Source organism: Tenrec ecaudatus, chromosome 15 (genome assembly GCF_050624435.1).
Source record: "Tenrec ecaudatus isolate mTenEca1 chromosome 15, mTenEca1.hap1, whole genome shotgun sequence".
NCBI classification, from domain to species: Eukaryota; Metazoa; Chordata; class Mammalia; order Afrosoricida; family Tenrecidae; genus Tenrec; species Tenrec ecaudatus.
This window is the reverse complement of record NC_134544.1, coordinates 40,816,916-41,060,708: the sequence shown is the minus strand read 5'-3', so window position 1 is coordinate 41,060,708 and position 243,793 is coordinate 40,816,916. Positions and strand designations below refer to the sequence as shown.

General features: G+C 44.7%; 1 protein-coding gene and 1 pseudogene across 3 annotated transcripts; both read left to right on the top strand.

Annotated features, from left to right (window-relative positions):
- The first annotated feature begins 20,115 nt into the window (after positions 1 to 20,115).
- MAPRE2 (microtubule associated protein RP/EB family member 2) lies at positions 20,116 to 200,930 on the top strand. Of its 3 annotated transcripts, XM_075532555.1 has the most exons (8): positions 20,116 to 20,173; positions 48,599 to 48,660; positions 115,690 to 115,817; positions 147,723 to 147,868; positions 159,335 to 159,548; positions 183,698 to 183,837; positions 191,636 to 191,794; positions 199,400 to 200,930. In XM_075532555.1, the coding sequence occupies exons 3-8, from the start codon at positions 115,697 to 115,699 to the stop codon at positions 199,472 to 199,474; spliced, it is 855 nt and encodes a 284-aa protein (XP_075388670.1). In that variant the 5' UTR covers positions 20,116 to 20,173; positions 48,599 to 48,660; positions 115,690 to 115,696; the 3' UTR covers positions 199,475 to 200,930. The 3 variants fall into 3 exon arrangements, with proteins under 3 accessions (XP_075388670.1, XP_075388669.1, XP_075388668.1); XM_075532554.1 differs by lacking the exons at positions 20,116 to 20,173; positions 48,599 to 48,660 and adding an exon at positions 82,238 to 82,256; XM_075532553.1 differs by lacking the exons at positions 20,116 to 20,173; positions 48,599 to 48,660 and adding an exon at positions 82,548 to 82,802.
- A 6,847-nt stretch (positions 200,931 to 207,777) lies between these two features.
- LOC142428119 (mitochondrial import inner membrane translocase subunit Tim13 pseudogene) lies at positions 207,778 to 208,180 on the top strand (annotated as a pseudogene).
- Positions 208,181 to 243,793: the final 35,613 nt, after the last annotated feature.

Below are 243,793 nucleotides of genomic sequence, written 5' to 3'. Positions count from 1 at the left end.
TTCCTACATAAATGTACAATTAGATAATTAATTTAGGCTTAAGACTTTGAATGGACAAGTATACAAGAAGCTGAAGGTTGAGAGCAATCGTATACATTTAGAATAGCTAATAACTGGAGACATTCCTTGTTTGGAAATATAAATTGATACATTTCTAGATTACTTACATGCTTGAAAAGATGTTTGTTTCAATAGTTATATTTAGCATTAAACTGAACTTTATAGGACAAAGATTAAGTGGTATCACTGACATGAAGTCTCTAGAATGGAAGCGGGGAGAGACTGAAGTTTTTGAGTTGTTACCAGGAGTGGGAGGGAGAGAGGAGAAAGGGGCGCATTGCCTAGTAGACACTGGGCTGCTGTCAAGAGTGATGAACAATTTTGGAAATGGATGCTAGTGATGGCTGACTAATATGCGAAACATAAACATTGTCTTGGATGGTATGTGTAAAGAATGTTAAACAACAAATGTGATACATATAGATTTAGCACAATTTAAAACAATGGATTTCAGAAAATAAAAAAATTTCATTTAACATTTGAAATATACTGGATTAATACCACAGAATAATTAGATTTGTACCTTTTAAACCTTTTAAGAGCTGGAGTTTGAATTTGTAACATATCAAAAATCATAATTTTAAAAATCTAAGTAAGTACATACTGTCCCTTCTATAAATAAAAGTTATTCTCAAAAATATCAAAATACTCACCCAGGCAAATCTGGGACACAGTGAGCACATGTTTATAGCCACAATGAAAGGGACTTCATAGCTTCAAGAGGAGAATCTAGGAGTCTAAAAGTTCCCTAAATTATCACTTCATTTCAGCAGTTGGTGTTTTCAATCCTATCTCCCCTTTGTCTGGATCAATACTGAGATATGTGCTCCCTGATTCTTTTAGGAGTTGTTTTCATAGTCTTCTTGTCTGTCCAGACACAATTCTCAGGGATATGAGAATGATTGCCAGTTGGATTCTTCTACTGTGTGCACCTAAGTCCGCAACCACCCCTCATATGTCACTGTGTGTGTCATGGAGTCTTCAGTGCGGGTGTGATGCTGGGAGTTGTGTCTCTGGTATTTCAGATATGAGCAGGCTCACCCAAGGTGAACAGGTTTCAACAGGGCTTCCAGACTAATAACAGACTACAAAGGAGGATTCGGCGGACTGCTTTTGAGAAATTAAAAACTCACTGCTATTAAGTCAGTTCTGACTCATAGCAACCCTATGGGACAAAGTAAAACTGCCCCCTTGTGGGTTTCTAAGACAGTAAATCTTCACAGGAGTAGAAAATCTCACCTTTTTCCTTTAGAGCTGGTGGTTTCAAAGTGCTGACCTTGTGGTTACGAGACCATGTTCCCCACTGTCCACGCCCCAGAAAGCCTCATGAAGCCAGTGAGATAGTTACCCAAAACAGTGCCCGGAGTTGAGGCCCTCAGGCCAAAAGGAACTCGGAGTGTGACTGGGCTGGAGCAGCCTCCTCCAAGTAAAGTGGACCAGAACCATCTGAGTAGGGGACAGCGCCTGAGACCTTCATTTGCTGATAGGGCACGACTCAAAATGAGAAGAGACGGCAGCAAACATCCATTATTGATGGGAATGTGAAATGAATGAAGCATGAATCTAGGAAAATTAGAGAGGTTGTCAAAAATGAAATGGAATACATAAATAAATGAACCTGTATTGGACATTTGGAATCAAATAATCATATGATTTATCCTACTAGGAATGACCGATTCAAGAGGAATGGTGTCACTTTGGTTGTCCAAAAGAACATTGCAAGGTCTAACCTGAAGTAGAATTCAGCCTGTGATAGAAAAACATCAATAAACCTTCAAGGCAGTCGAGTTAATATAACTATTATTTCCATCTGAAATTAATCAAACATGCAATCAAGATCCATTGATGATTATTGGTGATTGGAATGGGAATGAAGGAAATAAAGAGGAAGGAACCGTAATTGACACACATGGCCTTGAAGATAGAAACAATGCTGGAGATCATATGGTAGAATTTTGCACAACCAGCAGCTTCTTCGTTTGAATACCTTTCTTACAACATAAACGGCAACTATGCACATGGACCTTATGCCAGATGGAGCACACAGGAAGCAAAGCAGCCAGATCTGAAGTGGCCAAAGGCAAAAATCGGGTTGGTGTAAAAATGGCCGATGGGATCAAATAAGCCCTTGCAGAGGCGCTGGTATAGGTGTAAGACAGAGTAATGATAGGGCTAGACAATAGCTCTGCTTCCGTGAATTTATATTCTAACAGGATAGGGGGGGGATTAAAATCAAATGAGCAAATGCCATTTTCAAATAGTAACAAATATTGCAAAGAGAATACATTGGATAATGTGGTGGAAATGAGGGAGAAGTGATTTTAACTAGTGATTCTCATATGAAAGAGTAAATATTATATTTCTCTCTCAGAAACATACTATTTTAAAGGTACTGTTGTCAAACTAAATTAAAAAAGGATTTAGGGTTCATAGTTTGCTTACATTATCTCAATAAGATAGCAGACTGTATTTCAAATGAAATCTGTAATAACAAACACTTCCACGCTGCCCAAGGAGGAGGCTTTTGTGATGAATGAATAAGGAAGGTCGGAGGAGCACCGACGCCTCTGAAGGATGGTGTTGATCAAGACTCTTGAATGGACCGGGAACCTCCAGAAGAAGGGGCCAATGTGTGCTGGAAGAAGTACAGCTAGAATGTTCCCTGGCAGTAAAGCAAGACTTCATCTTATGTGCTCTGGACATGTTATCAGAAGGGACCAACTCCCAGAGAAAGACCTCATGCTTGGTAAAGCAGAGTCAAGGGCAAAGAAGACCCTCAGCGAGATGGGTTGACTGACACCAAGGCTGCAACCATGGGCTCAAACAGAGCAATGATGATCAGGCTGGTGAAGGATCCAGCAGTGTTTCGTTCTGATGCCCCTGCAGTCACTGTGGGTCAGAACTGACTCAACAGCACCTAGCAACGACGATAAATTGTATTACATTATAATTAATTGACTCAGTATATAAGAGCAATTAAGACCGTAATTCCTGGGATAGTTCATTGCTGAATTATTTACAGTATAGTGTGAGTTAGCACAAAATAATGAATCCTTCAGGCCAACAATGACTATCTTTACTGAAAGGAATGTATATGTGAGCAGAAGATAGTCATGACTCAATGACCATGACCTTGACATCAGGCTTCAAAAACTCTAAAGTTATATTCTGGCTTTACTAATGACATAACGTCAGCAATCAACCTTCAACTATGAGCCCTTTCCAGTTCACTGAAAATCCCACCTCAACCACCAACTGCGCTGTGACAGTAAACTAGTCTTTTGAATGCTAAAGGGGTACTAATACAATGCCTAACTCAGAGGAATACCGTGGAAAGCAAGTTATACAGTATATCTGAAAGTTTCTTTTAATATTACATATAAAGATCTTATTATTATGAATCTAATATTTCTGCATGTAAGAGCCTGAAATTGCGTGCCTCAGGGAGTTGGTTGTAAAGCCCTTGGAAACTAAGTTTAATACCAAACCATCCCGGGAAAATTAAAAAAAAACATTGAAAAAGCATGCTGCTGGATCATTTCAAATAGAGATATGCAGTTTCCTTTAAAGGAAAATGTGCCTAGATCTAATACAGGGAACAAAATATTTAAGTCAGCCTAGTTTTTATAAGCCTTAACCAGTACGGCAAAACAATCTTGTATGTTATCTATTTTCTCCTGGACCATTCCAGAAATATAGAGCCATCCTAGTCACCTTATGGTTCCATGTTAGTTAGAGTTGACTAGAGAAACAAATTCACATACATTCATATGTGTATAAGAGAGGGTTTTATATAAAAGAGCAATTGTACATTGAGAAAACATCCCAGCCCAGGCCATATCAAGTTCATAAGTCCGGTATTACCCCTTATGTCGCTATTAGTCCATAAATTCCAGATCGGGTTCATAAGTGTGATATTACCCCATATGTCAATATTAGTCCATAAATTTGTAACTAGACTCACGCAACCATGCAATGACACTGAATGCAGGAGATCACAACCCAGTGAGTGGATAGAAGCATCTCAGCACTGATGTGGGTCTCCATGTGGCTCCTCCAGCTCTGAGGCTCTGCTGCCATCAGCTTATTAACAAGAAAGTCTCCCAGGGAGTGAGCATGTGCCCGCCTCCAATGAGCTATTTATCTCCGTATTGCCTCCAAATGAGGTTATCAAGCTGCGACCTGATTGAAAGGCTAAATTCCACCCCTTCACTCTTAAGTCTCAAATGTAACTACCACATACTATATCCTTTCAATTGTCGTGAACATATCGCATTTCATCTTTCTTAGAGTAACTTGTATCAAGTCTAAAACACCACTGAGTGTAAAATACATCATTATTATATATTATGAATGAAAATTCTATTAATTAAACTATACCATGTCTTGGATTGGTTGGCACATCCCAATTTCAGAAACTTTAATCAAAGAATACTCTAAGTATTTTCTTATAGTACAAGTGACCTACGTTTTTTTGTTTTTGTTGTTTTGTTTGTCTTTTTTGCAAACTTGGAAACACAATAGGAAAGTAATAGAAAGCAAAAATGGATGGGAATGCTGGGTTAACAAGAACGAGCTCAGCTATCTGAAAATCCAGAGGAAGGGAAATTGTTAGTGACTCATTCAAGTGCTTCCTAAATGAATGAGTGAACATTTCATTTCTTTCTTAAAGGCATACATATGGTTGCCAAATAGAAATAAGAAAATGGTTTGGTGGTAACAGTTTGCTTAAATTAAATCGCTATCACAGAAGCAATTTCTTCCCATCTCCCTGCCCTGCCGTCCTCATAATGTGTCAGCATCCTACGAAGACAAGCTTCGTTCATGGTATCAATTCCCAGTTTCTCATCTGAAACCCCACCGCCACCAATGCAAAGGCGACAGGGCTTTGCTCTTAGTGTTCCCAGGCAGAACTCTACACCGACCTGCTAAAGCCTCCAGGGCATCTTACCCCACTTGGATTGTAACTATTGCTAGGAAAATGAAAAATGTATATCAAATTTGCATGTACTCTCTGCTGAGAGAAGTGAGTAATTATCAATGGAAAATTACATATATACATATCTATATATGCCTACTACTGTGCTAAACAGAAAATGATTGATTTTGTCAAGGATTCTGTCTTGCTTGTCAATGTCCTTGGAAACAGCAGTTGAGGAATCAACACATTGCACTGGGTAAATCTGGTGCACAAGACTTCTTTTAAGTTTGGAAAGCAAAGATAATAATATTTTGAGGACTAAAATTCACTGACTTAAGCCATGGCATTTTCCAACACCTCATATACATGTGAGAGTTGGACATTGAAAGGGAAGTCTGAAGAAGAATCAATGCATTTGAATCATGGTGCTGACGAAGAACATTGAAAGTACGTGGACAACCAAAAGAACAAAGAAAGCTGTCTTTAAAGGTCATCCTGAATGTTCCTAAGAGGCAAGGATGAGGAGACTTCATCTTACATAATTTGGCCCTGTGGTCAAGAGAGACCAATTCCTATAAAAGGACATTGTGCTTGGTGAAGTAGAGGGGTAGCAAAAATGAGGAAGACTCTTGACAAGATAGGTGGGCACAGTGGTTGCAAAAATGAGCTCAAACATGTGAGCAATTGTGAGATGGTTGCAAGTCTGACCAGTGTTTGCACACAGGGTCATTCTGAGTCTACAGCACCTACTATTAGACACACACACACACACACACACACACACACACGCACAAAGAGGAGAAAATAAGTCCTTGGGAAGCCAACAAAAAGTTATCAGTTTCTTAACCAGCCTTGTGAAAAGCCCTGCCCACAGGCAGAGTACATAAAAAGGTGAATTAATGCACATGTAAGGGGGTACCCGCCCAAGCAGCATTTTTTTCAAAGTTATGTATTTAAGTGTTTTTACAAAACAATCTATCACCTTCAACGTATTCTCCATGATTATTTAATAATTTGTCAAATCTACGTTTCCCATTGTTGGAAACATTTTTAAAACTCATCTGTTTGCATGGCTGACAGCCCCTTCGTTCTTGGGGTTGTTGGTGTTGTGTTGTTGTTGTTGTTTGTCTTTACCTCTTCTGTGCCATCAAATCGCTGTCCTTTCAGGTCCCTCTTCATTCACAGAAACAGAAAGAAGTCACACAGAGTGGGGTCAAGGGAGTAAGTTGCATGGGGCAAGAGAGGCTTGCTGCGTTTTGCCAAAAACTGGTGCACTGAAAGGCTCTGTGAGCAGGTACATTGTCCTGGGGGCAAAACCTGTCCCCCATCTACCACAGATCAGGCCTTTTTTGTCACACACTGTCAAATTCTCTAAATAGAAAGCTTGATTAACAATCAGACCTGGTGGAATGAACTCTAGATATACTATGAGCCAACATTTTCGTCTATTCAGGAAGTTGATGGATGTCTAGAACAAGATTTGTCATAGACATTTCACTTTTTTTGAAGTGAGAAAACCACTCCTACACTTGAGTTTTCCCCATAGCACTGTCCTTGTAAGCTGTGTTCAAAACCGCAAGTTTCTGTGGCATTTTTCCTGAACAATCAACAAAATTTCACAGCCGCAAGCTGTTCTCTTAAATTGGCCTTCACAAAAAAATGAGGTTCAAGTGAAACTACTTTTACAAAAAAAAAAAAAAATTCACTGTAACCAGAAAGAAATTTCCCAGGCAACACCACTAGGGACACTAACTCAGAGTGAGTTGCTTGGGGGGAAATGCATACTTCGAAAGCTCCACTCCACACAGTACAATTCCATTGGGGGGGAACACCCTCTTGTATATTTAGGCTAAAATTTAATATCTTATCACTTGTTTTACATTTTAATACATTCTTAATGTGTTCTATTTTTTATTATTTTCTGATTTCTTTTGGGTTGAAATAAAAAATGTAGCCAATGTCATGAACAAGTTGTGCAGAGATTGTTAAATGAAAACCTAATTTGCTGTGTAAACTGTCACTGAAACAATGACATTTTAAAAAATTAATAAAAGCACTGCAAAACAAACATACCCATTTCAAACTGAAAAGTATGAGACTCCAAATCCCCTGCTTAAAGGGATGCATGAAGCACCACTCTTTTGAAATATTTCCCAGGTGTTTATCTATTTTGCTATCTACTTTCTATGCATTGGAACACATGAAAATTTATCCCTAGAGCATCGCACCAGATATAGTTTGAAACTCATTTTTACCCCAAATAGCATGAACATTTTCCCGTTACCTTCCATATTTCAACATGATTTTGTCTGAGCAACCCGGTTAGTGAGTTGACTATTTCTAGAATGTGTGTGCATATGTACGTGGATGGGGATGTGGATATGGATAATACATATGTGCCCTAGTGGATGATTCATTGGGCTGCTAACTCCAATGTCCATGGTTTGAAACTGCCCGCCACTCTAAAGAAGAAAGATGAGGCTCGCTGCTCCCGTGAAGATTTACAACTTCAGAAACTCAAAGAGCAGCTCTACTCTGTCCTGTAAGGTCATTATGAGTGGGAACTGACAGCAATTAGTTTGGTTTTGTTTATGTGTGTGCGTATACATATACATAAATCTATTTTTAATTATTTAAATACACAGCACTTGCTCCTGATATGAAAAGCCAGGTGGGTATTGCATCTGGGATCTGGAATCCTAGAGGTGAGGGCAAGAAGTGCCTGCCATCGCTTCCCCTTCGGCAGGCTGGAGTTCAGACTGAATGCAAAGCATGTTGCTTACTCGGGCTTAACCCAGAGTGAGGCTGAGCTGGCATCAAGAACTATCACGATGCTGGAGACAGCCATGAAGAGCTGTTGTTGGGTTAGGTGCCTTTGAACCAGTTCTGAATATAGCCACTGCACTACAAAACTCACTGCCATCAAGTCAGTATTGACTCGCCATGACTCTCTTGGACAGGGTAGACTGCCCCTGGGGTTTCCCATGACTGTACCTCATTACATGATGAGAGAACCTTGTCTTTCTCCCGAGGAGTGGCTGCTGGTTTCAAACTGCTGACCTGGACTTAGTAGCCCATGGGGAGCCACTGAGGCACCAGGACTTCCACTACACTGCCAGAGTTCCTGTACCAGTCCACCGGAGCTTTCAATGAAGACAGTAATGTTTGCAGCTTGCTCAAAATGTCTTAAATCTTTTTTTTTTTTCCTGAAGCAAAGGATGTTTCTTTTTTTATCATATATTTTTATTTATTTTTTAAATCATGTGATTGGGGGCTCATACAACTCTTATCACAATCCATACATACATCAACTGTATAAAGCACATTTGTACATTCATTACCCTCATCATTTTCAAAACATTTGCTCTACACGTAAGCCCCTGGCATCAGCTCCTCATTTTCCCCCTCCCTCCCCACTCCCCCCTCCCTCATGAACACTTGCTAATTTATAAATTATTATTTTGTCATATACACTGTCTGACATCTCAAAGTGTCTTTAATCTTATAAGATCTTCATAAGAATGAAATTCAACAAAGTACAAAAAAGCAGAAATGTGTTATGATGGGTCTGTATGGAATCTCTCAGGAGGACTGTTTTACATTCTGCATTTGCTCACTCACACGCTCACTTGCAGGCTGAACCCAAATGTGAGTACATGAGTGGGGAACAGAGTGGATGTTCTAGGAGAACAAAGAATAACATGGGAGAATGCTTTCCAGAGCACAAATTAGCATGGGAGTTTGGAGGCCCAGGACCTCCCTCTACTAAGTCTGTATTCTCCAGCTACTAACCTCCTTTGCAGATTCTGATTCAAGCCCCCAGAGCCAACACAAAGCTTTCAATGGCTGCATTTCTCTGAGAAACTTCAGGACACTTTTCTAGTTGTTCTTCTCAGAATTTAGATGGAGAATAAAACATTTTGTGGATCGGTGGTAGTAATGGTAAAAATTAATATGAGAATGTGGTTAAATATTATTTTAACAAAGTCTGGAAATATAGCATTCTATTAGCATTTTGCTGATCCGGAGATTGGTTGTCTAAAAGAAATTGATGTCTCGGTCTGCTTCTCTACTTAATATCACTATGTCTTCCCTTTGTGTTGTCATGGCTTCCTACATTCCAGAGCAAACGTGTTGATGAGTGTTGACATCATCTTGAAGAGATGGAACTTGACCTTCTTGACTAAATATTCTTTGGAGCCCCATGTGGGATGTGTAGTCCTTAGCCTATCTTGAAGATAAAAGGAGATTGACCGTCCTTTTTCTCCTCGCAGCTGAAAGACCAGAACTTGTGTGCAGTAATGCCACTATTTACCAATAAACCGACATTAAACCGGGAGTTTAAAAATAGATGGAATCGTGCAGTTTCAGGCAAAAAATAAGAAAGGGTTTGTTAATATTGGAAAGGAAAATAATTCCTATCAGGACATATTTATGAGCCTATCCTGTTCCTTTATTTGCTTATTCCTTCACTCATTCATGCATGTGTTTGTACAAAATACTTATTTGCCACCTACCATGTCCCAGACACCGTTCTACACACGGGACATATCACAAAACACAGAAGCCCTTGTAGAGCCTGTATTGACGTGGCTAAACTATGGCCCTGTACTGAAAATAAATTCCAGTTTAACAAGGAACACCGAGCTTAAGTGCTTGAATCATTTAATAACAAAATGTCACAAAACCACGATATGAGAAAATTCTGACTTAAATAAATTCAACACATGACTAGGTGACATTCCTTAGCTATAAAACCACATTTATGAGTGGGGGCAGGGTCGGGGAAACCATACCAGATGCCGCTGGGTCAATTCCAGCTATATGGGGGTTTCATGCCTGTTCCCTTCTGAAGCACCTCTGGGTGGATCTGAACTTCCTCCCTTCCAGAGAGTCACTTATGAGATCAGTGGTTAAGGAAAAGATTGATACTAAATATGAAAATTGAACTGGTAAAATATCTGCAAATGCTTAGTAAGTATACGGTAATGAACTGAGGCATGTAGCATGCAGTGAAAGGCGTCCTTGTAACCTAGGAGGGGCCCGCTTTGATAGCTTGCTCAACACACAAGATGCACCCAGGGGAATGCTCCGCCCCAGTTTTACAATGCTCATGCCTCCTGAAGAAGTGACACACGAAGAGGGAAAACAGTCACAATCTCTACAGTATAATAAAAGGAAAAGGGGGGCTCAACAACAAAGTTTTAGGTGCGAAAAGATGAGGAACATGAACATGGCAACAGGTCTCACAATGAACAGCCGTTTCTATAGCGCTTGGGAAACAACAGCTTTCCAAACCCGGGAAGCCAACTAAGGAAAAATGTGCTTTCCAAGAGGCCAAGGAGAAAGTAAATTAGAATTCTGGGATTGTCCTATGTATAGTAGGGATGCAATGCTCTTATGTAATGCAGTAGATTCCTCCTCATTAGAAAGGATGCTACATGGGAAGAGGTTATGGTCCCTGGTCTTTAAAGAAGACAGGATGTTTTAAAAGCCAGCAGCTCCAGAAACGGCTGCAGATCAAGAAATAAAACTCCAGTCATGTCTCTATCCCCAGGCTGCTGAACGTCACTTTTGAGCGTCAGATTTATTTTTAAACCACCCACCAGACAGTTCCCAGGAATCCCTTGGATACTTCTGACTTTAATATGTCCTTAATTGAACTCTATCTTGTTTGATATCCTGTTTCTCTGTCTCAAGTAACAGTTCCACCATCCACGCAGAGTGGCAAGCTACAAACCCGAGGATCCCCTCTCATTCTTTCAGAGAGAGAGAGAGAGAGAGAGAGAGGCAGAGAGAGACTCAGTAAGGGTCATGTCCTTTTACTTCCATCATCATTGTTTTAGGCCAGGTCCTCTGCTTCCTTCTTTGGAGTCACAACACTAGCCTTCTGCCTAGTCTTTTCACATCCTGCTCTTGCATCTCCTGATCCCTATTACTGCTGACGAGAACTTCCTCAAAGTAATTATGATCATATATTCTTTTACGCTAATACCTTTGATACCTCCCCTCTGCCTAAACACTCTGATAAGCACAGCATCTCTTACGTCGCACACACATTCATGTGTAAATAATGTAAGTATACAACTGCGCTCATCTATTGTATCCATAAGGAAGATGCAAATTTGAACGGGTGAGATGAAGATGAAAGAAATGCTATTTTACATGCATCTCATAAAGGTAGGGGAGCGCTGGTGATGCAGTGGTCTGCAACTGGCCAGCTAACTGGAAGGTCGGCAGTTTGAAACCACCACCACTCCTGGGGAGAAAGAGGAGGCTTTCTACCCTAGTGAAGAGTTAGTCTTGAAAACCCACAGGCACAGTTCTGCCCGGTCCTATAGGATTGCTGTGAGTGAGATTTACTGGATGGCAGTGAGTTTTTTGGTATTAAAGGTAGAAAAAATCTTTTGATGTTGCGAAAATGCTGCATACGAAGAGTAATGTGGTTGCATACGTTTTGCGATTCGGGGAAAACTTCATATAGCTTTGTGATAAAACAGCTTAAAATCTAACTGTAGTGGTTTTAATGGTTCTCAGAGCTGCAAAATGCACATCACAAAGAACCGCCTATACGTTCTTTTTGCTAGTAATTTTTCAAAATCACCCACCAATTTTGCAGTGCTTGCAGTTACACATCATCTCTTCGATCTTTTTCGGTCATTGATCCATTTTCCAAGGCTCGATGTCACTGTTAGGGTCGTCAAGTCACTTCCAGCTCCTGGTGGCCCCTGTGTGTGACAAACACTCCCCAGAAATGTTACGCGCTGGTATTTTCAAAGGGGCTAACTTATTCTTAAAAGCATGCTGCGCCCATCTGCTTTCCAGCAGGCCTTCATACCGTGTTTAGAGTTCTGCGTAAGGTGGGATTCTTTTTTTCCTAAGGGGTAGTTTGTAATGGCGAAAACTGTCCCTTATGTTCATGAATTACACAAGAGTAAACAAACTGTAAATTGTGAACACTGGAAAGCATCACTGTGACATCTTAGCCACGTGTTAAAATGAAGAGAAATGAGCTTTAAAGTACATTACTGTGAAACTTGTCTTCCAAATCTGAAGTTAAGCTTTGGGGATTTGTATTAGTAGGTATGATAAGAACGTTGAGAACACAACACGTGCCCTTTCTGTAGAAGCCAGCATTACTCTTTTGTTGTAACTTATGACTCAACTTGGCAATTCCTTTTCATTTGCTAGATTGCTAACATGGCATAATATATTTCAGCTGTTTGAAACTAGTCACCTCCACATACTTTTTAAAATCATCTACTAGATGTAATATATACTGAAAAACACCTGTGCTGAAATTTGAGTTTAGGTTCTTTAAAAAAAAAAAAAGTCATTGACTACATCTATAATAAAGACACTTATTTTTGTTTACTTAGATAATGCTGCAGTTGGTGGAAATGATAAACATTTAAAATGTTAATGCTGTGTATGCCTTGGATTGGAGAATTTAAAATGTATAAAAATTCAAAAAGAGGGACGAACAACTGAAATGTGGGTGAAGGGAGACAGCGGATAGTGTAAAATATCAAAATTAAAATAATGTATAAATTATCAAGGGGTCACAAGGGTAGAGTGTGAAGGAGGGAGGAGGGAAAGAGGAGCTGATACCAAAGGCTCAAGTAGAAAGAAAATGTTTTGGAAATGATGATGGTACAAATGTGCTTGATACAATTGACATAGGGACTGTTATAAGAGCTGTATGAGCCCCAATAAAATGATTTATTAAAAATATTTAAATGAAGAAAGAACACTGCCTGGTCCTGAGCCATCCACACCACGGTTCTCACATTTGGGCCCATTGTTGCAGCCACTGTGTCCGTCCTTCCTTCTCCATGAAGGCCCTTCAGTTGTTCCTTTCCCTTATATTTTACCAAGCATAATGTCCTTTTCCAGGGACTGTTCTCTCCTGACGACTCCGAAGTCCTTGAGATGTAGCCTCCCTGTCCTTCCATCTAAGAAGCTTTCCGTTTATGCGTCTTCCAAGACAGATCTTTTTGTTCTTTTGGCAGTCCATGGTACTTTCAATATTCTTCTCCAACACTATAATTCAAATGAATCAATTCTTCTTCAGTCTTCTTTAAACAATGTGAGGACTTAAGTTACACCAACTATGAAAATCCACCTAACCCATCACCACATACTTTATAACAGGTTTCATTCAGAATGCATAAAGGCCTACAGACATTCCCTTGATGTTGTGGATGTAAGCTCATGTGTCTGATGGACATAACAAGCAAGGGCACTAAGGCCAAGCCATGTGTTACTTATAAGTAAGACTGCATAACTCTTCTCACATATTTTCAATAAATAAATATCCTTCCCATATTCCAGTTGACCCTCCCACACACAACCCTGAGTATCCGCACCCACTCTGCAGCCCACCAGGCAACGGACTGCTGGCCACCCCACGCATTTCTTAGTCTAGGTTTCACTGACCTCCCATTCCATATACCCACTCTTCATTCCATACACCCATTCCTCATTCCATATACCCACTCCCCATGCCATACACCCACTCCTCATTCCATATACCACTCTTAATTCCATACCCACTCCTCATTCCATATACCCGCTCCCCATGCCATATACCCACTCCCCGTTCTATACACCACTCTTCATTCCATATACCATCCACTCCTCATTCCATATTCCCACTCCCAATTCCATATTCCCACTCCCAATTCCATAGACCCACTCCTCATTCCATATACCCACTCTTTATTCCATATACCCACTCTTTGGCCACAAGAGAGTTCTCATCTTTCTCCAGTCTTTGATAGTATCTTCATCCTTCTCATTCCTTCCTAGAAAATGCTGAAACACATAATCTGTTGTGCCTAAAACCATCTTCGCCTGGTCAATTCTTCGTCAGTTTTCAAGACCCAACACCAATGTCCACCCTTCTCAGATGTTGCCCTGCATGCTCCGTGTTCAGTTAGGACTTCGTTCATATCTCTTAATACCTCTTGAGTTGCACTATCTGCACATCTTTCTTTCCCTATGTTGCTAAGCCCTCTGAGACCAGAGACCATGGTACCTAACACCATGACTACCCAGTGGGAAGCACCACAAACTGTTCTTAAACAAATACTAAATTATAAATTTATAATACTAAATTATAAATACTAAATTATAAAATACAAATTGAGCTGTTAACTGAAAGGTCAGCAGTTCAAAACCACCAGCCACTCTCTCATTAAAAGACGAGACTGCCTACTCCCATAAAGATGTAAAGACTCAGAAATCCACAGGGGAAGTTCTACTCTGTCCTATAGAGACTCTAGGAGTCAGAATTGACTCAATAGCAGTGAAATTAATTGGGGTATTTTATATTAGAAAGATTGAAGCGGTTTTGTAATTAGAAGCATCGGGGTGGGGAAGCAATCTCTCCATTGAAGAATCAAAAAGCCATTAGGAAAAGAAATTCTGATATAAGAATTAAGTCTCCTGTTATTCTCACACCGGCTGACTAACTCCTGGCAGGATACAAGAGGACTGAAAATAAGATACCATGGGTGAAGGATGTAAACATGAGTCAAGAATAACTTTCAGTTCAACAAAAATGATCTCCTGGGGTTTCTAAGGTGACACTGCGATGACCCCGCTGGTCGCTAGAAAGTTATTTGGCCTCAGAGTTGCCGCAGAACATGTGAATAGATATGGTCTCTTGCTTTCAGAAACAGAACGTATGAGTTTGAAGAGAACTCCACCCTTAAAGGGATCGCTATAAATCAGTGAGTTTATTAAGTAAGTCCATCTGTCAAAGGTACTGTTTAAAAACACCGAGCAGGGAAAAGACTGAACCCCTTCAGCTACACCGGAGGAGCTCCTGGGGAGCACAGCTAAATGCTTGACGGGCCAAAAGGTTGGCAGTTGGAAACCATCACGTGGATCTTAAAAAGAGACCCGGCAGCCTGCTCCTTCAAGGTCACAACCTTGAAACCCTTATGGAGCAGTTCACACTCAGCACCCAGGGGTGGTCAGGGATCAGGATCCACTTGATGGAAACTGTCAACAAACACCACCACCTGGTCTGTACCACATATATAAACATATGCCCAATTATGTCCTTGTATATATTCTACGTTATTGAAAATGTGGCCTAAAACCATATATGCTTCTGTCACACAGCGGTTTGTCATGAACCAGGGCAGTATTTTGAAGCTGCCAATAGACACTATTATATACAGCCTATTATATGTGCATATGTATACAGAATACATGCATCTTTTTGCTCTGTCGTGTCACATCCACTGTGCCAGCAGTAGTCGTTGCTAGTGAACATAGCTGAAAATTCAGACTGGGTGGAGTCAATTAAATCTATGAACTTGGACAAGCAATTTAAACTATCTCATAAGAACCCACACTTCCAAAATATAAAGCCAAAATGTTCCTTAGAGGCAAGGATGGTGAGATTTCGTCTCACATACTTTGGGCATGTTTGCAAAAGAGACCCGTCCTGGAGAAGGACATTGTGCTTGGTAATGTCAAAGAGCAGCAAAAAGAGGCAGGCTTTCGACCAGATGGATGGACAGTGGCTGCGACAATGGCCTGGAGCAGGGGAGCAATGGTGAGGCTGGCGCAGCATGGGGCGGGGTTTGGGTCTGTTGTGCACAGGGTCAGCGCTGTGGGTCAGAAATGGCTTGATGGCACCGAACAACAACAAACCCCCACGCAGTGCTTTGGAGCTTCCTTTTTTTTTCTTTTCTTTCAAACATTTGTTCCATAAATAGATGCTACAGTCACCAGAAGGCGCCTCTGTGTGGTTATCATGTTATGCCACCTTTGTGATTCACCGTGATAAAGAGTACCATCTCCTGGTAATGAACGCTCACATCTCACTCTGACATGGGGTTACTCTCTATTTGTAAGTGGCCCACTGCAGCATATCTATTTTATAGATATGTGATGGTTTTATACTTATAGCAGTGTTACAAAGAAATCAAGACAAAAACAAATCAAATGTATAAAGATTGGAGAACTTGGTTTAAACCCTTAAACTCTGCCTCTCTTTTTTAACCTCTCCAGTTGTTCGTGGAAATGGGTGATTGAAACTGTCAGGATAACAACAGAAAGGAGACATTGAACAGTGTAAGATATGACAAAATAATAATTTATAAATTATCAAGGGTTCATGAGGGAGCGGGGAGTGGGGAGGGAGGGGAAAAATGGGGTCCTGATGCCAGGGGCTTGAGTGGAGAGCAAATGTTTTGAGAATGATGAGGGCAACGAATGTACAGATGTGCTTTACACAATTGATGTATGTATGGATTGTGATAAGAGTTGTATGAGCCCCCAATAAAATTATTTTTCTAAAAAAATGAATCTGTCAGAATATTAGCTTTAGGGGTATACACCTGTTATGTAAACATATTTCTTTGAAAACTACTTAGCATGTTTAAAGGGGACAAGGTAACACTAATGAGCATGGCCAAAGCCCACATAAAATCTATTGAGATTGTAGGCGATGAGTCAGGCTGCTAACCAGAGGGACAGCAGTTGAAAACCACCAGGAGCCTGGGGAAAGAAAGATGAGGCTTTCAGTTCCCATAAAGATTTACAAACTCTGAAACCCCTAGAGAGGCAGTTCCCCTCTGTCCTGTAGGGTCCCCATAACTCAGCAAATGGAGTTGAACATGAGGAAGCAAGCTCAGTTGGCACGTCCTTGCCCCTTAGAAAAAGAAAACAATGTGTATTGAACTCCGTTATTTCTTTGCTCATATTCATGTAAGGACCCGCCCCCTTGCTTACAGACCAATTCTCCCTCATAGAGTTACAAGAATCATCCTTGTCAAAGGCACACCAGATATTCATGGAGAAATACGTGACAACTTGAGTTTCCTGAGTTATTTCCGTCTTCATAGTCACTCACTCACTCATCAAGTAGAGAATAGCCATCAAAGTCACTAAAAGTAGTACATTTGCTTGTACTGATGTGGCCTTAATCATGTAATGGTTAGGGGGTCCTCCAGGGGATAATCCAGATGGAGGATCCTTCCTGGCTCCTGAATCCCTAAAGAGCTTGCCAGCTCAGTGCCTGGAGTAAATGGAACCTGGCTAAACCATCCTTATAAAATGGCCCTGACAGGCAGAGAGGCAAAAATTTTCCCCTTAGGTGCTTCTCTCTATAATAATATTGCATAATAACACAATAATATTTCTCTATGTGCATTCAGGGCTCTTTAGAGACTGGTTGCAAGGTTCAAATGGAACTACGGCATTGTTGATATTTTGAGACCAAACATGAGAAAATGTCTCCGCCAGGCCAGCTGTAATAGACTGAATTGTGGCCTCCCTGCAAATATATAATGGAATCTTTTTTATTGTTTTTCTAAAGACTTCATACATACTATCATGCCAGAAATTATAAACTTTGCTCACCTTCCACTATAATTAGACCATTTTCTATTTAACTTCATCTCTCGCCTTCCCATGTAATTCCACACCTCTGTAGTAAACATCACTCATAAACACCCAGACCTCCACTTCATTATGCAGTCCTGTAAGTGAAGTGTCAGCAAAGTCCATATGGAAGGCACAGACCTGCCTGTGTGATCCGAGGCAGAAGGAGGGAACAGTATGAGAGCTTAAATTCTGAGCGCTCAGTTTGCAGAAAGTTATGGATGACAACAAAAACCCATACTATTTGCTTGTTGCCTATGTGGATCAAGCCCTCCAGCGAATCCCCTCTGATCGATCATAAACAAGGAATGTGAAACCTTGCTATCAAGCAGAGTGCATTGGACAGTGGAATAATGCAGATGTAGTGAGGTTACAACATAACCCCTTATCATTTGTTCTTCTTTTTGACCCATTTTAAATGTGCTCTAATTTATATTACTTCCTGCTTTTTTTTTTCCATTGAAGTCTTTCTCGGTTTCATTTTGTTACTGTTGAGTTTGTTTGGGTACGTTTTTCTTTACATGAAATCCAGGAAAGGTAAATCTATAGAGACAGTACTGGATTAATAGTTTCTTGGGGTTATGGCAGGGGAGGCTGGGGAAATTGGGGAGCTAACAACAAGGACTACAATAAAGAATAAAACGTTTTAAAATTGTAGTGGTGATTTCTCAACTCTTAATATGATTAAACTATTGAATTGTACAATCTGTGAATTATATGCCAATAAAACTATTTTCAAAAATAGCAGATAAAAGGGTGCAGATGTAGAAACATAAGCAATCTCCACCCACTTCATAACGGATGGAATGATGTGACTTAAATTTCTGAAAGAAAGGGCAGAAAAGGAGAAAACGAAATATCCAAGAAATGAGTCTTAGGAAACACCATGTATCAGAGGCCGAGACAGCAAGGAAGGAAGACATGAGAACTATGATGACAATACCCATTCATTTTGAGAGCTAAAAATATCGTCCCTTCATTAATAAATTAATTCAAATTCAAATTTCAAGATCTGTACTGAGGATAAAAAATGCACTACTCCTTAATAACCCAGTAACCCTCTGATATTAAAATAGATTACCCATTGGGCAGGCAGCTGGACATTATCTATTTTAAAAACACAATTCATTTTTTTAATTCAATGTCTCTGAGCAAATCCTACATGTCTAATTTATCAGGGTTTGAAGTTTTGCAGAGAAACCGAACTTTTTAGACATGTATGGTAAGATCTGCATCATAGGCATTTGTGTATTCAACAAGTTTAATTTAAACCTGAAATGGGTTCGGACCACTATGGGAGACACAGTCCTGATTCTTGGGAAGGGCCTACTCCCTTCCCAGTGCCCATTTCACAGGCTGCTCCTCCTGGGGCGTCCTGGGGTGAGCTTTTGGGCCAGATTTATTCCCCACAAAGGCGACCTTGAGGATCAATTAGCTAACTCAAGGAAAGCCTCTGCGCGCCTGCAGAGCGCTAACTGCTTTGTATGGGTTTTCTCACTTAACCCTTGCCACAACCATATTCGTCTCCGGATCATTCCTCTCTCCGGTGGCTTGGGAGTTTTACAAGTAAGAAACTTGCCTAGGGCCCTGGGAGCTAGTAAGTGGTGCAGTCAGACTCCTTGACCCAGGCTTGAGTGACTGCTGTCATAATCTTTGCTACTTCCTGTGTCCCTCTAGCACTGGGAGTTTGCTAGGAATGTGCCTCTCAGGCCCAGGTCGCCCCTAACTCAAGCTGAACTGGGTTGTGATAACATCCCCAAGTGACCTGCCTGCACATTCACGTTTGAGGCACACTGTGCTCAATCATTTCACTTTAAGAACGCTGGCTGGCTGGGGACGGTGACCTGGAAAGATGCGATGAGGGGAAGGAGGGTAAAGTGGGCATATGTGTGATCGTCAACGGTGAAAGGGAAGATTCCAACAAGTCTTGCAAAATGGGTGATTCGCAGGATCAGGATGGCTTCTAAGTACCGCAGATGCGGAACTGGGTCCTGAAGCCAGAACATTCTGTCAATTCATTTCATTAAGAATAGCTGCCGTTCCAAATGGACAGGTGCCCACGTCAATAATCTTCTGCAGTTAGCGTCTCCAGCCTGGGCTCCATGTTCCAAAGAGCATCCAAATATCCACAGCGTCAACAAGCGGATTTCAACCCTCATCAGAGCTCCGTAGGCATTTGTGACTCCGATCGTTCAGCTTAGACGCGCCTCGTTTGACTAGTCAGGTTCACGACAAACTACCAGGCTCGCTCCTCATTTCCGACCACTCCCCAGTTCTGCATAAAGACGCTGGGGGTCAAACGCTGGTGCCTCCGCTGGCAGGGTGCGAAGCCCCCTCGAGCAGGGTGGGACGCCCCCGCGGGCTGGTGGGACGCCCCCGCGGGCAGGGTGGGACACCGCCGCCTGGGCACAGCCCCTCTCCGGGCGCGCCGCTCTCCTCCCTGTAAGGTGGGGCCCGGAGCCCAGCTCGCGACACCCGCAGGCACTTTCTTTCCCGTCCCCAACTCAGCCCCCGCTTTCCCAGGGCCGAAACCGGGGAGCCACCTTCCACCTGCCCCCGGCAGGTGACTTCAGACCGGCCCCACCCTGCCCCCCACGGACAGCCAGAACCCCCCCGGGAGGGGCGGCGCCGGGCCAGCTCCGGCGAGCGACCGGACGCGCTGGGCGGCGACAGTGGCGGCCGACTAGTCACGTGCGGCGCTGGGGGCGGAGCGCGGGCGGCCGGGTGGGTGGAGAAAACAAAGCCCCCAGCTGTCAGCGGAGGAAGGAGGCTTCGGCGCCGGAGCAGGTGAGTCAAGTGCATTTAAAGAGGTCCCGCCCTGGCGCACCCCGACACCCCTGCTCTGGCGCAGTCCTTCCTGGGCCCGAGGCTACTAGCCGCCTCCTCCCGCCGCCCCCGTGCTGCCGCAGCTTGTCTGCTGCGGAACAAGCGAGATCTGCGACCCCCTTCCCTTGCCCCGCAAGAAGTTGTGCAACGCTCGGCCGCACGGCCGTAGGGGGTGCACCCCACCGGGCTCTCCGCAGGCGGCGTCTTTGCTGCTGGGGCCCCCAGCGCTGCGCATCCCCCGGGAAAGGACAGGGAGTCGGAGCTGCCACGCTGGCAGATGCCAAGTGGACTGGCCCAGAGCCAGGGTGGCCAGAGCAGGGAGACTTGGAGCTGGTGGAGAGGACAGGAAGGGGGTCTTGGCAGAAGCAAACCCCGGGCGTACCGCCCCGAGGTGCGAGAGTTGGGCGCTGTCAGGAGCGACTGCGTGCTTGGGGCGGACCTGAAAGAACGGCGGGCGCCCCAGAGCCACCCTCGCGCGCCGGTTCTGCTGCTACTCTGGCGCGCTCTCCCTCGGAGACGCACCCCACGCCCCCACAGCTCTATTCAGGCACCCAGAGTCCGGGACGCGGGATCCCCGCGAGTGAAAAAGGGCACGCGATGTTTTTCTGCCCCCAAGTGACTCTACAGCTGGGACCCCGTGCGCTCAATCCCAGGGCCACTGGGCTGCTCCCTGCTCTGCTTCCGTCTCAGTCTGCCCTTCGGTGGGCTGCGCGAGACCAGAGAGCCCACAAAGGGCCCGCAGGAGGGGTGGGCGCAGAAATACCCTACCCGATACACCTGGCGCGCTGGGCAAGTGGATTGGCCACCCTTGAATCTCTTTTGCCAGGCTGGGTGCCCAGGGCCACTGAGTGCCGCAGGAGGAGTTGGAACCTCGGAGCGGAGGGCGCTGCCGCAGTTTGATCAAGGGAGCCTTTGTCTTAACCCCTAGGCCCTTTCTTGCTAGTCTTCGCTGGGTCAGTAGCGCGTTAAGCAATTCATATTCCGAACATTAGCAGTTTCTTTACGTCAGCGCCAGCTAACACTGAAGTGCTGACCCTGTGGGTCTCCCTCAATTGCTCTTTTCCTCTCTTTCAAAAAAAAAAAAAAAAAGACGGAGCAGGAACTTGGTCCAGACCTGTTAGGCGGTTGATCCCTAACACACTCCAAGTCCGCTCCCTACTGGAAGTACATTCTCCTGAAATCAAGGGTGAAGTGTTTGGAACCTGCGCCGCCCTCCCGGAGACGGAAGAACGTTCTTGATTAGCATAGTATCTGCCCTGGAGCCAGGGTTGGGGCGGCAGTTCTACCCCAGCGAAGGTGAAGCAAGCTGACCTGTCTAGATGGAGGCTGCACGGAGCACCTGCTTCTGATCTAAGGGGACCCAAGGCTCACAGCTTGGGCGAACAGGACGCGGTGGGATGAAACAGGCCAGAAACCAAAAGGTAACCCAAGGGTTAACAACCCCGGAGAAGCTTCGCTTGGACCCTAAATGTGACCTAAGTTTTTGGCAGGCACGAGGGGAATATTCTTTACCTGTGGGCCTGCTGTGGCTTAGTGGTTATGTGTTGGACTGCTAGCCGTAAGTTCAGCAGTTCGAGACCTCCAGCTACTCTTGGGGAGAGTGGCAAGGCTTTCTACTCTCATAAAAAAATTAGTGTCGCGGAAGCCCACAGGCGCAGTTCTAAAGTCGGCATGGAGTCCATGGCGGGGAGTTTGGCTTTGGGTTCTGGGTCTTTAGCCATGTCCACTTGCTTTGCTTGTGCTTTTTCCCAAACGTTCAGCGGTTGTTGGCTCAGTAATGCTGAGCGGATGGGCTTTCCCTACCGTGGGAAGAAGGATGTGCCCCCAAAGCAGTGGTTCCCTCGCTTTGCTGCACCATAGCATCATTTGGGAGGCTGGGGGTGGGGGCGACTCGGGTGAGAATCCCAAGGTCCAGGTAAGCACCCCGTCCCATTTAAAGCAGTATAAGAATGGTATGAAGATCTCCGGGGATGCCACTGTGCCACACAGTTGGGGAACCACTGCTGTAACCAGTGTCGGGCAGCCCATAGCAGTGGGTGTTGCAAGACAAGATGCCAGTTTAACCGCTTGGTTGGGTGAGGGAGAAGACACTGAAACTGAGGTGCCACTGACCAACGCCCTGGGGCCGAGGATTGTCCTCGCCTGGCAGTCTGGTTAGTGGCAACACCTGCCACATCATTTGTTGTCACCCTCCCTGCCTCGGATCTGGTTCTTGTTGAAAAGACCGAAGTTCACTGGCTGCACTTGGTTTCTGCAAGGTTGCTAAGGGAGACGGGTAGAAACTTTCACTGCGGGATGACTCATGAGTAGCAGGCTGGAGGGAAACCCAGCAGAAACCAACTCTGAGCGGGCTGGTGAATTGGCAGGAGGCATTCTGAGGCGGAGCTGGTGAGCAGGAAGTCATTACAGCCTAGGAGCTTGTTGATAGCACACGTTCCTTTGAAAGTGCTTTGGAAGATCCGATCAGGATGCTTGTAGAGCCACATGCTTGTCCAGCGTCCTATTCCACCTGCTTCTTATACTGCTTCTCCTGTTAGGAGAGAGAACTTAAACCAACTAGATGTCTCCCCCCCACCCCCACCACACACACACACACACACACCTTTTGTTAATGAGAAGATTTTTTAAACGGTTGGAAAAGTCAGGGAATGGGTTATTTCAATTGCATGCATAATAACAGTTCAGAAGGAGAGAGGGTGAAATTGCTATATGTACGTTTTGAATGCAAAAATGTCACAAACCACTTGAGTACACATTCAGGGATGGAGTTAAAAATTTCTTTAAATGGAAATGGTTACACTTAACATCTTACATGAAAATATATCAAAGGTTTCTTGCAAAAGATAATCATCAACTATAGCATACCCAATATCTAGCACTCTTCCCCACTCCCCCCACCCCCCAAAAAATACTGTCATGGAGTGGATTCGAATTCATCATGACCCTTAAGAGCAGGAATGGAGAGCCATTTTTCTTCCAAGATCCATTTGATATTTATAACCTTATCAAGGGCCATACTGGTCAAACATGCAATTAACTACCCCCTAACGCGATGGCGAGGAGAGAAATGAGGCTGTCTACTTCTGTGAAGAGGTACAGTCTCCATCTACCCTTTCTTGTGGCGTCGCTCGGAGTCAGAATCGACTCAATGGCAGTGAGTGAGTGAGTGAGTGAGTGAGTGAGTGAGTGAGTGAGTGAGTGAGTGAATGAACGCGGTGACTGGAACTGCTTCTCCTTGGTAAAGTACGGGGTGTGAGGGGGTATTTTGATGGTTTTGTGGGCCTTGTACAGCCCTCATCCCCAACATTCCCAGCCCTGGGCTACAGGGTTGCCAAAGCTGTGCATCTCTCTGGAAGCAGATAGCCTCATCTCTCCCCCAGGATGTTTGTGCTGCTGGTCTTGCAGTGGCTTGCCCCACAGAGCCTCCCAGGTTCCTTTGGAAGGACCCTAAGTAAGGGAACCTGTCTAAAGAAACAAACACAAGTTAAAAACCCTCTGCTAGTGGGTCAAGGCCAACTCATAGTGAACCTGTAGAACAGAGTAGAACTGACCGTAGAGTTCCAAGACTACGCATTTTCACAGGAGCAGACTGTTTCATCTTGCTCTCCTGTGATAGGCTGCTGGGTGGCTAAGGCCCAGCGAACCTCCAGGGCTCTTAAGGTATCTACAAAGCTTATGCAGAAATATTGTAAAGTTAGTTTATGACTATGGTGATTTCATGACTATTTTTATACCTTTCCTTCCTTCATTATTCTGTGCCCAGCCTTCTTTCTACCTGTTGCCTAAATCCTTTCTTCATTCTCTGTTTCCTTAAAAAGGAAACAATAGCACCTGGCACACAGAAAATGTTCACTCTTGTTAGATGTTTCTATCCTCCTACTGAACTCCCTGGCAGCCTCTCTCTTAGCACCTCTTGCACCCTGCTGGGTATCCTGTTATCTCTGAGGAGGTGTATGCCTGCAGTTCCCATGGCAGGAAGCACAGGGCCCTGTCTGCTCTTGCTGCTTGTCTGTACGGAAGATTATGGGAGGGTGGGAGAACACTTGTCAACTCTGCATCTTGAGAACATTCCGTTTTGTAATTTTACAAGACAGTTGTTCTGAATATGTAGAAATCAAAATTCGTTTTACTGAACAAGGGCTGAAAAGTGGTTGTTCGTTTGCTCACTTAGATTTTTTATACCAGCACAGTTGAGCATCTTAAGCATAACTAATAATTGGTTGGTGCTAATAGTAATTGGTATTAGTTTTCATGCTTAACCACATTCTTATGGGTGACACAAGCTAACCCTCTACCTCTTACCACAGGAAAAACACACATGTCCCGTTTGTGTGCTGTGCATGCCTGAATGAATTCATTAAGGTCGGAGAATTGTCTCAGAGGACAAAAGGCAGATGAAGGGCACTTGGTTCTCATTAAAACGGCACAAATACATTTAAACCATTAGGATACTCAAAAGTGGAAGCTGGATGTATTAGTTGATAGATACCATAAGAAATAAATGTCAGTAAGAATTTCCAGTGCCCCAAATTATATAAATAATACATCCAGCTTCCACTTTTCCTGTCTCTTGCATCATCATGCCTGTTTCTGAAGTTTTGATATAATCTTGCCTAGAGCCTTTGGCTAGACAAGACAAATGCCAACGAGTTCCTCTCTTCTTAAAATTGAGAAACTAGTCGCACATATGAAGCTCTCATCAACTGTACTTAATAATCAACCTTTTGACTAGACCAACCCCAAGTAATCTGAGCCATGTGATCTAGGTAACCAAAGTAATATGTTTTCTAAAGAGTTTTAACTCAAGCCATAGAAGCATAAACTCTTTATATTAAGGGCCTGTCAAGGTTAATTCCATCATGCAATAAAACTTAAATGCCCTGCACAACATCTTCACTAAGTAATCCTCCAGTTGATGCCTGAACATCTCTCTGGAAGGATGCTCCACCCGTGAGTGGCAGCACGGACTTACCAGAGGGGGAAAGAATAATTCTACCTCCGATGCAGCTACCTGCCAGTATCAGGAACATTTACCCAGACTTGAATCTGGAGAGATAAAACCTGGTTATGGCGCACCAAATCTGGTCAGCCACAAGCTTTCTGCTCCAAATTTTCAACATTTGAGGAGTATTCAAAATTAAGGCTTGTTAACATAGAATTGTGTTGAATAAAGCTATTGATGAATTTGCTTTGAGCAAACCTAATCATCTACACACTTTAAAAGTGATTGCTCTCTAACTTCCTCCAAAGGCTTTAAGTGTGTATTGAATGAAACCCCTAGACTGTTTCCGGGATTAGCAAAGTGTGACCCATGCCTAATGGCAACAAGCTAGGCTTTTTAAAGTGTTGTTACATATTTTTTAACCAAAAGGATAATTCAGGATACCTGAAAATTACATGAAATTCAAATTTCCATATCCATAAAAACAACTGTATTAGGATACAGCAATGCTTATTCATTTACATACTGTCTTCTTCACTTTTAGAGAGCTCTTACTTCAAGTTCAGCAGTTCAAATCTACCAGCCACTCCATAGGAGAAAGATGAGACTTTCTACTCCCATGAAGAGTTGTAGTCTCCAAAACCTACAGGAGCAGTTCCACCCGGTCCGATAGGGTTGGTGTCTGCTTGATGACCATGAGTTTTGAGTGAGAGGTGGTGTAGTGGGAAATGCATGGGGCTGCTAACTACAAGGTCAGTTGATCAAACCCACCAGCCACTCTGAGGAAGAAAGATGAGGTTTCTGTTCCCATCAAGATTTACAGTCTCTGAAACTCATAGGAGCAGGTATCTATCTGCCCTCAGAGGGAGGTTTTATTTATTTATTTTTTTTTTTGGATGACCATGTTTGCACTAGTCCACCAGACTGTAATATTTACTGAATATTTACAGAAAATGTTTGCAGACTTATGATGTATTCCAACTCAATATGTGTGCCAATTTTAAATGAGAATTTGTCCACTTCAGTTCTTAAGGCCCACGAACATCTTAGTTCTTTCTCAGATTTTTCCCATTCAAAAAAGCACATTTGTTTCCAAACACAAGTAAACATAAATCACTAAAAATAGAGGATAAGTTACTTTCATATTTCCCTTGTATGTATATTTATTCTGCAGATGCAGTATGACTAACTAATATATGAATTTTAGCGACATAGTCAACCATAAAACTTCAAAACCTAAACAAGTCCAAACAGTGCAGTAATGACTTAGATGGATCTTCCTCTCTGTTTTCAGAACTTGACAAAATAGCAAAACTGCATTGAGAGCAATCCTTGTGGGAACACTTGCCTTCACTTATAGCAAGGAGAAACCTCCTCTGTGTTGGTTTGTTTTAATATGAGGGGGCTTCAAAACGTTCATGGCAAAATGGAATGAAAAGAAAATGGAATTTTTCCATGAAAAGTTTAATCCCCTTTGTCTGTCCAGCTCAGGAGAGAGACTGGACTTTTCAGTCTTATGAGCAGTTATCGTCTCAGAACCCACAGGGAGGTCCGTGTGAGTCAGCACTGACTCGATGGCAGTGAGTCTGGTTTTGGGTTTTGTAGATAAAGGCACAATTTGGGAACTTATTTGGATTCTTAAATCTTTCATGAGTACTTACTATACTTGAAACATAAGTGGAAATTTTTTTTTGGAAATAAAACGACTTTTCTAAAATCTAAGTATATGTTTAAGATAAATCACTTACTACTTATAATGGCAAAAGTCATTAAATATTATGCAGATAGTCTTATCCTCACTATTATCCCTGAAGGCTAACAGTAGGTCCTGGACAATTTGGGCTGAACTACCAAACTTCAAACTCGAATTCCCCACCTTCTGCCTAAGCCTGGAAATATTGGCGTTGGTTAAGAGTCCAGGAACGGGCAGTTGAAAGACTAACAACTACACTGATAGGACCGTGTCTTTATTTCCACTGTGATTGCTGCCTATCATAAACCTTACTTTGGTTAAGAGACTTCCTTCTTTTGCAAACGTTTTAATCCTGCACACAGACCAGGAGTTTGCACATGAGTTTTACCTCAATTAACAGGCCATTAACAGCATTACTGACTGTAACTGGCAGAAAACTGGTATCCTCTTCATTTGCATCTTCCAGTGTCAGTGCATCTGCAATTTACAAGCCTACCACAGAGGTTTCTTTGTCACTAAGTCACCAGGGGAACATTGTAAAATTACAGACGTTGAGGTACCTGACAGCAGTACAACCATTTCTTTAAAACCCTTGTAAGTGGGCACAATCCTACTCTGGGGCTATTGATAATAATGGAAAATTGACTGGGCTTCTCCCAAAGTAACTTAACAACAAGTGGTCCTGACGGAGCGATGGGGGAAGAGCAGAGAGGATGACTCCAGAGGACAATGCCTAGCACTGGGCTGACCAGGAACCAGTCCAACTGAAAGGAACTGCTCTTCCTTATAATCTAGACTTTTTAAATCATTTTATTGGGGGCTCATACAATTCTTATCACAATCCGTACATACATCCATTGTGTCAAAAACATATGTACACTTGTTGCCATCATCATTCTCAAAACATTTGTCTTCTGCTTGAGCCCTTAATATTGGCTGCTCATTTTCTCCCTCCCTCCCACCAGAATCTAGATTTTATGTTGGGTTTACTATATTTCACTGGAGTAGAGAGTTCATAATGGTCCAACAGTTAACCCAGGGTAACATATTCAAAAGGCTAAAAGATAAATCTTGGTCAAACTTAAATTGAAAAAACACACATTGCAGGAACAACTTTTAAAATGTCATTGCGGAAAGTAGGAGAAGGGAGAATGAGTATGAAGAGGCAGCTAGGACAGTCCTTTTAGGCTTTGTTTTAAGAGTTGAGACTGCTTCTTAGATGTTATTCATAAAGGTGGGATTAATGAGCTCGATTGGCCCCCTATTGAAATGCTGGTAGAAGTTCCTTCGGCATCTGCTAAGCACAAGCGGAGGGCATGCTTGTACCTACCGGCCACTTTGCTGCTTACTCTGAAAGATAATCTTAACTTTGATGAACTTGCCAATATTAATAAGTTAAGAAGACAACTCTGTTAGGTTTCTAATGCACCACTCTGTCCACTTTCCCTCTGTGCTCCCCAGGCCCCAGAAGTAGACGAGGGAGGCCGCAAGAAGAACCACCACCCTTCTTGGCTGGCCCTCCACCATGATTTTATTTTCTTAAGGTTTGGACACTGAGCACAAATCTCCTCAAAGAAATTTTCAAAAATCAATAGCAGTAGCAACCCAATGCTCTCTGTAGTACTAGCGAATCCAGAGAGCATTTGTCTGTGCATTTAAACTGCGGTGTTTAAACATCACTCACTACCAGTGGGTCCTCAGGAGCCCAGGTGGCAAATTGGGTTATGCTTTGAGCTGCTAACTACAGGGTTAGCTGTTCAAATCGACCACTGTTCCTGAAGGAAAAGATAAGCCTTTCTGCTCCTGTAAAGAGTTGCAGCCTCCGAAACCCAAAGGGGAGGTTCTGCTCTGCCCTATCGGGTCACTGCGAGTCTGAATAGACTCAATGGGAGTGTGATTTATGCACTGGATTGCATCAGTCTGCAAGGTGGGAGGTTCAACCCCACCAGCTGCTCTTGGAGAGACAGCTGAGGCTTTCTGCTCTGGTAAAGCTTTACAGTCTCAGAAATCTAAGGAGCAGTTCCACTCTGTCCTCTAGATCACAATGAGTGGCCATCAAGGAATCTGCTCCTTCCCATCCCAGCATCTGCCCTTTCCACACTGCAAGGTAAATGAGAATTTGTAGAGTGCACTTTTGTCTGGAGTTTCTAAGTAAAATACAAGACTTGCTGTTCCATTTTTATTTCAAATGATCATTAATTTTTTTACTACAAGTGTGCCCCATGTGTTGCGTGCTATAAGAGATAGTCATACTAAGAAAAATTATCTAAACTTCTAATTTAATTTGGCGTTGTTTCATTGAGTTTTTGGCACTTTGTTTTATGTTTCTGTTCAGTCAGGCTACCCTGCCTTTACCCTATAGTAAAGCTCAAAGTAGCGAGTGTTCTGACACCTGTGAAACACCTGTCATTTGAGGCTCTATACCTGGGGTAATATTGAAAGATGCTGCTTCACCTACGGGAGTAAAAAAAAAAAAATCAAGCCACATTTGACACATTTTGCTTAATGAAGAGTTTAAAAGATTAAAACCAGAATTGGAAAATTAGCCGTCTTTATACGTTGTTTGAAGTTGTTTCTTTGTTTTCTCCCCACGGGGCTTATGATAGTTACGGTGCTTCGAGTAAGAGGTGAATTGTTGGGTAAATGGAGCTAACGAGTTCACCAGCTACATCAGCAGTGCGGTGAATCATAGATAGGCTGACGCCAGGTGGTTCCAGTGATCTCTTGTGTCCCTCCAGTGGTGGTCCAAGAACTGAAGCATCAGCAGCTTCTAGAAGTGTCTCAAAAGACAAGGTTTTGCTTCTTTCTCTTACAAAATGCCTTCTATGAGTCGGAGTCACTGCAGTGAATCCGGGGCCTCTACCACCAATCGGTGTGTCTCCTACGGCACATTCTGGGCTCGATAATTCATTGCAGTCGCGCAGGGCTCATCCTCTCCAGGACACAGGATACAATAGCGAACAGGTTGCGATTCAAGGGAGAACGTGCTGAGGATATAGTAGTTCAGGGAGGACAGTTGCCTTTCTAGAATCCCCACAGGCCTCTGGCCCTCGACCTTTTGACCTGGCCTCTTTCCTGGTCAGGACATCTTACAAAGCCCTTTTCAGGCTGTCACCAAGTGACCAAACAGCCTGTCCCTCCGCTGTAAGCTTCAATCCAAAGGCATTCCGCTCCAGCCCCACGGGGCAGCAGACCCAGCTTCCTCCATGAAGTGCCCAGAGCACCCCAGCCTCCTCCCCAAAGCATTCACGGACTGCCCTGGGAAGTCCACCACGCCGCCACCATCTCCTGCTAGGCTTCTGCCTCTGCTGCTGCTGAGCCTTTGCCCTTGCTCTGGTGGCGAAGCTGTCTCTCCTGCATCGAGGAGACGCCGTGTGCAGGGGTCTCGGAGTCCCGAGGACACACGCCACTCCTGGCTCTTCGCTCACGCTGCGGAGGTGGCGGATTTCATACCCAAAAGGATGACACCCAGCGTTAACCCTGTTGACAAGCATTCACAGCTGAATCATAGAAACGCGTCAGTGTCTCCTCCTCCTCACCTTGCCCCCAAGCCGGGAGGAAAATGAAGGCTGTCTGATGGGAAGAACGCAGGCTGGCGGAGTGATAGTGTGTGTTTACTGCGCTCCAAGCATAAATCTCAGGTGTCTTAACGTGCAGGATTGTGCTGGCTCCGCCCCAGGCTGAAGAGTCACTTAGCATCTTTTCTTTAACAAAACAAACAGGTGTCTCATATTCACGTTAAAATTTGAGAAATCCCGAACTAGGGGTTTCCCATCCTCACACGTGGGGCTTTTTAGTTTGACACCCTGTTAAAATCATCCATAACCAACTCATCTCTCTTTAGGGCCAAATATCTTTGAGATTGTGCAACTACATCTTTCTATTTTGTTCATATGAGAACCTCAAGTGACCATTTCTAATACTGCTTCATGATGAGCCTGTAAGACAAACACGTACGATTTTGATAAAGACTTTCGTATGGGCTGACTTGACATCTATGATAAATGTTTTTCTCAGTTGTCTTTGATTAATAATCCGTAAATTAGGTGTCCCACACTTCCTGGCCAGAAAATGTCTTTGGGGCCTGCTCATCTGATGTATGATAACTCACATAGATCAGGCCTGGGTGAGTATTTGTCTCCCTCGGTTCTTCTAAAATTGAACAAAGGGTTTCTGCCCTTTGAGGACCTTCAGCCAATCCCAAACAACTCTTGAGAAATTCTGAGTTGTAAAAGGTTACAGAGGGGATTCTTAGGTATTCGTTCCTTTTGAGCCTATCCCTGCCTCACAGTTTTTGTCTTTTTTTTTTTTTTTAAGTCCTTGAGTGCTAGCTATATCACAGCAAGAAGGCTGGTGTCCGAGGGGCAAGGGCAGGGGGTCTTCGTGGTAATGCTACTTCTGCTGCCCACTGGCTCAGTGACTTTGAAGAAGCTACTTCACATGGCTCACCACCATTCTTCATCAACAAGCATCCCTTAGAGGGAACTGTTTTATCTGTAAAACACAAAGGCAGTGGCGTCAGCGCGTAATCAGGATCAAAGTAGAGACGTCCATGGAGTTCTTCCTGATGGCTGGAGTGTGATTTGCTTGAGATGGGGCTGGCAGGGGACTAAAGATTACAGGAGGTGGTTCGCTGCAACATGCCTAATTTGGGAGGAGGTGATGTTAATTTTAGCAGCTCCATCAACAGCCTGGATAGGGAACAATAGCCCCCTCTCTTCAGAAACAGAATTTTCTCTTCCTCCTCACTGGGCAGTGGTGACATGTTCCTGGCCACCAAAGCATGGATTCCTTACCGGGTGCCACTCAAGGGCTCTGGGAAGTCGAAAGAGACAGGGTTTCATTTCGCTGCTTGCCACTCTTCCACACAGCCCCTCCTGTGCTTTTTCCAAGGAGACGTTTACGGATGGATGATCAAACGGGGCTGCCATTTTCACTATGAACGATTCGTTCTTGAAGTAGCCCTTGGAGCACACGCCGTTGTGAGAAGCAACGGAGGACACAGGCAGCGCCTTCTCCTTTAGTCCCAGGCCTGACGGTGGGAAACACGCTTGGCTGGGGAGTGTTCCTTTCTCTCGGGTCACTTCTGGAAGTCCCCTAGCACAGCTTTATCCCCTCTGCTTAAAAGATCAATAGCTGTCCGACAACACAATACCTCTGGAGGGAGTAGCACCGGTAGGCTGATCAGCCAGCAAGTTTTGTTAAGTGCTTGAGTGACGGATGTGCAGATAGTGGCTCTTCCCCGGAAAATTACAGCATGGGCAAAGACACACGGTGTGGCCCTGGACGACGATATGACAAGTGTTACGATGGCATTGTCATACCACTAGTCCCTTTGCCGTGGATATAGACCACATCCCGCTTATTTATAAAAGTCTCAGCATAGAACTCATTTCCTGTCCTGCCTCTCATCTATGACAAACTTCACCTGCTTCACATTCAGGGCAAACCCTGGGGCCTGGGGCCCCTTTCTTTGTCTGTTTCAGATGTTCGTTTTAAAATTCAAGCCAATCCAAAGTCTAGTTACTTCTATACTGACATTCCTAAACCCACACGGAAACAAGACAACAGCTCAACGGCGGGAGTTTTCAAGACTTGCTTGCAGTTGCCACAGTAGAAAGGGGGGTTTGTGAGGTCTGGGGACTGCCAGGCTGATGGAGGGCGGGCGGTTCAGCCCCAAAGGCTGCTGTTTTGCAGCAGCAGAAGGATGGTTCGGGCTAACGAAGCAAGCTGTGCCCAATAACAAGAACCTTCTGTCCCGTAGGGCTATTGTCTGCCTTCTTTGAAAGGAGCAGGAGGCTACTGGTACTGCTTACCCACAGTCCTGACAATTAGCCACACAGATCACAAGACTGAAAGGAGTGTAATGATATTCAAGAATGGGTGGCCTCCCCTCTTCCCCCCAGCCTTGGAAGCCAGCTGTTGTACCCGCCCATCACCGAGGACCTCAACTCCAGTGGAGTTGTGTAACTGAGTTAGGTTCTTCTTGTGTATTCATCGGACTTGCTTCCCTAAACTGCTTGTCTTGCTATTTGTGATTATGCTATCCCAATCCTTGCTCAGACCTGGGACCTTGGGTGGGGTGTACAAGAGTTATTTGACACCTTCAGAATATACCTTGTTGAGCAAGTTGACGCAGGTGAGCCATGCAAGATGGGTACAACAATCGGTGTGTCCTACACCCTCTAACAGCCAGCCTAATCCATCTGAGTCATATTTCCCAGGGATGTTTGTGACACATCTCAGTGAAAGACATTTGAACAATAAATGTCTTTAGAATTATTCTTGCAATCTGAAAGCCATATGACTGATTTTTTGGTCCCTTTTCAGATGCGACATTTGGGGATTTGTTTTAAAATGTTAAATAATGCTTCGTAACCTTGGGCTGTGGTAATACCTGTTAATTTTGTAAGACTTTGGTGAAGAGGCTTTTTTGGCAGACTCATTTCTCAATAGAAAAGGTTATGCAAATCTCTTTTGCTAATGATCTTGACTGTGACCTCTGGAGATTAGGAAATTAAAATAGCAAGATGAAATTAAGAGAAGACCTAATAATCAAACCAAAAAGGAAGCAGCCACATCTAAAATAGGCAAAAGAAAAGTAACTTGACTCAATGTGCATTGAAACCAAGAATGGTTGTCTCGATCCCCCACACTTAAAATGTTTTGCCTAAACTTCTCTCAAAGCTTTACTAATACAGGCATATCATTATTCACATGGTTAGTATCATATCAGTAGGAAAGTCTATTTGAATTGATTGCTAAGAGACCTGGCTCAGGTGCCAATGTCATTAGAGAACAGTCCAAGATAATTCAGTTCACCTTTGTGTCCCTCTCCTCCCAAGACCATTCCCTATCATCGAGTCAATAAAATAAGGATGTCTGATCTTTACTGATTCTGACCCCATGGAAGACCAGACTCATCTGAAAGGTGGTTCACTCCTCTTTCTTAGAATAAAATAAAATATAGTCAAAAATATCTTGAGAACTATATTTTTTCCCTTTGGGGAAATCCATAAATTACTGCTTTAATTATTTAAACATGAGGAAACGATGTGGATTTGATGGCCCATTAGCGTATTTAATTATTTAGTTAAATTGGGATACGCAGATACAGTAATAAAATTTAGATTCCCATTTAATATACATTCAATGCCATGACAGCTCCTTAGAACAAAAGTGATGTGATAGCTGGCAGAACAGACATATTTCCAGAAGCATCACTTAGAAGGTTTCCAAAACACCTTTTTCCCCTCAGCATGTGGATCATGACACATAACCTTTCGGGTCATCTCTGCATCAGTCTGTCTGGATGTGGAAAAAAAGAAAAACTTCTGTGTGAAAGGATATTGTGACATTACGACCTAAAATCCACGGCCATGGAGTCAATGCCAACACATGTCCAACTCATGTGGACCCTGGGTAGGGTTTCGGAGGCTATAAATCATTACTGGAACAGACAGCCTCCTCTTTCTCCTGAGGAACAGTTGCTGTACTTGAACCACCAGCCTCACTGTTAGTCGTCCAATGCTGCCCTGACATTGCTACCAGGGTCCCATTGAGTGTTATCCAAACTCACTGCCTTGGAGTCGATTCTGAATCATAGCAACCATACAGGACTAAATAGAACTCCCTGTGGGTTTCTGAGGCTGTAAACCTTGACAGGAGCAGAGAGCCCCATCTTTTTCCTGTGAAGTGGCTGGTGGGTTTGAACTGCTGACCTTGCGCCCAACTCTAAACACAGATGACACCAGGGTACCTTATTGAGTGCTACAGATGGCCTGTAGTTAAGGAAAGAAAGCCCTTTAAGAAATATTTTCAAATTTGGCCTGCGAATTTTATCTGGATGCATTTTGAGTAATAGATTGGTTTGTGTCACACTTGTCTTATCCCCATTAGCTTCTGTGTGGCTTCTGCTCTGGAACGCCACTTGACTTCCCAGTTGAGTGGAAGGGAACCTGATTCCCCAGCAGGGAGCTCCGTGATGGACATAGCGCCCTGGCCTGTGTCAGTGGACACCTCGGGAAGGTGGACTTGCAGCAGACCCTCCGAGAGTACGTTGTTTGGCCAGTGCGCTCTACTCAGAGCCTGTGCAAGCATTCCTGCCCATTTCTACAAGTCCCAGCCACCTATCAATATGTGTAATAGATTCTGCTGGGAAAGGTTTCTTTTCTTTTTTAAGGGAATATAAAAAGATTTCCACTCAGAGCACAATCCAAAAGTTGGATAAAGGTTATCCATCTTTTGAGGGAGAAATGGTTCATCGCTTCCCTACAAACTGAAGGTGGGAGGTTTGAAAACGGTGCCACTTTGTAAACTATTTGGAGTGCAGTTCTCCTCGGAGACACACGGGGACGCTGTAAAGTGGAATTGACTCAACAGCCACTGGACTGGACAGCATTGCCCTTCCGAGCCTCAGTGCCACCGTCCGAGTCTTCCTTTCTACCTGATAGCTTACCGTCTCACACCGGTAATTTGGGAGCGAGATCTTTCTTTGGACGGTCAAAGGACTAAGTATTTATCAAGACAGCATCGGTGTAAAGCAGGGCTTGTATCTCCACTGTGACCTGAACTCTCCTCTGAACCCTGGACTCTAGAGGCTTGAACCTGATGCCACTCTTTCAGCTACTTCCCGGCTGCCCAGCGTTCGGTTCCACTAACATTCACTCTGCGGAGTGAAATATCAGCATTTTCCCATCCTAATATTCCTATCAAGGATAACCGATCCAAAGACATACAGTGCACAATGCCAGTGTCGAAAGCAGTTCACAGAACTACAGTGCCCATGGTTTCTCTTCTCTGACAGGTTTCAGAAAGATGGGGGAGACGTCCCATGACACAGTCATTCCTTATGTCCATGAATTTGTTAAAGCCCCTCCAACATGGTTGGCCTCATGTCATTGCCCTCTCTTTGAAGAAACAACTTTACTTTTACTTCTAGCAGTGTGACATGCCTGTTCTGGATTAGAATGGTTGGTCACACTTTAAAAGGGGGCTGGGGGGAACAAAACAAAATTTTAATTCTCTTCATAGGGGAACTAGCAAATCGATAAATGAGGATGCTAAGAAAAGGGAATCAAGTGAGGTTGTTAGGAAAATGATTTTATTGTAGCTATCACTTTAGGTAGTTTCAGGGGGCTTATCTTTTATTTATAGAGAAATTTCACAACCATTGGAGGTTTATAAACATAATTAGCATTCTTTTTTAATTAATCATTTTATTGGGGCCCTTACAAATCTTATAAAAATTCATCATTCAATGGCATTAAGCACACTTGTACATACGTTGCCATCAACATTTCAAAAATAATTTCTTTCTACTTGAGCCCTTGGTATCAGCTCCTTTTTTTCTCCCCTCCCCCAACCTTTCACCCTGGTAAATCCTTGATCAATTTTATATTATTATTGTTATTTTGTGTCTTACACTGTCCATTGTCTCCCTTCACCCACCTTTCTGTTATTTGCCCCCCTAATGGGGGGCTATATATCCAACCTTGTGATGGTTTCCCTCTTTCTCCCCCTACCCCCACCCCTCGCCCCAACCATCCCTGTACCCTCATGATATCACTACTCCCACTACTGTTCTTGAGGGTTTTATCTGTCCTGAATCCCATGTGTTGAGAGCCCTTATCTGTACCAATGTGTGTAGTCTGGTCTAGCTGGATCTATTATTACCATTCTTAATATATACTACCAAAATTCCTTTCTCAGTCAGCTAGAAGTTGTTAAAAGTTCTTTTGCATAGAGAATTGGTCATTTGGTAGTTCCTCTTTCTTGAGGGAAGGAATGCCTTGTGCCAGGGTTATGCCCAAGATTCAGTGTAGCTTCGCCTTCTTTCCTTGCCAGTTCATCTCATTCGGTTTTTGTTTCCTCGGAGGATGCTAGCTCTGTGCTTCCTGGCAACCATGCCTCTGGTCTCCTGTGTGTGCCAGACTCAGCGGGCCCTCAGCTTCCCTCTGCTGCCCCTTGGGAAGGCAGAGGCAGGGCTTTTGGAAGGCCAGTATTGAGTAGAATAGACTCTTCATGCATAACAATACATATAAGATCTTGTTAACTGGAGATTCTGATTCCGTGTACCTGGGACCATTAGGCGCCGGGGCACTGGTTCTGCTCATAGCGACCCTATGCCCAACACAACAAAACACTGCCGGGCCCTGCACCAGCTCACAAGTGTTATATCTGACCCCATTGTGGCAGCCACTGTGTCAGTCCATCCTCTGAAGGGCCTGCCTCCTTTGTGTTGCACTCTCTACTGTACCAAGCACCATGTCCTTCTCCAGAGACTGGTCTTTCTTGATACCATGCCCAAAGTACATGAGGTGCAGTGTCACCATCCTCACCTTGAAGGAGCATCCTGGCTGTACTTCTTCCAAGACAGATGGTCGGTGTTGGTCTTCTGTGGGTTCTTCTGGCAGTCCACGGTACTTTCCAGATTCCTCTCCAGCTCTGTCATTCAAATGTGTGGCCAATGCAAATTCTCAGCAGAATGAGCCAGCGCAAAGCCCTGGGAGGAATTGTCTGTGACTTTCTCTTAATACTAACAAGCTGCTTTATTCCTAGAGAGCTAATGATCTCACACGGTCAAGGAGATACAACTGAAATGATTCAATGTCTCAAAGTAGTTGTAACAGTTTGGAATTAAGCATAGATCTGGGTCTGAAGACAGAAAGATGGGTTCATTAGTAAACGCCTGGGAGGGAGAACCCTTCCCAGGCCCCAGCTGTGTGCTGGGAACTGTGGGGAGCAGCTGGGGAGGCGGCTGTAATTCTGTCCCTTTGTGAGAAGCATGCTTTAACCCTCTGTTGCTCAGCTGGATGCAGAAGCACTGAAGACAGAGGGAACTCTGGTCCTTTGGAGCGCATGACTCAGGGGAAACCCTGCCTGGCCTCCTCCTCATTCTGTGTCTGGGGTCTCATGGCCCGGCTAGGAAACTGGCCTTTGGGAAGGAATGACAGGCCCCTCCGGCTCCCGAGCTAGGACCAAGCTTCTGCTGCTGTGTCCTGCACAGGGGATGCTAGAATTCTGGGTGTTTTTCCAAGAAATAGGATTTGAATTTCAAAGGATGGGAGAAAATGCACTTAAAAAAAAACCCAAAACACCTAACTGTAACTTTGATTTTTATTCCATATTTAAAAATTCAATGAATGTACTCCAATTTCATTTTTCCCCCTGCAAAGGGAAACTTATTTCCATGGGTAACATTCTCTTTCAGTTACTGGTAACATGTTGCTGTTAGCTGCCGGTAGGTAAGCCCCCCACTCATGGTGACCCCGGGTGTTACAGAGTAGAATTGTTCTGTAGGATTTTATTAGCTCTGATCTGTGTGCAAAATGTGCTGTTAGAGAAACAGGGGTGTGCTTTGTTAAAGAGTTTGACAAGATCAACAAAGAGGTATGATCTTTTCAATGAAAACAAAGTGAACAAACAAGCCCTAGCACAGTGGTTCTCAACCTTCCTCATGCTGCGACCCTTTCATACAGGTCCTCATGTGGTGGTGACCCCCCAACCATGACATTATTGTCATGGTTACTTCATTACTGTCATTTTGCTACTGTTATGATTCGTATGCTCCTGTGAAAGGGTCATTGGATTCCCAAAGGGGTCGAGACCCACAGGTTAAGAACCACTGTCCTAGTTCTGTGGGTTGAGCATGAGGTTGTTAATGGCAAGAGCTGGGATCAAACCCACCAACCATATCACAGGAGAAAGCTGAAACTTGGAATCATAGGGTTGCTGTGGGTTGGAATGGGCTGGATGGCAGTGGGTTTGGATTTGGTTGGTTTGAACATGCAAGTCCCAAGAGAGCAGCTTCTCATTGAGTGATAGACGGTTCTGAGAAGGAGGAAAGAGAGAAAGTCAACTTGTTCTTTCAAACCTGAAGGAAGACTATTGTGGTAGTTACATAATCTTGTGTCAAGTTTAGGATATTAAAAGTGAAGCGGTGGAGTCTAGGCTGTCAATCAGGTCACAGCCTGATGATGCCTCCTGGTGGGCACAACCTTCGCATGAGGATTCTTGGAACTTCCTCTCTTTCTCCTTGAAGACAGGCCAGACACTCTCTCTGCTTCACTTTCTGACTGTTGAGACACACTCAGAGAGCCGGAGGAGGAACATCACGCCAGGAACATCTGAGGTGCTTCCACTGCCACTGGATCCACAAGACATTTTACTCTCCAGCCTGTGGTCTTCCTGTATTGGCATCATTGCATGTTCTGCATGAGTCTAAAGAGGAATTTATGGACTAGTATCAGACATATGGCTAATAATGGACTAATGGACTTAATCTGGACTGGGCTGGGATGTTTTCTCAATATACAATTGCTCTTCCGTATAACATTCTCTCTCTTACACACATATGCATGCCTGGATCTGTTTCTCTGGTCTACCCACACTAACACAGCTATAAGATCCTCTCTGTGAGTTGATGACTAGGCTGTATCCTGATGGATAGTCTGACCCAGTTTGGAGTCAGAGAACATCTGCCTTGTCATCCACCAGAAACCCACAAAGGATGAAATTCTATTCCTGGGCAAATAAGAAGGGGGAATTCTGGGTGGAATGGGGGTGGGAGATGGAATGTCCTAGATAGCATGAACTCAAGGAAATGCAAAGTCAGTTCAAAGATGCTGAGTTATCAAACTGCTATTTGCAACTCACTTCCTATGGCGAGAGTATGTGTATTTTATCAGTACTCTGAGTTTTACTGAAGGATTGAGAAGACATGGAAGAAAGGGAATAGCAGTAAAAAAAAAAATCCAAGAAGGCAGGAATTGACATCAGGAAACTGTCGGAGATTTCTCTTATTCACACTGCCCTTGGGTTGAGTTCAACTCATAGCAATCCCTGTGCGATTCTCAGACTGTTACTCTTTTCAGGATTAGAAGGACTCATGTTTCCCCCTACAGAGCAGTGGGTGGCTTACACTGCTGACCTTCCTGTTAGCTGCCCGGCTCGTAGCTCTAGGAATGGTCAAATCTTGAGCTAGAGGCTTTGTTCCTGAGACTCTGTAACACACCACACATTCAAGAGTCCAATTTGCCTAGGAGGTCTTTATTTTCTCCTAAAAGAATTTAAAACAACAGAAGCACCTTACGCAATCTTTGTTTCCATCCAATTTCCTGGGTCTCTTAATTAGGCTTCTTACCCACTTTTCCTCCGGTGGCAACAACTTGCAAATCTACTGTGCACGATCAACGAAGATATTAAAAGTATAGTCAAGATAATGGGCCATTTCCATCGCCATAAGGATCCCACCCATTGTCTTCACCGCCATGCCACCCTCGTTCCTGCCTTAACTCCTGGCAGCCACTCCTGTCTCTGCATGTCCATTGTTCCAAGGATGTGATATAAATGACTCACACACTTTATAACCTAGAGGATAGCTTTCCCACTCCTCCTCCTCCTCTTGGGATTCATCTAGATAGTTCCTGGAAAAAGCATTGACCCCAAGTCATTGCTACAAAGTATTTCAAGGGGCTATAGATTGAATTGTGTCCCCCCCGCCCCCCAAATTGTGCCCCCTCCATTTTTGGTGATCCGATATTGTTCATGTTGTAGATCCTCACGTCTGTGATGTTAATTGATTGATAGGATGCAGGACCAAAAAGAAAGAGAAAGATCATCCATGAGATGACTCGGTGGTTATGGCAACGGGCTCCAACAGGACAAGCATCGTGAGGATGACCCAGGACGTGGTACTGTTTCACTCTTGTCCTTGGGGTTGCTGTGAGTCGGCTGACTCAGTAGCAGCTAACAACAGCAACAACATAAGACAGGATTCGTGATGGTTATATTCGTGTGGTTATGTTAATGAGCATGCTGGGTAGATTTTATGTCAACTTGATGGCACCTGTGAGGTGGTACGGGTGACATCCAACCTGTCAGTCAAGTGGTGGACAGGTGATACCTGGGGCCTTTGTATAAGAGAGACTGTAAGAACTTCTTTCTCTTGTGCCCTTCACCTCCCTCCTTGTTTGGATTCTATGTGTGTCTTCAGGGTTGCCCATGGAGACCTCCAGCCCTGGGAGCCAGCAGTACCCTGCCATGTTCCCATCAATCTTGTTTTAAAATAACCGTTTAAGACCCCGGACACTATTCTTTCTGATAACCGGACACCAACTGGTTTTTTCACCACACTTTGTTGTAGCACCCATATCTCTAGTGATCTCTTCATGAGTCCACATATCTAGTAGAGCTAATTGGTTTTCAATGGGGGCTAGAATTAAGTGTGAGCCCCAGATCCACTCCATATATCTATGGTTTCTATATGTCTCTGGTTCACTGTAGAAACATTATTATTTTATGATTGAGGACATTATATATCATCGCCCAGGGACATAAGGTAATTCTGTTGATATTGTCATTAAAAGTCAGAACCATGCCTACCAGACTAGACTCTGTTATAGGAATGCAAGAAGAGAGCTGGAAGCACAGGGAATCCAGGGCAGATAATATCTTCAGGACCAGGGGTGTGAGGGGCAATACTGGGAGCGTAGAGGGTGAGTGGGTTGGAAAGAGGGAACCGATTACAAGGATCTACATGTGACCTCCTCCCTGGGGAACGGACAACAGAAAAGGGGGTGAAGGGAGATGCCGGACAGGGCAAGATATGACAAAATAATAATTTATAAATTACCAAGGGCTCAAGGGAGGGGAGCAGGGAGGGAGGGGGAAAAGAGGACTTGATGCAGAGGGCTTAAGTGGAGAGCAAATGCTTTGAAAAATGATGAGGGCAAAGAATGTACAGATGTGCTTTATACAATTGATGTATGTATGGATTGTGATAAGAGTTGTAGGAGCCCTAATAAAATGCTTTTTTTTAAAAAAAAGAAAGGAAGCAAGAAGAACATTAAAATAGTAAATAGATGGTACTCCTGGTACACCATTCACTGGGCACCTTCAAAGAAAGAGATTCAAACCAAAGTCCAATGACCTCCAATTCTATGACCTTGGGACAGCGGTCATCGGCTTCTGCTCACACTAGGGCAATTCAGCCTTACACCTGAGGGAGTATTTTGGTCCTTAATCTGCTACAAGTGGGTTTGAGAAAAAGCCCAGTTCACTGAGTCAGGTTTCCACATCAAATCCTTCTGGTGTGGCCTATGAAGTATGCTGTGTGCCTTGAAAGGACCGACTCTAAAGTGCAAGAGTCTATAGCATACAGCCATCTTGACTTGAATTTCCACTAAGATTCGCTTATCCTTCTGGTAAGAGTGTGTGTTGATTTGGAGTGCCCTTAGTACAGTGTTATATGGCAGCAACTGAATTCCCTTCTCCCTCTCCCCTCACCTTGAGAACCTGACCCCAGCGGGGTAAAGGTCTCCTCTGTCGAAGTGGTTTTTAAAATGTACATAGAGAAGGGCTGATGCATTTTGGTTCATGGGCACTAGGCAGGCTCTCTACCTCATTGCTTGGGAGTCTAGAAGATTACATGATCTAAGTACGAAAGCCTGCCTTCATTTTGTTATTTATCCTTTTAGCAGTGAACTCATACAACATTTGCCCTTTTCTGATGGACTAATTTTACTCCCCATCCTGGTTTCCAGGTCCCTCCATGTCGTGAGGTGTTTCACAGTATCATTGCTGTTTTTCACGCATGCATAAGATTCCATTGAGGGTCCATAGCCAAGTTTCTGTATCCATTCTTCTACGGATGGGCACTTGGGCTCTTTCCAGCTTCTTGGTATTGTGAACTCTGCTGCAATGAACATGGGGGAGCATGTAACTGTCTGCGTTCTGTCATGTACTTCTTTAGGGTGTATGCCTAGCAAAGTTGTGAAATTCCTAGTCCCGGTTGTTTTAGGTCGTACTAGGTTGCTTTCCACGGCGACGATAATATTTACAAGCCCACCAACAGTGTAGATGAGTCCCAGTCTCTCTGTACCATCTCTAGCATTTGCTGGTCTCTGTTTGTTTATTATTTTAATTGGGCTATCATTGTGGGCATAAGGTGGTATCAAGTCATTGCTTTAATTTCCATGTCCCAGGTGTCTAATGATGGGGAGCACTTCCTCTTGTATTTGTTAGCAATTCGAGTGCCATCCTTTTTGAATTGTCTGTCTTCTTTGCCCATCCTTTAATTGCATTATTTGTTGTTGTTTTTCTTATTGCGATATTGCAGAATTCTGTAGCTTTAAGTCATTGCAGTCCCTTGACTTGTTATTACTAGAGGTTTTTTCCCCAATCCTTGAGCTCTTGTTTTAATCTTTTGAGGAAGTCGTGTGTGTGTGTGTGTGTGTGTGTGTGTGTGTGTGTGTGTGATCTCTTAAAAAATTTTTTGCCTTTTTTATTAAATATTTTTATTGGTGGCTTGTACAGCTCTTACAGATCCATACATGCATCCATTGTGTCAAGCACATTTGTACATTTGTTGCCATCATCATTCTCAAAGCATTTTCTTTCTACTTGTGCCCTTGGTTTCACCTTGCATAAGTCCCAGCTATCTATTGTGTGTTCTGCTCTGTGTGCTCCGTCAGTATATTTGGTAGTCTGTGTGTGTATGTCCTGCTTTAGGGCCCTTCGATTTGTGTGGCACCTTCTCGATTTTAAATCTTATTGATGCATGTAGGAACATTGCTGATTTTGTTTCTCCAGAGCACCCAGGCAAATGCAACGAGGTTCTTTGCAATTCACAGGATTGAGTTGTATTTTTAGTATCTCTTTTGGATATTGAAGAGATTAACCAAGCAAACAGAGATTGGAAGAACCTAATTATCTCCACAGTGCTGGGCAACGATGAAACATACAACTTTCCTCTAGTTCCTAAATGCTTCCTCCCCCGGCCCACCCACTATCATGATCCAAATTTTACCTTATTAATCTGGCTAGACCAGAGGATGTACACTAGTATAGACAGGAACTGGAAACACAGGGAATCCAGGGCAGATGATTCCTTCAGGACCAGTGGTGTGAGTGGCGATACTGGGAGGGTAGAGGGAAGTGGGTTGGAAAGAGGGAACTGATTACAAGGATCTACATGTGAGCTCCTCCCTGGGGATGGACAACAGAAAAGTGGGTAAAGGGAGATGTCGGATAGTATAAGATGTGACAAAATAATAATTTATAAATTATCAAGAGTTCATGAGGGATTGGAGAGTTTGGGGAGAATCAGGAGCTAAGTGGAGAGCAAATGGTTTGAAAATGATGAGGGCAATGAATGTACAAATGTGCTTTACACAATTGATGTGTGTAAAGATTGTGATTAGAGTTGTATGATCCCCCAATAAAATTATTTTTAATTAAAAAAAAAACTAGTGCTGGGACTCCTCTTACACGGGGTCCCTATGCTGAGAACCTACTAGACACAGAGGCAGGTCAAGACAAACATGTAGATCTTCAAGGAACACCAAACCCACAGGACTGAAAGGAGACTAGGTCCTTGCTCAGAGTCAGCAGAGAAAAGGCTTCCCCTAGAACTAGTGTCATGAATGCAGACTAAACTGTGGGAGAATAAGTTTCTATACGTAAAAACCTTCTGCTTCTGGCATTTCTGTTGGAGCAGCACTAGGTCGTCTGAAATACAGTGTGATGTCTGCTTCTGCAGCCCCCCTGGGTTATTCCAGGACCCCCAGGGGGAGGTAGTACCACCCACTTTGGGAAACATTCTTTAAGTAAAGAAGAAAAAAAAGTTTGATTTTATTATTTTCTCCTCTTTTTTATCTTGTTTGAAACACCCTTTATCTTTCCCCCAAGAGACTTTCATAAACAAAATAAGTAAAGAATATGATTACAGGCAAAAAAATAAAGAGGAAGCTATTAAGCACATTTTCTTATGATAATAAAATATAAGGTTCTTTCTTCTGGGAGTATCACTTTTTAATTTTTAAGCAATAACCTCATTCTGCCACATGAAAAGTCTATAGAAAGAGTGCCTTTTCAGACTTTAACTACGGAAAGAGCCAGAAGTCCCCAAGATGGCTAATGTCGCAGCTCTTTGTAAAGGTCTGTTTGGTGTGTGTTCCATTTCCCCATAACGCCTGCACCACACAGCTCCACAGGCCTTCAACTGAAACGTTGGTTTCAGGGCTAGAGGAATTTCAAACCCAGTGAGACACAATTCATATTCTTGATAACAAAAGAATAGTATCCTCTATGTAGAATATCTCTCTCTCTCTCTCTCTCTCTCTCTCTCTCTCTCTCTCTCTCTCTCTCTCTCTCTCTCTCTCTCTCTCTCTTTCTCCCTCCCTTCCACCCTCCTTCCCTCCCTCCCTCCCTTTCCTCCTCCCCCTCCCCCTTCAGCCTCCTTCCTGTCTTCCTCTTTCTCTCTTTTCCAGCCTGGCAGTAACTCGCTCCCTCACTGATCAGTTATCTCCTGAACTTTTACTCCATGTCAGGCCCTAGACCTAGAATGGGAATGTAAAGTCCTCTAGGAATTCCAGTCTATACCAGAGGGTTGGCTTCAGAGGTGGAGCAAGAGGGCTGATAGTCAAGTCTGACAGATTCCTTGAAAACCTGTCATCGTGTAGCGACTTGATCAAGGATAAATTATTCCCCCACTGTAAGCCTTGGTTTCTTCATTTGTGAAGAGATTATTTTGAGAATTGAATTAGGTTAAATATGTCAAATGACTAGCATATAGGATGTTCTATAAACAATTTCCTTCTTCTCCAAAGCGTTCCCTTATAGCTGCTGGAGTATCAGCGACAGAAAAGGCCAAATGCACACAGTCAGGCGTGAATTTTCTAAGGGAAAATTATTTGGTTAATAGAGAAACTAGTAACCTTCTGCCTAGTTTCCTAGCTCAGTGGCCAATAGTTTGCGTCCTAAGTACTAGTTAAATAAAGAAGGCAAATGAACATTGTATTTGGATTCCAATAACAATTCTTGATGATCGGGGGTCGGGGAGCTGGGATTGTTGTGGTTAGGTGCTGATGGAGCACGTCCCATGCACAGTGCCGTCGAGTCAATTCTGACTGATAGTGACCCTACAGGGCAGGGTATCGCTGCCCCTGGGCGTTCTGAAACTGTAACGCTTATGGAAGTAGAAAGCCTCATCTTTTTTCCTGAGGAGCCACTGGTGGCCTGAACTGCTGACGTTACAGAGAGCAGCCCAACATATCACCTTATAACTGGGATGTTATCTGGGGCTGGCAGGCGTGGAGCACAGTTTTACCGCGTATGTACAGCAGACTGCTTCTAAGTGCCTGCAAGTCTGCTTACCTGGGTCATTTTGTAAACAATCAGATATGTACAATTGTTTTCAATAGAATACAAGGCTTTATTTGCTGCCACTCCTTAGGAGGCAGTAAGTGTTCCAATTCTATCAGTCCCAGTAAAAAAGGACATGAGAGATTGTAAAGTGTTTTCAGAAAATCCACGCGTGTGGAGAAAGGCTTGGAAGCTACAACTCAAAATGCACTGCAGAACCGATCTCCCAATCACCGGTCCCAATGTCCCACCTTGGCGAGCCCTGAGGCACGGGAAATCCAACCCCAATGGACAGCAGGTGATGCCACCCGACTATCTCCGAGGCCTGATCCTTGCAGTCTTTGCTACAGAAAGCCCCAGATAACCCAGGTCGCCCCGCCTCCTGTTCCCAGAACTTTCTGCTGGCCAGCTCCAATCCACAGGCTACCATTTGGAATGGATTGTGCTGTTTCTCTGTCTTTGTAAGAAGTCTCAGAGTTACAGGAGCGTCCTGGCCACGGTGAAGCCACAGACCAGTTTGGGGCCGATGCTGTACTGGTGGAGGACAGGATGGCCCTGTCCCACCTGTAACTCTCAACGCAGATATGTACAATTTTGACGTGGTTAACAGTGAGCTTTGATGGCTAATGGACCTCAGTTGGCTCTGAAGAAGTAAACAACTTGGTGCTAATGAGGTTATGTTTCGTTCCTTTATATCACGATGTTTCCTGAGGTGGGCGAGAAGACGATATGGGCACACGTGTGTGTCAGGTCCTTTTTAGCTGTATTGGGTTGAACCTCCAGGAGCCTCCCCAGTCACTCTTCACCCCGAACACTAGAAGCTCAAGTCTGGGGCTCCACTGGATTTCTCAGAATCTGGATGTAGCTCCAGGAATTGGTGGAACACCAACTGAAATATTTCAACAAGGTGATGCAGCTCTGGAAGAACTTACTCATCTACGCCAAGAAATCTGGAAGACTTGGCCAACCGACTGGGAGAGATTCATATTTGTGTCCCTTCTGAAGAAAGGGGGCCCAAACAATATCATGGATATCACATGTAGGTAAAATTTTTCTGGAGATCATTTTAAAACAGTTGCAGCAACTCACAGACATGAAGCTGGATTCAGAACAGGAAGTGGTATAAGGAATAGCATGGCTGACATCAGATGAGCCTTGGCTGTAAGTAGAGAATTCCAAAAAACTATTTCCTTGTATTTTACTGACTAGGCAAAGGCATCCAGTTGTACGGATGATAACAAACTATGACTAACATTGTGGAGAATGGGAATTTCAGAACATTTCAATGTGCGCCTGCAGAACTTGTACACAGAACAAGGAATTACTGTGTGCTTCAAATCAGAGTTGTGTCCTTTCACCGTACTTACTCAATCTGTGTGCCAGGCAAATAATCAGGGAAGCCGGATTATATGAAGAAAGCTCGTCCACATCTATGATATGGAGATGACACAAAACTGCTTGCAGAAAGCTGAGGCCTTGAAGTACTTCCTGGAAATCAAAGACTACAGCCCTCAGGATGGATTACAGCTAAATAAAATAAAATAACATCTTGACAACCGTACCAATAGACAACAATACGATAGAAAAAGATTGACCTTGTCATGGGTTCAAGGTCAGTGCTCATGGACGCAGCACTGGTGAAAAGTTTTGAAAGTATTGTGGACTGTCAACAAAACAAACAAAACCTTCTTGGAGAAAGGACGGCCAGAAAGTTCCCTGAGAAGTGAGGAGGGAGAGACTGCGCCTACATTGCTACCAGGAGAGACATGAACCTGGACAAGAACATCGTGTTTGGAAAAGTGGGGGGTCAGTGTAAAAGAGGAAACCCTCAATGAGACAGACTGACACAGTGGTTACAGCAGTGGACTCAAGCACACCAATGAAGGTGAGGCTTGCCTAGCACAGGGTCAGCATCTTGCTCAGTTGTTGCCATGAGCCGGAGCTGATTCGATGAGAACACCAACAATGAATTGGATCTATCCCTAATCGGTTTACTGTCCTGAATTGATCATTAGCCCTAGGGTGTTTTGAAGAGAAAACACTAATTCAAATAAATAAAACAGAGCCTTGCTTGTTGGCATGTGTATTTTGGTGTTTGGTGTTGGCATTATTTTCATGCTTTTCCTGGTAAAATTCAATGACATTCTTTTGCCTGGAAGAATAAGCCTGTGCGAATGCTGATACAAAACCTGCAAATTAACCTAAGTCTAAGGGGAGTCAATGTATCAGGGGATGTTGGCATTGGATGCCCCACTAGAGGCACTGCTAGACCACTGACACGTGACTCTCAGCACATCAGACTCTCAGGGAAAAGGGGGAAAAATCTTGTCAAAGCGCTAGTATCATACGAAATTTTCACTAACTTTAATAAATCAGCCTAATAATTTATCTAACAAGATATAAGTGGGAAGCTCATTTCAGTTGTTAATCGGCTTGCTTAGACATACTAATATAATAGAATCAACTGATGTTACATATTTGGGGGATTGTTCCCCCTTCTTTTCCACTGCTGGTCACACCCAGTGAACGATAACCATTTGCTCGTGTATTTGCATCATCCTTCGTGCTCTCATTCTGGTTTGTGTTTTCCTTGCTGTTCTTCCAGTGTCCCATTGCCCAAAGGAACGGCTTGCCTCGACAACCAGGGAAAGAGCCTGGATGCTTGAGGTAAGGTTCGATTGTTTCTTATGAAAATCTACATGATATGGTATGAATCCTTGTTTTCAGATTAGGGGGAATTTAATTGTTTCTTATGAAAATCTACATTATTTTGTATGAATCCTTGTTTTCAGATTAGGTGGAATTTAATTCTTTATAAGAAGTTTATTTTTTAAAATGTTTATCACAGCAATGTAAGTATTCAAGCGTACATCCCCCATTAAAACATTATTTGTCAAAGTCTATTCCATTTCCCAAGTGTGCTAAGGGCTAATTGGCTGCCATCAGAAATTCCTCTAAAAATAGTATCAAGCAAATTAAAGTTTAATTTAGGAGATTTGATTGGTGATAGGTGAAGGAGGATAATCTCAACCTATGGTCAAAATGACCTCATGGCATCTCTCATTATTTATAAATAAAGTATGTTTTACGTGTTATTGTTAAAAAACCAGTCAGTAGCTCTTCTGAATTTAGAGAGAGAAGTGTTCTCTGGGAAGAAGACAAAGACACAGAAAGCCTCTTTTTTTGCAGGTGGGGCTTTGCTTTTGAGACATAGTTATTGGACCTTCAGTTCTTTCCCACAGGTATTCTGAACCTCCCCCTCTCTAATAATGCCTTCAAGGTTCAAGTCCGGGAACTCTCTAGGTCAGAACAAAGGGACAGTGAACTGAAGTGCCACCAGGTGGCAATATTTGGAAAGTCATTCCAGGAGGTCTCAAGGCCCGGAGCGATGACTGTTCACCCAGAGAACGCTCTCTCCAGGTATAATGTCCTAGACTTCGCCGAAGGTGCTCTAAAGCAGCGTCCTTGTTGCTTCTTCCCCCACACCATCAACCAATTTCAGTTTTCTTTTTTAAGTGTGCTCTGTTAGGCGTGGTGTTATTTCCCTTTTGGTGTTAGTTCTACAGTGATAAAATTAGAAACCATATTCTTAAGTCAAAAGCCTCCAAATAGGACCGGTTATTATTAAGAGCTCGAATCAGAGGGTAGAACACCATTTTTGTCTGTGTCCATTGAGATCAATTCTTTTTCAATTTTATTTAAATCATTTTGTTGGGGGCTCATACAACTCTTATCACAATCCATCCATCCATCCATTGTGTCAACCACATTTGTACATTTGTTGCCATCATCATTCTCAAAACACTTGCTTTCCACTTGAGCCCTTGGTATCAGCTCCTTATTTTCCCCTCCCTCCCCACCCCCTCCCTATGTACCCTTGATAATTAATAAATTATTATTATTTTGTCATATCTTACACTGTCCAATGTCTCTCCAAACCACTTTTCTGTTGTCCATCCTCAAGGGAGGTTATAGGTAGATCCTTGTAATCAGTCCCCTCTTACCCACCCACCCCCAACCCTCCCAGTATCGCCACTCTCTCCACTGGCCTTGAAGAGATCATCTGTCCTGGATTTCCTGTGTTTCCAGTTCCTATTAGCACCAGTGTACATCTTCTGGCCTAGCCAGGTTTGTAAGGTAGAATTGGGATCATGATCGTATAGGGAAGGGGGGGAGGAAGTAAGATAAATTCTATGGTTGGTGTACAGTTTTGAGTAAATTATATGGGTGGACAGATGTGAAATCTTCCCTTGAAGAGTGGACTTGTAAGGCCTTCCCTTGATATTAAACCAAGTAAGATGGACAGATGTGATAGTCTACATTAAATTGATTTAAAATAATTAGGCCCTTCTGTGAGATGTCCAGTTGTCTACAGATGGGCTTTGGGTCTCCACTCCACCAGCCCCACCCCAACCCCAGCCCCTCGTTCGTATCTATATGATTATTTGTTTTAGGTCTTCTTCTGCCTTATACCTGATCCTGTTGACACCTCATGATCACACAAGCTGGTATGCTTCTTCCATGTGGGCTTTGTTGCTTTCTAGCTAGATGGTCACTTATTTATTTTCAAGCCTTTAGGACCCCAGACACTTTATCTTTTTAATAGCAGGGCACCTTCAGCTTTCTTCACAACTTGCTTATGTACCCATTTTGTCTAAACAGGAGAGCCACAAAGAAGGAACAAGCCAGCCAGGGTGCAGTATGGCACCTACGAAACTTGAAACATTCCTCTAGTTCTTTAATGCTTCCTCTGCCCGCTGCCTCTCCCCACTACCATCACCCCAGTTCTACCTTACAAATCTGACTAGACCACAGCACGTAGACTGGTACAGAAAAGAGCTCTCAGCACCCAGAATCCAGGACAGATAAACTCCTCAGGAACAGTAATGGGAACAGTGATACCATGGGAGTAGGGAGAAGGTGGGGGGAGAAAGGAGAAACTGATCGCAATGATACACACACACACACACACACACCATGATGAGCAACAGAAGGGAGCAGACAGTGTAAGATATGAAAATAATAATAATTTATAATTTATCAATGGTTCTTGAGGGTGGGATGGTGGGGAGGGAGAAAAAATAAGGCGCTGATATCAAGGGCTGGAGCAGAGAGAAAATGTTTTGAAAAGGATGATGGCAACATATGTACCAATGTATTTGATACAATTGATGCATAGACTGTTACAAGAGCTGTAAGAGCCCCCAGCGAAATGATTTACTAATTAGGAAAAGGACGAAAAGAATGATGGCAACGTATGTACGAATGTGCTTGACACACTGAATGTATGGATTGTAATAAGAGCGGTAAGGGCTCCCAATAAAATGATTTATTAAAACTTTTTTAAAAGAGAAAGAATGGAAGCTGGTGTCTGTGGGATGAATAAACACCTCCCCTGCTCTGCTGCAGGCCGAGTGTGCAGTCCATGTGCGCTATCTCCCCACAATATTTTCAGAAACAACACTTCGCTGTAACATATTTCGAATGCCTGCTACCGATACAAGGAGCCCCTGGGGCACTGTCCGGTCAGCACTGGCGTGGTAACCAACAGATGAAGCTCTCTGCTCTCATAGACTTCCAGCCGCCGAAGACCCGTCACGTAGAGGGTCAAGTTGGGCTACAATGACCTTGATGGCAGTGGGTTGATGTGATCTATAAAAGGCCATGCTAACTCCTCGGCTGTTTATATAAAGATGAATTATTCACTAGTTTCACAAACACTTGAGTCCCCACCATGAACTAGATGTCAGTGGTGAGGAACCTATGGTTCCTCTCTCAGAGAGTTTGATCCTGTGGGGGAGCTAAGACATGGCACCCCCATGGCTGGCAGAGAGCTTGGTGGCTCCATGGGGCAGAAGGACCGGCTCCAGGCGCCTGTGAGGATGCTGAGCCTGAGAACCTGGTGGCTGGCATGGGCATCATCGCTCACAAAGGACCACTGGGAGTCAGAAGCAGCTCAATGGCAGCAGCCACAGCAACACAGCCACACAGAAGACAGAAACATAAAAAGGTAGAGACTGCCCCCAGCACCTCGGGTGGGGTCCATTCCAGACCACCGAAATAGAGCAGGTATCACACTACAGCCGTTTCACACATGTCGTGTGTTCTGCAAGTTCATATACAAGTTACATGCACACTGCATGGCGGTCTATTGAATGTAGAATAAATTCCCTTAGGAAAAAAAGTTTGAAATGGTACGAGAATTACCAAACTATGAGACACAGGGGCGCAAAGGAAACAGTTGCTGCTGGGACAATGGTGCCCTGAGACTGGCTGGGTGCAGGGTCACCACAAACCTTCCGTTGGGCGAAAGTGCAGCATGGGTGAAGGGCCGGCACAAGGTGTGCCTGCTGGAGGAAATGGAGAGAGCCACGAAGCGCCGTGGAGACGAGCAGGCGAAATGCTTGGGAAGCTTAGCAGAGTGAAGCGGGAGCCCGGGAGCTGGGCCGTGAAGGTAAGTGGGTCTGGGGTCCTTGGAGATTGGGAGATGGGCCCTCCATTTCATCGGCTTTCAATAACTGGCACCTCTTTGCCATTTCCGGCAAATAGAGAGGTGAACAAGACAGAGCCCTTAAGCCTACATTTAGGACTGTAAATCACCTTAAAAAAATAATTAGTGACATCGTCTGTGTGACAGAGGATGCACGGGGTCGAGGTGAAAGGGGGCTCCTATTAGATCAGAGGACCGTGGCTTCGCGGCTGCTCCCTGTGGCCACAGGCTTCAGCCTCCGTTCCTGTGTCAGAGCCGCGGGAGATGCGCTTATGAAGGATGCCGGCTATCCTGGGAGTGCTTGGACTGACCGAGATGCCAGTGGAAATTGACCTATATGTGCACACACGCTTCTCGTCCACCGGCTCCCCAGCTCTGCACCACAGTTGTTGAGAAAGTGCACTGAGCCAAGGATCCACAGCTAACCCTAGCAAGTGATGACAAGAGCGAATCACGGAGAAGGGCCGAGTTCTGCTCTTTCTCTTTTCTTGAACAGCAGAAAGGGCGTCAGCGATGCTCTCATCCAACTCGCTCCTGTTACAGATGACTGTTGCAGGGAGGAGAATGAGTGGCTGGCCTGGCATCAGACAGTGAGGGACGAAGCCATTGCCCCTTCTGGCTTGCGCACAGCCTTGCTAGTCCTCCGCCCCAGCCTCGCTCTGCCCGGGCCTCGTGGGGACCAGAGAAGTGATGAGGACTCTGGGAGAAACGAGACGCTGCCCCAGGCTTCCTCGGCGATGCAGCAGCAACCACGGGTGCTTCGCCCATTTCATATCCCAGCGAGAAAGTTCAAGTTGAAACCTTTTCTTTTCCTTCTGTTTGAACTGAAAGGAGTAGATGAGACACAGAAAGAAAGGGAAACTTGGCACAGAGTCTTACATCTGCCGCTTATGTGATTCAGGATGGGGGGGGCGCAAAAAGAGGGGACATCGTATTCTTGGGTTTGCTATGGGATTAAGTGAGGGCGACCTAAGTGCTGGGTAAGTTATGTTCTCCCCCACCTCCTAGAGCTACGGGGTCTGCACAGGTGCGCCTTTGTTTACTAATGAGGTGACCTGGTAAGACTTGTGGGGATTAAATGACCAGATGAGAGAATATTTACAGAAGGATCTGATACAGGGCTTAATATTCTCATTTCTATACTTTATCTGTGAGGGAGTCGTGATTTAGAGTTTTTATTCGAGGTTACTAGCTTTCTTCAGTACTTTTGCTGAGGTGGTCAGGGGCCATGTGGTGACTTGGTAGGAGCTGAGAATTCCTTCGTTTCCTCCACGTTTTACTTTAAAATGATCTGTCTAATGCACATAGATAGAGGGTGGATGAGTAGATGAAATAAATGTAGCTACATGATAATAATTGGTGCCTCCAGCTAGTGGGCAGATGGGTGTATCTTTTTGTTGTTGTTGAGAGAAAACAATATAAGAACAATACTTTTTAAAGATTATTTTATTGGGGACTCTTACAGTTCTTATAGCAATCCGTACCTCAATTGTATTAAACATATTTGTCCATCAGTTGCCATCATCATTTTCTAAACATTTACTTTCTATTTGAGTGTTTGTTATACGCTTCTCTATTTTCCCTCCATACCCCTCCTCCCACCCTCGTGACCCCTTGCTAAATTATACATAATTATTATTTTCCTATCTTACACTGACCACTGTCTATCTTCACCAATGTTTCTGTTGTTCATCCCCCTTTGGTGGGGAGGTGTTAGGTGTCAATCATTTTGATTGGTTCCCCCTTCCTCCCCTCCTCCTCCCACTTTCCCCTTACCCTCCTGGTATTGCTACTCCCATTTCTGTTCCTGAGGAGTTTATCTGACCTGAATTCTGATTAACATGAGCTCTTATCTGTACCAGTGTACATGCTCCAGTCTAGCCAGAACTGAGAGGCAGGACTGGGGTCATGATAGTGGGGAGTGAGGAAGCCTCAAAGAACCAGAGGAATATCCACCCTGATTGATTTATCCCCTCATTGGAACCCTTCTGTGAGGGAATGTCCTATTGTCTAAAGATGGATTTGGGGTCTCTGCTCTGATCCTCCTCAATTTTCAACAATATGTTTTTTGGTTGTTGGCTTATTTTGGGTCTTCTGATGCCTGTTACCTGATCTGGTTGACATCTCATGATCACAGAGGCAGGTGTTCTTCTTCCAGGTGAGCTTGTTGCTTTTGAGCTAGATGCCCGCTTGTTTATCTTCAACCCTTTAACACCCCAAATGCTGTATCTTTTGATAACCAGGCACCATCAACTTTCTTCACCACATTTGCTTATGCACCCATTTTGTCTTCAGCGATCTTGTTGGGAGGGTGTGCATCACACAATGCCCGGTTGTTAGAACAAAGTGTTCTTGTGTTGAAGGAGGGCTTAAGCAGAGGCCCACAGTCTGTCCACTTCCTCAATGTATTGCCATATAAATATATGTACATAGGCCAATACCTCTATTTTATGGGTTAATATATTAACATAAGTGCACACCTGTGGGGAGAGGTCAACCGCTTACAGACATCCTCCCCAGGGTAGTTAGTCACCAGAATACAGGGTAGACCTCTAGGGCAGTTAGTCAACCAGACTATATGGCAGGCCTCACTCCCTGCTACTGGGGACAATAAACTATTCCTCCTTGAGGCCTGAGACCAAGCATTCATACCCCACTGATAATCGTTCCTATGGAGATCTAGGGAATAGATCAAAGTTAGGCCGCCATCCTGAACCTAGGATCCCTCCCCTTCCTATTGCGTGTATGTTCCTAGACCACCCCCCTCTCATTACTGTATTACCTATAGGACAGCCCCTTCCAGTGACTTTATGTCCTCACCTGTAATTAGGGGGCTTGCATGTCCCCAGAGAATATAAAAGGGGCCGGGGCTACCATTAAACTCTCTCTCTCACTCTCTCCCTCCACGTGGACCATCAGCGGGGCAGATGTGAGCATGTTACCATGAATTGTGACTGACTCCCATTTATTTCAATACTTCACTTCTATCTCTCATGCTCTCTATAACTTTACTATGATCTTTACTTATTATAGCTGTACAATTGCACCTACCGGACCCATAATGATGTGTTAGGGGCTGGCTTCCCCTGACACACACCTATGTTTATATCTCTATACATAGCTTTGCTTCCTAGATCTTTCCTCTGGTTCCTTTGGCCTTTCTCCTATTAGACGGGTGTATCTTGCATGTCCTTGGTTGGTATCACATACCATTTAGAAACCACTGAGTGGGCTGCAGCTCATAGCAACTCTATGTGCAACAGAACTGAATGCTGGCCGGCTTGCACCATCCTCCCAGTCACCGCTGTTTGTGAGCCATGGTTCTACCCACGGTGTCAGTCCACGGTGTTGAGGATCTTTCTCTTTGCGGTTGACCAGCTTTACTAAACAGGGTGTTCTTCTCCAGAGGCTGGTCTCTTCTGATAAACATTATACTATTAAACCACTTCTTTCTTTTCTTCTTAATGTTGAAATGTCTCAAGTAGGAACATACCAACAAAAATTATCTAATCATAACAAAGGCTGAACTGTGGTTCCCTCACTGTGCAGGGGGTACATTTTGGGCACAACAACAATCGGGGTCCCAGCTCTGGTGGAGCTGATGATTTCCGGGATGGAACACCAATCAAAGGTACAGTTCTACTCCCAGGTGGGAAGTATTATGGTGGGGAAATTCCAAGGTCCCCTCTCACTGCCCTCGGTCAATGCTCATGCATAGAGACCGTCACTGTTTACAGGAGTCGAAAGTCCAGTCTCCCTTCCATGCAGCTGCTGGTGGTTTTGAACTGCCGATCATGTGGAGAACAACCCAACACGTAATCACACCACCAGGGCCCCATCCAAGGTTTCCTGGGATGCCCAAAACAGTCTTTGGACAGACAACAGAGAATGGCCACAAGGATATCGATATTCACATACTATCTTCACTGGAAGAAGGAGAATGGGACAGCTGACTTTCAGGTAAACATGTAGGTTTAGGGCCGGAAATGTAGGATCTTGTCCTAATGGCTTCAATACCAACTGTCGAGAGAGGAGGGAGGACTGGGGTTAGAAAAGTAAGGAAACCAAGAAGTCTCGAAATGTGTGATTTGGGGATGACCACAGGGAAACAGCAGGATGACCTAGCAGCATGCCACACACCCCTGAGTGTTGAGACCATGCCATGAGAGTTGTGCTGACCTTCCAGGCCGAGTGGTCCCTGCCCCTGTCCTCCCCCGCAATGCTCAGCAACACCCAGTCAGACAAGGCGCCAGCACCTGGACAGATGAAACGTGGGTTGAAGCTCCTTGTTGGGGCAGCAGGAAAAGTGATCGTGAGGATCAAGTGATCGAATGCTTCACTCTTTCCTTAAAATGCTGTGGAAGCCACATGACTGGACCCTGGAGCTGCTCCTTTTTGGTTTATAATGAATTTGGTATGTTTGCAAGGAGTGTAATGAACTCACTAGAGCCCGCTCTGGATTGTAAGGATTACAGGAGCCCTTAATTAGCAGGGGCCCCGGTGGTGCTATCAGGTAAAGCATTGCTTTGCTAACCCTAGGGCCGCCCATTCAAAACCACCAGCCACGCTGAGGGAGAAAAAGGAAGCCAGCTGCTCTCATACAGATTTGCAGCCTCAGAAACCCTGAAAAGGCTCTCTGTGAATTGGAATCGCCTCTATGGCAGTGGGTGGGTTTGAGACCCTTGATTACAGATCCCTGGTGGCATCGTGGATCATGTGCTGAGTGCAACGTCAGCTGTTCAAGCCACAGGCCACTCTCGGGAGAAAGTGTCTCCACATAAAAGCTTTGAACTGCTTGCTGACTAATGGTGTTGCAGCCCACACTCACACCTTTGTATTGTTTGTCATGGGAACGTGCAGTTCCAGGGAACTGCTTCATTGCGTGTAGAAATAAAACTGTCAACTGCTTAGCAGATTTTTTAATACTTGGACACGCTGGAATGAAGTTGTCCTGTGATGCATGTGGGGTCACCGCCAATCCTGGGTATGTGCCTTCGAAGTTTCTGCCATCTGTATAAAGTTCTGGGAACTGGATAACGATTTCTTTGGCTTGCAAAAATGCCACTGAAATTACTGTGAGGTTAACATATCAACGTTTTCTTTTCAAGTGGGCTATGGTATGTAGAAAGAATGCTACTGAAGTCTTCCAAACAGGTGCCAGGAATGCTTGTGTAGATCCAGGTCCCTAATTAAGAAACTAAAGGAGCCCTGGTGGCACTGTGAGTTAAGCACTGGGGTACTAAGAGCAAGGTCAGCAGTTCAAGCCCATCAGTTGCTCTGTGGGAGAAAGCTGAGGCTGTCTGCTCCCGTGAAGATTTATAGTCACAGAACCCTTTGGAACATTCTGCCCTACAGGATCCCAGTAGGAAGGAATTGACTCAGTGGCAGTGGGTTGAATCAGAAAATGTAGTTGCTGGGTGGAACAGACAGTGAATGAATTTAGCTGCTAGCCAACAGGCTGGCAATTCAAGTCCGTGCAGAGATACTGCGGAAGAAAGGCCGAGAGACAATGTAAAACTCAGCCACTGAAAACCTGACTCACAAACGCAGGGGCACCGTGACTCACCGTCAACTCCATGACAACTGGCTTTTGAATACCACGAAGTATATTTCCTCTACTTTCCTGGCTGAGAAATTGCTGAAAATGAAAGAATTCATGCATACAGATCATGGCAGCTCAACCCAGGACATTGCTTCTCCCAGCTGCTCCCCCAGAACTCGGAGCAGAGCTGTCAACTGAGCTCCCCGCCCGCCCCCCACCCCCGCCCCCAGGATGGGGATGTTCTGTCGCAAGGCCATCTAATTTGGTAGCTTCAGCCACCTGTGCCCATGGAGAGTGGGGGAAACGTGGCCTGTGTGACTGAGGAACTGCATTCTAAATGCTATTTCATTGTCATCACGTCCCTGTCGAACCTACCTGTGACCAGTGACTGCTGTTTGGGGCTGTACAGCTCTAGACAGCAGTGTTGGCGGAACTGAGAGCCGCCACAGGGAAGTTAGCCCGGTCTTTGCTGTCCAGAAAAGTCTGGTCTGGCCTTGTCCCTTCCCGTTAGGTGAGGTGAGGATCAGCAGCAGAGAGAGCAAGGTCTGAAACCAACCCAGAACCAAGCTGGAATGACCTCCATTTCTGTGTAGACTCTTAGCTGAGCACCAGAGGCCTGAGCTCAAAGAAGGGGAGATGCATATGTAGAAGGTGGAAGAGAGAGTGCACAGTATGTCATGCCTACTGGTAGCCCAGTGAAGGAACCCTGGAGGCACAGTGGCTACGTGTTGGACTGCTGACCACAAGGTCAATAGTTCCAAACCAGCAGCCACCCTGAGGGAGAAGATAGGGCTTTCTACTTCTGTAAAGGGTTACAGTCTCAGAAACTCACAGGGGCAGTTCTACCCTGCCCTATAGGATCACTATGAGTCAGCATCGACTTGATGGCAGTGAGATTTTGGTTTGGATATACTAGTGGTTTAAGGGGTGGGTTGCTAGTGGCAAGGTCAGTGGTTCACATTTACCGGTTGCTCCCTTGGGAGAAAGATGAGACTGTCTTCTCACATCGAAATCCACAGCCTCACAAACCTGACCAGTCACTATGTATGTTATTCGTTAATCCATTTTGTGTCCTATATTAACCTTGTTTATGCTTTCCATAGGTGAGGCACTTGAGTTTTAGATAAATTACTAACCATTTTCGATTGGGATACATGGCTAGTAAACTGGAGAGTCGGGATTAGAACATACGCAGGTATGGGTCCCAAGTTAAAGTTAATTTCACAAATAGATACACGTGTGTGGAGCTACTTACAAATCAAAAACCTTCAGGGTAGGAGTGGAGACAAGGAAGTGGTAATTGGGGTTGGGGGTGGGGATGGTGTTACAAGGGCCCAAAGACTTTAGTTTGGATGGATGGATGGATGGATTCACTCCTCTCATCTCCCTCCTGCCCTTGCTACTCTCCCAATCACTTCAGTTATGATCACTCTATGTTACTCCTTCATGGAAATATGACCATTAGTGTCATAGATGATGGACAATTAGTTATTTGGATTGAAAATCTTCAAGAAATAAACACAGACTCCATCATTTTAGTTACCATCTAGGAAGGCAGCTCAAAGTGCTTGACAGCCATCTGTTATTGTTGTTTTGCCCACCAATATAAGACAGGCATGGGAAGCAAGCCCGAGGAGAAAGCAATGGGGACGTTGGGGGAGGATGAGGTAGGAGAAGGAGTGGTGATCAAACAATGGGGAACAACTAGAGAACAAAAAGCAACAGAGAGGAGGACCTTGCGATCCCAGTGGTGTGGTAGCAACAGCAATCTAGCTAAGAGGAATTACTAAGAGGCAAACAAAGGGCGAGCATCATGGTAGGGCAGAAAGAAGGTAAAAGGAAACAGAGGAAAGATCTAGGAAGCAAAGCTATGGATACAGGTATAAACATAGGTGTGTGCTTATGTAACCATATTAATTCATAAAAATAGAGGTATTGGCCTATGTACATATATTTATGTGGCAATACTTTGAAGAAGTACACAGATTTGGGGCCTCTGCTCAACACAAGAACACTTTGTTCTAAAAACCGGGCATTCTGTGATGCACACCCTCCTGACAGTATCACCGAAGACAAAATGGGTGCATAAGCAAATGTGGTGAAGAAAGCTGATGGTGCCCAGCTAGCAAAAGATATAGCATCTGGGGTGTTAAGGGCTTGAAGATAAACAAGCGGACATCTAGCAGAGAGGCAACAAGCCCACTTGGATGAAGCACACCTGCCTGTGCGATCATGAGATGTCAACCAGAACAGGTAACAATCCTTCAGGAACAGAAATGGGAGTAGCAATACCAGGAGGGTAGGGGGAATGTGTGTGGGGGGGGTGGGTAGGGGAAGAAGGGGGAACCAATTGCAATGATCAATATATAATCCCCCTGCCAAGGGAATGAACAACAGAAATGTGGGTGAAGGGAGACAGCAGGTGGTATAAGATAATAAAACAATAATAATTTATACTTTATCAAGGGGTCACCAGGGGGGAGGGAGGGAAAAGAAAGAGGCTAATAACAATGACTCAAATAGAAAGTAAATGTTTAGAAAATGATGTTAGCAACAGATGTACAATTATGCTTGATACAATTGATGTATAGAATATTATAAGAGCTGTAAGAGCCCTCAATAAAAAGATTTTAAAAAGAAAAGTATTTGACCACCACCTGTACTTATTTCTGGTAGGTTGTGAGCGAAAGAAGATTCTTTCTAAATCACATCACCAACCATCTCCCAGGGTCCAACTGCTCCCTACTAACCTTCTCAAAACATCTGTGACATGACCGATATGACCTTCTTCTTCTCTTGTGGCTCTTTGCTGTCAATGGTTTTCCATTTCCAAGATACCAAGATGCTCACTCCAAGATTCCAAGATCCTGTGGGTGCAGAGTGGAACTTTATACAGTTTGAAGGCTTTGACCTTTCAGAAGCAGATTGCCACTTGTGTTTTCTGAGGCACCTCTGGGTGGCTTCGAGTTGCCAACTGCTCAGATACTAGGCACAATCTTTGTGCCATCCAGGGACTTTCCACTTCTATAGTATTTCCAACATTTCCGTTGTAGGGAAAAACATGGTGGGAATCATAGAAAACACATTGCCTGTCTTCCTACCCTAACGTATCATTTGCTTCATATCAGTGGTTCTCAACCTGTGGGCCACGACCCCTTTGCGGGTAGAATGACCCTTTCACAGGGGTCACCCAATTTATAACAGTAGCAAAATTACAGTTATTAAGTAGCAACGAAAATAATTTTATAGTTAGGGAGTCACCACAACATGAGGAACTGTATGAAAGGATCGCGGCATTAGGAAGGTTGAGAACCACTGCTTCATGTTTCCCCCTTCTAGCCTGTGGTATAGTGGTTATGCACTAGGCTGCTAACTGCAGGGTCCGCAGTTCAAAACCACCACTCACTCACTGGGAGAAAGATGAGGTTTCTGCAGTCTCAGAAACTCACAGGGGCAGTTTTACCCTGTCCTAGAAGTCACTAGACTCAAGTGTGGTTTGGTTTGGGTTTGGATTTGTTTTCTAAAATAATTGTTACAAGGTTGTAACCATGCTTGGTGCATATTTTAGTATGAAGCTTTTTAAACCTCATGTAATGAGCCATTTTCCAGGCTGCCACGTGCATTCCTGATGATCATTTTAATGCTGGTATAATGTCTGCCAAGCTGGCATAGCATTATTTATCCAGCCTGACATTGCTCATTGTGTAGAGCCTGTTTCAAAGTGACCCTAGTGCACCTTAAGCTTATATAGATCAGAATTGGGAAATTAATACCGTTGAGTGTCAGTCTCACACCTATGTGTTCCCGTGCCTCTGGGAAGATAGTTTTCATTATCCCATGGAATTCCTCATCGAACTTTATGACATTCCTCATTGAACATTGCCTTGGGTTGTTTTTGTTTTGTTTTTCATATTTTCCAGACTCTCCAAATATATGACTTGATTCTCAAGAGCAAAAATGATGCAATCTATTTGAATGATCTCCCTAGATGCTAGATCCTTACTCCATGCTTCTTAAGTCCTGTGTCATCTGGGAACCCAGCTCAGCAGGCGGTTGCCTGGATACTTGCACTGTGGGAAGACACAGATTTTCAGCATCCACAACTTCAAATATCAGCCTGCTCACGATGTGTGTGACAGCATCTTCATCTCTGTTCTAAAGTTAGCCATGCTTCTGTCTTCAAGAAAGCAATCCAAAGGAATTACAATCAGATTAATAGCAAACTACATGGGGGGATATGGATCGACAAGTCAAGTTAAACCTCAGGGTATGTCCTCGACAGACTACATTCTAGGTCGTGGGGAATTTGCATTTTTAACATTTCTCACCAGGACTCCATAGCTTGCTTTGGAATCTCAGGGTAAGCCTTTACTGGACCATGGCATAACACTGCTGTGTGTTCTTATGATGCGTTCGCAAGGTGATGACGAGGCTTTAACAGATCTGCCTGGTAGACTTTCTCTCCTGGGAGTCTCAGAGCTCGAGTTATTATTTTTGTTCTCGCCGACCGATACGTTTCAGGCCTGTGTGAGGCAATGCCACTTAGGCGACAGGCAGTCCTTTGGCTATAAACTAGCTTCGAGCTCTCTTTAGTGCTTGGCTTAGAGAAGAGTTTAGCTTGGGTTTAAAAAAAAAAATGAACTGACTGCTGGGAGCATTGTATAAATGACATTATTGTCTCTAGCCAGGAGCAACATAATTCTATCATGATGTCGTGAAATGAGACTATCTAACCACTCGTACTTCCTGCTCAAGAAAGCATGTCCCGCATTCTGGCCACTAACACACACATGAAAAACTGCTCACAATCTTTTTCCAGGGGAAAAAAATGCAAATGAAAACTCAACGAGATATCATTTCCTCCCTGGAAAAATGACAGTGATCACGAAACAGAAAGTGCTGTCCAAGTTGAAGGGGGATGGGAATTTTAGACACTGCTGTAATGTGGTACAACTACTGTGAACAGCCACAGTGCGTCCCCCAAAGCTGGAAATAGAAATATCGTATGTTCTGGCAAGCTCACCCCTAGGTTTCCATGCTAGAGCAGTGGCACATGTGAGCACTTACATGCATTGCAGCACTATGCATAGTAGCCAAACGAGGGAAATTGCCTAGGTGCCCATATGCAGATGAATGGATAAACAAGCGGTATTATGTAACCATACAGGACAATGAGTCTGCAAAACACCTTGTATTATGGATGAATCGAGAGGACATTAAGCTAAATGAAATAAGTCGATCAAAGAAAGACAAATATAGTATTGCCCCACTGTTAGTGAAGAGTAATCTATACACAGAAAGCAACGTGCTTTGATGGTTACCAGGGGTGAAATGAGGGAAAGTGGGGGTCACTTTCTAGACAGTAGACACGTGTTACTTTTGGTGATGAGCAACATGTTCCGATGGGTCCAGCTTGAAAGGTTTACCTTCTGAGAAATATAATCTGAAAATAGACCCCAGATAAATCAAAATTATAAAACAAAGAGGATACATGGAAGCCCAAATCCCACGAAACCAATAGCAGTGTCCATTACAAGAAATACTAGGAAGCCAACAATAATTGCAAATAGTTGGTTCAAATTATATCTAAGAAGAATCTTTTGAAGAAGAAATAGCAGATTTCATTGTTCCATGTCTAAACATAGACATAGAACATGAGTGTCCAGAAGTGTAAATTAAGCATTACTACCAATTTATACATGCACAGGTTTATTCTAAACAAAACAGGTTTAAACATGTCTCTGAGATTCAGATGCTGGCTGAAGATGAGTTCTCTCAGTAATACACTTGGCTTAGACTTGTTAAAGGGCCTTCAAAAACAGTGGCTTCTGAGGCGATCAATTGACCTAGTTCAATTCAGACACAGAGGTTGGCTTAGAGCAGTGGTTCTCAACCTGGGAACAGGGAGGGTCAAACAACCCTTTCACAGGGATCTCCCGATTCATAACAGTAGCAAAATTACAGTGATGAAGTGGCAACAAAAATAATTTGATGGTTGGGGGAGTCACCACAACATGAGGAACTGTATGAAAGCGTTGTGGCACGAGGAAGATTGAGAACCACTGGCTTAGAAGGTTATGGCTGGAACAACAAGTGATCTAAAATTGATGACGAGGAGGGTGTAGGAGGCCTGGTAGGGCTTGATCAAGGGTATTGTAACTGAGAGGAATTACTGAAACCCAAATGAAGGCTGAGCATGATAGTGGGACAAGAGGAAAATAAAAGGAAATAGAGGAAAGAACTAGGAGGCAAACGCCATTTATAGAGGTCTAAATACGGGCATGTACACATGGAAATATATTTTTATATGAAGATGGAGAAATAGATCTATGTGCATATATTTATAGGTTTAGTATTAAGGTAGCAGATGGACATTGGGTCTCTACTCAATGCAAGAACACTTTATTCTATTAAATTGGCATTCCATGATGCACACCTTCCTGACACTAGCGCTGAAGACAAAGCGAGTGCATAAGCAAATGTGAAGAAAGCTGATAGTGCCCGGCTACCAAAAGATATAGCATTTGGGGTCTTACAGGCTTGAAGATAAACATGCGGCCATCTAGCTGAGAAGCAGCAAAGCCCACATGGAAGAAGCACACCAAGCCTGTGTGATCACATGAGGTGTTGCTGGGATCAGGATTCAGTCATCAAAGAACAAAAAAATCATATCATTGTGAATGAGGGGGAGTGCAGAGTGGAGACCCAAAGCCCATCTGTAGGCAACTGGACATCCCCTTACAGAAGGGTCATGAGCAGGAGACAATCTGGTCAGGGTGCAGCATAGCAACAATGAAACATACAACTTTCCTCTAGTTCAGGGGTGTCAAACTGGCGGCCTGCGGGCTGCATGTGGCCCCTGAGGCAATTTTTTGTGGCCCACAATATTTTGAAATAAAATGTAATGAGGGAATTGTGTGCATGGTATTGCCTCGATCTCCCCTAAGTGTATATTCTTCATAACAATATTTTTTCTATTTTCATTTTATTTCAAAGCATTGTGAGCCACATGTGGCCCACGGGCTACCAGTTTGACACACCTGCTCTAGTTCTTTTTTTTTGTTGTTATCATTTTATTGGGGGCTCATACAACTGTTATCACAATCCACACAAACATCAATTGTGTCAAGCACATTTTTACATTCATTGTCCTCATCATTTTCAACATATTTGCTCTCCACTTAAGCCCTTAGTATCAGCTCCTCATTTTCCCCCTCCCTACCTACTCCCCCCTTCCTCATGAACCCTTGATAATTTATAAATTATTATATTGTCATATCTTGCCCTGTCTGATGTCTCCCTTCACCCACTTTTCTGTTTCTACACTTATATGTAGATCCTTGTAATCAGTTCTAGTTCTTTAATTTTTCTACCCCGTGCCCCTCCTCCCCCGCCGGCCAGGCCAACTATCATGATCCCAATTCTACCTTACAAATCCAACCAGAGGATGCACACTGGTACAGATAAGAACTGGAAACACAGGGAATACAAGACAGATAAACCCCTCAGGACCAATAATGAGAGTAGTGATACCAGGAAGGGAAGGGGAAAGTGAGGTAAAAAGGGGGAACCAATCACAAGGATCTACATATAACCCCCTTCCTGGGGGACAGACAACAGAAAAGTGGGTGAAGGAAGACGCTGGACAGTGTAAGACATGACAAAATAATAATTTATAAATTATCAAGGCTTTATGAAGGAAGGGGGCTGGAGAGGGAGGGGAATAATGAGGAGCTGATACCAAGGGCTCAAGTAGAGAGCAAATGTTTTGAGAATGATGATGGCAACAAAGGTACAAATGTGCTTGACACAATGGATGAATGGATGGATTATGATAAGAGTTTTATGAGTCCCTAATCAAATGATTTAAAAAAGAAAAAATAGCAACAAACAAACAAACAAAGGTTATGGCCACTGTTTGGTGGGATCCCAAGGGCTAAATTTAATAGAATTTCTTGAGGGACACAGATCATTCCTGAGCATTAATGATGAAGCTTGAAGAAGCGTGAAAGCGGCTTGGATGAGAAAAGGGCAGGCAAGTTGCACCAGGCCTTTCCCACCACAACACACTTGCTCCTCTTCAAGGACAGCAAGGACCACCCTATGATCCTGTCATTGGGAAACCTTACCCAACTACCTGACAGCCTGATCTGGCTGCTTCAGACTTCTAGCTGTTCCCAAAATTTGAAAACCATTTAAAATGAACATGGTTCTAATCCCCTTGTTGCATGTGTTCTTAGTAAAGGTCTGATTCTATTCAGGTTCAATGTGCTGGGGTTTAGCAACTTCCTAATCACGACCCTATTGAAGAATGAATGATAAGCTCCTAACCAGGAGATGGCAAGAGTAGAAACATATTCCAAGCGAACCCATCATGACCCTCTTAGTTGCCCTCTGTATATATTCAAGCGCTCTGGCATTCACCATGACCCCATCTGCAGTTTTCTGTTTGTAGACTTTGACTCTTTAAGTGCCATTTTTTTCTTAAATTGGTGGTAGTGGTGGGGGTGACATTTGATTCAAATACGCATACTTGAGTTTTACTAGGAACTATGTAACTTGCTTTTCTTTAGCAAATGGAAACAAGAATCTTGGGATGCCTAAAATTTGTTGGGCACGTCTGTGGAACTGGATCCCAAGGTTTACTTAGCCGCCATTTCCCATTTGGGAAAGAATTACGTAAAAACGGGCAGAAAACTTGGCTCTCCCATGTGCCTCACTGGTGTTCAAAGGGGAATCACAAAGAGACCTTTTGAGGAAATTAACTTCCTTCATACACAAAAAACATCACAGAAAACAACGCACTCATTGCTAAAGGGTATTTCTTGTCTTTTGCACGGTCAAACCAGTGGCATGAAGCTCTACTAAGACAGACAGATTCGGGTTTTGATGTTTTGTTTTAAATTTCCTTGTGAATGGTTAGAGTGATGAGTTTCAAAGAATGGGAGTGAGTGATTTTTGTTCTTTTCTTGAAGGAGGAAGAGTGGAGGAAAATAATCAGGAGAGCGATAGAGTGTTAGGGTCGATTCTCAAATTGTATTCTAGGAATCAGAAGCCTTTTTGGTGAACTCAAGCGTCCCACCGTCTGTAGTGTTCCTGGCAAAGCCAGAGAGCAGTTCTTCTCTGCTCAGGCTGAATCAGGCCCCTTGGCTGGAGGGGCTTTCAAAGTTTGTAGGAATGTGGACTTAAAAGATCACTGAAATCTTCCGCAATCTTGTTTGAACACCACCCCGCCCCCCCCCCCCCGCCCCCGGGTATTGCACTTGTACAACGCATGACCTAAGCATGGGTCTGCAGCTGTTTCACAATCACTGTGTAGCTCGCTGGCTCAGCTCCGCCGCACTGTGTCCAAACTTCGGGAACTCTCCGTAAGTACAGCGAATTTGGGAGGAGGCCACTTGGGGAATGCTTTGCTCTACTGAGAGCTGAGTGTTTTGCGTGCAGAATGTGAGGCTGCTGTTCAGCAGGTTGTATCCAAATGTCCGTGACCAAACACAGAGCCGGTGTTTGGATTTGTCATCCAGCCTCAGAACTCATGCTACCCAGACCTTTGGGCATTGTCACTGCCAGTTGGAAATAGGAATACTAGCATTCTTCCTTGCACCCAACCAATCATGCCTTATAAATTTTGAAGCTGATATTTTAATGTGCTTAAAAACAGTGATTCTGACTGTCATGATGTAATCTAATTATAGTCAAAACAGTTGTAAAAATGACACTGTGTTGGCTGCCTCTTCTTCCTCAGCCTGAATGGACAGGGACTCGGGCTGGGACGGGTTACCGAGTAAGCGAGGGAAGCATGTGCTGAGGGCATGAACAAAATAGGGGCACCAGTTGTCCAAAGCAAAGACTCATAAATGCCAAGCAGATCGGATACAGGGGGAAAATGATGCTGCCGTGGAGGGAATTGGCCGAGCACTACATGAAACCGATATCGTCTCCCATGGGTGAGAATGTGCCGTCCTGAAATAAAGTTCACGCAGGGTGACCCACGGGTGACGCTGTTTAAGCTATGAGACCTGTCCCACTTTAATAGCTTCACTGGCACCTGTCTCCAATGGTCCCCTCTTGGGTAAGTGAAACTCTTGATCTTGGTGGGTCTCTTAGGACTCTTTCCTCTCAAGAAGTGGGATTGAGCTGTGGAGTCTAACTCTCCATTCCCTCAATTTGCATGTGACTGCAGGCAACATGAGCAGTTACTGGGCAAGGATGGATTGATTACATTAATAAATAGCAGGTCTCTGGTTCATTTTGAGATAACCCATGCCTCTCATTAGGTATATCTGCTACACAAGACCTCTTTAGAATATTGCAAAGCAATGATGTTACTTCGATCACTAAGTGCGCCTGACCCATGCCATGGTATTTTTTTCATTGCCTCATATGCATGTGAAAGTTGAACATTGAATAAGGAAAACCAAAGAAGAATCAAGGCCTTTCCAATATAACAATTGAGGTCTTTCCAATACAGGGATCATTAGCATACTTGGATGTTACAACACTTTAGCTCATTAGACATAAAAAAATAAAATGTTGTCAAGTCAGTTCCAACTCATGACAGTTTCTTATGTGCCAGAGTAGAATTGTGCTCCACGGGGGTTTCCACTGATGTTTGTTGTTCAGGAAGCAGATTATTCAGTCTTTCTTCAGGGTTCCTCCAGGTGGAGTTGAGCATCCACTGTCCTGGTTAGCAACTGGCATGTTGCTCATGTGCGTTACCCAGAAACGCTACTTGTTTCATGAGACAGAGGCCTGTGCTGATGATAGACCTGGAGACAGAACTATGTGTGGGGGTGCCAGCCCCCCACAACTAATCGTGGGCTCATCGGAAAAATTGTATGGTTAAGATATATAAACATCATAGTAAAGTCGTAGAGAGGTAGAGGAGACAGAAGAGAGAGTGAAATGAAGAAGTCAGACACATTCCATGGTAGCATGCTCACCTCAGCTCCTCTTGGTGGTCCACGTGGAGGTGGGGGACGAGAAGGCAAGAGAGAGCTCTCGTTAGGTTTTATTTCTAACCAAAGCCTATATATCTTTGGGGGCATGCCAGCCCTCTGAATACAGATAGCAATGTGTGTCATGAGAAGGGGTTGTAACACAGGCAATACAAGCAATAGGCAGGACAGGACCTGGGGGTGTAGATGCAATAGTACAAGGAGGGAATAGGGGTACATATGTGGCAAGATGGGTGGACCGTAGACTCAATGTAGTAGCCCAAGTGTAGTCATCCTTGAGTGGTCCGGGCCTGACCTTGGGCACTCCTTCAAGGGAACCATATCAGAAGGAAGTGGGCCCTACTTTGGGTGAGTCAGACTATACAGTTTGGTTGCTCCAGATACCCTGAAGGAGAATAATCTCTGACCTACATTCAAAGACCTAGTGTACAGTCAGTTTCCATGTGCAGCAAGCAGCATCTTGGGTTGGGCATATATTTGGGGGAGACAACGTGGGAGGAATCTTTCTGTTTCCCACAACTACTACTATATCAGTTTACAAAATAGCCAAGTTCCGTCCTGCCTTTACGACATGTGGGAGATACGTTTCTACGGGTAGTGAGCTCAGACGCATAACAACCCTATGTGCAATAGAAGGAAGCACTGCCTGTCCCACGCCCTTCTTACAATTGTTGTTGTAGTTCGACTGAATGAGGCCTTAAATTCAAAAAGCAAAACTTGGAATTTTTATCTGGAAGGTGAAGACTTTTGAAAAAAGAAAGGAGGTAAGATAAAGCCAGTGGGGATATGTCAAATACATTGAGAAGTCAGTCATGAAGCACCGACTTGTGGGAGAGGACTATGACTGAGTAGGAGGTTGTACGTGGGAAGTGGGATGTTAGGACTAAGGGACACAGTCTGTGTCATACTGTGAGATCAACAAGGAGACTGGCTCCATCCGAGAGGTGCTGAGGCCTCAGGACTGAGTGCTGGGCGTGCATCTAGTTCGAGGAGCAGACCAGGAAAGGGAGTCAACTGGGGAGAAGCTTGCTCACTAAATGCACTGTGTTGTCCAAACCAATGGTGTCAACCTAGTTTCTGCTTCTGCCTCTGGTCTACCTACTCAGGGCATCAAACAAGGCAACAGTGACTACAGAGACCATACCGCAGCCTCACGGGCTCCCCAGTGCTCCTGAAAACCTGACTAAATATTTTACTTTTAGTCACGTTTGTGCCCCCCCCCCTTCCCTTAGGAGAGCATCCCTGTCAAGAAAGGAGATTTGTTCTCTCTGATGATGTTGCTCTGACTACCACATGGGGTCACCTTTGTTTACCCACCCTGTCCTTCAATATTTGTCAGCTCTGAAGAAAAAATTGGCAGGGACAGCCAAGCAGAATCTCAGGCTTCTTGGGGCGCATAGTTGGAGCTGCAGTACTGCTGGGTGATGCGCTTCTGCCCTCTCTCATTGTTGTCCCTCTCTGTGGTGGCTCATCCAATGGGGATGTTCATGATTGGTACCTCCCACACGGGGTGCTCTCAGGGTGGTCGACATTCTAAACGGGTGGCTGCTTCCAAGAAACTGAGAGACATCAGAAAGTCTAGGCCAGGAATGGTTGACATCATTTCTGCCAAAATATATGGATCAAAAGGGTCAGCTGGCCCAACCATCTAAAAAGGAAGGAAAAAATAGATACAAGCTTCTCAAATGTAATATTTAATTTTTTAAAATTGTGGACACGGGACACAAAGTGGGAGCCTAGGTGTATATCTCAAAATGTTTTATTTATAAATTGTATTGCCACCATTTTATGAATGCGAAAGCTGTGGCTTTGGTACAAATTATAAATACCAGAATATAAATTCTAACCCAAGTGTGTCTTAATGTGCTCCACAGAATCTTTCTGCTCTCTTTCTTCTTCTGTGCCAGTAATGAGGACATCTTTCTGTTATCTTTTAATTCCATGTTTCCATAGACTTGTCGAAGCCTTCTTCTACTATAGCTCCTTGATTTTAAAATTCTGTTTAATGAGAAAAGTAACATACTTTTTCTCTTACACACAGACACACACACACACACACACACACACACACACACACACACCAGCTCTAATTTTAAAAAGTCCTAAAGAAATGCTCTAAATGCTCGAGCTTGAGTCCCGGGCCCATCCCTGAAGCAGCCCCTGCAGCCAGGAGGATGGGTAATGCAATTGGCAAGCTCTGTTAGAATCACACGGTTGGAAGAAATATGTCCCAGAAGGAGGAGAAGACAAAATAATAAATATTCACTGCATTTGCTCTTTGAGCTTTATGCCATTTCTTCTCGTTTATAATGATTTCATTGCTTCTTTGAAGCCTCCCAGGATCCTCCCTAAAGAGACAGAAAGTGTGTTCTGTAGGAGGGTGCGGAGAGTGGGCTGTGTCAGGGAGTCTGTCTCTAAAATTGCATCTAGAGCTACAGACTGACTCTTAACTCATTGTGTCTCCCTCTAGTTATGGTTAAGATCCCCCTGGATTCCCGAGCTGATCATAATTCTTTATTATTTAATGAAGGTGTGCGCTTCCTTATATAGAAATGAAATGGAAGCCTCTGGAAGGTGACCCCTTATATTCTTGTGTGCAAGAAGCCCCTCGTGTTCATATTCTATAGATAGATGTTCAGTGAATATGAGTAGAGAACTTGGCAGTATAAGCTCTTGAAGAAACAAAATATGAGCTCTAATTAAAACATGAAGTAAGATGGAAACTTCATCTCCATGGAAACTTTGTCTGACTTTAGGATTTCCAGTTGCCTTTTTTTTTTAATGAAGTAAGCTGCTTTAATTTTCTTTTGTAAAATTTTAGTTGCATGAGGTCAGAAATTAGGGAATTTCTCTTCCATTACTCACACTGCTCCCAGCTGCTGGCCTCATGTTCATTGACGCTCTGCAGAGGAGCCGCCGTGGGGAGTAAGCGGTGGCCGCTGTGCACGCCAGACTTGACCGAAGGAGAGGCCCCGGGAGGCTCAGGGGGGAGCCCACCTCCCAAAGTCGTGGGTTGCTGCTTGGTGGCCTAGGGCCTGAGTGGCTTTGAAATTCAGGAGGCTACTGGTACCCATTAGAGCATCTGTCCCCCTGGCTTGAGTTGACTATGGTAGTGAGTCTCTTCACTCGGTTTGAACTTTTTAATATTCAAATCAAGAAAACAACGCCATGGGTTGGGTGGCTTTGGGAAACCCCAAGGAGTTCCCTTCTCGAAAAGTTTGGAGTCTTCTGGAAGATTCCTTGTTCATGGTACCCGGAGTCTTTTTATTTCTCCTGCCACCCGGCTGATCCCAAGGTGACTTTTGATATCCCCTATTGGTTGTCCTATCCAGTCAGTTCAACAAGATGCATTTAATTTTGACATGGAAATAAAATAGGCAAGGGAAATACAAGAATTTTATAAACTTTGGCAGGGATACTGTTTCAGTGAGAGCATTCAAATAGGCATGTGTGTAGCTGGATGGTTGAATTATGACAATCTTGGCAGAGTGAAAATGAAACCAGATTTGAGCTTTGAAAACAAATACCAAAAAATGTTTGCGGTCTCCTCTCCGCTCCAGAAGGTATCAAAGAAATGGACACAGCTATTTAAGGCCTATGCAGAAGGGGGTGGGGAGGCACTCATTATAAGTAAGAGTAAGAAAATTGTTTTTCTGCCGATCACATATATTGTTTACTCCAAGTCCTGCGATCTCTTTCTTCAACTCTCATTTTTCCTTGAAACATTACTTTTCCACTTCTTCTAATGCCCGCTTCCAGGAAACTCACTCCCTTATACCGCTTCCATCCCCAAGCTCCCTCTCTTCTCACCATTTCCTGAGTTTTCTCCGGAGACTGAGATGCCTTCTGACATCACTCCACAATGATGTAACCCAATGTCGTTCTGCTATAGGACATGCCCTGATGGGGAAGGGGTTACACGTTGGGCTGCTAACCACAAAGTCTGCAGTTCAAAACCACCAGCCACTCTGCGGGAGAAAGATGAGGCTTTCTACTCCTGCAGACTTACAGTCTTGGGAACTACGGGGGCAGTTCTACCCTGTCCTATATAATCACCATGAGTTGGAATGGACTTGACGGCAGAGTTCAGTCTTGCGTTTCTGCTCTTCTGCTATCTCATCCCTGAGTTTTTGCACTCTTAGTCTCAGGGTGGACTAGGCCAGCAGTGACCCCTTTGGGGGGTTGATCGACCCTTTCACAGGGGTTACCCCATTCATAACTAGCAAAATTACAGTGATGAAGTAGCAACAACAATAATTTTATGGTTGGGGGTCACTACAACGAGAGAACTGGATTAAAGGGTCGTGGCATTAGGAAGGTTGAGAACCACTGCACTAGGCCCTGGTGGAAGGCACACTGAGTTAAAGGATAAGAACTAGGATTTGGACATCCAATAGACAAGTTCATGCCAATTCCACCACTTCCTAGCTGGTGACCTGGGGTGGGCTAAGCTATTTAACTAACAATCTTTTCTGACAAAGAGGTTTTGAAATAGCTCTTTCCTCCTCTATTTGTCTAGGAATTAAAACACATTTTCAATATAGAGCACAGCACTTAGCCCATAGAAAGAACTCAATAAACATTTGGCACTATTATTGCTATCAGTAGTGACATTCCACAACTATGCCAGCAGCCACTGCTAACACTAGTACAGATGAATGCTTAATGACTTTGATTTTTCAATCAAAGTCATTACATCTGCAAAGGCCTGCACATCCTAGCCCCATGTAACCTTTCTGCCCACCCCCCCAGCAATTCAGCTGCCTCCCTACCTCCAGGCATAGATGTGAGTGGACACTCTCTCTGGTTTAGGCATACCTGGTCCTCACCAAGCTTTGAACAAGTCAAGTTTCCGTCCATCTCAGGACCTTTGCACCTTCTGTTGTCTTTACCCAGAAATTTCCCCTTTACCCCGATATCCACATTTCTAGCTCTGTCATCTCTCTCAGGTCATTGTGTTTAGAACTCGAAACAGGAAGACTGACTCGAACTACCCCTTTCACACTTGAAAGACTCTTCCTCTGATCTCTGTCCCTCCTGCCTTCACTTCCCACCACCTCATGGTACCATCTGTCCTACTGCAGAGACATCTGTGAGAGCCAGACCTCATCAGGCCTGTCTGATGGTGCCAGGTCTCACGAGTTCCCCACCTTTGACAGGGTACAGTCTCACCACTTTTTTATTGTTCTCTCTGAATGGAAAATTGTGGAGTATTCCTCTTCTGCCTTACACAGGTTCAGGGTTTTTTTTGTTTTGTTTTTATTTTTTTTTCCAGGTTCAGGCTTTTGTAGGTGTTTCTACTGTATATATTTCACTTTTTTATTGTCTGTCTCAAAATCCAGACACATGCAGGCAGAGACGCATACAGCTGAGTGGAAGTTCCACCAGGGCAGGGAGTTTCATCTGTTTTGTTAACGTTCTCCAGCCCCAATGCCTAGTCTATGGTAGGCAGCCAATGACTACTTGTTGAATGAGTGCAAAAATCTCTGTATCGAATATTACCTTAAGGATGCCTTCCTAGTTCCCTGAGTTATGGTTACTTCCCTTTCTGTATTCCCTTCGTACTTCCTACATGCTTCGAATTTGAACATCTATCGCATTGTATTTTTTTATGGAAAACATATTTAAAGCCCTTTAATTTAGCCAGATGGTCTAATTCAAAAGCACATTTTTCGTGTAATACACTGAAGCCTCGTATTGCACAGATTTGATTGAAGGATTATAGACATGAGAATGCTCTGTGAGAATCACTTATTGGCCTTTTGGCTGAGATCAAGTGTGGAGAATGCTCTGTGAGTGGTTAAATTGCGTTCACGTCTCACTCTGTCAGTTATTCCACAAAATTAAGTCCAAGCTTAGGATCAATGCGAGGAAACGCAAACCTGAGAATAAATTCCAAGACAGAAAACAATCCCATCTCATGCAATGGCAGGCCCGGTTTCTGAATATGGCAAAAACCTTGCTATTTAACTAGAAAGACTCCCTAAGGTTCTACCTTCTAAATATAGCCGCCGAGCTAACAAAAGGTCAGCCAGTAAATACTCTGCAAGGCCAAAACCAAATGCACTGCCACTGAGTCTCTTCCAACTCATGGTGGCTCTATAAGGAAGAGTAGAATTGCCCCTGTGGGTTTCTCAGTCTGTAAAAGAGTAGAAAGTCTTGCTGCTCTCCCAAGGTTTGAACTGCTGACCACAGCCCAACACCTAACCACTCTATCACCAGGGTTCCTCTGTAAGGGCAAGTCATCACAAAAGTCAATCCTGGTTGAGTTTGCTTTGAGAAGGGTTTTCCCCATCTACGGGAACACATTATTTGCCTAATTTTCTTTAATACAATGCCAGGAGGCATACACATACCAAAAAACAAAAAACAAAAAAATCCCATCAAATTCAAAGGAAGAACTGAAAATATCTCCCTGTGCCCGTGGGTTAGAGGTGTAATGAGTAAGGACTAATCTCAAGCACATTTCTATGCCACCAGCACAACTTGAAGTCCTATATCCCCAATGCCACATACGTTACTCACTGAGACCACATTGGGTATGGACATTTCAATCCATTGATTAGTAGCTTCTCTCTGCAATTCCATACTGGTAAATATCATCCACATGGAGGAAGTCAAGTCATTTGTCCCAGGGCAGCAGAGGTGACTGCTAAGTGGAATCTGCAGTCTGCCTCCCGAGGTGATAATGATCTAGGGGAGCCCCCATCTAAGGTGGTGTGACAGCTGTGAATGCCTTTGACAGCTTCGGTGATTATCAGCTTCAGTGAACACATTCGAACCTGGAAAAGACAGGCGTGATGAGTAGGTGCGCTTGTGATGGAATCAAGACGAACCTCCATTCCCAAGTAGTGATCCCCTATCTTCTGTGCTGGAGTGGATTCCTCACATGCAAGGCACTGAACGATCTCTGTTATAGATGAACCTTACGTGCTGGAGAAGTAGAGAGACAATAAATGTTGCCAATACACCAGTACTGGGCCTCATTGGCCCAAGTCCTAAGACAAACATAACCTATGAGCTGTGGTAATTAAAATTTGGGCTGGAGCCAATTCAGCCTTGCTTGATTGAGTCTGTGTGCTGGGACCTTCTGCTGGCTTTCTTTTTGGTGCATTGGCTTTCATACCTCTGCATTCTCTGTCTTGGCTTTAGCAATCTGCTCTCCAAACATGTGCTTTAAATATTTGCTTTACCTGTCCGTGGTGAGTCCTGACCTCATGAGAATTGGACCTCAAAGGTAGGAGCAGGTCACCTGGTGCCTGACACCAGATCGAAACCACCTGCCACCCAGTCTATTCTGACTCACGGCCACCCTACAGGACAGGGTGGAACAGCCCTTTTGTGTTTCTGAGTCAGTAAGTCTGTGGGGAAGCAGACTCATCATTCTCTTGAAGACTGGCAGGCTCGTGGTTGGCAGTTCAATCTGTAACTCACCGCAGAGGCTCCCTGGTGCCTGACAGGTACTCACTCATTAATACTTGAATATTGAACCCTTCCAATATAGCTGAGAACTTTCAGAGCAAATGCTTGTTGAATTCTGTTGCTTGCATTCAGTAGAATGCAGTTATGAGGGGCCTTCAAAAATCCGTAGAGAAAATGGAATTAAGAATAATGGGATTTTGCCACATACTTTTTGAAACCCCCTCACCTATGTGATTCTTAATATGCCACCTCTTCCTTCCTGTAGTGTCTTGGTTGTGGAGAATTTTAGTCCGGGCCATGGCAGAGTTGGCAACTTTCTCTGGTGTTGGGCTTACTTTCCTGAGTAACCATTGATGGATTTGAAATCCATTCTTTCAAAAATTTCATTGAGTATACCTTGTCAAATCTGCTGAACACCTGCTTGCTCTTACCTGACTTAAACTTAGTGGGACATTGGATCTTAAGACCTTTCCTTCTTTAGTGATGCTGATTCTCCCATGGTCCAGAGACAGCACTCTTGGAACGTGCCTTACTGCGCAAATCCCTCTGTGTCACTTTGCAGGTGTCTCCTTTTGAATCAGCTTTCGGTATTTTTTGTTGACCAGAGTTTCGTCCCAGGTCTCTTCTTTCTCCCTGCATGAGGGCACTAATACTTCCAGCTTTAATAATCAACCTGTGATATAATTTTGCCAACTAGGTGCCTCATAGCTTCCACACCTACACCATCCCTTGTTCAACATACATTTAATGAACACTCCCTATGTGCACAGTCCTTTACATACTCACTGAATGCTAAGGTGGCCTATAGGTACTTCTTTATATCCCAAACACATTGGGAAAATCTATCGCCCCAAAGGGCAATTTCCAGCCTGATAAATGATACCATTATTCACTTGGTCCTCCAACCCATAAACAAAAGACTCATTTTCAATGCGTCTGTCTCCCTCACTGCCCACCTGTAAACCTCAACCATGGGCTTGGCCACATGCAGTTAGTCACCAAATCGTCACAATTGTACTCGAGTTTCATCTATCTGCTCTGTTTCTACAGTCCTGTGTTAGTCTGGACACTCGTCTGTGTATAAGAAAGAGTTCTATCTGAAGAGTAATTGTACATTGAGAACATCCCACTGGAGTCCAGATCAAGTCCGTAAATCCGCTATCAGCCCAAATGTCTGATACCAATCCATAAAGTCCTCTTCAGATTCACAAAACACATGCAATAACACCGAATGCAGGAAGATCACAGGCCAGAGTGTGGGAAGTCTGTGGATCCAGTGGCGTTGTAAGCATCTCAGCACTGGCAGGGGCCTCCACATGACTCCCCAGCTCAGGGTACTAGCCTAGCTTCAATATCTCCCAGGGATTGAGTGTGTGTCCCACCTCAAGTGAGTGATTTATTTCCTTAGCACCTCCAAATGAGGTCATCAAGCTGCCACCCGATTAACAGGCTAAACACCACCCCTTCATTCTTAATCCTCTCAAATTGACAACAGATTATGTAACTACCACAAGCTCTTGCTTGGCTTCTATCATAAGTTTCTGTGTACATCACTTTTGACTCAATTTGACCATGGCCAACATACCCTCCACATAACTACCAGAATCCGGCCTTCCTGTTAAGCACATTGCTCCATTCATTTCTCTACTGGAGCAGGGGGTTAAATGCTTGTTACTCATGAAGAGGTCGTCAGTTCAAACCCACTAGCTGCCCTGGCAGGAGAAAGGTATGGTAGTCTGTTTACCCACAGATTCTCGCCTTTAAAACACTCCTATGGCAGTTCTATTTTGTCCCATCCAGTCACGACGAATAAGAATTGCCTCAACTGCTCTGGTTTAAAGAGCTTCCTGGTTGCGAATCACTTTTGGAATTCAAGTCCAGTTCTTTAGCTTGGCCATAGGACTTTGTGTACCTGGTCTGGACCCTGCACCACCTTCTGCTCCGGTGTCCTCTGCTGTGGTTTCACACTAAGGAATGTGCCATTTCCCAGAGCCATTACACCCTTTCTTACCTCTGCCCCGAAGCACTTGCCTTCAAATGACAGTATAGCGTAGTGGATAAGCTGTGATGTGTCGGGTCAAACAAACCTGCTTTTCGATAGCTTCCCTTCTTTGTGGCCCCTTGTCCTCCTAGCATGGTTGTGAGAATCACGTCTGGTACTTTCATAGACAGATGAGTGGCATGTTCACTTAGTGGGTGCTCAAAAGAAAGGGTTTGCAATCAAATTCTGAAAACTCAGCTACCAGAAATCTATGGAGAATAGTTCTATTCTGGCACACCAGGATGGCTCTGAGTTGCAATTGACTCATCAGCAACTGGTTCAGTGTTGTTTTCTCCTAATGAGGTATGTTACTCTCCCCACTGCTAGGGGTGAGCGGGAACAGAAATCATGGTAAATTTACCAATTCACAGTATTCCCAGATTCTTCCAATCTAGACCTTCCTTGGAAGGCTCTGGCTCTGGGGTAACTATTCAGACTTTTAGATGTCCCGCCTTTTCCCCGAAGGAGTACTGGTGGCATTGTTGGGTAAGCATTGGATTCCTAACTGCAAGTTCAGTGGTTCAAACTCATCAGCCACTCCACAGGAGAAAAATGAGGCTGTCTGCTCCCATAAAGATTTACAGTCTTGGAAGCTCTATATAGGGTTGCCATGAGTTGGGATCAACTCTATGGCAATGGATTTGATCTTGGGTCCCCTTCCCTAACCATTCTCTACGAGGTATAGGAGAGTGGGGTTTGCGACGGCATGAGAGGGTGAGGGAAGTGTAGGGATCTTCTGGTCTCATTCTGGTCCTCATCTAGATCATCTGAGGAGTGGTTGGTGAGATCCTGGGCATGAGCATTCTGCTGGAGCCCTCGGCTGAGATTACCCTGCAACAGCCCTGGCTCTGGCCCTGTGTGACTTCCTTAGAACTGGCTGCTCACTTTGGGACCCTGCTCTAAACACTTCACCCAGTGGAACTCATTCCATTGCTTCTGTCACCATGCCTCCCCATGTGCACATGCAAGCGCACATGCGCGCGCGCACACACACACACACACACACACACACACACACACACACACTCAGCTCTCCAGATAACATCATCAACTCAACCTTCTACTTAGCCCCTTTAGGACTTATGGAAACTTCGGATACCTTTCATACCACACACTAGCAAAAGTGGGGACTGGGAGTCCTATGGAGGGCTAACTACCAAGTGCCTGAACAAGCAAGCTTCTGATTTTAGTATTAACTGTGATATGGTTCTAGGATCCCTGGTGGTGTTGGGCTGCTAATTGTAGGGCCAGCAGTTTGAAACCACTAGCCTCTCCACTCATCCAGGAGAAAGATGAGGGCTTTTTTACTCCCGTCAGTTATGGCTCACAGTGACCCCAGGGCCGCCTACTCTGCCCTATGGAGTCACTGTGAGCCATAATTGACGGGAGAGCAGGAGTTTGATTTCAGTTGTGGTGATATGCTATGGCTGCCCCTTGTTTGAGGGGAGAGGGCTACTGGGTGGTGGTGGGGGATGGGGGAGATCCTCTATAAGGCAGTTTTTTCCCAGTCTCAAATGAGAAATGGGACACAAGAAAGCCCATCAGCATAAAGTTTTGTTCTCAGTCTGCTTTAAGGCTCTTGTCTGGTTCTTGAACCTGGAGACCCGAGGCAGGAGGCCCTGCTCTTCCTACCTTCATCCTTTCTTCCTTCTTCCTGTACTGGGGGAAGAGAAGTGGGGGAGGAAAAGGATGGTCTTCCCCCTCCCTCTTCCTGCCTGTTCTATGTTTTCCCTGTATAGTATCCTCCTGCTTCCCAATGTGGAATTTGCCCTCCCCCTGTCCCTAGGGCTAACCTGGAGAATTGCTGCTAGGTAACCTGATTTATGAGGCGAGGTATGAAAACACATCTGTTTAATATTTTCAAATTATTACCCCTGTTACCCCTGCATTGCAGAGAGTAATCACTGGTCTCAGAGTCTCTGGGTCCCTTTATAGTGATGTGGCTCAGAGGAAGATTTACAAGGTCTCTTAGATACCTCCTTCACCCAATTCCCTTCCTCCCCTTTTAGTCCATCAGCCCAAATTCTCTGGCAATAGTCTCTTCGTAAGCAGCCTTGAAGCTGAGTGGAAATATTCTCTCAATGGAATGATTTGGTATAACCAATAAATGATGCCTTCTGATCCTGCAGATCTTGGCCCTTTGGTAACCCACCGAGGCCCAGCACATTCCTTCAATATGCCATCTCAGGGAAGTCAGCTAAACTTATGAACCCAAATTGAAAATACTATTTGATTTGTAAATGGTGCCTTTCCACTTCACACTGCCTCCAAAGAAAGGGGAAGCTCTTGTGGTGGGGGGTGGTGTGGAATCGGTAAGGACATTGACAACCCTAAATAAAGCACGAGGAATCAGAAGAGGAAGTGTGAATCTTTATAGCCAAGACTCCACTCTGATGCCACTTTTAGCTCATCTCTGTGTAGATTCATCTGTGGACCATCTAAGTTCCAGGTCAGAACGGGACTGGGTTGTATGGGGGTAGGGGAGAATTCTAAACCGAGAGAGCGATGAAGGAATTGATTTGTACACTGTGAGATCACTGGAGAAACAAAGTAAAATTATTAAAAATCATCTAAAGGAGGAATATAAAGTATAAACACCCCTTGTTTGATATCATCAGTACCATCTGGGTTGTGAACCATTTGATTCTAATTTCAGAAGCTTGATATCAAAAATAACTTGTCATTACCAGGGGGATATGCTGGAGAATTGTCAGGAATGACAAAATTTTTCTGAGATTTTTAAAAATTTAATATCTGTATTGCAGAATGGTAAAGCTGATAAACAACCTAATGGTGTGAACAAATGAGCCAGCGCCTGGCATTTTCTGCCACCTACTCAACCACCTATCCTTCCTCCTTCATATCTCAGTTTCTCCCAACAAAGGGTCCCAGGCCCTTCAGAGAAGCAGATAATTCTTTATCCCCTCCTCTCTGTGAAGAAGAGCACTGGACACACCGGGATCTGTTCGATGCTTATCCACTGACTGCACATCTGCTTACTAGGTCATTAACTGCAGTCTCTTCACGGTGGCCATGTTGGGGGTGTACATCATGTATCAGGGTCTTACCCTGATCTATCTTACTGTGCTCCCATCGCATACAGACCACGGACTAGGGGAAGGCATGGCACTTTGAAGTCCCAGTCCACCCTGGTGGCATGATCTCCAGCAAGCTACTTAATCTCAAAGGTGTCCAACCTGTGAGACTGAAAGAACAGTATGGGTCTCAAGGCCCAGGTGTTCAAAATCCGCGCTGCAACAATAGCTAACAGTTTGACTGTTGGCAGCTGCCAGATACTAGATAGGGTGATCATTTCATTCAAGTGAAAATGCAAGGCAAGGAGTCGGTTATTGGTATCAGATGGGAGTGTAAGAATTAGATTGGGGAACCGAGGTCAGCCAAACGTTTCAATAATCGTGGCTCTCATTCTTTAAAAACCAACACAACCCTGAGGATATTTTGCACAGAGAACGTCTTCCTTTGCCACCTCGCATCCTCCGATTAAGGAAAAGACCGCTTGCATTAAAAGGTAATACACTGGCAGCTTCCTCTTTGGATTTTCGGTTTCCTTTGGGGAGGCGGTGGCTGCTGTTCGGCGAGCGTGGACATTTTAAGCCCTTTGAGCTGATGCCTTTTGTAGAAGCAAGGCACCGGGTCCTTTTCTGGTTTTCTGCAACCTGACCAAGGTTCCCTTTTCATGGCCGCGGCCTCCGGTGCGGAAGGAGTTAAAGGGTCTCCCCAACCTCCCTCGGCCTGCACCGTTCTTTTGTGTACACAGCTGCAGCGGGCGCACGGGTCGGAGAGGAAATGGTGAGAGGAAGAGCTGGTTTTCAGACGCGGCAAGTCGGCTGGGGGGGCGGCGGGGTGGCCCGGGCTTTCCCGTGCCAGATGTAGGCCTGCCCGCAGCCGCAGGCGCGCTCCCGCCGCCGCCCAGTGCGAACCCGGGCGGGAGGGCGGGGGGGGGGGGGGGGGATGAGTTAGCGGGTCGCCATGGAGACGGAGCCGGCCACGTGACCCGGGGCTGCTGCCGGCGCCTTGACGTCAACGCCCGGGAGGGCGGGGCCCCGAGAGGGCGGGGCGAGGGCGCGGGCGGGGAGAAGGGAGCGAGCGAGCGAGCGAGCGAGCGGGCGGCGGGCGCGGTGCGTGTGAGGAGCTGGCGAGCGGGAAGACGCAGCCCACCTTCCTCCTCCCCGAGGCAGCCGCGAGCGGTTTTGTTTCCTTTCTCGGGAGTGCGCCAATGCCTGGTCCGACCCAAACCCTGTCCCCAAATGGCGAGAACAACAACGACATCATCCAGGATAACGGGACCATCATCCCTTTCCGGAAGCACACAGTGCGCGGGGAGCGTTCCTACAGGTAATGGGGCCGGCCCGCGAGCGCGCGGCCCTCGGGCCCCGACCCAACGGGGCGACCGCCGCTCGCCGCCCGGGCTGCAGACGTGTCCTCGTCGGGGCGCCGGGGACGCTGCGCTGTCTCGCTGCATGTGTCATGCTGGGTGCGCATCGAGGTTTCCCGATTTCAGATGCCGTTTGTCTCGGGCGCGTGTGGAAAGGGCGTGTGCGTGTGCGTGTGCGTGTGTAGGTTTGCTGCCTGCAGAGGTGCCCCCTCCGTCTCCGCCACATTGATTTAAAAAAATGCATGCTTTTTTTTTTTAAACCCCTGCCCAAGAGGCACCAACCAGGCTGTCGCGCTTCCTTCCCTCCTTCCCTTGTAGATTGGGAAGGAGCCATTAGGTATCGCCGCCGAAACGCAGGACGCCGGAGGGAGGGTGGGGAGCAGAGCGTTTGCGCTTGCCCTGGTGTGTGTGCGTGTGTGCAGGAAAGATGGAATCCTCTCCGTGAAGCTGCAGCCTGTGATGTTAAGCCGCCAGATTGATGGAGCTTTGTAAGAATGCCGCTCGCTGATTGGTGCAAGGATTGACAGCAGAGGTCACGGTGTCAGACATTCACCCCAAATCTCCCCGTCGAATCTTAGGTTTATTAGAACTGCAGTGGACCTGAGGGGGGTGGGGTGGGAGGATGGAGGGCGGGGGGAACCAGCCGCTGTTATCCATTTTCTGAGGAGTTTATGGCCTCCGCATGGGTGGGGGGACCCTGCCTTGTTATTTACAAGAGGAAGGTAATCCCTGGTATTTGTTGAGGTTTGATGGAGGATGAGACCGATCTTGGTCACTGTGCTGTGAGCCTTTTGATTAATGAGTTGGCCTGTACGCTTGGCATCCTTTTTGCATGAACATATCTGGCAATATGTTCCAATAGATAAGCTCATTAAAATTGTTTGCATTGTTTGATAAGGCTAACAATGTAATGCAGAATTCAGTTAAAGAGTCTTAGTGCAGCCCAGAGCCAGGCTTGAAGGGGAGACTGACAGCTTAGGTCATGGTCATGTTTCTTCAGAAGTTCTCTTGTACTCAAGCAGTTATTTTTAAACGTTACCTTGATAAAACCACTAACAATGCTTTTGCTTTGAGACTGCACACATACCTCTAAAGAGCATCCTCTGGGCTCGTGATAACAGGAAATAACTCTTTATAAAGCTTTCAGCTACACATACAAGAGAGTATAATGGGAAGCATAAATATGCTGAAATATTGCACATCACAAAATGGGACCACAAGTACCTCACTTCCTTTCTCTGTGGCCAAAGAAATGTACCCTTTGTATACACACACACACACACAGAGCTGTAAGCAACCTTTGCCCTGTCCTCTCTGGCAGTTACATAAGTACTTGGAGTTAATTTTGGCTGTGCCCATGAGGTCACCAAAATCTCATACCATATGGTTCCAACTAATGTGTTGACATGGCCTCCTTGCAGATTCCAAGTGCTTGCTGTTCTCTTCATACAAACTAAAATCCTTCACAACTTCCAGGACTGGCCTTCTGTAGACCATTCTGACAGGATTGCAGTGAGAGTGTGAGTGTGTGTGTGTGTGTGTGTGTGTGTGTGTGCGTGCGCGCGCGTGCGTGCGCACAGAGTTGCGTCCCTTTTGTCCCCTTCCTCTTCCACATTTTTTCCTCTGTGAACATTCAAAATTTTAAAAAGAAAACCAGCAAACATAACATGAGTTGCTTTAAAAACTCTGTTATTTAAACTGTTTGTGGAGGTAATATATTTGAGCTTCTTATTTTGTAAATGATCTATTGAGCCCTGTTGGATGGAAATAGAGATTGCTTTCAGGAAAGAGTTTCAATTTTACCATTTGGGCCAGAGGAAGTTGCTTAGTTGCATTTTATTACTTACTATGAACACATTTGAAATGTCAATGGAAAAATCACTTGGCAGAAAGGTAAAATATAAATGCTACCTTATGGTGATAAATGATTACTTTCAAATGAAATGTTATTTCTCTCTTTAATTCAATCCAAATATTTCCATTTTCTGAATTATTTCTGAATTATTCCTACTTTTCTTTCTAAGCCCTGGTTGTAGTTGGTATCTGGAATTAGTAAAACAAAGCAAAACAGAACAGAACCTTCATTTTTGATAAAGATCTGTCTAAACACACACTTGGATTACTAAGAGGATGATCACGTTCATCTTTTATATAATAGGATTCCTGCAGGATATCGTACCTGAAATTCTGATATGTTTTTTCTTAAAAGATACACCTGAAAACATATCCACTTGGTGTTGCCCCCTGCCTGCATTCCTTTTATTAAAGATGACCAGTGATATAACTATTACTTATTTTTTCGAGGGATATAAGGGAAAGAAACATGTGACGCACACCTTATATTTTGTATCAGGGAAGCATTCCATCATAATTTTTGCTTCCTGATGCCAGAATAATATAGCCACTTAATTGCTGAGAAAAGTTGGAAGGTAATTTAAAAGCCAGCGAAAAAATTTAACCCAATAAACGTTTTACTTTGGCTGTAAAATCTATATAGCCTTCAACAATGAGGCATGCTGGGAAGTTCTTTGGAGGCCCACCTGGGACTTGGATGAGCCCAGGGCCCTGGGAAGATTAGGGTGAATTCTTTTTCTGGTTCCTGCCCTGCCTTTTAAGTGGGTCTGTAAGATCTTTAGCTTAGGGTTTTTTTTCCCCCCTATGTGTGCTAATTACAGATAATAGTCCCATTCTTATAGAGGTGTTTGTGAGGTTGACTTTAAATATTTAAAGAATTTCTTACAAAGTTTGTTTTAAAAAGAACTCATTGCCATTGCGGTGGTTCCAACTTACAGTGACCCTGTAAGACAGAGTAGAACCCCCTGTGAGTTTCTGAGACTTAGACCTATCTTCCTGGGAGTAGAAAGCCTCTTCATTCTCCTGAGGAGCACCTGGTGGTTTGGAACTGCTGACCCTGTGGTTAATAGCACAAAGGAAACCAACTGCACTACCAGGATTTCCTATCAATGAAACAACAAAAATCTTCAGTTTCTACTGTGTTGATACTGACTCATGGTGACCCTCTCTGTGTCAGAGTAGAACTGGCCTCCATGGAGTTGACAATGGCTGGTTGGGGGGAAGTAGGTCATTGGTTATAAAGTACCTCTGGGTGGACTCAAACGACCAACCTTTCACTGAGTAGCCAAGGGCATCACCGTTCGAGTCACCCAGCAACTCCCTCAAAGGAGAAGAGCTGCGTCCAATAAAAGAATACTACTGTTATTACTGGAAAGGGCCACAGAATACAACTTGGGTGTCTTTATGTAGTTGGAGGCACAAGTCAGAGAAGCAGCCACCGAGAGAGCAAGAAGGAGGGGCTGTCTAGCATATTCAGGGCGAAGCAGCCATTCTTCCAAGCAGGAGATGTCATTGTCATATCATTTGTCCTCAATTCTCTGTCAAACATAGTCAGATATGGCTCATGACCCAGATATCTTGACCCAGGTGTCTGTAAACAGAGCCATTTTTCACCGCCTGGAGTAGGGTGGGAGGTAAATCATGATTGGAACCAGTGTGTGTGCCCGTTGATTGGAAAAGCAAGTTCCGTTTAGGATAGTGAACCCTGAGATTAGAGGTTTCCATGCAAAAGAGCACGAGCAGAGATGCTCAGTAGGGCCCTGTGGACAGGGTGAGGCTCCCGCGACCCCACATCCTGGCTGCATATGTGAGCACTTGAAACCCCTGTATTTAAGAGGTGCTTACAAGACAAATGTGATGTGGGCCACCAGAAGTGACACTGTTTAATTCACAGAGCGGATGGCTCCCCAGAGGAGCTACCTACCCCATTGCTCTATTTCATACCGATGCCTATAGGAAATGAGATTTATTGACTGGCCCTCTGCCCACCCCATCTTTGTTTACATACACCAACTTTTAAGAATTAATATATATGTGGAGGGGACCGTTTCCACATGGGCATTTGAACATACGACTACAGTAGCATATGTTTGTGAATGCTTGAAAGAAAGAAAGAAATTACTTGGCCACAGGAAATGGGTTGGGGGAGTGGGGACTGGGAGGCAAAACCAAAATGTAAGCCCCAAACCTTGCCAGTTTCCAAAAAAATGAACCATTGTTAAGGAAAACAGAGAAATATCACCATGCGTGTGTCCAAGATTGTCTGGGGGTGGGGGTGGGGTGGTAGGTGTGTGTGTGAGAAAGTGTTCTATTCAATTGAAACATACAGAGTCTCGTTTTCACCAGAATGGAGAGTTCAGCTCCTTCCTAAAACATTAGCTACCGACAGCAGAAGGCTAGCTTCCCTTGTGTGTAATGGCTTTTGTCCTTGGCTTTTTTCCTAGTGTTTCTCAAAACCGAGGGATGGCTTGATGCTTTATCAGGTGCCCAGCATTTGAACGTCTCTTCTTCATCCTCTGTGGGTGCTTCAGTCAGCGGGGTAGTGCACTCTGAGCCACTGGGCACCTCCCATCTGCTCTGGGCCTTGGTGGGAGAGGCTCCCCTGTTCGCAGCTGGTTGGCTGCGGCAGGATCTGTTTACAGAGCATGATCTTAGCAGAGCAGTGCTTTGGACTGTCCTGGAATTTTGGTGCTTGATTTCCTCGTGCACTGGGAATTAGCACTTATAATTAATTGAGGGGGTAGATATTGGGACTAATTTAAATATATCATTGTGTTTGGAGAATTCAGCGAATATTTGATGAGCGTCTTCTGTGGCCACAATCTGTGCTAGATGACCCTCGAAGGACAGCCGAGTTCACGAAAAGGCAGTCTTGTAAACAGCTCATTTTGTAACTGGTTTCCTTTGCTGCAAATAGTCTAATCTGATATCAAAAGTGGTTTGCATTTCCTGATCTCAGAGTGAGTCACAGTAGAAGATAACCTCCAAGCCAGGATGCTCAGGAAGCTAAAGAACAGTGCGGGAGACCAACATTCACAGTGTTTATTGGTCTGGCCTGGCTGCTCATTGGCCAGAGATGGGGCATGTGGTGAAGAGGCTAAGGAGCATTGAAAGTCAGCGGGGCCATTGGAACTTGAAATTGAGAAGGCACTGAAAACGTACTAGTAGAAAAACAGCATTCGGAAAGCCAGAGCTGCATGTTAAAATTGATTTCCTGTTATGAATGAAAGTTGATAGGAAGATGCAGTCCTCCAGTCCACTACCTTGCAGGGTCCAGTAGAAAACAGACAGTCCTCCATGAGATAGCTTGGGACAGCTCATGTGGATATTGGGTTAAGGTGGGTAGATGTTCCTTGGTTCAGTGGCTCTTCCCCTTAGGTAGAAGCAATCAGTACAGCCTCACCTCATAATAGGACTGGTATTCGGGGCAACTAGCTGCCCTTGTTCTGACTCTGACTCATGTGGACCCCAACTCATTGGGCCCCCATGTGTATCAGGGTAGGTCTCTGGTTGGCCTTTTGGAAGTAGATCACCAGACCTTTCTTCCAAGGCACCACTGGATCGACTCGAACCTCCAACTTTTCACTTAGCAGTCATGCATTTTAGCTGCTTGGACTAGACACCTATGATTGTAATGTGGCTCAAATAAATACTGGCCAAAGTGCAAAGCCCACATTATTTTGAGCTTCCCAGAAGCAAGTTTTCTCATACCTCATTTTAATCCTTCCTTTTCACTTAATGCCTAAAGATGTGAAGATGAGACTGATGAAACTACTCAGAAGGTCCCATCCATCGAGGTGCTGTTGTCTTACAGTTAGTAGAGAATCACACTGATGGCATCTACAGCGAGCTGAGTCTAGCCTGGGTAGCCTTGACTTGTTTATTTTTAATTTTTGTCAGTTTTATAATAAAAGAAAAAATGTATTTACTCCTCTCCTATAAAAGGTATATTTGGCCATGATAATATGCGTGTATTGATAGATATGTATATGTAGTGTTAAACCAGTTTCATTCTTCCTGACTCTAGCCTATCTTTCAGTGACCAGCCTCTATAAAGGTGAATTGGTTATGTTGAGCTTAGCCAATATCTAAAGCTTTAGTCCAGTAAGGCTTTTTCTTGTAACTCTTCATAGACATCTCATTGATATCCCATAAACCTTGTTTTTCAGCTCATTTTAAAATACTCATTGTTTATTTTGGTGTTTCTACCACTTGACATTTACATTGTATTCAGAGAATTCTTTCAAAGTGGAAACCTACAGTTCACGTGGGCAAAACCAAAAATGCTATGACTGTCTTAGAGTATGAATCAAGGAAATGTTTCCCAAGTACACATATGAGTTTGTTAAATGCATCCTTAAACGCAATCTTTTTTTAAAAGAAATAACTAATGAAGGATGATGGAATTTTTTAGGTCATGTAGGCCACCAAGGAATAATTTCTGTGTTGTGCTTGTTGTGTGCCACTGAATCTATTCCAGCCCAGAGTGACCCTACAGAACAAAGTAGAACTGTCCTGAGGGGGTTCCGAGGCTGAACTGTGGATGAGAGCACATGACCAGGTCTCTTTTCCTGGAGAGGGGCTGATGGGTTCAGGCCACTGACAGCAGCTGGATACTAACTATTGTGCCATCAAACCAATCCCCCCCCCCCCCATCTATTGCTGTCAGTTAATTCGGACTCATCGTGGGCTTACATCGGGTTTCCAAGACTGTAAATCTTTACTGGAGGAAGTAAACTCATCTTTATACCAAGGAATGGCCAGTGGGTTTGAACCACCAACCATGCAGTTACCTATTGTGATGCCAGGGTTCCTCCTTAGTAGTTCATTTAAAAAAAGAAAAGAACCAACTTGTGCATTCTGAGTTTCATATCTGCCCAGGCTACTTATAATTTTACTTACTTGAACTAGGACAAACTTTCTTGCTTCAAGCATTATTTTGTTTTTCCTCAAGAGCAGAGAGCAGCCCTGGTGATGCTGTGGACTAAGCATTGGACTACTAACTTCAAGGCCAGCAGTTCAAATCCACTAGCTGCTTCTTGGGAGAAAAGTGAGGCTCTGTACCTCAGAAACCCCATGTGGTCCCTAAGTTGCTAGGAGTTGGAATCAACTTGATGGCGGTGCATGTATTTCTTAGAGTAGCAGAAGGTGATATAGACATAAGATGGCCCAGTTACTAGTTTGGGGCCAAGCTAATGGCTGCTTTGGTGGTGAGGCCCTTCTCTATATCTGGTCTAGTATAGATAGTAATGATAGAAGTGGATCTTTCTGTTATGACGTGGCTTCACCTGGTTCAGACAAGCAAAATAATTATGTCAAGGGTACCTGATTTTGACTAAGAGGTGAAACAAAAGAAATAGGGCCAAAGAGGGATTTAAGAGGGAGGAGTATATACCATGTACTAATGTGCATTGGCAATACAATCTATCATAAACTTATGATCGTTCTCATATGTCGTTTTGATAGCAAGGCAGTGCTTGCTAAAGGCACTTTGCCCTAAAATTTCTGTCAAAGACCTCGCAAAGGTGCGCATTTCAGACGTGCACAAAACCGATTCTGAAAGTCAGGGCTAGTGCTTGTCATTGCACAGTCCCTACATGGCAGTGCTTTATGTGAGGTACACGTTTAGCTGCAGTGTAGACTCCCCATTTTACTTTACCTACAAGTAGTATTTGTTTTATTATCCTTTTTTTAAAGGCATTAATTCTGTGCACTTTATTTAATGTCCCCCTCTCCTGGTAAGACCCCGGGAGGTGATTTATCAAAAATGCCAGAAACATGGACGTTGTTTATGTTCACAGTTTACATCGCTCATAAACAGTTGTATCCTTTCCTTCAAGTCTCCAGGAGTCCCTGCACTGCTGTGATGTGGTGCTCAGCACATGGGGAGGGTGCGAAGCGGAAAATGGGCTTTTCCTCTCCCATCAACTCCCCCTTTGTCATTTTGGAATGCCAAACTTTTTCTCAGGTGGCTAAGAATGTATTGCTTAAAAAAATCTCATCCTTATTTTAAACTTAAATTCCAGTAGCCTCCAGAATCTGTTCTTTGAGTGAACTTTTATCGAGCTCCTACTGTATGCTGAATTCCATGCCGGCCCTTGTGCTACAGTGATAAGTAATGTACCCGTTCTTCCCTGAAAGGACGACCTGTGGGAGAAGGTGGAGGTGGAGGTTGAGCAAAACAGCCCTGACGGATAAAGGACTGAGACTGCCTACTTTGATCTGCTGTGGGGGGTAGTGTGCTGCTGGTGGTGCAGAAATGTGCTGAAGTGAATGACCACGGTAGTCAAAGAGGGATGTTCCTGTTGGTAGCTGCCTTCCTTGACTCCTTGTCATCCCTCAGGAAAGGGACTGTAAGGGTGCCAGGTCTCCCGCCATCATCGTTCTGGGTTGTAGGTTGGACCATTGTGGTCCATGGGGTTTCCACTGGTGCAGTTTCAGGAGTCTATTGCTAGGCCGTTCTTCCTAATCCAGCACCATCTGAAAGCTCCCTTGAAGCCTGCTGAGCACCATAGTAACAGGCAAGCCTGCACCAAGAGGCAGGTAGGTGGTGGCAGTGCACAAGGTGCTTGGGCCAGGAGTCTCACCTGAGCCTTCCCCATCAAAGGTGAAAACACTACGTAAGCCACTGAAGCCTCAAAAGAGAGGGATAGTTGTCTTAATACGACCCTGCCATTGCTGTGCTGATGCTTGGCAAGTACCATATACCACTCCTACCATTGTCCAACGCTTTCAAGAATGGAGCTTGTAAGTAAAAACAAGTTTGGAGAAGGGTGCATTACCTTGCCAAGCCCTCTCTGTGAACAAGTTTGGGCATTGCTAAGTGCCTTAGGAGGTAAGAAAATTACTTATTTCTCCCTTGTATAAAGTACTCGGTTCTTTTATGATATATGTATTGGCCATGACGAGGCTCAAAATAATATAGTACATCAACTTTCTCTGGAAGAGTGCCTGATGGGTTCAAACCAGCAACCTGGCAGTTAGCAGCCCAGCACTTACTCAATGCTGCCACCAGAGCTCCTTATTGACCTGATAATCATGAAGAAATTACTAAGATCAGACCTGGGCAAATAAATTATAGCCTTTTATATTAAAAAATTAAAACTATGCCAGTACATTACCTAATCCATCCGTGGGTGTTTCATTTAGCACTTTAGCAGAACACGAGCTTTTGTTTTAATTCAATGAGTTCAGTATGGTACAATATATTGGAAAACATCTTAAATTTGTTTTGAAAACTTGTTATTGTGAATGAGGTGAAGTTTACAGAGCAGATCATCAGTTTTACATTCAAGCAATTCATGCACATTTTGTCTCAACTAATCCCAGCAGTGCCCGCAAAGTAACCATTCCATACCCTATCCCTGGCCCTCTCTGTTTCCTGTTTCCATTCCTCTTCCGTCCCTAGCCCACTGGGCTTGGTCTTTGGTAAATGCTGCCCTTTGGATCTTAAGTGGCTGATTGTTTCAACACAGGGGTGGATTCATTTCCAGACTTGAAGGGTGACTAAGGGTCTTGGGGGTCCCACCAGTTTCTCTCCCACAAGTAAACCTGGTCTTTTTTTTTTTAATGAGGAAATCATTTTAAGTTTAAAATGCATGGGCTTATTGAAGTCCCGTGTGTTATATTAAAGGTTTGTCTAATGGAAAAATCATTCTGACCCTAAAACAGGATCACAAATGAAGTGTGTTCATATTGGCACCTGCCTTTGAGGCCTTGTGCATAGCAATCCATAGTCCATCATATTCTGCTTTATTTAATCCCAAGGAATTGAACCAGTTCATTTTCGGTTGATGTCCTGCTCAGAATTTGCATTTCCACCCCAAATATACTGAACCCAAATCTACATTTTAATAAGATCTCCTGGGGATCCTTACAGATCCCCAGGTGATTTTGGCCTGGGGCTAGACAAAAATCTTCACAAGACCCGGGGATCTTGACCTTGGAATCTAACAAGGCCTGGGACGCTGGTTAAAATGGAGATTCTGATTCAGTGCACCTGGGACGGAAATGCAGCTTTTCTACAAGGGATCAACCTGCAGTGAACCCTTTCAAAGTCCTGTCTTCTCTCGAGTATATTGGAGATGCCTGTGGGTTTTTTGTTTTTGGTAACTCTCCAGCCTTCTTAGTATGCTCCAGGCATGAATCATGGACTAACTGCAAAATGATCCCCCATAAGGATTATTTTCCAATATCCGTTCTGCATTTGTGTTTTCTTCTCGTGTATTGAGCACCTGCTGTTTGTTCAGCTCTGTGTGGAGCCTGAAAACCAAGATTACAGGTTATGGTCATTTTTCAGCCATTCGTCCTTCCCCAACTCTTGTCTGGCCTCCACTTTAAGGAAGCTAATTGGCAATCTCTGACCTTAATACCCCTGCAGTAGGAAACAAGCCATTCTGCATTCACCAGCTATGGCTCTCTGCCCTGCCCCCTCCTCACCCATCTGGGTTTGCCCTGAGTGAGTCCCCCTGGAGACTGCCCAATTAGGAAAACAAAGAGGAGGCGAGCTTTGAATGCATTCTCCTCGCTATAGGGTCCTACTCTCCATCAATAACCAGGAAACAAACAAGCTTAAGGCTTGTGAGCCGAAGATCTCTGCTGGAAAGACAGAAGTTGAAGAGGGCTCCTGTTGGCTGGGTAGGTGCTGAGGATGTGCAGCGAGTGCAGGGTGAGGGAGAGTTCAGTTCCAGCCCTTCTCCCTCCAGGCTCTCCTCCCGTTCCTGGGCCTGTAGGCCGAGCAAACCTGCCCCTTCAAGACTCTTGTTCTCCTGTATGAAGGAGAGGTAGGTGTCAGTCACCTAGGCAGGGGTGTGAAAAGAGGAAGGGGAATGAGGATCAGAAAGTCAGTTTGGAAATCCCCAAGTGGGCCTTGGAATGAACAGTAAATTGAGAAGCAGGTTTGTTGTTTAAGAAGCCCGTTTTTGTCTCCTGGAATTTCTGACTGCCAGGTAGCTTCACCTCGACATTGGGATGTCCTCCCTCACAAACAGTGGTGGCCATATTCCCAGGGTTCGAGAGATGAGTCACTGCCCCTGGACTCTGGTTTAAAACTTAGTCTGCACTGAAAAGAAGGCCCAGACCATTTATATTACCTCCTCCTGCCCCACATTAAGACTGATTTGGGTTTTCCAAGCGCCTACTACTTGGAGAGGCTGTGTGGCCTGGTAAGTATTGCTGGGATCTGGGGTAAGCCTCTTTTTCTTTGTTCTATTCCAGCCCCACCCTTTTGAAAGGATAAGAACGACTTAGCTTCTCTAAGCCTCCCGTTCCTAATGTACAGAGGGAAATAATACTACCACATGAAACAAAATGTATCTGAAGGGTTGACTGGAAATCTGGCATGCTATGTTAACATTCACCCAATTCACAAAAGTTTGAATACGGAAAAAGCTGAATTAGAAAGAACAGTAGCACCAACCTAACAGGACATTAAAGATTAAATGAGATACAAAATGTAAAGTACACCAAGCTGTGCCTATTGCAAAGGAAATGCCTTAATTGAAGGTTTGCCTTGGTGGTATATTGGGTGATGTGTTGGGCTGCTAACAAGGTCAGCAGTTCAAATCTACCAGGCCTCCGAGGGAGAAAAGAATGCTTATTTGTTCCCATACTGATCGACTCTATCCAGACTACGCTTACTGTGAGTTAGAATCGAATCAATGTTGGCCTTTTTTTTTTTCTTTTCACTTTGCTTCTGTCTTACCCTGGCTACATAACACAGGGTTACTATGCGTCAGAAACAACTAGATGACAGTGAATAGGGCTTGGGTTTGGTTTTATATGATATTCTATGACATTTGTGTCTTAGAACCTGGTACAATACTTGGCACATAGCAGATGCTCATTGGAAAGTCACATTGAATCTTGGAAGGAATTGAAACAAATTTTACTGTAGTCTCCCCGCGTATCCATGTTAGTTGCCATGGTGTCTCCTATGACTCATGGCACCCGAACATAATAGAATAAAATGTTGCCCGGTCCTATGCCATCTTTGTGATTATTTTTAAGTCCACTGTTGTGTCAGTGCATCTCACTGAGGGTTCTCGCACCTTAACAACATCCCCAAACATGGTCCCTCTGGATGATATGCCCAAAGTAAATCAGCCAAAATATCAGGCAATGTTCTGTGTTCCATAAGATTCTCATTGATGAATTTTTGGAAATAGATTCCCAAGCCTTACTTTTTTAGTTTGGAAACTCCACTGAAACCTGCCCAGCGTGGCTGAACAGGGTCTTTGACATGCCATTGGCATAGCTTTCAGCGTCATAGCCGCAGGCAGGCCACCTGAGCACAACACTGACTAATAAGTGGTGGTTGTCAACTTTTTACTGAGAACTGATTGAAGTAAATAGCATCCATTGCAAGGGCATGATTCAGTGAGCGTTGCCATTGATATTCCTGTAGAGCCATCACCATAATCCAGGCAGGGGCATTTCCTTTACCCTCACATAGATTCCTTGTGCCTCTCTCAGCCGTGTGCGCCTCGGAAGAGGAGCCCTGGCAGTGTGGTGGGCCACCAGTTGGGCTGCTAACTGCATGGTCAGAGTTTGAAGCCACCAGCCACCCCTTGGAAGAAAGATGAGACTTTCTGCTCCCGAAGAGATCCACAGCCTTGGGAACTCCCAGAGGCAGTTCTGCTGTCTTAAAGGTTTGCTATGAGTCAGAATTCCTCGATGGCATTGACTTGAGTTATTGAGAAAAGTTGAGGTACAGAGTAGTCCTCTGTCTGTAGCATCAGGCACCCATGGATTTGCTTTCTAACTCTAGAGACTATGTTTCATATAAACGGAATGATCCATTATATAAGTATGTATGTATCTGGCTCCTTTTTCTCAAAACACTGGTTTTGAGATTTATCTACTTTTGTGTATGCATTCACAGTTCATTACTCTTTAATGCCAGGTGGCAGTTGCTTGTATACCACATTTTACTTGTTTATTCACCAATTAATAGGCATGTGTGTTGTTCCCAGATCCTAGCAATTATGGGTAAAGCTTCTATGAACACTCATACATTTGTGTACTTTGTGTGGCTATGTCTTCATTTCTTTGGGCTAAATATTATAAATACATAGGACCCCAAAGATTAATACAATTGATGTACATTTTTAAAGAAAACAGTTGTCCAAAATGGTTATGCTCTTGTGCATTCCTACCAACACTATGAGCATGTCTGCTACTCCATGTCCTAGCTAGTTGATAGTCTGTTTGATTTTAGCTGTTATGAGTGTGTGGTTATCATATAATTGTTTTGTTGGGAATTTTAATGATTACTAATGATGACTATTTTCTTATGTACCTACTGATTGCTCTTATGTATTCTTCCTATGTGTCCATTCAAATTTCTTGGCCATTTTAAAATATTAGGTTGCTTCTCTTATTTTTTCACAAGAATTTAAGAAATATATTCTGGATACTCTAATATAGTTTTGAATTATGTTTCAGTGTTGATGGGGGGGTCTGGTATCCTTAACCTAAATATGAACCCCTCCAGGAAAGGAGTGTTGCATGTATCTCATCTTTGCCCAGGTAAAACGCCCTTTATAGCAATTAAGTGAGTGATCAGCTTTCAGGAAGTGTATACTAAATTATTAAACTAATCTAGACTACAAAATAGTAACAGGACGCACCCTGTCTTCACTTATCTATATAATGATAAGTAATTTATAGAACCCCAAAACCACTGCTGTCAAAAGTCATAGTGACACTATAGAACAAAGTAAAAATGACTTATAAGGACCCTATAGATTGAGTAGACTGCATAATAGAGATTCTAAGGCTGTACATCTTTATGGAAGAAAATAATCACCTCTTTCTCCCACAGAGAGCTATGGTAGATTTGAACTGCCTACCTTTTGGTTCGCAGCTCAGTGCTTTAACTACTAGGCAGTTAGGCACCTAGGCTCCAAAGATCAAGTCATTATGCAAAAATGGGCATTCTGTGAGAGTGGGCCACCTGCATGTATACCCTATAGCCTCACCTTTCCACCTTCCCACTCTGACAGTTCAGAGATGGACTCCCATGGTGGGCAGGTTCCCTGGTCTGTGGACAGATGAGGACAAAAGACTGTTCCCACAATTCCTACCTTCTCCAAACCCAACTGCCCATCTCCTGCAGGCTTCCTGCTCATTCCACTTGCTCAGAAAGAGTGATAATACAAGGAACTTCTAGGGCTACTTCAATCCTCACAAATCTCCCCAGCCTTTCCCTCCCAGTTCCTCCCCTAGTCCTTCCCCTCCCCCTCCTTCCCTCCATGGCTCCTCTTTAATGTGCAAAATAGTCAGATAATATACCTTTACGAATATAAATGTGAAAATTCTGGTAACAAGGTAGTTGATAATTGACAAGTTAGTGTAATTATTTCAGCTCAGGAAACCCCCCAAACCTCTAAATTCACCTGATATGACACTGCTAAATTTGGGAGCTTGTTTTTTGTTTGTTTGTTTATTTATTTAAACAAATGTGAGTTGCTGTTTTAATTCTGTGGAGAAGAGTCTTATGTCATTTTTTCCCTTTGTATTGATTGCCCTCTTGACACTAGAGCTAACTTTCCACTTTAAGAGGAAAATATGAGTAGCAGTGTTTGTTTTTCTTTCATAGAGCAACAAACTATTCAGGTACTTTCAAAATGTTGCCCAGGAAATTAAACCATGGCTGCCCCTTCTTAAACTCTGAGATGAACGGCTTAGTTCCACTCTGCACCATTCCAGTCCCCTCGGTCTAATTTGGCAGTGTGTGCTTGTTAGCACTTTGACTCCTGATTTCTCCATGCCCTTGTGGAGAAAGTGCCACAAGTAGAATTTAGGGACTGTAAAAACAAAACCCTTGTAAGGGCGAAGGTTGCCCTTATGAGGGACCTTACAATTTTTGAGAAGGTGGGGTTCCTTGGCTTCCAGAGTCCCTTTGGAAATCCTTCGAGCTAAAGCCAAGTTTCTAAACCACACATATTTCGTAATCAAAAAAGTTTTATTTGTTATAAAATATAAGATTACTTATGGTTTCACATATGCCTTAAGCCAAATTTTATGGGTACAATTTATTCGTTTGTCACTTGCTCATTTTTATTGTCAAAACCTTCAGGCCAAATTTCAGGTGAGTTACTGCTTCCCTGGTGGCAGTAATCTCTTACTATCTAGAATGTGGACCCCTTGTTTTCTGTGTACCGATTGGGACTGAGCAGCTCACAGCCACTCAAGTATCAGTGCTTGTTTTGTTTTGAGGATGTTCCGTAAAGGAAGCCAAATACCATTCGACAGGACATCCTGTGGTTCCCTTAGTTCACTACAGCCAAGGACACAGCCTGTGTTGTTGTGTTTTTTTAAAAAGTAATGAGATGACTACTTGCTTCCTTTCCTGTTACCAAGAGAGCACAGAACAGAAGGTTATCATTTGGCTTTTTAAAGATTCGAACTAGCAAACTAACTCAACTCACTGCCATCGAGTCGATTCTCCCTATAAGACAGGATATAATGATTCCCCCGGGTTTCTGAGACTAACTCTTTACAGGAGTAGAAAATATCATTTTTCCCCCATTGGAACTCAAAGATTCACCTGAAGACTCCGTGGAATGGGAAACTACCCAAGCTCTACTCTGCAGACCAGTGCTGATTTGGGTCATTGTCAACCTTTAAGAGATAGCCAGTTCTTACAGTCTTTAAAAACAAGGCAAATGCATGAAGAAAGTAGAAGTTCTGAAAGCAAAGTATGCAGGAATTTTATTTAAACATGGTTAAATAAAACTCTAGATTCAGGTATATTGCCATACACCTATACAATTAAGTATAATACACGTATTACACATTTAAGAATATATGAAAATGTTTACATTATACCAAACAAACAAAATTAGAAATGTTTATTGTGTGTATATATACCTAAAAGTAATATATTTACCAGAGCATTTATCAAAACCTATTTTTATAAATACATGCATATGTATAGCATATACACGTGGAAGGTTTCAGAAGGTAGAAAAGGTATATTAACTGATGGGGTGGTGGTAATTTTAATTTATTATCTATATTTGTACTGATTTCATAATATTTTTTCTAATTAAAAATGCTACTGCTAGATGCCATCTACTCAGTTCCAATTCATAGCAACCCGTGTGCAGTAAAATGCAACATTGCCTAGTCCCATGCTTTTCTCACAATTGTTGGTATGGTTGAGTCAGTTGTTGCAGCCACTGTGTCAGTCCATCTTGTTGAGAGTCTTTCTAGTTTTCACTGACCTTGTACTTTGCCATACCTGATACCTTTTTCCAGGCTCTGGTCTTTCCTGATAAACATTCCGAAATACGTGAGACAAAGTCTTACGATCTTCATTTCCAAGGACTGTTTTGGCTGCCCTTCTTCCGAGACGGATTTGTCTGTCCTCCTTGGTACTCCAAATATTTTTCCTCAGCACCATAATTCAGATCCATCACTGATTCTTTGGTTTCTCTTATTCAACATCCAACTTCCACAGGAACATAAGGTGATTGGAAATATGGCTCAGGTCTGACACATCTTGGTCCTCAACATGACACACTTGCTCTTTCGCACTTTGAAGAGGTTACGTGTGGAAGTTTCCCCAGTGTAATGAGTTGTTTGATCTCTTGACGGGGCTCCGTTTATGAACATTGGTTGTGGATCTAAGCAAGATAATCCTTGACACCTTCAGTCTGTTATCCTTCAATCATGCTGTTAGCTAGAGGTCCAGCTGTGAGAATTTGGGTGTTCTTTACAATGAGTTGCAGTCCTTGACCTTCATCAGCAAGTGCCTCAACTTTCAGCAAGCATAGTTGCGTCATCTATATCGCAGGTTTTTACTAAGCCTTCCTCCAATCCCGATGCCGCATTCTTCTTCATAGAATCCTCTGCTCATCATACAGATGGAATAAATATGGTGAAAGGATTTACCCAGGATATCTACCTTTTCCTGAATTTTAACCACGCAACACTCCTTTGTTCTGTTTGAACAACTGCCTTTTGATCCATGTACAGGTTCCACATGAGCATAATGAAGTGTTCTGGAATTCCCATTCTTCTCAATGTGATCCATAGTTTCTTACCATCCGCACAGTTGAATGTTTTTGGGAAATCAGTAAAATACAAGGAAATATCTTCATGATATTCTCTACTTTCAGCCAAGATCCATCTGACATCAGCAGTGATGCCCTTCATGCCACACAGCCTGTTTACAATCAGGCTTTAATTTCTGGCAGCTCCCTATCTACATACTGCTACAACTATTTTAAGTTACCGTTAGCAAAATGTTACTTGCATGCGATATTAGTGATATTATTCGATAATTTCTACATTCTGTTGGGTCAACTTCTTTATAATGGGCACCAATATGGGCCTCGTCCAGTCCATTGCCCAGGGAGCTGACAGATTTGTTGACATAGGTGAGTGACTGCTTCTTATGCTTCCTCGGCTTGTTGAAACATTTCAGTTGACATTCCATCAACTCCTGGAGCCTCAGTTTTCACCAATGTCTTCAGCACAGTTTGGGGTTCTCTTTTCAGTGTCATAAATTCTTGATCCGATGGTGCCTCTTGAAAATGATTGTGTGTCGACCAGTTCTTTTGGGGTTTGGTGACTGTGTATATTTCTTCCATCTTCTATTAATACTTCCTTCATCATGCAGTGTTACACCTCAAAGCTTGAAATTTTTCTTCAGTCCTTTGAGCTTGAGATAGACTGAACATGTTCCTTTTTTGGCTTTGTAACTCCAAGTCTTTGCACATTTTATTATAATACCTTATTTTCTTGAGTTGACCACTGAAATTTTCTGTTTAGCTCTTTTATTTCCATTTACTTTAGCTTCTCTATGTTCAAGAGCAAGGTTCAGAGTCTTCTGACATCCACTTTGACCTTTTCTTTCTTTCTTTCTTTCTTGTCATTTTAATGACCTTTTGCTTTCTTATATGATGGTTTTGGTATCATCCCATGGGTTGCCAGGTCTTTAGTCATTAATGTTCAGTATGCCTGACCTATTCTTGGCATGTTCTTGAAATTCAGGTGGCTTAGACTCATAGCCATGTTGTGGCTCTTGTGGGCTTGTTTTAATTTTCTTTAAATTCAACCAAACTTTCATATGAGCAATTATCTATTCCACAGTCAGCTCTCCTAGTCCCATTTTGGCTGCTGATATTGAGTTTCTCTATTGCCTCTTCCCACAGATGTATCCATTTGACTCAGTGGTCCATCTAGAGAGGTCCATGTGTGCAGTTGCTATTTGTGTTGTTGAAAGGAAGGTATTTGCAAGGAAGAAGTCATTGATCTTGGGAAAGTCTCTCATGGGATCTCCAGCTTTGTTTCTATCACCTTGCCCAGATTTTCCAATTACTGTATACCCTCCTCTTGCCCAGTTTTTGCATCTCGCTCAATAGTAATTGTCAATCCATCTTGATTTGTACGAGTTTTTGTTTGTTTTTTCAATTTCGGTCTGAAAAAGTTGGTAGAATTCCTCAATTTCTTCATCATTCACTTTAGTGGTTTTATTAACTGAGTTTCCCTGTCGGCATATAGAAAAGATTGTTTCACAGCATTAATATAATACTAGATAATGTTTCTTTTGATGATGACTATGACTCATCATTTTCTTGAATGTGTCAGTCTCTGCAAAGTAAACTGTATGACTGTCTGATTTAAAATAGCCAATGATAGTCCATTTCAGTTCATGGATGCCACGCAGGATTTCGATAGTTATGTGTTCCATTTCATTTTTGAAATCATGTAAAATAAACTTGATTTTGGGAACACTGAGTTGACCAGTGTGATAGGTCTTCGGTTTGAGTCTGGAAAGTCAAAATCGAAACAAAATGTTGCAATTATCATTCAGTTACTGATTTTAGACTTAAAAAATATTTTTGGCATGCTTAAAGTCTGAGCCAAATTAATCTTCAGAACCTAAAAACTGGGGGGAAGAGGGGACACTTTACAACATTTATGAATTTCATCTGTTCAAGTTGGCTCTGGTATTGGCTAACATTTAAAATACCAGCTCTAAAACTAATTTCATCCATCTACTCTTTTTAGGCATTTTTGTCTAGAGCAGCGGTTCTTAACCTGTGGGTCGCAACCCCTTTGGGGGTCGAACATCCCTTCCACAGGGGTCACCCAGTTTATAACAGTAGCAAAATTACAGTTATGAAGTAGCAATGAAAATAATGTTATGGTTGGAGGAGGAGTCACCACAACATGAGGAACTATATTAAAGGGTTGTGGCATTAGGAAGGTTGAGAACCACTGAACTAGAGTAACATCTCTAATTCCTTAGTCAAACAGTTTACAAAATAGTCTTATAAGGATTTCTTTTCCCCTTAATTATATCTAAGAACTCATTCACTGTGATTGTTCTTTCTTTCAGTATCTCAGGCTTTATAGAACACACCAATTTCATTAGCAACCACTGCCCCTCACATTTGCTAAATCACTGCCATGTATTAAAACCTGCCCAATTAAGGTTGCGTAGAGAAGAGGTATAGCTGTAGCCCAGGTGGGGACGGAGCCTGGTAGTGGGGCAGGAGGAACGTCAAGGGAGATGGAGGAAAGAGCTCGGAGTCAAGGGGCATTTATGGAGGTCTAGACAAAGACATGTACATGCAAATATATATATATATGAGGATGGGGAAATAGATCTATGTGTCTATATTTATAGGTTTAGTATTAAGGTGGCGGAAGGACCTTGGGCCTCTACTGAAGCACTCCCTCAATGCATGAATACTTTCTTCTATTAAATTGGCACTCTACGATGCTCACCCTCCCAAAACAACTGCTGAAGCCAAAGAGGGTGAACAAGCAAATGTGGTGAAGAAAGCTGATGGTGCCCGGCTATCAAAAGAGATAGTGACTGGGGTCTTAAAGGCTTGAAGATAAACAAGCGGCCATCTAGCTCAGAAGCAACAAAGTCCACATGGAAGAACACACCAGCCTGTGTGATTGCGTGGTCCCGAAGGGATCAGTTATCAGGCATCAAAGAACAAAAAATTATATCATTGGCTGCACACCTCCATGATACGATCGCCGAAGACAAACAGGTGCATAAGCAAATGTGGCGAAGAAAGCTGATGGTACCCGGCTATCAAAAGAGATAGCGTCTGGGGTCTTAAAGGCTTGAAGGTGAACAAGCGGCCATCTAGCTCAGAAGCAATAAAGCCCACATGGAAAAAGCACACCAGCCTGTGCGATCACGAGGTGCCAAAGGGACCAGGTATAAGGCATCATGCCAAAAAAAAATATATATATATATATATCATAGTGAATGAAGGGGGAAGTGCAGAGGAGACCCAAGGCCCATTTGTCGGCCACTGGAGATCCCCTCATAGAGGGGTTTAGGAGAGGAGATGGGTCAGTCATGGTGCGATGTAGTACCGATGAAGAACACAGCTTTCCCCCAGATCCTGGATGCTTTCTCCCTCCAACTACCATGATCCGAATTCTACCTTGCAGGACTGGATAGGGCAGAGGTTGTACACTGGTGCATATGAGAGCTGGAGGCACAGGGAATCCAGGATGGATGATACCTTCAGGACCAGGGGTGTGAGGGGCAATACTGGGAGAGTGGAGGGTGAGTGGGTTGGAAAGGGGGAACTGATTACAAGGATCCACATATGACCTCCCTGGGAGATGGACAGCAGAGAAGGGGGGGAAGGGAGACTCCGGATAGGGCAAGATATGACAAAATAACAATCTATAAATTATCAAGGGCTCATGAGGGAGGGGGTAGCGGGGAGGGAGGGGGAAAAAAGAGGACCTGATGCAAAGGGCTTAATTGGAGAGCAAATGCTTTGAAAATGATTAGGGCAAAGAATGTACGGATGAGCTTTATACAATTGATGTATATGTATGTATGGTTTGTGATGAGTTGTATGAGCCCCTAACAAAATGTAAAAAAAAGTAAGTATGGTAAAATAAAAATTATTTTAAATACTGTTTTCATTATTTTAAAAAAAACAAACAACCACCTGCCCATTGCTTATACTAGAGAACTGAAGCATTTCAAACATACTCATACATGCAGCCCTGGAGTGGATTCTACCTCATCGTGACCCTATAGGACAGTATAGAACTGCCACTTTGGGTTTCCAAGCCTATGAACATTTAGAGGAGCATGCACCTCATCTCTGTTCTGCAGAGCAGCTGGTGGTTTCGTATGGTTGATCTTGTGGTTAGCAGCCCAACTCCTAACTCACTGTGCCACCAGAGCGCCTTCAAGAATGATAACCTTTTTAAAGTCCCCTCCGGCTTGTGTGTTATGGGAGCAGACAACCTGGTGAGCTTGAATCATGGCCTTCTGCCTCATAGCCCTGTGCTTAACCCACTATACCACCTGGGCCCCAGATGTATATATACACACACATCTGCATATGTCTATATAGAGAGATAGTTATAGATGTATGCAGATATATGTGGTTGGCTTCAATCAAGAAGCTTTAAGCCTCTGTCTTTTTCCAAATGTAAGTGGCTTGCCATCTATGTGGCCTTGTGTTGTTTCTATACCGTGTGCTGTCCCCTTTGGGAATGAGAATGCGGTTACACTGATGTTATAAATGTAATTTTTACCTGTGATAACGCAGTAGTAGAAATGAGAGCCGAGAGGTACTGCAAGTAAGAGAGTGTGTGAGTGTGTGTGTGTGTGTGTGGGGCGGGGGTTTGTGAAGGGCTGCTGCATACTCTCTGGTGCAGTAATGCCGTCAAGGTGGCTCCATTTATAGTGACTCCGTGTATAACAGAACAAAAGCCCTGCGCCACCGTCATGATTGCTGCTGTCTGAGCCCATTTATGCAGCCATTGTATCAACCCATCTTGTTCAAGGTCAGCCTCTTTGCTACTGACTGTACTTTATCAAGCACTGGTCCCTCCTGATAGCATGATCAAAAGATATGGGACAAAATCTCACCATCCTTGCTTCTAGGGAGCATTCTGGTACTTTCTAGCTTTATTCCATTTTTCATTCTTTCTTCCAGGAACTCAATGGTAGATGAGTCTACTGACTGTAAAAAAAATCATTCTTGCATGTTTATCTGCAAGGAAGATGGCTTTGGTATCTGGTTGCCCAAATAAGAATGAGTACCAGAAAAGCAGGCAGCGGGAAAGAAGAGCCAGTCCCGGATGTTGGAGGGGAGTTGTCCATTTTCCAGCTGAAATGCAGACGATCACTTTACATGGAGTGAAAATTTTCATCTGATGTGAAACTTTGGGAAGATGCCCTGGGGCACTGGAAATGAAATCCCACTCTTGGTTTTTGCAGAATTTGATGTGCTTCACCAGTTTGCCCAAATAGTAACACTCTTAGCTATGCTCTGGTGGTGTGTGCCATTGAATTGATTCCTTTGTGAATCGACTCATCGCAACAGTGTGCGTCAGAGTGGAACTTCACCACAGAAATTATTTCTTGGCTGTCATCTTCAAGGAAGCTGATTGTTGGTCTTTCTCCCTTTGAGCATCAAGTTGTGTTTGAACCTTGCCGCTAGCATTCTTGCACTTAGCTGTGCAACCAGGTCTCCTTAGCTATAACCCTTTGCCTTTGGGCCTCTAAGTTCCAAATATTCTCTGGGGTTGGGGAGTGGATTAGATGTACAAACTGATTAGTGCCTTGTCCAATGAAGGCCGCATTTAAAACTCTTAATATCAGGCTATTATGAAAAGAACTAAGAGGGAGAGGAGGCCTGAGCAGGGCTGGGGGCGGCGGTGGTCGGGGGGGTCGGGGGGAGGCTGGACCTGGATGTACATCACTCTCTCCTCGACGAGCATAGAGGGATTGTTCACCATGCTGATTTGCACCTCTCACAGCCTGTCAAAAGACTTAATTTGATTGGGACTTCATTTTTCATTTCAAAATATCCTCCTGAGCTTAAAAATGAATTTTACTGTGATGTCAATGAGACCTTTGACTAGACACCAGTCCCTCAGGGCAAGATAAAAGTTTGGTGGGCTGTTTTCTGTTTGTTTTAGAAGAAATGGATTTTTTAAGCACATAGATAATACTGCATTAATTTATGAGGATTGAAAACCATTAGAAGCAGTAATGTGCATGGTCTCTGTCCATTCAACTAAATGGTCACAGAAAGCAAATTGAAGACTTGAGTCCAAAGTATTTAGTAACAAGAAAATGTGAAATGTGGAGCTTCTTAAAATATCAGCATGGCTTATATGTTACAGCTGGCAGACTTTTGAGCCAAAAATTGTTCCCAGCGAGAAACTGAGTAACTGGTTGCCCAAACCTGTACATTTCAGGGAAATGTATGTTGAAAATTCATCTTGGTAAAAGCGAGAATGTAAAATGAGGCCTTGATAGAATTAATAAAGCCTAAGAGTAGTTTCATTGCAGATCATGTCTGGGCCCTCATTTGGTAGTCTTTTTTTCCCCCAGCCATTGTCATGACTTAATAAAGACAGTACGAAGGGACTGGGAGCCCTGGCTTCAATCCACAAGGTTAACAGTTTGAAACCACCATCTGCTTCCTGGGAGAAGACAAGACTTTCTACTCCCATACAGAGTAGCAGTCTTGAAAACTCGCAGGGGCAGTTCTAACCTATCCTACATGGTTGCTAGGGTCAGTATTGACTCAGTGGCAGTTAGTTTTTTAGTTTGAGGAAAGGACTTGCTGTTAAAAACAAGAATTTTAGAGTCAGACCTTGGTACAAATAAATCCCTGCCACTTAATAGTTGTGGCTTTGGCCAGCCACTGAGCCACTCTCTATTTGTACTTGGTCTAGATGACCTAGAAATAAATAGTACTTCTCGCAAGTTTGGAAGACTAGCAGGAGCCCTGGCAGCATAGTGGTTTACAAGGTGGGCTGCAAGTCAAGGTCAGTTCAAAACCACCAGCCACACCACACCCCAGGAGACAGATGAGGCTCCATAAAGATTTACAACCTTGGAAACCCACAGGGGCAATTGTACTCGATCCTATTGGGTTGATATGAGTCAGAATCGACTTGATGACACTGAGTTAGTTAGTTAGTTAGTTAGTTAGTTAGTTAGTTAGTTAGTTAGTTAGTTAAAGAGAATATGTAGGTTAACCGCTTAGTCCCATACTGGGCTCATGGAAGTTTTCTGTAAATGCCAGTTATTGTAATATCCAGTCCCTCTGCTTTACCAATGAAGAGGAGACCCAAAGAGATGAAACAAATGGACTCAAGTTTTCCCAACCAGTTGAAGATAGCTCTGGAACTTGAAGACAGTACCCCTACTCCTAGACCAGTGTGTTCCCGAAGCTTCCACAGAACCAGGGAGCTTCTCATATCTGTGTTCAAGACACGGAGGATTGCATATTTCTATTCCCTTCCCTTTTTAGACAGAGAAGATATTCAACCTAAAGTTAATCTCCTCTAACCTTCACACATAGCCAGGAACCTTGGTGTTATAGTGGATTACACCTTGGATTGCTAACCACAAAGTCATCTGTTTGAAACTACCAGTCTCTCCATAGGAGAAAAATGAGATTTTCTATCCCCGTAAAGATTTGCAGTCGTGGAAACTCACCAGGGCAGCTCTGTGTCCTATCAGGCTGCTATGAATCAGAATCGACTTGATGACGGTGAGCTTTGAGTTTCAGTTTTTCAACCTTCTCACATAGCACTAGTGACATGTATTAGCAGTTGAGCATCCTGAGACTTTCCTCTCACCAAAAAACTGCCCATATGAATTCCCCTTTTACTTATTGTGGACACACTGTGCTCGACACCACTCCAGACACTGGAGGTACAACAGTAAACAAAATATATTGTGTGACATGCTTGTGTTCCTTGAGCTTGACTTCTGGGGGTAGGAGACTGGGCAGACAGTACACAAATAAGATAGTAAACAAATAGCCTTCGTATTCTGAAGCAAAAAGTAGGCAGCGTGAGGATAACTAGAGGGGGTCACTTCAGATACGGTGGTCAGGGGGAGACATGACATCTGAGCAGAACCTGAAGTAAGAGATACACAGCCACTGTACTGTGCCAAGTGCTGGAAAAGAGCATCCCAGGCCGGGGGGAAATCTCTACCATGCGGTGTGTCTTCCTTTACATTATTAAGGATTAACTTGAAAGCTGTCTGCCACCATTTCTTTATGATTATGAGATGGTTTAGCGACTGGACAGCACACGATGCTAAGTCCCTGTGGGAGGACCAGTACCATCAAGAACACACAAAGACTCAGCACCAGGAGACCAGGGGGTCTCCAACCCAGTTTGCTCATCATCTGGTTCTGCCTGGCAGCCATCATGGTCTCTTGTTCATTCGATTGCCATTGATTCTTCAGCTAAATCTTGCCATTAAGACCTGAGAATGGCCACTCAACTTGGGTGCAGTGGTACTCACGTCTTAAAAGGTTGACCTGGGCTCCTGCTAGGTGGGGGAGCCTTGGGGTGTAATGGAAAATGACTTAGGATCATGGGAGAGAGCTGAGGTCAGGGTGGAAGGGAATAGGGCCAAGTAGGGCTGGGAAAGTAAACAGAAGGCAGATGGTAAAGAATGAGTGGATGTACTGGGAGCCAAGAAGGAGAATGGGAGGCTGAACAGAAGTTGGTGCCCTCAGGAGACCAGCCAAGCCCTGTGGCATGGGAATGAGCTCTGGGTCACTGGAGTTATTTTCAGAGCATAGACCAAGCAAGCCACCCACTGTTTGAACCAGATGGATGTTTAGGCAAATACAATCTGCTGAATTTATAACCATATGAAGAAAATGTGCTCTGTGTGTGTGTGCTGTATATGTCTGTCTGTGTCTCTCCGTCTGTCTATGTGTTTACAGCCTTAACCTTTAATCTCGTATGCAATTCAGTTTCATTCCTATCAATAGACCTTTATGGATGCCACAAAGAACTTTTTTTGGAATTCCAAAATTTCTTCATTCCTTGGATAATAGCCAAGTTTCCAAGTCATTTCAGGGGCAGGGCTATTGATTCGCTAATTCTGAGCCTTGAGTTTTAAAAAACAACAACAACAAAAAAAAAACCAGCAACATATGCTGTTTTGAAAGTCCCATGCTTTTTTAGTTAGTTACAATATGGTAGGTATCCAAGCTAAGCAGCTCCTGATGAACAATATTTGAGACCCAGGTTAATACAGATAATGAGGAAGGCTTTTAAAAATAGAGGTGAGTTATCTTTTAAAAAAATCATTTTATTGAGGGCTCTTATAGCTCTCATAACATCCCACATATCAATTGTATCAAGCAAATTTAGAGGTGGGTTTTCAAGGTGAGTTATGGAATTTCCTTTTACAGGCAACTGGGGAAAAACTGTGTTTTACACATTCTCTTTTCCCCCCACATTTTTATTGGGAGTTCTTACAGATATTACAACAATCTATAGTTCAATTAGATAAAGCATGATTGTACAATTGTTTCCATCATCATTTTCAAATTGCACCATCATTTTCTTTCTTCTTGCACTCTTTGATATGAGCTCCCCTTTATCCCCACCCTCCCCCAAAGACCCTTGTTATATCAAATATTGTTATTTCTTATCCCACTCCAACCCCCCCTGTATCTTAAACCATCCAACACATCCATTCACCTGCCATTCTGTTCTTTGTTCCCCTCGAGTGGGGTTTTGTAGTCATCATTGCTATCAGCTCCCCCTTGTCCCTTCTCTTTCTGTACCCTCGGGAAATCTTTACTCCTGTTACTATTTCTGAAGGGTTTGTCTATTTGGAATTTTATGCACTGAATGATCTTAATTAAACAAATGAATATATGCAGGTCTAATAGGACAAATAATTATAATAGGGGAGAAAATATTACAGAACTAGAGGATTGTTATGAGTTTCAACAGTGCTATACTGCATCCTGGATATATCATCCTTTCTGTAGGAGAACCATTCTATAATGATGTGGCAATTTGTAATTCTCACCTTCCCAACACTATCGCTGAAGACAAAATGGTTGCATAAGCAAATGTGGTGAAGAAAGTTGATGGTGCTCAGCTATTAAAAGATATAGCGTCTGGGGTCTTCCAGGCTTGCAGTGAAACAAGCGGCCCTCAAGCAGGGAAGCAACAAAGTCCACATAGAAGAAGCCTGTGTGATCATGAGGTGTCGATGGGAATAGGTATCAGAAGTTCAAAAACAAGCAACCAAATTGATGTGAAGGAGCACAGACAAAGTGGAGACCCAAAACCCACCTGTAAAATAATTGAACAGTCCATCACGGAAAGGCCACATGGAAGGGATGATTCTGGGTTTTTAAAATAGTACTTGTACTTGGTTGTATGGCAAGAAAATGCTTGATCTATGTGCAGTTACAAGTAGTCATTTATGCTAAAATGGAAGGGCAACTTTGTAAAGGAATATATTTGTGTTCATTATTTTGAGGAGTTTGCAGCTATTAGCTGAAATTCTGATTGTCTTTGTGCCCATATTAAAAGTATTATTAAACAAGGAATTATATCAAATACCACATTAGTAGCACAATAATCAGAAGCCTATAAAACCATAAAATAACAGCATGCTGAGAAAACTCATTGACCTGTGAGTATGATAGGGTGAATTCTCCAGATGATACATGTAGTTTTCAACTCAACTAACCAGAGGTCGGCAGTTCAACCCGTCCAGCAGGTGCAGAAGAGAGACTCAACCATCAGCTTCTGTAAAGATAACCACTAAGAACATCCCAGGAAGTAGTTCTACTTTGAAACCCATGGGACCACTGAGAGTCAGAGTCAACTCTTTTCTAAAGAGCTTAATAAAATCAACTTACATTGGTTTTCTTCACCCTTCTCAAGTTTTCACTAACTTAACTTTGAGAAAAAGTTTATTTAATACATTTTAATAAGATGCGTGTGTCTTAAAATTATAGACCTACCCAAACCCACTGCCATCAAGTTGGTTCAAGACTCAGAGCAACCTTATAGGACTGGATAGAACAATTCCTTAGGGTATCTGTTCTTTACATAAACAGGAGCACCTGAGGGAATTGAACCACTGACCCTGAGGTTAGCAACCAGATACCTAACTCCAGTACAAGTAGGGTTTCTAAGTTGTGAGCAGTGATCTGCTATTCCTGTCATCCTTCTCTGAAGTCAGTTTAGGTCTCAGATTTCAGCCTTCTAGGAAACCCTTCCATTTCCCTCCAGAGCTACTGGATTGCTAACCTGGTACTAACTTAATGCCATAACCCAAACCCGTGGTCCGGAGTCAGTTCTAGCTCATGGTGACCCTGTGGGACGTAGTGGGACTACTCCATTGGGTTTCCAATGCTGTAATCTTTTTTATAGGAGCTGTCTGCCATATCTTTCTCCTCTAGAGTGGCTGGTGGGATTGAACTGCCAACTTTTTGGTTAGCAACTGACTTAACCACTGCACCACAAGGGTACCTTCAGCAGCATCCCAGAGCTCTCTACAGACAAAACAGATGCACATCTGCCCACAGTGCTAAAGTTTGTTATTACCCAAGGACAATAAATGACCTCTTAAATTCCCATCCCAGTTCTGAAATTCATACATACATCAATCATTCCACAAACCCACCGGCAGCTTTAGTACCTGATTTTAAGTGAAACTCAGTACAAGTTTCCATGCTGTTTCTTTGGGGAGGTTTTGTCTTGTTAAGCTTGCCTTCATGGACACCGTCTCTGACTCCCTCCTTAGTCAGCCCCAGCTCCCTCCTCAAACAAACTCTGCTCCCTGTGCCCAGGTTTCAGGTGGCAGAGAGAGAGAGGGTGATGCCCTTTCCTTGAGGAGAATTATGTCTGCTGAAAAGTGGGCAGGCGTCTTGTCTAGAGGGCACGATCATGTGTCACTCCCCACTGATGCCCAGTTCATTACCAGAGACAGCTGCAAGAGACTGAACACTGATCTTTTCTTACAGGAGCCAGGAAGGAGGCCCCTAGGCAGTCTCTGTTGTTATTACTGGGCTTGTTTTCCCTTTTAGATGAAAATGTTTTCAGTTGTACTAAATCATGCCCCCTGGATTGATAGCATATAAGGGACTGCATGGATGTTGTGGGAAAGTTCTGTTTTACTTCCATTTTCCCACGACCCTGTGAATCCCCCTTATATAGTCTAATGCATGAAGTGGTCTTGTGGTGTTCTGTCCTTTGACCCGTGGTCTGAATAGACCTTTTATTTACTTATTTTTGTTTCAAGAAATTTTCAGATTATTTTTATAAAGATGCAGCACCAACTAACATGTTCTTACATATTCATCTCTCATTTCGATGGTTGGCTAGATTTTCTCATTTTATGTTGGCCAATTAAATTGTTACCATAATATTTGTGGCTACTTAGAAGTGTTACCAAAATGGCCATTGTTTTTAGACAAAACAAAGCAAATTCTTCATACTTGCATGTGCGTTTGAAATAAGGAACTGGCCAGCCCGGCCAGTCCTTAAACCTTAACCAAAGAATGCCCCGAGGAATGAGAATTCGGTGAGAGGGAGGAAATAAAGGTAGTCACAAACATGGGCACAGGTGTCCGGGTGGACAGACTAGACAACATTAGCCCGGGGAGGGATGGGTTTTCAGAAGAGTTTATCTGAAACATGACGTTTCTTTGAGGATGTAGAGCCCTTTACTCACTCACCCACTGCTGACACTGAGTCGGTGCCAGCGCATAGTGATCCTATAGGAAGGACAGCGTAGGCTTCCTGTGGGCTGCCCAGGCTGTGACTCATTCCAGGACCAGGGAGCTTCAGCTTTCTCCCACGGAGCAACTAGTGGGTTCAATCTGCTGGCCTTGCAGTGAGCAGCCTAACATGTAACCCACTGTGCCACCAGGGCTCCTCTGGACTCCTTTAGAGAGTTACTTAAAGAAGGTAATTGAAGTCAGGAAGGGTTTTTAAAAGCTCAGCCTCAAAGTGGATTTTATGATAAATCTAAGCCAGCTGGACCTCCTTACAGAGCAGCGGACAATTGTCACCCTCTCAGAAGAATGTTCTTCTGCAGATGGCCTTGTCTAAACTTGGGAGGCCTGGCAAGCCCAGACTTTAGTTCTTAAAGCTGAAAATGGGCTCCACATGCCTCCTTCCCAAATTTAATCACTCAGACCCTTCTCTCCATAGTCACACACCCAACACAGGGCATGCCGGGATCTTGGACCACCTGGCCTATTGTTATGACTGCTGGAAAGACTACTTCACTTCAAGAGAAGTGTGAGCAAAGCGAGAATGGAGGAAGTGAGGAACAGGAACCCCTTTCCAAGTATGGCTGTAATCTTCTGTTTGTAAGGGGTGGGGTGAGCCAGAAAGACAAAATGCATTGAGTAAGAAGTCATTTCAGTTAAAGGCCACACATAAAATGCTAGCCGTACATATTTGTCTGGTTTTGAAGACTCCTTTGGAATCATCTATGAACCTTTCCAGGTTTCTTCTTGGAAGAAACTTTAGAATATTTTGTCATTGGTTTTTGGCCCTGCTTGAATGGTAGCTGCCATTAGGCTAATTTCTAAAATGTGAAGATAACATATATTCCCACTTCATCATCCAGATACCAGCCACCCACATGCACTATTCTTCTGGAAAGATTTCCAAACTAAAACCCACCAAATGCCAAAATAAGAGTCAATTCCAACTCAGATCAACACTGTAAGACAGGATAGAACTGCCCCCAAAGAGTCCCAGGGCTGTGAATCTGTGCAGAAAGAGACTGCCAGGTCTCTCTTCAGCGGATGGAATCAAACTACCGATCTTTTGGGTGCAGCTGAGTGCTCTAACCACTGCCTCACCAGGGTACCTTCCATAAGATCACAGCCCTGAAGACCTGTGGCATAGTTCTACTCTGCGCTCTCTAGCTCTCTCCGTGAGCTGGAATCGGAGCCATGGGGTTTGCAGCTGTCTTGGTTTGAGAAGGTTCTGATAGAAAAGGGTAGAATGGAAGTTTAGGCATTAATGAGGTTTTTTTGGGGGGTTATTTTTGGTGTCTTTTTAAAAGTGCAGATCAGGTTGTTTTCCTTCTCAGTGAGCTCTTTGAAGGCAGATAGTGCTTTTGCTTGACTTTTTTGTGTTGCTGGTCCGTGTACCTAGAAAAGGACGCATGCTGTCTTTCATTGGGAAGAGTGATTCATTGACAAAACCTGCAGTAAGCTGTTTGCTTCCTTGTTTGCATGGTCTGACAGAAAGCTGCTGCCATAACTCTTGTACCTGCCCTTGTCTTGTAGATTGTGACTCATTTGCATGTGGATTATCTTTCTGAAGCACAGATGTGATTCTGTCTACCTTGCTTTGTGTTTGGTTTGGTTTTAAAATCATCTAGAGCATATTTTTATCTCCAGCTGGTTTAATGCCACCTAGCACCGTACTGGGCCTCTCCACCACTGCCTAAGGTGTGTGTATCAACTGTGCCAAATTATGTCGCTGTATGAAAATCACATCAACCAATCTGAAATATTTTCATTGTATTATATTAATATTCTACATATTTTGTACTATTTTTACTAATGTTTTATATAATTCACATAGATGTACAGCCACCCACTCGATTGCAACTCACAACACCTCGATTGGACAGATTAGAGCTGCCCTAAAGTGTTTCTGAAGGGAAATCTTTTATAGGGGCAGATAGCTTCACCTTTCTCCCGAGGTGGATTTGAACCTCCAACCTTGTGATTAGTATGCTACACCACTGAGTATCAAAAGCAAACAGTTTTGTAAATGGCAGATTAAAAAATTAATTCATGAACTAAAGCTACCATTCGTCAATCAGTCTGTCATGCTGTGGCGGTGTCTGTGTTGCTGTGATGCTGGAAGCCATGCTACCAGTGTTTCGCATGCCAGCAGGGCCACCCAAAGAGAACCGCTTTCAGCAGAGCTCCCAGACTAAGAACTGACTCTGCAGAAGGATTTGGCTGCCCACCTTGGAGGGTGTGGTGGCTGAAACCCTTACGCATAGTGTAGAAACATTGTCACATGCTGAAGGCCTCAGGAAAGCAGCACGCTGTCGGAGCGTGTCGGAGGATGGACTCCTCTATGTGGAGCTATGTTCTTGACTAAAACAACAGCAGTGTGAGAGCCTTTAAGTTGGTGTACGCTTGAAGTGTTCAATAAATAGCCAAGAGAGGCCAGTGCTGGTAGAGTGGATGGTAAGGCAAGGGTAGTAGAAGATGTCAGTAAGATATTAAGGCCTTCTACAACTAAGATCTTTGACGTTTACTTTGATGAAACGGGGAGCTTTGAACTAAGGGAAAGCTCTGAGATGGATGTCAGATGGATGCTGTGTTGACAACAGGCTGAGGGCAATAGTACAATTGGGGATGCCAGTTACTGTTACTGCTAGGTTTCATCTAGTCTTTTCTGAGTCATTGCACCCTTACCTACAACAGAACACAGCACTGGCCTGCCTGCACCTTCCTCCCACTCGTTCTGTGTCAGCCCACTGTTGCAACCATGGGGTCAGGCCTTCTCATTCGTGGTCATCCTCTTACGCTGACCCTCTACTTTACCAAGCATGATAAAGCACACAAGCTTTGCACACCAAGCACATAAAACTTCAGATGAGAGAGGCGAAGATTGCATCAGGGCGGCCACTTCTGAAAATACCAGAAGGTAGAGCCCGTAGGACTGGCTGATTAACTGGATGGAGGTGTGAGGGCGAGGGGTCCAGGACAATGATAGTGACGATAGTGTTTGTAGTCTGAGCAGCTAGTTACAAATGAGCTGCAATTTGCACTTCAGAAGAAGAGCAAGTTGGAGGAGGTGCTGATTGGCATGTAATTGTGTGAGCTATGAAATTTGTAAAACTAAGAATATTCTGGTGTATACTGTTACAGACCTTTTTAAATACTGATTTAAGGACAATAGTGAAATAATAAATTGTTCTATAAATCGGAAATCCCAGAACCGGAAGAGCACTGGGGTCTAGTTTAGGGTTGCATCGAATGGTCCTCATGAAAGCACATGCTAGAGCCCTCTGTCTAGCAGCTACACCAGGGTAGGCTAGACAGCGAGAACCAGAGAGGCTGGAGCAGAATCCTCGCAACGGCAAGAGCTCTCTGCCAGGGATCCTGACCTTTGGTATGCTGCTTTTATGTATCTGAGTTAATGTTTCACTTGTAGGTAAATAAACCTCTTTTCTTTTTCCAGCTGGGGAATGGCGGTCAATGTGTATTCTACCTCGATAACCCAAGAGACTATGAGCAGACATGACATCATTGCCTGGGTTAATGACATAGTATCCTTAAACTACACAAAAGTCGAACAGCTTTGTTCAGGTAAGAGAGTTTTCTGTTAAGTGTTGACCTAAATGTTTACTGTCACGTGCAATATGATCTATGAACTGCATGAAACATATCAGCACTGAGATATAACTGCAGGGGGAAACTCATGTCTACCTAGAGAACCTATGAAAAACATGTTTGGAGCCTCTATAGCACAGAGCCATCCTGTCAGGTAATCTGAACAGCCACTTGCTTGAACTGTTTTAATAACCTTTTAACTCAGTGGTTCTCAACCTTCCTAATGCCGCAGCCCTTTATTACAGTTCCTCATGTGGTGGTGACCCCCCCAACCATAAAATCATTTTCACTTCTATTTCATAACTGTAATTTTGCTACTGTTATGAATCAGGCAACTCCGGTAGAAGGGCTGATCCACTCCCAAAGGGGTTGTGACGCACAGGTTGAGAACCACTATCTAACTGCTCTCCTCGCCACCTCTCTAATCCCTTGTCGGCTACCACACTTGTCTCCCTAAAACAGATTCCCACCTCGGACACCCTCGTAGACCTTCAGGGCTCCAGCTCATCCTTCCTGTGGGGGTGCAGTTCAGGCTTTTTCCCCGGGGGTGATAGAGTCCTTGGTGTTCCAGCTTCTGCCCACGGCCCCGGTGGCATCCTCTGCATCTCTCTGCCCCGCAGAACACTTGCGTTCCCCAAACACCCCTGCCCTTTTGCAGACCATTATTTTTCCCCTCATGCCTCCTTTATAGGGGAGGTCGTTTTCCATTTCATATGCAGTGAATATATGTCCGCGATTTAAAATCCAGCGAAGAACCCTCAGCTCCCTAGGCCCCAGGGTTTCCCTGATGCAATGCTACCCCACGACACCGTCCCTCCAGAACCACTCTGGCCCCAACTCCCCCCAGAGGAGAGACTACAGTCACCATTCCTAGGGGGGGCATCTCCCCAGTGCAAAGTAGGTCGGCAGGAAACAAACGCATAGTGAGTTCAGTTTGAGGGAAAATATTAGACACCAGTAATAAGATGTGAGCATGTTGTGAGAACATGCCAGGGCATCTCACAGTGCTTCACTTTAATAAATACTTCATCGGTTGAGAGTGTTTATCAGAGAAACAGTCTTCCTTTGTAAACATGACATGTTTTCTTCTGGTGAGCTAGTATTGTCAGAAATGCCCTCTGCCTCTTATTCTATTGTCAAAATACTCTTAGAAAATATTCGCCAGACGTATTCACATGAAAATCCATGCGAGAGATGAAGGGGTCTTCGGTTTGGGTTGCAGCAGTGATACCGGACGTACAGCTGACTTGGTTTGGCTATATGTAAAAAGATGTCTAGCACTACAGTCAACATGTGAAAGCCACAGTGTCTGGAAAATGCAGGAGTCACTGTCAGGTTATTGCCCAGTGAGACACCCATCGATTTATATGCTCTCTGTTTGGACAGATAGAGTAGACAAGAAGACTGATTCTCAATACTAATGGCACCGCTTCTCCCTGGATTATTTCACCCACACGCAGGGCAGAGAGGTTGGCCAGCATCTGAGCATTGCTTCACTCACCCTCTCTTTTCCTAGACCTCAGCCATGACGTCCTATGGTGGCTTTTTCTTTAGGTCAGTGCTGCTGTTGTTAGGTGAAGACGTTTTCTTGCTTTACATTGAAGTGTAAGCCACACTGACAGGTGTGGTCTTTGATCTTCATCAGTAAGTACTTCAAATCCTCCTCGCGTACAGTCAGATTGTATCATCTGCATACTACTAGTTGCCAATGAGCCTTCCTCCAATCCTGCTGCCATGTTCTTCAGATAGTCCAGCCTGTTTATTTGCTCAGCATACAGATTGAATAAGTGCAGTAAAAGGATACAACCTTGATACAAACCTCTCCTGCTGCCAGTCATTTCAAGAGCTACTGTATGATCAAGAACCGATAGTAATAGGAGGCAGGTGCAAGGAAATAGAGAAAAGTGGGAGGCAAAAGCTATTTATAGAGGTATAGATATAGGCATGTACATATGTAAATATATTAATTTATAATGAAAGGGATAGAGGCCAATGTACATATATTTCTATATTAAGTATTAAGATAGCAGACAGATTTTAGGCCTCTACTCCAGGCATCCCTTAACACAAGAACACTTTGTTTTGGATAACATGGCACTCTGTGATGCTCACCTTCCCTACATGATCGCTAAAGACAGAATGGATGCATAAGCAAATGTGGTGAAGAGTACGCATGGTGCCTGACTCAAAAGATACAGCGTCTGGGGTCTTGAAGACTTAAAGTCAAACAAGCGGCCATCCAGCAGGGAAGCAAATAAACCCACATGGAAGAAGCACACCAGCCTGTGTGATCATGAGGTATTGACGGAATCAGGCATTAGGTATCAAAAGATCCAAAATTAACAACTACATCGAGGTGAAAGAGAAGGGTTGGAGTAGAGACTGAAAAGCCCATCTGTAGACAATTGGATATCCCCCCACAGAAGTTGTACAAGGAAGGGATGATTCAACCAAGGTGTAGTATAGCACCAACAAATCACACATCACATCTTCTAGTTCCTGGATACCCACCCCACACATGCACTACTATGACTCAGTTTTACCTTTCTTACAAATCTGGTTAGACCAGAGAACACACATTGGTACAGATAAGAGCTCTTGACACATGGAATTCAGGAAAGATAAACCCCTAAGGAACAGTAGTGGGAGTAGCGACATCATGCGTGTATGGGGGTGGCCCGGGAGGGGTAAGGATGAGAAAGGGGGAACTCATCTGTGTTAGTCTGGGTAGACTAGAGAAACAAATCCAGGGAGACTCATATGTGTATAAGAAAGAGGTTTATATACAAGAGCAATTGAATATTAAGAAAACATGCCAGGCCAATCCAGATCAAGTCCATAAGTCTGATATTAGCCCATAAGTTCCATATCAATCTATAAAGTCCTCTTCAGAATCATGAAACACACGCAATGACACCAAATACAGGAAGATCACAGGCCAGTGGATGGGAAGTCTTGGGAATCCAGTGGTGATGTGTAGCCAGGGCGCTGGCTGCATCAGGGTAGGTCCATGTGGCTTCTCCTCAGGGATGTCTCACAGGGAGTGAGCCTAGAGAGAGAATGTCTCCTGACTCCAAGAAGGAATACTGGATTTCCCAGAATCCTCAGAAGGCCATGCCCACACAGAGGCCTCATTGGCTATGACATGATTGACAGGCTAGACTCCACCCCTTCACTCTTAATCCTCTCAAACTAACAAACAATTATGTAAGTACCACACCACAAGATTGGATATATTACCCCCCACACACCCAAATAGGACAAATAACAGACATGTTAGTGAAGGGGACAATGGACAGTGTAAGATGGGAAATAATAATAGCAATATGTAATTTGATCAAGGATTCACGAGTGGGGGACGGAGGGGGGAAAAGGAGTTTATACCAAGGGCTCAAGTAGAAAATGTTTTATAAACGATGATGGCAATATATGTACAAATATGCTTGATACAATTGATGTATGGAATGTTAGAGCTGGAAAAGCCCCCAATAGAATGATTTTTTTAAAAAAGAAGAAACAGAGTAACACTGCCCCATTGGGTTTCCTAAGCTGTAATCTTTACAAAAGCCAATGGCCAGGAGTAAGGATGAGAGAAGACTGATCCTGACAATGTGCTACAGGAAACCCCAAACACATCCACCTTCAAACAGAGCAGCTAGCTGGGGCTGCACAGTATGAACATTCACTCGGGGTATATTGAGGAGCCGATGTATGGAGAGGTGTGTTAAGTCATCACATTGCCTAGACAACGAAGAAGTGTGCGGTTAGTGCGCTGGGAGGGCATGCAGGCTCATACTGATTCCGACCGTTGATCCTGGAGCTGTCAAGTGGTGTCCTGTTCATTCCTCCAGTCTCCTCCATTAATGGGGTTGCTCTTCAGAATGGACGTGTTTCTCATAAGAAACGTTGTCATAAAATTATTCGGGAACTTTTGACTGCTGTTTAAAAATATAAAAAGAACCAATAGTATTTAAGAAGTTCAAGCTGGTTACAGGCACAGGTGAAAAATGAGGCTCCTGGAATTGACAGCATCTTGAGGTCAAAACCCATCAACCAAACCATCGCCATTTAGTTGTTCTTGACTTATCACTGACCATAGTCTGTACTTCTTGATGGGAACAAGCAACCTCATGTTTCTCCCATGGAGCGACTGGCGAGTTTGAATTGCGGACCTTCCCAGAGCACCACCAAGACGCCTTTGATGTCCCTACTGGGTGCTAAGTAACCAGGCTTTTGCCCCTCAAATCACATCACTTAGATTCCAGTGAGGTACCTGGTTGTTAGCCTACTGAAAGGGCTCATTACTTTCAGAAACACTTGCTGCATTGTACTCAACTTCATCTCTCTGTCACTCAAATTTTATTGTGCCAATGATGTACTTGCTGTGTGTGACTGGACCCTCAAATATCTTATTTTGAATTTGCTGAGGGAAAGCAGCAGAGTTGCTCTGTCATTAGCAATCCCCCGTTGTTTACAGCACATACCTCTTTGTGTTATAATTGGCTGTGGATCTCTCTTCAAAGTTGTGAGCCACTTTAGAACAGGAAGTATGTGTCTTCATCTTGGGTTTCTAGCGCCCACTGCAGTGTCTGACACGTACTGTTCGCGCAGAAATGCTCATTCTGGGGATGGATGAAAATGACTTTGCAACTGTTAGGAGGCAGAAGCAGAAGTGAGTGTCTTACACACGCAGGAGGCTTATGTACCCATGAATAGGGGGAAGGGGGCTGGTTGTCAAGGAAAAGAGACACAGTAAGGGAGGGGATTAGGAAAAGAGGTTGTAAAACAAATTCCAAGTCACAGACATTAATGGTGAAGGAGCCCATTGAGAAGTCCCTTTGCAAACACTTGGAAGGTGCCGAGAGCAAATGAAATACGAGAAAATTAATCTATTTGTTTCAACCTAGCAGAAAATGTTTGCACGTAATATATATCATTTCCTTGCAGATCTTTTAAACTTTCTCATAAGACTGTAAGGCAATTCAGCAGAATTCGAAGCCATATTTGTGAAGGTTTCTTATAGCACCTCTTTGATAAAAGTATCCCAGAGCCAGCTTGTGGGGTATTCTGCCCCAAAGAAAGCATTTGGCTGGGTTTCAGTAGCTGTTGGTAGCTATAGTTCATCTGCTGTGGCATGTTGAAAACTTGTAGAAACAATTTAGGTCATTTTCAAACAGATAATGTTCATTAGACAAACTCATCTGGCTGCTAAGTTGCCAAGATTGAAAAAATCAGAAGAATAAAGTGGATTTCAGGATTCCTTTCTGCTCTGAAATAGCCACAGTTTGTTCAAACGAGTTTAAACTTCATAGTAGAGAATTTATTTTAGGCAGTAATTTCCTCAGAGTAATGACCTCCTTATTGCGTTTGTCATCTGACACACTGACATAGGCAGGTTCTTGGGGTCCTTAATACAAACACACACACAAGCTCACTGCCATCCAGTCCATAACGAATCATGGGACTCTAGGACAGAACAGAACTGCCCTTGTGGGTTTCCGAGACTATAAATCTTTACAGGAGTAGAAAGCCGTATCCTGTTTTGAACTGCTGACCTCGCAGTAAGCAGCTCAACCCGGAACCCACTATGCCTCCAGATCTCTTCCTTTCAATTCTTGTTGTTAAGTACCATCGGGTCAGTTCCAACGCAGAGGGACCCTAGGCACAACAGAACCAAACACCATCCTCACAATAGTTTCCATTGTTGCAGCCACTGTGTCAATCTGTCCATCTAGTCGGGGGTCTTCCTCTTTTGCATGGGCCCCTCTATATTACCAAGCGTGATGTCCTTTCCAGGCACTGATCTTTCCTCAGAACATGTCCAAACTATGCAAGACAATCTCACCATCCTTCTAAGGCGCGGTCTGGCTCTACTTCTTCCAAGCTAGACTTGTTTGTCCTTTGGCAGTCCCTGGTGCTTTCAGTGTTCTTCGCCAGCACCATTATTCAAATGCATCCATTCTTTGGCCTTCTTTATTCAATGTTTCAACTTTCACAAGCATAGGAGGTGATGGAAAATACCCTGGCTTAGGTCAGGCACACTTTACTCCTCAAAGTAACATCCTTGCTTTTCAACATTTTAAAGAGGTCTTGTGCAGCAGATTTAGCCAATGCAACCAGTTGTTTGACATCTTGACTGTTGGTTCCATGAGCATTGATTGCAAATCTAAGCAAGGCGAAATCCCTGAAAACTTCGATCTTTTCTCCATTTATCATAATGTTGCATATTGGTTCAGTTGTGAATATTTTGGCTTTCTTTACTTTGAGTTTTAAGGACTACAATCCTTGATCTTCGTCAGCAAGTGCTTCAAGTCCTCGCGTTCAGCAAGCAAGGTTGTGTTGGTTATGTTATCTGCACATCACAGGTTGTTAATAAGCCTTCCTGCAACCGATACTGCGTTCTTCATATAATCCAGCTGCTCTGATTATTTGCTCAACATACAGGTTGAATACACATGGTGGGAAGCATACCACACCTTTCTTGATGTTAAGCCATGAAATGTCCCTGTCTGTTCAAAGGCCTGCCTCTTGAAGCATGAGCACAGTAAAGTGTTCTGGAATTCCCATTCTTCTCGAGCCTGTCTATAGTTTGTTAGTGTCTACCTAGGTCTTGGGATCAGAATTTCTGCCTTTTGACAAGCCACCTAAGACAGTTTTCTGCAACCTGGAGATTCTCTATTTTATAGAAATCCCAAACCACTAAAAGTAAAGCTAAATGATCCCAAACCAACCTGGCACCGTTTCCTTATTCATAATTTAAAATGTGACTTTTCTGAGGTCTCCAGCGATGCCATTTAGCAAGAAGCAGCTATTGTTCTGTTTATTTATTTATGAATTTATTCAAGTTATTGATTGTTCTGGAAGGCATTTCAGGAAGCTAGGACAGTGCAATTAGATAAGAAGAAAACCAAGTATTGTCCACCGAAGTGTTTTATCTTCACCCTACTTAAGAATAGTAAGATATTTTATATTGACTTTTGTTTTCAGATTTTATTTCATTCTTTGAGCTTGCATCCGGACTTTTATGTTAGTATATGCTTTGGAAAAACATGTTGCGCAATACCGTCACATATTTCAACTGTCTTTAATTTTCTTGTAAGGATCCTTGGAAACACAGTAGCTTGGTTTGCTAACCAAAAGGTCAGCGGTGCAAACCCATCAGCCACTCCTCAGCAGACTGCTGAAGGTATCTGCTCTGGTGGAGATTCACAGCCTCAGAAACCCCAGGGAGCAGTACTGGCCTGACCTATAAAGGTGTCGCTTATGAGTCAGAATCGACCTGAGAACAGTGGGCCCCTTTACTTGCTGCTCTGTATTTCCTAAAGGCTGTACCTCAATCCTGGCAGACCCCTGGTTGCGTTTCCCAGCTAAGTGATTTCCTCACTCCCAGCTAATAATTAACACTGACATCAACTCTTCTTGAAAACATGACCTACATTTGTGTTCTATTTTCTTCAAAATTTCCTGATTTTTCTTTTGTTTTTCATCTTAGCTTTTTAAAATATTTTGGAAAAAAGAAGATAGGAGGTGCAACACATAGAAATACATTACAGTAAATTGCAAAGCAATGGAAATTACTTGCTCTTCCTACTTTTAGTAGGGGTTTTTTTTTTGTTTGTTTCCTTTTGTGTTTTTACCCCAAGAATGTTATGAGTTTTGCCTCTGAACATTAAATCTAGGTCATGTAACCATATACCTGTGTGGTATGCATTTATTATTAAATGCAGCTCTAAGTCTAAAGTTAAAAAGTCAACTGAATAAATTTTAAAAGTCAGTGTGCTACCAATCGGTGAAAATTTTACCTATGATAATAACACAGCAGCGTTATTCTCCCCTAAATCTGATGCCGGCTTTGAAAATGAGTGTTTATAAATTTCCTATGATGGCATAGGAGATTGGAATCAAATAAAATACTCAAGGTAGAAGTGCTTTATGTTTTCCATAGACATATTTAGTATTTTGGTTCAATTGATTTGTAACATCTACTTATAAAGCTTGGTGCAGGGGGTGTTACTTAGTGCTAGCCCAGATCAGTTCACAACATGTTTCATAACATAATCAAGGAGAGGAAATGGACAAGGTGCTGAAGATCCCTGGGGGGGGAAAGTCAAGCTACTAGATACTGGTTAGGCGCCATCACTTGTTCATTCAACTCGTAGTGACCCCGTGTGACCAAGTAGACTTGCTCCCTAAGATTTTATAGGTTGGCATCTTGAAGGGGATCAAGTGCCGGGTCTTTCTTCCGCACAGCCCTGGATGAGTTGGAGCAGAGCGCTTAGTTGTTAAGCCTCCCTGGAGCTGCCAGCAAAAGTCAAAGACTGCATGGGAAGAAAGGGGAAAAGAAATGGGGAAGGGAGTCCAATGGGAGTGGGAGAAAGTGTATCTATTCTTTCCCTTCTGCCTTAAGGAATTGGCTTTGCTCTACTATGTACTTGTGATTTTTTTCATGTCCTTGTCCTGGTCCCTAAGCTGGGAATAGAATAGCAGTAAAGCCATCAAGTCTAGTGCTGGGTCACTGGGAGAGCCTGGCGGACTTAGCACCTGGCCGCTGGCCTGCACATCAGGAGACTCGCACGGTTGCCCAGCTCGCTCTGCTGTCTTCCCTCCTCCACGCCTCTCACTCACTCCACAGGACAAATAAGCACACAGCTGACTCCGGAAATCCACCTCTAAGGGAGGGACACACCATCTGTACCGGCACTGCAACCCACCCTGCTGGTTGGTGGCTCCGTTACGCATCTTCCTAGCCATTCGGCTGTTAATCAAATGTCCTTTGAGTTACCTCATAAGCCTGAAAAACTAGACCGTGAATAAGGAAGATAACAGGGGAAGTGATGCATTTGAATACTGGTGTTGGTAAAGAATATTGAAAGTACTATCGACTGCCAGAAGAACAAACAAATCTTTGAAGGAATTGCAGCCAGAGTGCTCTTTAGATGAAAGAATGGTGAGACTCAGACACAGGACTGCCTGTCTATTTCCATAACAGTCAGCCATCAACCATCAAGCCATCTACCAGCAAGTTCCGTCTTTATAGACATGGAGACTCCGTGGGTTGGAATCCACTCGAGTGCAGCTGGTCATTTGAATTAAACCATTTTTAAGATGGAAAAGTTAGGTGTCCTATTGGAAAAGCAAAGAAAAATGATCTGGATTTGATTGAATTTTTGCCTCAGCCTGGTTTAGGGTTTGGGGGTTGTTTTTGTTTTGGGTGGGGTGGGGTTGGCTTTCTTCTTCCAAGACAGCTTTTGAATATGCCTCAGTGTACTGTAGCCCCACTGATGATTCGGTAGCCCATGTAAAAGGTTGGGTTTCAGTAACATGCCAGGATCAGGCACGTGCGTGGGCAGCAGCCGTGCCCAGGGCTCTCGGTACAGGTGCTTCAGGTTGGCCTTGGAGACCCAGCAGAGGCACTTTGTGCGCCCCATCATTGGCTGTAGACCTGCCCTGATGAACTCGGCTGCTCCCAGGCCCGGGTGGGCACCCCCGTGGTTAGCGATAAATCGGAGTCTAAATTTAGGTTAGCGATAAATCGGAGTCTAAATTTAGGTTAGCGATAAATCGGAGTCTAAATTTAGTAGGGCTTCTTTTGTAGCTCTCTGCTATCAAAGCTGAGCAAGGCTGTCCAGTCTGCATCTGAAAGCTCAAGAGCTTAGTTAGCTTGATCAAACCACAGACCATTATTGCTCGAGGACCGCTGAAGTCAACCTGGATTATCCTGCTCTTGTAAGAAGATATCACTGTATTGTAATGAAATGTTGCCGTGATACAGTTGTGATCTTAATAAGTAGCGGATTCTCTCTGATTGTATTTGGCTTCAGCTAATTTAAAAATCCGTTTGCTGGTGTCAACATACCAACTAATATGGGAGAGAAAAGTGGTAAAAAGGGAGCTGGGTAGTGGGGAGAGGGACCCAACTTCAGCCTCAGTTGCTGCCCTGCGTGAAATGCCGGTGTCTCCACAAGTACAGGAATTAAAGGGACTTGGTTTTGAACTTGAGAATACAGTAGTTCTTCTTCCGTCTGCATTCAGCTATCTGCAACTATCTTGATACTTTGTTACTGACCAGAAACCTGATTTAGTGATTTTTGGAGCTTTTGTCCATTTTTCCCTCTTCACTGCTTGCAGTGGGGAAGAGTGTGAGGGGTGGGGCGGGGTAGGGGTGTCTAAAAGTTTATGGGGAAGTTCCACTCTTTTCATTTTCTTTTGGCACAGACTATCTGAAGCCCCTCATATGTGCCATTCACCTCATATATCCAACTGTCCACGGTTTCTTTCTGTATATCAGGATGGCTCCATCATGACCTCTCATCCCTGTATTCAGACCTCATAGCCAATTTCGTTTTATTGCACACATGTGTCTTCAGCTTGCCTGGGATTCTCAACAAGATGTGGTCATTTCCCTCCAAAACAAAACCTATTGCCATCGAGTTTATGCCAAGTCATAGTGACCCTACAGGAGAGGGCAGAGCTGAGACTGCAACTCTTTACGGGAGTAGAAAGCCCATCTTCCTCCCTTGGAGCAGCTGGTGCTTTCAAACTGTTGACCTTGCAGTTAGCAGCAGGTAATCATTATATCACCAGGCTCATACATTCATTGCCATTGAGTCGATGCTTACAGCTGAGGTCAACAGTTCTGAACCATCAAAAGATACTACTCTGGAGCAGGTCATCAAAAGATGTGGGGGGGGGGCGATTTCAAGGTAATACTTCTAAGAGTGTGGGGCTCTGAGACCAGTCATTGAGCCATGGAAGCCCCAGCACTCACCCCGTGGTCCCCGGGACTTTTGAAGGACATGGTGAATTTTAAGACTTGTTTATAAGCCATGATCCTAATCAAGAAGCCCTTCTACAGTGTTGTCCATTTTATGATAAGATGCTTGCTTTGAGGGCATATGGTGATATGCTTATTTTGAAAGTATCCACCAACAGCTATAAAAACAAGCTTTAACAACGACATGTATGTCCCAACACACAGGAAGTAATTGTGAACTTCCTAAAGATATCAATTACTTCATTTACAGATTTGTTCTTTATAAAACAAGATTTTTAGAGTGACATAGCTATTTTTTCTTTTTTTTAGTTCAAATCATTTTCAATTTAAAGTCTTTAACAGAAGGTGCATAAATTTTAGGGAAAATGGTTTCCTTTTATAAATGGATTTATGATTACTTAAGCATCTCATATGTATGTTTATCTTGGAAAAGACTTTAGGCCTGAAGAAGTCGCAAAGGTTCATCAACTGGGAGATCTTAGGTATGTGTTCATACCCTTCTTTGCTGATGGGAGGCTGAGGACCTCATTTTGTTCTTTGGTTCTTTTTTTGTTTGGATCTAAAACATGTATATTTCATTATCCAAAGCAGTCTGATTCAAGCCTATTCATTTTTATAGCTCCAACTACTATAATCAGGTACATAAATACATAGTCATACTTTAGAGGTATTATGATGTCATCGTACCTCAACTTCAAATAACTACATATAACTACCATTTTCAGTGTGCATATATATGTATAGCTGTATATACACACATATCCATATGTCCATATGGATATATATATATGTGTGCATTCTCTCTTTTAATTCTTACAACAGCCCTGTGGAACCTTTTAAAGTCCAAAGAAGTGTTCACAGCTGATTCTAGAATTAGAATCTCCTTTGTATCATAGCCTCATGCTCTGACATGTACCTTGTATGTAACAGCACATGATAACTTTGGAATTGTATGTGTCTTTTAAAATCTCATTCTTGTGAAAGATGAAACATCTGGTAATTTCAATGCAAGAGTGTGTCCCAGTGGTGTCCCCGTCATCAAGAACTTTCTCCACAGAGGTAGAAAGACACTGGTAGGACCATACGACCATTAGCTCCAAGCCGCATGGCCACTCCTGGCTCTGCTTTCTGGGAGTGAGGTGGGGAAAGCTCTCCCCTCTGCTCTCTGCATGGTCTCCTGGCTTCTTCTCTTCAAACGTCCCCTCCCCACAAGATGAACTATCATACTCTGCCTTCAAAGAGCTTGTTCAGCTCCCTCAAATCATGCCTGGCCAGTGAATCAGCTGCCAGGATGCCTGCACAATCACCATTGGAGTAGAAAGCATATGGCCTTTTCCTCCAACAAGCTTGGACCTGAGAGGACATCACAACCTCCTCCTCCTCCTCCTCCTCTTCCTCCTCCTCCTCCTCCTCCTCGCTGTGCTATGGGGGGAAATCAAAGGCCTTTTAAAACAATCTCCCTGAAATCTTGGTTTTCCCCACAGGATTTCTTCATCAAGGTGTCACTTTTCCATGTATTTAATTCCATTAATAAACTTGTATGGCAGTTAGGCTGAGAGACATACATTTCTACTTATTTGTAGAAAGCTGGTGTTCTCTTAGTCTTCTATAAAACAACATGCCAACACAATTAAGAACAGTCACCTCTTTCCCGTCCGCTTCTAACCATCCTTCCCATACCTGTTTCCCAACTGTTTCTGGGAAATTCCAGCTGTGTAGCAGACACAGTGCTGCCACAGTAAAAACTGAGTGGACCCCATTCTCTACCTGAAAGGACTGCTCATCCACCAACTTGGAGAGCTTGGCCTACTGCCTAGGGATTCCTAGGCTGTACTCTGTGGGAACAGACTGCAGACAATTCTCCTGTGGGGCCTCTGGGTGGATTCAAACCACCCACCATTCACCTAGCAGCCAAACACTCGGCCATCCTGGCACCAGGGTAGACAAAGACTTAGCTTACATGCAGATTCAGAGTAGTGGAAGAGGTGAGTGGTGTAGCAGTTCAATGCACAGCCACTCACCAAAAGGTTGACAGTTCAAACCCACCCAGTGGCTATGCAAGAGAAAGGCCTGGTGTTCCACACCCATAAATATAATAGCCTGGGAAATCCTGTGTGGCAGTTCTAGTCTGTCACTATGGGTTGAAAATAGGCTTGACAACACCAAGGTAGTAATAAATGTTGTCATTTTCGAAGAAACAAAAACCAAACCAAACCCTACCATTGGGTCGATACTGACTCATAGTAGCCCTGTAGGACAGGACATAACTGCCTCTGGGTTTCTGAGATAACTGTTTACAGGAGTAGAACCCCCGTTTCTCCTTCAGAGCAGCTGGGGCGTTCAAACCGCGACCTTGAGGTTAGCAGCCCAACAAGTAGTTTCAAGACAAGGAAGTACTATTCCAATCTAGAAAGGCACCTCTTCTTACCTACCAGTGCCTAAGCCTGGTCCTAAAGCAGTCTTGCAAGTTTAGTAACTAGTCAGTGAATGTTAATGAAGTTGAATTTAATTGAAATGCTCTTCAAAATAGCTTTTTTCAGATAGAGGAGAAGATGGAGATTTAGAATAGGAGTTGTGTTAGTCTGGGTTGACTAGAGAAACAAATTCATAGACACTCATATGTGTGTAAGAGGGATCTTTATATAAAAGAGTAATTGAATATTGAGAAAACATCCCAGGCCAGTCCAGATCAAGTCCGTAAGTCCGACATTGGCCCATATGTCTGATACCAGTCCATAGATTCCTCTTTAGACTCACGCAGCACATGCAGTGATGCTGAATGAGGAAGACCACAGGCCGGTGGCAGTGGAAGCATCTCAGTGCTGGCACGGGTCTCCACGTGTCTCCTCCAGCTCTCTGAGTGTCACAACAGCAGGAAACGGAAGGCAGAGAGTGGGTCTGGCCTCCAGTGAGCTATTTATTTCCATTGCACCTCCAAAAGAGGGCATCACGCTGTGACCTGATTGACAGGCTAGACTCCACCCCGTCGCTCAAGTTACAGATTATGCAGCTGCCACAGAGGTCTAGGCTATCTCAAGCTACTATACCAGGACCCCCCTAAGGAGATGACTTTAACAAGCAGAAATGTACTTTGTCACAGTTCATTCAGGAGGCTAGAAGTGCAAATTCAAGATGCAGGCTCTAGGGGAGGCTTCCTCTGTTGGCTCCAGAGGGAGGCCCGTGTCTCTGTTGACCTTCTGCCCCTGCTGATCATGCAGCTTGGCAGCATCTCTCCCTCTGTCTCTCCTCTTGTTTGTTTAATCGCTCTTATATCTCAAAAAAGATACACGATAGAAAAGACTCCAGATATACCCAATACTAATCTTGTCTCATTAACATAGCAAAGATAACCCCTCTTCCCAAATGGGACTATCACCACAGGCGTGGAGTTTAGGATTTATAACATCAGGGAACCCTGGGAGCAAAGGGTTACTTGTTAGCCTGCAAGTCCTAAAAGATTTATGGTCTTGGAAACCCACAATAGCGTCTCTGTGAGTCAGCATCAACTCGATGGCAGTGAGGTTTTTGAATTATGTTGGGTGTGGAGCATCATTCAATCCATAGCAAATACTAGTTAAATAACTGTTCTGGTGTTCTACACTCTATTCATTCCTGTAGCCAGCAGACTCTGTGTGTGTGTGTGTGTGTGTCTCTGTGTGTGTGTGTGTGTGTTCGAGTATAAGTCAACCGGAATATCAGCCGAGGCACCTAATTTGACCACAAAACTGCATTAAAGTGTGCTGAAAACTCTGCTTCTACAGAGTAGATACGGTGTGAGTGTGTGAAAGCATGCACACCTTCTACAGTGGTTTCAGTCACCTGCCACCAGGGCTCTCCTTGCATTGCACGTCCATCCAGAAAACACAAAAACCAAAACCAGGTTCACTGCCATCGAGTCGATTCCAACTCCCAGTCACCGCCCCCTTTTTGTTTTTCGTTAAATCATTTTATTGGGGGCTCGTGCAACTCTTAGCACAATCCATACATACATCCATTGTCTCAAGCACATCTGTACATTTGTTGTCCTCATCATTCTCAAAGCACTTGCTTTCTACTTGAGCCCTTGGTATCAGCTCCTCATTTTTCCCCTCCCTCCCCTCTCCCCACTCCCTCATGAACCCTTGATAATTTATAAATTATTATGTTGCCATATCTTACACTGTCCAGCATCTACCTTCACCCATTTTTCTATTATCCATCCCCCAGGGAGGAGGTTATATGTAGATCCCTGTAATCCGTTCTCCCTTTCCCCGCCAACCTCCCTATACCCTCCCGATATTGCCACTCACTACTGGTCCTAAAGTAATCATCTGTCCTGGATTCCCTGTGTTTCCCGTTCCTATCTGTACCAGTGTGCATCCTCTGATCTAGCCGGATTTGTAAGGTAGAATTGGGATCATGATAGGGGGGGTGGTGGAGGAATCATTTAGGCACTAGAGGAAAGTTGTGTTTCATGGTTCCTACCCTGCACCCTGACTGGCTCGTCCCCTCCCCGCAACCCTTCTGTAAGGGGATGTCCAGTGCCTACATATGGGTCTTGGACCCCAATCTGTACTCCCCCTCATTCACAATGATTTGATTTTTTTGTTCTTTGATGCCTGATCCCTTCGACACCTCATGATTACACAGGCTGGTGTGCTTCTTTCATGTGGACTTTGTTGCTTCTGAGCTAGATGGCTGCTTGTTTACCTTCAAGTCTTTAAGACCCTGGACGCTATATCTTAATAGCCAAGCACCGTCAGCTTTCTTCACATTTACTTATGCACCCATTTGTCTTCAGAGATCGTGTCAGGAAGGTGTGTATCATGGAATGCCAGTTTAATAGAACAAAGTATTCTTGCATTGAGGGAGTACTTTGAGTGGAGGCCCAATGTCCATCTGCTACCTTAATACTAAACCTATAAATATATGCACATAGATCTAGCTCCCTATCCTCATATAGACCTCTATAAATGCCCTTTGCCTCCTAGCTCTTTCCTCTATTTCCTTTGACTTTCATTTTATCCCACTATCATGCTCAGCCTTCATTTGGGTTTCAGTAATTCCTCTCAGTCACATTACCCTTGATCACGCCCTACCAGGCCTCCTACATCTTCTTCACCACCGATTTGGATCACTTGTTGTTCCTTTGTCCCTGGGTTTGTTAACACCACTTCCTTTCCCCTACCTCCCCTTCTCCCATGTCCCTGGAGGAGCCGTAGGTCCCGTTGTTAGTTGTTTTCTCCTCCACATTGTTCATCCAGCCTATCTTATTTAGACAGACCTGCGGAAAGAGTAACATGCACAAAAACAAGACAGAGCAAAACAAAGCAACAAAAGAAAAATAAACAACAAAAAATGAATGACAAAAAAGAAAAGCATGTAGTTAGTTCGACTGTTTTTGTGTGTGTGTGTGTGTGTGTGTGTGTGTGTGTGTGTGTGGTTTTTGGGGTTTTTTTTGCCTTTAAGAGTCTCTTCTGGTCGAGTCTGATGGGGTGCCAAGCCCTGGCCTCAAAGTCTATTTTTGGTATTCCCTGAGGACTTCCTTGCTCTGACTCCCCTTGCTGTTCTGTTGCATACCCTTAGTGTTTTGTCTTGGTGTGGTGGGGTCAGATTGGGCGCAATTCCTACACTGTGTCTCCAGTGTTGTCTCCTGTAGGGCTATGGGTCAGTGAGGGATGTCCTGTCTCATAGTGGGGCCGGCCATATGGTCTTTTCTGTGGATTGGCTGTTCTGAGCAGGGATATCGTCCTCCAGGCTTGGTGGGCCAGGATGTGTTCCAGTCTCTTCCTCCTCATTTATTTTCTCCTGTGTGCTCTGATCAGACAGGTCCCTCTCCCTGAGCTGCAGCTTCAGTGCTGTCCTCTGAAATAAATTCTTCTGGGGGGAGGGACAGGTGTACACATGTAGTTGGGATTGGGGCTGGTCCTTCAGACCTCTCCACTGGTTTCCTAGTCCATGCCGGTATGTTGCATTCACATCTTGGAGCACTGGGTTGAAAAGTCTGGTCCCTCTTTCCCTGTAGAGATATAAACAATACCCTCACCTTGGGTGGGTAAGTGCCCTGTTCCCCTGCTACCCAAATCTTTTTTATTATTATTAAATCATTTTGTTGGGGGCTCATACAATTCTATCACAATCCATACATACATCACAGTGACCCTTGAGGACAAGTTAGAACTGTTCCTGTGGGTTTCCAAGACTAAATCTGTGTGGTAGAAGAATGCCTCCTCTGGGGATTTTGAACTGCTGACCTTATGGCTAGCAGTCCAGTACATAACCCCTGTACCACCAGTGCTCCATTAGCACAGGCAAGCTGTTGACTTTTCCAGTTACACAGTAAAGGTAGGACAATGTTGCTAGACTGAAGTAAATGTCTAGCTTGTGTGATCATCAGATAACATAATCCATTATCATACTGTGAATGTGATTATTGGGAATATGATTAGGCCAACTCATTTATATACAGTTAAAATGGTCAAGCTCAGGGCCCCAAGCCCTGCTAGTCTCCAAAAGAAAAACAGCCTTTTTCTAATGTTTTCCTCCTTCCATTGTGTTCTAACATTTAGTTTATCAGACATGTAGTGACTAAGAAAAGGAGTGTCAGAAACCTCTGTCAAATGTTTGGGCATGTTCAAATTGCAAACCTGGAAACGGGACCATTGACTTTCTTGGCAACTCTTAAAATAATCCTCAGATTGGGATTTTCTTCCCACTCTGAAACCATTGTGTCATTCTGGCAGATAGCAAGGTACCTCACTCTATTTGTCCTCTCCTTTCCAAGGGTGTGTTCTCTCCCAGGTGCTAACAATCATGCTTTTATGGCTAATTTACTTGACAGTAAGGAGCATGTGAATGTGACGGAGTGCCAGTAGCTTTCATGCCTTTGCCTTCACCGTCTCCTGAAGCAGTCTCATCCTCCACTTTGATTTCTCCCATGTTACATTTGTGTCACAGTTTACTTTAGAAAACACCTCTTCCCTGCTTTCTTGCCCATTTAAAAAATTTAATTCCTCTCAGTTCTCCTGGAGTCGTAGGATTCAGTCCCTGAAGAAAATATACCAGGTGTGCAGGGCAGGGAATGACTCAGTGTGGCCCTTCTGGGTATCGTCTTTGTAACTCCATGATGTGGTTGGGTGCCATCAAGTCAGTTTCAACTCATAGCGACGCTACTGACAGCCGAACAAACACTGCTTGCTGTCCCGCACCATCCTCGCAGCTGCTACATTTGAGCCCACTGTTGCAGCCACTGTGTCAGACTACCTTGGTGAGGACTTTCCTCTTTTGTGCGGTCCCTCCTTCTCACCAAGCTCGATAGTAAACCGAGGAGGAATATGCAAATGTGAAATATGTTTGGCCCACCAGGAAGACGGGCTACTGCGCTGCTGATGCAAATAAGGGACATGATACCTGTGGGACTGGGGTTGGGATTGGTCGGTTTTGCCGTTCCACTAGACTTACAATGAAAGATCCCAGAGGCAGACAGGAGGGTCTCACTACCGTCAAGAAAGAAAAGCCAGGAGTGGTGCACATCCTTTGGGCCTAAGACCCCTGCCGGAACCTCCTCAACCCAGGAGATAGTGACAGTGAGAAGCAGCGGCACAGAAATGGTGGCGGCAGAGGCACTATAACCAAGAGACCAGTGGGAGATGGAGCAGTCGACTTCCCAGCCTACAGAGCAAAAATGCTGAGTGCCTTCTGGCAGAAGACTTGCTAGCAGAGTGGGGAGCCACTGGGGCACGTAATTGGGTTTGCTGGTGTAGGAGTTAGGTTTTCCCAACCCATGGAGCTAAAGCAAGGCTCCTTTGGGTCAAAACTTTTCATACTTTGAGAGCAGGGTAAGGGCCAAGGGCACTCATGCCTGTGTGCGCTGCTGAAAAGAGGCAGGCTTAGTTGAAGAAGAGTTGTATCCTGAATTTGTAACCTATTAACTGACATACTAAACCCTGGAATTGTGAACTCTGTTTAGCCATCGAACCTAGCAGAGAAGTAGAGTGTACCATTGGGAGGGACTGTTGATGTCAGAATTGGTTAAAATAGGAATCAGCCTTAGACAGCTGATGTCAGTGAGCGTGGCTCTCCTCCTCCAGCCCTGTGAAGGTAGAGTAGCTCAGACATCGTTCTCCCATGCCATTGTTCCAGTTCAAACTACCTTGGATTCTTTCTAATGCTAGAGTTGCACAAGAACAAGTCAGAGGGTGTTGCTACTGAAGTCCCAGTTCATACACACATGGGACTATTCTAAATAAAACACATTCAAACATATCACTATAGCATCGGATGGCTGTGGACAAGCTCTCACACGAATACACTTGTTTTCGCCTCATTTGCAAGGCAGAGAAGTCGGCTCAGAAGCTTATGGTGACTGATTTTGGTTTTTTGTTTCTTGGGGGGAATTTCAGAGGGGTAACCTTGATATATTTTCTCGAAGGACACAGGCTGATCATAGGTGCATATAAAGAAGTTTTAAGTAAATTAAAAACTGAAGACAAAATGGGTGCATAAGCAAATGTGATGAAGAAAGCTGATGGTGACTGGCTATCAAAAGATATAGCGTCTGGGGTCTTAAAGGCTTGAAGATAAACAGCAGCTCAGAAGCAACAAAGCCCACATGGAAGAAGCACACCAGCCTGTGTGATCACAAGGTGTCATGGGATCAGGAATCAGGCATCAAAGAACAAAAAATCAAATTGTGAATGAGGGGGAGTGTGGCGTGGGGACCCAAAGCTCATCTGTAGACAATTGAACATCCCCTTACAGAAGGGTCATAAGGAAGAGATGAGCCAGCCAGGGTGCAGTATAGCACCATTGAAACATACAGCTTTCCTGTACTTCTTTAATGTTCCCTTCCACCACCACCCCAAACACATTATCATGACCCAATTCTACCTACAAATCTGACTGGACCAGAGCATGTACCCGGCCACAGACAAGAGCTGGAAACACAGGGAATTCAGGACAGATCAACCCTTCAGGACTGATATTGAGAGTAGTGATACTAGAAGGGGAAGGGAAAGGTTGTGGTGAAAGAGGGAACCGATCACAGTGATCTACATATAACCCCCTCCCAGGGGGATGGACAACAGAAAAGTGGGTGAGGGGAGACATCAGTCAGTGTAAGACATGAAATGATAACAGTTCCTGAGGGAGGGCAGGGAGGGAGGGGGAAAATGAAGAGCTGATACCAAGGGCTCAAGTAGAAAGCAAATGTTTTGAGAATGATGATGGCAACAAATGTACAAATGTGCTTGAGACAGTAGATGGATGTATGGATTGTGATAAGAGTTGTACGAGCCCCCAGTAAGATGATTTTTTAAAATTTGAAAACTGCATTGATGGGAAAATGCCAAAGAAGTTGTGCTGAGGAACTGTTTCCATCGCAATGCACCTGCTCATTTGTCCAAGGCAGCACGGTTGTCCTATCAGAATGTCATTGGGAACCGTTAGTCCACCCATCCTACAGCCCTAACCTTGCTCTTTGGCTTTTCTTCGTGTCCCCTAAACCCCAGAAGTTAACGGGACACAATCTGGGTCCCTTCAGAATGCCCAAACTGCCCATTTTGACATGTTCTCAACGAGCACGGGATTCTTTGGAGAAGAGCTGTTGTTAGGGCCTGTTGAGTTGGTGTCATGGGAACCCTGCCCAGGCACGCCCTATCCTCAGTCATTCCTAGGCTTGAACTCATTGTCAGCCACGATGCCCATGCAGACTCTTCCTCTTTTCAGTTGACTCTCTACCAAGCAAGCCAGCCTTCTTCAGGGACTGGTCTTTCCTGAAAACGTGTCAAAAGCATATAAGACAGAGTTTCACCATCCTTGGTACTGACGAGCATTCTACCTGGACTTAGTCTGATTTGTTCATTCTCCTGGCAGTCCTTGGGGAGCAGTTAGAGAGATGGAAATAGTAGCTCCAGAAGTGTATCACCTTAGATGGAAAACATGTCAAGAAACAATAGCTTCTTCATATTTTAATGTTGGCTCAATAACTATTTTTATAATTTTGTAGCAATACATTTTTATTTACCCTCATATTTGAAAAATCAAAGTATGCTGGGATCATCCTGTAAGTCTATAAAGAAAGCTAATCATGTTAGAACAGCATTCTGTGGATTATTGCTGTTCCCATGAGTCTTGTGTGGTGGTTATTCGTGAGTTCCATTTAATGACTCCAGGCTTCCTTTGAAACTACCACCTTGCTGGGCTTTCCTGGCCACCAGCCCTTCTTAGGGAGCTGCAGGGATGCACACCTCTTGCACGCTGCAGTGGAGAGGGTTTTTATGGGTTGATGAAAGTTAGTGGCCTGGGGAGGGGAGTGTTGTGGTAAGTTGCCTCCTAGTAAGCCTTGAGAAGAGAGTGAAATGAATTTGTTCCATGGAAGAACCTTCAAGCTCCTGGTCCACAGTCCCAAGGTCAATGATGTCAGTCTATAAAGACAGCAGCCTGAGACAGGGGTGCATTTATAGATAGGGTGTCATTAGTTCATCCATCAGCTGTATCTCATATAGCATACTGAACATCTATCCTTTGTCTACAATGTGCAGTGTTTACAGAGTGATCACACTTAAATATTGACTAAATGATACAAGCAATTCATTAGAAATTACTTGAGAAATTGGAAAAGGTATGTACACTTGAGATTTCTTACTCTTAATCTCATTTGTCCTAAAAATATCTCTGAAAATTGGAATTGTAGATAAAAGGGTACTTTGGATAGTGTAAGATAATAATATAATAATAAGGCTTTCTGGGGGAGGGGGATAAAGAGGGGAGCTGATATCAAAGAGTTCAAGAAGAAACAATGTTTTGAAAATGATGGTCGCAGCAGTTTCCAATTATGCATGATCTAATTGAGTGATGGATTGTTATAATATTCCAGAAGAGCTCCCAATAAAATTTTAAGAAAAAGCATTGTGTAGGTACCGTGCTGTAAAGATATTTGCACACAGAAATCATCATTGGCTCCCCAGAATCTATGTAAGCTTTTATCTGGCATGTAAAGCTCTGAGCACTGTGGTCTCAACACAACTCCCTGCATTTTCTCCCCTTCCTCCCTACCTCTACGCTCATTTCTCCAAGCACGCCGGTCACCTGTAGGTTCTCATGCTCCATCTTTGCTTGGAATGTGTTTTTTGTGGCCATCTCACATGTTACCACCCCGTTTTCCATTTGTCATGAAGGCTTTTGATGTCTCCCTATCTTCTCTGTCTAGAGTGCCGATGCTAACTGGAGTTCTATTCTCAGACTCCAACCTCTGGGACATCTCACTGTCAATTTCAGTATCAGGCTCCCTGGAAGCTGGTAACACTTTGTACCACACACAACTCCTATCTTGTGTTGCAAGTTCTTCTCCTGCCTCCTTCATTTGTGATTCTCAAGTAGAGGCCAAATCACAGTGTATGAAGCAGGCTATGTCCGACCACTTGTTTTGGGTAAATCTGATGAGTGCAGTACTCTACGGCAGTACCTGAGCACCAAGCACTAGATCATCCGTGAGTTGAAAAGAGAACTTTCAAACCAGCAAGATAATTCATCGCCAGCCATTTCCTTAGTCTCCCAACTGAATAAATATTTTTCTGTACTGCTGAAGCAGTAGGCAGATTGGCTCCACCCCCCTTTTCCTATAACATTGAAATGCAAGATTCCTTATACAGTAGTTACTATTTGATTTAATAAAACAAATGTAAATCACTCAAATTTCAGGGCTCTGTGCCTTCCTTTTTAAAATGCAAAAAGTTGTAATATTAGTTATCTGTGTAATTATCTATGAAAATTATTTTCACAAATCTCACTCTTAAAATATCAGGTTTATGTCCCCATCACCATGAAACCACAAGAACTGGGTGCTACCCAGCTGCCTTTGCAGAGTGTTTTGATCAAAGACCTAATAGAACAATTCTGATCAAAAGGAAGAAAATGTAGAACAGAATTTTGAATTCCCTTAAAATCTAAACTTTCTGGAGCCATGGAAGCTGGGTGAACTCTCAAAATGATTACTCTGAGATCATCTTTAAACCTTAAAGATGTCTTCAAACCATCAATAGTTTGACTGAATTAGTAAAGAATGTCTGCCTTGAACATTATGCTCTTTTAAAAATTAGATGAGATCAAATTGACAATAACAACTTGAAAGAGTAGATAAGAAATTTTAGGGTTGAGATCATAACAGTGGGGGAGGAAGAATTAAAGAACTAGAGAAGTGTTGTGTGTCTCGTCAGCACAAATCTGCCTCTTGGATGCATTTTCTCCTCCTTGTAGTCTCTGTGCTCTGGATCGTCCAGTTATCCACAGATGGGCTCTGGGTCTCCACCCTGACCCTTCTCCTTCACCTCGATGAGGTTGTTTATTTTTGAACTTCTGATGCTTGTTCCTGGAGACACCTCATGATCATACAGGCTGGTGTGCTTCTTCTATGTGGGCTTTGTTGCTTCCCTGCTAGCGGGCTGCTTGTTTAGCTTTAATCTTTAAGACCCTAGACGCTATGTCTTTTAATAGCTGGGCACCATCTGGTTTCTTCACATTTGTTTATGCACCCAGTTTGTCTTCAGTGATTGTGTCAGGGTGGTGGGCATCGCCCAATGCCACATTATTATAACAAGGTGTTCTTTTGTTGAGGGAATATTTAAGTAGAGGTCCAGAGTCCATCCACTACTTCAGTATATTGTCACATAAGATGCATTCATAGGCCCATACCCCTATTTTGTGCACTAACATATTTACATATGTACACCTCTATGTTTATACCTCTATAAAACAGTTTTGCTACCTAGTCCTTTCCTCTATTTCCTTTTACCTTCCTCCTGCCCCACTATCATGTTCACCCCTCGTTTGCCTCTCAGTAATTCCTCACAGCTAGATTACAGCTGTTCCACCACTACCAGGGACTCTGTGTCCCCCATGTAGATCCCTCGTTGTTCCCCGTCCATGACCTCGTTTGCTCACAGCCCCCTTCCTCCCACCTCCTCCGCCTGCCCCCCCCCCCTTGAACCTTTGATCCCTTTGCTTTCTTCTTGGGCTTGTTTCTCATGCCTATCTTATATAGATCGACCAAGCAGATACAGTGAAGACAAAACACCTACCTCGAAAATCCTGCTAGACCAGTGTACATACAGTGGCACAGACAGGAGCTCTCAATACATGGAATTCAGGAAAGACAGACCCCTAGGAATCAGTAATAGGAGTAATGATTCCTGGAGGGAAGGGAAGGAGGGTAAAGCGGAAATGGATAGCAATAACAGTAGAATAACTCCCCTCGAGGGGGATGAATACCAGGATAGTAGGTTAAGGGAAAGAATGGGCAGTGTAAGATACGTATAAATAATAATAACAACATGTAATATATTAAGAGTTCATGGGGGTGACAGTGTAGGGGAGGGTGGGGGAAAAAAGAGGAGCTGATATCAAAGGGTTCAAGAAGAAAGATAATGTTTAGAAATTGTTGACACCAACAGTTTTACATGGCCTCTTGATATAATGGATGTCTGGATTGTTATAATATATTTCAAAGAGCCCCCAATAAAATGATTTATTATCATAAAAAAAGAAACTTGAGGGGCCAGTGCATTTATGTTAATGGGGAGAAACAATTTGAAAATGGGAGGTGAAAATGGTTGTACATTTCGAAGAGTATAAGCAGTGTCGCTGAATTATACATGTAGAAATTGTTGAAATCTCATATTCTGTATATATTCCCCACAACAAAAGATAATTTAAAAAATACTAGCTTTCTCCTATATAAATAGTTCTGTTATAATGTCTGCATTATCTGAAATGTACTTGTTAGGAAAAATACTGGCCCTAAATCGTAAATAAGGAATATTTTATATGTTGATCTTTATCAAATTACAATTTCCCTTTGAAAGATGAAGAAAAAATAGCCTTTATTCATCGATCTATATTCATGGGAAACACAATTACAAATTAGTTACATCTAGTTTTTAATGGTGTTCTTGGTACAGATTGTGAGTAGAAGTCTTGGTACTTCTCACTACATTTAACTTTAGTCATAAAATTCTTAAGAATGTTTTTATATCACAAATGTCTTCAGTTTTTTTTAAATCAAGTGAAATGCCAACCACGCGATTTAGCAAAGCCTTTTATAATCCATTTCCTGGTAATCTTTTTAAAAATCCATTTGCCTGAATAATGACTTCTGGTGTATTTCTCTTTGGAATAAAGAAAAGTAGATGGAAACGTTCTGTGACAGCCTCCTCGGGGTATGGAAAGGAGACGGGATGGGGTGCTTTTCAGCACTCATGGCACATCACAGCAGCCTTCTATTTCTGTGTCTGCAGGAGTTGAAATCTGCCTCTGGTTATTACTCCTTTTTCGCTGCATGGAATCAGCGTGAAAGCTGCTTTTCTTGGGAACTTAATTACAATAGGAACAAACGTTTTTTAACATAGCTTCAAAACAGAGGGAAGAAGATCAGTTGAGAGCTGTGAGAATTCAAGAAAGGGTGGGGGATCGAAAACCAGGTTTCTGAGCTCTGGATCTTTATTTATGTATCTTTGTACTTGTGACTCAGGGCAGGTGAGGTCAAGTGTCCCCTTACCTTTAACAAAAGATAAGTAATACTATGGTAGCTGATGCCACCACACTCTTATTTATGCCAGGAATGGGAAAGAGATCTAGAAAAACAACACAAAGTCACTGCTATCTTAATCGGTTTTTGTTTTGTTTTTTAATTGGTTACCAACAATAGAGCGGATTGAATGCTGGGATTTTCCCTTCCCAAAGTAAAATTTTCAAAATGCTTATCTTTCCAAGCACTTACTTTCTCCCAGCTGGCCATTAAAGTCTTCCGAGCTTGTGTCTGTGTGTGTAAGTAGGTGGAGGTCTGCTGCCGTATTGGAATATGTAGTCCTGTATTTTGCAACCGTCATTTTCTCTGCAGTAAGCTTCCATCTCCCAAAGGGAAAGCCTCCCTTCAGCTAGAAGTCTGGGCTTGGATAACAGATGGGGTTCTGCAGCAACACCGACCCAAGGCAGGGTGCGGCTGGCTGCAGAAGTAGAGCAGGAATGAATGCCAGAAAACACTGCTCCAATGTGGAAGATGTAACTTTCTATGTTCAAATATTAAAGATTACAGAAACTAGGGCTAGATTGCTGGATGTGTAAATGGCAGGAGCTCACAAGGTGCATGTGGAAGATAGGACCGCCAGGACTGTCTTCTGGAAGACCGGTGCGGGATCCCCTCGGCTGCAGCGTCTCCTCTAATGTGAGGCAGCGAGGGGAAGAGCACTAGCAAACGGCGTGGTCACATGAAGGTGAAGCCATCAAGGATCCCTTAAAAGAGAAGCTGGCGGTGGGTGGTGAAACCAGAATCATCTTATTTTAGTATAGACATCTGCCCAACTCTCACATTTTGCAGATAAGAGTACTTTAGCTTGGAGACACTTGATGACATGTCAAGCACATTCAGAATAAAGGCTCAGATCCATAAACCCGCATGCTATTTCTCCCATCCCTCTGTTGCTCTCCCCCATTCTTATGGGTATTAACGAGAGAATAAGATGTTTTACAAACCATTCACCAGGTTTCTGGAAAATCACCAGGTTTTTCTTATGAGGTACCTCCAGGTAGGTTCGAACTACCAACCTTTCAGTTAGGAGTCATTTGTACCACCCAGGGACTCCTGAAGCACACACGGACTAGTGAAATACTCAGACTTCAAATGGGAGGTATTACAGAGAGAATTGCCTCATACTGTTTTAAGAGTATTGGTCTACATGAACAAAAATAAAAGGTGAACTAAGAAGTGTGGAGACCAAGTCTACACATGGAAGATAAGTGTCAACATGGTTAAATAGAAGCTAATGCACTGACATGAAAGCAATCCCTATTGGGCTGATGTGCCCACCAGAGACCAATCACAATGGACTGTGCTCCGAGGCCATCCTCATACAGGTGGCAAGGCCAACTAGATTCGGAACCGAGTAGTAGAAAGGAAGCTGGTGCGTGTTTGTCTGCACCTGTAGTCTTAAGAATGGCTCCAGTTGCTAGACCTCAAAAGAAACATATGGGGCTGAAAGTTTAGGAAACAGAAATTCAAGATGAACAGTTGTTGATGGTATTAGAATAGAACTCGAAATTGAATATCCATATTGAAAATTTTCCACATGAGATTGAAGTCTATAAAATCAGGAAAAGGCCATCTCATTTTGGCCACATCATAAAACCGCAACAATAGAGTAACATCAGAATAAACAGACAAAAAGGAAATGTTTAAGTAACAAAGGGGAATACTTATTTAACTGTAATAAAGGTGAGGATTCTACAAAGACATAAAGGCAAAAATAATGGCATTTTTATAAAATCTATTAGAGCTTCCATATTTTTTTTAAATAAAACATTTGGAAACACCAGAGTAATCTCAGGGACTTTTAAGATGTTCTTAGTAGGAACAACTCATTTTCAGGTATCCTTTCCCTGGTGTCGCATAGGCATTTGGGAAGCAGAGCTGAAATGCCCACCTGGACATTCCCAAAAGCAGCAACACACACCTCACCACAGTTCTCAATGCCAGTGCTTCTCGAGACCCTCAGACACGCCTTTGACGCTAAACATGAGGCATAGGATATATAAATGCTCAGCTCACTGTATCCTTTTCTGGAAATGAAAATATGGTATGCTCTTTTAGGTTGCTTATTAAAAATCATTTATTCAGCTTACTTGATGCTCATGGAGTTCTGAAATACATAGGGAAAGTGTGAAAAGCCCAGGACATAACAGGTAGGATTCTAGCTAGATCATCTTTTACTTTTAAGCCCTGACTGCTGCTAGACCCTCAAAAACTGGAAGATAGCACCATTTTAAGCATTGGCAGTTCAGTGACATTAATCACAATGACCATGTTATGCAGCCTCTACTGTTATTTCTTTCCCAACGTTTCTTCTTACGAGACAGCAGCCCAGTACCCCTGAGAGTAGCTGTCCATTTCTCCCCTTCTCTGGCCCCTAATAATCACTAAAAAATTTTTGTCGCTGTGCAGTTAGCTAGTCTAGGTTTTTTGTTTAATGGAATCATATAGTATTTATTCATCAACTAATGCATGGGTAAATGAAATATGGTGTAGGTCATACAGTTGAATACCATTTAGCCATAAAGACTGACATTCTGATACATGGAGGTAACTTGAAAACATTCTAAGCAAAAGCCAAACCCAAAAGGTTACATGTTGTATGATTTATCTGTAGTTGAGGATTAAACCAAAACGACTACTGCCATCAAGTCGGTTCTGACTCACAGCTACCCCGTAGGACAGAGTGGGACTGCCCTTGGAATTCCTCATCTCGCTCCCTTAGTTTGGCTGGTGGAGTTGAACTACTGACCTGGTGGCTAACTGCCCAACACATAACCAGCTTATGCCGACAGGCCTGTTAGACCAGAACTGTAGAGACAAAATAGATTGGTGGTTACCAGGGCCTGAGGTGTGGTTTCTTCTCTTGGTGATGAAGATGTCTTAGAATTAGAGAATGTGGTAGAGGTACAAACTCTGTAAATACATTCAGCATAATTTAAATTCTGCAATTTGAAAGTTTGCATTTTCTGGCGTGGTATGAATTCTCTCTCAGTAAACTTCTGTTATTCATTTGGTAGATAATGACATCTTTAAGGTTCTCATTTTCTATGTGCCATGTATAACAAATTCAGAAATATGATGGAGCTAGTAAATGGAGAATATCTTGAGAGGAGAGGGAAGGCTGCTGTACAGATAGTAATATATATTACAGAGTTTAAATGGCCAAGAGCGTAGGACCGTCACAGGGATAATATCAAAATCTAGAATTTAAAAACTAGAAAGAGATCTACATGTTTTGTTCATTTTTAAGTACGTAATTTGAAGGAGCTTTTTAAAAGGCTCATGGGAAAGTTCCATTATCTTTTAGTTCCATTTCGCCTTGAATGTTTTGAAGCTCGCTTGTATGTGGTAAAGGTAGTGTTTCTAATTTGTGGCAAGAGTGCCGATTATTGATTAAATGAGGTTGTTCAACCCCAAGCTAACATTGTCAGATTTGGGGGTGAAAGTAACAGACCCCAACCCTAGGAAGCTTAAGCTGAGGGAGCATTTACAAGAAGCGTCTTGGAGACTGGAAAGACTGGAGACCAACCTCGGGCTGACAGGAGCAAAGGTCACTAAAGAGCCAGGGGCGGAGCCTCCTTTGTGCCGCAGGAGCCTGTGGTTAGGAAGCCACTGCTGCTGTCTTTATTCCAGGAGTCAGGCCCACCAACCCACCATCACGAAGCTCTCAGGTCCCTGCTTGCTTCTGTCATTCCCCAAGACTGCAACCCAGGAAGGCACGTCAGTGAGGCCGAGCCTCCATCATGAGCCTGGCTTTCTCCTGCTGGGTCCAGAGAAGAGAGTGGCTGCCCACCTTCTGCTACTCTGCTGGGAGGCGAGTGCTCTAGCATCTCCCCAAATAGGAAGGTATCCAAATGCAGGGGAGCAGCCAAAAACGACAGATTCCCACTGACATTTGGAGGAACTAAAATTAGAACAATACTTTATGTCATAGACCAAAATAAACTCTACATGGATTGAGAACTTAAATGTAAGACTTGAAACCGTAAAATTTACTTGAAGAGAATACACATGAATATTTGTTATCTTGATGTTGAAGAGTGGTTACACTGATATAAAAATCAGAAAGCCATTAAAACATGGTAGACGATATTACATGACCCATAAAGGGAGTCATGGTCTGTTCATTTTTGGTTTTTTTTTTAAAGTTTGCTTTAAAAAGTTGCTGATGTTGTTGTGGGGTGTCATCGAGTCTGTTCCAGTCTACAGGCGACCCCGTGCACAACAGAACGAAACCCTGCCCAGCCCTGCACCATATCCGCACAGTGGTGCCTTGCTTCAGTTCACTGTTGCAGCCGCAGTATCAACCCACTGCAGCCAGGCCCTTCCTCTCTTTCGCTCCTCCTCTATTCAGCATGATATTGTTCTCCAGGGACTGCGCTCTCATGACAGCTTGTCCAGAATATTTAGGAAATCCTGCTGTCCAAAGAGCACTCTTTCCTGCTTTTTCCAGGACAGATCAGCGTGTTGTTTTAGCAGTCTATGGTACTTTGAAGATTCTCCACCAGCACAACTGTTCACACACACCAATGTGCCTTCAGTCCTCCTATTCGGTGTCCACGGTTCACATGCTTGAGAGGCGATTGAAAATGGCGTGGGTCCGACAGGCACACCTTTTCCTCAAAGAACGTCCTTGCTTTTCAGTACTCTAGACAGATCTTGTGCAGCAGATTTAGTCAGTGCTACACAGCCTTTGATCTCTTGACTGCTGCTTATAATCACATACTTTACAATATTACCACACTGTGAAAGAAAATATATATAGTTATATATTTACAAAAATTTAAACCTACCTTAAAATTGATTAGCTGTGTACACACCAGCACACAAACAGTGGTATTTCTGTGGTTACCTCTGGATGATGAAATTAGAGATGATTTCCATCCTCGTCTCCTGCCATCTACTTGTATTAAACAGTTATTCTTATTGATTATAAGCACTGTACTACTTTTCCACTTGAAAAGCAAGTGGTTTGGTTGCTGAGTTGGTTAGTACCTATACACTATATAGTATAGATTATGCTCAACTGTACAAAAGCGAAAATAGCTCTTTAACGAGCAAACGAGACAGTTGTGTGAGATTTTCTCATTGGTATAAAAATTATGTTAATGTGAGTAGATTGAATTTGCCTCATCTGGTTGGCACTTCCAAAGGAAGACTTGAGTAATTAGACTGACTGATAATTACCCCCTAGATCATATTTCTCTAACCCAGTGGTTCTCAATCTTCCTGATGCCGCGGCCCTTTAATACAGTTCCTTATGTTGTAGTGACCCCACAACCATAAAGTTACTCTCTTTGCTACTTCATCACTGTAATTTTGCTACTGTTTGGAATTGGGTGGCCCCTGTGGAAGGGTCGTTTGACACCCCACTCCACCCCACCCCCACCAATGGAGTAATAACCCACAGGTTGAGAACTGCTGCTCTAGCCCTATGCTTTGTTTTGTCTTTAAGAAACCCCATCTGCTTGGCTAGGAATTAGGGTTTGGGTATTGGTGTTTGATGGAATAGGAGAGATTCCAAGATTCTGGAGATGATAGTTACTATGGCCAATGTTTCTTCGCTTATCTACAAAGAAAAAGAAACTGGAACATTCTGTTCCAGCAGTCCTAAGGCCCTATATATCTTACTCTGTCATCTCTTGTGATTCAGTCTCTGTAAAGGAGGCTGGACACTCATTTGACACAAGTAGCGTAGTGGGGGCTTCCTAACTAAAGACTTGTGCCCTGAATGGAACGTAAGGGCCCTCATAGGAACCTTGATAGCACTGGATGGTGTGAGGTTCTGGAAGGGTTTGCACTTGGCACAGAAAGGTCTGCAGTCAACAAAGAACTAAAGAGAAAACCCAGAAATGGCCACCTGCTCCTATTCTTGCCACTCAATGATTATTCTTTGTTATTTTTTCTAAGTGCCTTTAGCCTTCACTGTTAAGGCGATATGAATCAATAAATAAGTCCAGCAAGGTTTCTCTAGTTGCAATTACATTGTTCTAAGACCTCTTCATAAAAAATATAAAAGATAAAATATTTACTAATAAACATTTCTTGTGACCATTTTCCTCAGAGTATTCCGTAACTATTTCTCCTGTTTATTTATCTATTATAAGCAGCACAACACAGATCCGTACAGGAACCCCATGGCTTGGGGCTGGAATCACATTGATGTTGAACCAGTTTTGGTACTAGACCACTGAGTTTTTACAGTTTCACCTAATCTGTTTACAAAATGGATGGAAGGCAGTTTGGGCATGTGTCATGTATTTTTTGAACTGTACATTTCATGGAAGCTTTGGCCTCTCCTGTTGAAATTCGTGGAGCGTAGCAAGCAGATGAAACAGAAATGCTGTTGAACCGTGTTAGCAGCACAGCTTCCAGCAAGGACAAATGACAGGTGCTGTCTCCCTCCAGCCTGTCCTGTGAACAAGGAGGTGGACAGCCCGTAGGGGTCTGCTTGAGGGGAGACAGCTCTGGTAGCATGGTCACCTTCCTGCCTCACAGCCCTCGGTACGATGACACTCATGCCAATCCCTGTCTTCTCTCTTCCCAGGAGCAGCCTACTGCCAGTTCATGGACATGCTCTTTCCCGGCTGCATCAGTCTGAAGAAAGTGAAGTTCCAAGCAAAGTTGGAGCATGAGTATATTCACAATTTTAAACTTCTGCAAGCATCTTTTAAGCGGATGAATGTCGATAAGGTAGGAGACTAACTTGTACCTCTGTACAATGCTTTGTCTGTTCCTCAATTGCTTTTCAGCAGAAATGCAAAAATCCATAAGGCAATGGATTGGTGATAGTTTGATTATCTGAGTATGTTGGGGTGTGTGCATGGCTCAAAGCATCAGCCCTAACCTCCCACAAAAGACCCACAGGTCTTTATTCATATGAGGTTTGTAAAGGGGGATTTGCTCCACTTGTAGCCAAGTGTTATAATGTTATAACTGGTTGTCGCAGATGAGGCATTTCTGTGACTGCCGGGTGCCCTTGTGGTTCTTTGTGTGTGTGCTCCTGTGGAGAAGCCACGCGCTCCAAGGCAATAGTGTAGGCTTGAATTCCCACCCCATGACTGAGCAAGGTGTTGAAAGTCTTTGACTCACCTTTTCCTGTGATGGTGTAATTGCAATGAGGGCTTGTACCTGAAAAGCCCCACAAGAGTGTCTGCCCTCCAGTTCTCAGTAAGTGCTGTGAGCTTCTCTCGACTTGCTTCGGGGTTGTTATAATGTTGTCCTGGAGTAACATGAATGGGTTAGACTGGGGTCCTTCCCACCCAATTACAGAACTGCTGTCGATGGTTCATTATATATCTGCATCTTAATGCTGTTGAGATACAAATAAAAATCCAATTCTTTATCTGGAATGTATCTCTGAAAGGTAATAGGCTTGGAAAAGATGAATTTTGAATAAGGGGGAAAGAGATAAACTAGCAGGGGAAAAGAAGTGGAAAAACTTTACATAAAGAAGAACAATAAGTAGGCTAGAAAAAAATTTTTTGAAAAGCATCAAGTTAAAGATACATAGAGGTTTAAAGGAAGCAGACATGTTTGGCAAATTCTACATATTTAAATTAATTTGATGAATAGTTTCTTAATTATTTAATGTAATTGATAAATTTTAATCATTTTATTGGGGGTTCTTACAACTCTTGTTACAAACCATACACCAGTTGTATCCAACATATTTGTACATATATTCCATCGTTCTTTTCTATACATTTACTTTCCATTGAGCCCTTGGGATCAGATCCTCTTTTATTCCCTCCATCCCTGCCCCCCCCCAACCGTTGTGGCCCCCTGATAGGTTGTAGATTGTTAATTATTTTCAAATCTCACACAGACCGCTGTCTCCCTTCCCCTTTGGTTTCTGTTGTTGTTTGTGGCTGGGGGGTATGTGGTTATGTGCCATTCATTGCAATTGGTGCCCCTTCCCTCCCTACCTCTCCCCTCCTTCCCCCTACCCTTTTGGTATCTCTATTCCTGTTTATGGGTTCCCTGTGTTGTAAGTTTTATCTCTTGCCTATACCTGTGTACATACTCACGTGTTGTCTAGATTGGGAGGCAGCACTGAGATCGTGATAGCAGGGGGTGAGGAGGCCTCCAGGGAACAGAGGTATATTGTGTGATCCATTAGTGTTCTACTGCACCCTGATTGACTCACCGCCTCGCTGCAGCCCTTCTGTAATTAATAATTTGAACCAAATTAAAACACCATTCTTATCAAAATATTATCAAGAAAAGCTTGCCTTCTTGTTTTCTCTGGATTTTTATTTCAAAATATAGGTTCCCTTTACCATCTTAAGGTTTTAATTTTTTTACAATTGTTTCCTTTATCTGCTTTGCTGAGATTAATTTCCAATTAGCTCCTTCTCCCTCGGGGCACAGTGGGACTACACATCGACATGCTAACCAGAAGGTCAGCGGTTGGGACACACCAGCCAGAGAAAGATAAGGCTCTGCTCCTGTAAAGAGTTAAAGTCTCAGAAATCCAAAGGGGCAGTTGTACTCTGTCTTATAGGGTCTCTGTGAGTCAGAATCTACTCGATGGCAGTGAGCTTGAGCTTGGTGTATGAAGGGTTACCCCCAAAAGCCGGATTTTTTCAAATATTATTTTATTGGGGCTCTTACAGATCTTATAACAATTAATACATCAGTTGTGTCAAGCATATTTGTACATATGTTGCCATCATCATTTTCTAAACATTTATTTTATATTTGAGCCCTTGGTTTCAGCTTCTCTTTTTTCTTCCCTCCCACCCCCCGAACCCTTGACAAATTATAAATTATTATTATTTTCATATCTTAAACTGATCAGTGTCTCCCTTTACCCACGTTTCTATTGTTCATCCCCCTCAGGGGTGTGGGGGAGAGGGAGGATTATGCATAGATCATTGCAATTGGCTCCCCCTTCCTCCCCTCTTCCCCCTACCCTCCTGGTATCACTACTCCCATTTCTGTGCCTGAGGGGTTTATCTTACCCGGATTCCATGTGTCCTGAGCTCATATCTGTACCAGTGTACATACTCCAGTCTAGCCCGAACTGAAAGGCAGGACTGAATATTGTGTTTCATCAGTGCTATTACTGTACACTAGTTGACGTATCTCTTCCTAGTGACCCTTCTGTAAGGGGATGTCTTATTATCCACAGATGGGTTTCGAGTCTCTGCTCCAACCCCTCTCATTCTCAACAATATTTTTCCATTTGGGGTCTTCTGATACCTGATCCCGTCAACACCCCACAATCACAGAGACTAGTTTGCTTCTTCCATGTGGACTTGTTGCTTCTCTGCTAGATGGCCGCTTGTTTAACTTCAAGCCTTTAAGACCCTAGACATTATATATTTTGATTGTGGGGCACTATCCACTTTCTTCACCACATTTATTTAAGCACCCATTTTGTCTTCAGTGATCGTGTCAAGTGGGTGAGCATCACAGAATGCCAGGTTGTTAGAACAAAGTGTTCTTGCATTGTGGGAGAGCTTAAGAAGAGGCCCAGAGTCTGTTCACTTCCTCAATGTATTGCCACATAAATATATGTACATAGGCCAATACCTCTATTTTTATGGATTAATATATTTACATGTGTACACACCTACATTTAAATCTCTGTTCATAGATTTGCTTCCTAGATCATTCCTCAGTTTCCTTTTACCTTCCTCCTGCCCCATCATCATGCTCGCCCTTCTTCTGCCTCTTAGTAATTCCTGTCACCACCAGGGTCTCTACGTCCTCCTGATTGTTGATTTTAATTTCCTATTGTTGCCCTTTATCAATTTAAAGTACTCTCCATTGCACTTAATACATTTGTCAAATCTGTGATTCCATTGTTGGAAACATTTTTCAAACTCATCTGTTTGGATGGCACCTCCTTTGTTTTTTTTTTCCCCTTCTTCACTTCTTCTATATTATCAAATCGCTGTTCTTTCATGTCCCTCTTCATTCTTGGAAACAAAAAGAAGTTTCAAGGAGCGAGGTCAGGTGAGTAAGGTGCATGGGGCAAGAGAGTCGTACTGCTTTTTGCCAAAAACTGGCACACTGAGATGACTATGTGAGCAGGTACGTTGTTGTGGTGGTAAAACCAGTGCCCAGTCTTCCATAAATCAGGCCCTTTTTTTGTCAAAACTGTTATGCAATCTATTCGGAACCTCTAAATAGAAAGCTTGATTAACAGTGTGACCTGGTGGAATGAACTCCAAATGCACTGAGTCAACATTTTTGCCCATTTGGGAAGTTTCTGGACACCGAGAAGGAGGTTTGTCATCTATCAACATTTCATCTTTTTTGAAACAGGAAAATCACTCATATACAAGTTTTTCCTATAGCACTGTCCTTGTAAGCTGTGCTCAAACATCACAACAGTTTCTGCAGCATTTTTCCCAAGCAGGAAACAAAATTTCACAGCCCCATGCTGTTCTCTTAAATCTGCCATCAAAAAACACGAGGTTCAAGCGAAACTGCTTTTACAAAAAAAGTCACTGTGACCAGAGAGAATCTTCCCAGGTGACACCACTGGGTGCACTTACTCAGAGCAAGTTGCTCAATTCTAGCCTAGTGGGAAAAAGGAGTACTACCACAGCTCACCTCTGCCCAGCGCAATTCCAGATTTTGGGGGCTGTACCCTCTCATGTACAGGTAGTCCCTGACTTACAGCACATTTAAGTTTTTACAAAATACACTGTGGTCATCTATTTTTTTCTTACACATCATATAATTAGCAGTACATTGCTGCAGCACATAATTTCCTGATGTTATCATTCTCAAATGTTAGCTCGCAGAATGCAGTGTTACTTTACCAAGAAGAACACTGCTGTAGAGCAGGCTAAAACTTGGACTAACTAGAGGGTGGAGAATGTTCAGTACATGGGGCACATAGAGCCTGTGAAATCCTGAATACCAGTTAATAATGCACACCTCGTGTGGGAAACAGGACGTGGGAGAAAGTGTCCATGACCGTGACCTGCTCCTACTGTTTGTGACCACAGGGTTCAGCATGCCACTGCTAGTGAGAGGAACTTATCCATAGTCCATGATCTGAAATGCACCAAATGCACATATCCCAGGAAGGACATTCCTCCAGACCCACCCTCCATAAGATGACTATATAAAGCTTTCTCCTACCCATGCCTGCCTCCTCGCATAAGTATCAAGTGAAAAGATGCCTATCTTTAAAGGATCCACTCCCTTTGTTTCTTATTCCTTAGGAGCAATTGGGATCTCTTTTTTTTAACATTATATTAGCAATTCTTACTGATATTATTACAGTCCATAGTTCCATTAGATCAAGCATAGTTGTACGATTGCTGCCATCATCATTTTCAATACATTTTCTTTCTTCTTGAACTCCTTCATATCATTTTCCCTTTATCCCCTCCCTTCCCCACCCTATCACCCCTGAACTCTTAATATATTATAATTATTATTGTTTTTTGCCATAACTTAGACCATCCAATGTATCCATTCACCTAAAATTCTGATGTTCGTTCCCCTTGAGTGGGGTTATACAGTCATCTTTGCTATCAGTTCCCCCTTCCCTCCTTCTCCCTACCCCCTTCCTGTACCCTCAGGGAATCATTACTCCCATTACTGTTTCTGAGGGGTTTATCTACCTTGGATTTCATGCATTGAAAGATCTTAATTGTACCAATGTACATAAGCAGGTCTAGCAAGGTTAATGAGGCTATAATAGTGAGGGGGAAATTTTTTAAAAACTAGAGGATAGTTGTGTTTAATCAACTACACTACTGCGCTACTGCACCCTTGATATATCATTCCTTCCATGTGGCCCTTCTGTAAGTCCGTTTAGCTTACAGGTGCGTTTGGGGTCTCTGCTTTGCTATGCCCCTTCTCATTGACACTTCATGATCACACAGGCTGGTGTGTTTCTTCCATGTGGGCTTTGTTGCTTCCCTACTAGAATTGTCACCTCTTGTCTCTTGTATGCCTGCTGCCCCCTTTAGAGTATTCCCTTTGAGGGCTCAGGATGTTCAAGGTGAGCACACTGCCCACTTTATTGTGTGTGTATTGACCAGAGGCTTGCAGGCCTCGGTACTATAAAAACCCTGTTGTTGAGTAAACTGTGCGCTCTCTTCCCTGGATAATGAGGAAAGGTCCCCTGTGCTCCGCTATCTTCTTTATTTTCTTCTGTAATTGCGTTGGCACTCCTCAGGACCCCATTGGACTGTGGGGCTGGTCCCCGTAGCCTCATCAGAGACAAGCACTCCCAGCCACCACATTTGGGGTGAGTTAATGGAATGTTGCTTGAATAACATAGCAGGCTAATTTTTAAGTTGATAATTTTTTAAGGCCCGTGAATGATGTTACAGATATCCAAATGGCTCTTAGCAGAAAAAGGTTCCCCACTCCTGGTCTAAATGAAGGAAGTTTGCATCAGTGTTGGTCCTTATAAGGAATAGGCACAGTGAGAAAGTTGGGCAATGTTCAACTCTAAGGATATAGAGTAATTGAACTACGCAAGCTCTTGGTGGTGGTTACAACTCCAACTTCATTGTCCAAACAGTGAGGCCTACTTCACTATGAAAGTCTTCAATATATCTAGAACACTGCACCTTTGAGGAGGAAGTTGTGGGAAAATGCATTCAGGGAAGTTGGGAGAAATTGCTGAGTTATGTGAACACACTCCAAACACTTGATCAGGACAGTACGATGGAAGAAATCGGTGGGAAATAGTCTATATGGCAGGAATGCTGAACTTAGAGCTTGGTAGCACCCATGTGCAACAGCTCAGAGATGGGACAGGAAGGGAACTTACAGATCAGGACTTAGTTTTGAAGAGGAAAAACATGATGAGGGAAGGGGACGGAGAAAACTTATCCCCAAAATCTCACAGTGAAGGATTAGCTGAAGTTTGTTTTTCTATTACCTGGATCATGGACTTTAGTTACTTGAAAACAGCAAGATATTACCACAGAATGGTGACGAAAAAAGGAAAGGACCATACAGAAAACTGTCCCCAATTTTCTGGCTAGAAGCACGATCCCCATTCCCAGTTGTTACCAAACGCACTGCCATAGAGTTCACCGATTCCAATGCACAAAACCCAGCATTGTCCAATATATCTTCATTGGAGAGGATTCTTATGATTTGTGCATTTTGACATGATGTTAGTATGGATGGATGCCCACTGCCAGTGAGTCAATTCTGACCCACAGCAACCCTGTAGGACAGGGCATAACCTCGGACGGTTTCCAAAGCTGTCAATCTTTCAACTACCACAAATTCCTCCCAAAGAGCAACCGGTCCTTTAGTGAGCAGCTAAGTACGGAACCACAGTGCCACCAGGGTGCCTGTAATACGTGTAGGTATTAAAGTATGTCTGAAAGTTTATGTTTTCAACCCCTAAAGACAAGATCAGATTTATAAAGATACCAATAATAAAAGGCAGTAATAATTAAAACTTGAGAAAAACAAAACAAAATGCATTCTGCTTACATCAGAAGCAAGTTTCAAGTGAGTCATTAAAACAGCCTTGTTTTAAGGAAACAAAAACAGAACACTTTTGAACACAGTATGGAACTTCCTGTGTTCAAAAGCAGAGCTGTAGAAATGCTCCTGACTCACACATAGCACACCACTTGTGGCTTTCACATTCATTGTACGTGCTCCTAGACTGAAAAGAACGGGAAAGACCTTCCATTGACAGAACCACCTATACAAGTCATTAAGGGGCTCCATCTCTCGAGAAGTGCACTCACAGAAAGGGTGAACACTTGTTAAGGATATTCTCTTTTTAACGTTTTATTAGGGCCTCATACATCTCTTATCACAATCCATACATACATCAATTGTATAAAGCACATCTGTACATTCTTTGCCCTCATCATTTTCAAAACATTTGCTCTCCACTTAAGCCTTTGACATCAGGTCCTCTTTTTTTCCCCTCCCTCCCCACGCCCCCTCCCTCATGAGCCCTTGATAATTTATAGATTATTATTTTGTCATATCTTGCCCTATCCAACGTCTCCCTTCACCCCCTACTCTGTTGTCCATCCCCCAGGGAGGAGGCCACATGTAGATCCTTGTACTCGGTTCCCTTTTTCCAACCCACTCACCCTCTGCTCTTCCAGTATCACCCCTCACACCTCTGGTCCTGAAGGTATCATCCACCCTGGATTCCCTGTGCCTCCAGCTCCTATCTGCACCAGTGTACAACCTCTGCTCTATCCAGACTTGCAAGGTAGAATTCGGATCATGATAGTTGGGGGGGGTGGGGGGTGGAACCATCCCGGATCTGAGGGAAAGCTGTATTCTTCATCGGTGCTACATCACACCCTGACTGACTCATCTCCTCCCTTAGACCCCTCTGCAAGGGGATCTCCAGTGGCTGACAAATAGGCTTTGGGTCTCCACTCTGTACTTCCCCATTCATTCACTATGGTAAGATTTTTTTTTTATGATGATGCCTTATACCTGATCCCTTCAACACCTCGTGATCGCACAGGCTGGTGTGCTTTGTTGCTTCTGAGCTAGATGGCCGCTTGTTTATCTTCAAGCCTTTAAGACCCCAGATGCTATATCTTTTGTTAGCCGGGCACCATCAGCTTTCTTCACCACATTTGTTTGTTCACCCGCTTTGGCTTCAGCGGTTGTGTTGGGAGGGTGAGCATCATAGAATGTCAATTTAATAGAAGAAAGTATTCATGCATTGAGGGAGTGCTTGAGTAGAGGCCCAAGGTCCTTCTGCCACGTTAATACTAAACCTATAAATATAGGCACATAGATCTATTTCCCCATCCTCACATATATATTTGCATATGTACATGTCTTTGTCTAGACCTCTATAAATGCCCTCTGCCTCCTAGCTCTTTCCTCTATTTCCCTTTACTTTCCTCCTGTCCCACTACCATGCTCCGTCCCCACCTGGGTTTCAGCTGTATCTCTGCGTTGCCTTACCCTTGATCATGCCCTACCAGGCCTGCCACACGTTAAGGGTATTCTTGTAGTGGAAGGATTGACCTTGATGGCCTCCATTCCCCTCTCTGGCTCAGTGTGCTCTAACTCTGTCCAAAGAGCCTGTGAGCCGATGTTCCCCTGGTCACACTTGTCGTAGCCCAACATAGTGTAGGACAGTTTTGTGCAAAATTTTGCTTGCCACCTTACATCTTCAATTTATGCTGCTGGGACTTTGATTTTGATATTGTGTTACTGTTGTCTACCATTGAATCAGCACAACAGAACTAGATGCCTACCGGGCCTGTACTATCCCCATAATCAATTATGGGCCGAACTTTTGTGATCCATAGAATTCTCATTGGCTGGTTTTCAAATGTAAATCACCAGACCTTTCCTCTTAGTCTGTCCTGAAGCTCCATACTAAAGCCTGTTCAACATTGTAGCAACACAGGCCTCCACTGACAGATGGGTAGTGGCTGCTCATGAGGTGCCAGACCAGGAACTGAACCTGAATCTTCTACATAGAAAGGGTGCCTGGTGGTGCTGTGATTTAGACATTGGGCTGCTAACCACAAGGTCAGCAGTTCAAACCCACCAGACATTCTGTAGGAAAAAGATGAGGTTATCTGTTCCTGTAAAGATTTACTGTCTCAGAAGGCCTATATAAGGTCTCTGTGAGTCAGAATTGACTCGATGGTACTCAATTGAGTTTGCTTCTTCTGCATAGAAGGTAAGAGTCCTACCATTGAACCATCACTGTCCCCTCCATTGTGATAAAGAGCGTAAAATTAAGTCAACTGTAGTAGAAGCATTCTCTTACAGGCTAACACACTACCAACTCTAAAACTATTTATCAATTTCTACAGTAGAGTAGTATGTAATTAAGGGCTTTCTGCTCCAATAAGCCATTCTTTAAAGCAACCAGTATCAGCATAAACAAGACGTAAAACTCAGAAGGCATGAAAATTTTTAAATAGTACAACGAAAAGGAAATTTAGTGAACATGAAAGCAAACCTCGCATTCAGGAGGAAGGAAGGACCAAATTCTCTGTTAATCGGGAGTAGACGCTGTATCTTCTAAAAGTTGGTTTCCCTTTCATTTCTACTATTTGATTTAGTGTGCATTAGAAAAAAAAATTTTTAACTATATTGCAAGTGATTTACGTTAATGGGTGGCCTAAAATGCTTCAGTACCCTTTAGTTTTTTCCTTTCAAGTTGTCATTGGTATTTGAGGCCAGTCTCATTCGAAGTGGTTCCGATGATGCATGTTAGTATACCAGTGATATAAAGCTCCCAAGGTGGTAGCGTGTCACGGAAACCCTCGTTTATACTTCCATTCATAGCGTTGCACAGTGAAGCTGTGTGCTTTGAGCCCGGTGGTTGTCGGAGCTGTGGGGTCTCACCTCTCATGCATCCCCATGTGCCCAGGACCACTCTTTAGCTGTGCTACTCTTTGGACTGGCACTCAACTCATAGTCCAACCCAAAGATGTTGCCAAAAATGAGCTGGTGATGGTACAGTTTAAGATAGCAGTCTACCTGTGCCATCCCAGCTTCCTTCAGAAAGGACTAGCCACGATGGCAGGCAAGCAGTCAAATCACTTTAAAAAAATATTCCAAAGACGACGACTCCTCATAAGACCTCGGAAGGAAATACTGATTAGATCGGAGGTTGAAAGTGGGAGAGGTTGTTTATTCCTTGAAACACTGAGAATGTATGCCTCAGAAGCTGCTCCTGACATGCCTGCCTCCATTGCTTCTGTCTACTCCCATGGCTCTTGGGTAGCTGCTGGTCCTGACATGTGACTGGTGGTCTTCATGCTTTTGTCTCTGCACTGCAAATGCACTCTGGGAAATTTCATTTTGTTTCCCACTGCAGTGTAGTAAATTTTGTCATGTGGCTCCCATAGTCTGTTACTTCCACTGAATGGCCTTCTCCTGATGGGTCTGGGTAAGAGAAGATGGGTGAAGACACTGATAGGATTCAGTTGTGAGTGATTGTTGACAGAGTTCATTGCAGTTGCCACCCTGCTGGGTAGGAAATGAGCTATATCAAAAGCAGTATGAGGGGGATCTCACTACCTGCCAGAGGAAGAGCTTTTGAGTTGACCACATTCTTTGTACCTCAGAATACTTGCACATTGAACCTCCTTGATCCAGGAGACCACTTTGACACCAGAGGAGCACCAGCAGTAGAACCAAGAGCAGAGCAAGAGCACGCGACAGAGCTGTGGACTCCCCAGTCCACAGAAAAGAGTAAAGTTGAATGCCTTCGGGCAAGAGGCTGGCTTGTGGAGTGGAGTGCCTCCCGGCACTTAACTGAGGGAGCTAAGTTTGCTGACTTGTGGAGCTACAGGCTGAGTGCCTTGGGAGTGGCATTCCCTTTGTGCATTCATTGGCAGCCCTAACAGGGTTGTTTTTAACACTGCATAAGCAGGGTGAAGGCCAAAGACCAGAGAGAGACCGGCCTATGGATACCACTGAGAAGAGGCTGTCCTGTCTGAATAATTGTATCCTAAGCAGTTGTAACCCCATTCACTTCCTTAATAAATCCCATAATTATGAGTATTATCTGTAAGTTTTATATGGCCTCTGGAACGACTTACTGAACCCAGCTGAAAAGTAGAAAGCTTTGGGAGAGACCGTTTCCTTCAGACTCGAGAAGGCTGGAGGTGGGAACATGTCTGACCTCAGCCTTATCCATGTCTGCCGTGGGCCAGGCAGGTGTGGAATTCGATTCTCCTTCTCCCTTCGTTGTGAAGTTCTAGAAGGCTAGGCATTACCCTCGCACCACCCTTATTTGACACCCATGAGTCGTTAGTTTGGGGTTTGCTTGCATTGATGTGCTTCTCGTGCATTCTCTAATAGCCATAATTCTCAGAAGGATTTAGCCAAACAGAGTTGGGCCAGAAATAAGGATGACTCATCAATCTTGAAACAATGCCCCACTGCAGGTTTGGGGAGCAAGAGTCATTGACTGTAACCTCGCGAGGAGGAGGATCAGCCTCCCTTGACAGACTGATAGGGGTAATCATCCTTTTTCTGATTTGTTCACAAGTATTAAATATTTCAAGAGACTCAACTATCACGTATTTGTTGAATTCCTCTTTAACGTGATAAAGCATCATATGAATTAGGTGAAGCTGAGGGCAAGACCAGTAATCATGAATTGGGATATAGTTAAACGTAGGTAACACTTCGATTGTGATAAACGCAAGCAAGCCTGGATTCCATGACTCAGCTGGCGATTTTATATTGCAGGTAATTCCTGTGGAGAAGCTAGTGAAAGGACGTTTCCAGGACAACTTGGATTTTATTCAGTGGTTTAAGAAGTTCTACGATGCGAACTACGATGGGAAGGAGTACGATCCTGTAGAGGCACGACAAGGGCAAGATGCAATTCCTCCCCCTGACCCCGGCGAACAGATCTTCAACCTGCCAAAAAAGTCTCACCACGCAAACTCCCCCACAGCAGGTATTGTGACACCAACATTGTCAGGTCACTTCCGTGTTAGAAAGTGGCTCAGGCCCAGCCTTGCTTCCCAGGAGTCCCTGTTTTAGTGCCTCTGGGGAGTTTTTAATGATTGTTGACCACGTTGGTTTTCTAGCAGTGACGCGTTCTGTGTTAGTAGGTCTACGGATCATGATCAAGACAAGAACTCTTCTCTTTATATCACTGAAGCTGGATGCTTCAAGTGACACTCAGAGGATAGATTGGACTTGCCATACTTCTGAGGAATGTCAACTAGTCTGCTTAGGTTTTGACTAAAGTATTTTTTACTGCTTAATTGTGGGCAGTACAGACCAGAAAGTGAAATGGTGTTTTGGTTTGGTTTGGTTTTTAAATATAGGTCATCATCTCTATACCTTTCAAAGGAATTTGTGAACTATGCATCTTCTCTCTGGTATAGATAGTGCCCATTTTTATTCAGCAATACTTCATTAATCCAGCTTAGTCCCAAAGTGAAGTTATTGAAGATAAATATTTTTGTATATTAAAATTTTATAAAATATATTATAAATGCCTTTGCCATTAAAAACAAACAAACAAAAAACAGCCTTGCTGAGCAGAATGAGTTCTTCCAAAATTGAGGTCATTCTTGTAAACACCAGTTGTGTACTGCAGTGAGACCTTTGGAGGCCCTTTTGCTTCCATCCCAGAGGGAACTGTTCAAATTCAGTAAATCAATAACCTTAATTTTGTAAATAACAAAAAATATTTTTATTTACAACCTGCCAACAATCTAATGCTTAAACTATATGAAATATGCAGTAATTATAGCTTTTCTGAAACTTTGAAGCCTTGTTTGTTTTTCTTCTTTTATTTTTTTGGTCCACAGAGGCTGAGACTACTATTATAAATCTGATATTATAGGGGCTAGCATATTATAAAATTACGAATCTGCTACTAATTCTCCAATGCTTTCATGAAAAATAATATGGGTGTATGCCAGGAAAAAGTGTGTGTGTTTGTGTGTTTAGAGTGAGCAAAAGTGACAAAATGTTGACAATAGGTGAATCTAGCTGAAGATTCAATATGTTGATGTTCATTTTTAAAGTTATATATATGTTGGTGTTCATTTTTAAAGTCTTGTGTCTTTTTTACTTATAGTTTTGGGAAAATCCAAATAAAAAGGTTGGGGTGGGGGGATAAGGGTAAATGAAATTTTAGTTTCCTCCTTCACTGGCATGGATGAGATGTTTACATGACTGCTGTCACAAATAATGTTATCCTTTCATTAAGAAAACTGAAAAGATGATTCTCTTGTTTCTTAAATTTTCAGATAATTAGGGTAACACTGTAATATCTTTCTCATTCTTATTACCACTAACTTAGCAGTCAGACTGGGTGTTAAATTACATGTCTGGCATTTGGGGCAAGTTCTGTAACCCCAACTAACCTTGATTTGGTTTTCTGCAGCATAAGGATGTTATTGCAATTCTGTGCTTTTGAGTCAGTTCCAACTCAAAGCAACCCTGCGTACAGAAGAAACGCTGCCTGGCTCATCGGCTCCGTCATACTCACTGCTGTGTTTGAGTCCATTGTTGTAGCCACTTTGTCCGTCTAGCTCACTGAGCATCTTCCGCTTTCTCACTAGCTCTGTGTTTTACCAACTACCATGTCCTTTCCAGGGACTGGTTCCTTCTGATAACGTGTTCAAAGTGGAGAGACAGCGTGTTACCCTCTTTCCTTCTGGGGAACTTTCTGGCTGTACGTCTTCCAAGGCAGTTTGGTTCATGCTTCCTAGAGTCCTGGGTATCATTAATCTTCTTTGCCAACACTGTAATTCAAATACATCAGTTTTTCACCAGAGTTCCTTATATTGTCCAATGTTAATTTATACATAAGGCAAGTGAAAACACCATGGTTTGGGCTAGGTGCACCGTAATCTTCAAAGTGATAGCTTTACTTTTTAACCCTGTAAAGAGGTCTTTTAATTGGTATAGACTGTTAAATCTGAATATACTCATATTTGAGAATACACACTCTCCCAGGTATGTTCAATGAATTCTTGCTTATCTGCTTAAAGTATTGGGAGTAGAGGTGGAGAGAATAGACAAAGCTGAGAGAGGTTTCGGAGGTAAAACAGACTGGTAGGAATTAGGCACTGAGGACAAAGAGCAAGAGGTATCAAATATTCTTTCTTGGTTTGTCTTGCACAACTGAATAGATGTTGGTATTGTTCAGGAAGTGCTGATAGGGAACAAAACTTGGGAAGAGATCATACGTTGGTTTTGGACATACAAAGTTCTACTTTTCTTTCTTTTTAAAAAATCATTTTATTTGGGTTCTATGGCTCTCACAACAATTCATGCATCAATTGTATCATCACATTTATGTATATGTTGCCATCATCATTTTAAAAACATTTTCTTTCTACTTAAGCTCTTGGTATCAGTTCCTCTTTTTTCCCTCCCTCCCACCATCATAAACCCTTGATTAATTACAAATTGTTTTCATATCTTACACTGTCCACTGTCTCCCTTCACCCATGTCTCTGTAGTTCGGCCCCCCTGGGGAGGCATAGTTCTCCTTTTCAGTAGTCCTTTCATATATCTAAGAGGAGGTATGTGCATGTACCTGGAGATTAAAGAACTAGAGTACGATAAACATTTGGGACTCTTCTGTGTATTCATAGAACTGAAGCTGGAAGTGAGCCCTCAGAGAAAAGTGAAGTGTGCCTTATGGTGCTGTAATGTTGTGTGGTTGGTGGAAGAGGAAGAAAATGAAGAATCCAAGGCTGCAGTAACACTCGGCAGTGATGTGTCAGCAAAGCGAGCAGAAGAAAGCAGAATGGTCAACAGTGTCTAAATCTGCCCAGAAGTCAAGACAGTGAGGAGCCAGGCCTCGGCTGAGGTGGAGGAAGGAAACTGAGACAGCACAAAACGCTATCTTTAGAGCTGTGGACTAGATGAGACTGTGGAATAAAGAAAACTAAGCCAGATCGTTGTGAGTGGGATGCCTACATTTAAGGGTCAAGAATGATAAATGGAAGCTAAGAGAGGAGAAAAACGGACATCAGGAAGAAGGTCAGGAGAGCTCAGCTTCAGAGAGCGAACAGTGGGAATTTCCAGAAGGAGGGATACCAACAATGCGGGGTAGTAACTGTGGCCACAGTAAACAGGAAGAAGCCTGAAAATGGGCCAATGAGACTTGCCTCCTGGGAGGTGAATAATAATCCTTAAAGACGTGGCCCATGCGGCGGCTGGGGGCACTCGCCTAGATGGCAGGGACATGACAAGGACAGATAGGTTGTGTGGGAAAGTTGGTGCAGTCAGGGTAGATTCCACCTTTAACAAAACTGTCAGGAGAAGAAGTGCAGGAAGATAAAGACATGTTGTTTGTAGAAAAAGAGCTGATAATAGCTTCAGGAAGTACAGTTGAATGTTCAGCAGTGTTTCCCTTGGTCTGTCTGCATTTGTGTTTAAAATAACACAAAAGTTTGCCAGGTTTGTCAGTTGAAGGAGCAGAGCTGTGGAACAGGGGTGATTGAAAGGAGAAGAAAAGAGGGGAAGTTGGTAGGGCATGATCATGAACCTGAAGAGAGAATGTGACCTCAAGGACATAGAAGATTTGGGGATGAGAAATAATTATTTTTGTGGAGTGGATTTGATAGAGAGATTGGAAAAAATAGGACAAAAAGAGTTTGGAAGACAAAAATTATTGTGGCCCAACATAGCAACAGAGCCTTCAGCTTTTCCACAACTTTCATCAGCCTGAGGTGGGGTGGGGCGCGCATAGTGGGGAGCCCTATACAGAGATTGGACGTGGGAGTTCAAGAAGGTTAGATGAATCAAGGGTGCTAGATATTTCCCATCTTACAGTCTTTACTACATTTTCAGATTTCCAGTAGCAAATTGGAAGACCTAAAAATATTTTCCCCCACAATGTAGATGCATCTTTAAATTTCTTCACGTGCGTGCCAACACTGTCTTCCCAGAAACAGAACTGCCCTTATTCTGCCTTGTCCTCCTTTTCTGGAAGTTCCCTCATTCATCTTCTACAAAACCCACTTAGAAATTTTCACCATTTTTATAGAAAGGATGTCAGTGAACCTGAAGGAGAACGTGTGTTTTCTCAGAGCTCAACCTTAGATGACAAAGCTCAGGACACATTAAAATCAACAGATAATGAAGTTGGTTTCTGATGTCCCAGAAGGCATTTATTTCTGAGACATGTGTTTTCTTGATACCTTGGTGCCATGTCATCAGGGAGGAAGATTTCCACAAGTCTAACTAGTTATTCACTATGTAACAAAATGCGTGCTAAATATTGGACATTGTAGGGTGGTCAAACACTCCTGGAAAGAATTATAGAAAGTTATACATCACAACTGGAGCATTATTTAAAAACCATACTAGAAGAATAGCTCTCATAAATACTGCATGACCTTGTTTTGTATCTGATTATTGGTAACATACCCAAGAAAGTGGAAGCTAAGTGAGGCTAAGAGTCACAATTTGCTGCTGCTGTCTGGGTAGACTAGAGAAGCAAATCCATAGACAACCATATGGGTATGAGAAAGAGCTTTATATATAAGAGTAGTTAAATACTGAGAAAACATCCCAGTCCAGATCAAGTCCATAAGTCTGATATTAGCCCCTATGTCCGATACCAATGTATAAAGTCCTCTTCAGACTCATGAAACACATGCAATGACAGCGAATGCAGGAAGATCACAGGACAGTGAGTGGAAAGTCTTGTCAATTCAGTGGCGGTATAAGCATCTCAGGTCTGGCAGGGGTCTCCATGTGGCTTCTTCACAGAGGTATCTTGCAGGGATTGAGTCCAGAGAGTGTCTCCTGCCTCCAGGGAATAATACAGGAGTTCCCAGAATCCTCAGGAAAAGTCTGTGCCCACACAGAGGCCTCCTTGGCTATGTCCTGATTGACAGGCTAGACTCCACCCCTACACCCCAATCCTCAAATTGTCAGACTATGTAACTACCACATGCCATTGAGCCATTCCTGCTCCTGCTGACCAGTATGATAGAGCAGAAGCACCCCACGGGCTTTCTTTGCTGTGCTATGGTGGGTCCAGAAGCAGGTCACTAGGCCTTTTCTCTGTGTGACCGCTGGATGAGTGTGAGCCGCCAGCCTTTCAGCTAGCAGCCAAGGACACAACCACTGCACCGTCTGTCTTGCTGCCTGAAAGTCGCAGCCTAGTGTTGACTGATGCCATCAGCAGGTCCCATTCACGTTCTCTATTACTGAACCCAGTCCCACCCATCTTTACAACAGTTGCTTTGTTTTGACTCATTGTTAACGTCCACTGTGTCAGTGCTCTGTCTCACTGAGGGTCTTCCTCATCTTCATTCTTTCCCAAGCATGATGCACTTTTCCAGGGCCTGGCCCCTCCTAATAGCATATCCAAGCTATGTGAGAGAGAAAAAATTCGCCCTCCTAACCTCCTTAGGAACATTCCAGCTGTACCTCAAGGCATTCGTTCATTCTTCAGCAGGCCATAGTGTGTTCAGTATTCTTTGTCAGCACCATAATGCAAATGTTTCCGTTCTTCTTCAATCTTCTTTATTCATTGTCCAGCTTTCTCATGCAAATGAGGCGACTGCACATCCCAGGGCTTGAGTCTGGCACACTTTTGTCTTCAAAGTGACATCTTTGCATTTCAACACTTACGGGAGGTCTTTGCATATTTGCTCCATGCCGTGTGACATTTGATTTCATGACAACTGCCTGCATGGGCATGGATTGTGGATCCAAATAAAATGAACCTTGACAACTTCAGTCATTTTGCTGGTTATTATGTTGCTGCTGATTGGTCCAGTTGATAGGGTTTTTTTGTGTATGTTGTGTAACCTCTACTGAGGGCTTTAGTCTTTGATCTTCAATAAGTGCTTCAAGTCTTCTTTGCTTTTGGCAAGCAAGGTTGTATTGTTTGCATATCACAGGTTGTTAATGAATCTTCCTTTAGCCCTGATGCTGTGTTCTTCTTATAATCCAGGTTCTTGGACAATTTGCTCAGCAAGTAAATATGGTGAAATGATACAACCTAGATGCACACCTTTCCTGGTTTAAAGCCATGTAGTAGCTCTCCCCTTGTTCTGTTTGAGCAGTGGCCTCTTGGTCCTACTGCAGGTTCTTCGTGAGCACAAATAAGTGTTCTGAAAGCGTCACAGTAGGTTTTGGAGAATCTGTGCTATAAAAAGCATGCACTTCACTGTTTACAGCTGAAAGAAGTCCTAGGGTACTTATCGAGTCTATTTGCTTTCTAAACTTTCTTAATTATAAATTTGGGATTCTGGTTTCATAGCACAAAACATTTTAGGACAAGAGATACATTGGTTCCAAGAGAAAGTTCAGACATCAGTAAAAGAACAGCCCAAAACCTTAAAACCATGTTACTATCCAGCCTAGTAACCTGAGCTCTTCATTACAGAATCAGATAGCTCTCTGCTTCTCATTCGCCTCCCAGGGTACATATGACACCAGCATGTGGTAATGGATACTCTCCAAGGTCCCTTCTAATTCTTAAAGATCTATTATATTTCTTTATTTATAATGTTGGCCTTGGATCATCTCCCCCAAGGCCTATTTGTACAGTCTCTTAAAATTGGTTTTCCCTGACTCCTGTATGAAAGATCATCTTCCTCATACACGAGACTGATTGTGTCCAACCAAAATTTAAGAAAAATAAAAGCGATCAGTGGGTTGAGGGTCAGCTTTCTGATAGCTACGTATATCTACATCCATATCGACAAGGATGGGTCCTAAAGCGTTACTACGAGGGTCTTCTGCCAGTACACAAATGGCAGATTCCAAGCATGTCCCTGTGATCAGTAAATGGCTGTTCTCTCAGCAGTGCACTTGCCTAAGTCACATTTCAGGTGCCTTAAAGATAAAAAGGGTCTAATCAAATGGCTTCCAAGATCTACTGGGCCAGCTCAGTTCAAGGCAGAGAGGTCAGCTCAGAAGGCTATGGGGGCTGTATTTGGGGATTCTAAAGGAGTTTTGTGATAGATTTTCCCCAAAGGATAAAGAACAATCATGGGGATTCAGGAAGAAATTTTAAGAAAATTGAAAATTGCATTAGTGGGGGCAGGGGGTGGTCAGGGAAGGGCAGAAAAATCAGGTGATTTTTTTTTTCTGTCACAACAATGCACCTGTTCATTTGTTGAGGGTAGCAAGAGGTGTTCTCTGAAAATGTCATTGGGAGACCTTTCCCCATCTGCCCTGTAGCCCCAATCACTCCCCTTTAGACTTCTGTCACTCCTCCAAAACTCAAAGAGCATTTGAAGGAGCACAAGTTGAGCCCTTCAAGGAGGCCAAAACTTCCATTTGACAGGGGATAAATTAAAGAGCACACCGTTCTCTGGGGAAAGTTTCTCAAAACTCACTGCCATCTAGTGGGTTCTGACACCATAGCCGATAGTGACCCTATAGGACAGGGAAGAGCTGCCCGATGGGTTTCCAAGACAGGAACTGGTTTTAGAGTAGAAAGCATCATCTTTCTCTGGAGGAGCACCTGGTGGATTTGAACTGATGACCCTGAGGTAGGCAGCCCAACTCGTAACCCTCTACACCAGCAGTTCTCAACCTGTGGGTCGCGACCCCTTTAGGGGTTGAACAACCCTTTCACAGGGGTCACCCGATTCATAGCAGTAGCAAAATGACAGATATGAAGTAGCAAAGAAAGTAATGCTATGGTCAAGGGGGCACCATAACATGAGGAATGGTATGAAAGGGTCGCGGCATTGGAAAGTTTGAGAACTGCTGAACTACACATGGAAATGCCACCTTCAGAAGTGTAAAGACCTATGCGGGGAGGGCATGTCAAGAAGCTGTAGCTTCACATTTTTATATTTTTACTTAATAAATGCTTCTATGGTTTTCTGGCAGTGCTTTTTTTACTTTCATATATCATATTTTCCTCACAACGGTCACAGACTTACATATAACAGTAATTCCTATGCTCGCACTTAAGCCTTGGTAATTTAACTGCATCAGGGACTGACATGATTAAAAGCAGGAGAAGGTCCTTGGTTATTTTTTTCATCTTTGGCTTTACAATACTTGCTTTATTTGGCATAGAACCTACCCCACCCAAAATATTTTCTTAGGTTAATATTAAAATTAGCTTGAATGTCTGAGTAGAACAGGTTAAACACAGTGGAAGCTTAACACACTGGATAGCAGAGAGACAATTGTGTGATGCACTCTTGCACTCTCCATGTTTGGACAATCAAGAGGGGCTCTGTTAGGAGCCTGTGGGTGGTACAAAAAGTTAATTGCTCTCTTACTAACTGAAAGGTTGGCAGTTCAAATTCCCCTGGAGGCATCTCTGAAGAAGGGCTTGGGTGATGGACTTCCAAAGCCATTGAAAATCCCAGGGGACGGTTTTACTCACGGGGTCACCATGAGTCAGAATACACTCAACAGCAACTGTTTGGTTTTGTTTCTTTGTACAGTGGAAAGATGGCGGGGGCGGGAGGGGCGGTGGAGGGCAATGTGCTTTGACATCTTAGAGTTGAGTGCTTTTTGTGTGACTGTGTTGGATTTTTCTGCTATTTCAGTACAGATGCAAGACTTCCCACCTGTGGATCCAGAGAGGCCATGGAGTAATTTGTGTGCGTAGCTGGGTGACTTACCTGCGCTCTAATAGTGTTTAGCAAAAGAGAGAGCCTCTCAACTCCCTTGAGCTGGAGACAGCTCTGCTGAGTTTGACTGTTCACGTTCGGAGAAGTTCCCCAGGCGTGTGTATTAAAGTCCACATTTTCATAAGGATGGGTGTCTGTTGAAGTGTAAATAGCATTGTGAATCCTGATGTTTGCTCTGAGCCGTAGCTCCTCCTTGAGATAGCTGTTAGGGGCATCAGCTTTTAAGGGTGAGCCCTCACGAAACTTAAAAGGAAGTGGAAGTTACAGTTCCTATAAAACCACAGCGTAGACACATTGGAAATTCACGTACGTTGATATATGTAAACCAACTCTAGTATACAAATAGAGTCTGGTGGACTTAGAGTTGGTGCGGGAATTCAGTCTTTGAGCTTTCTCTCTTCTTCCAGGACATCAGAGACTCCCTTTTCTTTGGAGGCATCAGTAGTTCAGCCTTAATGTCTTAACATCTGAAAAGTCATTTCAAAAAGGAAAACAGCTAGAAAGTACACAGGACCAAGTATTTTAATGCTCATAATTAAGGTCATGGTAAATTTAGATTAGAAAAAAAGTCCAGTTTCACAAAAAATGGACTGAATATTTGTATCCTCTCAACCCTCATTGCCGTTAATTTGGGGTTCTGGATGCTGTTCAAAGGATTGCTGGTGGCACAGTAGTTTCCTACACCGAGCTGCTAGAACTCACCCCGCACTCCGTGGGAGAAAGGTAAGGCTGGCTGCTCCCCTAAAGATGGACAGTCGCAGAGCCTTCTGTAGAGACCCCAGAAGTCAGAGCCAACTCAAGGGCAGCGCTTTGGTTTGGCTTAAGGCTGTTTGTACAACCATTTGAATTTGACCACGTGGCTTCGTTCATTTGTTTATCACTGTCTGAGCCCTTCCTGAACACTTGTTAGGATCGGTGGTGGCATAATCATTGGAGTACTAACCTCAAGGTCGGTGGTTTGAACCCACCAGCTGCTCCATGCAGAAGGATGTGATTGCTCCCATAAAGACGTACAGATTTGGTTATTTATTTCCAAGAGTTCACATGCAATGGAAACCCTATCGTGCTGTGTACATGGGGTCACCAGGAGTCAAAATCGAAACCCTGTGGAATAGTTCAACCGTATTTCATAAGGTTGCCATGAGCTGGAATCGACTTAGCAGCAGTGGGTTTGATCTCTTTTTTGGTTTCTCAGTATTACAAGGAACATTATTATATGGAATTCTTCCTCACACCAGCATGACTTCCACTTGGCCTGTTCATGTAAGAAACCATCTCAGTGCTAAGCTGCATACCACTTAATGAGGGATCCCTTAGCTACACTGTGCTTAGGTAAAGGGAAAGACGCCGTGATAATGACCTGATTAAATGAGTTCTTAGAGGAAGTCTCCCATTCCATGGAAAGAAAGTGATAGTGGTGGTTTAGTTCCTCCAATTATGTACAAGCTGTCAGACACCTTTTAGGCATTGGAAAACATCCCCGTCATAGGTTTCTGAATACTGCACATTTTTACTCATAATGATGAGGAAGCCACAACATAAGGTTTAATAAGCAAGCAATGTTCTGCCTTGCTGGCATGCTAAATATCTGTGAGTTTGGGATACTGGGCACAAACGGTCATGAATTCAGCAACGTTGCCAGCGGATCTTTTGGCACTAGCTCTGGAAGGCCCTGGGCTCTTTCCCAGGAGCACCCTGCACTGTTTCCATCCCAGTGTATTTGCTCACTGAGGCCGAAGAGGACTTACTTCTTAGAATGTGCACATTTTAGCTGTCTTGGGTTTCAAGTTCCCAACGAGATGCTAACCTTTGTCTTAAAATGAAAATTTTCCAAAGCTTAGAGATCCGAATCCTACAGACTATTCTAGTGTTATTACTGAATGAGTCCTTGAAATCTGCATCGGATCAGAGCATATTTCTTCATGAACACTGGGGAAACAGGAAACCTTTAAAATATACAGAGCATTGTCAGTAGTATTATGAAATCTATTGAGCTAAGTGCCTCTGCCATTGTGCCAAGCACTTCCTATGCATTGCCTCAATTTAATGGCTCAATAGTCCTAAAGGGGAGTATAATATTACCCCCATTTTAAGAGTTAAGGAAACTGAGGCACAGAGAGACTTGGTAACTTGCCTAGGTCACACATTAGGAAGTAGGAACCTAAAATTTGACACTACACACTAATTCGAGAGCCTACGCTCTTTAGCTATTACACCATTACATTGCCTGTACCATAACATAAAAATGGCCTTGTGTTCTTATCACCTCTAACTAGACGGAAGGAGCACGGAGGGGCTAGAGAAGGCTTTACTCTGTGAAGACTTTAGACAGTGGAGCACAGGCTGTTCTATTTGGATATCTTTGGGGGGGGGGGCTGTTTTTTAATTCAAGAAAGTCCTCATTCTTCCTGAAGAAGACTGGGTGAGAGTTCCTTTTGTTCGTTGACATATATAAAAGGAGGAGACGTTAAGCCACTGTTCCCGGCCTCTCATCAGAAATGCAGGAGATGGCATCAGAAAGTTAGTGGAAACAAACTGGCCTGAACGTGAGTGTGCCACCGTCTCCTCACGCAAGCCCGTGGAAAGGGCTAGCTGCCTCTGTTGTTTTCCCAGCTGTACTCGGGAAGCAAATGATTACGGGCCTGCTTTGAAACCGCGCTGGGTCCTTTGATAAACAGAGTTAGGTCGTCGTACAGCTGTTCCTTCCCTACGCTGAAATAGTCATCGCTGCTAGGACCTTGAATAGGATGAGGGGAAAGGATGCCCAGGCCACTCAGATGAGACGTCCCTTTCCCCTGCATCATCACAATGACAGCGCGCTGCCGAACTGGAAACCTTTTCACAGGCCTCACACGACTTAGCAATTATCCTCATTTTCTGTAAGCAGCATATAACAAATCTCCAGTCAACCTATTTTCCTTTGTTATCCTGCCTTTCTTTATCACCATGGGTGTGTTGGGCAGAATAGGAAGCAGTTTTGATTGAAGAATTTTCTAGAGTCGCTTTGAATTGGGTGGACTGAAAAGCATATGCCAATTCTGCCCCGTTCAATCCTTGCATCCACCTCACCTGACACACAAAAGGTTCTTTGTCATGTACCAATTGAGCCCAAGTGAATCGGTGCAGTCCGTGTCCATGTGGATGAAGGATGAAGTGTCCACAAGCCCACACGCAGCTGTACTGGAAGTACTGCCCAGGCACTCCCATTACCAAGAAGCCCCTAGGAAGTAGCGCAGTGCACTGCACAGTAGCCTAGGAAATGCAACTGTAACAGTGGTTGTTATTTGGAGGATTCCACCCCCCTTTTCGTGAGAGCTTTACTTGAATGCTCTAATTTATTTAATGGCTCCACAAATGTTTGTTGAGGCACTGTGTACACTTTGGAAGATAAACAGTGAATTGGATGAGCCTCCGCTTTCAAAGAAAATTCAGCCAAGTGGGGATGCCTGGCAAATAAATACCTGCTAGCCAGGTAGTGTTGTGAGGCGAATACTATCAGGCTCTGTGGGAAAACCACCTGAGCTGGTCTTGCGTATTCCAGAAAGCTTTCTTTTAAAAAGTGAGGTCAGTGATCTGGGGCCAATACGTCACACGTTATAATGGGGCCAGTCAGGAGGCATTGGGAAGTTGAAGCCGAAGCCTGCTCTGCTCTGCAGCCTAGGAAACCCAGCCACAGTCTAGGAGACTATGGCAGCCAGCCACGGGGAGAGGAGGGTGCCTGACAGAAGGTGAAGGAGGCGTTCCTCAGTACCGTGAACACAGCTGGACGACTGGGAGACGGGCAGTCTGGGTTGGCAGTTGGTTAGTGGAAGCAGGGAATGCAGGCTCCAGCCAGAGTGAATGATTAGGATGGGGCTGTGCCCTCGGAGCATGTCTTTTCCAGAGAGTAGGGGGAGCCCCACAGACTTGCTGCCCTCAGGTAGGCAATCCAAAGCCCCAGCCTTATCAGCTGTAAATCCACACGGACTAGGACCAGAACTAGGGGCCACACACTTGTAAAGCCACTAACCTCTGACAGCCCCCTCCCCAAGGTGGCCGTCTTAGTGTAGATACGTTTGGGGTTTTGCTGAGATGTCTGCCCAGTGCCAGGAATGCTTTGACACCCGATTGCTGTTACCATGGCAACGCATGTGTATCTTTATTCCCAGTCTGCTCGGCTCTGTCCAACCACCCTCCGCTCCTAATGCTGCAGTCAGCCCACAAGCGGGGTGCCCCGCCTAACTTGTTGGGATGCTGACGTGTGTGGTTTCTATGGGGGAGCGGGCCCTCGCCATGTCTGGTGATCTCGGAACAGTTGTAAAATAAGGATTTGGAACCAAGATGGTGACTCGATTTCATACATTACTTGTTCCAAAGCCGACCTAATTCTCTCCCAAGATGTGAGAGGCATGAGAAGTCAGAGGAGTTACAGAAAAGCGTGCCCTGTTCAAATCACCGTTTACAAGCTGAAATTGTTAACACTCAAGTCATGTCAGCATGAGGAGCTCTCTCCTGTAATTGTTTTTCTCCCTACAAAAAATTCTGTGTAACTAGAGTGACTCAAGCGGAGAATCACATGATGGCTAAAAATAAGCACGTCATCTCTCACAGGGACAGTAACCAGGGCAGAAGTAACTGGGTGCCTGAGCAAGCACACACCCTCACTGGTGCTAGGGGGCCAGCCCCTTGGGCCTGTCACGGGGCTGGGTCAGCCACTGCAGTCAGGGCAGAGCTCACTCTGTACCAGAGGCCACAGCCCTGGCACGCCACTCTTGGAAGCCCCTGGTACCCAGATTGGCCTCCAATCACCTCTCCAGGGCAGAACCCAGTGTCGTGGCCCTTGAGCAGTAGATCAGGAGGGACACAGTCTCCTGCCCCTGCCTACGTTTCCTATCGATTCCCAGTCCTTGGAATCAATAGCAGATGCTACTGATCACTGTGTCACTCTCTGTCTTAACACAACAAAATGTGTGTGGTTTCAAATGGCTGGGACATCGGGACAGTTCAGAAGGACACCGAACGTGGCTTTCTAAACCATAATGTTGCAGACACTTGACCGAAAACAGGACTCGCTCATTTCCAGCACATGTTTCTGCCATCGCTCCCAGCTAGTCCTTCTGTCTACCCTCAGTCCCCACCCGACAGCTCTCACCAGAGCAGGTAGAGTGAGCCTTGTGAAGCCTAAGTCCTGTTGCTCCTCTGCTCAGAGCCCTGCAGTCTTCCCTTTTTAACCTCAGGCTGAAAGCTGAGGTGCCCCCCTTCCGTGGTCTCTGGCCTTCTCCCCACCTGCTGTGTCCCAGGCTCCTTCTGCTCCAGCCACACCCGCCTCCTTCCCAACAGGTGAGGCCGGCCTTCGCAGGAGCAGTAGGCTTTCCACACCCTGGAATGCTCTTCTCCGCCATCCCTCTGACTCATTTCCTCACCTCCCTCGGGTCTGTGCTCAAGCCTCACTTCTTCACTGAGACCTCAAGAAGGGCTCTTCCTGAGCCTGGGATGCCCCTTTCGAGGGCCCTAAAAGACAGGACTATGGAATTGTTCAAAGAAATACTGGCTTCTGTGAGGAAGGAAGCTTTGAGCTAGAGAGACTCCCAAGCCAGCCTGCCTGGGGACCTGCCCCCTTTGTATCTTTGTCAACTTGGGCCAAGTGAGGCCTCTGGGAAGTTCTGCATCTGCCGGGAATTGAAACGAGAGGCCTCCTCTGAGCTTCCTGTTTAAAACTGCAGTTCACCCACCCCAACCCACACTTGTCACCCTTCGTGCTCTTCTTGTCTAGTTGATTGTACAGTATTGGTTATTGCTGCTGTCGATTACCCACAAGGACTGGCATATTTGTGTTCCCGTCGCTGTTTTATCCCAGCAGCTTGTGGACCTGCCGGGCACCAGTTGAGGTTCCGTAAATAAATACTCGTAGTTGGAATCAGCCAATTAGGGCAACGTCAGGAGACTGGAGCTTGCCTACTTCTAAGCTGTGAAAAGAGCATGCACAGGAAGGACTCTGTCTGGGGCCCACTGGCAGGTTAGGGGTCTGTATATTGTTATAGAGAGATTTTCTTTAAATAAAAATAGAACCTCTTCTCATGATGTGTGACTTCAACCATTTAGGTTTTCTTTTGCTAGTGCCCTGAAATGGGAAACCAGCGTACCTTTTTATCATTAGCTCTTGAATCAGGCCTCATTTGCTGAGTAATACAAATGTAATAACACAATAATGTGCCCCAACATTTAATGAGCAGTGACTACGTGCCAGGCTCCAAGTATTAACTCGCATCCTCCTACTAACTCGTATCAGGTAAGTAGTGTTCTTCCTAATTTATTCATAAAGAAACCAAGGTTCAGTTACAACCAGAGCTAAGTTATTGGAACCAAGAATCGCAAGTTGGTAAAACTCATGATTTACCACTATCACTGCTAATTCAAGAGATACCCAGAGACAACTACCAGCGAATAGCATGAATATGTAATTAGAAAAAGAAATCAAGGGGCAGTAATAGCCACTCAGCCACCAAGTAGCTGAGCCAGGTTTCACAAGAAGGCATTCTGACTCCAGAGCACTCCTTCGCTGCCCCCCTCCCCGCCCCCACCTCTGTGCCCGGGAGGCAAGGTGCAGGATGTCCAATGCCACACCAGGTCTTCATTCCCGCAAGGTCCGTGGGCTCGTGGTTGGCTATGTGGAGCCATGGAGCTGTTGTTCAAAGAGAAGCTACCCACTTGTATGAGCTGACGCTGGAGCAGCAAACTAGCTTGGCCAGCAGCTGAAATGGTGAGGACAGAAGCCCTCAGAGCTATGAACTAACTATTGAATTCAAAATAAGTGAAACAGCCTCTTAATGGTCCCCAGAATCTGGGCATCCCAGCAGCTACGCCTGTGGTTAGGAGGCCTTAGAGGTATAATGGTTAGCAGTTCAAACCTACTAGCTTCGCCTTAGGAGAAAGATGAGGTTGAGAATTAGAGTCTCAGAAAATCCAAAGGGGCACTTACACTCCCACCTATAGGGCCTGCTACCTCTTGGAATCTGCTTGAATGACATTGGGTTTGGTTTTTGGTTATTCCTGTGGTCATTTGAGAATGGGTGGTCTTTGTTATGTTAATGAGGCATAGTTAGTGTAGTGTGTCTTGAGTCTTGAAATAAAAGAGAGAAAGAGAGGTCTGGCCACATGGAGATCTCCCAGGAACAGAAGCTCAGAGGAAGCAAGGACCTTTTTATTCCAGAGTCCCTCGGCCAGCAAGTTCCCCCTGAAGCCAGCACCTTGAGTTGAGACTTCTAGCACCCTCAACACGGAGGAAACTAATCTGCCTTTGTTAAGGTCGCCCACTGCTGCCCTTCTGTGATAGCAGCCCCAGCTCACTAGGACACCTGTGCAGTTCCCTTTGGGTGGGTCATCTTGGAGTGAACACTCTGCCCACTGGGGGTGCCCTGTTTGCCCGTAACGCAGAGCACAGCTGCAAGAGTTTACAGAGGAAAGGTAGCTTGTCATTTTTATAGGAGATCAGATCTCTGAACGTGACTTGGATTCACAGCTGTCAGTCATATCAGAGCATGGTAGTTCCGTTGTTAGCGTTGTCTCTTCTGAAACCCTCTTCCTGCAGGACTTCTCTCAGCATCTGTCCAGCTCATGCTCCTTGCCCCTGTTTGGGCCGGGTCCGAACTAGGCAGCCCTGTTTGGACTAAGCTGAAGCAGGTCAGTGCCCTGCTCGTGCTTCCCTGCACATCCCAAAGGTCAGCAGCAGACAGTGCCAGATAAGATCACCAGTGAAACCAGATGTTCCAGGTTTGAAGAAGGTCGCAAGGAGTCCACAAGCAGTTCCAGACCCCATATGCTAATTGCCATAATTGCCAAACATTCCTCACCGCCCCTTTAAAAACCCACGCCCCCAGCTGCTGAGCACGACTTCCCTGACCTGTTGGCCTAGGTCGTGGACCTCCTCTGGAAACTCCCTATTTCTGTTTCTGCTCTCCCTTGTCCTGTCAGTTATGTCTGTCTGTCTCCTTGTACCTCAGTTTCACCTTTACAGCCCCAAAATAGCTCTCCTTTTTAAAACCCAAGCCTATTATCCCTTTAAAAATTAAAATCTATTTGCCAAAGTCGGTGAGATGAACAAGTGATGTCAGACCCATTGCAGATGATTCACCAGAGCAGATTCCATGTCTTTTCACTTGTGCTGCAGTTCTGTTTTGTTGTTGTCATCGTTCTAAGTCCCTGCGGTGCAAACAGTTCATATGTTTGACTGCTAACCAAAAGATGGGCAATCAGGTCCACCTTGAGGCACCTCAGATTAGCCTGGAGAGCTTTTGCCAAAAACATCATCAGTCTTTGAACACCCAACCGAGCACAGACATGGGATTGATTGCCATGAGTCAAAGTCAATTCAGCAGCAGTAGTGGGGGAGAGGGAAGGGTAATAGCATTTTTAATGGAATGAGAAGGATTCTGGGAGAGGAATGGACTCAAAGCAGGGCAGATGTTGGAGATGGCCACAAGTGTGGTTGCTTCGTGAGTGAGTATGTGTGGGTGTGTAAGGTCTCTGTGGCACTTGTCAACAATACTGATGTCACATTTTTAGCTCCCTGGTTTATGACGTTGGCAGGAGGGATCCAGCAGATGATGTGAGAAGAATGTCTAAATTCCACCAGAGAGCTGACTGTCAAGGATAAAGCCAAGAACCGTGCTTCTTGTGGTTCTGACTTCATCAGGCCTCCTATCACCAAAAGGTGGTAGCATTTTCCATAAACATTAAGCAAACTACTAATTACCAACGTTAGACCCAGCAAGGCTCTGGCTTTACTGAGGCAATGAATCAGGCCACTCTTTGTTTTTCTACAACTCTGGTGACAATATCTTAGAATCATATTTATACCCCCAAGTCCTGAAGGCTTTAACTGAAACGCAGCTGCTCCAAGACCAGCTTTGTAAGTCACACCCGCATCCAATGGCCTGTGTCCGGGAGTCACAGGGACTTGCACAGATTGTACGTCTGTTTCCTCTGCCTCTGAAACTCCTTTTTATTTTCAAAGGGAAAATTAAGGAGCGAGAGAAATGCTTGAGGGCAAAGCAATCACTTCTAAAACAGGGCTGCCACTAATTTTATTTCCAGGACATCACCAAATGTAACTTGGGAAGAAAAATTTGAGATATTTGATAGCTACAAGAACAAATCTCGAACCAGAATAACAGCACTCTCTGTAAGCGCCACGGGGTCAGTGTTTTCACCTAAGCAGCCCTGAGAGAAGAGGCATATGAAGGTACAGATGTGAAATCACTGCAGAATTGGTGGGGGGTGGGGGGAGAGGGGGAGTCAAGAAGGCAGCTAGTGAGGACCCGGGATCTAAAACCAGGATTTTATGCTCTAAAGGGTGTTACTGGTCACTTTGCAAACCTGGAGTGCACAGGTGAGCTTACATCAAAGTGCTCTACCAACGTGCAGTTTACTAGGAGTTAGTGACTGCCCAGTTTTCAGAGAACATCCTTATTTTAGAGGCTCAGAAAGCCCACTTGGCAGAGGGCTATCTGCCAGCCCCAGAAACTGTCCACAGTAGAATGTGATTGTCTGAAAGAAGACAGCAAGACCTGCAAAGCAAACAGCCACACACACACAAAAAACCCAGCCCCAAAACATGTTCTAAACTCTTTAAAAAACATCCTAGACTTCAGGATATCAGAGGTGCGCTGGTGTGACCCCGCTCAGCTGTTCGAAATCACAGGCCATTCTACAGGAGGAAGATGAGGCTTTCTACTCCAGTAGAGTCCGTTTCAGAAACCCACAGAGGCAGTTCCACCCTGCCCTACTGGGTCACACTGTGAGTTGGAATCAACTTTCTGGCAGTGAGATAGGATATCAGGACCCCTGGTGGCACAGTGGTTAAGCAGCTACTAACCAAAAGGTCAGTTGTTCAGATCCACCAGCACCCCATGGAAGAAAGTGGCAATATGCTTCTCCAAAGACTTCTAAACTCTATGGGATGGTTCTACTGCCTTGCCATGTGGCTGAGTCAAAATGTACAGCAAGGGTTTTTTTAGGCGCTTGTCTACTGTTGTTTATTCACTGGGTAGCAGACAGCTGGAATATAGCCAAGGACACACTGTTCATGTAACTTGCTCCTAAGATTCTTGAGGGTGGCTATGCGCGCGCGCGCACACACACACACATACACACACACACACACCACAATGAGTTTCCAGAAAGCACAGGCTGTAGTCCTCGTCCACGTTTCATCCTCAGCTAATGGGAATGTGTCGTCACAGAGCTCATAATTAGGTACTTGGTAAATGCATATTTCATTGGGGTAAATATCCATGTACATTTATACATAAATAAAGCACAACATTTGCCATTCCAGTCACCTTTGCATGTACAACTCAGTTATTTGTGGTGCACTATGTATGTATCGCAATCATCACCACTGTCCATTTCCAAATCGTCTCATCATCTTATATACGTATGTGTGTATTAAATAAGAGTTGTTGCTCTGGGCCAGTTTTAGAATTGCCTTTTTACTCCTTGTTGTCTTGTGAAGTTTACATAACAAATTAGGATCCCATGCAACCATTTCTATACACATTGTACCTGGAGTCGGACTGTCCGCTCTGTCAGCATTCTCTGCAGCTGTGCCTGGTAGTGCCATTTCCTGTGCTCAACTGCCCCTCATCTTGCTCATCTTTACTCTAGAGCAGAGGCCTCAAACTTTTTAAACGGGGCCAGTTCACTGTCCCTCAGACCATTGGAGGGCCAGACTATAGTTTAAAAAACTATGAACAAATTCCTATGCACACTGCACATGTCTTATTTTGATGTAAAAAAACACGGGCACAAACCCCCTGCGGCTGGATAAATGTCCTCGGCGGGCCGCATGTGGGCCGCAGGCTGTAGTTTGAGGACCTGTGCTTTAGAGTAATTGCTGTCTTGGTCTCATATACAAGGGGGCTTCAAGAAGTTCCTCAAAAATGGACCATGAACTGTTTGAAGGCACTTCTCTAGTAGAGTACAACTCAGGGGTAATGACCTTAATTTCGAGTGCTATTTGATTAATTCACAAATGGTGGTGGCAGAGTAGTTTGGGTTGAAGATGTAAAGGTGCTCTCAGGGAGTCCTCTAGTCTCATCTGGCCCAGGAAGGGTGGGCTCCCTGAGGATTTTAGTTCTGTTCCACATTCTGCGCCCTTTCTGTTAAGACTCCTCTGTTGTGACCTTGATCAGAACCATCACTAGTGGTAGCTAAGCACCACCTAGTTCGTCTGGTCTCAAAGTAGATTAAGGCCTTGGTTTGTGTAGCTATTAGCCGAGTGAACTGCTTTCTTCTCCGAGACTTTGGTTTCATTCTCTTGCTCACTCTTGACAAGTAGAGGCCCAATAGTTTTATCTTAGATGATAGCTTGCAAGTTTTTAAGACTCTAAATGAGGGGTTCTCAACCTTCCTAGTGCTGCAACCCTTTAATACAGTTCCTCACATATAGTTGGGTGATTGATGCCCCCAACCATAAAATTATTTTCGTTGCTACTTCATAACTGTAATTTTGCTAATGTTATGAATCGTGCAACCCCTGGGAAAGGGTTGTTCGACCCCCAAAGGGTCGCAACCCACAGATTGAGAACCACTGCTCTCGATGCTACTGGCTGGACTGGGATGCAGACCATGAGCATTGTGAACTATGTGAATTGTGCTGGCAGAGAATATTGAAAGTACTGTGGACTGCCCAAAGAACAAATTTGTCTCGAAAAACACAATGCTCCCTAGAAACCTTTCGTCTCAAATACTTTGGGAGAGACGGTCCCTGGAAAGGTACATTATACTTGGTAAAACGGAGCATCAACACAAAAAGGAAGACTTTCACGAGGCTGGATTGACATGCGGCTGCAACAGTGAGTTCGAACAGAAACAATTGCGAGGATGAGGCAGGATGGCAGTGTTTTGTTCTGTTATACATCGGAGTTGGGTCACTGTGAGTTGGAACTGACATGGTGCCACCAGACAACAACAACATCATGCCAGTTGACTGACTTGTCCCTTGGAACTAATGTCCTAAACCTTCAGACCCAGAAAACCAGTCGACTACACCATGTGTTTGGTTATGTCTGAGAAGAATCTGCAGTGTGTCCTCTGTAATTGGAACTACTTGTTAGCCTTTCTTTATGTTACCATGTTGTTTATAAAAAGTTCTTCAGTAATGAGTATGCAAAAGGTGTCTCCTTGGCCCAGCTGAGGGCTGCTTTCCAAGGAAGTTCCTTCCGACTTTTGCGCTGGTATGTCCCAGCCCTGCATTCCATTCCCTGTCTGCTTAGCGTATTGTTTTCTTCGCCTTATTTTGACCTCTGTGGCCAACATCAAGGTCATGCTTCAGGCATGTTTGACATCAGCTTCCACAGAGATGAAGAATCATTGTAACCATATCCTGTTGGCATTAACTCATGACAACCCCATGCACAATGGAGAGGAACACTGCCTGGGTTTGCATAGTCCCCGCGATCTGGTGCACAGGGTTTTCACTGGCTAATTTTTAGAATGAGATCCCAGGCGTTTCTTCCTACTCTGTCTTATTCTGAAAACTATCAAAACTTGTTCGGCATCATAATAATATGCAAAAGATGTGGCTATATATAGGAGGTTCACTGGCTGAGAATCAACCTGGATCTCTAAGTGGAGAAGAACATTACCACTGACCCATGTGTGCCTCACGACTATGAGTGTACCAGTCACCACATACTAGCCACTCGCAGAGGAAAGCATGCCAACTGAGATCTCAGTCACTGCGGGTGTACATTTTAGCTACTGGAAGTCGTTCCCAGAGTCATCATTCCATTCTAAAATATATTAGGCCTTTCCTTTATTTCTAAAGAAGAAAAATCTGCCCCACCCCCTCTTTAATGACAGAGGCATATGTTTAAAGGGCTTGATGCTGTCAGTACTTATTGAGGGTGTGTGTATGTATGCCTTTTGCATGTAAAACAAATGACTCCAGGCACCTGAAGAGGTACACATTCTACAGTCTTCCTGTTTGCTACTTTGTAATTAGGATATCAGTTGAAACTTGTAACTGCTGTCCGCACAGTTGTCATTACAATCCCTTGCTCTTTGTGATCTGCTACTAGTGATAAATGGTAAAATTGGAAACCATGTAACAGATTTATTAACTTGCTGATGAGTTTATTTAAACACCAGTTCCTTCACCAAATATGTGCCCCACCTAGTGCTCTGCTAAGCACTTAAATTACAAAGGCATGGTCATTACTCACCCCCCACCCCCAGGAGACAGGAGGGAGTGTAGATGCTAAGCACGTGGACCCATGGGCTCATCTTACCAGACTGAAGGAGTGGGCAAAAAACTGAGCTGCCACCTCATGGGGACTGGGGTCATGGAAAAGGGACTGGGCCCTCAGTACCAACCCTGCATCCCTTCATCTGATAGCACATGAGCTTCACTGCATGTACTTGTAGGTCTGTTTTGGCTACAGAGACTCATTTCCTGCCTGAACCATATTCTAAAGAGTAAGGTCCCAGCATGCACAGCTTTCATACAGGAAGTACTTATCTGAAACCAATGGATATGCCAAAAACCAAACTCGCTGCCATCGAATAATCAATGCTGACTCATAGTGACCCCCTGTGGGTTTCCAAGGCTATAACCGTTCACATGAGTAGAAAGCCCACTCTTTCTCCCACATTGCTGCTGGTGGTTTTGAACTGCCTACTATGTGGATAGCAGACCAACACAGAACCACCGTACTACCAAGGCCTCCTGTATTCCAGAGGGCTTCAAAAAGTTTATGAGGAAAACGGAATTAAAAGATAATGTTTTCGTGAACTCTTTGAAGCCCCTCACAATCACCAGTAGTGGTAGTGGGTTGGATCACTTGACTACGGTGCTGACTACCAGATCTGCCTGTTGTAAAACTGCGTGTTGTCTGTGTTCTCTGCTTTTACATCTCTAGGTTCTCATATAATTGCACTGGCTGCATAGAACTCAGGCAAAATTCACGATGAAAGGGTTTATTAGGGAATGCCATCTGAAATGCTCAGGATAGAGTTGCTCATCGGGACTTGTTACACAGTTCTCTTAGGGCTGCTAGTGGATGCCCAAAGTGCATGCCCCTCGCCTGTAAGCCTCCACCCAAAGGCTAACCCAGCTCCCTAAATTAGGTGCCCAGAGGCTCCCTACCCCAGTAAGCCTCAGCCCAAAGGCATTCAGCTCAACTTCCCAACCAATCATCAACAAGCCCAGATCTCCCAATTAAGTGCCCAGGGGCATCCAACTTCACAAGTCAGCTTCCTGCACAGACGCATTCAGCTTTACATGCTGAGTGGACTGAAGTCCACCACTGTATTCTGTGCTCTGTCTCCGGGTTCTGTGGCTGCTCCTCTGATGTCACAGCTGTCTTCTGAGCCCAGGAAAGTCCCTGCACAGAGACTCAGGTCCAGAAAATGTGCTCCACAACTGGCTCTTGCTGGTAATGTGATTCCTTCTCCTGCTTCTCAGGGGGCGTATTTTATATGTAGCAATAGCACTTTCCAACGGAATGTGATTCTCAATACCTCACAGGTGAGTCCTATCAGTATCTTCCCTACCTTCTTACCAAACCCTTGCAGGAAAAGATGGTTCGGTGAGAGAGACTTTGGCTGAAAAAGCCCCGTTAAATAATTCACTCTCTCTGCAAGGTGTACTTTTACACTTATAATACAAAGTTCAATAATATCTATTGTAATATATAATGTATAAGGTAACACCTTGGCATTTATCTTGTTCCCCCCAAACTTCTTAATGTTTTCTAATCCATCGCTGAATCAGTTATTAGCTATTAGTGTTACCAAACTGTGATGTTTCTTGTTCTAACATTTTGTGTATTATATAGCAGTCGTCTGTAAAGAAGAGTGTTATATTACCCTGTGTGTGTGTGTGTGTGTGTGTGTCTAAGGGACTTAAGAGTTTTTATTTATTCAGTGCATTACAGGAACTTATTCCAGACTCACCTGTACTTTCCCTTTTTCTACCTCTAGAATCAAGCCATTTCTTAAAGAAACCCTTTTAGAATAGAATGGCATTTAGAAGCCAAGATTTGGGTACCGAGAGTGCTCGCTGCTAGTGAGGCATGATTGCTCCTAAATTCTTTTCAATAACTAAAGCTGGAAAAATGTACTGAAAGAGGGGGAAAACATACATTTATATTGCTTTTTCTTTAAAGTGTTAATCAGATATAAGATTTGTTTTCTTGGGTTTTTTGGTTTGTTTTTTAGAAATTCAATAATGACGATGCTTGGAATTTATCAAGGAGCCTTTTGCTCTAAAACTGAGAATCCCTTTGTATCTGTTCTCTCTCTGGAGGGAGAAGGGCCATGCAACATCCCCATCACACAGGAAGCACAGTTCTTTAACCCTGTGAGCTCCGTCCACGGGCATGTGTGCTGTTTTTCTAAAGGAAAAGGACCACCGGGAGTCCCCCATGCTTATTAGTAAATTCTTTTTCTATTGTATATTTTCCTGTATATCTGAAGGAGAACTCCAACGTTGCCAATGTGTGTCATTTACTCCGGTTGCTTTTAGGTGCGGCTAAATCAAGTCCAGCATCAAAACCAGGATCCACACCATCTCGTCCCTCCTCAGCCAAAAGGGCTTCATCCAGCGGCTCAGCATCCAAATCTGATAAAGATTTAGAAACACAAGTCATACAGCTTAATGAACAGGTAGGTAATTCATCAGCCCCTGGCCCTGGGTATGTACTGGGTGAGGGCCAGCACCCTATAGGCCTAGGGTGGGGAGCAGGTAGGAGAGTTGAGGCAGAGCCTGTGGGTTCCAGTCAGTAACAATGAAAGGAATTGTTTGGGAAGATGAGATCAGTGACCTGTCGTGACTAGAAGTTGGTGGTCTCAGATCTCTACATTATACACTGCCGGGACCGAAGAGCAAACGGCTCGGCCCCAGCCAAGTGCAGGTTTACAGACTCGCCTTCCCTCGCCTCTCTCTCAATGGCCTTCGTGAGTCCGGAGCTGGACTGTGGCCGCTCAAGCCCACTCTGAGCAGTCTAATGGTTGCTCCAGTGTTAGTCAGGCGCCCTTGCTTTCTCTCTCTTCTCTGCCTTTAAGTAGCTATTTAAGCCTGTCCTCTGTAGGGTCGATAGGAGTCAGAATTGACTCGCTGGCCACGTGTTTGGTGTGGAGTTTGTGTGCCTGACACTGTGCTAGACGCTAGTAAGGTTAGGGTAAGCACAGTGGGCGCAGATGGCAATCCACAGAGTGGCTGTTACACGAGAGAAGCAAACACCTGATGCGTGCCACTGTGGGCAAGGCCCAGGCTTTAGAAGCGCCGAACCCAGGCCGGGGAGGGCTACGGGCCAGGAAGGTTATGGTTGGCCTTTAAATAGGGCTTTCCTTTGTTGCCGATCATCCCACAAAGACAGCCAATATAGCTCTACTGTCTTTGAAACTTCCGATACAGAAAGCTTAGGCGGTGTGCTTTCTAACAAGCCAGAGCTAATTTTGCCTCAGCTGATACAAACCACTCGCCACCAAGTCATCTCTAGCTCCTGGCAGCACCCGAGGGTTAGAATATCGCTGCGCTCCACAGGTTCTTGAGGCTTCTTGTTCACCTGTACATTGCCAGGGCTGCCTTCCAAGGTGCCTCTGATCGGACTTGAACTTCCGCTAAGCAGCTGCGCCCATTAACAGTTTGCACCTCCCAGGGACTCCGCCTCAGAGCAAAGGCACAACCCTTTAAAGTGCTGCGCCATCAGTAGAGCCAAGCCCACTGCAGAGGCCGCTGACCTCGCCCTTCGTGAAGGGAGAGCCTTTCCGCCTGGCTGCCCCCACCACATAGAGAAGAGCCTGTGACCAAGGTCCTGGGGCTGTTTCCCAGCCACTTAAGCGACCATTCCAGGTGATTCATCTCCTTGATGAGCCAGCAAGAGTCTGGAAACCTTTTTTTTCTCTTTAATAATTGCATATTTGCAATCGAGAAACTGCTTTGAAAGCAGTCATTTGCTAACGAGGGTGTTTCTTTGCCATTTGGATGACTTTGTGGAGAGAGAAAGCCTGCAGTCAGTCATCTGGTGGACAGGACTCTGAGAGGGCTGGCTGTCCTCATTGCCGCCTGATTCTCAGCCTGAGCCCGTATCCAGTGTCCAGTGAGAAGTTCATCTCACAGAAGGGCAAGGAAGGCAGCCGGGTGCACCTGGGGCTACGTGCCAGAGGCTCCAAGGAAACCCGAGCCGTCCCAGAGAACCAGCCAGTGAGTTTGTAATGCTTTGGATTTATAGCTCTTCTCTCTTTGGCAACGCAAGACCTTTTGATAACTGTATTCCCTCATATTTCTTCATGACTCCGCTCTTCCTCTGTTCTCTTACTTGCCCACCACACCCCAGCCCCCAACACTCCAACCCAAATCATAATGACATGGACATCACTAGGTCCCTTCCACACTTCTCTCTAGCCTTGGGGACTCTTCTAGAGACCATTTCTGGACCCCAGTTAGCTTCCCAAATCACCCAAAGGTCCTCAGAGATCAGCTAAGCTATCCTTCCATCCAAAGAAGACTGAGGAAAGAGCGAGCCCAGTGGGCCCCCCTATTCTTGTGATAATCCCCTTTTTACTCCCCAAAGGCCTCACTTCCCACATGCCCCCGAGACATCCCTATGGAGTCGGGTGTACCTGCCCCATTCTCTCCCACTGAGGAAGGGTCTTGTAACAGCCTACGCTGTGCATTGTTCATTCAGCAGATGTTTACTGAGTGCTTACTCCATGTCCATCTCCTTGGTGATTTGGTTTTGCTCCTGAATTGTCTGCCCTAGAAGCCAACGAGAATGACTCCCTGACACTGCTGGCTGGCTGGGAGACACGTGGGTAGCCCTAGGTTGCCTCGAGACTGCTATGGCCAAGGGAAATTCAGGGCCCGTGGTTGGTCTGCAGAGCGAATTACAGTGGTAATAGAAGCTGTGACAAGTGCCATAGACCTTGGGAATTTTCATTGGCTTGACCCCATACCTTTACTCAAGCAGCCTCCATCATACGCTAGACAATCCCAGTGATCCGAATGAACCAAAAGGACCTAGTGGAGGGAGCCGTCAATAAAATCATTCGGAGCTCTGGATGTGGTGTGGAGGACCACCCGTGGGGGTAAAGGGTAGCCCCCTTGGTAAGCCAAGCAGAGACTGTGGCTTATGACCCAGATGCCAAAGCCCAGGAAGACCCAAGGTGTGTGGACATGCTGTGAAGAGGGGAGAATCGTGCAGGGTCTGTCTCCAGCACCTCTCGTCAGTTAGGCTCCTGCCGTGATGTATAAGGGACTAGAGTGGCATAATGGTTAAACACTCCACTATTAACCAGAAGATTACCAGATCAAATCTACCAGCCCCGCCACTGGAGAAGACCTGATCATCTGGCCTCATCAATTAATCTACTGCCATGGAGTTGATTCCAAACCATTAGGACCCTGTAAGATCAGGTGGAACTGCTTCCTAGGGTTTCCAAGTCTGTAAATCGTTCTGGAAGCAGTCAGCTCATCTTTCTCCCAAGAATGGCTGATGGGCACAAACTGCTGCCTCCACAGTTGGCAGCCGACTCCCCATTCTACCCAAACTCCACAACCCAGGAAACCCCATGGGCAAGTTCTGTTCTGCCCTACAGGCTCATGATGATTTGGGATCGACCCAGCAGCACGCAATAGGGTGGCATTAGTCCTTGTGAGAGGAACTATCAAAATGGAATATTGTTTGTAAGTTGATTTTTTATCATATAATTTAGCTACTTTTGGCTTTTACTAGGGCAGGTTTATAGCTGAGTGGCTGTGGCATGTGGAATACCACCAATCGGGTTATGTGTTTCTACAAAATCCTCAGCTATTAGTTCATGCAGACCAATGCTCTCCTCGTTCTCCTGGGTTCCGGGTGTCCAAGAGACCCTCCTTGTCAGGTAGCACAAGGAGCACTGAGCTGTGGCCACGTATTGCAGACTACCACAAATCCATCTGCTGTCCCCAGCACGAGGCTTGAGCAGGATTCTGAAAGGAAGGCCAGTGGGGCCACTGGTTGACTTGAAAGCAGGAAAGGATTTCTAGAATAAAGACAGTTTTCTGTCTCCTACAATTCAGGAAGACTCCCTTCAGTTTTACAGTAAAGGGAGACTTTAGAAAGTCCGTGGGTAACAATGTAATTAAGAGATAGTGGAAAACCTGTGGATCTGGACTTTTAAGGAAATTCAGGACTGAGAGGAAAAGGTGGGCATCTCTACAGACATACAGGAGGCGAGATGGAGAGTCGACAGACCTGCGAGAGAAGTGCAGGGTGTCTACAGATGGAAGGGGCGGAGAGGCGGCCAGGAGGTTGCATTTTCCACCAGAGGGCCCTGGGCTCAAAGAGAAGAAGGCACTGGCTCTGGCAGCAATGGCCACACGTGGGCTAACACGTACGAACACATTGTTAGAAACTCTTCTCACAGACGCAGTGCACGCTCTGAGAGTTTACGTTCCGGGTCTCTTGCAAACATAGTGGGATCCATACTATTAGATGGTGGCCATTTCTAACAGGGATTGCTGTTCCCTCCACTCATGACTGTAGATTCTAGTATCTGTTGGCTGTCCAGCATCACAGACAGACACCGACACTGAGCCTGGAACAGCCTCAGACTGCAGCCCCAGTGTTCTTTTCACTGAGTTCAACGTGATGACGGTGCATCCAAAACGGCCAACTCATCCCTCCGAGACTCGTTGACCACCTGCTCGCTGGCAAGTACTAGGGACACTGGTGGACACAACAGACACAATGTCTGTCCTCGTGAAGGCCCTTACTTAGCATTTTGTGGAGGGGATACAGTAAGCGAATAAAAATGCAAAGGGGGCCTCAGGAACCCCGTTGTCTGTTAACTCCATTTTGACACAAACTTTTTGAAGCGCCCGCATATACCAGCTGGTGGTGCGTGCTATAAAGAAAAGGGAAAGCCATGCATGAGTGCTCTTCAGTGTTCGTCGGTTGTCAGTGTACATACGTGCACACCCAGGCGCACAGGCTGCAGGTTCCTAAGCAGCAGTCGCTGTCAGAATCAGCCTGCTTCTCTCTGGAGATAAGTTGACGGCGTAAGTTGTGGACCCGAGCCTTGGAAAATGTGTGACTACAAGAGGCCAGCTGTTGCTCTGCCTAAAGGAGTCCCTGCCAGCACTGTCTGCTGATTTTCAGCTGAGATTTGGCCTTTGCCTGTGGGGGAAATCTCCCGAGTACATGTTCTTCACAGCAGGGGGTTATGCTCCGTCCACCCCTCACAATGAGCCAAGAAGACAGAGGGTACAAGTGGGGGGGGGGGGTAAGCCGGAGGTGAGAGGGTTCGGTCTCAGAAGATTCACTTGTTGAGCCTGACACTCATGTTTGCTGCTCCCAAGCCAGGTGGCACAGCGGTTCCACAGTCGGGACCTGGAACCCCCTCTGCAGCTCTAGGGAGCTGCTCTGAACCGATTCCAGCAAGTGAACCTGTGGGGCCGCTCCGCCCTGTCACAGGGCTTCGTAGGCAGTGCCTCACCCCACTACCCAGACCGCTGCTCCAAGCTGTCCCTTCCCTGCCAGGAGAGGCGCATGGGGCTCTCGGGGAGGGGGAGAGAGGCCAGCAGGCACACAGGAGGGAGCTGCTATGTGAAGGTGTCGGTGATGGTCTCATTGAGCCCGACAGGTTGAGTGAGCATTTCCCAGGAGAGCAAGAAAGACACGGACCTGCCCGGTGTCTGGATGTGTGAATCTCATTCCAGACAGGTGATGGCCCAGAATGATGAGCTGGAAGAAAATGTTGCAGTCCATGAACAAGTTCTGGAAATTCTCTTAAGGATGGTTTTCCATGTAGTATGAGATTTTCTATACAGACTTTATTTTCTAAATGATTTTATTGGGAGCTCTTACAGATATTATAACAATCCATGCTTCAATTAGCTCAAACATAATTGTACAATTGCTACCACCATCAGTTTCAAAACATTTTCTTTCTTCTTGAACTCTTTGATATCAGCTCCCCTTTATCCCCTCTCTTCCCTCCCTCCTCCCCAGCCACCCTTACCTTTATACATCATATGTATATTATTTTTGCCATATCTTATACCATCCAGTGTGTGTGTTCACCTACAATTCTGTTACTCGTTCCCCTCAAGTGGGGCTGTGCAGTCATCCTTGCTGTTGGTTCCTCCTTCCTCTCCCCACCCCTTCCAGTGCCCTCAGGGAGCCGTCAATCCCCTTACTGTTTCTGAAGAGTTCGTCTACCCTGGATTTCAGGCATCGAACAACCTTAATTATACAAGTGAACATACACAGATCTAACAAGATGAATGAGGTAAAACGAAGGCCATAATAGTAAGGGGAGGAAATACGAAAGAACTAGAGGATAGTTAGGTGTTTACAGTGCTGTACTGCACCCTGGATGTGTCACTCCTTGTGTGTGGCCTGTCCACACACAAGCGTGAGGGACTGTCTAATTACCTTACAGGTGGGTTTGGGGTCTCCACTTTCCCCACACTCCTTGGCGTCAATTTGGTTGCTTGTTTTTGAGCTTCTGATGCCTGTTCCCTTCGACAGCTCGTGATGGCACAGGCTGGTGCGGGCTTTGTTGCACCCCTGCTAGTCGGCTGCTGTTTAACTTCAAGCCTGTAGGACTCCAGATGCTCTATCTTTTAATAGCCGGGCACCAGCTTGCTTCAGCACAGCTGCTTATGCACCCATTTTGTAAAGGCTTCTTTACTCCTATAGACTATCCTCTGCTTGAAGATGAGTGCACATAGTGTCAAGCACTGGGGATATTGTAAGAGCCAGGCCGACATGTGACTGCTTCACCTGGAGGAGCACATCAGCCTGCGACTTGAAACGGGGTCCATGTGTATCCCTCTGGAGTTTCTTCAGCACAGCCCACCCCACTCGCTGTGACAGTGTGTTGGGGGTCTGCCTCATCTGTTGTCTCCTCCCCATTTGTAAGCATGTGAGCAGGTGCACATCCCCAGAAATTCCTTGAAATCACAGCAAGGGGAATGAAAGTATGCAGCTGGAGGAGGCAGGGGGTGATACCTTTCTTGGCGAGTAAGTGGAGCGTCCGTATATTCCTGCCCTTCCAGTGGTATGCCCAAAGTCAGGAGAGGAAAAATGAGGCGAGATCTGCTCAGTCAGGCCTCCATTCTCAGCCACGTCCTCGCACTGCCAAGAGCCTGTTTCTCAGCAGAGAGCATTTGTCTCACTTGGCTCAGGATCATTTTGTGAAAAGGTACAGAACTCTTAATGGCTCATAATGCAAGTGATCTGAAGAAAGAGTGTCTCCAAGGATTGTAAATAATAAAATCCAAATCCGGGGAGGGAGTGATATGAGAGCTTACAGGGTGAACATCTGGTTGGCAGAAGGCAAGCGATGACAGTGGAAGACCCAGAATCCATTTGCAGGGTCCACACAGGGACTAAGCCTCTGGTGAATGCCCTCTGACCATGGTTGAGGGATGTGAATGACCTTGTTATCAGACAGAGAGCATTGCAAAGTCAATTCCGGCAGATGCAGGTAGGTCACAATGTAATATCATTTAATCTCCCTTTTAGCCTATTCTAAAATAGTTTCAGTTCCCCCCCAAAAAATAGTGACTGGGGCATGCACGTGCACTAACCTCTGGCGAATGCCCTCTGACCATGGTCTAGGGACATGAGTAGCCTTGCTATTCTACAGAATGCATTGGGAAGTGGATGACTGCAGATGCAGCTAAGGTAAAGTTTGGCACCTTATCTGAGTTCCATTTGACTCATTTTATATTTGTGCTAGTATTTAATATGTCTGCTTCTTTTCTCTGTTGTACTTCAGTGTTGTGGTTGGTTTTTGTTTGGGGTGGCTTTTTTCCTCTGTAAATTAAATACAGGCTCGGTAAATCTATAGAGACAGTAACTGGAATACGTGGTTCCTTGGAAGTATGGCAGGGAGTTTAGGAGAACTGGGGAGCTAATAACAAGGAGTGCACGAAGGAAGAAAGAAAATAGTCTAAAACAGATGTGATAATTATCCAATTCTTCCAAAGATAACTGAACTAGTAAATTGTAGGACTTGTGAAGTATATGCCAATAAAACTGTTAGCTTTTTTAAAAAGATAAACGTATGGTAAGCACAGTCATACCCTCTCTCCACTCTCCGCCTTCCACTCCCCTGCCCCTCCCTGCAGATTGTGGGTCTGTTAGGTCACACGTGTATTCTGGTCTGTGTTAGCAGGCGAGGAAGCCTACTCAGCCAGGGTGAACTGTGTCCAGCACAGTGACCACTCTGGTGCTGGCTAATAAACACACCATCAGCAAAAGGGAATGAGTCGGATGTTGGGAGATTAGACTTTGGGGCCCAGGCTCAAGCTTCCAAAAACGGCCTTGCTGTTTCTCCCTTGGACTTGAAACCCCCCCCCCCTCTTTGTTTTGCAACTGTCTTGTCATGATTTGTGTTGGCCTGTTGCTTATTTTTAATAATACGTCTGGGGGTGTGGGGGTTTCTTCCCCACCCCATTCCCTTGCAGGTACATTCATTAAAACTGGCCCTGGAAGGAGTGGAGAAGGAAAGGGATTTCTACTTTGGGAAGTTGAGAGAGATTGAGCTGCTCTGCCAAGAGCAGGGCCAGGAAAACAGTGACCTCGTGCAGCGACTAATGGACGTTCTCTACGCTTCAGATGAGCAGGTGAGTGTTTGTTAGGGCCCGGCTCCCACGCTCTCAGAGGACGCCCTCAAAGCCATGGTGCAGTGGACCAGTGCCCCTGAGAACACCTCCCCAGGGCCCATATTCCCAAAAGAATGAAAATCCGTCCCCCGATGATGGAATCGGCCCAGGCCTGCCTGGCATGCGTCCATACATGCACCTGGGAAGAGAGTAGTGGGTGGTGAGCAAGGGAGCTTGATGGGGAGGCCTGGCGTGCGGTCAAGTCCCAGAGGGTCCCGCTTTCGGAACAAATGAGCAATAAGATTGTGTGTAAGGATGCTTAGATTGGGGTTAATGAAGAAAGTAATCTAGATGTTTCCCCAGCCGCACTGCTCCCACAGCTGTCTGTTTCACTTCATACCTGGCTGTCCTGGTTACCCATTGCCAATCTAGCAGTGAACAGCAGGATCGCCCTTTGTCAGAAATGCTCCTAGAGAGCTTCCTTTTAGGGAGCGATCACTGGGGCTGATGCTCACAAGTAGCTGGGCCACAGGGTGACCCAGAGCATGGCTTAGAAGGCAAATGTAAGAACAGGAACAGATCGCAAGTAGAAGAGCATGAAGCGATGAGGGGAGCCAGTCTACCACTTGCTGTCAAGTCGAAGCCAACTCATAGTGGCCGCGTGTGTGTCAGAGTAGAACTGAGTGTCCCCGTGATCTGAGTCCCAGGCTTTTCTCCCCTGCCTGTGGGCAGACTTGAACCAACAACCTTTCAGTTAGCACCTGGGTAAGTTAACAAATCACACCACCCAAGGACTCATGAAGAGAGGAATGGGTGAGATAAAGGCCAGAGACCACGGCTAGTCACCCCAGAGGACAGAGGAGTGACACCCGGTGGGGCAGCTCCTTCATGGAGCCCCTGTGGAAGGGAGCGGGCAGAGGGTTGAGGTTCTGAGGTGAAGACGGCAGAGGAGTCGGCTGCACTTGCCTGGGCAGCGTGACCATGCTGCACTCTGAGGCTCTGCGGTCGCATTGCACGTGTGCTTAGTATTTTCCACAGCACATAGCCAGCCGCCAGCCTGCTGACTTGATGTTTCGCTCCAGCTAAATACCAAGCAAATGTGTACCCATTCATAACTCATCGTGCTGCAATGACCCTACATGCTGGGATTTGGCTACTGCCACTTCTTTATAAAGTTCCCCAGATGCGCTTTTTCAAATCCTGCCTGCTGCAGTCTGGAATAGAGAGCCAGTCTTACGGTCTTAGTCCCTAAAAACGCAGCCCCCGGGGGAGGAGTACCTTAAAGCAGCAGTTCTCAGCCTGTGGGGTGCAACCCCCTTGGGGGTCGAATGACCCTTTCACAGAGCTCGCCCGATTCATAACAGCAGCAAAATCACAGTTATGAAGGAGCAACCAAAATAATGTTATGGTTGGGGGGGTCAACCACCACACGAGGAACTGTATGAAAGGCTCACAGCACTAGGAAGGTTGGGAACCCCTGCCTTAAAGTTTACCAGTCATTAGGGCTGAGCGATGGGCTGGGAGGGGGAGGAGGGTGCAGGCCAGCGTGTTCATAGAAGGGAGCGCAGACTTGACACACACTCTGTGTGGGTTATCTGAGCAGTTTCAAACACAGGTGCAGGCCGAATGGTTTTCTAGTTTCAGGATATATTTTACTACCGCTCTGGGCCGCCCTTAAAGCACCCAGGTCTGTGGAGCTTTCTGTGGAGAGTAAGTCTTTCGATCCGGAATGTGCCGGGTGTCCCTGTTTAGACTGTGACTGGACCTTAGTTTCTAAAAAGAAAAGAGAGGCAGAGTATGTGGCATGTGCCCAGACACTGGAAGGTGTTTTTCATGCACTATGCCGCCTGCATGTACACTCACACACACATACACACACACACACATACACACACAAAGAGCTTCTTCGGACGTGGGCAAGAGTGGCTCAGAAGCAGCTAGTCTCAGCTCCTTCCTGCTTCCTCACCTGGATATCACCGTAGATAGAAAGGCTTCCTGCATTTGCCTAAGTCCCTGAGGTCAATGAATCTTGTTACCATTGGCCACGTCCCAACAATATAGCCAGGTTCTACCCCAGGAGGGGGAGTGCGATCGTGCATGTCAGAATAGGACTGCACCCCACAGGGTCTTCCTGGCTCCCTGGGACCTTTCCAAAGTAGATTGCCAGGTCCAGGTATCTCTGGGTGAGTTCGAACCTCCATTTCAATTAGTGGACAACACTTAGCCATCTGCACCACCATTGGAAAGGGAACCTTAAAGAGTCCCTGCCCTTGCCCATCTTCCTTGATGGCTCATGGTCTGAAATGTCATAACTTTGTGGAGAAAAATGCACAGTGGCTGCTCTGCCGTGGCACCTCCCCTGGCCCCCGCACCCCCCGAGCATCTGCTCTTACCACGGTTCCTCCAGGATAGATTTCAGGTCACCTCCACACTTTGGCAGTAGGGGAGTGTGTGATGTGGGTAGTGTCTGAGGCTGTTGGCGTGACTGTGTACACAAGTCTGAGAGAGCAGAGATTCCTGGCTGTCCGCTTGACCAAGAGTCCACCCCAGGTGAAGGAGGTGTTGGTGTGACGCAGGTACGTTGCTGAGGGACTACAGGCTGGATCACTGTGCCTGTGCGTCACTGAGGACAGATGACGGAGTCAACGCTGCATGTACATTTAAGCTGGAAGTGTTTGCTCGGGAGCGGGGTGTCTCCTTAAGCCTTTATTTGGGTGATGGCTGATCTCTGGCTTCTGTAGTCAAATGCTCCTAGAATAGTGTGTGTTTGGAAGATGTAGAAATCAGAAGGGGAGTTTTAGGAGTAGAATTAAACAAGTTGCTCCATCCCCAATTGTAGAAACATAACGGCAGTATCCAGAGCAAATCACCAACCAGCTATCTCATACCAACCAGGGCCACTGCCATACAGTTGGTTGCCACTCACAGTGACCCGAGAGACGGGTTTCCAAGGCTGTAGATCTTTACAGGAGCGGCCAACCTCATCTTTCTCTTGAGGAGTGACTGGTGGGTTTGAACTGCTACCCTTGAAATTACCTAACCAATACCTAATCTACGGTGCCACCAGACTCCCCCTAGTGCCTCCTTTGTTATGAGTGTGGTACCTGGACCCACAGGTGTCTGGACCAAATGATTAGCCAGCTGTTGTTCCATCATTGATTCTGTCCGCTAAAGTGCAGCTGACGGCAGACGATGGTTTGCGACTTGAAAGACCAATCAGGGAAGCCACGATGGCCTTCATCTGCCTCACACCGGTCTCATGGATCAGCCTGTGTGCTTGTCGTTGGGAATGTAGAAAGGGGAGACTGTCCCTGTCTGAAGAAGTGTCTACAGTCTTAGGGAGGGAAACAGACAGAGGTCCAATAACTAGTATGTGCCACATTATGACAAATGTGATCATGGAGACATAAATAAACTAGTGTAGGGAGCACTTAAAGAGACAGCCTGGAAGGACGGACCAAGCCTCTCAGAAGATGGCATTGATGGAGGGTGTTGAAGGATGACTCGGAATTCCAGAACACTGGTGGCACAGTGCTTAGAGCTCTCAGCTGCTAACCAGAGTTGGCAGGGCAAACCCACCAGCCACTCTGCAGGAGGAGGTGGCAGCCTGCTTCTGCCCCCACCCCAGGGACAGTGCTGCTCTCCTGTGGGGTTGCAGTGAGTCGGCACTCCTTTTCCTGGGAGGACACCGGCCAGGCAGAGTGAAGCCAACAGGGAGGTGCAGAGGCAAGAGGATGGTGGCTAAGTGGTGGCTGGGGAGTGCCCACTCACCAGTCTCCAGAGTAGGGGCCCTTCACAGCTTCTTGACGGGCCTGAGTTTCTCCTTTCTCTCCTGTTTCCTGCACAGCATTGAGAGCCACCATCTCTCTTGTCTTTTCTACTGTGTCGTTCTACTGAGTGTTCTTTATTATAGTTCTTATACTACAGTACATTCCCGATTGACAGCATGAGCTCTGGCAGCCTCATATGCAGTGCGTGAAGGAATCAGGTGGGTGGCTCTCGAGAGCACCGTATCCGGCACAGGTGTGTCTGACCGCCTACCTGCACGTGCATTTACTACGTTCTTTATGCTCGGACGGGGCATGTAAAAAGACTTTTCTTGTCTAGCAGCCTGTACTAGCATTGCATGGGCTGATTGTTCTCTGTTATGATATATAACTTCTCTCTCTGCGGTCAATTCAATGCTGACTCATAGCGACCCCAAGCCCTGTGAGTTTCTGAGAGTAACCATTTATGGGAGTAGAGAGGCCAGTCTTTCTCCCGCCAAGCTGCCAACCATGCGGATTGCAGCCCACCACGTAACCACTACACCACCAGGGCTCTTAAATGTAGCTTGCCCTCCTCCAAATAATAGGTGTATGCTGCCAACTTTTCAGGCGGCCTTCTCTTCCGCCCCCCACTTAGTAAGCCATTAGTAACTTGGGGAGTTGGCTCATAATTGGAGCAGTGCCCCAGCAGAGGGACCTGAGGGCCACGGCTCCTGCTGTGTGTCACATCACAGGGGGTGTCCTGTGACGGGAACTTGGGCCCAGTGTGCATGGGGTGCTGCCCTCAAGTGTGGTGTGTGCCGGGTCTCACGCTGGCTGGAGGCCCCGCAGTTAATTCTGACTTGCAATCCTGGGCTAATTCCTTTTTCCCATTGTTCCCTCTGGACTGTACCCCAGAGCACAGATGGCTTCCTGTAACATGTAGAATAGATCTTCATTTGCCACCTTTCCGTCAGCAGCCTGGGATGCGCAGCCCAGCTAAAGATTGAGGTCATGGATGGAAGAAGTGGTTTATTGGATGGTCTGCGTGTTGGCAGAGGACTAGTAAGGGCCTGCACTGGATCTGAACCCAAGTCTGTGGTACAATGTCCAATTTTCACTCTGAGCTGTGACAGCAAGGGTGCGCTTTTTAATTAACTGCCAATCAACCACGAGACTATTCTGACTCACGTGCCCCGAGACTACATATTTCTGGAACAGGAAGCCTCATCTTTCTCCTTTAGGGCACCAGGGTGGGTTTGAACTCTCGACTTTGCAGTTAGCAGCCCACTGCTTAGCCCACAGTACAAGCTTCTAAAATACAGTCTAAGTTGTCCCACACAGATACACAGATCAGAGTTTAAATCTGCAATGTGTAGGTGCCAGGCACTGTTCAGGGCACATGATGCATGTTACCCCATTAAATCCTCGCCGCTGCCCTGTTCAGGGATACTCATCCACATGTTACATATGAGGAAAGTCAGGCCAGAGGTCACAGAGCTGTGCACCCAGAGCCACCCAGTAGTAAATGCAGAGCTGACGGAACACCAGTCTCCATTTGTCATCGTCTCCGGCGATAAAGCAGTGTGTGGGGCGCAGGACCTGGGGTACATAGGTGGGACAGTTAACACCTTCAGCTGCTGACCAACCAGTTTGAAAGCTCCACCCACCCAGAGGTGCCTCAGAAGAGGATCCTGTCGATCCCCTTCCCAAGGAAGTCAGTCCCTGGAAACCTCACGGAGGACAGAGGTGCTCAGCAGGCATCGGCCATGACTTGGAATGGACTCAGTGACCACTGGCCACACGTGCTGCTGGGCCACCAAGTCGCTCCTCACTCACCGTGACCCTGCCCACAAGAATTCCCAGGCTGGTGCTCCAATGGCACCGTCGGGTAAATGTTGGACTGCTAGCCCAAGGTTGGCAGTTCAAACCCACCATCCACTCCATGGAAGAACGAAGGATGAGGCCGGCCTGCTCCTGGAAAGCTCTACAGCCTCAGGGTGTCCCTAGGGTGTCTGCGAGTCAGAAGGGCCTGGGTGGCAGTGGGAATCTGTTCCCCAGGAGCGTGTCACTAGGTCTCTCCTCCCTCGCAGCCTTGGTGGGTTTGACCACGGACCTTTAGGTTTCCATTGTGCCAGCAGGGCCCGTCCTCACAGCGACAGTCAGGGTCATCCCTTGTGGCACTGGGTGCTGCACCTGACTGCTGTGACCAGAGGTTCCAACCAAGTAAGACTCGCTGGCAGTCTGTGAGATGGGAGCAGAGGGACAGCTCATTGTGCTCAGGGGGCTGAGGAGATGAGGGTACAGGGTGTGAGACTAGGAAGGAGAAAGGGGAGGCGCAGGGAGCGGAGTCCAGGTGCAGAGTGTGAAACCTGAATATGTCTTATCTGTCCACTGTCGAGGGGGACACGCCTGGTCACACCTCAAAAGCATTTACCATGACTGGGCTTGAGGGGTGGTAGAGCAGTCCGCCTCTATTGATACGCCTTGCTCCTACTGCTTGGGTAATAACACATTCATTATTCCTTGTGAGGTCAGCAAATTAAAAGACTTTGCAGAGGCAGCAGGAGAGGGAGGTTGACCCCGGCGTGTGAGATGTTTCACTTGGCGAAGGAGATGGATACGTCTGACCTTTGGTGCCAAGGAAAGGAATGTCTGGCCCATTGGGTCACAGTTAGTAGCCAGGATAAAAGCAGAAACTGCCTCGAGTGCCCCGAATGCAAGGGCTTCAAAAAGTTGGTGAGAAATTCCTTTAGCGTTTAATACCTACTTCTTTAAGGCTCCTTGTGGGGCCACTGTTCGGAAGCTGAAAGCTCTGGTGGAGGGCGCCTTGCCCAGGAAGGGCGTCAACACTTGAGGATGAACCTTTCTTGCCCACCTAGCAAGTTTACTCATGTCAGATGAGTAACTAGTTATGAGGTGGGGTTCGTAAAGGCATAGAGAGCCCTCCTGGGGTGATGGTTAATACTTGGCTGCCAGTCAGAGGGTCAGCAGTTCAATCCCACCAGCAGCTCCATGGAAGAAACCACCTGGCAGCCCGCTACCACCAGGATGGCAGCCTAGGAAACCCTATAGGGCAGCTCCACTCTGCTACACAGGGGTCTCTGTGGCTCCTCCCGGAAGAGAGCCCACAAGGCACAGTGGGAGGCTGCTAACCAGAAGGTCAGGGGTTTGAATCCACCAGCCAGCTTCTGTAAACATTAGTAGCCTTGGAAACCCACGAGCGTCTCCTCCCTTGTCCTACAGGGTCCCTGTGAGTCAGAATCGACTTGACAGCAATGGGTTTGGATGAGTCAGACACACACAGGCACTCGCACGCTGCAGGCAGCAAAACCCAGCCCAGCCACAGCCCTTGGGACTGGTGGAGCCCACTGGACACGCCAAGAGGCCTGAGGCTTTACTGGTGTATGTCACAGCAGGTTGCTTTGTGTCGAAACCACCAGCTGGTCTTCAGGAGAAAGGCTTTCTACACCCGTAAAGGTTGAAGCCGTGGAAACCCACAAGGGCAGTTCTGCCCTGCCTAGAGAGCCCCTCTGACTTGGAATCAACTCGATGGCCATGAGTTTGGTTTGGTTTCTGCTGTTTAAGAGGGGAAGGAAATTCTTAGTAAGTTCCAGGTGGGCTGGGGTGGCTGGATTGGATGGTGCTCTCTCTGCAAGCCAGTGACTGTGTTCTCAGGAATGATTCATTCTTCAAGGGCACAGGATCATCAGGCGTGCGTGCGTGCGTGCGTGCGTGCGTGCATGTGTGTGTGTGTAGCTAGGAGCAGTAGGCCTGCTGCTCTCCACACTGGGCCTTGGCAGTGGGGTGGCAGACCCTGTGTGGCCTTATAATCCCATCAGTGACCTGAGCTCTAACTTTGCCCCTGCCCCGCCCACAGGAGGGGCACACAGAGGAGGCAGAAGCAGAAGAGCAAGTCCACGAACAGCAGCCCCCGCAGCAGGATGAGTACTGAACCGGCCTCGGCAGCTCTTGACACTTCCATGTTGTGTGGAAACTTTTTTTCTGGAGATTTGGAACATGTGTGGCCTCAAGCTCAACAGAAACCAGTTGTTTCTGATCTGCCGTTAACACCCACACACTGTCGCATCGGCCAGCCATGCTCTCGGTTCTCATTCACCTTGCCAAGATGCGCTAGCAGGTGGCCACTCTGGCCGTCTACCGGAGAGAGCGTAGGGTCACATACCTTCAACTTCACGCGGCTGCTTCAGATTGGTTCTGCTCTCTCCTTCATTTCTCTCCCAAGCAACTCTCCCTGCCCTCTACCCCACCCTCACCCCCTTTGTATCCTGGTGTGAAACAATGGTAATTTGATATATGGTATTTATATTGGCATTTCTCAGCCCAGTGTCACTAGATGTCACATGCATTCGTGGTGCTTTGGTGTTTGCAAGTCTAACTTCTGAGCGTCAATTGGGTCAAATAAGACATTGGAACAAAGGGAAACATGCTCCCATGAAAGCCATAATGACAGTGATTGGTTTGGGGGCGGGGGCCCAGGGCCAGCTTCTCCCGCTCCTCACAACACGGAAGAGGGTAAAGCTGAACAGAACAATGGATTCAGAACACAGTCCGCTTGGCCCAGCAGTGTTTCTCGCCCACCCCACACAGTACGTTGTTTGTTTTGAAAGACATTCACTCAAGGAGAACACCATCTCGGCTTTGCCCTCCCCCACCCAGGTCCCCTGCTCCCTTCTTTCTCAGGGTCCTCTCTGGTGGGCACCCCTTCTCCCCGAGATGCGCTCATCAGGGCCTACAGCCCAAAGGGGTCGGGAGACACAGGACCTTCTGCTTCCGTGTCGCCCTCACTCCCACCCCTCCTCCAGAGGGTGTCGGCCCAAAGCCTGGCATTCCCACCAGGCCATTCCTCCCAAGAACAACACGGGGCAAGTGTAGCCCCAGCTTCCAGGCCTCAGTGGTGCGCAGCACGCTTTCTGGAAGGCTGGCCGGGAAGACCTTGTGAGCAGAAGCCAACTCCCAAGGGGAGACATGGTCCTGCTTCTGGTTCTGACACCAGAGTGACAGCACAGGAAGACCCGTGACTCCCGGTCCTTTCCGGAGCAAGGAAGTTCCCCACTTGACCATCAGGGCCCTTCTCGCCGTCACCCTTCGCCACACAGTGGCGACTCATAAATAGGAGAAACATTCATGAATTAAAAAGCATTCCTTATTTTTTAAACTAATGTTTGCACATTTTCTTCATCTCTTTCCAAAATCTTTGCCATCCCCCCACCCCCACCCTCATGGTATCCCTTCCTGGACCCTTCATTTCACCTGGTCTCTAACCTTAGACTGACTTTCACTTATTATTTGGCTTAGCAGTTGCAACAACAACACAAAAGAAAGATACAAATGTGTCCACCCCACGTACCTGAAAAGCTGAAATAAATGTCTGAATTAAGTCTCACAAAGCTTCGAGATCTCTTTATTCATGGACTGAAGTCCAATTCTACACTCTGGCCAAGCTTTCCACCAAAAGAAATCTTTTCAAAATCAATCAGCTGCTGCACAGTGGTATCCATTGAGCTACACGTGGAAACGGTCGCTTATGTTTTTGTGACTCGGACCAATGTCGTGTGGTGTTTGCTTCCCTCTTTTCTCTGCGGCTGGAAACCAGGCTCTCGGCAGTGACGTCCTCCCCACCTGGCTACAGTGCGGCCGCCCCACGCTTCCCCGTGTGTTGTGCTCCTGCGCTGTTGCCCTCCATTCCTCACTCTTGCAAAGAGGCGCAGTCCACGCTTGCTAGGAAGTTAGCACCGGCCCTGAGCAGAACCCCACTACAGGTGGGTACCTCGGTGACATCACAGGGAGTCAGGCTCCTGTCTTCTGCAGGAACCACGTGACGTACTGTGTCGTTTGCAGAAAGCCGCTCAGATGAGTTCACTGAGCCACATCATTCCTCCCAGCTCCCCAGGACATTCTGGCCAGAGAGGCAGCCAGAGAACTGTCCCCAAGCAAAGTTCATCCTCTCGAGGCGTTTGGGGATCGACTGTCCATTTCTTTAAAGGAGAGCTGGAACTACTCTTTCTGTCTCCATTCTGAACAGGTCCCCGGATGAAGTCACCAGGGCTCTGGGGACTCTGTCTCAGTTAAACTTCAGAGTCACGGCTCCGGCCCTCTTTTCTCTTGTGCCCACTTCTCCACGGGGCATTCTGGGCATGCTGTCCCTATGGCCACCCCCAGGCACTCGTCATCCTGGGTTGAGAACTGTCCCAACGCCGCCGCCCCCTCCCCCACACACACCCTCACCTGTCGGCCAGTTACAGCACATCCACACGAGTCGGGTAGGAAGTGATTGAAGCAGAGGGCTCTGAGCAGGCCCACCACGTTCTTTCTAAGCAGGAGAAGAAAACACAAACACCCTGTTGACCCAGAGATGTAAACTCCAGGAGAGAATCTACAGCTCCTCCCTCCCCTGGTGAGTATTCCCAATCCTCCGTTAAGGTTTAATATGCATTCAAGTTACTTTTATGAGCTAGTACACCAGAAAGCTTTTGTTATATAGTACATGTAAACGGAAAGGAATGTACGCATATGTCTTGTTAATTATAAATATAGATAATAATGACACAATAGAGGAAAAAGTCTTATTCAGATGTATCACGTTCATTTTACGTTTCCCGCCTATTGTCGCATGGTAGACTAGGTTTCGGGGGTTTTTTTGTTTTTGTTTTGTCTCTGAATATGTGAATAACTTGACTTGCGTTTATCTTTTTACATATTTAATAAAAAAAGGTATATGTTAAAATCAGCCTGGATCTATAGTTTCTTCCATTTTGACACTGTTGCCTTTTTTTTCTTCTTTTTGTAGTTTTTTTTTTTACTTTTTTGTAGTGAATATGTATGTATTAATCAGTTTGGGTGGACTCACATGTTTTTATGAGTTAACACGGGTAGGAGAGACTTTATAAAAAGTCATGACCTATGTTACTCCGTGGACTGCGTACTTCAAAGTCACCAGCCGCTACTCAGGAAAAAGATGAGACTTTCTATGCCTATGAAGAGTTACAGGGTTGGAAACCCACAAGAGCAGTTCTACCCTGACCTAAAGGCGTTTTGACATCAAACGTAGCAGGTGTAGTGCTTTGTTAAAATTTTATACACACACACACAAAAGAAGAATCAACTATTCCCTGATGAAAGTATGTTTGCAGACACAGCTTGCTTCATCCAGATTAGACTGGATGAACACAGCAAGGGAAAAGTGGGAAAGGGGAGAGGTGTCTTAAGTAACGCTTTGTGGCAGGAGGACAATAGACAAAAATCCTTTGCATCCCTGTATTTGAAATGTTGGTATTTTAATGTGTTTGAATCCATACACTGAGGCCAGCCCAGGGAGCCAGGGTAGAGGCTGTACAGCCCTGTGTGCCCTGAGCCTGCCTGGGACTGAGGCGCACACCTTTCACGCTGCCGGATGCCAACCTAAGCTGCCCTCAAGCACCACCTAGAGGTCAATTTGGTTCCCAGTCACACTATCTTGTTCATTTCTGTGTGTGTGTGTGTGTGTGTGTGTGTGTGTGTGTGTGTGTGTGTGTGTGTGTGTGAAGCACAATGACTTGGGAACCTAGTAAGACACAAAGGTCCTACAACATTTGCCCCTTCTGAATGTATTTCTCCCCAGAACCTTTTTGTGGCAGAAGTCTGTTGCAGCTGTCCAAGTCACTAGCCTCAGGCTGTAAACTCCGAATCTCACCCTTACACATTTGCTCACCAGTGATCAAGAATCTCACGAAACTCACTGTCACTGAGTCCATGCCCACGCTTAGCGACTCCACAGGACAGAACTACCGCTGTGAGTTACTGAGACTCACCGTGTATAGGAGTAGAAACCCCCGTCCCGCTCCATCAGAGCTGCTGGTGTCTTCAAACTGCTAACCTTGTGGATCCCAGCCCGACATGTAACCTCTACACTGCCCAGGCTCCTAATATCATCGAGAATACACAGACTTTGTCACAGGCAAACACTGATAAACGCTTATGACCAGAGGCTCAAATGTGTGGTGGAACAACGAGTCCCATTAAGTCTCAGTGATCTCTAGAAACATAATGTGTTCTTATTAGTGTCTTGAGTGGTCTCATGAGTCCAGAGACAAAAAATAAGTAAAAGCTCACGAAAGGCTATGAATTTAAAATTATAGATGGTACATCTCTAGAAGTAAACACACCCACAACTTAGTTATACTCACAGTACAAATCCCCTCTGTCATGTTGCGCATCATGGTGTCCCTTTAAGAACGACATCCAACAAATCAATTTTATTCTTCCATTTTGATTACACTCCTACTAAACTAAATCCAGAAGCAAAATGACCTCATCAAGTGTAATTTCTGAGGCAGCCCGGCGGGATTGGCTTGGAGTTTGGGGCTTGTCCTTGGGCAGTCTTGGGTCCTGAAGTCTTGGCATGGGAAGGCCCTTCGGGTGTGAAGGCCCTTTCTGAAGCAATGCCTTCCTGTGGATAAAAGCACCGAGGGCTCTTGGTAGAGAATGTCTCCTGTGAGCTTCTCGTTCAACAGAACAGCCATTAGACATCCACAGAGAGGCTCTGATACGACACGAGTGATGTGTGGCAGCTGTGTGTTCATGCTGAGAATTTGGGCTGGTAAGGTTTAGTAGTGATACACACTAACTGCCATCACGATGATGCCAGCTCATGGTAGAATTGCCCCAAGCGTTTCCAAGACTGTAACTTGACAGGAGTAGAAAGCCTCATCTTTTGTGAAGTGACTAGTGGTTTCGAACTGCCAACCTTGCAGTTATCGGCCAGACACGTAGCTACTACCCCACTGAGGCTCCTGGTGAACACAGGGTCTCCACAAATCGGAGTCGACTCCACAGCAGCCAACAACCACCTCCCTTAAAGGTTGTTCTGGAGAGCAAATGAGATGATCAATGGTGGTATGTCACTAAATTCAGGGTGATTTGGTCCCTACAATAGGTAACTAGAGCAACATAGACTAGTGAAGGACAATTTATTTTGTTACTTGGCATCATGAAAATAAAATGTAACATTGGTCACATTTCTACTTATAACAACTCTCAAATAATTTGGACACCCTGTTCTGCTGAGCTCAGCTTCATCATCAATCAGATGAGGGAACTAGACGCAATGACCTTTGAGATCGCAACTGGTTCTCTCAGACTGTAATTCCCAGTAAACTGCACCATCAAAAAACACATGACCCCTAAGTCATTCTCTGTGCTAGGCATATCTTTCCTGCCTTCCCCCCTGGCCAACCAGTTGCCCAGGAGTGCTTTCAGACTCCTGGTGGCTGTGTGTGTCAGGAGTAGAAGTGTGCTCCGTAGGGGGCTCCAGTGACCGGCATTTGGAAACCGATCGTCGGGCACCTCTGTGTGGACCCAGACCTCCAACTTTTGGGTTAGCAGCTGAACACAACCATTGTGAACTAGGGGCAAGTGACATGGTGTTGGGGGAGGGGGTGGGAATAAAATGTTGGGAGTTGCTTAGCCAACCACAGTAGTGCTCAGAAAATGTAGCATTTAAACATCATTGTCACGGGTTCTTTGGTTTTGTTCTTTACCTGAGGCCACTTCCTGTGTAAATAAAATGAGTAGTAATGGTAAATACAAACTGGTCCCGCGTGTACTCCCAACATGAATTAGAGAAATAATTGGCTTCACTTAGCTGTCGATTTGTACCGAATGGCCAAAGTTGGCACCTTGCCCTGCGTAGGTTATCCCTGAGCTGGTGGGGTCACAGGCAAGCCACCCATTAACACCAAGCACCCTCTTCTGAACAGCCCCCTTTCAGCAATAACCTGGCGGTGCTGTGGGCTGGGCAGTTGGCTACTAGCCACAAGGCTGGCCATCCAAACCCACCAGCAGATCTTCCGGAGAAAGAGGACATCTGTTACTATAGTTACCCTATGAGTGGGAATGAACCCGACCACTGGGCTCTATGTGTGTGTGTGGGGGGGGGGTCCTCAGTAATAACGGCATGCTTCACCTGTGTCTACCTCATTTATGACATTGTTTTCACTACCAAAGGCAGGAAAAAAAGGATTGCACTGGGCAGGGGTGACTTTTTTGACACAGTGAACAGGACGAGGCAATTCCTCTGGTGTCTGCAAAGCCCTTACCTGCGGACATGCACCAGCGCCTGGAGACGCCAGTGGGGGGCTGTGCCCTGCAGTCACTCGCTTGACAAATGGTCATGTCGCTCTCTGCAAGTAAGAAACACAAGGTGGGTGGGGGAACCCAAGCTAAAGGAAGCACTTACAGTCACTACTCTGGAAAGCAAATCCCGTGCTCCCTGCCTCCAGCTTCCTGCTCCTGAAAATGCCTTTGTTACTGAGGACTGGAAAACCTGGCTTCTCCCAATGGAAAGGGCTTCCTGTGGCAGATTTTCTTCATTGGTTGTGATGTTAAAGACATCTGAAGGGGTGTTGAAGGGATCAGGTAGCAGACATCAAAGAACTAAAAGTCATATCATTGTGTGCTCACCTTCCCCATACAAACACTGAAGACAAATGTGTGCCAAAGCAAGGGTGGTAAAGAAGGCTGATGGTGCCTAGCTATCAAGAGATATGGGTCTTAAAGGCTTGGAGGTAAACAAGCAGCCATTTAGCCCAGAAGCAACAAAGCCCACATGGAATAAACATACCAGCCTGTTTGATTACAAGGAATCGAAGGGATCAGGTATCAAGCACGAAAGAACAAAAAATCATATGAATGAGGGGGTGTGTGGGGTGAGTACCCAAGGCCCATCTGTAGGCAACTGGACATCCCTTTGCAGAGGGGTAATGAAGAAATGAGTCAGTCAGGGTGCAGTATAGCATCGATGAAACACAACGTTCCTCTAATTCTTAAATGCTCCACCCACCCCCGCAATATCATGATCCCAATTCTACCTTACAAACCTGGCTAGACCAGAGAATGTACACTGGTACAGATAGGAACTGGAAATGGGATCCAGGACAGATGAACCCCTCAGGACTAGTGGTGAGAGTGACGATACCAGGAGAGTGGAGGGAAGGTAGGGTAGAAAGGGGGAACTGATTATAAGGATCCACCTTCCTGGGGATGGACAACAGAAAAGTGGATGAAGGGAGATATTGGACAGTGTAAGAGATGACAAAATAAAAATAACTTATAAATTATCAAGGGTTCATGAGGGAGGGGGGAGCGGGAAGGGAGGGAGGAAATGGAGCTGATATCAAGGGCTCAAGTGGAAAGCAAATGTCTTGAGAATGACGAGGGCAACAAAAGTACAAATGTGCTTGACACAATGGATGTATGGATTGTGATAAGTTGTACAAGTCCCCAATAAAATGGTTTTAAAAAAAACACCGCAAGGACAATATAGAACATGTATTTTACTGAGGATGCTATTCATTTTCAGCGTAGTGTATTTACCCGCCCCCCCCAAAAAAAATAGATTTAATAAAAAATCTGTTCGCTTCTCAGAATTTACCATCTGAGTCCTTTTTGTGTGTGTGACTTTGAATCTGTACCCTCTGGTTTTCTTCATTCTGTTCTTGTCACTTCACATCATGGCTATCTTTACAATTATCCTGAATATCCCGGGAGGGGGTTCAGCCATTGCCACATTCATCAGGATTGGCGCTCCCAGCTGCTCAGTGAGACCCAGCACTGCATTTCCTCATCCATCCCTCTGAGGAAGAGCAGCGGTGGCAGGGACCTAGCAGGTGGTCTGTCCACCAGCACCTTTGACATGCAGGCAGCAGTGCATCTACTGCATTCAGGCCTGCCACGGACTGAGTTGTTTACTGGAACCTAGTTTCCACATCTGGAACACAGGAATAATAATAGAAACCTTTTTGACCGCTAATAGGAGCTCAAAAAACAGTCGTTACATGGGGGAACACAAAAATGTTTTCGTTAATCATTTGATGAATGGAACTTTTTCACTACTACATGCACTTGAATTATAGCATTAATTGTAACATTAACTGTTTGCCTCCTCACCCTAACCTAGACCTAGCGGGTGCTCAATACACAGAGTGGTGGGTGTGCAGTGCTGTGAATATCCAGTAAGAATACATGCAGAACGCTTAGTAGAGTGCCTGGGACACCATACTTGATACATTGGTCGCTGTAGCACCACCAGGAACACTGATGGACATAGTCGTTACCGGTTGGGCTGCTAACCCGAAGGTCAGCAGTTCAAATCCACCAGCTTCTCCATCGGAGACACAAGGGTTTCTACTCCAGTGAAGAGTTACTGTCTGGAGTACGAGTCGGCGCACGCGGCCCCGGTCCGGGTGACTTTGCAGAGCAATGGAGGGCGGCTTCGGCTCAGATTTCGGAACTCGGGTGGGAAGCTGGACCCCGGTGTCATCATGGAGCAGGTGAACGTACAGATTGCTGTCGCCAACGCGCAGGAGTTGACACAGAGGATGACGGACAAGTGCTTCTGGAAGTGCATAGAAAAGCCTGGGGGCTCCCTGAGTAATTGTGAGCAGAAGGGCATCGCCATGTGCACGGGCCGCTACATGGACGCTACACGGTATCCCGTGCCTACAGCTCACGGTGGCAGGGTGAGCAGCTAACTTGCAACGAGGACCCTCCAGGAGCCCCTCCCTCCACCCCCGTGTCCTTTGCCATAAGCATTCTGAGACGTGACAGCGAGGAGGCGCGGCTCCCACTGAGCACTGAACCTCACCCCTCCGCCTCCATGTAACTTGAGTCTGGGGACCCAGGGCCTTCCTAACGTGCTGGCAGCTCAGGGTCAGCCTGTGGAGACCCCCTTTATGCTCCCTAAGGTCGGCTTCAGGCCACCCTTGTTTGGGGGCGGGGGGGGGGGGGGGCGGCGCAGACCGGAGCCAACTTGAGCTCACCTGAGCCAGAACCACTTTAGGCTGTGAAATAAACTGCTGAGAAGGGACACCGTGCATGTATCTTGTGGGTCTGGGAAGGATGGGTCTTGTGGGTTCGGGACCCCATTAGCCTTCAGCCTTCAAAACAAAACAAAAAAAGTTACCTTCTCAAAACCCCAGTGGAAGATGCTCTCTTCTCTCCTGTGGGGTCGCTGTGGGTTGGCATCGGCTCAGTGGCGGTGAGTGGGGTCTTGGTTTGCTAGTAGCAGCTCGGTGGAGGTGGGGTTAGTGGTGGTTATCTCAATCCACGACTGAACGAGAGTGGGGTGAAAAGGCAATGCTCCCGCTGCTGCCCACAGTCCCTAAATTGCTGCTCCTTCCTTAACCTCCTCTCCACACCACCAGCCACCATTCTTCTTTCTACCTCTAAATTCCTTACTGCACAATTCACCCACCTCCACCCCTCTGGCTTTGGTTCAGTCGCCAGAAGCAGCCGCACTTTCTCAGCTTCCTTCTACACGTGCAGCACTGGCAATCTTTGTCTCCGAGCCTCCCCAATGGCCTCCATGAAAACAAGGGGCCAGTGATCATTAGTCCATGACCATTGCCTTAGAAGAGAGAGGTGATTTGTCTTGTGTGACCCTGTATCACTCATCACGAGTTTCGCCTGGAGAATTTAGATCTTTCTCCTTTTTTAAAAAAAATCATTTTATTGGGGTCTCATACAACTCTTATCACAATCCATAAATCCATCCATTGTGTCAAGCACATTTATACATTTGTTGCCATCTCAAAACATTTGCTTTCTACTTGAGCCCTTGATATCAGCTCCTCATTTTTCCCCTCCCCGCTCCCCACTCACTCATGAACCCTTGATAATTTATAAGTTATTATTTTGTCATATCTTACACTGTCCAACATTTCCCTTCACAGACTTTTTTGTCGTCCGTCCCCCAGGGAGGAGGTTATATGTAGGTCCTTGTAATCTGTTCCCCCTTTCTACCCCACCCTCCCTCCACCTTCCCGGCATCACCACTCTCACCACTGGTCCTTAAGAGGTCATTTGTCCAGGATTCCTTGTGTTTCCAGTTCCTATCTGTACCTGTGTATATCCTCTGGTCTAGCTGAATTTGTAAGATAGAATTGGGATCATAATAGTGGGGAGTGGGGAAGCATTTAAGAACTAGAGGGAAGTTGTATGTTTCATCATTGCTACCTTACACCCTGACTGATTCATCTCCTCCCTGAGACCCTTCTGTAAGGGGATGTCCTGTTACCTACAGATGAGCTTTGGGTCTCCACTCCGCACTCACCCTCATCTACAATATGATATTTTGTTCTTTGATGCCTGATACCTGATCCCTTTGACACCTCGTGATCACACAGGCTGCTGTGCTTCTTCCATTGGACACATTATCTTGTGATTAAAAGCTCACTACTGGCCAGTGGGTCCGGACTCATGGCGACGCTGGAGGACAGAGGAGCAGGCTGCAGTGGGTTTCCAAGGCTGGGGTTGCGCAGGCAGGGGACTCCTCCAAAGAGAAGCCAGCGGGTTCCAATTGCTGCCCTTGCAGGGAGCCACGAGGTGCTTACCCACTGGGCCACCCGGCCCTGCTGTTGGGATCACCGTTGTGTAGCATCTGCTCTCAACCAGGGTGTGCTTTTAGAGAGAAGACTGGTTTTATCTGGAAATTCATTCTCAGGAGATAGCACTATTGAACACAGAGCGGACAATCCACGTTCGAAAGGCGGGGGAAAGGTAGTTATGCAGGTGGAAGTGGACATTCGAGTTACCTCCTATACTTCTGCCTTTGTCTCCACTAACAGATCACCAAGTTTCATTCTTTATTGGCGACAATCGCAAACCAGTTGGTCAGAAGAGCGAGATGAGAACACAAACCGGAGAAAGCAAGGAAGCTACGCGCTTATCCATTGGACGCGGCGGGCTGTTTTGTTGGGTTTGCGCTTTCTCGTGTTTCAGCGAGCTGGTGAAGCGCAGAGCGGGGGCCGCCTTGCGCCCGCAGCCCCTCGGCGCTGGACCTGTGGCCGCGCAGCCTCCTTCCTCGAGCTCCGGCGAGGCTCTGAGAGCCTACCAGACCGACTCCGTCCATAAATCGTCACTTGTGACGGCCTGTTGGCATGCCATTTGGAGAGTGTATGGATGTAAGCCACAAAACAAAAAAGGTCATGAAAAAGAAACGTTAAGGTAGAAATACATTCAGTACCCTCGAAGCCAGCAATTCCGAACTGCCATCGGGAGGGAGGGACCCTGGCAGCAGGTCCTCGGGACTTTTTCAGGGAGCCCCAGAAAGGAAAACCATCCTGATCCGATAATAAGACATTACCTGCCCATTACACTTTTCTTCTTGCACAAGGGTACGGTGGAACTTTCCAGAAGCTGCGTGAGGCCCGATAGCACAGCAGAAAGAATCTAGGCATAGATAAAAGAACCCAACCACCTTCTTTCTGTTAAGCCGGGCATTATGAAAAATTGCCCCCAAATATAAATTACTGTCCAATTTTTTTGTTTTGAAAACATTTTTTCATAAAATGTTATTCAGGCTTACATGTGATTAATCTATTGGTTATTAGTTGTCTAACTGCTAAGAATTCATGGTCTTTAATTTTTTCTCAGTTCTCATTTCTAATGTAGTTAATATCAATATTAATATAAATAATTATACCTACAGTCACAAAAGCTCTTTGGGGTCCTCAATATTTTTGTAAAGTGTGAATGGGGTCTGAGACCCAAAAGAACCAGTGCTCCTAATGGGTCACGCAATATACCTCCGATCCCTGGAGGGCTCCTCAGCCCCCCGCTCCCCACCACCACTCATCCCCCTGCTATCAGACCTCAGTGCAGCCTCCCAGTCTAGACTAGACAGGAGCATGGACATAGGTATAGGCAAGAGATAAACCTCATAACACAGGAAACCCAGGGACAAAAATAGAGATACCAAAGGGTAGGGGAAAGAGGGGGAGAGGTGGGGAGAGAGGGGGGCATCAAGCACAATGAATGACACATAATCACACACCCAGCCAGGGAGAAGAACAACAGAAACCAGAGGGGAAGGGAGACAGCGGTTGGTATGAGATTTGAAAATAATTAACCATCTACAACCTATCAGGGGGCCACGAGGGTATGGGGGCGGGAGGAGGGAAGGGAAAAAAAGGAGGCGCTGATCCCAAGGGCTCGATGGAAAGTAAATGTCTCGAAGAGAACGACGCAATGTATGTATGAATACGTCGGATGCAACTGATGTATGGTTTGTAACAAGAGTTGTAAGAGCCCCCAATAAAATTATAATTTAAAAAAAGAACATGCTCTAGAGCCAGGTGTGTCTTGTGTTTGCTTACATTTTTACATGTAATCACAATCCCGTGATTACTTCATTGTGTTGTGTGGACATCAACAGTATCTGTTACCCGTTGTTTTTCTCATCGCTAATAGACACTCAGCACTTCCTAAACAATGACTCTCCCCTTCCCCTCCCTCCGCCCGCCTCCCCCTGGCAACCATTAATAAACACCAGTCTCTATACATTTGCTGCTTCTGGCTATTTCAAATACAAGTAACCATGCAATACCGTTTTGTAATCCACTTCACTTAGCAGGAGGTTTCAGAGTTCATCTGCATGTCAGGGCTTCGTTTCTCTTTCTGTCACTGTGCCTCATTTTGTTTCCATTCGTAGGTTAATGGACACTTGCTTCCACTCTTTGGCTATTGTGACTAGTGCTATAATGAGCACTAATGTATACATATCTGTCTGTGTCACTCCTTCTGACTCCCTTGGGCATGTACGTAGGCGTGGAATGGCTGTATACCCACATTTGCATTTGTATTCGGATGAGCAAATCTAGCTTCTCAGGCAGCGTCAGCTCTTGACTTTTCCATGTGATAACTGAGAAAGGGGCAGGGAGCACTTTAAGCCCCACCTCACTTGCGAAAACAGAGGTTCAGAGTAAAAATAGAGAGGAGAGATCTGAAAAATTTTAGCAGCAAGCTAAAACCGGATACAAGAAATGAGAAAGAAATGTACCAAAGATGGAAAGGTTTTTAGGCTAGACACCTGACAGAATGCTAGTACCTCTAAGAGGTTGGGACCAGGGGAGAGGCTGCTGAATCCAATCAATGTTGGATGGCAGGTCCTGAAAGTGGAGATGCCCTGCAGACATTTGGAAACACAGAACTGCAGGGGAATCGAGTGGTTAGAACTAATGAGAAAGAGCTGATATTCCAGGGGTTGATGAACCCACCAAATAAGTGCCCACGGACCATGAAGCTTTTCAAGGCAGAATCTATGATGCTAGGGGTGGGTCTGGGTGGGGGTGTTAGAAATTTTAGATTAGAAGGCCAAGAAAATCCCAGGAAATATTGGAAAAGGCCCAGTCAAAGAAGTAGAAAAACAGCTAAAACAATGTAAGTGGAGCCAGGGTGCAGTATAGCACCGATGAAACATACAACTTTTCTCTAGCTCTTTAATGCTTCCTCCCACCACTATCATGACCTTAATTCTACCTTACAAATCTGACTAGACCAGAACATGTACACTGCTACAGATAAGAGCCCCAGACACAGGGAATCCAGGACAGATAAACCCTCAGGACCAATAATGAAAATAGAGATACCAGGAGGATAAGGGGAAGGTCGGGGGAGCAAGGGGGAATTGATCACAAGGATCGATATATAACACCCTCCCAGGGGAACAAACGACAGAAAGTGGGTGAAGGGAGGGTGGGGAAGGGAGGGGGAAAAGTGGGGAGCTGATATGAGGAGTTCAAGAAGAAAGAAAATGCCTTGAGAATGATGATGGCAGCATGTGTACAAATGTGCTTGACACAATGGATGAATATATAGATTGTGATAAGAGCTGTAAGAGCCCCTAATAAAAGTATTTAATAATAAAAAATGTAAATGGAGTAAAAACATGAAGGCTGTGTGAAAACGTAGACCATATCTACTCGTGAATAAGCCAAGTTTTTCAGCACATTTTTTATGCAGTGTTTGTGGTAAAATTAGATGCCTCAACTGATGCTCAGGTCAGCTTACACTCAAGTACATAAGGTATATATAATGGAAAAAGAGAAGGAACAAGATCCAACCTAGTTTTTGTTCTTCAAGCCAGGACTCTCAGTGTTCAGCCAGGATGGAGATGTCCTTGGTGGTAATAGAGCAGCGAGTAGCGCTGGGTATCAAAGGCAAAGGGAACAGCGGTCAATACGACTCTGCCTGTAGGGTTTTGCCCTCACGTCACTGTGTTCATAGGACAATCTCCTGGTCCATCAAAAATATTCCTTCGAGTAAAAAAATATCAGGATTACAAGATAAAAGGGACAAGATCTATTCAAATCAGATATGATTTTAAAGTAAGTATTTAGATTTCAAAAGATCTTTCCTTGCACTGATAATAAATAATAAAAACCCGATGCCCAGAGTTTCATGTGGAAAAGGGAATTGCTATGACAACCACAACTCGGCCTCCACATGAACTATCAATAGGAACCAGAATGAGGAAATCATAGGAAAATGTGATTTTTTCTGGTGTGGAAACCATTTCAGCTTCTATTTGTTAATGTTTTTCTCATTTGGGTCAGATAGGAGAACAAGTAAAAATATAGCTCCACTTCAGTAGCTTATTTGTATTCCAAATTAAAATGAGGAAGCCATCCTTTGTTGAAATGAAAGTGGAAACCAAGAACCATCTAATGAAGAATCTACATGTATTAAATGCATTCCATGGCAGACAAAGAATAAAATGCAGATAACAGGAAACGTGGAATCCATGGATCTTGAGCTGCCAGCTGGTAAAACTTCCGACAAGTTGGAAAGCAGCAATGTTCCCTCCCTCTTCCCTACCGTTCCTTCAGCTGAAAATCTCTTTCTGCAAGGTTTCATTTTCATGGTGGGAGAGGGTTGAATAGCACAGGACCAGATACTCTCAGTATCTCTGAGGATAACACAGGCATTTGGGGAGCCCAATCTTCCAAAGCCAGAACAAGCCCAAGGAAACAAGGGATTCAAGGTCAAAGTGATCAGTAATTTGATCTATTGTCCAGCGCATTTCCTTTAAGAACATTCCTTTGAAATGCTCATTGCAAAATAAGTAAGCCAATTGTATATAGTGTTCAAATTGTCCAACCCTGTTGAGGGACCTCATCCAGCCATGCCTTGGGTAGAACCTGATGATCTCTTAGGATCTTCAGATGTCATGCTGTAACCCAATGGTCAGTGTTTCGCCCTTGGTTTCTTCAAATCAGGTTGAGATCCCATTTGTGCTTTGACTTGGTTGTCATTCAGTCTCCCACAAACTCCTCTGTCACCCTAGGGTCAGGCCAACAGCCTTGATCTTCCCCCAAAGCGATCCCCACTCCAGCAGCCCCACTCGATTGAAACCGGTCTGGATCCTTCTTGGGTAAAGTGGTTTGGACACGGCTCTGTTCTGACCACCAGTATTTTCCATCAAAACCCTACCACGTCACCCGAGGTCAACACCTTCCCAAACAGAAAGGGATCCCCTGACTCAGTGTGCCTGCCAAGATAATGACATCCATGGAAGCCCCCTTTGTTACCCCAAGTTTTATCGGCATATAATTCATAGTTCAAGTACATCAAGAAGAATTATATCATCATCACCACGATCAGTTTTAGAACATTGTCTTCGATGTTCTATTGTACTTGTACAATAGATAACTACATCTTGTACTTATCTTTATTAGCTCCCCTTTCCCCCCAACCTTCCCTGCCATAACCACAAGGAACTATGAACCTAGTTAGTATCTCTATGGATTTATCTCTCCTGGAGTTCATATACAGAAAAGGCATGAAAAGAAAAAGAAATTAACAATCAGGAAAAACATAATCTCAATCAAAAAGAAAGCAGAAAAAAATTACAAATTAGAATAAATTTTAATTGATCATTAAAAATAATCGACTCACTGTCATCAAGTCAAGGCTGGCTCATAGCGACTTTCTGTGGGTTTCTGAAACTGTAACTGTTAACGGGAGTAGAAATACAGTCTTTCTCCCCCCCAGAGCTGCTGGTGGCTTTGAACCACTGACCATGCAGATCACAACCTAATGCGTAATGACTATACCCATGAGGGAGATGAAATGACAGGGTACATTTGCAACAGCCCACCTTCCGATGCATTCTGCATGATGGCAAGGCTGTTCACACCCCTGGCTCATTGAGGGGGACGGGGGGACGGGGGGACGGGGTGGAAGGAAGGAGTGGGATTCACTGTAGACTTAACCCACATGAATTTCCCCTTCACTTTTTTAACTGAAACAACTTTAAAATGAATCGGAAGGGAGAGGAAAGGATAAAATATTACATTTTAACCTAACTCTGCCTGCCATATCGACTGTACAGTGCTCTCTGTCAGATAACAGGGCTACTCACCTCCCCAACTGTGAACTGAGGGGAGTCACTGGAGGTTTAATCCATGTGGGGAACCGGGAAATGGATTTGGGGCTTCCATGTCAACCATAGCCCTCTGCAAAGTAGGTGTTCACAATTTAACCTCTGATCCCATTCCCTCCTTCAGATTTGGAGGATATTATTTACTATCTTTGGATCACACCAGCTGGCGTGCTTCTTTCATGTGCACTTAGTTGATGCCGCTCTTAGATGGCTGCGTGTTATGTGTTTGATATCAAGGCTTTCAGAGCCCAAATGCTGTTCTTTCTGACAGCCAGATCCACTCTAGTTTCGTCACTACACTTTGCTACAGCGCCTATATCTTCAGTGATCTCTTCATGAAGGCAAGCATCAAGTAGGACCATGTCACAAGAACGAATTGTGCTTAGATTGGGGCGAGAATTAAGTGCAAGTCCCGAATCCATTCATTCATCTATGGTTTATGTGTCTCTGGTTCACCTTAGAGCACCCTCTTGATGCTGCTGAGCCAGAAGACTCGTCAGCCCCTGTGTTAATCAAACTCATTGGAATGCATTACCAAATCGACCGTACAGGAGAACCCCCGACCTCGAGGTTAAACCGCTCCAGAAGGAGCACTGAGGTGTGGTGCAGTCGAGTTCTGAATCAATTTCTCCCACAAGAAATAGATTCATCCATTCTCCACCAGCACGCTTTTACCCGAACCTGGCCTTTTTATACAAAATATTACACAGAAATTTCAAAGTAAATAAGTTCAGGATTAAATAATTTAATTGAAATAAGAAACACAACATTTAAAACGTTTTTAACAACCACAGTATAGCCCATACCTTGAGATTGATGAGGATCTGGACCTGTGGATACCGCTGTGGAGAGGAGGGATGAGAGTCAGTGCTTGGAAGGGGAATCTCCTTCTATAAAATCAACTGGCAGCTGCTTTTCGGGTTTGTTTTTCCCCTCCTTGCCCTTTTTTCACCAGGACCCGCTGGCTTTCTCTTTAAAAAGAAAACAAAAAATCGGTCTAATGTGGTCTGCTGTTGGCGTTTCCTTAACTGGTCTCTAAAAGATTTTACTGAATTATCAGTTCCTTATCATGAAGATTCTTTCCAAAAAAAAAAAAAAAAACCTCTTTCTTGGGACTCGTGTTTTTAATTTAAACAGTACAAAAAGCCACAAAAAAACTAAAAAAATTGTAGCAAAATGCTTGGAACACAGCTGCAAAAGTTTTAAACAACACGTACTAACAACGCCAACTAACTCTGAGTGACCAGAACATAAACTGCTTTTGTTTACAGTAATCACGTGCATCGGGTTGGATGCCAATGTTTTGTTCAAGCTCCGGTGCAACATTTTCTCGACATTTAGTGTCGAAATCCGATCCTGTCGAGTACTGATGCGGTCGAGTACCGGGGTTCTCCTGTTGTCCACTGGGTTCTCTACAGGTAACTCGGTAGCAACTCAGACTCCTCGGCAGGTGCAGATATCAAAGCATAGAATTTGCCTCGTTTAAATTCCGGTTCTGTGAGTCCAGAATCTTTAGGTATGAGGATCTTCTAGATACAAACCATGTAAGCTCCACATCCCTGTACGGGATCACCAACATTGATTGAGAAGGATGCCTGGGATAACTTTAATCATGCCTAGCCCTTGAGAGCCTGAAGCTTTCTTTTCAAAAGACAGGTGACTATGGATGGTCTGGGCTTGGTAAAGGAAGTTTGGTTCTTTAAGGCTCCGTGCCACCACTTTCAAAGAGTCTCATTAAGGAAACCAAACGAGTGGATCTTTGCGAGACTCACAGCGACACCGGAGAAGGCAACACCAACATGAATTCAAATCCTCGGGGGCTGCTTGGTCACCGTGTCCGCTAGGATAAGGCCACCCACAGGGGAAGGGCAGGAGACACCACGGAGGGCAATGCTTCATAAACCCTCTTTCTCCGGATCTTTCTTGTGATCCTCCCTACAAAGAAAAGCTTTCTCATAACATGGTCAGAGGGCTTTCCGGGGTGATCGCCTGACCGCTGGCTCAGCAGTCTAATGGGCTTGCATCTTTTCCGCACAAATATATGTAACGAAACATCATCTTTCAAAAGCATCAAGAGCTTGGTGTTGAATCCACTCTCGTTTCCTGGCCTCGCTGCTCTTTCCTCTTTCAGGATTTTTCTCCCACTAACCACTGAACAAGAGACAAACCGACACTGTGGACGAGGAAGAGGTTGTTGCCGTGGAGGCCCCAGGCCCAGATTGAAAGGATGCTCCCTCTGAAAGGGGCCTTCCTGGATGGAACCTCTCTCGGGACGCAGGACCTACCTCAAGCAGAACTTCACGAGGTCCAACGTCTTTTCCCAAAGAGCCCAAGAAAGAGAGAGAGGAGAGTTTCACACAGCTGGGGAGCTCCTCAGCAGACCTTCAAGTCCAAGGTGAGCTGGATCAGTGTCCACTGACTCTTTCCACTTACCCACACTGCCTCTGTCGCCTGGCATTTTAATGGCATAGGTTTGTGCCTACATTGTCTGCCGAGAACCAGAGTGTGCCTGACGGGCTGAGGACCCTTCAAAGTACCAGGAATTTTTATTGCTTGCTTGCTTGCAACCACATCGCTTGTGTGGCACAAAAGAATTTAAGTCCATTGCAATGTTATTTCTCCTCCTTTTATAACCGTTCAGACCAGTGTCTAGGGTCTGGGTAAGGAACCTGGAGGACTTTGAAGGCTGTTACCCTTGGGAAAATAATTCATTTCACTTATTGTTTTCCCTTTTATTTGTGGAATTAACACCTACAAAGAAGCACATACCACATATGCTTGTACGGCAACCTCATCAGGGCACCCCAGTGACCCCTCTTTTCTCTGTCCTCCGTTTCCTCTTTCTTTCCCACACTCTCCCTCCTTCCCTCCCTGTCCTTCCCTGTCCTCACCGCCAGTGAGTGAGTTAACCATTTTTAAATGCAGGTTGGTCACAATGCCGCCCGGTGAAACCAAAATGAGGACAGTATCAATGTTTTTACGGTTTTATGTTGAAGGAATCTACTTCTTGAGAAGATACCCTAAAACCAACAGTAGTAGCAGCAGGGCTAGTATAATACTTGATGTGCTCATTGTACTCTGTCTCATGTAACTGTCTGTTAGTTGCAAGGCACCAGCCAGCGCACGTTTGGGTGTTTTAAACCAGATGCCCGGCACTCTTAATGAGCAGCACATGGCAGAAGATTTTCATTTCAAAGGAAATGTCCATGCCCACACAGAGCATGATTTTAAATGTCCTCGACAAAAGGCTGGTTCTGAGCAACATGGCCGAGGGCACACCTGTCGTGTCGGCATGAACAGGTTCAGTGGCACACGATGGACCAGATGTGACGAAGACTCTAAGCTGCTCACAAGCAAGCCCTTCAGACACGGTCAGTCCTCAAAAGACTGAATCCAATCAACTGATGAGCGCATCCGGGAGGGAGAGAAGGCCGTCCTGGAGACAGGCCTCCCAGCCAGTGTGGGACTCTATCATCTCCCCGGCATATGGGCACCTGGCTGCAGGGAACTTGAGACCTGCCAGGACGGAGACCCTGTTACATCCCACGAGAAGCCACCGGGCCACGTCTATGCAGCCCTGTTTTGTGATAAGTTGTAACCACTGGAATCTTCAAATCAGTGATGGAGCTGAAGACCCGGATATGTGCCTTTTACCTTTAGTAACCCGAGAAAGCAAGAAGCCCACAAGGGCGTCCGTCTGGAGAGGACACGGGCGTAACGATGGCCCATGCGTTTTGACGCATTGACTCAGATCAGGTCACTGAGCCAGGGCAGACCCCACGTGGGGGGCCGTCAAGGCAAGACACGGCACCGAAGCCATAGAGCTAAACTCACACTAGGCAGCCACGCTGTTCTTTCCATTTTAGTAAATTTGCCAGGAGCCCTGGTGGCGTAGAGGGTGACCTGTTGGGGTTCGAAACCACCAGCCCCTATTTTAAAAAGAGTTATGATTGGGGAAGCAACAGAGGCATTAGCAGCATGTCAGTGAGTTTTGAAAATGTGCCACAGACTAACCCACCCAAGAGGAGGGTGTTGTTTATATCTACACAGAGAGAAAGACAGACCAGACTTCAACCCAGTGCTACAAGACAAGAATGCAACATACTGGCCTCATTACTAACTGAGGTAGGTAGTTTATTGTGCCAACCTGGCCTATAAACACATGTGGGGTTAATTGAAGGGTGGAGGGATAAATGCCTCAGTGAGCCTCGCCTTTCTAGTTCTCGGGTCTCTTGCTTTCTGATGGTCAAACCAGGGTGCAGCTGTCTTAGCCAGGTCCCTGATTTAGCTGGCAAGGTTCACTTCCTGCCAAGACATCCCTGAGGAGAAACCACATGGACCTACCTTGACGCAGCCCTGGGTGCTGGAGCAGCCGTGTGGAGACCCCTGCCAGCACTGAGATGTTCACTGACTCGGCATTCCTCCTGCAGTTGGCGTCATTGTGTCTGTTTTGTGAGATGGAGGAGGACTTTGTGGATTGGTGTTGGACATGTGGGTTAATGGGTTAATGTTGGACTTGTGGGCTTGGGCAGCACTGGGTTGGGATATTTTCTTGATGCACACTTGACCTTTATATAAAACTCCCTCTTTTACATGATTTTCTGTGGATTTGTTTCTCTAAAGTACACAGACTAATACACCAACTAAGTGGACAGAAGAATTCATTTATTTCAGAGGACAGCACTGAAGCTACAGCTCAAGGAAAGGGACATGTCTGATCAGAGCACACAGGAGCAAATGAGAGGGAGGGAAAAAGAGTGAAGCACATCCTGGCCCATCCAGCCCTGAGGACAATATTTCTGTTCAGAGCAGCCAAAGCACATAGAGGACCATAGGGCTGGCCCCACCACAAGAAACGATTTTCCTCACTGACCCCTAGCACCATGGGGGACAATACTGGAGACACACAGTGGGAATTGTGTCCAACCTGAGCCCACCACTCCAAAGTGAGACACTGGGGGCGTGCAACAGAGCAGCAAGGTGAGCGGAGCAATGAAGTCCCAAGGGAACATCAAAAGTAGACTGTGGGGCCGGGGCGTGGCGCCCATCAGACTAGACTGGAAAATACTCGTAAAGGACGAGAGATAGACCTCGAACTCTTTATAGGCTTTTATTCTTTTTGTTGTTGTTGCTGTTGGCTTGTTTCCTATTGTTGATTTGCTGTGCTCGGTCTTGTGTTTGTGCATATTGTTGTCACTGCATGTCTATCTGGATGGGATCAGTGGGATAAACAAGCCAGAAGAGAGAACAATGGGACAACAGTTCCAGGGGGATGTGGCAGAGCAGGAGGCGGGGGTGGGGGGGGTGGGGGGGGAAGGAAGTGGGTGTTAACAGACCCAGGGACAAGGGAACAAGAGACCGAAAATCTATGGTGAGGAGGGTGTAGGAGATCTTCTAGGACTTGATCAAGGGCCGAGAGGAATTGCTGAAACCCAAATGAAAGCTGAACATGATAGTGAGACAGGAGGTGGGTAAAGGTAAATAGAGGAAGGAACTAGAAGGCAGGGGGTATTTATAGAGCTCTAAATACAGGCATGTGCATATGTAACTATATTTATATTCGATGATTGGGAAATAGATATATGTACATAGAGTTATAGGTTTAGTATTAAGGAAGCAGATGGACATTGGGCCTCCACTCAAGTACTCCCTCAATAGAAGAACACTTTGTTCTAATAATCCAGCACTCTAAGATGCTCACCTTCCCAACATGATCACTGAAGACAAAGCAGGTGTATAAGCAAATGGGGTGAAGAAAGCTGATGGTGCCCCACTATCAAAAGATATAGTATCTGGGTTCTTAAAGACTTGAAGATAAACAAGCGGCCATCTAGCTCAGAAGCAACAAAGCCCACATGGAAGAACACACCAGCCTGTGTGATCATGAGGTGTCGATGGGATTAGGTATCAGGCATCAAGACCCAGAGCAAAAAAAAACATAGTGTGAATGCGGGGAGGAGTGCGGAGTGGAGGCTCAAAGCCCATCTGTAAGCAACTGGACATCCCCTTACAGAAGGGGTATGGGCAGAAGACAGGCCAGTCGGGGTGCAGTGTAGCACCAATGAAACATACAGCTTTCCTCTGGTTCTTTAGTGCTTCTCCCCACCACTAGCATGACCTTAATTCTACCTTACAAATCTGGCTAGACCAGAGCATGTACATGCGTACAGATAAGAACTGGAAACACAGCAAATACAGGACAGATAAACTCTTTGGGACCAATAATGAGGGTAGCGATACCAGGAGGGCAAGGGGAAGGTGGGGTAGAAAGGGTGACACTATCGCGATGACTTACCTATAACTCCCTCCCAGAGGGATGGACAACAGAGAAGAGGGTGAGCAGAGACATCAGACAGTGCAAGGCATGAAAAAATAATAATTTGTAAATGATCAGGGGTTTCGGAGAGAGGGAGGGGGAGTGAAGGAGGGGAAAATGAGGGGCTGATGCTAGGGACTCAGGTGGAAAGAGAATGCTTCGAAGACGATGATGGCAGCATATGCGAAAATGTTCTTGAGACAGTGGATGTATGTGTAGGTTGCAATAAGAGTTGTATGAGCCCCCAATAAAATGATTAAAAGAAAATGTGCCGCAGACCTAGAAAACAATTCTCATTGTTGAGAGACTTCTGAGAGGCAAGGGCAGCACATGGGCCAGAGGGGTTGGATTTGACTGTCCCCAAAGTACTGGACACAAGGGGTCCTTTTCTGACCAGCTGACTTGGCTACCCTCTGTGGCAGGGAGATGAAATGCAACGTTGCTGAGACATTCCGATGGTTGGTGCAGTGTCGTGAACCACGCCAATCAGGAGGACCGGCATTCCAGATAGAAAGTTATGAAGTTAAGTACACGAAGTGTGAACGATGTCATCTCATCCGTGTTACAGACTCCGCAGCTAATGAACCGACACACTAATTTTCAAAAAGCGTTTAGGAGGGCTACTTTGTAACTTCTCAAGCTAATCTCCTTTTTTTTATCTTTATAATTTTGGTTGTTGTTTCTTTCAGTGTCTTTTTCTTGGAGCCAGTGCCGGCTGGGGTGGGAGAGGGCTGGCCTGGAGGAGGGAAGGAATTATTCTTCAAATAATGAAACCGTTTAAGAGTTTGTAATCTAAGTGAAAATCCTAACCATCTCTTCTTTGCCATGTACTTTCTCAAAATTACAACTTAGATTTCTGTGTTTAATGAGCGCTCGAGTTAGACTGTTTCCCATTAAAAGAGAAGAGGCGTAGGCACACATGCAATAAGTCTTCCAGTGAAATATAGCCATTCTAACATCTGCGTTGTATTAGAAGAGACACAAGACAAAACATTGGCTCTTGAGGTTAAAGTTAAATTTCCGGCTGCAGTTCTGAAAGAGTTGGAGAATGCAGATCAAAATGACAACAAAGAGAATGGGAAAAATGCCTTCAAGCAGGTTTCCAAGGCTATTAAATGCCAACATGTAATTACTTCTTTGAGGAATCAATTTAGATAGCAATTACTCAGGAACCACAAACTAAAATGAATGAAAATGTGGCCGCATTCTCAGGTTTTTTCCAAGTTAGGGCAACACACCTGGCGTCCTTGCGACATAGAAGTATCAACACTTGCTCTGAGCCTCATCTCCCCCTGGTGAAGGTTGTTGAATTCCCACATCTTCTTTCCCAGGATATTCTTCCATCACGTGTAAATTGCCCACGATATTATTTCAATCTCCTCTGCCATCTAAGAAACACTGTAGTGTAATAGGCTATGCCTTGGGCTACCAACCACAAGGTCAGCCGTTGAAACCCACCAGCAGAAGACAAGGCTGTCTGCTCAGGGAAAGGCTTACAGACCCAGAAAACAGAGGCCGCTACTCTGCTGCAGTTCTATGGGGTCGATATGACTCAGCAGTGACTCGATGGCCGTGGGTTGTAACCTGTGGTCCTTTGAAGCAGCATCATCCACACTACAAGGACCCAAACCCAAGGGTCAGAGGTTAGCAAGCAAACTAGCTTACTGAAGCAACAACTTAGGTGAGAAACCAGGACTCGGGAAACGCTGACCAAGTCAGGCTTTCACGTTTCTAATCTTGCCATTATCAAGCTTGTGAGTCAAAGTAAGTCTGCAGGAATAGCTCTGACGGCTGGCTTTGGGGCTCCTAGAAGCCGAGCCGAGATGGTGGCAGAGACCCCACACCCGGGCTCCGGAAGAACTCATGATTCTGACACTCAGAAGGGAACACCCACTCAACCGGATGTCATGACCTCCGTAGGCAGGTCCCTCTCTCCAGCATGTGCACAGTACACGTGTCTCCACCGTGAAGATTCTCCGGGATCCAGGAAGTGGGGTTTGAAGGAGAGATCACCGGAAGAAGGGATAACTTGGAAGTTTTGTTTCAGTTTATACATTAGCTTCAACAAGAAAGCTCAATTTTATGCCCGAACTTCAAGCATGTTTATGCTTAAGCTCGGCTTCACCACTTTCTCCCTGGTCCTTTCTCCCTGGAGAATTATTAACCCTCCACTAGAGCCAAGGTTGAGCACCTGCCCCTCTGCAACAGAAAAAGACGAGGCTTTCTGCCCCCCAGGCCGTCTCAATGACTGTGAACTTGGCATTCTTTCCGTGAGAGCCAAACAAACCCATTCATTCTCCTTCACTGGTTAGCCCTTCCCAGGAGCCTTTGATGGTTTCTCCCTTAAATATTAGAAAGTCCCTGGACACATCCTGATCCTCCTGTCTTTGCTACCATGGTTTGGGAGAGCTTACTCAGGCTCTATATGCCAGGGATGCCCAATTTTGTATTTCGAGTTCTGAAATCTCTCCTAACTCCAAATATATATACATATACATTCACACACACACATATACAACTGCCTGTTTCGTCTCTCTAATTTGATGTCTAATAGACATCTCAACGTTTATATGTCTCCAGGTGAACTCATTCTTCCGCTACCCCACCCTGCACTGCCACCCCCCTCACCGTCCTTCCGTGCTCAGCTCATGGCAATGCCGTCTTTCCAGATCCTTAAGACAAAAACTCTGATGTCACATGCGACTCTCAGTCTCAGTGTTCACTCCATCAGATAATCCTGTGGACTCCAAAAATAAACCTCCCAGAAAATGAAAATCCAGAACGTACTCCATTCTCGCATCTGCTTACATCGTCACTGCCCTGGTCCAACTTCCATCATTTCGCATCTGGATTACTCGCTCACTTCTAAATCGTCCCTTGGCTCCTATCCTTGCCTCCTGTGGAGCCAGGTATCCGCTTCAAACATCAGTCCCGTCATGTCATTCCTCTGCACACCTCTACCATGACTCCCACTTCGATACAGATAAAAACTGGGCAAAGTCCTCACAATGGGCATATTTTCTACTTCTTCCCTTTGCTCAATCTGCTCCAACCACAATGATCTTCTGACTGTTCTTAAATATCTCAGGCAACTGAGTCATTTTCACTGGCGCTTCTCCCACATTGCTCTTCCGCCGGACAGTCAGTGATTCCATCACCTCCTCCAAGTCTTTGCTAAACTATCTCCTTCTCACTGAAGCTGCATTGACCACCACTGAAAGGCAACCACCGGCCCTCCAGAACTCCCAATCCTCTGTCCCTGCCACACTTTTATTCCTGAAGTGCTTAGTACCTTCTAGCACATGATGCCATTTATTTACTCATTTATTTTCCATCTCTTTCCAGCATACATGCACGCACCAAGAATATCAGCTCTGTGGGGAGAGAGATGTTTTCACCCTTGGTTCCCGGAGGCAGTGAGTTTGTCTAATTTACATTTCAGGTTACACTCAATCCCATCTCCAGGCTGGCTGAGAGATTCGTGTTAATAGACCTTCCTGGGGTGGAGGGCCAGGGTGGAAGGACAAGAGTTCTCTGTCAAAACCTGGACACAAAAGACTTGCGAAAATGTCTCCCTGTGGTGGTACCTTCAGCTCAGATGACACCTGCCTCACCTATTTTCTCTCTGGATTAAATGTTAAGAACGTGTGTTTCTTGGTACATTGCCTAAGTGAAATGGCTCTTCAACAAATGTTTGTGGAATGAATTAATGTACAAATATTTTACATAAACTCAGTCACTGCACGCCACCTTCCCCCCTACCACTTCCTGGCCTATGTACTTACTAACCTTCTAGTGTATAACAAGCCAACATGTTTATTTTATCTATTATCTTTTTGTCATGGATTGCATTGTGCACCACCACAAATATGTAGCAACTTACTACATCATTAGTTACTGGTATTATGTAATTATCCTCGATTTTATAATCTGATATAATCTTACGTGTTATAAATCCTAACTTCTATGATGTTAATAAGGCAGGATTAGAGGCTGTTCTGATATGATCAGTCAATCAACTGTAAGGAGGTTAAAATGGGATCCAATACCCTTAATCAGGTCACAGCCCTAATCTAGTATAACGGGTTTCTACATGTGGCAGTTACATAATCTGGTGTCAACATGAGGGTATTAAGAGTGAATGGGTGGATCTAGCCTGGCAATCAGGTCAATCTAGCCTGATGAAGACTCCTTGTGGGCATGACCTCCTCATGAGGATTCTAGGAACTTTCTCTCTCTCTCTCTCTCTCTCTCTCTCTCTCTCTCTCTCTCTCTCTCTCTCTCTCTGCCTTTGTCTTCCTGTCGACAAGCCACGCAGGAGCTCTCTCTCTGCTTCACCCTCCTGTTGAGGAGCAGCACTCACTGAGACGCTTCCACCACCATTGGATACGCGACTTTTTCACCCACGGACCTGTGATCTTCAAGCATCATTGCATGTGCTGCGTCGGTCTGAAGAGGACTTTATGGACTCATATTAGACATGTGGGCTAATATTGGAGTTATGGACTTGATCTGGCCTGGGCTGGGATGTTTTGTCAATATACAATTGCTCTTTGATATAAAGTGCTCTCTTACACATATATGAGTATGTCTGGATTTGTTTCTCTAGTCAACCCAGCCTAACACACCACATCCACCTCATTCAGGGCTCTCCTTTACACAAACATGATGTTCTCTTCCAGTGGTTGTTCCTGGCACTTAGCAAAAACACAACGTAGATTCCCTCCATGCCTGTGATCCTTCTGAAGCAGCTCCCAGGAGGCTTTTAGTGAGCTTGAACTATCCATCCCTGGGCTTATCACAGGAGCATTTGCACTGCCGAGGGACTCAGTGAGTAAAGGGAAGGACCAGCCTCCCCTGCTTAGTTAAACTCGGTGTCTCTCCCAGTTTTAACTCCGTGACCTTCCTGGTTTGCCTAGCAATCTCACGTCCCTGGTGTGCTGCCCTCTCCCCACCTGGGACACGCCGTTCTCATTTGCCTGGGCGACAGCTTATGTTAGGGCAGCAGTTGCCACTGCAAATCCAACTTCCAAAAGAAATGCTCCCCGTTTCAACATCTGGGGAACTCACTTAGAAACATGGCTCAATCCTCACTGTGCCAGGAAAAGAAACTTTTTGAATTTTATACTCATAGTAGCCAAGTGAATAGGGAAAATATTATTTTCAAAATGTATTTAATGAGGAGCTAGCTGACATCTGAAAACCCCAGTGCTTGGAAAATTTTAACATTAAAAAAAAAACACTTCGTTTCCGCAAACATGAAATCAGTTTATTTCTCTAAGTCTGTGACTGAGAAAATCATCTCATTTCTCTGGTACTATTAAGGTTAGGGACTACCTAGATTCAGCAAAATAATGTTCTGTTACATATATATTCACTCATGTAGAGTTTTAAAAATGTTACTAACGTAGCTTGTACCGAACTCTCCCCATAAGAAGGTCAGCGAGCCCTGCCACGAGGCAGACACCGAGGTGGGTGGTGCTGTTTCACTTCCAACCCTGTCTGAGGAGAGCATTTCAGATCCTTGCAACGCAGTAGCGGCTGTAAAGTTCTCTTTGCTATACAACAAAAAAGAGAGAGATCTGGAAACATTATGGCAAAAATGATAAGACCTGATCAAATAAAATGGTAGTTTTTTGTCTGCTTTACTTTGTTTTTGTTGTTAGTTTCATTGCTGTTGTTTTAGATGTTTTTACATATAGGTAAATCTATAGTGACAGTAACTGGATTAATGGCTCCTTATGGCTACGGCAGAGGAGGTTGGGGGCAGGGGAATGGGGAGCTAATAACGATGAGGACAAGAATGAAGAAAATGTTCTAAACCTGATTGTGGCAATGATTGTACAACTTTTCTTGGTGTGATTAAGCTAAATGATATGTAAATTATATGCCAGTGAAACTGTTGGAAAATAAATAAGTAACATGAATGTCTATGTACCTATAAAATAAATACAATGTTGCATAAACAGACTTGTTATTTCATATACTTCTGTAGGAAGTTGAAATGTTTCATAATAAAAACTCAGTGAATAACTATGTCCATCTTATAAAAATCTACTTTTGTGTGATTCAAAAGGTCTTGTGCTTTCCTCAATAGAGTACTGCTCCCCCCAAATGGAAATGACTACATGTGCTTGGACTATCGTGTGATCAAATGATGTGAGACACTTGGTTTTGTATCACTGCCTTTTTGCAAAATCTTTGAGATTGGCTGAATGAGCCTCAAATAAAAAGCACACTCTCACTGCCATTGAGTTCATGCCAACTCATAGTGATCCTACCGGACAGAGTAGATCTGCCCTTGGGGTTTCTGAGCCTGTCAGTTTTTCTAGGAATAGACAGCTCCTCTTTTTCCCGTGGGAGTAGCGGGTGGTTTTGAAGTGCTGACCTTGAGGTTCACAGCTCAGTGGGTAAGCTACTACACTACCAGGGATCCTAGACGTCAGAAATTAAAAAATGTATCTCCTGTTCTGAAGCAGGATCTGAGGATACATATCGCCTATAAGCTTAGAACCAACCTCTTTCTTACTGTCCAAGGCAGACTAAAAATGTCTTTAGGTGACATTGAGTTGGTTCTGACTCATAGCAACACTGTATGACTAAACTATTGCTGGGCCTGCACACACACCCCCAACTGTCGCTACATTTGAACCCATTGTTGCAACCTTTGTGTCAATTCACCTCATGGAGGGTCTTCCTCTTTCTGTTGACCCTCTTCTTTACTAAGCATGATGTCCTTCGGCAGGCATTAGTCCCTCCTGATAACATGACCAAAATATGTGAAACTAAGTCTTGTCATCTTTACTTCAAATGAGCATTGTGACTGTACTTCCAGCAACACAGATTTGATCTTCTGACACCCAGGCTATTCTTCAACATTATAATTTTTAATATCCTTCAACACTATAATTCAGAGACATAATTTCGTCTTTGGTTTTCTTTATTCATTGTCCAACTTTCCAGTGCATTGGAGGTCATTGAAAATGCCTTGGCTTTGACCAGATGCACCTTCATCTTCAAAGTGGTATATCTTTGCTTTTTAATACTTTATAAAGACATGTTTGTAGCGGATTTGCCCAATGAAATAAAATAATTTGCCCCAAGAAATCAAAATAATACATCATTTGATTTCTTCCGTGGACTTTGTGGGTCCAGATAAAGTTAAATCCTTGACCACTTCCATCCTTTCTCCGTGGGTGGTGGGCCGGCTGGTGGGGCCCGTTGTGAGGCCTTTTGTTAATGTTGAGGTTCATTTCATTTCTACCGAAGGCCGTCATCTTTAATCATCTCTAATCCTCCTCACTGTCAGCAAGCAAGGTTGTGTCATCACAGATCATCACAGATTGCTAATGAGCCTTCCAGGAATCTAGATGCTACATTCTTCACATAGTCCGGCTGCTCAGGCTATTTGCGCGGCATACAGATCGAATGAACATGGTACAAGAATACAACCCTCATGTGCAACGTTTCTGATTTAAAATCATACCCTGACCCCCTTGTTCCATTTGAACCACTGCCTCTCGGTTTAGGCAGAGCTCCTGTATGAGCATCATTGTGTTCCGGAAGTCCCAAGATCCATCTGATAGAAGCAATGGTGTCCCTCTGTCCACGTCCTCTTCGGAATCCGCCTTCAGTTTCTCACAGCTCCCTGCCAGCGGCAGGCTTCATCCAGGATTTATATTACTTGTGTGTCATACTAACAATGCTGTTTGGTAATTCCTGCACTCTGAATGGTGGGTCACCATTCTTTGGAATGGGCACAAATGTGGATCTTTTGCGGTCACTGTCTTCTAAATTTCTTGGCACCGACGAATGAGTCCCTTCAGCCCCGCATCTGCTTGTTGGAACTGCTGTCCATTCCCGGAGCCTTCTCTTGCTTCGATGCCGTCAGTGCAGCCGGGACTTCTTCCTTCAACACCATTGTTTCTTGATTACATGACACCTCTTGAACTGGCTGGACATCAACCAATCTTTTTGGTACCGTTGACTTTGTGTGTTTCTTCCATCTCCTTTTGAGATTTCTTGTGTTGACGCATTAGCTTTTGCCCAGAGAAGCCTTCAGCAGTGCAACCGGAGGACCGAATTCTTTGTACATTTCTTTCAGATGGGAAATGTCAAATGTGTTCTTCCCTTTCGGTTTTTAACTCTTAAGTCTTTGCACACTTCATTATAATATTTAATATTGTGCTTTTTCTTCTTGAGCCACCTATTGGAATATTCAGCTCTTTCGTGTCAATATCTCTTCCTTCACATTAGCTATTCTGCATTTTGAAGCAAGTTTCACCTTCCCTCCTGATATTCACTTTGATCTCTTCTTTGCTGTCTTCTTAATGACCTTTCTGGAAGTTCCTACATGGTGGCATATATTTTTATCTTATATATATGTATATCGATGCATCACATCTTTTCTTGAATTCGTCTCTAAATTCAGGTGGATTATATTTTGTCTCTCATAATTTTCTATAGTGTCTTCTTAAACTTACACATGATCAATGAATGGTCTGTTTCTCAGTTGGCCTCTGGCCTTTTTCTGACTAGTACTGCATTTCTCCATTGTCTCTTGTCACAGAATTGATTTGATTCTGGTGTATTCTTTTGGGAGAAATCCACGTGTATAGTCACCAGTCACGTTGTTGAAAATGGGTATTGGCAAAGAATATAGCCGTTGGTCTTGTAAAAGTCTGTCATGTGATCTCTGGTGTCGTTTCTGTCACCAAGGCCATATAATGCAACTCCTCGGACTTGCCTGGAGATGCTTTGTCTTTGTTTTCCTGCATTTGCACTACAACACCCGTGATTATTAGCACATCTTGATCGCATGTTTGATCATTTTCAAACTGCAAAAGTTAGTAAAAATCCTCAATTTTCTCATCACTAGCATTAGTAATTGGTGTGTAAATTTGAATAGTCACTAATGGGTCTTCCTGGTAGACATATGGATAGTATCCTGACACTGGCAATGTTCCACTTCAGGAGCAAACTTGAAATGTTCTAACGATGAATACATGGTTGCTCTTCAATTGTCATTCCCTGCATAGTAAACCACGTGATCATCTGATTTTAAATGGTCAATTTTCATCCACTAATGCCTAGGGTACCCTTTTTGATGTGTTCCATTTCATTTTTTTAAGACTTCCAGTTTTCCTAGATTCCCACTTTATACATTCCACTTTCTGAATACTAATAGAAGTTTGTAGCTGTCTCTCCCAATATTAAGTCATGCCAGATCAGCCAGTGAAGGTTCTGGAAGCTTTGTTCCATCCACATCACTAAGGCCAACTCGACGTTGGGGAGGCAGCTTTTCTCCAGTGCCTCCCAGTCTGAAGGGCTCAACTTCTGGCACTATATCAGAAAATGGTCCACTGTTACTTATAAGGTTTTCCGTGGCTGATGGTGATAACTAGGTTTTATGTCAACTGTGGTAGACCAGGGTTCTCCCATGATATGATCTAACATCGTGGGGTCAACTCCGTGATGGGGCCTTCTCTGAAGCTGCCAAGCAGTTGTGCAAAGAACAGGGCAGAGCTCCCCCTCCTTAATCCGGCCACAGCTATGACTCAATTGAGAGAGGTTTCATTCAGAGTGGGGCCTACTCTGAGTATAGACTGACCCTGTGCAGAAGTTAGCTCATTTCGACTGCTGAATCTGGATCCTACAGCAGATTTGTTGAGCTCCTGTCATATCTCAGAAGCCTGCCCATCTCAGGAGCCATCCGCAGACTGCAGACCTTGAATTTACTCCATCACTCTTGGGTTCGTTTGTCTCTGCATGCACCAGCCTGTGTCTTCCTGCTTCATCTTCCTGTTTCATGTTCATCTGACCCACAGACTTGAACTGGACCGGCCCTAACTACTTCTGTCAGAGCATTTCTTGATATGAATTTCTTTCTGTAGAGATACACATGCAAGTATCACTGCTTTTGCTTCCCTAGAGAACCCAGCCTAACACACTGATTTTTCAAAAATGGTCTTCCTGCTCTGTTTTAGAAGGAGCCCTCGGGGTATAGTCATTGGGGTGCAATCCACATGGTCATCACTTCAAAAGCACCGGCAGGTCTGTGGGAGAAAAAGTGGGCTTTCTACTCCCATAAACACTTATAGTTTCAGACACCCACAGGGGGTCACTATGGGTCAGCACTGACTCCATGGCCGCAAGTCTGTTTTAAGGAGCCTTGTGGTGTAGTCAAAAGGAGCCCTAGTGGCATTGTGGTTACAGGTTCGGCTGCAATCCTCAAGGTCAGCAGTTCAAAACCAACCAACCAAGGGGTATAGTCAGTTATGCATTGGGCTGTAAACCACAAGGTCAAGAGTTTGAAACCACAAGCTGCTCTATGGGAGAAAGATGAGGTTTTCTACTCTTGTGAAGATTTGAAGTTTCAGAAACCCTTAGGGACAGTTCTACTCTGGCTTATACGTTGCTGTGAGTCAGAATGGATTCGATGGCAATGAGGGTTTTTTGTTTTGCTTTGTTTTGTTTTTAATCTGTCTTCATCTGCAAGCTCTGATGAAACCTGTCCATCAAAGGTGACTCTGTTAGTACTTGAAATTCCAACAACACAATACGACAAGTTGATGGCTACTGTGTTAGCTTGGGTTGACTAGAGAAGCAAATCCAGAGACACTTACATGTATAAGAAAGAGTTAATATCAAGGAGTAATTGTATATTAAGCAAACATCCCAGCCCAGTCCAGATCAAGTCTGTAAGTCCAATACTAGTCCATAAATCCCTCTTCAAACTCACATAGCAAATGCAATGATGCAAAATGCAGGAAGATCACAGGCCAGTGGGTGCAAAGTCGCGTGGATCCAGTGGTGGGGGAGGCATCTCCAAGGCTCTTGCAGGTCTCAGTATGGCTCCACATGTCTCCTCAACCAGAAGGTGAAGGTGAAGACAGAGAGAAGGATTTTCACAGATCTCATCAAGTCTCTGCAGGGCTTTTCAACAGGAAGACAAAGGCAGAGAGCAAGGAAGTTCCCAGAATCCACATGAGAAGGCCATGCCCACAAGGAGGCATCAACAGACTGTGCTCTGATTAACAAGCTAAACTCCACCCTTCCACTTATGTATCAAGTTGCCATGAAATTATGTAACTACCACAGCTACAACCTAGGCTGCTAACCATGAAGTCAGCTGTTCAAAACCACCAGCTGCTCCACAAGAGAAAGATGAGGCTTTCTATTCTCATAAAGAGTTACAGTCTCAGAAACCCACAGAGGCAGTTCTACCCTGTCCTATAGGGTTGCCATGAGTTAGTATTAAACCAATGGCAGTGAGTTTGGTTTGGTTTGGGTATAAACACACACACACACACACACACACACGTGGAGGTAACACCCCCCCCCCAAAAAAAAACCAAAAACCGAATTGCTGGCCAGAGTGTAGAATTTATAGTCCACATTTGTCCCGCTAGGCAGTCATCGAACGACTCCCTCTGAGCTAGGGCACCAGAGGCATCACCTGGGAAAGTTCTCTCTGTTCCCAGTGAATTGTTTCATGAAAGTAATTTTGCTCAAACCTCGCTTTTTATGACTGATTTAAGAGAACGGCATGTGGATGTGAAATTTTGTTTCCTGCTTGGGAAAAATACCACAGAAACTGTAGTGATGTTTGAACACAACTTACAAGGTCAGCGCTATGGGAAAAACTCAAGTGTATGAGTGGTTTACACATTTCAAAAATGGTGAAATCTGGGTTGATGAAAATTCTGGACTACCCCCAACTTCCTGACAGATGAAAATTTCCATTCATAATGCATTTGGAGTTCATTCCACCAGGTCAGACTGTTAATCAAGCTTTCCATTTAGAGGTTCTGAAAAGATAGAATAACAATGTGACCAAAAAGGCCTGATTTGTGACAGACAGGGGACTGGTTTTGCCACCATGGCAATGCACTTCCTCATGCAGCCCTCTCAGTGCACTGGTCTTGACCAAAACAAAAAAACAGCATGTCTGTCTTTCCCCACACCCCTTATTCACCTGACCTCATTCCATGCAACTTCTTTTTGTTTCCACGAATGAAGAGGGACATGAAAAGACTGATGATATCTGATGACATAGAAGAGGTGAAGAAAAAAGTGAGAAAGGTGCTGTCAGCCATCCAACAGATGAGTTTGAAATATCTTTCCAAGAATGGAATCACAGATTTGACAAATGTATGAAGTGTAATGGAGAGTGCTTTGAAGGTGATAAGATTGTTTTGAAAAAAAAATTAAATACATAGCTTTGGGGGGGAAATTCTGTTTTGGGGGGTAACCCCTCTCATGTATATATAACATTTTATATGTATCTGTAACATCTCACTGCTATTGAGTCAAGTTGATTCTGAGTCGTAGTGACCTTAACGTACAAGGCAGAACTGCCTTCGTGGGTTTCTGAGATGGTAACTGTTCATGGAAATATAAAGCCTCTTCTTTTTTCCTCAGAGCAGCTGGTAGGTTTGAACTGCTGACCTTGTGGTTATCAGCCAAACACATCACCCACTATACCACCATAATATATATATGTATATCTGTGTATATATATATATATGCATTGATGCCATAGTGAATGATGCTTTGGGCTGCTGACTACCATGTCAGCAGTTCTAACCCACCATCTGCTCTGTGACAGAGGGATGAGGCTCTCTGCTCTCATCAAGATTAACAGCTTTGGAGCCCAAAGCAAGGGCAGGCTACTCTTGGCCCTACAGGGTCGCTGTGAGCTGAAATCAACCCGATGGCAGTGAGTTCGGCTTCTGAAGATTGGTTTGATCGATCAAAAATCAGGGGAAAGAAATAAAAGGAGCATAGAACAGGGGAGCGATGAAAAATTAAAAGAAAAGCGCAGGACAAAGAAGGAGCGGATAAAATGAGTGACAAGAGAGAAGGCTGAGGCAGCATTTCTAGTCGCCTCATAAATTAGCTCCATGTCCTGCCGCAGGGCCTTTGCCTCCCTTTCCTGGCGTTCACGGCATCAGCCCCTCCCAGGGTTACTTCCTGCACTCGAAGGGAGGAATTGAAATCGTCCTGACCCGAGGATCTAGCGCTGCTTGACCGAAATGCAGCGAGTGCGTGGCTTGACCCAGCAAATGCGTTTTCTCACAGCTTAGGAGGTGAGAGGTCCAAATTCGGGGCTCCAGCCCTGTGGGAAGGTCTGCTTTCTGACAGCTCTGGAGGAAGTCCTTCTCACGGAAGCATCTGCTTCCAGGTTCCTTGAAGATCTTCGCGTGTTTGTACCCCCCTCCGCCCAGCTTCCTTCATCTGCTCTGTTTTATGCTCCGTAGGAGACTGACTCACTCCACACAAAGCCCGTCTCAAACAAAGACAGCTCCTTCCCAAACGGGAGGAAAACCACAGCCACAGAAGTTGGGCTTCGCAAGACCTATTTTAGGGAACACAATTTAATCCATAATAACCAGCGAGCACACAGACCCTCGCAGTGAAGTCCAGGCCTGGAGGAATGCAAATGAAATTCGGCCATGACCATGACCTAAGACTTGGAAACGAGGCATGAGGCGCTTCAGCATGAGGTTTTCCTGGAAGCGTTTTCCGTTCTGCAGCACGTCTCCAGACCGCAAGCTGCTGTTAACAGATTTTCTTTCTTCCATGTTTAGTCCACGGAGCTGCAAACAGGGACCCACCTCCGCCTTTACCACTGAAAAGGGAAGAAGAATCTTTACGATACCTCTAAACCCACGCCCACCCTAACCAACGGTCTTCATGAGCAGGGGGTTGACCTGGGTGTCACGGCCCACTACATTTCTCCGTGTAAACACGCACTGTTTGAAAACCTTTCACTTTGGCGGGGGGAAGAAACATGTGCTTCATGATGTGAAAACAACCTTGGATCCTTTTTAAAACTGCAAATCTATTATTCATTGGGTGCCTCTTTGTAGGCGAACATTTCTGTTTTAAAATGGAGTTGTTAATAACTGATCAGAAAAGCTGCCGAGGGAGGTTTAGAAAAAAATACTGACTCCTACTGCCCACGTGAGCTCGTGTTCCACCCCAACTTGGCACTCAACCCCCTGCTGTCGAGTACACAATAAATACATGAATACAATTTCCGGAAGTGTTAGCTGAATTTGCAGCTATTTGCTATGTTTATAGATAACTTTTCAATTCCCTCAAGTTAGGCTGATTCAATAAGGATTTAGATTAAACCCTTATTACGTGTGTAATTACATCAAGGATCTATGTTGTAATCCATACAACAAATAAAAATATGACCCACATGCTAGATGATCCATCTTAAGCCAAGATAACCATTGCGTACAGGTAGTTCCAAAGGAATAGTAGCATGGGCATATAAACAGAAAGCAGAGCTCGCCTACTCTCCATTAATTCAACTCCTACCATTGACGATTACAAATGTTTATGCCAACTGGGTTAATCAGGTAGTGTGTGGGAGTCTACCGAAAGCGAGACAATTCACGAGATGGGCAGAAGAGCTGTTATTGGCTACTAGAACCGAGGAAATTATCGCACCATATCATTAATAACACATACCAGTACATTTTTGCTAAGATAGTTCGACAACGGATGCAGCTGTGTCCTTCGGGAGCAGCCAGAAATCCAAGGCAGATTCCGAAGAGGATGGAGTGTTAGGGGCATCGTTGCTGATGTCAGATGAATTGTGGCTGAGTGTAGACAAAGATGTTTCTGGCACCACCTTGCTTGCTGACAGCAAGGAGGGCTTGAAGCGCTTGTGGAAGATCCAGGACTGCAGCCTTCAGGTAAGGCTTGTAAAGAAAACAAACATCTTCACTACTGGGCCCGTCAATAACTGCACGCATTGATTGTGAGGAAAGCACCCATCTGGGCATGGTTGAGTTCTGCTGTGCACAGGGTGAAATAGTTAACGTTTATTGTGCCAACACGGCCAATGAACGCATGTGGGATTCATTGAAGGGCGGAGAGATAAGTGGCTTGGTGAGCCTCTCCTTTCTTGTCTCTGGCTCTTTGATCATCGGACCAGTGTGCGGCTGCCTTGCTTGTTCTGTGCCTCAATTTGCAAGCTACACTACCTGTGGGACACCTAACCCATGGACTGTGTCACCGTAACTTGAGGTTCCTTCGAGAGCTGCTTCCTCACACCATTGGAATGTACATCTGTTGAGCTGAGGACTACCGGACCCTGTCATCTGGCTGACTGTTGGTGACCTGCCTTGCTGTTTGCTGCCTGTGCCCGGAGAGCCTGAATTGCTCTACAGAGGACAAAAGGCCGCTAGTGTCTCTCACAACTGTCTCACGGGAGTGAGTTGCACTGAGTCATTTGAACTGCTTTATAGATTAACTGATTATTTCTCATGTTATCTCTCTAGGTGTGTAAATAATTATTAGTATTCTGGTTTTGTTTCTGTAGAGACTACTGCCTAATATCAGGGTCACTGTGAGTTGGAACCAACTCAACAGCACCTAACAACGACAGCAACAGAACCCCGGAAGACCCGTGCCCTCGTCCATGAGATTCTGCTGCCTCCAGGCGCCGGTTAAGGGATATTTTAGAAAGAGATCTGCTGGGAAGTCTGACGTCACTGGCTCTCAGCTTGTTCTCTCCCTGGCGGGGCCGCCACATTCCAGCAGCAGGTATCGTGAGCGGGGTTCTATCCTGCAGATGGAGATGGGTTACGTTTAACTTCTGAACGAAAACATGTTTGTCATGAATTTCAGCAGATTTGCAAGATTAAAACAAAAAGGGAGCAAAATCGAGGAAACCCCAGCTGGAGCCCAGGGTTAGGTCACCAACCCCCAAACTACATCTGGTCCTACGATCACCAGATCCATGGTTCTCCCTGCCAGCACCCCCTTCCCTCTTGTCCGTTGTCCTCACCAGCACTACCCTCTCCTTTGGCAGCTCCTATCTGTGTCCATTACTGGCCCCACCTCCGGCCTGTCTAGCGGTCCACTCCCCGCATGGGGAATCTGTGGGCCTGCCTTCTTGCTGCAGGGTCCATCAAGAAATGAAGAGCTGACTCGAACATAGCCCCACCGCTTCCACTGTGGACACTTCATTTCACCTTCTGGGCTTCCCATGGCCTGACCCTTAAACCAGGGTCTGGATAGGTCCGACCATCTGCCTAGGACTCTGGTGAAGCCCTGGTAAGTCTAAAGTCTATCTGAAGAGCTCTATTGGAGTAGGGGTTATGTGTTGGGCCTCCCACTGCAAGGTCAGCAGTTTGAAACCATCAGCCGTTCCTCAGGAGAAAGACAGGGCTTTCTACTCCCATTAAGAGTTCCAGTCTCAGAAACTCACAGGAGCAGTTCTGCCCTGTCCTGTGAGGTCACTAGAAGTCAACAGCGACTCAATGGCAGTGAGTTTGGCTTGTTTGTTTTTAATGTGTGTTAGAACTTAAATTCAGAGCACCCTGCTTGCAGAAAGCTGTGAATGATGGTGAAAACCAGGTTCCCTATGTAGACTGAGGCTCCATTGGATCACCATTAACTAGGAAGCAGAACAGGCTTGCCCTCTGGCAGAGTGCACAGGAAAATGGGTTACCTCTACCCCTGGCGGCATGAGGGCAAGCTTCCTTAGGGGCTTGCCTCGGTGTGTTCTTAATGGGGATGGCAGTACTGGGGCATGGTCATGTCATGCCCTGTCAGTAGTGGCCTGACTGCTTTGGCTGGAAAACCCTGAACCAGTCTTGTAAGCAATTCCATCTAACGTAACGTATGTGTCCCAATCGTGTTCCCGTTCCTACTCCTGCAGCCCCACCTGGTAACTGTGATGTATTGTTCTGCTGCCAATCATGAATTCATGAGTTTCCCTTGTGTTTCATGACTTTAAGTAGCTATGTGGCCACAAATCCTTGGACTCCAGGGGGCCCTTGCTCATTAGATGATGTGTCTTTGTCTTGTCTTTGTCTCATTTAAGGCTTCATAAAGATCCTTAAATCCTATTTGAAATGGGGGTCTCTTGTGTACACTAAAACACATGTATGGAAAAAAAATTTCTAAGTGCTAAATTAATAGACAAGAGCTCCTGGATGGAGCAAATGGCTAACAGCGTGAGGTACTAACTGACAGATTAGAGGTTCAAATCCATCCAAGGTGCCTCAGTAGAAAGGTGTGGGAGTCAACTTTACCCCCTCTCCAAAAGCCTGTCACTGGAAGTCTTAGGGAGCACACAGTTCCACTCTGACACGTGTGGGGTGCCATTGGTTGGAATGGACAACAACGGTGTATTTTGTGCTTGTTTTCTTTAAATGCCATTTACTTACACAGGAGACACCTTTTCAGAAATTCACAGTGATAAGCAGTGATCCAGTTTTAGACATTATAGCACAGCAGAAAATTTGTTGGCATGAAAGTTGGGAGATTTGGATACAATCTTGGCTCTGCTGGATAACCTTAAGCAAATCAATAGCTTCTTTCAACATTGAAATGGTTTTACTGAACTTGGCATTCTCTGAAGACCCTTCAAATACCTGTTAGTTCAGAGCAGAGGTTGGCAAACTTTTGAGATGGAAGAGCCAATCCTGTCCCACACCAATTAAAAAATTATCCAAAGCCATAAGTGTATTTTTACAAACAAATGAAATCACCATTATCTGGATAATATCCTTGCAATTTTTTTTCAATTTTGCTTCAAAGCCCCATTTATGTACGAAAGAACAGCATTTGGCTCAAGAGCAACTGTTTGCCAACCCAGGTCTAGAGCAAAGCTTCTCAAGTGGTAGGTCACGACTCCAGGTGAGATTGCATCATGGAACGTGACGGGGGGGAGGGGGTTGTCTCAAAATGTTTGGCAATAGTAAAAGATTTCTGAACACATGATGACCAAAAATTAATTCCAAATCTACACATAATGAATCCAAGGTGGTTCTGGCCGTGCTTGCCCATATTGCAAATTTCTCTGGCAAAGAGGTCTTGAGTAGAAAAGGTGACGAGGTCCTGGTCTAGAAGGGCTTTGTTCAATGTACATGTGTTAGCTACGCTTTAGGAGCTAGCTTGGGATTGGACCAAGCCTCTTCATGGTGTTTATATGGAGAAATTACAGCCTGGGAAACCCTATGAGGCAGTTCTACTCTGTCCCATGTGGCCGCTATGCGTCAAAATTGACTTCGTGGCATCTAATAATAGCAACAGCACATGGAACACTTCGTTTCGAGTGATGACAAGTGACTTACTAGTAAACTTTTGGAATCAAGCCAAATCATGAATTGGGGACTGCTTGAATCACTGCGATAGACTCTCATTACAAAGAAGCATCGTTGGTGAAGTTGGAAGCATCCTCGTGGTCTCTGGAGTTGATTTTCTACATCTGTGCTTCCACACTGACCGAGATCCAGGCAGTACTTGGGTGTTTAGTCGGCCAAACCACTACCATTTGTAAGGACAATGGCTGAGTTAGCACATGGTGTGTGTGTGTAGAAAACTTCAACAACAAAAAGACAACCCAGTTTTTCAAAGGGCAAAGGATATGACCCAACACTTCATCAAAGCAACACAAGCATGAGATGTTCATGATCATTAGTCACCACAGATGAAAACCCAAACTATAATGAGATACCATCACACCCCTGAAGAAAGCAATGGTACAGATAAAGGGGGAGGGGAAGAACCAGAAAACAAATGTTGTGGGGTTGTGAGGCCGTTAGAAATGTACCCCACTGCTGGTGGGGCTATACGTTGGCTGTGGAATATGGCTTCCTCAGAAAGCTAGAGACCCAAACAGCTTACGATCCTGACAACCCCACTCCTAGAGGCAACAACTGCTGATGGGAGCAAACCTATGCACTCATTAATTCACAATAGCAAAGGGATGGAAACAGCCTGACACCAACAGCTGAACTGATAGACTGTGACATATACGCACAATGGAATACGATGCAGCCATAAAGAATGATGATGCCTTCTCAAAACGTACTGGAACAATGATGAAGCCGCAGGACATTACATTGAAAAAAATATGCCAATCACACACACACACAAACAAATACTGTATGATCTCACTGTTCGTAAAAGACAGTATACAGAAAACAACATGCTTTGGTAGTTCGTGGGGCAGAGAGCGGAAAATGACTTTCTGGTGAACAGGCACTCGCTGTGTTTGGGCGATGGAGAAGATAAAGGTGAGGGCAGCACAAACGGACCCAGGGAAAACATGACACTAAGAAGTTCACAAGATTTAGAGACAGTTTGGGTAAAAGCCACATTTACAATTTTGCAACCACAACCCCAAAATATGTGTGTGGTTACATGTAGATAGATATATGAACGGTTTCACAAAGGTCATGGGAAAATTCCATTATCTTTTCATTTCATTTTCCCATGAAAGTTTTGAAGCTATCTCATATATGCTTATTCATGGACAGGCTACCAAAAATAGACTGGTGCACATATATCAGGGTTCGGTAGGCAAATGATTATTGTGTTTCATGTGCACTTGAGATGCACACGAGGAGCACAGTCAGGGATACGTCCTAGACATAACCAAACACCTACCACGATTGTGAGTTGGGTTGAAGGCTTAGAAACCTTGTCTTGGGTGCATCTGAGCCAATTGACACCACACAGTCATAATGATAAGGTTCTGCAGCCTAGGTTGACAAGTAATGAGTCATATAAACTTTCAATCAGCCATCTAAGATACAACTAAACTATTGGTTTCTGTGCATCTGGATCAAAAGAGAAAGAAGGTGAGGTAGTTAGTTTATTGTGCCAACCCGGCCGATAAACACATGTGGGGTTTATTGAAAGGAAGAGGGCTAAATGGCTCGGTGAGCCTTGCCTTTCTAGTTCTCGGGTCTCTTGCTTTGTGATGGTCGGGCCAGGGTGAAGCTGCCTTAGCCAGTTTCTTGCTTCAGCTTGCAAGGTTCACTTCCTGCAAGACATCCCTGAGGAGAAGTCACATGGACCTACCCCGATTCAGCCCTGGGTGATGGAGCAGCCGTGTGGAAACCCCTGCCAGTGCTGAGATGTTTACACATTCATTGATTCGGCTTTCCTCCTGCAGTCGGCATCATATTGTGTGTTTTTTGAGATGGAGGAGGACTTTGTGGATTGGTGTTGGACTTATGGGTTAATGTTGGACTTGCAGGCTTGGGCAGCACTGGGTTGGGATGTTTTCTTGATGTGCACTTACCCTTTATATAAAACTCTCTCTTATTATACATATGAGCTTCTGTGGATTTGTTACTCTAAAGTACCCAGACTAACATAGAAGGAATGCAAAAACTTAAAAGAAGAACTAGTCTACAGGACTAATAGTCTACTGAACACCAGCCTCATCTACTTTGAGAACAGAAGAGTTACGTGGTACCCAGTTACCATGACAACCATTCTGAGCAACATGTAGAACAAAACTCAAATTCCTTAAAAAAAAAAAAAAAAGATTTATTGGACCAGTAGAGACTAGAGACACCCACAAGACTATCATCCTTCAAATTTGGAACTCAAAGAGCTGCTGGTGGTCATCTATCAGCCAAAAGACAGTGACTCATAAAATAAATGCTATCACCTGTGACCGTGATGACACTCTAACCGAGACCTAGCCATCAACTTTTGCCTTGGGCCAAAGATCGGAAGGTAAGGGGGGAAAGACAGCATGCTTAATAGAAGCAGAATAAACAGAATAGGACAGCAATGGGAATTATGAAAAATGTCACTACTGTTACTGGATAATGTGTATCAAAACTGAAGCGCACAGGCATCTGGGGCTCTGACTAGTAGTGACCCAGGGGAGAAGAGACCCTGTGGGTTCCCAAGACCGTGGCTTCTTTACAGAAGTAGGAAGTCTCATCTTATCTCCAGCTGAGTGACTGGTGGTTTCAAATTCTGACCTTCTGGTTAGCAGCCCAACTTGAAGCTGCTATGCCAGCAAGGTTTCTCAAATAGTATACATAGAAACTGTTAAAGAAAAACCTAGTCTGCTGGGGAAAATTTCTCCAAAATAACAATGAAAGATTCTCTTAAGTATATTAAATCATTTTATGTTATGAAAAGTGTTCTGGATTCTTAGAAAAAGATGTTTGCACTCTCCAAGCATACGTTTATCTTAAAACTTAATTTTCCTCCAAATTTCATTCTGACAGTAACTGTCTAAAGTGAAATAGGAAACTGAATGGTGGATTCCTTTAAGCAGTTCTGCTAAAAGCAGTAAGATAGTTAACGTTCCTCTAACTTAGAAATATGGACACTTAATTACCTCAGGCCCCTGTTTGAGTGGCCTTTTGACGATACGCAGAAGTGTGGAGACAAGACATTATAGAAGTGTGGGGCATATAACAAGAATTTATACTTATCAACTCAGAAGAAAGTGGAACATCTCAGAGTCAAGAGACTCAGAAACATGATTTAAAAGTCCTGCATAGTGTAGCCCTCATGCGATTTCCAAGTTCAAATGCAGCCTCGGTTCTGCCTGTGGGCCCTCTGTAACTCAGGAGATCAGGCAAAGAACTCCCTCCCGTTCTTCCTTTAGAATCAAGAATTCAAGGAGCACTGGCAATGCCACGAAGACGTGAATATTACTACATTGGAAAAGCATCGATTCACATCATTGCTGCGCTACTCCCCTCAAGGTCCCAAAGAGGTCATGGATCCTTGCTCCCCAAACCCATCCTAAGGCTCACTCTTACCAGGAAAGTATCTCTGTTCGTCTCAAAAATCCATTTCATCATAGACCAGCTGCCATGTGGTGGAGCTGCGAGAAGCATTTCACGACAGACAAGGCTGCAATCGCCGCCTCCAAACACTATCTGAAATCATGACATAAACGCCTCCTTGATGTACAGGAAGTCTCGTCTTCGTGTAATGTG

Excerpts from the sequence above, each read along its gene's own strand:
- MAPRE2 (XM_075532553.1), top strand. The coding sequence starts at position 82,684 with ATGCCTGGTCCGACCCAAACCCTGTCCCCAAATGGCGAGAACAACAAC. Across the intron at positions 82,803-115,689 it reads CGCGGGGAGCGTTCCTACAG|CTGGGGAATGGCGGTCAATG; the intron begins GTAATGGGGCCG and ends TTCTTTTTCCAG. Across the intron at positions 191,795-199,399 it reads TCTACGCTTCAGATGAGCAG|GAGGGGCACACAGAGGAGGC; the intron begins GTGAGTGTTTGT and ends CCCCGCCCACAG.